The sequence below is a fragment of the Mixophyes fleayi genome, chromosome 1 (genome assembly GCF_038048845.1).
Source record: "Mixophyes fleayi isolate aMixFle1 chromosome 1, aMixFle1.hap1, whole genome shotgun sequence".
NCBI lineage: Eukaryota > Metazoa > Chordata > Amphibia > Anura > Limnodynastidae > Mixophyes > Mixophyes fleayi.
Genome location: NC_134402.1, coordinates 189,903,584 through 190,191,941, shown reverse-complemented (window position 1 = coordinate 190,191,941; position 288,358 = coordinate 189,903,584). Strand labels below are relative to the sequence as shown.

At 38.6% G+C, this 288,358-nt stretch overlaps 4 protein-coding genes across 4 annotated transcripts; all 4 read left to right on the top strand.

Annotated features, from left to right (window-relative positions):
* The first annotated feature begins 75,931 nt into the window (after window positions 1-75,931).
* Window positions 75,932-100,049, top strand: LOC142142294 (uncharacterized). The gene is made up of 9 exons (XM_075200368.1): window positions 75,932-76,196; window positions 83,962-84,531; window positions 90,115-90,503; window positions 90,621-90,761; window positions 92,729-92,828; window positions 94,993-95,298; window positions 97,187-97,300; window positions 99,702-99,895; window positions 100,020-100,049. The coding sequence occupies exons 1-9, from the start codon at window positions 76,121-76,123 to the stop codon at window positions 100,047-100,049; spliced, it is 1,920 nt and encodes a 639-aa protein (XP_075056469.1). The 5' UTR covers window positions 75,932-76,120.
* A 9,171-nt stretch (window positions 100,050-109,220) lies between these two features.
* Window positions 109,221-168,558, top strand: LOC142142140 (uncharacterized). Its single transcript, XM_075200352.1, has 27 exons — window positions 109,221-109,664; window positions 113,365-113,478; window positions 125,847-125,960; window positions 147,595-147,687; window positions 147,924-148,016; window positions 150,544-150,612; window positions 150,824-150,916; window positions 153,424-153,516; window positions 154,713-154,805; window positions 156,983-157,075; window positions 157,967-158,059; window positions 158,642-158,710; window positions 158,946-159,038; window positions 160,544-160,636; window positions 160,872-160,940; window positions 161,723-161,815; window positions 162,018-162,095; window positions 164,082-164,221; window positions 164,339-164,406; window positions 164,969-165,141; window positions 165,261-165,287; window positions 165,398-165,552; window positions 165,755-165,822; window positions 166,034-166,203; window positions 168,014-168,049; window positions 168,258-168,397; window positions 168,502-168,558. The coding sequence occupies exons 1-27, from the start codon at window positions 109,265-109,267 to the stop codon at window positions 168,556-168,558; spliced, it is 2,877 nt and encodes a 958-aa protein (XP_075056453.1). The 5' UTR covers window positions 109,221-109,264.
* Window positions 168,559-168,676: 118 nt separating this feature from the next.
* On the top strand, window positions 168,677-170,391 carry LOC142141981 (mucin-16-like). Its single transcript, XM_075200340.1, has 5 exons — window positions 168,677-168,745; window positions 169,387-169,556; window positions 169,811-169,846; window positions 170,056-170,195; window positions 170,377-170,391. The coding sequence occupies exons 1-5, from the start codon at window positions 168,690-168,692 to the stop codon at window positions 170,389-170,391; spliced, it is 417 nt and encodes a 138-aa protein (XP_075056441.1). The 5' UTR covers window positions 168,677-168,689.
* A 90-nt stretch (window positions 170,392-170,481) lies between these two features.
* On the top strand, window positions 170,482-203,143 carry LOC142146903 (mucin-16-like). Its single transcript, XM_075204678.1, has 39 exons — window positions 170,482-170,544; window positions 171,187-171,356; window positions 171,611-171,646; window positions 171,856-171,995; window positions 172,279-172,346; window positions 172,975-173,144; window positions 173,398-173,433; window positions 173,646-173,785; window positions 174,067-174,134; window positions 174,776-174,945; window positions 175,200-175,235; window positions 175,448-175,587; window positions 175,869-175,936; window positions 176,578-176,747; window positions 177,001-177,036; window positions 180,856-180,995; window positions 181,277-181,344; window positions 181,805-181,974; window positions 182,246-182,281; window positions 182,491-182,630; window positions 182,911-182,978; window positions 185,027-185,196; window positions 185,468-185,503; window positions 185,713-185,852; window positions 186,112-186,179; window positions 186,543-186,709; window positions 187,785-187,802; window positions 187,911-188,074; window positions 190,453-190,520; window positions 190,772-190,941; window positions 191,465-191,503; window positions 193,186-193,340; window positions 194,847-194,917; window positions 195,321-195,493; window positions 196,552-196,739; window positions 197,199-197,266; window positions 198,547-198,695; window positions 200,346-200,443; window positions 201,713-203,143. The coding sequence occupies exons 1-39, from the start codon at window positions 170,489-170,491 to the stop codon at window positions 201,809-201,811; spliced, it is 4,167 nt and encodes a 1,388-aa protein (XP_075060779.1). The 5' UTR covers window positions 170,482-170,488; the 3' UTR covers window positions 201,812-203,143.
* The last annotated feature ends 85,215 nt before the right edge of the window (window positions 203,144-288,358 follow it).

Below are 288,358 nucleotides of genomic sequence, written 5' to 3'. Positions count from 1 at the left end.
TAGTAAAACTGCTGTCCAATGAACAAGTCAAAAGGGTCCACCATTAAAACTGCTTATTTATACATAATGCAATATAATCATGCATAATTAACAAGGTAATTTATACTGTGAATTCTAGCGTTTACAGAAATAACATATATGTGTACTGTATTGAACCATTTGGTGCACATCTCGACCATAATAGAGGGAATATATAAAATGGTTTTTTTTGTGTGGAAGCTTAAAACTTATTTTTCACTTTATTAATTTATTTTTTTATTATTTTTTTTGACATAGTGAGTGTTCACAAGCAATACCATGACTGCAGTGTCTATGACATCTCAGCCTATATCAGGGCATGTTAATGCATGCTCTACCACTAAGGGGACTGCAGCAGAGGTGACCTTGGCCTTACTAGAACAAGATTATCTCTGTCAAAGAGGAAACACTGGTACTCACCTCCCTGATGTTTCCTGCTGCCTATGGGGTGACACAAGGGTGCTGGGGATATGCACTCTTTATGACATTGCTTTCCTCATTTGTGTTAATTGCATTTAGAGTTTAATTGATAGAACGTGCAGATGATGGCTAGTTCTTCATAACATTTTCTGATTTCTTAATGTGACATTCATTTTAATTAACTCTACATGAGTCATGATGCTAGAGCTTACCAAATTGAAATAATTTAATTTAACAAAGTTTAATCTTTAGGAGTTCATTTACATACTAATTAAAAACAAACTTGTTTCTTAACCTGCAAAAATGCAATGTGTTTTAGTGTTAATAAACAAATTTACCATAACAATGAAAAGTCCCTATCATTTAACATTTATTTGGGGAATTTTTAAAACTGGGGAGATGTAAGGCTTAAGTGGACAAGGAAAGGGTATGAGGTGTCAGGGTAAAGTGTTCTAGGACAGGATCCTGAAGCAAAGGTAAGAGGTCAGGGATCAGAGAGAGAGTATCAGAAGACAGGGGAGAGAGGGGTGGGTGTCGGGGGACAGAAGTTCAAGGGAGGGGTTATCAGGGGATAGAGTGCCAGGGAAAAGAGGAGAGGGGCTATACACACATTTCAATGACACAATGCAATGTGACTTCAGTGCCGCAGGAGAGTTTCTGAGCACACTTTTATCTAAATCAGGGGTGTCCAACCTTTTAGCTTCCCTGGGCCACATTGGGAGACGACGAGTTGGTTTGGGCCGCACATAAGATACATTAACAATAACGATAGCTGATCATCCAAAAAAAACATAGAAAACATAGTTATCATATATATATATGAGAAAAAAAGTGAGATATATATATATATATATATATATATATATATATATATATCACTTTTTTTTTTTCAAATCCCCTATACTTACCTTTCAATCGCCCTGTTCAAAAAATCCTCTCTAGTTATTATACTATAATCACTTTTTGTATTGTTTCGATGCAATATCAATAAAGTGCATTTAAGCCAGGCATTGTATATCAGGGTGCCCTGACCAGGCCTGCGGTACCTGACATATACACCACTGTGACCCCAAATTGTCACCTGTTTTGATAATTACACCACTATGTTAGTTAAGGGATAACAACTTATAAGGGGCCAAAGAGAATAATATATAATGCCCCATTAGTAATACAAGTAGAAGTATGTAGCAGGGAGATAAGGTCCATGATGCTCCAGGACCAGGTGACTTTTATTCACTTGTCAGCGTCCCTTGAAATAATAAAAAAAATCCCCCTTAACTTACCTTTTAATCGGCTTGTTCTCCTGTCCTCTTCTCTTCTTTTCTCCAATTCTGTGCTGCTGATTGTTCTTCTCGCGCGGGTGTCTCCTCTGTGCTGCGCTCCGCAATGGATGTTGGGCGTGATGACATCACGCCCGACATTCACTGCGAGCACCGCAAGGAGGGGGAGACAAGGGAGGGAGCCGGAGTACCAGCTGACGTGACCGCGTAACCGTAAGGTAAGTTGTTTTTTTTCAGGATTTTTTTTTCATTAACAGCGCTGCCCCCTTGCCACAACCAAAACTCCTTCTGGGCCACAATTAGAGGCATGCTGGACAACCCTGATCTAAATCATGATGTGGGCTGCTTTGAGGGCCTAAGAACCATTGCACAGGAGAGAGGAGAAAGAGCACTCAGTAGCACTAACTTTGTTAGTCTACAAATGCCAGCATTCATCTGTTGCAAATTTAATTGCCTATCTCTTCTATACCATGACAAATTAAGGTTGTTCTGAGGTTACATTACTGTAACAGTGCTGGATTCTTTTTGAGTGTATCTATTAATTGGAGGAAATTAGCTGTACACAAGTGATCATATTGTTTTGTTAATAGATACCCAAGTGCTTTATTTTCTGAAATAGCCATTTGAATTTGAAATTATACTCAAGGCACTGTTACATCTCTTCAGGGGATGTTGAGGGCTGGTGTCACTGTCTTTTTTGGTTTATTTTGAAATTGGCTTGTTGTCCATAGCCTCTGTTCTTTTTCCATAAAACAGGCAGGGATGTGTGTTGGTTCATAATTGCAAAGAGCATGTCAATGGCATAACATAACAATTTGTGTTCTCTGGGGTCAGTCTTGATTTCAGTGATGGTTAGGGAAAAAAATAGGGGTGAGGGGTGATATTTTTGATTTGTTGGGGCACATCCGTTAGCTTTGTGGGATTAGAGTAAAGTGCATCAACACCTCTGGGAAAGAAGCAAAAGAAGCCTATGATAGTCCGAGTGTGCTGCATAACCAGCAAGAGGAAGTGGTCAAAGGATTTTTCTACTTTGAAGACCATCACTAGAGCACAGTCTGCTGATTTATTGGAAACATAGATTACCTCTATGGTTTTTCTGGAATAATCCGCCACTTTGTGTTCTGGGATCTGGATGAATCAAAGTGGTTATTATAGAGGCTAACCTGCTTGCTAATATTTTGGCAAACAGTTTAAACCCTCATTCAGCAAAGAGATTGATCTATAGCTGGAACACAAGTTGGGCTCTTTCCTTTCTTTAGCAAACACCACAATATCCACTCTGGTGCTGGCCCTGTTGAACTTCTTGTCTTGGAGGATTGAATTAGATCAAGCAGGAGAGTCTTTAGCGCTGGTGTGAATTTCTTCAAATAGAAGGCCATGACTAATCATAGCCTGGGGCAGCTGAGTTTCTAAGGGTTTTAATGGTTTGTGTTAGTTTCTAAGCCAAGTTGTTGGCATTGTGCACGGCTCAATTTTTATGTAGGTTAAGCATGGGAGGCGGCTCAGTGTAATTTTGATATTGGTGTGTTCGAGGGAAGGTCACCAGATTGCAGGTTGTAGACTTCAGAGTTAAAATTGCTGAAAAGTCCTCCAGTTTTCTGGGGGCCATAGACGAGGTTATTCAATGGTCCATTATGGAGAAGGCTTGGAAGGCTTATATTTAAGCCTCTGGTCTAGGATGGAGACAGCCGTGTTCATTCTTTTGTAATACCTCTGTTGAAGCCACTGTAGCATGCAGGCCACTTTCTTTGAAATGATGTGATTTAACTGAGCCTTCTGTGATATTAAGCTGTCAACAGAGCTGGTAAGGATTCTAGTTCAGCAATTGGGTTTTTAGGGTCTTTTTCTCATTAGAGGTCATACTTATAAGAATGTTTTTTCGACAGTTGCTTTATGTTCTTCCCAATTCATAAGACATCAGGGCATGAATTCTGTTCTCTAAATTCTATGATCGCATTAGTGATTTGGTTTCTATTTTCTTATTTTGTATAGGAGGCTGTCTTGGAATTGCCAGCAGTAATGAGCAGGGCTAGTCATCTGGAGATCAACATCCAGGGAATGGGAGATGTGTCTGCTGAGTGAAGGTCTTGGGTTGGGGCGTGATCTACAAATATTATGTCTATGTGATAATAAACATGGTGGAGGGCTGAATAGTATGTGTAAGCTTTTGCTGATAAGAACAGGACCCATCATGTGTCATACAAATTATGTAATTTTACAATAGCAGCAGGCTTATGTGATACCCAGAGGGTCTTTGCGTCGGAAGAGTAGTTGGGTAATCTATCTTGATTCATGTCAAGCACCATGTTGAAGTTGCCTCCTATTATAATATGGCCCTTTGAAACAATGTGACAATTTTAAAAAACAATTAATTAGAGATGGCATTGATATTTGGTGAATTGTCCCAGTCAGAATTACATATGTACATATCTGCCACTGTGATGGGCAATGTGTTATGCAGACAGATGGCAGTGTCCTTATTTTTTCAATCGAAAAATTGCATAGTAAAAGTGGGTGTAAGTCCTGTTAGATAACCTGAGATGGGAGTGTGCAAAGTGTGTTCCCTGAAGTAACAGGAAATAATTTAAAGGCTATTGGGAGCTTCTGTGGGTCCATTGACATGAGTGTACTTTAAGCTCCATAGTAAAATGCTAGATAAATTGGTTATTAGATAGGTCTTGATTCCTAAGATGGAATGAGTAAAGTCTTGTCTCTGTGACAAGCTAGATACCACATCTCTTGTGCCAATAGATTATTTGAGGGAAGAGGCTGACAGCCAATCACGGTATGGGGAGTAAAAATAAGTCAGGAGTGGGAGTTGCCTGGGTGGTTTAAAATGTTAATTAACTAGCAAACAATGCACCGGACCCAGGAGCGGGCCTAGCAACCAGAGAGCCCAGATGGACACCAAGGGTGTACCCGTCCAACAAGCCTGACACCTGGGAAATGGCAGTGGCAATACACAAATAATATAATTCGAGTGAGAAAATAAGGTTTGCGTACAGACACATAAACAATGATAAGTACAGGTAGACTCCAGTCACCCTTTTCTGACAACGGTCATTTTATGCCGCTTTGACTAATAATAGGAATGCCATTGCCATGAAAGGAAGGTGGCAGCGTCTTGGTGTGCAGAATATCTGCCTTATATTTCAATATTTAGAATACACACACTGAAACTCCAGAACAGGGGACACAGAGAATAAGTAAACAATGTAGTTAACAGGGGGAAACAAAGTGGGGGAGGCCTGCTATAGATAGGTCAGCTAGAGACAGCAGAGCAGCTAGTTTTGTCTACATGAAAAACACAACTGGGAGGATCAAGTGGACTTCCCAGATCCCACCTGCAACTAGGAGGTTAGAGAGAAACTGGAGTTTTCTGGAAGCGGGATGAGGGAATGTCCATCAACTTTAAACATCAGAGCTTACATTACAAAATGTAAATTTGTAGAAATAAGAGATTTTAATCCTGTAGTTGAGGTGGTTGCAGATATGTCATCTTAGCAACTGTAAGATAAAAGGGAGTTGAAACACAAAGCAAAGAAAAACATTGAAACTATTTAAGTCTTTGCAGACCCCCAGCTTGCTTCAGAAAAGGCCCTTCCACCCTCAGCGCTCATGACTCAGTGAGGTCTATCAATGGAGGTTTCCAGCCAGAGGAATTCTTAAGTTGCAATGTTGTAGGAGAGGCCAGGGAAAACCCAATGCTCCTTAGCATTTCAATTTCTTCTTCATGTGTTTTGATTATGTAGATTACACATTCATTGACCATGGTAGTGCCAGGTAGGACACCGTCAGTAATATTAATGCCCAGGAATAAACCAACTTTTGAAGTAATGTCTGATGTTATTAATTAATTGTTAATGTTATTAATAGTAGAGCACAGTAATTTTCTATAATTTACAGTTAAGCTAGCTGTAGTTATGTTTAATTAAGAAAGTAAGCTCTCACGAGCAGATCTCATGTCTCATGTATGTCTACTGTCTGTCTTCCTCCTATGTCCTGTTATGTGTATTGCTACATTCTTCGGGAGTCCTCACAGCTTTACTAACACTCATCTGTGCTACTTATGCACAATACCTCATATATATGTGATTTATTTACTGTATTAATTTTGTACGATTGTCTGGCGCTAAAGAATCTGTGGGGCCTTATAACTAACTACGTAATAATAATTATGTTTCAGCCATTAATAGTGAATCTCTATTAGCTAGTGAAAATGGACATTTATGGCCAGAGGAACACTCTTGGATATAGGCATATGATGTCTATGCTCTGATTCTATTTTCTCACTGCTCTTTGGAAATTCACTCAGCCAGCAACCCTTTTATCTTGCAAAAATTCAAATTGCTCACAGTTTACCTTGCCTTTCATTATGGAGTTTATTTAGCACCTCTTCCTCACAGCACTGGGTTCATGAGTTTGGTTCCCAACCATGGCATTATCTGTGTGGAGTTTGTATGTTCTCCCTGTGTTTGTGTGGAATTCCTCCGGGTGCTCCTGTTTCCTCCCACACTCCAAAAAGCATACTAGTAGGTTAATTGGCTGCTATTAAATTTACCTTAGTGTTTCTCATTCTTTGTGTGTGTGTATGTGTATGTTAGGGAATTTAGACTGTGAGTCAGGGACTGATGTGAGGGAGATCTCTGTACAGCGCTGCGGAATGAGTGGCACTATATAAATAGCTGCTGCTGATGATGATGATGATGACCTGACTGCTTGATTTCACTGTTACTGATTTCACATCCGCTCAGTTGGTCAACTACTGTTGTTTTTAATGTTGGCCTAATGTTAGCCTAAGGACTGTAGCATGTGGTAATCGCCAAGTGAAAACTATGCCTTTGGTAAGCCACCACAAGCCTCTCTTATCAATTGTAGGCTCTACATCTCCCATAGGTATTACATCATTCATACAACATAATATACATGCAAACAGACTTAGTAAAGTAAACATATCAATTGTTTAGTATACGTAAATCTTTACAAAAGAACATAGGCTATGGAAGTGTGAGAGGAATGTTGTAGGAATCATCTGAGCTTGAATGTCTGCTTCCTAGCCAGTAGACTATTGGAATAGGTGTCATGGTTTACCTATCCATGTACTCTTCTTGTCTCTCCATTCTGTGACTGTGTTCTCCACACTAACAAGTCCAGCTGTAAGGAATTCCAACGTCTGTTAGTACACTGAAGGTTGCTGGAACATTTTGTGGCCTGTCTCTGTGTCTAGCTCTGCTTTGTATCCTTGAATCTGAACTTGATGCATTGTTGTCACAGTTTCAGTCCATGTGTTAGCCTGTGGCCTTCTGCCTTCCTTCTTTATTTTAGTCTGTTCTAGTTTTGTTAATACATTCCATTGTTTCTCTGTCACCTTCGGTTTTCTGGACCATAGCTCTGATAATTGTCATGCTATTCTAAGTCCAGGGTCCATCCATGTACTTGAGGGCAGTCCTGAGGGTAAAGGTGCTGCTAAAAGCAAAAAAGCATGCAAAGACCAGAAACTAGTAGTGGTCTGGGCAACAAGTCATTACCTATCCTTGTGTTATTCCTGCCTAATCTTATCTGATATCTTTTGTATATGTGTGTTGTTTATGTTTAAATTTAATGTCTTTTATTAACCCTTCCCTGACATACAAATCTTCTTGGTTTTGACCCTTAGCTATATAAATGCTCACTCCTGAGCCTGGCCTAGCTCACTATTCTCTGGTTTCTGGTTTGGTCACTATAACAATATTATTATGTCCAAATGTCATAAGCACTTGTTCTCTGTATAATTTCCCAACCTACCTATCCTATCCATTCATCATCATCACCATCACCAACGTAACGACAGACAATCATTGTACATATATGACATACAGTATATGAATACAATAAACATAATAGAAGATGCAGGAATACAATTAAGCATCATAACAGAAAAATGAATAGTCATGAGTTAATAATTACGTTAGCATGGATAGACGTACAAATTCCATGCCTGTCAGTAAACAAAGAGCAAAAAACTCAGCATAAGTCATGACATCAGAGACATACGTGGTAGAAGAACATGAGTCATAGGTTAGAGAGTCCCCTGCCCGTGAAAGCAGTCGGTCCATGGATTCCTTTCACTCAGATACTGACGTGTGATCTACTGATCATTATAGCTCTGCATCACATCTGCTACTGTACTTATTCTTTATTTATTTATTGGCATTAATTTGATTTTATGCAATATCTTTATGCTATATGTACCTTCCTACCAGTGACTCCTGAAGTAGGATATGATTTATGTATAACAAACAAGTTCTATAATACCAGCGTTTACCTAAAGTCTCAAAATTACAATATAAAAACAAACTGTAGCTCTGTCTAATCCAAGGTAACCAGTTTATATTTGATACAAAGTAACATATATAGATGCAGAAATATTCTCTGCCTTCTGCAGCCAATTAATGGACAAAAGTAAAGTCATATAAAAGCATTTATGGGTGCTGCATAAAGCAACGTTACAAATAAAAAATGGGAAAGTGAAGATAAAAATGGCATGAAACAGTTGAGTTACTTCTATTAGTCTTTTAGAATGAAGATTGTTTTAGACACCATGACATCTAGAACAGAGGAAGGCAACCAGTTGTGAAACTACAAATCAAGGATGCCATCTTCATTTCTGCAAATCCTCACAATCACTAATGTCCAATTGCTGAATACCAAGTGAAACAGTATTTATAATTTTTAACTGATAACTATTTATTTACAGAAATTGTCTCTTAACTTCACATAAAGAAAAGTAACTCTGTATCACTCTTTGGTATAACCTCAAATATCTATAACATGGGTCACCTTTGTTTTTCTGCTCAGTCACAGGTAACTAATCTGATTGCTTAGTAATTTATATTTATATTTCTATATTGGTAACAGGGAATTAATGACATTAAATAATATCCATATTGGTATTTGCGGCTTATGCAGTTTAAAAGACATGAACATACTGGACCTGATTCTTGTCCAGACACAATTTACACCTAAGTTGTGCTTTTCTAAAAAAAACATGTGTAGTTCAGCCGTATTCAAATTCAAGCGTATCTATAGATATGTTTCAGTTTAAATCTGGGTATAACTATGCTCTGCCTAAACAGTGATTGCTTTATGTAGACACATACAATAGACTGCATTATATGCACATGTGTATGTACAATAAAAGGTCACATAAGAACGCTTAAAACTTTTATGTGATCATAAAATAAAACAACAACCCACTTATGTAAATATTTTCCCCACTTTTTTTTTTTAATATACTCTGTTTACATTATTTACATAAATAAAGATGCTTTCAATATGTACTGTACATACATTGTGTTTTTATAGTATATCTTAGTTACATACTGTGATAACTAGTGGCAATCATATGTGTACTTTTTAATTCAAAGACTATGCTGTGTCAGTCACTATTAGTCTGCATTTACTCCTGCCCTGTAGTGGGTGCAAAAGATTCAGGTAAAAACAAGTATACTTACAAAAAACAGTACTTGAATTGGCCGCATCTGCATTGGAACACCTTGGGCGACATAAGCCTGTCCCTTTCCTCACCCATTCCCCCTCTAAAGTAGCAAGGAGTCGTAAATGTAGTTTGCGTTCAGACACTAATTACATTGCATTGATTGGTGTAATGTTTATGGGCACATGCAGAGCTGTTTCACGCAAAAGGACACCAGAACATCAAGCCCATTGCTCTTTTGTGTGGTTTTAGTTATAAGTATTGTAAGTGAGTTATAAACTATACTGTTCGTAAAGTTTATCATCAAGAGCCCATTTTTTTGTTTTTTGTTTTTTAAATCATTTTTACTTTATTGAAGACTATGTAAAACAGCACAGGTTTACATTTCATTGTTACTAAAGTGTTCAGTTGTCAATAAAATACAAATGTTTGTCTCAGGAAAAATGGATCAAAAGACCTCAAGCTGAATGTTTCTAACAAGCTCAATGATCAACAATAAAACAGAATGAAGTGAAGTACATTTGTCTCTTTACTTTTATAACATATCTGTGGTTCAGATCAATGTGTAAGTGATCAAGTCCATATTGCATAAGTGTTGGAGGAATGTTTGGAGAATGCCCTCAGTTCCAGAAGTATTTAATCCTAGTAGTGATATACTGTACTGTAATTGATAGGTCTTGGAGGCATAAAGGAGTTTTGGACCAGTGTGGCAAAAGCAATTCTAGACCTGTTTTTATCGGAAGGGAGAGAGGGTATCTATGAAATATTTCCACATATCCATTTCCATTTTTGTAGCGATAACTCCAATTAATTCCTGCAAAAAGTGTTAAAAGTTTTTCTTGAAATAATGAAAAAGGTGACATGAATTGAATAGTTTTCCTGTGGGTTCTTTTGTGACTTTATATTCCACATATGTATTGGACGTATCCTACAGTGTATTGTCTATTAGAGTAGAGTGGACCGAGACCCGTATTCATCAACGGATGTATATTTACATCTGCTCCTTGTTGAATACGGGTGTGTATGCCCAAAAAAACACCCAATTCTTTTGTTTTGCTTTTCTTGATTAATCAGGGCCATAATGTAATGTTCAAATTGATATATACTTTAATAGTAGAAACAGATGTACATTAAATATTTATAAAAAGGCTGATATAAACAGTACGTTACACCTTCTTGGCCTTAGGAACAATCAGTGTCTAAATACAGGAGGGTGGGTAACTGAAGAAAACCCTCATACAAACCAGAAATACCAGATGCAGCCTGAGTAACAATAGGGTGCCAAACTACAGCCAAATATATAGCTTATTCATCTGAGTGAATGTAAGGAGCGTGGATAGAGTTTGTAAATGGAAAGGATTACAAAGAAGTGCTCATTAAACTAATCTCCATACATTTATTCCATCAGTAATTATAGTGATCATTGTTTTTATTTAATGTTAACAGTAGAAAAATGTGGTAGATTGAGACATAACTAGTGGCCTGCTGCACATGAAAATCTGTCACCCTAGGCCAGGGTTTCCCAAACCCAGTCCTCAGGGCTCCCCAACAGTGCAGGTTTTCTGGATCACATGTGACATAATTAGGACCACCTGTGGATCTGTTACAATGTGTCTGTCAGTAATGAATACACCTGTGCTCCAGCAAGGAGATATGGAAAACCTGCACTGTTGGGGAGCCCTGAGGACTGGGTTTGGGAAACCCTGCCCTAGGCTATTGACTGTGTAGCCTTACCATAAATTTCAGTCAGTCTGTGTATCAACTTTTAAACAGATCGCATTCAATCAATGAGTATTGACTAGGGCTATCCATAGTCCTGGTTTTGCATGAGAGTCAGGGTTTTGCTATTAAAAATTTAAAACAACGAAGGCTCATTATATTAGAATTCATCATAGTATTTTTCTAAATTAACATCATTTGATAGATTAGGACTCTGTAACTGTTTAACTGCAAGAGAGCTAATCAAATAGTTGGTCACCTAGGTATCCCAGTATTCTGTTTCAAAATTATAAAGCCCTAATGTTATACCAAATAATATGTGTATTAAATTATTTATTCCTAGAAAATTGTTTGGAAAGCTTTCCATTTTTCTTTGTAGAATATTTCAATCAAACTCCACTACCACAATGATAAAGATATTTTTGGAGAAGTGAGGTATTTCATGTTATAACATACTATGGCACACTTCTTCTCCTTCTTTTTTGACCAGATAACATACAGATTTATGATTCCCATTAAATCAAATGTTGACCAGGAGAATTGGATGTGAAAGGTGCATATACACATGCCCTTGATATGTTACTTAATGTATGGTAGTCCCTAAATTGTTCATTTTCTTTGTCAAAGTAGTCCTAAAACTTACAACTTGTCAGGCGCCGTCCCCGCTGATCCCCTGTCAGTCAGGGACGGACACCTTCCTTCTTCCGGCCGCAGCGCTTTGTTGCTAGGCAACAGTAGCGCTGCGGCTTCCGATTGAGAGGTCTGTCGGGTGCATGCGCCCTGCCTCGTCCCATTGCCTAGCAACGGGACGCTACTTTTCCCACGGGATCCCCCGCCTCTGGCTCCTCCAATCATCAGTGAACCTGCCCTATTTAAACCTGGCTCTGGCACCATTAGGGTGCCAGAGTAACAGGTTCTTACCTAGTGTCCTGGTTCTCCTGCTTCCTTGCTCCCTATTGTGCTTCCATTATTCTGCTCTCCGTTGTGACCCGGCTTGGCGACCATCCTTATCTGTGTGACCCATATTGTACTGCGACCTCGGCTTGTTGACTACCCTCTCGGATTCTCCCTGGTACCGTATATTCCTGATTGGCTCGACCCGGACCGTCTGACCCTTCTACACTACACCGGCAACTGGCTAGTAGGACCGCGACCTGCGTACCCTGTTCAGCAAAGTCCAAACCTCCTTGCGGGGGTCCCTGGCGAAGACCAGGGGTATGTTAGACTCCGCACCTGCTAGTTCAGTAGCGCTAATTCCGGTTAGTGTTCAGTTACGTTATACTCCTCAGAAGGCCTGCGGCCTGACACAGCTAAAACCTATTCACATAGCCAATAAAAGGTATCACTTTATTTCCATTTTTCCCTACTGATTGTATCTGTGTATTTACAAACCCTAGTGCCTGGTCAGTGTTGTAGCTAAAGGCTCTTGAACCATGGTGCAAAAATTAAGACAGTATCCCAGAAATCGGGAAGTATGATCTCCACCTATGTACTACATAGATCTGAATAGTTGTGGGATTGCTGTGCAATGATTTTATAGCATAACAATCCCAATTTAGAAAACTTCTAACTGCTAAACAGGTCATATTGATGCTTCTGAGATCATAAAAAGAGGGAAATAAACATGCAGCATATTGGTGTTACAGTTTAGCCCCCAGAGATCTTGGACCCCAATGTGGTTGATAACCCCTAATGTTATGCCACTGAATTTTCTTTACAGCAAAACTTATTGTTATGTTGGAATGGACTATTTTTATTTTGTGTTCATAAAGTGATACATTAAATTATATTTAAAGAATATAAAATTGTATTCTTTAATTTGGGCTGCATTTTCTTTATTAAAATATTATTACATAAGTGGAAGAGTACCCAATTAAGCCAAAATTAAATCAGTCATCTAACGCTCTAAAGAGTGGGTTTCAATATTTAATATTTTGCATAGATTATGTAAAAAAAAAGATTTAATGTATTAACAACACATACTAACCTAGATAACAATTATGTAAATTTAGCTATGATCATTTCCTATTATTTAATATAACATTATGAGTTTGCACAGTAATAATTCTTTCAAAGATCATTACTTCCCTGAAATAAAGAAAGACACATTTTCAGCAGAGGAATGCATGAGAATTAAGGTAGGTAGAAATCGGTGGATCCACCCAAATATCTCAAAGGTTTGTTTAGATGAACAGGTGTGTAAGACAGAGGATATGACATGAGTTGTACGCAGCTAAAACGTCCTATGATTTAATAAAACTGAAACAGAAAACTGGCACACCCGTGTGACCTGACATTTATTCAGTTAATTAATGCAACCACACACTTCCTGTTGACTGACAGATGAGGTAAAATGACTAAAAGTTACTATCCCTACCCTCACTCTGTTAATGAAGGTGTATGCTTTTGGATTCTAGTAAAATACAATTTCATAGTTACAGATTTCAGACAAAACCAAAGTTTTCTTCAGAAACATGGGCAAATGAGAATCATACCATAGGCCATTGTACAAGATAGTTTATAGAGTATTTTTTATATTTAGTTTTTATTACTTTTGCATTTAAATTGGTTTAAATACACATATTTAAACTATACAATATATGTTATATAGCAGGAGAGACTATCAATTTAGTGATCTTGGCATTTTAAGAACCTTTGAATGTCTGTACAAGAATCTACAGACAGACAGGGAACTCTGCTTAGGGCACATGTGTATGCTACAAAGAACCACATCTATCTGATGATTGCATATCCACCTGTCTGTATTGCCATCTATGGAATAAACTGCATTTTGGTTCAACAATCTGCCTAGGTGATTTCAAAGAACCAACTAGGACATGCGGTCCTCACAATATTCCATATATTATATTAAAGCAAAGTGAACCTATAACTGTCAAATACTTGATAGCTTATTTTTACACTGAAATTTAAAGTTGATATTTGTGTGCTACATGAAAAAACAGTCAGTATTTAACTTATGTGCAAAACAGAATACTAATTTGCACTCCTTGCATTGTAACATGGTTTTATCCAGGAGACTGAAATAAGAAGTTTCTTAAGTTAAGATCCTTAATGAATCAGGTCCTTAGTTATCATTTATTTAGTATATTCTACAAAATTACAGCTAGAATCTGATTGGTTGCAATAGGCAATGTCTCTACTGTTTCAAACCTGCAGCTTATTAAATATACCCCTTTGAGTGCATGATAAATAAATGAATAAAAGGATGTTTAGTGTGCAGTCTTGATGGGCTGTCTATCATTTATAAGGAATTGCAAATCTTTTGCTAATTTTCATAGCCTTGTATATAGCCTTGTGTGTATAATGCAGTTAAAATATCAAAGCCAGGGTTGGTGCAAGGTTCCGCCCCTCCTCCACCCCTAATTTCCACTTCCCAACCCTTACACACTTGACATTTGTAAAATAAAAATAGTAACTCTTATCTCCTTTTATCTGGGTGGTAAGGCTGCAGTCCAGATGCACTGATGTCCAGATGTACCAAAGTCTGACGCGTAATGCTGTCCAGGAGCAAACGTTTGATTTCTAGAGGAGGATCTCCAAATGTTACATTTCAGAACAAAGCAAAAAAAAAAATCACTCACTTGTTACATACTGACATGTCCCCTGCTGACCACCAGCTTTTCTCAGACATACCTCTTGCACACCAGCTATTGTTACTAGAGATGAGCGCACTCGGATTTCTGAAATCCGAGCCCACCCGAACGTTGCCGATCCGAGTCGGATCCGAGACAGATCCGGGTATTGGCGCCAAAATCAAATGTGAAACCGAGGCTCTGACTCATAATCCCGTTGTCGGATCTCGCGATACTCGGATCCTATAAATTCCCCGCTAGTCGCCGCCATCTTCACTCGGGCATTGATCAGGGTAGAGGGAGGGTGTGTTAGGTTAGGTGGTCCTCTGTCCTGGTAGATCTCGTGCTGTTCAGTTCAGTGCTGTGCAGTTCTGTGCTGTGCTGTGCTGTGCTCAGTCCAGTGGTGCTGTGTCCTGTGCTCTGTCCTTCTGAGTTCAGTGGTGCTGCTGGGTCCTGTGCTGTGTCCTGTTCAGTCCAGTGGTGCTGTGTCCTGTGCTCTGTCCTTCTGAGTTCAGTGGTGCTGCTGGGTCCTGTGCTGTGTCCTGTTCAGTGACAGTCCAGTGGTGCTGTGTCCTGTGCTCTGTGCTTCTAAGGGCATAGTTATTTCCCCATTATTCCCAAGTGTTTTAAAAAATAAAAAAAGTTATTAAAAAAAATACAAAAAAATAATAAAAAAAAATATTAATTAATTACAACTAAATTTGCAAAACCAATCCTGCAGTATAAGACCATTGGTACTGCAATATTACCAAGTTCACACATTCAGCTGTAAAAGTCCAGTGGTGCTGTGTGCTGTGCTCTGTCAATTTTGAGTTCAGTGGTGCTGCTGGGTCCTGAGCTGTGTCCTGTTCAGTCCAGTGGTCCAGTGGTCCTGTGTCCTGTGCTCTGTGCTTCTAAGAGCATAGTTATTTCCCCATTATTCCCAAGTGTTTAAAAAAATACAAAAAAGTTATTAAAAAAAATACAAAAAACTAATTAAATTTTTTTTTAATTACAACAAAATTTGCACAACCAATCCTGCAGTATAAGCCCATTGGTACTGCAATATTACCAAGTTCACACATTCAGCAGTAAAAGTCCAGTGGTACTGCAATATTACAAAGTTCACACATTCTGCAGTATCAGTCCAGTGGTGCTGTGTCCTGTGCTCTGTCCTGCTGAGTTCAGTGGTGCAGCTGGGTCCTGTGCTGTGTCCTGTTCAGTCCAGTGGTGCTGTGTCCTGTGCTCTGTGCTTCTAAGGGCATAGTTATTTCCCCATTATTCCCAAGTTTTGAAAAAAAAAAAAAAGTTATAAAAAAAAAAAAAGTAATTATAACCAAATTTGCAAAACCAATCCAGCAGTATAAGTCCATTGGTACTGCAATATTACCAAGTTCACACATTCTGCAGTATCTTGTGCTACATATAATGGAGACCAAAAATTTGGAGGACAAAGTAGGGAAAGATCAAGACCCACTTCCTCCTAATGCTGAAGCTGCTGCCACTAGTCATGACATAGACAATGAAATGCCATCAACGTCGTCTGGCAAGCCCGATGCCCAATCTTCTAGTACAGGGCATGTAAAATCCAAAAAGCCCAAGTTCTCAAAAAATAACAAAAAGAGAAACTTAAAATCAGCTGAGGAGAAACGAAAAGTTGGCAAGTGGCAAGGAACGGCTTAGGCCCTGGCCCGTGTTCATGACTAGTGGTCCAGCTTCACCCAAGGATCTAAGCCCTCCTCCTCCCCCCCCCCCTACAAAAAAATTAAGAGAGTTATGCTGTCAGCAACTACAACAAAACAGCAAAGAACTCTGCCTTCTAAACAGATGACATCACAAATCCCCAAGGCGAGTCCAAGGGTGTTGTTGGTTGTGAACCCTGACCTTCCCATCACTGTACGGGAAGAGGTGACTCCATCCAGCATTTGCAGCACGCCCTCTGCATATGCTGGAAGGATCACCCACAGTCCAGTTACAGATTTGGCTAATGAAGGTGTGAATGTTGTACACCGGGAGGAGGATATTGATGTAGCTGGCGCTGAGGAGGATGTTAATGATTATGATGCAGACAGATACCAAATTGCCTTTCTCAATTTCTATTTATATTCTAGATTATATAACGGCTGAATAGTTTTCTGTTTTACTCCTAGTGGAGAGGGGATCTGATGCAGACAGATACCAAACTGCCTTTGTCCATTTCTTTGTATATTTGAATTTCTAGTTCTACAGTCTATGCAGGCTGCTTTATTTATATTCAACTACAAGTGTAGAGCGGGGGGGGGGGGGGGGGGCATAGATAGCCACCAAAGTAACGTGGTCCATTTAATTACACTTTCTAGCTCCACAGTCTGTGCAGCCTGCTTTTTTTTTATCTTCAAAGTATTTATATTTACAAACCTTGCAATCTAAATTAACTAGAGGTAGTGATATGGTAGAACTCCAAAAGGCAGTTTGGAAGCCCCTGTACAAACTGGCTCTATTTTTTAACTGCGTTGTCCCCCCTCCAGTGTGTACTCGGAAAGAGTTTTTAGTGCAGCTGGGAACCTGGTCAGTGAGTGGCGAAGGAGGTTGCTTCCTCACAACGTTGAAAAGATAATGTTTATAAAAATGAATAATTAATTCCTCAATGAAGTACAGCACTGCCCTCCAGACAGTACAGAGGGACCTGTGGTTGTGGAGTCCAGCGGGGACGAAATGATAATGTATGAGGAGGAGGAAGTACACACTGTAGGGGGAGAGGAATCAGAGGTTGAGGATGAGGACGACATCTTTCCTCAGTAGAGCCTGTTTAGTTTGTACAGGGAGAGATGAATTGTTTTATTGGTGTGGGGGCCCAAACAAACCAATCATTTCAGCCCAAGTTGTTTGGTAGGCCCTGTCGCTGAAATGATTGGTTTGTTAAAGTGTGCATGTCCTATTTCAACAACATAAGGGTGGGTGGGAGGGCCCAAGGACAATTCCATCTTGGAACTTTTTTTTTGCATAATATGACCAATCAACAGTCATTTGCCATGTTCAAAAAGTAAAACCAAATTTAAACAAATTCAGGAAATTAAACCAAAAGTAAAATGCCCTGTCATAATTTAAAACAAGAGGGATTGACGTGCTCTAGAGCTACTGTATTGTTGTTTATATTTTATAAACACTACACTTGAAAGCTTGAGTCTTTCAATGAAAAAGTAACTCTCCATTGCACGAATATTTGCAACAGGGACAATTTTAGGGTTAAGAAAGTCAACTAATAACACTTCGACGCTGTCTGTCTTTATAAACACTACACTTGGAAGTTGGAGGAGGTATTGTGGCCCCAAATTTACTACCGGGGCCACTCCACTGTGCAGTCCATATTTAGGTGTATCAGATATTAAACAACGGTGACAGTTGATGCCCAATTTTTAAATTATATTGTTGGCGCTGTAAAAAATTGTGTTCCGGGCACACCACACTACGCAGTCCATACCATTTTTTGGTGGAATTCTGACCCGTGGAGAGTTTTTTAATTATATTGTGGCCTCGGTACCAAATTGTGTAACGGGGCCACCACACTACGCAGTCAAGATAGATAGATGCGTATCATAGATAAAGTACATTCAGTGTTGTGGGGCAAATTGAAAAATATTCAAAATGCACTGACATTATCAAAAACAAGAGGTTTTCACACGCTGAAACTCCAACATGTATATGATGGAGAGGATGGAGGAGCAGCCGTATGTGCAGTGTAATGCAGACCTGTTGAAGGTTTTTTATATATTTTATTGTGGTGCCCAGTGGCCAGTCCTCTACGCAGTACAGATACTATTTTTGGGTTAATGCAGACCTGTTGAAGGTTTTCTATATATTATATTGTGGTGGCCAGTCCTCTACGCAGTCTAGATACTATTTTTGGGTGTAATGCAGACCTGTTGAAGGTTTTCTCTATATTATATTGTGGTGCCCAGTGCCCACTACTCTACGCAGTCCAGATACTATTTTTGGGTGTAATGCAGACCTGTTGAAGGTTTTCTATATATTATATTGTGGTGGCCAGTGGCAAGTCCTCTACGCAGTACAGATACTATTTTTGGGTGTAATGCAGACCTGTTGAAGGTTTTCTCTATATTATATTGTGGTGGCCAGTGGCCAGTCCTCTACGCAGTCCAGATACTATTTTTGGGTGTAATTCTGACCTGTTGAAGGTTTTCTCTATATTATATTGTGGTGGCCAGTGGCCAGTCCTCTACGCAGTACAGATACTATTTTTGGGTGTAATGCAGACCTGTTGAAGGTTTTCTATATATTATATTGTGGTGGCCAGTGGCCAGTCCTCTACGCAGTCCAGATAGTATTTTTGGGTGTAATGCAGACCAGTTAATGGGTTTTTAATTATATTGTGGGGAACACTCCTCTACGCAGTCCAGAAAGATACCTCGTTGCAACGTTTTGTACTAAAAAAAATAAAATATTGTGAGGTGTTAGGTGTTCAGAATAGCCTTTTAATTAGTGGAAATGATTGTTATTGAATGTTATTGAGGTTAATAATAGCGTAGGAGTGAAAATAAGCCCAAAAACTTGATTTTTACACTTTTTAGTTTTTTTTTCAAAAAAAATCAGAATCCAAAACCTTAAATCCGAACCAAAACCTTTCGGCAGGTGTTTTGCGACACAAATCCGAACCCAAAACATCGCGAAAATCCGGATCCAAAACACAAAACACGAGACCTCAAAAGTCGCCGGTGCACATCCCTAATTGTTACACATGCCACTAGTACCCTTCAACTTTTGTTACACATAGCACCTCCATTCCACCAGCTTTTCTCACATGCTCCCCTAATGACTAGCTTTTCTTTCATGTGCACCCCTGCCTGTCTTTGGCACCCTAGCCAGCTTTTTTCACACGTCCCAATTCCCACCAGATTTTGTCGCACATGCCCCAATCCCCACCAGCTTTTCTCTCAAATGCCCTCTGCCTACCAGCTTTTCTTAAACATGACCCCCCTGCCAAACAGCTTTTAACTTACATACCCTCTTGCTCACAAAATTTTACTAAATAAACAGCGTACTGCTGTATGTATGTCATTTAGATTACCTTTGTTTATGTGTTAATGTATTCTGCAGATAAAAAAATAATGATATGAGTAGATATCAACAGAGAGCTATAAAATATGCAAATACTAATAAAATAAATGGTTGCTCAAACCTGAAGTTTCTTTAAATTAAAAGTATGTAACTCGTGGAGATTTTTTCACCTCTCCCCTCCCAGATTTTCTCTGACCCCTCCCCCCATTTTCTGTAGCCCTCTTTTATCCCATTTTCTGTAGCATCCTCTGACCCCATTTTCTCCAGCCTCCTTCTCCATTTTCTCCAGCCACATTTGTCTGCATTTTCTCCAGCCTCCTCTCCCCTTTTTCTCTAGCCACCTCTCTCCACGTTTTTTGTAGCCCCCTCACCCTCCCATTTTCTCCTGCCCCCTCTCTCCATGTTTTCTGTAGCCCCCTATCCCCCCATTTTCTCCAGCCCCTCTATCCACATTTTCTGTAGATCCCTCTCTCCCCCATTTTCTCCAGCCCCCTTTCCATGTTTTCTGTAGCCCCCTCTCCTCCAATTTTTTCCAGCCCACACGTCCTTCGTTTTCTGTATTAATATAATTGCCTTACCTTTTCTTTGTTTCTCTTCTTGTCCGCATCTCCCCGGTTTGCTTCTTCTTTGCTTCCTGGACCCTCTGTGCTTCTCTACACTGGATGCCAGGAGCCAGGAACTGGAGGGATACGGAGAGCCGGTGCTGCCTTGTGCTGCCTTTATTTAACCGATGGACAGCAGCATAGGGAAATAAAGGGTGATAGCACAACCCACACTGCCCTGGCCACCTAACTAACATTGTCTCATTCAGAGACATTGTTAGTGTGGGTACCCAGTCACAATGCTTCCCTTCCAGAGCCTGGCGCCCTAGGCAGCTAACTAATGGTGGCACTGGCAACTGACCAACTGACCTAAAACATGAGTTTGAACCCTTAATTCCACAGGAGGCTCATTAATAAAATAAGGATTAAATTTGCAGTAGAAATGACAATGGTTCAAGACAGTGTTTCCCAAACCCAGTCCTCAGGTACCCCTAATTGTGCAGGTTTTACAGGTCACAAGTGAAATAATTAGTACCATCTGTGGATCTTTCAAAATGTGTCAGTAATGAATACACCTGTGCTCCAGCAAAGAGATATAGAAAGCAAGCACTGTTAGAGGTACTTGGGGACTGGGATTGGGAAACACTGTTTTAGGAAGCTAGATTTAGGACCTCATTTAGAGTCGGATGTAATGTGCGTCTAAGACGTGGAGGAGTGGGAGTGTGCCGCAGCTTGGTAGGGTATAACCCCAGTTGCATCCCACTCATAAAATACCCTACCGAGCTGCGAGCAGTTCCTGCAGCTAGCTAACTACTTGCGCAACATAATTCATGCCGCACAGTTTTAGCCGTGTGTTGCGTCTGCGCCTTACTGTGTCTAGGATTTACTTACGGGATCACACCTTCACAATTCCGCGTTACGCCCTTTCTCTCGTAGTAAGCCGAAAGCTGTTGCAAGTGTTAATTGCGTCCAAGATGCAGACGGATATGGTGCTTGCTGCACATGCATGATAGTGTTTTTTTGGTCAATGCGCCTAAAAATTACTTTGCGTCCGATTCTAATTGAGGCCCTCAATGAGCAGTAACTTTGACCCTTGGTAGCTATTGATTGTTCACAACGTTACCCCATTGTACACAGAATGATTATATGAAGGGTTAAAAAAGATCAAAATTTATTTTCAGACTGGCTGCAACTTCTGGGAGATTTATGTACTATGCATATACATGTGAAAGAGCACAAAAGGACATGTGCTTGCCCTGTTGCCTCAAAAAAGACTTCCTAGTTGTGTGTTGCCTCAGGCATGCCTAGTACATGCTATATTCACTAACTCTTTTATATATGGCCAATTTCACATTTCTAAGCATGAATAGCACAGTCATTTATGCTTTGTCCACCTTACCTTAACTGTTTGTGTTCCATGCTTTGCGATCTGCATCCTCAATACTAAAGAAATTGATATGAAGAAAGCCACAAGCACAAGCCTCGCCTCTTGTACATGTTATCTCGTCCCTACAGCCACCAATGTTGAGATTCAAAGCTTCAATTTTTAATGAGTATGGATTATTGTGTCAGTCAATAGCTGCGTAATGGTGGAACCAGAAAGCATGGCCAATATAGATCTACTTCCAATCGGCGCCTCCTTTGTGTGACTGATTTGAACAAACAAATGTGATCCTCTGCACTCACCTTTGACAATGTATTAGATAGAGATGCTCACTGACCCCCATGTTTTGGTTTTGTATCTTGATTAGCTTCGGGTTTTGGTTTTGCCAAATCCGCCCTTGCGTGTTTTGGTTTTGGTTTTGTTTAGCTATTTTTTACTAAATTTAATTTTTGGGGGGAAAATTACATAATTTTGTTATTATTTTGTACCTATATTATTATTATTAACCTCACTAACACTAATTTCCAGTGATTTACGTTAAATTTTAGGAGAGGTAGCATATACAAATGATCAAGCCAAGCAGTTCATCCACAAGGAGTGCCACTTTTGTGGCTGAAGTGCAAGTCCAACATGGCCCTCCCTAAACAAGCTAATAATGGGCTTGTTAGAGTCATGGCAGAAATACACATCAGTGTCAGGAAAGATTAAGGGTGCAAGATGGAATTGTCCTTGGGGCATCCCACCCACCCATATGTTGGATCTTGCAAAGGACATGCACACTTTAACAAACCAAGCACTTCAGCGACAAGGGCTGACACTTTTGTGGCTGAAGTGCTTGGTTTGCTTGTGCCACCACTAAATCAGCTATCAATGCCCTAAAGGCACGTTAGACCAACGGTGCTGTAGTTGTGCACCACTTTTGGACTCCAAATTACTTGGTTTTGCTTGCTCACGAGTGACCTTACAAGAAGAAGCCTCAGTAGCATTTTTATATCTCACACTCATAGAGAAAGGCGAAAGCCTCATTCTTTCTTTGCCACTGCGTATTTAGAATGGCATGTTGGGATTTTTTTTTTTATCGGCAGTTAACTTTTCGTGGATTACAGCTCTTTTTCTCTTCAAAGGTGTTTTTTGTTTGATTTTTTCCCTGACTTAAAAAAACTGTGCTTTACCAGATGACGTACAGGGCTTGCTGCTCCCGCTCATCTGTCTACTGCTGTGAATCCATTTTAATAACACCCTACACTTTGTAGTGCAAATTCAGAAAAAACTAGGGATGTGCACCGGCGACTTTTGAGGTCTCGTGTTTTGTGTTTTGGATCCGGATTTTCTCGATGTTTTGGGTTCGGATTGGTTTCGCAAAACACCTGCCGAAAGGTTTTGGTTCGGATTTAAGGTTTTGGATTCGGATTTTTTTTGAAAAAAGCATAAAAAGTTAAAAAATCAATTTTTTGGGCTTATTTTCACTCCTACGCTATTATTGACCTCAATAACATTCAATAACAAGCATTTCCACTAATTTACCGTGTATTCTGAACACCTCAAAATATAGTTCTTAGTCCAAAACGTTGCAACGAGCTATCTTTCTGGACTGCGTAGTGGAGTGGTCCCCACAATATAATAAGAAAACCATCAACTGGTCTTAATCGCACCAAAACATGTACCTGGACTGCGTAGAGGAGTGGGTCACCACGATATAAATTAAAAACCCTGAACTTGTATGATTCGCACCAATAATGTACCTGGACTGCGTAGAGGAGTGGGTCACCACAATATAAATTAAAAACCCTGAACTTGTATGATTCGCACCAATAATGTACCTGGACTGCGTAGAGGAGTGGGTCACCACAATATAAATTAAAAAAACCCTGAACTTGTATGATTTGCACCAATAATGTACCTGGACTGCGTAGAGGAGTGGGTCACCACAATATATATAATAAGAAAACCATCAACTGGTATGAATCTCACCGAATAATGTACCTGGACTGCGTAGAGGAGTGGGTCACCACAATATTATTAAAAAACCCTACACAGGTCTGAATTCCACCCAAAAAGTTTATGGACTGCGTAGTGTAGTGTTCCCCACAATATTATTTAAAATTTTTGCAGCAACAGTCAACGTTGTTTAATATCTGATACACCTCTATCTGGACTGCATAGTGGAGTGGCCCTGGTACCCAATTTGGTACCGGGGCCACAATACCTCCTCCAAACATGGTACAGACCATTCGTCATTGAGATCCCATCAAGTATGTTAAAGACAGACAGGGTCGAAGTGTTATTGGTTGACTTTGTAAACCAAAAAACTGTCCCTGTTGCACATAGTCGTGCAATGAAGACTGACTTTTTTATTTAAAGGCACCATCTTTCAAGTGTAGTGTTTGTAAGTCATATTATACTTTTGGTAAAATTGGTTTATTTTGTTTATCTTTATGGTAACTACTAATAGAATTAAAGTATTAAATAGAAGCGGCAGTTCCTCTTTATGGGAATTAGTAATAGAATTAAAGTATTAAATAGAATTAAAGTATTAAATAGAGTGGTATAGAGTGGTAGTGTGGTATAGAGTGGTCCCCACAATATAATAATAAAACCCTCAACTGGTCTGAATTCCACCAAACAAGTATCTGGACTGCGTAGTGGGGTGGCCCCGGTACCCAATTTGATACCGGGGCCACAATAAAATAAATACACCCTCAACTGGTCTGAATTCCACCAAACAAGTATCTGGACTGCATAGAGGACTGGCCACTGGCCACCACAATATAATATATAGAAAACCTTCAACAGGTCAGAATTACACCCAAAAATAGTATCTGGACTGCGTAGAGGACTGGCCACTGGCCACCACAATATAATATATAGAAAACCTTCAACAGGTCAGAATTACACCCAAAAATAGTATCTGGACTGCGTAGAGTAGTGGGCACTGGGCACCACAATAAAAAATATATAGAAAACCTTCAACAGGTCTGAATTAAACCCAAAAATAGTATCTGGACTGCATAGAGGATTGGCCACTGGCCACCACAATATAATATATAGAAAACCTTCAACAGGTCAGAATTACACCCAAAAATAGTATCTGGACTGCGTAGAGTAGTGGGCACTGGGCACCACAATAAAAAATATATAGAAAACCTTCAACAGGTCAGAATTACACCCAAAAATAGTATCTGGACTGCATAGAGTAGTGGGCACTGGGCACCACAATAAAAAATATATAGAAAACCTTCAACAGGTCTGAGTTAAACCCAAAAATAGTATCTGGACTGCATAGAGTAGTGGGCACTGGGCACCACAATAAAAAATATATAGAAAACCTTCAACAGGTCTGAGTTAAACCCAAAAATAGTATCTGGACTGCATAGAGGACTGGCCACTGGCCACCACAATATAATATATAGAAAACCTTCAACAGGTCAGAATTACACCCAAAAATAGTATCTGGACTGCGTAGAGTAGTGGGCACTGGGCACCACAATAAAATATATAAAAAAACCTTCAACAGGTCTGCATTACACTGCACATACGACTGCTCCTCCATCCTCTCCATCATATACATGTTGGAGTTTCAGCGTGTGAAAACCTCTTGTTTTTGATAATGTCAGTGCATTTTGAATATTTTTCAATTTGCCCCACACCACTGAATGTACTTTATCTATGATACGCATCTATCTATCTTGACTGCGTAGTGTGGTAGCCCCGGTACACAATTTGGTACCGAGGCCACAATATAATTAAAAAACCCTCCACGGGTCAGAATTCCACCAAAAAAGGGTATGGACTGCGTAGTGTGGTGTGCCCGGAACACAATTTTTTACAGCGCCAACAATATAATTAAAAAATTGGGCATCAACTGTCACCGTTGTTTAATATCTGATACACCTAAATATGGACTGCACAGTGGAGTGGCCCCGGTAGTAAATTTGGTGCCGGGGCCACAATACCTCCTCCAACTTCCAAGTGTAGTGTTTATAAAGACAGACAGCGTTGAAGTGTTATTAGTTGACTTTCTTAACCCTAAAATTGTCCCTGTTGCAAATATTCGTGTAATGGACAGTTACTTTTTCATTGAAAGACTCAAGCTTTCAAGTGTAGTGTTTATAAAATATAAACAACAATACAGTAGTTTTAGAGCACGTCAATACCTCTTGTTTTAAATTATGACAGGGCATTTTACTTTTGGTTTAATTTCTTGAATTTGTTTAAATTTGGTTTTACTTTTTGAACATGGCAAACGACTGTTGATTGGTCATATAATGCAAAAAAAAAAGTTCCAAGATGGAATTGTCCTTGGGCCCTCACACCCACCCTTATGTTGTTGAAATAGGACATGCACACTTTAACAAACCAATCATTTCAGCGACAGGGCCTACCAAACAACTTTGGCTGAAATGATTGGTTTGTTTGGGCCCCCACACCAAAAAAGCTATTCATCTCTCCCTGTACAGACTAAACAGGCTCTACTGAGGCAAGATGTCGTCCTCATCCTCAACCTCTGATTCCTCACCCCCTACAGTGTGTACTTCCTTCTCATCACACATTATCAATTCGTCCCCGCTGGACTCCACAACCACAGGTCCCTCTGTACTATCTGGAGGGCAGTGCTGTACTTCATTGAGGAATTGATTATTCATTTTTATAAACATCATTTTTTCAACGTTATGAGGAAGCAACCTCCTTCGCCGCTCACTGACCAGGTTCCCTGCTGCACTAAAAACTCTTTCCGAGTACACACTGGAGGGGGGACAACTCAGGTAAAATAGAGCCAGTTTGTACAGGGGCTTCCAAACTGCCTTTTTTTCCTGCCAGTAACAATATGGACTGTCTGACATGTCTACTTGGATGGTGTCAGCAAAGTAATCATCCACAATTTTTTCTATTGTGACAGCATCCAATGCAGCGAGAGTAGACATGTCTGCAATGGTTGGCAGGTCCTTCAGTCCGAACCAGATGTTATCAGCATCCCCGCCAGCGCCTCTTTTGGGAAAACTGAGCTTTTTCATCGCAGCCATAGATGTTGAAGAAAATGAGGGTGGAGCTGTTGGCATGTCACGGTCCTCTTCAGAGGACAATCTCCTGACCAGCAGGTCTTTGCACCCCTGTAGACTTGTGTCCGCCGGAAACAGAGACACAACATACGCTTTAAACCGAGGATCGAGCACGGTGGCCAGAATGTATTCCTCTGACTTTAAAAGAGTGACCACCCTCTGATCCTGGCAAAGAGTACAAAGGGCTACATCCACAAGAGCTACATGCTTGGTGTAATCGCAATGGCTTACCAGCTCCTCCCTCACTTTCTCCAGCTGCTTCTGCAACAGCCTGATCAGGGGAATGACCTGACTCAAGCTGGCAGTGTCTGAACTGACTTCTCGTGTGGCAAGTTCAAATGGCTGCAGAACCTTGCACAACACGGAAATCAGTCTCCACTGCGCTTGACTGAGGCGCATCCCCACTCCTTTGCCTATGTCGTAGGTGGCTGTGTAGGCCTGAATGGCCTTTTGCTGCTCCTCCATCCTCTGCAGCATATAGAGGGTGGAGTTCCAGCGCGTCACAACCTCTTGTTTGAGGTGATGGCAGGGCAGGTTCATGCTTTTTTGATGTGCCTCTAGTCTGCGGTAGGCACTGGCTGAATGCCGAAAGTTTCCAGCAATTTTGCGCGCCACCGCAAGCATATCCTGCACACCCCTATCACTCTTGAGGTAATGCTGCACCACCAAATTAATGGTGCGGGCAAAACATGGGACGTGCTGGAAATTGCCCATATTTAATGCCCGCACAATGTTACTGACATTGTCTGACACCACAAATCCCCATGAGAGTCTAAGTGGGGTAAGCCACTGGGAGATAATTTCCCTCAGTTTCTCTAATATGTTGTCAGCGTTGTGCCTCTTATTAAAGCCTGTAATACCCAATGTTGCCTGCCTTTGCACGAGCAGCAGGATTTGTGATAATTTCTCTTTAGAAGGCAGAGTTGTTTGCTGTTTTGTTGCTGACAGCATAACTCTCTTCAATTTTTTGTAGGAGGGGGGGGAGGAGGAGGGATAAGATCCGTGGGTGAAGCTGAACCACTAGTCATGAACACGGGCCAGGGCCTAAGCCGTTCCTTGCCACTCCGTGTCGTAAATGGCATATTGGCAACTTTACGTTTCTCCTCAGATGATTTTAAGTTTCTCTTTTTGCTACTTTTTCTTAACTTGGGCTTTTTGGATTTTATATGCCCGGTACTACGAGATTGGGCATCGGGCTTGGAAGACGACGTTGATGGCATTTCATCGTCTATGTCATGACTAGTGGCAGCAGCTGCAGCATTAGGAGGAAGTGGGTCTTGATCTTTCCCTACTTTATCCTCCAAATTTTTGGTCACAATTATATGTAGCACAAGATACTGCAGAATGTGTGAACTTGGTAATATTGCCGTACCAATGGACTTACACTGCTGGATTGGTTTTGCAAATTTGGTTATAATTACTTTTTTTAAAAAAAAATTTATTTTAATATTTTTTATAACTTTTTTTTTTATTTTTTAAAAACTTGGGAATAATGGGGAAATAACTATGCCCTTAGAAGCACAGAGCACAGGACACAGCACCACTGGACTTAACAGGACACAGCACAGGACCCAGCAGCACTACGGAACTCAGCAGGACAGAGCACAGGACACAGCACCACTGGACTGATACTGCAGAATGTGTGAACTTTGTAATATTGCAGTACCACTTGACTTTTACTGCTGAATGTGTGAACTTGGTAATATTGCAGTACCAATGGGCTTATACTGCAGGATTGGTTGTGCAAATTTTGTGGTAATTAAAAAAAAATTAAATTAGTTTTTGGTATTTTTTTAAATAACTTTTTTTTATTTTTTTAAACACAGGGGAATATTGGGGAAATAACTATGCCCTTAGAAGCACAGAGCACAGGACACAGCACCACTGGACTGAACAGGACACAGCACAGGACCCAGCAGCACCACTGATCTCAGAAGGACAGAGCACAGGACACAGCACCACTGGACTGAGCACAGCACAGCACAGCACAGCACAGCACTGAACTGAACAGCACGAGATATAGCAGGACAGAGGACCACCTAACACACCCTCCCTCTACCCTGATCAATGCCCGAGTGAAGATGGCGGCGACTAGCGGGGAATTTATAGGATCTGAGTATCGCGAGATCCGACAACGGGATTATGAGTCAGAGCCTCAGTTTCAGATTTGAATTTGGCGCCAATACCCGGATCTGTCTCGGATCCGACTCGGATCGGCAACGTTCGGGTGGGCTCGGATTTCATAAATCCGAGTGCGCTTATCTCTAGAAAAAACAGGGCAATGACTGGTATATTAGGATTTCAGCACTCAGAAACTCCGTTTTTTTATAGAAGTGTGTATATCAGACCCTACACGTTGTAGTGCAAATTCAGAAAAATACAGTGCAATGACTGCTATATTAGGATTACCACCCTCCTATTTCTATTCTATCACTTTCCCTGCTCTTTACTGTTACCTAACCCTTCTCTGTCCCTCTCTCAAATGGTGCTAGATCGCCATGGAGGCGGGTATTTATTGATTCCAAAACTTGCGAGATTCGACGACGTCACAATGAAGTTTTGCCTTGTTTTGGAATCTGAATAGTCGCGAGTGTACCGAGCCGACTCGGCTTGATACTCGGAACCTCAATGTTCGGGTGGGTTCGGTATTATGGAAACCGAGCCCGCCCATCTCTAGTATTGGACAACATTGGGACATTTTTTATGCTATATAGCTACTCTAAATGCATCCTGGGGTCTATGCATTAATAATATGCGGTACCAGCAAATATGCATCTCTGCAAATCGCAGTGATGAATATTTTTGCATTTATGTACTGCTGAAATTCATCATGCCGCGACTACTTTGGGCAAAATGACCCCCGTGGTGCGATTAGTATTTCCGGCTTACCAGGATCTCAGCGCTGCCAGTGAAAGGAGGCACTTCCACTGTAACAGATTCTACGAAGTCAGAGATGCTTCAGCAGAATCCCATAGGAAAAGATAAGGTAACGCCATCCTGAGATGGCGCTACCTGTCTGCGCAATGCAAAGCTTTTCAAAGCTTCATGCATTGCATAAAATCGCAGTCCCCACATTAATATATGGGGACTGCGATGCTGCATTTTATTTGCCTAATCGTAGGAAATATATGCCATATCTCCTCCAATATGCATTTAATGCATAGCAGCCATACTTAGAAAATGCGGAGGGAGCTGTTTCCGCATCTTTTAAGTGCCAAATTAGCTTGATGCATAGACCGCCCTGTATTATAAACAATATATTGCAATAAATGTGGCTTGTTCCTACACTCTGCTAAACATGAACTCAATCAGAATCTCTACACTTCTATTGCTATGTTTTTTAAAATATATGTGGGAACTGGAATAATTTGTTTTGGAAAACCCCAATATTAATTTCTGTGTGTAATACCAAGTGTATATTACACTGCAGCACTTAACAATCAAGGCAGAGTTAATAGACTTTGTATGGTGTGCATGACAGACTGGGTATATCCTGTGTGGTGTTTGTACAGAGTGGGTATTTTTTAACATTTTCAGATTTCGTAGCATTAAATGTTGCCCTCCAGTATACAAGAAGAAGTTGGACATCAGTGCTTTAGGGATAGCTTCAACCAAATGGAAATCATTTTAAATAAAGTTATGAGTGGAGTTTGATGAGTTAAAAGACAAAAAAATATTTTTACTTATTTTCTATGCACCTTGTCCCATGCTGCACTCCTCTCACCTCTTCCCCCTCAGCCTGTTTCAAACCAATACCTGTTCTGCTTGTTTCAAACAGGCTGAGCAGGAGAAGGAGAAGATGAATGTGGCTTGGCAGTATAAATCCATTAGTGGGTCTGGGTAAATAACCTTTTATTTTATATATATATATATATATATATATATATATATATATATATATATATATATATATATTATTCCAATGTATATGTCACCATACCATGTATATATCATATACAAAAATATGCCATTAGTTTCATGTATTAGAATCAGGGCTATTATTACCCAAACTACCAGTTAGGCCCACACTTGCCTGTGACATCACTGATCAGAAGAAACCACATATATGTTTTTATGCTACTTTTATTTTATATTTGCTTTATTTATATAACTACTCGGTCATTACTAGCCACCTATATTTCCCATTGATGTTAGCATCACAATGTATAGGACAACATCATCTCTAAACACAGACTTGATGGGGATTCTTTCCCAGTAGCTAGTTACATATATAACTCCACTTCTTTGCTGACATTATGTACAAATTGTGCTAAGCAGGGTCAATGCATTCAGATGCTACTACTGCTATTCTGTACATTCATTCATTGCACCACTCAGACTGAATAGCTAGTACCTTCTCTGCATGATTCAGAAAGATGCTGCATTCACCGCTGCTTACCTAACTAAATAAACCTGAGAGGTGTGAACTTTATGAGGAAACAGAAACCATTCATAGGAGCTGTTTAGCATGTTTGAGTTAGGATTTACTGCCATTCTGTGATAGACATGCTTAGGCTTTTGTATCACTGTGTGATATATTTGCTCAGTTACCATAACTGCCAAGACAGAAAAGGTCTGTATTTTATTTAAAGGGGTGGTATGGAGTTGGCACAACACAGTTAACTCTCTCACCCACTAGTTGGTTTAAATGCTGTATGCCAAAAGAGATTTACAGTTTACAAAAATTGAAATGAAACACATGTGCTGCATTAACCTGAATGAGAGTAAGTTCAGGTTACCATGTTTAAACAACATCAGAAGAAACAGAGAATGTAAAGTTTGTAGTACACACCACTTTTACTATTATTGTGTGTGATTTTATAAATGTTAGTTAAAATAATTAGCATTTATTGAAATAATGCCCCATTAAGTTTTAAGTGTGAAAATCCTGTTAAGACACTAGTATTCTGGAAGAAAAAAGTAAATTGAGGCTATAGTAGATGGCTCAGATCAATGATTAAGTTTCCTATCAGTAATTGCCACAGGCGCCAGTTGTGGACCAACTTTGCTGCTAGAATTTTGCACTAACTCATCAAGGGCATGCAATCTATTGTAGTTCATCAGGGAAGAATAGATTTAGCTGTTGAATGTCTACAGATTGCAGAGTCCATTCTTGCATCACTAGCAAGCACATGACAAGGGCAAAGGTAGTGGTATAAAAGTAATGCAGATATATGGTGCTGGCAAGCAGCATGTCATAGCTCTGGTTTATTGAAAGCACTAAGGTGGTCAATTAGCAAGCAGAGCTAGTAAAAGAGATTCAGATTAGCACAAAAAGAATGCATGCGGTACTAGGACATATGTTCAATAGTAAAGCACTATTGAACATGCTAGTGCTATATAAGGAAATGTTAATAAATGGTGCCGAAACATTTTTTTAGGAACTTAGCAACAAACTGGGCTTTTATAGAGAGCCAGGTGAAGTCACAGATATGTGTCTGAACACACGCTCCCACATCACAAGGTGTGCCTAGGCATGCATGTGCACAGGTGCCAGCTGAAAGGACAATAATGATGTGTAAGGTGCCAGGACCAGAGAGAAACAACCTGTAACGCTGACTCAATAATAACACTCAAACAGCTACTGGATTAGGTGAATTGATTTATCTGAGAGGGAAAAAACCTTAGAATTAATACCTTAGATGTGATAGAGCCAATGTCTGTGAGTTGGGGTCTTGGGCAGTGTTCCCTCTAAGCTGAGCAATCTGGAAATGATAGAGTTAAACCTGTATCTTACTAGGAAACATCCAGCAGATTGTGAATGCAAACCTTTGGGTGGAGCCCTCATTAGAGTGACTTTTTAACTCTTTCCTTTCCAGATTGCTCAGCTTAGAGGGAACACTGGTCTTGGGTCTGCAATCATTTGATAAATACTTTACAGCCTACCTAATTCAGCTTGCCAAAACTAGCTTATAGCACAAACTAAACTCAACTTCCTTATCAGCTCCACTAATGTCATACAAGATGTCAAAGATTAAGCTATTGAATTATAATAAACCCTACACATGTATTAACATTGGAATTTAAAAAGGATCTTGACATACTGTAGATGCCAGTCAATGCCACAAGCCGCATCCATTATCCTGCCAGACATAAACGCTCATATTACAATTTTTCATTAAGAATGGATGCAAGTTTTGAAAAAAACATGAGCCTAAATGATACTACAACGTCTGCTGGAATTTCATAGTCACATCAAATGAAAAGCTCTAAGGAAAGCAGTAAAAACCAGGAGACTGCAAATGTTTTATACACCACTGGATCCCACATGACCAAAAACAATGTAGAGATGACTAGCATTTAACAACAGACTCTGCAAGTTAATTGGCTACATCTTCTCCACCCTAGGTTCCTATAGAATAAATTTCAAGCCCCTCATTTACTATGTCAAGTTAGTAGAGTATTGAAATACTAACTTTAAAGGCAACATCAACAAAATAATCCCATCAAGCAGTTGGTTCTAAAAGCAGACATGCCAAGAAATAAAGAAGAAACAATAACACAGGAAGTCACCACATTTCCAGCAGTAAAAACCATACTACCAGAGAACAGAGTATATTTAATGGCCATTCCAATCCAAGAGATCACCAGTTCTTCACTTGAAGCTACTAAAGAGTCTCTCCACTCTTTGTCGCTTGTCCCTATTATGTCTTATGCTGAATTGTTTTTGTATGCCATGCGATTTGTTCTGTTAATTGTATTCATACACTTATTATTCTGCTTATTCTGCTTATCTGTACCCATTGTAATGTTTAGTGTTGTCATGTATGTATTATCTATATGTAAGAGAGAACTGGCCATCTGGTACTTCTGAGAAATGGACACAGGGCCGGCGCTGCCTCGCTCTCACCTGGTCCTGCTGTCACTGATTGACTTTATTTTTCAGATTCATCGCTGTCGGCACTAGGAATATGACATTAAAATGTTCCATACTGGGAACTTGTTTGCTTTCTCTAATTAACATGTTGAAAATTCAGAAAGATTTATTTATTTCTATTATTCATTCTATCCTCTTGCAACCACTCTATGGGGCAAATTTACTATGGAATGATTTTGTGTGTGGTTTTAAAAACTCCACCAAACACAATCTATTTTCAGCTCCAAATCACATGATTTATTAACCAGCAGTTTGGTGGCAGAAAATACTGATTTGTGGAGGTTTTGAAAGACCAGTACTGTATGCGATTTACCCCAAACCACCAGAGTTCAGGCCCAAGCATGCCTTTTAACTGTACGGTTTTCTATTTGCTTTCCAAACACATTATCTTTGATAGGGCTGTGAGTAGACAAGTGCCAGGAGAGCAGAAAATAGTCGTGGTGGTTTGCAGTATATGAGGTATTTCATTTCTGAGAGTAGTCCTGTCATTTTGTTTTTTTTGCTACTTGTTATTGTGTTATTATCAATGTTTGCTGGTTTTTATATTTGAGTCCTGTCAGTGTTATTTGTGTGTGAGTTGAGTGTGAATGTTAGGCTAGTAAGTTTTGTGCTATTTGTTTTTATTTTTTGGTGGGAGGTTATGGAAAGAGGAAGGAGACATGGTGCTGTTAGTGATAGTGTGGAGGAGGAAGCTAGGGATGTAAGACAAGAAGTGGCAAAGGAGGTGTACGAGTTTAGAGAGAAGGCAGAGCCAGGTACGGTATTAGGTTTTTATCATGAGGAGAATTGTGTTCTGATAAATCATATTGTATGCTGCTATGAGCAAATATTAGACAGTCAGGCAGAATAGACACCTATTAGTCGGAAACGCCAGTTGTGGGATGGCGTTTCTGAGACTGTGAATACAGATGGGCCATTACAGCATACTGTGGCCCACTGTAAAAACAGATACTCTGACATAAATAAGTATCTGAAAGGAATTATTTCACAGCAAAGAAGTGTTGCTTCAGCCACAAGAGATGGCCCTCCCCTGGTACTTGATCACTCTTCTCATGAGGAGGAGCTGAGAAGCTGACTGCCAATAGAGCTCATTGAGGTGATAAATTTGCAGACAGTAACAGGCCCCCAGCACTATATCATGCTGGTGACCATAGTTATTATTTTTAAACATAAATATATTTACTGTAAATGCGTACTTAATGTATTCAAATTAATACAAACATGCTGACAAAAGTATAGGAATATGAAATTTGTTTGACATTGATAAATATCTTCATAAACAATAGTGTGTGTCTCATGGTTCCTCATGTAGAGAATCCCCGCCAAGTCAAACGGTGCCACCAACAGATGAGGAGGGAGCTGGTGAGCTCATCTGTCCAAAAAAAACAACAACAGGTGACCAAAAAATGATTTTACACATATGTTTCTATTTATAGGACCAACTTGGCAACATAATGCCAGTGTCATGATTTGGTCAGGGGGAGAGGACACAATAATAACCCTCAAATTTGTTGTTATGGAATCAGCATAACATGCTGCACATGATAAAAGGGAGACAACTGAGGAGGCTTAGGAAGAAGCCACTCCTACCCCAACAACAGACGCAGTGGTCCAAATAACCAATGCTCTGACTGATCTCAGCTGCTCCAACAAGATTTTATGGAAGCTTAATACAGGTTGATGGGGCAAGTTTGAAAAATTTGAAACGTGGCTTACGTTATTTAAGCTAACAAACCAATGCACAATCCAGTAATATAGTGAATACACTAAAGAGAATGGACCGCAATGTTGTGGCAATGACTGGAGCTTTAAATGTCCTAACAGGTGCAAATCGAGAAATCAATGGCAACTGGGTTGGAGCAGTCTTAAATTTGCATGAATTCTTGTTACAAATTTCTGCCACCTTTATATCTACAGATAGTTGTGGTGGAAACAATATTCGTGTCACATGCTACTCTTCCTTGGAGTGTACGCACCAGTGGTGGCATAAGGGAAGTAGAAAGCGTGGAGCTCAATTACCCCTAAACTCATATAGTGTTTATGTGTGGCTAGAGCAAGTTGATGGACATTATAAAAATAAAGAGATAGATAGATAGATAGATAGACAGATGGATAGGGCTGCCAAGAGGAATTCAGTGCCCCGGTACAACAAATTCATGGGGCCTCCCTTATAGTTGAGAATGTAAAAAAAATTTGCGCCACCGCCCGTGGGTACGTTCATACAATTGGGGATGTGGCTATGCATCATTGGGCGGGGCTACCAGGTGAGAAGTGCTAGGCCATCATCCTACAGAAAAAAACCTGCATTGTTGTGTACACCATTGAAAAGTCACCAACAATTGGGATTAGCCCACTAGAATCACAACATTTCACAGTCTCCTGCTCTCTCCTACCTGTTCTTGTCACTTTCACCACCTGTGGCTGCAGGTTTCTTAAGTTGCGGCTTGTATGGATCCTGGAATATTGGGGGCCCTATTTGGAAAAAAAAATGGGTACATTTAGAAAATTACAGTCAATTTTTTTTTCTAACTACCCTGCTCCCCCCACCAATGAAGGGACGGATCCCACTCAAAGCCCCCCCCAAAAAAAATTAAGTTTAAAAACCATATGTGGGTACATATGTGTGGGTGGGTACATATGTGTGTATATATACACTTTATGGACAAAAGTATTTGACCACACCTGTTACTTATTGAATTGAGGTGTTTCAAACAGACCCGTTACCAGAGGTGTTTTAAATCAAGCACCTAGCCATGCAGTCTCCATTTGCAAACATTTCTGATATAAAATGGGTCGTTCTGAAGAGCTCAATGACTTCAAGTGTGGTACTGTGATAGAATCCCCACTTTACAATAAAACGGTTTGTGAAATTTCATCCCTGCTGGATATTCCACGGTCAACTATAAGTGATATTATAAGAAAGAGGAAACGTTTAGGAAATACAGCAACTCAGCCACGAAGCAGAAGACCACATAAAATCACAGAGTGGGGTCAATGGTGCGCATAATTCGCCAATGCTCTGCTGATTGCATAGATGAAGAATTCCAAACTTTCCGTAGCATTAATGTAAGCACAAAAATTGTGTGGAGTAAGCTTAATGGAATGGGTTTCTATGGCCGAGCAGCTGCATGCAAGCCTCACATCACCAAGACGTCGGATGGAGCGGTGTAAAGCACACCTACACTGGACTGTGAAGCAGTGGAAACATGTTCTGTGGAGTGACGAATCACACTTCTCTGGCAGTCAAATTGGCGAATCTGGGTTTGGCGGATGCCGGGAGAATGTTACATTATGCCAACTGTGAGGTTTGGTGGAGGAAGATTAATGGTATGGGGCTGTTTTTCAGGGTTTCGGGTCGGCCTCTTATCTCCAGTGAATCTAAATGCTTCAGCATACCAAGTCATTTTGGGCAATGCTATGCTTCCAACTTTGTGGCAACAGTTTGGGGAAAGCCCTTTATTCCAACATGACTGTGCCCCAGTGCACAAAGCAAGGACTACAAAGACAGTGTTTGATGAGTTCGGTATGGAAGAACTTTACTGACCCACACAGAGCCCTGACCTCAACCCCATCGAACACCTTAGGGATGAACTGGAGTGGAGATTGCGAGCCAGGCCTTCTCGTCCACCGTCAATGCCTAATCTCAGAAATGCTTTACAGAATGAATGGGCACACATTCCCAAAGAAACACTCCAACATCATGTGGAAAGCCTTCCAAGAAGAGTGGAAGCTGTTATCATTGCAAAAGTGGGACCTACTCCATATTAAAGTATAGGTATTGGAATACCTTGTCACTACAATCCCTGTTGGTGTAATGGTCAAGCGTCCAAATACTTTTGTCCATATAGTATATGTATATATAATTATATATATATAAATATATATATATATATATATATATATATATATATATATATTATTTTATGTTACATTACATTAATTAGCAGAAGGGGACAGGTTAACATGTTCCCCAAAGAGGCTAATGTCACTCATGGTTATCAGATCCCGGCCAGAAGCATGACACTTTGCTGGACTTTCTTTGCTAGCTGTCAGCCATTTTATGCCAGTAGTGCAGGTCGGCCCCAGAACCATACTCCCTAGAAAATACTACATACCAAAACACAGGGGTGGACCAAACTGTTAAGGGAGTTATTGTGACTTTGATGATTGTACAGCCCCCATGGGCTTATACTCCTGTCCAGCTACACTGACCAGAGCCACTCTCCACACAGTGGTCACTGCTACCTTGAGAGTTGGAGGGAGGGCCCCTCTGAGAAGCAAGCACGCATTTCATGCAGGAGAGTTGTTTAAAGCCTGCCCTGCCGAAAGCACACCATTGTGAGTACTAAGAGGGGCACAAAAGACATCATTGCTCCACCAACAGTTGTTCTTGTTCTTGACAGTTTGGACTAAGGATTACGGCTCCTGTTGGACTGGTCAGTGGAATGTGCACACTACTGAACTTTGGAAGCCTCTGTGGACACTATCTCTTTGTGGGTCTGACAAAAGCAAGGTGTCATTGGATTGGTAGAGGAGCAGAAGGATGTGGCTCAGCAGCCAGGATAACGTCATCTCTGGGTGGTATCTATAGCTCCTTATGGGCAGGATTGTATGTTTTGCAGTGACCCACTGGTATTTATTCATGTAAATTGCTATAATTGCTGCATACTGTATGTTTAAAATAAAGAGTTTCTTCTTTAACCACTAATTGCCTACATGATTTAGTACCAACTAGGAGGTACTGGGGAACCAGGCTGAAGCAAAACGCAAAAGAGCACACTATTACCCCCAGTATCTTCCCAATGGGACTGATTCATTAAGGCACGTAAATGCCAATCTGTACTGTATTTTGTGTAATGCCGCTCTGCACATGCCCAGAAATAAACCATACGCCAGAAAAACGCATACTACAGCCTACGATTTCATTGGCAGAATGGGGGGGAAGACTGGTTGGATGCACATAGTCATTGTACAATAAGGGCTTGACAAGTTCAAGTGCACGTATTAAAGGTACCTGTTTTTCTGTTCCATGTCATTGCACTAGCTAGAGGTCTGGTATAGGTGCCAAGGGATAGTGATGACAGTCACGTATGCGAGCTAGAAATGTTTACAATAAAGAACAATTGTAAAAATGCATTTTCTGTACAGCAGACACGCATAACATACTAAAAAATTATTTTATGTGGGGGGGGAGGGGGTATGAAAAAAAACAACGTTTTTAAAAAAATGTTTTGTCATTGCTGACTATACTATTAACTGACGACATTAACTGATTTTATTTCTCTTCTGTGCATTCTTTGGGACTTTATATTCCACATAAGTATTTGACGTATACTGCAGTCTGTTAGAGCAGAGCTCACTTAGACCTGTATTCATCAACATACAGTATGTATCTTGGCACTGTTATGCCTGATTTAAGTGCATTTCTAAAAAAATGCACTATACGTTAGTTTTGTGTGCCTTAATGAATCAGGCCCAATATGTTCTTACTAAATGTTGTTTTTCTCTCTCTCTCTTTTAAAAAAAAGAATTGAACAGCACTTACATTTATGAGTATTGCTGACTTCTTTGTTCTCTCACTTGCCTCCCCCTGTGTATTATCCACATCACCTGATGGTAAGTACTATGCTCCCCACATGAAATTATATGTATCTCCTCTCATAAATTCTTTATTTTTGCTCCCATAATAAAACAAATAAGATTACCCTCTTAAAATAATGTTAACAGATTATTTCTCTCTAAAACGAATGTTAAAGTATTTTTAACAAGATATTCCTGGGTGCTGCGGACCTGCTGCGGAATTTGAGAACTTGCGAGTTCTCATGAACGGAAAATACCATACTAAAAACAGAAAAAACAGCGTTGGAAAAGTGACACTATTATCTCTAAATAATGAGTTTGTGGAATTAAAAAGAAATAACCACCTTTATTACATGTAATACCAACTACATACAATGAAGTACACAAATATTGAAAAAAATATAAAATAGCTAAAAATAAATAATAGAAATAGAAATACAATATAACAAATGTAAATTGTAGAAAACAATACCTAATATATGCGCATATATTGAGAAGATAATATAAGTTCTGACCAGTGCACTAATCAGTTTGTGGTCAGAATATCCACTTTATCCAGACTGCATATATATCAATAAGACTGTTAATCACTAAAATATAGTGTTGTTGGGGTCTCCTCCTTAATAGGACACAGTTATTTTGTGACAGATAAACTGAAATGCGCATCTTTATAATTATTATCTCCTCTGTTTCTTATTAGCATCCTGATTAATATACTCTGTACTTAGGGCGGCATATAGGAAATGCTAATTCCAGTAAAAACAGGTCAAGATCAGGATATCGGGTATCACCAGAAGACCACATTTTTATCCTCCTATCAATATAGGAATACATAAGGCCAGTCTGTCAGGTTAAGTGAATCATCACTTAGTATATATAAAGATGCAGTATAGCTACCATATTGGCGATTCTCCAGAACACGCTTAGGGGTCTATTTATGACCCTTTGTTTTTTTCTGTAGAAACTTTTCAATCCTCATCGCATAGATGCGGATTGAAAAGTTTCTCATATGTATTAAAAATCAACACAGGAACAGCCGTTCCGAAAAACGGCTGCTTCTGTGAAGTCTTACACTTACCTAACACTGGATTCTTCTCTTTTCCTCCCTCTGCGGTGCCGATCGTCCCTCTTTCAATCCCTGTGCGCATGCGCCAACCAGTAAACTCGGGCATGCGCACAGAGATCCGTGTCTGCAGGAACCTGAAGCATGTGATGGAGGGATCATGTGATCCCTCCACACATGCGCTGTGCAGCTCTGCTCGTCAGAGCAGAGCTGTTTTCAGTGTAATGTTTCACTTATGTTAATGTACGCCAGCTTCAGATGGCGTACATTAACAATTAAAAAAAGAGAAATACTTCACCTGCCAGTCTTTAATACATAGCGTTACTGAGCACTCCCCATACATTGTTATGGGGAGTGCTCAGAAAAACGCTAATGGGTGCAAAGCAGCAGATATCTCCGATGTCTGCTGCTATGCTAGATTAATACATAAGGATTTTAATGGTAAAGCCCCGAAAACGTTGTTTTCGGGGCTTTACAAGGGGGAAAAACTTTAATAAATAGACCCCTGAGTGTCTATATCTCCGCTTTTATTTCTGACAGCAGGCTTGTATCTGTGTGCTCTGTTCACGTGATCCGAAGTTTGATTACTATAGGATGTTCTTACAAAAGAAATCTCTCTGTTGCCTGCAAGATTTTTCTGAAAAGAGGAGCAATGTTGACAATAAAGTGTCTATGGGGCTCGTATTTTCTAATAGTCAACTATATTCCTTCTAACGCGTCTCATTACGTACTTGCGATTTCTTAAGAGGACTCATCCAAACATCTAGTCACTGGTTGCCATTAAACATCTATTTAAAGGTCTTGCTATGCAGTCAATTAATTATTACCTGATCAGATTGACACAGATGGCTCAATAATTGGAAAATACCAGTATTATTAGAAATTTTAAAAAACTATTCCAAGGACTCATGCAATTAAATAAAAGGTTGAATATATATATATATATATATATATATATATATATATATATAAAAGTAAATGAGAGGAGGCGCACAATAGTGTAGTATAGCAAGTCAATGGAGCCAGGTGAACCAAACCAGAAAAGGAACTAAACCACCAGAAATGAGTGAGAGCTTCCCACCAAGTGGGTATCACCAATATCTAAGATGGATAAATAAAACTCATAGGCTAGAGAGTCACACACGGCCAAATGGCATTCAGAAGGTAGAAAAACAGGTCACACCAATATAGATGTACTCGTACCAGAAGCCAATAGTTTAATGGCTTAACTGCAGGATGTCACGTAGGCTGTGAGGATGTATTCAATCTTCAGCCACCCTTGGCTATCCCATAGGTTACCTCAATATAGAAGTACACAGATGTAGTATCCAAAAAATTCAAGTTTATTAAAAACAGTAGTAACTTACACATCCAGAAGCAGATGACAAGCCTATCTGATCAAAGATGGTAGTAGTAGCAGTAACTCAACGCGTTTCGTCTGTACAACAGACTTCATCAGGAGCAAACACAGATATATATATATATATAGGAAAAAGAGGCACCTAATAATGTAGTATCTAACGGGAAGTGATCCCAATAACCCATGGGTGCAATATATACGTGTACCAGATGCAGAAAGTAGTGAAGCTCCTCCATCACATTATGTTGGACGTGTCAATTTTCACATCTCATCTCAACCATATGTAGACATAGAAGCGGTAGGAAAAAACAAAAAATAGTGTAATATAATTAAAACACCAGTGATTCTATGAAAAACCACTGTGTATCAGCGTACCAGAGAGTAATAATGAAACAGCTTATCTGCAGCAAATTCTTTGCAAACTCAACACTTGTTGATCCAGGTATCTCCAGCGCGCATTTGGGAACAAAGGAAAAAAGGGAACAATCCCATATACTATATAGGTTCTTGTCAAGGCAAAAGTGTTTACATCTAGTTCACTCAATCAACATATATAGGGGGAAAAAAAGGGCTCATATGGTGTAGTATTTTATAAAACATATTCCATTTATTAACAAAACAATAAAATGCACACTCTATTTTAGAGCTAAGTCACCAGAAACTTAGAATAACTTAAGATTCATAATAAATACAATAAGTAACATAAAAATTCATCCATGTATATACAAATATCAAATATGTACAAGAAATGGTATAATACAAGCAAACCCACAATAGAAACCATAAAAAGCACAACGTATATATTAAAAAAAAAATATTGAAAGAGGAATTATTAAGACCTGATTATAAACGAGGATAAGACCCACTGATAATACCTTACATATTAACATCTTGTCACATCTTACCCCATGGTTTAAAAATAACACAAGGTGCTTCTTACAATATAGAATCATAAAATGTATTTTAGAGGGAATCAATATAAGAACCTGAACAATAAAAGCATAAAGAGGCCATCTGATAAAATAATCTAAATTTTGAATTGTTTTTATTCACTTCCTGTTTTGCAAAAAATCACAGTTTTTCCATATTTTGGGGAGAGTGTAACTCAGTGTACAGGCGTCTTAAGAATAGGGGTAAATGTATCAAGCTGCAAGTTTCCGGCGGGATTGAAAAGTGGATATGTTGCCTATAACAACCAATCAGATTCTAGCTTTCATTTTGTAGAACCCACCGGAAACTCACAGCTTGATACATTTACCCCCAGGGGTTTGTTTTATTAGAAAGCTATTGTGACAGTGGAGTGCCTTGGGGTGACATTTTTGAAAAATGTTTAGATTATTTTTAGTCATCTGCAAATAATCTAATAAAGTACATACATAGATACCAGCACTGACGGATTTAGATGATGTCACGGAGTTTGGAGTAGACTTTGAAGTCCCGCTCTGGATAGACTTACCCCCAGAGTGGTGCAGAGTCTAATGGTAGAGAGGTATTCACCTTTGAATATGGACTTAGCTGCTCTCTAGCCATAGGTCATGGTCCTCTAAGGGGGTTTAGAGCAGGGTGAGATGGAACCATGGAGTGGAGCAGGACTGCTGGATGATAAATGCAGAGGTTCAGGTGAATGGCAGGGAACCTAAGCACTGAGATCCCTGGAAAGTGAATAGTTGGGAACAGGACCGATGATGAGGCATGAGGTTCTTGCAATAATACCAAAGGTCTTGACTGTGGAACATGTAACACAGGATACCAACTGTGAAGTGGTGAACTGCAGAGAACTGACGCACTGAGGGCTTGCGAATAGCTTGAGAACAGGACCGATGATGAAGCACGAGGTTCTTGCAATAATACCACAGGTCTTGATCATGGAACAGGTAACTCAGGATACCGATGTGCAGATGGGAGCCAGAAAGAACAGCGTCCTAACAGGTAAGGAGACCTAAAGATCTGGCACCTTAGTAGAGAAGGTGCTTTAAATAGACAGAGCTGACAGACAAGAGAATGCAGGAAGTTTTGAAAAGACCAGGTGTGCGAATGGTCAGTTCAGACCAGCAAGTGAATGCAGGGAGTGAGAACCAAGGGAAACAGGTAAGATTAGTGACCAGAATGAAAGATAACTGGTGCAATGTACGACAGTACCCCTCCTTTTTAATGGTGGACACCGGACTCCTAAGGCCTAGATATGTTCAGAAGCATCCACCCAGGACCGTTCCTCAGGTCTATATCCTTTCCAATCCACTAAATAGTTGGTCTTGCCTCGAAAGGTTTTGGAATCCAGGATCTGGGAAATCTCGAACAGCTGAACAGCCGGATGAGGAGACGTATTCTTAACAGAAGAAAACTGGTTAATAATTAGAGGCTTGAGGAAAGAAACATGAAAGGAATTTGAGATGCGAAGTGAGCTAGGAAGCTTGAGTTTGACGGATACTGGGTTGATGACCCGAAAAATTCTTAAGGCTCCAATGATTCGGGAGCAAACTTCATGGAAGGGACTCATAGCCACATGTCCAACCTTGAGAGGAGGAACAGCCTGACGTCTCCTATCGGCAAACCGTTAAAAGCGGGAAGAAGTATTCTTGAGACACTTAATCGTCTGGTTCCAAATAGCAAGGAAATCGCAATGGAGGTCATTAGCAGCAGGAACCTGGGTAGGAGGTAGGGATGAGATCTTGGGAAGATTAGGATGAAGGCCATAAACAATTATTATTAAATTAACACTAAGAGCAATGATTTTCCTGTACATCTGTGTATTTTTGAAGTGTAATGATGTAGTAGGAATCTATCTATCTATATCTATATATATATATATATATATATATATATATATATATATATATATATATGTCTTTCTGTCTACTATTAAAATTTAATTTTTTCTGTCCAATCTATGTGTATTGACTTCTCTTAACATTATTGCTGAGTAGAAATCCATCTTTGTTTTTTTAGTCGGACCACCTTTTCATCATCATCCACATTTATTTATATAGCGCCATCAAATTCCGTAGCGCTTTACAATTGGGAACAAACATTAATAAGACAATACTGGGTAATACATACAGACAGAGAGGTAAGAGAACCCTGCTCGAAAGCTTACAATCTATAGGACAATGGGAGTTAGAAACACAAGGGCATGTGCTACATCATATTGCACAATGGACCAGCCAGACTGCAAAGGTAAAAGTACTGAGTGGGCTGTGTGTGTTGCAATGTTGGTCAGAAGGTTGTTGTCTTGCGTTAGCAGTGTAGAGGATGGCAATAGGGTAATCTAGGGAAATTAAGATGATGGTTGAGGAATATCATAACCTTGTCTGAAGAGGTGGGTTTTTTTAGTGAACGCTTGAAGGTTTGAATTTGGAACTTTACTCTATTTTTACCAAGTTTTTCTCTAAGCAAATTTAAGAATTTCTAATTAGTTATTTTCAGTGAGTAACTTTTCGGTATTTTCGTTTCTGACAGTTGTAGTCGTACTGTCCAGCACTCTCACCATCATCTCCATCTCTCTAGGACTCATTGGCTTGGCTCTTTTAATGTCCTCCAATTGCATCCCTTCTTCTCCATCTCCATCCTTTCCATTTCTCCGTCACTTCTGTCACCTGAGTCTTTCACCTGTTTATCTGCCATTTTCACATGTATCGCTGGCGATAAACTGGCTCCTCCATAATTTATAGATGAAGATTTGTGCATTCTCAGTTGGTATGGATAATCACAGCAGCTATAGTTGCAGTATTGAGTGTTGTGGGTGAAAGCTCATTCATGTATAATAACCTTGTGTTTGCAGGTGTGTCGGGAGAATCTTTGGCCTGAACGTTCTGTAGCTCACGAAAGGATACAACAAATTGTTTATTTGATTTCATTGCTCTTATAGCAAGGTACGTAATTTATAGCGTGAGGCTTTCTGTAGGTTTTGTTTTGGGGTGTGTATGTAAATAGTGCAAACCATGTGTTTTTTTAGGAACACATTCAATATGGCATCTGACAAAAGTGTAGAGCTCATGAAGGACTTCAATGAGGCCTACAGATCCCATCCCTGTGGAAATCAAAATCCAAAGATTACTCAAGCAGGCAGAAGAGGAGCTTGGCTTTGGATGACATGATAAAAGTGTGCCTTCCCCATTATCTTGGAGCAACTGTAGTGTGGGTTAAGGGGAAGATGCAGAACCTGAAGACTGTATTCAAAACAGAAATTAATAATATTGAGGCCTCCAAAAAAATTCAGGGACAGGGGCTGATGATGGTTATGTGCCCAAGTTGTAGTATTTTGATCTCCTGCATTTTATATGTGGTGATAAAATAGCAAAAAAATCTACTTGCAACATGGAGATGGGAGGCCACATATCAGTTTAGTGCATACGGAGTCACAATCTTTTGAAACAAGTTATGACAGACAAAAATAGTTATGCAAAAATCGTTTAAAACATGTATAGTATGTACGCATGAATAGCCTCACTGATTGGAACTTTAGTTGCTGGTACAATCGTTGTAGATAACACATTGCTCGGAAATTTTTGTCCTGTGTACCTACCCTTAGAACACGTGTAAGTTAATGTATGTTTAACAAAATAATACTGTCTAAGGTAGGATAAGGCAGCTGCACATATGGCTTAATTCAATTATGTAATCTGCATTTTGTTTTATATGAGAAAATTTTGTCATTGAGATATATATGCAAACATTCTCTGATTGTACAATTAGTCTCCCACTTCCCCAGACATTCTTTATTTGATTTGATTAATTTTGGAGACAGAGAACGAAATTGTATGTTGATCGGTCTAATAACCAGGAGGGGACAAGATTATATCCAGGCTGAGGTTACAATTAAAATAAGTAATCATCATGTATATTGATAATAAATATTTATTTCTTAGTAGTAAGACTTAAGCTTCCTGGTCACTTTCTGTTCTGGAAAGATGTAGGGCCTGAGTCATTCGGGCAAGTAAGGCAAAAAAAAAGGAGTAGATGTTCTCTGGGACAAACCATGTTACAATGCAAGGGGTGCAAATTAGTTTATTATTTTGCACATAAGTTAAATACTGGTTGCTTTTTCATGTATCACACAAATATTTGATAGCTTTATTTTTACACGTAAATGTAAACTTGATCTAAGACATGTCCTACCCAAACTATAAATCTGTCACCTCATTTTAAGTGTACCTCCCCCTCCGATGCAACATGGTTTTGCCCAGATGCAAAGTTACTCCTTTTTTGTGCTTTGCTCTCCTTAATGACTCAGGCCCGTAGTCTTAAAGAAACATTACCTTAAATTACTACTTGACTGTGATATATATAAATATGGGATAGTACTAGCACCAATAATTATTATGATACAGACATTTTCAAAACTGCATACATATATTATTTATTATTACACTATAAAGCTATTAAATGTTTTCAGAGTTCCTCAACCACATGCATTTTGTTTATCTTTACAAGGTAATTGTAAAATATACTTATGCTGCACAGGTTAATTTATTATGTGGTTAGAGTCCTTTAAATTATTTCATTAGCGGCATTGATGTTATCACTTATAATTTGTCTTTATCAGCAAAAAAAATAATGCATATCTATATACATTATATACATTATAATGGTGGGTTTAACTATAACAAGCAAATATATGTGTATTTTGTAAAAAAAACAAACTGATTTTGGACAGTAACTAAAGAGCATGTATCTCAGTGAAGACTGTATATTATTTAATGTGGTCAAATACTGTAGTAGCTTAATAATGCAGTTCACACGCCTTATTTTGCACTGATTCTTACTATTGATTAAACAAAAACCTATCCTATGTGGCCAATGAACTGTAAGATATCATAAATATTGAATAGCATGGATTTGAGTAAGTTGGGTAGCCAGCGGAGGGCTGGCAAATTTTAGCCCGGGGTGCAAGACTCGACTGAGCAACCTATTAGGTGCATTTCAGAGGAAAGAAATGCTGGTGGCCCAGTGACTCAGCCCAAGGTTTTACACTATGGTACCGGCCCAGCCTGCCCCTTTGGCTAGCACAGACTTAATAGGGGGTTGTCACATCACACATATAAGCATAATATACAAGCTAAATCTTTTCTTTCTATATGTTTGTTATTCACCTGGGAGATCTATGGCCATGCAAGTATATGAGGACAAGGTCATAATACTGGGAGGTGTCTTATTACATATAATTACACATTCTCTGCTAAAAGATTGAATATCATTAATAAGATAATTGTCAGGCCGTTAGCCTTTAGAGGATAATAATAGCAGGACACTAACCGGTTTTAGCGCTACTAAACTAATAGGTGCAGAGTCTAACGTACCCTTGGTATTCGCCAGGGACCCTCGCAAGGAGGTTTGGACTTCGCTGCACAGGGTACGCAGGTCGCGGTCCTATTAGCCAGTTGCCGGTGTAGTGTCGAAGGGTCAGACGGTCCGGGTCGAGCCAATCAGGAACAACAGTACCAGGGAAAATCCGAGAGAGTAGTCGCCAAGCCGAGGTCACGGTACCAACGGGTCACACAAAAGAGGGAGTAGTCGCCAAGCCGGGTCACAACAATATAGCAGGAACGCTGGGTGCACAATCAGGAGCAGGAGAACCAGGAACACTAGGGTTGAACCTGTTACTCTGCCACCCTAATGGCGCCAGAGCCAGGTTTAAATAGGAAAGACTAAAGGAATGATTGGGTGATACAGGAGGCGGGGATCCCGCGGGACAGGTAGCGTCCCATTGCATAGCAATGGGACGGGGCAGTGCGCATGCGCCCGACAAGCCTCTGAAGCAGAATCCGCAGCGCGTCTGTTGCCTAGCAACAGAGCGCTTGCGGCCGGAAGGAAGGAGGGCGTCTGTTCCCCGGCTGAAGGAGGATCAGCGGGGACCTGCGACTGACAGTACCCCTCCTCTTCCTCTCCCTCGAAGAAGAGTCAGTCCTCTCCAGGAATTTGGCAAGGAGACGAGGAGCATGAAGATCGGCCTCCGGGATCCAGGATCTCTCCTCAGGGCCATAGCCCTTCCAATGCACAAGATATTGGGGATTAGCTCGGACAAAACGAATCTTCAGAATTCTTTCTACCTCGAATTCGTCCCCCAGGGAGGTCTTGATGGGTGGAGGAGAGACAGGTTCTTTGAAGAATTCATTGAGGACTAGAGGTTTCAGCAGGGAGATGTGGAAGGTGTTATGGATTCTGAGGGAAAGAGGTAATGAGAGCTTATAAGAAACAGGGTTGATGACTTGAGATATAACAAAAGGACCGATAAACCGGGGAGCCAATTTCATCGATGGAACTCGGAGCCGGAGGTTGCGAGTTGACAGCCATGCACGATCTCCCACTCTCAATACCGGAAGATTCTTTCGACGGCAGTCAGCAGCAATCTTATGTTGTTGCGCTGAAGTAGAAAGTGTCGCCTTGGCTTTGGTCCAGATTTGTGACAAATCGTGAATGAGGGAGTCAGCTGCAGGCACAGGAGATGCTGGAGCTTCGGATAAGAAAGGAGGAGTAGGATGTCTGCCATAGACCATGAAGAAAGGAGAATATCCAGAAGAAGATCGTAGATGATCTCCTGAGGATACCCGTGGAGACAGAAGATATTCTTTAAAAACAGATTTGCGAGCTCAGAAGCTAAAGAAAGGCCTTTACATGGGATAAAGTGGGACATCTTGGAGAAGCGGTCTACCACGATCCAGATGGTATTATAATCGTGACTCAGAGGAAGGTCGGTGATGAAATCCATCAAAATACTGATCCACGGGGAGTCAGGAATGGGAAGTGAAAGTAGAAGACCAGAAGGACTTTGCCTAGGCGTCTTGTGACGTGCACATATACAGCATGCTGACACAAACTTGCGAACATCAGAACCTAGGGAAGGCCACCAATAATATCTGGAAAGGAATTCCTTAGTCCTCTTGTAACTGGCATGACCTGCAAATTTAGATTTGTGTGCCCAACGCAAGAGTTTGGTCCGAAGATGCGGTTCTACAAAGGAACGTCCAGGAGGAGGAGATGGAGGAGGAGTTGGTAATTGCCACCACTTGAATGGGGTTAAGGATGGTCTTGTTATCCTCCGAGACCAAGGAGTCTGTATTATCGAATGATCTGGAAAGGGCATCAGCTTTACAATTCATAGAACCAGGACGAAAGGTCAGAATGATCTGAAATCGGGAAAAAAAAAGAGACCAGCGAGCCTGTCGGGGGTTGAGGCACTGAGCCTCCTGGAGGTAAGTAAGATTCTTGTGATCAGTCATTACAGTCACAGGATGTAATGCCCCTTCGAGAAGGTAACGCCATTCTTCCAGCTATTTTAATAGCTAAAAGCTCCTTGTCTCCGATCCCATAATTTAATTTGGAGCTGGATTTTTTTTTAGAAAGGAATCCGCACGTCTCCAAAGAACCGGATGAAGATCTTTGGGACAAGACAGCCCCAATACCTACTGAAGAAGCGTCCACCTCGAGCAGGAAAGGTCTCCCTTGGTCTGGTTGTTTAAGGATGGGAGCCGCAATGAATGCTTCTTTAAGAGTTTTGGAGGCTGTTATCGCTTCAGCAGGACATGATCTGCAGCAGACCCCCTTGCGGGTCAAGGCCATAATAGGAATATCGTCCAAGTAGACAATCACGGATTGGTAGAGAAGATCCCTGAAGATCTTGTTGACAAAATCTTGAAAAACTGCTGGAGCAGTACAGAGCCCGAAGGGCATCACTAGGTACTCGTAATGCCCGTCGCGGGTGTTAAATGCAGTTTTCCATTCATCGCCCTTTCGAATGCGTATCAGATTATAAGCTCCTCTACGATCCAATTTAGAGAAAATCTTAGCACCCTGGATGCGGTCGAAAAGTCCTGTAATCAAAGGAAGAGGATAACGGTTTTTGATGGTGATTGCATTCAGGCGACGGTAGTCTATACAGGGTCTTAAGGAGCCATCTTTCTTTTTAACAAAAAAGAATCCAGCCCCTGCGGGGGAGGAAGACTTCCTGATGAATCCTCGCTGAAGATTGTCAAAGACATACTGGGACATTGCTTGGGTTTCAGGTAGAGAGAGCGGGTAGACCCTACCCTTAGGGATGGCTTTCCCAGGTAAAAGTTCGATGGGACAATCCTACGTACGATGTGGAGGAAGACTCTCAGCGGCAGATTTGCAGAAAACATCCAGGATTTCTAAGTACGGTTCTGGGAGTTTGCTTTGAGAGGCAATAGAAAGACAAGGCAAGTGGTTAGGTGGGTGGATTTTAGAGAGACACTTGTTGAAACAAGAAGGACCCCAGGAGGATACTTGGGCATGAAGCCAGTCAAACTGTGGAGAATGCGTTCTGAGCCAGGGTAAACCCAGAATGATGGAGTTAACGGATTGTGGAATGACCAGGAACTCGATCCACTCGTGGTGAAGAACCCCTACCTGCAACCCAACTGGACACGTGATACAGGTGATGGAGCCGTTGCTAACGCGGTAACCATTAACTGCGGTGAGGACCAAAGGCTGCGGAAATAGGTGAGAGGGTATCTGAAGCTTTGACACCAGAGTGGTGGAGATGAAGTTCCCTGCGGATCCAGAATCCACGAAGGCGGAACATTCCAGAGAAGTGTCCATATACTTGAGGGTGACTGGCATCAAAAAGTTGGTATCCTTAGGGAGTATGGAGACTGAATCCTAGGACACCCTCCCCTTTATTGCCTAGGAGGGGGCGTTTCCCGGCCTCTTAGGACAAGTTGAGAGTAAGTGACCGGACTCCCCGCAGTACAAGCAAAGGTGGTTCCTAATCCGATGCTCCCTCTCATCCCGGGACAGACGAGAATGCCCAATCTGCATAGGCTCTTCTACCGGAGGAGCCGGAGACTGTAAGCGAGGAGCCAAGTGAAGAGAGTGTCGGTATTGATTTTTCTCCAAAGAGCGTTCCTGGTGACGGATGTCCACCTTGATGCTTAGTGATACCAGCTCATCAAGTTTGGTTGGAGGATCCCGGGAGGTGAGAGCCTCTTTAATGGGATCTGACAAGCCTTGCCAATAGGTAGCCGTCAGGGCCTCATCATTCCACCCAAATTCAGAGGCGAAAGTACGAAATTGTACTGCGTACTGACCAGCCGAAAGGGATCCTTGACGGAGGGCAAGAAGACTGAAGACGGCAAAAGACACACGACCGGGCTCATCGAACACTTTTCCGGAAATTTTCAATGAATACAGCAGAGTTAGAAAGGGATACATCAGTACGTTCCCACAGCGGGAAGGCCCAGGCCAGGGCTTGTCCGGTAAGAAGAGAAATAATGTAGGCTACCTTGGCCCTCTCAGAAGCGAAGTTCTCCGGTGCAAGTTCGAATTGGATGGACCATTGAATGAGGAATCCTCGACATCCCTTGGGGTTACCGTCATATTTTTCAGGAGTGGGAATCCGTAGAGTCCTGGAAGTAGCAACACCCACGCTAGGAGGAGTAGAAGTAGCCGGAGACGCCGCCTGGGGAACGGTCATGTTGGGCCTGATATACATTGGGCCTGGTGCTGAGTTAGAAGCTAAGCAAAAAAAGGAGCAAATTTGCACCTTGGCAAAAACCATGTTGCACTACAGGGAGGCACATTTAAAATGTGTGGACATATTTCTAGTTCTAAATATGAAATAGCTAAACTTTCTCAGCACTTCACTTATAAACACAGCCTAATAGTTTCAAAAATAAACATACACCAGTTTACCAATATACATAAATACAAAATATGAAACCCCTTTAAGCGTAAATGATAATTCCTAAAAAGGGAATACTTATATTTAGGCATGATGATTTTTCTTAGGTGTCTGACACTGGGGGGCAATTGATGTCAGACACCTAAGAAATATTTATAATTCTAACATATATATAGATCAATTCTAAATTTCAGTGTACAAATAAAGCTTCCCATTAATTGTATGCTATATGCAAAAGCAGCCAGCATTATCCCTGCATGCAAAATAATAAATTCATTAATTTGCAACCCTTGCATTGCAGCATGGTTTGTCCAACTTTACTCCTGCTTTTTGCTTTGCTCCTAACTCAGCATCAGGCCCACTGTTTGATCTGGGATCTCAAGAAGTGAAGCAATTGTGCCTCACTAACAGTATTACTCACACTATATTTACGTTTGTTACCATTAGAGATGGGTGGGCTCGGTTCCCCGAGAACCGAACCCACCCGAACGTCGCCTATCCGGTACTCTCCCGCCCATTCGGAATCGAAATCAAGGCAAAACGTCATTGTGACGTATTCGTATTTCAGAGCTCGGTTCTCGCGAGATTTGAAAAAGCATAAATACCCGCCTACACAGCAATCCATCGCCATTTAACAGAGGGAGAGAGCAGGGTTAGGTCACAGGTTGTATTAGAGCAGGGACAGAGCAATAATTGTACACCTTATTCTTTGTATTATTATTTCAATTCTAATCTATTCAATTGTATTAATATTACCAATTATATTAGCAATTGTTAGAGCAGTTAGAGAGGAGGATAGAGGAGGCTTTTTTTCAATATTTTGCACTACAAGTGCTTTGGGGTGTCCCATATTCCCCAGTGTGAAACAATATATTTTCTGGCTGTCAAAAGTGATATTTATCAGCAGTATCTATACAATATTTTGCACTACAAGTGCTTTGGGGTGTCCCATATTCCCCAGTGTGAAACAATAATTTTTCTGGCTGTCAAAAGTCATACTTATCAGCAGTATCTATACAATATTTTGCACTACAAGTGCTTTGGGGTGTCCCATATTTCCCAGTGTGAAACACTAATTTTTCTGGCTGTCAAAAGTGATATTTATCAGCAGTATGTATACATTTTTTTGCACTACAAGTGCTTTGGGGTGTCCCATATTCCCCAGTGTGAAACAATAATTTTTCTGGCTGTCAATAGTGATATTTATCAGCAGTATGTATACAATTTTTTGCACTACAAGTGCTTTGGGGTGTCCCATATTCCCCAGTGTGAAACAATAATTTTTCTGGCTGTCAAAAGTCATACTTATCAGCAGTATCTATACAATTTTTTGCACTACAAGTGCTTTCGGGTGTCCCATATTTCCCAGTGTGAAACACTAATTTTTCTGGCTGTCAAAAGTGATATTTATCAGCAGTATGTATACAATTTTTTGCACTACAAGTGCTTTGGGGTGTCCCATATTCCCCAGTGTGAAACAATAATTTTTCTGGCTGTCAAAAGTGATATTTATCAGCAGTATGTATACAATTTTTTGCACTACAAGTGCTTTGGGGTGTCCCATATTCCCCAGTGTGAAACAATAATTTTTCTGGCTGTCAAAAGTGATATTTATCAGCAGTATCTATACAATATTTTGCACTACAAGTGCTTTGGGGTGTCCCATATTCCCCAGTGTGAAACACTAATTTTTCTGGCTGTCAAAAGTCATATTTATCAGCAGTATGTATACAATTTTTTGCACTACAAGTGCTTTGGGGTGTCCCATATTCCCCAGTGTGAAACACTAATTTTTCTGGCTGTCAAAAGTGACATTTATCAGCAGTATCTATACAAGTTTTTGCACTACAAGTGCTTTGGGCTCATTAAAATGGATTCAAAGCAGTCCACATATGAGCAGAATCAGCAAGCAGGTGCTGGCACCAGTCCTGATGGTAGTGTTCCCAGTAGGTCATCTGGTAAAGCCTATGTAAAAGTACATAGTCTTTTGAAATCAGGGAAAAAAACACACACCAAATTTTTTTTTACCGTGTTGAAGTGAAAAAGAAGTGTAACTGAGGAAAAGTTAACTGCCGCTAATAAAAAAATTGCCAACATGCCATTCTACACACGCAGTGAATGATGCCTTTGCCTTTCTCTATTAGTGGCAGATCAAAAAATGTTACTGAGCCTTCTTCTTGTACGGTCACTCGTGACCAAGCAAGACCAAGTAATTTGGACTCTAAAAGTGGTGCACAACTACTGTTATGAGTCAAAGCCGACCTGCAAGAAAACAGTTAGAGGATAATGTATGCTCTGAATCAGAAATGACACCAATCCCTGTGGAGAGTCCATCCACCAGCGGTATGTCTAATCGTGAGCATTCTGTTTGTGTACCCATAAAAGAGGGCCCTTTCAGCAGTTCTACTGATGTGTGCCTGAACAGCCCGAGTGTAGCCGGTGATACACAAATTGAGGATGCCACTTTGGAATTAGAAGTGGATGAGGGGGAGATTTGTGTAGGCGACAAGGGCGCTAATGAGGATGTTGATTAGGATGAGGTTATTTGTGTAAGTCCTGCACCAGTGGCAGCAGTTTTGGCACGTGACAAGAAAAAGGTCATTGTCATGCCTGGGCATAAAACAAAAAAATCCACTTATGTGTGGAATTATTTCTACCCAAATCCAGACAACACTTGTATAGCCATTTGTAGTGTATGTCAAGCCACAGTCAGTCGAGGGAGGGACCTTAACCATCTTGGAACCTCGTCTATGTTATGTCATTTGACGAGAGTTCATGGCAAAGTGTTGGGAAAAGATGAAAGTTCTTCCAAAAAAATTACAAGCACTCCATCATCAGCTAGGACCCTTCGGTCACCTACATCCCGACGGCTACAAAATACACCCACCACACCATCCTCATCAATATCCTCAGTAGCGCTCGGAGTAAGCCCAGCATCCCACTTAGTAAGGCTGGATGACTCCTGCACTATAATTGATTCCTCTGAAGAAAGCGTTAGTACCACTGCTGCTGCTGTTGCTGCTGCTGGGGGTGAATCTTGGAAAGCCAAGAAAAAGAGCAGTCCTACATTTCAACAATTAACTGTGAAACAATCATTTGCTAGGGGAAGCAAATATGACAGCAGTCACCCAGTTGCCAAGCGAATCACAGATGCCATGGCTACCATGTTAGTGTTAGATCTGTGTCCAATATCCACAATAAACGCAGCTGGTTTTTCACAGTTAATTGAGGTTTTGTGTCCGCGTTACAGAATACCATCGCGACACCATTTTTCCTGCAAAGCTATTCCACAACTATACCAAAAAGTGTGTACAAATGTAGAGATTGCACTGAAAAATGCCATTCTGCCTACTGTCCACTTACCACAGATATGTGGACAAGTGGAAGTGGGCAAACCAAAGACTCTATGTGACAGCCCACTGGGTTGGTCATTCGCCTTCACCAGCAGGAACAGCAGCAGCATGTACACCACTACATAACATTTGTCACAGGCAGGCCACTCTTTGTATCACCGGCTTCACTAACAGGCATACAGCTGACAATTTGTTACGAAAACTAAGAGATGTGATTGATACATGGCTTATACCACTTGGACTCTCCCCAGGATATGTAATTTCTGATAACGCCAACAATATAGTGCGAGCATTACAGCTGGGTGAATTCCTTCACATTCCCTGTTTTGCTCCCACCATCAACTTAGTGGTGCAGAGCTTCCTAAGAAATAACCATGAGGTGCAGGAGATGCTTTCTTTGGCCTGTAAAATTTCAGGCCATTTCAGGCATTCTGTCACAGTATGTAGGAGTTTGCAGCAGCTCCAAGAACAGTTTAACTTGCCCTGCCCCAACTTAAGCAAGAGGTGGTAACTAGGTGGAATTCCACCCTGTACATGCTTCAGAGGATGGAGGAACAGCGCAAAGCCATCCAAGCATATTGCACAAGCCATGACATTGGGAAAGGAGGGGGGATGTATTTCACTCTTGCACAGTGGGGAATCCCTTCAGTGCTGTGCAAGGTGCTGAAACCATTTGAAGTTGTGACGTGTGAAGTGAGTGCAGACTCTGCTAGCTTGAGCCAAGTCATTCCTTAAATTAGACTATTGAAAAAGCAGCTTGAGAAACTGAAGGAGGAGACGAAAGCAAGCAATTCCGCAAAGTATGTTGTCCTTGTAGATCAAGTACTTAATTCGCTTCACAATGATCCTCAAGTTATTAAAATCTTGAACTCGGATCACTATGTTTTGGCCATTGTGCTTGATCCAAGGTTTAAGACCTACATTGAGTCTTTGCTTCAAAATGAGCGAGATGTCAACATGTGCAAGGAGCTATTGCTCAGCAAGTTGTCCGCTGAACTGGGCCTTGGCTTGACGACGTGTCCTCCTTCAGTTTCTCAAGCAGCTGCTGCTCGTAAAAAATTTAATTTCCCAAAAAGAAGCAGGGAAGACGCAGGGGGCAGACCATGTACAAACTTGCTTTGCAATACCTAAGCTGCCCACCCTCCAGTGTGTACTCTGACCGATTTTTCAGCACAGTCGGGAACCTAGTCAGTAATCGCCGTAGAAGGTTACTTCCCAAAAATGTGTGGAAAATGATGTTTATAAAAATTAACTACATCTTCCACGAGGAAGGCCTTCACCATCAAAGACATGCAAGCACTGACTGTTCTCTAATGGCGGATTCAAGCGGCGATGAATTGATAATCTGTGATGATGACATACACACTGATGAGGGTGAGAATGAAGCTGAAGATGATGACGATAACATGTTTTTAAAACTTTCTATTTAAGTGTAGGGTGCAATCTACCCCCAAATAGGAAAGGGACTTGGGGCATTTCTATATCACGTACCGTCTTGAAAGGCTGCTGTTCTCAATAAGGATAGGGTGTCATACACAGACTGACCCCAAACTGCCTTTGTCCATTTCAATTAATATTGTACAGTCTATAACGGCAGAATTTTTTGTATTTTCTACAAGTGGAGGGGGGCCTATAGAGACAGAAACCAAACTGCCTTTGTCCATTTCATTGGATATTTAACTATAAGTGTAGGGTGTAATATACACCCAAAGACGATGGCTGCATTGCCAATATGCATAGATGGAGAGGAAGACAATCTGGTTTGTGTGTAGAATTAATGACGGCCTACCAGGAATTAAACTGTTTTTTTCATAATTATATAGCTTTACAATTACATTACTTATCCAAGAAACAGGTGGAGCACTAAATTCGGTTATTTTATGCCCAAAATCATTGATTTTTAAACAAAATTGCAAAACAAAACCAACCAAAACCAAAACCAAAACACGCAAGGGCGGTTTGGCAAAACCAAAACACGACGGTAATCCAGATCCAAAACCAAAACCAAAACACGGGGGTCAATGAGCATCTCTAGTTACCATATAGTATTTTAGAGGTACGAGGTTCATAGTTCTATATAGATGTTAGAGTGAAAGGATGGTTCTGTTCTGCAAGTTGACTTAGTGATTGATAAAAATGCAGTTTACTCTGCTTGGCCAATAGAATCAATATTTCAAGTTTGACGGGACTGATAAAGGAAACTGATATTGTTTGAAGTATCCTACTACTATTAGGTAATTATTTTTTATAATCTATTTATAAATGGAATATCTGTAATATGTACTTGCATGGGGGTTCTTAGTAATATGAAAGAACAGTATTTAGTATTTGATTCACCTGATTCCACTTTAAAACCATATGTATTTCATACATGTAATGACAAAAAAAGATATTTGTATATTGTAAAATAATATAATAATAGTAAACCTCTTCATTAAGGGATAAATGACCTTCAGTTATTGATCACTAGCACTTGTTGCCATAGCGCTTCTTTAAAAGAAAATAGCCTATCACAATATAAAGGATGATGCCAGGTAGTTATTACTGAGTATTATTTAATAAAAAGTAAAAATAAGAAAGTTAGCTAGCATTTATCAATGTTTTTGCATTGTACTTATATTTTGATGAAACCGATAAATTGCCATACATCCTTAATCATACTTGCCAAATCATACTTGCCTTAATCATACTTGCCAACTCTCCCGCATTATGCGAGAGTCTCACGGACTCCCGGGAGAGTGTGGCAATCTCCCGCATCTGCCCACTTCCTAGTAAAGTGGGCAGAATTAGGAAAACGCCGCGATTCAATGGGAATCGCGGCATTTGGCCCCGCCCTCTGCTGTAAAATGCAGCGTTTGCGTCAATACATCACGGGGTGGGTCCAAAATGAAAGAGATTTTGGAGCCCCGCCCCCCCCCCCCCCCATCACGCCCACCTGCCCCGGCAGACTCCCAGAAGCCAACTTTCAAAAGTTGGTAAGTATGTCCTTAATCGAATGGTTCTCTGACCATTCCTGCTTTTACTAATTAGACCCATAATTGAGCAGGGAAGCTGTTAGAAAAAAAGAGTATGTGCACTTCAGAAGTTCCTAACCGCAAACCACATTCACATACGCGTACTGGGCCTGATTAATCAAGACATGTATAAAGAGCACAACCTACATTTGTTTTAAAACGCATGGAATTCGGTCATACGCACACCCGAATTCGACACAGGACACTGCAGGATACATCAATACCTATGTGGAATATAAATTCTTAAAAGATCGCACAGAATTTTTTTTTAATTAATGTCACCTGTTAACAATATAGTCATTAATGACAATACATCAAAAATGGAAAAAAAAAGTTTTGTTTTTTTTACATGTTTTTTACCATTAAATACATTTATTAGGATGTTAATAATGTTTGCCGTACATAAAATACATTTTTACAGTTGCTACTGATTGTATACACCTCTTGTAGCATGCATACACAGCCGTCATCATTAGCTAGCAGCACTTAGACTAGCCCTGTAGCTGGAGCAGGAGGTACGGAAGAAAACAAGTAGTTGAGAGATGCCCAGAGCTTGAATCAGACTCTGCTGCGTGTGTCCGAGTTTGTCACTCCCTTACTGTACATTAACTACGACCAAAAGCCCTTTCCCTGCTTTTTTCCCCCCCTGAAATCATAGGCTGTAGTAAGTGTCCTTTGCATTCAAAGATTAATTGAACACGGCTGTGTTCTGTGGCGTTTGGTCCAGTTCTGGGCACGCGCAGAGTGATTTTGCAGATGATACGGGCAAAATCGCCATTTATGTCCCTTTCTGAATCAAGCCCAAGATCTGTAACATTGTATTCATTTGCATTACATGCACATTTATTCATTGATCTGTATCTGTGTTAAAAATATGAATAACCACAAACCACATTTAATAATAATTTGTAACATTATATTCACCTGTGGATACGCAAACAAACCATTCACTCATTGATTTGTATATGTTTTGTAAATATGGATAACCACAAACCCCAATCACATAAAATCTGGAACATTGTATTCATCTGCATTATGTATTTAAACCATTCATTGATCTGCATATGTGTTCAAATTTTAATAACCACAAACCACATTTGCATAAAATTTGTAACATTGTATTCATCTGCATTATTTATACAAACTGTTCATTCACTGATTTGTGTTTCACATATGAATAACCACAAACCGCAATCAATAATGGTCTGTATTCATCTGTATAAGGTATACAAACTGTTCATTTATTTACCTGTATACTAGCTGAAGTACCCAGCATTTCCTGGGTTTAAATCTTCAAGTTAATAACTTATCAATGAGTTGCCCAGCGTACACCAACGGGAGGTCCGACCAGGACCCCAAACACTCCATTAGGCATCCCAAACCAATTGTAATTCCTCTGTAAACTTTTCATCCAAATCCATCCAGTGGAAGGGCCAGAACAGGCTCCCCGGGTCAAAGTTCTGCCCAGCGTACACCAACGGGAGGTCTGAACGGGACCTCACATCCCTAGTATGTCTTCTGGGATCCAATGCTACCATTCCGTGAAGTTTTTGTCCAAATCCATCCAGTGGAAGGCTCTGTGTCAAAAATATTGCCAACATACAGAAACAGGAGGTCCGAATGGGACCCTAACCCCCCTAAAATCTGGCCCGGAGCCAAATGGACAACCTCAAGTTGGTTTCATCAAATCGGTGCTGGGGCGTCCGAATGCATAACTGGACAGACATACAAACAGATCAATGATTTTTATATATAAGATATATATAAGCTATATGGACAAAAGTATTTGGTCACCCCTGTTAATTATTTAATTGAGGTGTTTCAATCAGACCCGTTGTCAGTAGAGATGCTCAGGCTCGGTTCCTTGGAAACCAAACACACCCAAACTTAGGGGATCCGAGTACCGAGCCGAGTCGGCTCAGTACTTTCCCGCTTATTCGGAATCGAAAACAAGGCAAAACATCATTGTGACGTCGTCGGATCTCGGGAGTTTTGGAATCTATTAATACCGCCCTCCACGGCGTTCTAGCGCCATTTGAGAGAGGGACACAGAAGGGGTAGCATAGAGTGTAGAGCAGTTGGGCAGGCAAATAGATAGAATTTCTTGTTATTGAGGTTAATTATAATGTAGGATCAAAAAAAGAGCAAAATTATGTGATTTTAGTATATTTTAGCAATTTTTCTAAAAAAAATACAAAACCAAAACCAAAACACATAAGGGTGGTTTTGCCAAAACCAAAACCAAAACACGAAGCTAATCCAGATCCAAAACCAAAACCAAAACCACTTCACGGTGGTCAGTGAGCATCTCTAGTTGCCAGAGCTGTATAAAATCAAGCACCAAGCCATGCAGTCTCCATTTGCAAAATTTGTGATACAAAATGGGTAATTCTGAAGAGCTTAGTGACTTTAAGCGTGGTACTGTGTTAGGATGCCACCTTTGCAATAAAGCGGAAGTTCTTGTAAAATCACAGTGTGGGGGGAAAGAAGGCCCAGAACAGGCTCTCCGGGTCAAAGTTCTGGCCAGCGGATACCAATGGGCGGTCTGACTGGGACCTCAACCCCCTAGTATGTATTCTGGGTTCCAATGTTACCAGTCTGTGAAGCTTCTGTCCAAATATATCCAGTGGGAAACTCTGAACACGCTCCCTCAGTCAAAGTTCTGCCCAGCGTACACCAATGGGAGGTCCGAACCGGGACACTGACCCTTCTAAAACCTGGCTAAGATCCAACTGGACCTCCTCGCATTGGTTTCATCCCAATCGGGGCAGGGGTGTCCGAATGCATAACTGAACAGACAAACAAATCAAATCCATCTAGTGGAAGGCCCAAAACATGTTCCCCGGGTCAAAGGTCTGGCCAATGTACACCAACGGGAGGTCCAACTGGGACCCTAACCCCTTAAAACCTGGCCAGGATCCAACTGGACCACCTCGTGTTGGTTTTATCCCACTCTTTGCAGCAGTGTCGAAGATATTAGCCTACAGCCAAACAAACTTCTTTTATCTATATAGAAGATGTGTTCCAAATATGGCTAACCAAAAATCCACAATCACATAAGTAACATTGTATTCATCTGCATTACCTATACATACCGTTCATTCACTGATCTGTAAATATGTTCCAAATATGAATAAATACAAACCACATTCAATAATAATTTGTAACATTGTTTTCATCTGCATTATGTATGCCTTAAAACTATTTATACTGTAAACTTGCACGTAAAAACCGTTAATACGGTAGTTTACTCGCTGAATTTCATCTCGCAGCGAGTAATTACTGTATAAACGGTAATAGTTTTAACGCGCTCGTTCCGGCGGCGCCGGAGGAACAATTGAATACCCCCTAAAAAGTTCATTCGTTGATCTGTATATGTGTTCCAAATATAGATAACCACAAACTAAAATCAATTACAAGCTGTAATACAGTATTAGAAGGTAGTAAATTATACAGACAGTTCAGTTATTGGTGATTTGGATACCAAGTATAGTATTCTGTAAAATGTAAAACTAGAAATAAGTCAGATCACTACTTAATTCACAAGAGTCACATGTTCTTTATTCACTTGGTGCATGAGGAATGGGAGTAAACAGTCAATTATGTTATTTCCCTTCAACCAGGATTAACTCCGACCTGTGCAGGATTTTAATGACTCCCGCAAGCAGATAACTACAGCAAACTATTTAAATCACATAGCAGAGAGCTGGCAGAGGGATGGAAAGGGAGTATGTGAGAATCTACTAAATTTGTGTCATCAGTATTTGTTAATTAACCTAATATAAGAGACCAGCTAAAAAGTGGACACCATCAAAGAATTTATTAATCAAAGTTCTAGCTAGCACTTTCATGAAGAGACACATAGAATAAACTGAACAGCGGTAATGTCAGTCAATAGTAGAATCTGCTATGTACATATGTATTCTTATCAAGCTGTGGGTTTGAAAAAGTGGAGATGTTGCCTATAGAAAGTAATCAGATTCTAGTGGTCATTTTGTAGAATGTACTAAATAAATGATAATTATAATCTGATTGGTTGCTATAGTGTGTGTGTGCTATGTTAATATAGTGTGTGTGGGAGCAGTATTTTAATATAGCGTGTTTGTGTATGGCAGCAGTATTTTAATATGTCGTCTGTGTGACCGCAGTATTTTAAAATAGCGTCTGTGTGACCGCAGTATTTTAAAATAGCATGTGTGTGTGTGGCCGCAGTATTTTAATATGGCGTGTGTGGCTGCAGTATGTTAATATGGCGTGTGTGGGTGGACGCAGTATAATAATAATAGCGTGTGAGGGTGGCAGCAGTATTTTAATATGGCGTGTGTGGGTGGACGTAGTATTTTAACATGGCGTGTGTCTGGACACAGTATTTTAATATGGTGCGTGTGTGGATGCAGTATTTTAATATGGCATGTGATGGTGGCCACAGTATTTTAATATGGCGTGTGTGTGTGTGGGTGAATGCAGTATTTTAATATGACGTGTGTGGACGCAGTATTTTAAAATGGCGTGTGTGGGTGGAAGCAGTATTTTAATATGGCGTGTGTGGGTGGAAGCAGTATTTTAATATGGCGTGTGTGGGTGGAAGCAGTATTTTAATATGGCGTGTGTGGGTGGAAGCAGTATTTTAATATGGCGTGTGTGGGTGGAAGCAGTATTTTAATATGGCGTGTGTGGGTGGGAGCAGTATGTTAATATGGCGTGTGTGTGTGGGCGCAGTATGTTAATATGGCATGTGTGTGTGTGGGCACAGTATGTTAATATAGCGTGTGTGTGGGAGCAGTATGTTAATATAGCGTGTATGGGAGCAATATGTTAATATAGTGTGTGTGGGCACTGTATGTTAATATATTGTGTGTGTGTTGGAGCAGTATGTTAATATAGTGTGTGTGTGTGTGTGTGTGGGCGCATTAAGCTAATATAGTGTGTGTGTGTGTGTGTGTGTGTGTGTGTCTGTGCGCAATATGTTAGTATAATATGTGAGGGAAGGGAGGATCTTAATATAGTGTAGGATGTAGGCTATTTAATGATGGAGTGTAGGTGGGGGCTAATTATTTAAGGTGACGTGACGGAACCTTTAATTTAATGCTGGGGGGGTTTGGGGCTATTTTTTGAACATGGGGCTGATTTTGGGGAGGATGGCTATTTATTAAATGTGAATATGAATTATTTAATGCCGGGGATGATTGTGGAAAATGGTTATATTTATTAAACGTAAATGCTTTTTAATTTATTGCTGGGACTGTTTGGAGGGAGGGAAATAGGTTTTTATTAAATGGGAATACTGTTAATTTAATGGGGGCTGGTTGGACGGAAATAGGTCTACTTATGAAATGTGAATATTATTATTGTTGGGAATGGAGGGGGGCCTAATTATAAAACGTGAGTGTTATTGATTTAACTCCGGGCCGGTTGGATTTTTCCAAATCTCATGTACTCATTTTTTTTCAAAATAGGGCATCTAACATTCCAGGATCAAGACAAGCAGGAACTGAGCTAAAGAAACCAGATGCCACAAGTGGTGAAAGTAACAAGACAGGTAGGAGAGGGCAGGACAGTCTGCCAACTATCCTGAACATGGTGGGGCAGTCCTCAATTTGGGTGACTGTCTCGTTTAGTCAGGATTTGGTCCGACTGCAAAGACAGTTGGGAGATATGTCAACATACTGCTTGTGAAGACAGAGCTGTGTGCATCTAACAGTAGCGCACACAGTATTGCCTGTGTATTTGTCTAAAATGTTAACCATGTTACATAGTAGGGGCCCTGCTGTCTTAAATACCCTTGATCCCCCAAACCTTAATCCAGCTCTGGTTAAGTGGAGGGAGCTGATAGCTTCTCCAGGTCCTTGGGTAGGACACAGCCTGCAGAGGAAGCCGAGGAGCTCTAAGTAACACAAAATTTGGTTATCTCATGAGACAAAGAGCTTCCCTGCTTACTCTACAGGAAGTTCCCACCCTGATGGATGTTAGCAACACCAGAAGCATAGATAAGTACAGTAGGCTGGGGGTGTCATAATGTGGCTGGGAGGGCGTGATAAATGTAATTTTTTATTACAATATATGTACATACATGCCAACTCTCCCGGGAGACTCCCGAATTCCTGGTAGGTCTCCCGGAATCCCGGGAGAGTTGGCAATTCTCCTGCATCTGCCGGCATGGAGGGGTGTATGGGCAGAAGGGGGCGGCCCGTCGCGATTCTCCTCATTTTGGCTCCGCCCCTAGAGATGTAATGCCTGCTTTGGGTCTTTTTACCACTGTAAAAAGACCCCAAACAGGCATACATCACTGGGGAGTGGGGCCAAAATGATGCGAATCGTGAAGCCCCGCTCCCTTCCGCCCTCCCTTCACACCCCTCTTCAGTGATCTACCGGAGGGAGCCCGTCAAAAGTAGGTAAGTATGTATATGTATCAATGCCCCATGTTGACTACACCTCCAGCACAATTTGGTCACGCCCTTTTTGACTATGCTGTTACTGGTATACTGGGAAAAAAACAGACCATGTACTGAGAAATGTCCATAGGAAGTAAACAGTCTAAACAAACACTTTCAGCACAGAACAGCAGCTGTTTTGCTTGTCTGGGCATACTCTAAAACCTGAAGGTTGAAAGAAAAACTGTAACTACACTAAACAATCCTCCTCAGTAAAAGCACGGGGTGTATTTATTGTGTATACAGTACTCATAAGGTCACAGCAATATTTGTGACATGAACAATACAATGACGTATTTCACAGCCAATCCTTTTTATTTTGCTATCACTGTTGGAAAAAACAAGTTTACTCACTATTGATTAATAAGATGTCCATCCTCTGCATTCTTGATTTATTACACAGCAGAATGTCTTTGATCTCTATTTTGGAATACACCTTATAGCCATTATATATAGCCATGTTCAGCTTCTTATATAGTTCTAATATCCAGCTCACATATATGCCTAATATCCAACTTATTATGAATCCTCAAACATGCATCTAATTATAAAGACCTATGCACACACCATAATATAGTCCAATGCAGAGAACATTTTATAGCCCCATACATAGCAGCTCCAAATGTCCAGTAGATAAAAAACATTCACAAACACACATGCAGATACATAACTGTACTAACATTTACTCAGTAACAGAAACACACTTAAACATTTTATATACTATTAATTGATATTCTACGCTGAATTTTCTGCTACTGCCGAGTTCACTGGCATCACACAATGTAAAAATGTCATGTAGAAAGGTTGCACAGTAGCTCTCTATCAATGATGTTGTGGGTTGACATAACGGCATGAGAATAAGTGCAAGATGCACAGTGCCTACAGCTAGGAGGATGACACTTTTGTCTTGGTGGGCTTAGAGTTGCTCATCAGGCTTCAGGCAATCACTAAGCCTTCTGGCTGACAATATTGTACTCTTTGTGCCCACCTGTGCCCCTCACAAATTGACTGGCATCCCTAAATTTTACCCTAAAGGCAGCACGGTGGCTTAGTGATTAGCACTTCTGTCTCACAGCACTTGGGTCATGAGTTTGATTCCTGACCATGGCCTTATCTGTGTGGAGTTTGTGTGTTCTTCCTGGGTTTGCTGGGGTTGTCCCCCACACTCCAAAAACAAGCTAGTAGGTTAATTGGCGGCTATTAAATTTACCTTAGTCTCTCTAAGTCTGTGTGTATGTTAGAGAATTTAGACTGTAAACTTCAATGGGACAGGGACTGATGTGAGTGAGTTCGCTGTACAGTGCTGCGGAATTAGTGGCACTATATAAATAGCTGATTTTGATGATCTCATGGTGGCCACCATGGTCTACCAGTGTCTAAACCACAGTGGCGTAAGTCCCTCCAGTAGGTTGACTCAATATAAAACTATACTTTGATTGTGGACAAACTTCCATATATAGCTTCACCACATATTATACCACATTATAATCAATAATATGTGGCAGAAAACCAAAACACAGTAACTCCATCAAACAGCTTACAGGCAGGACAGAGTTGTGGTTATGATCATTGTTAGATAGCAGTTATATATTGTATGGACAGAGCTGTAGCAATTATGGCAAGACCAAAATGTGTGCCCATACAATAAAAGGCTTACGACTGATATCTTGACCTCCTTTACCTTCTTACTCTTATTTAACTACAACCTTAAATAACAACACAAGACCTGAGTGCGGAAAATTTAAATGATTTATTTAAATATGGTGGTGGAGAATAGAGCAGTCAGTCCAACGTCTGCCAGGCAAAACCCAACTGTCCCAGCATTAACCATTGGGAGCTCATCAACTGGGGGACAACCAATCAAATCCCTGGGTTGAAGTGGGGGATCACTCTCTGGGCACACATATCTGTCTTAGCGGGACACCCTGTCCCGGTTTTACAGAACCCGCCCATTCTCTATGCTAGACGGAAAGCAACCCTGGGCAACCCACAGGGGCAGTACCTGTACCGAGACTATAGCCAATTCACTCGAAGAGAGGCCCATCATGCCCAAGACCGTAAATGTGCGCCCAAACCACTGGCCGTCGACTGTACTGCGTTTTCCGACCACTCTCCATCCTGGCTCATGGCACAGCCATGTCAGCTGACAATAACTGAGCCCCATCGTGATTAGCATCCATTTGTTCCCTCATGCTACGAAGAACCAACAACCAGAACTGCAGAGACTGATTAACTCTCCGCCCATCCCACTTATAGCCTCTGTCTCCCCCACTCCTATGACAGCAGGTGGCCATACTCCCATAGTTAACTACAAAACTCCAGAGAATAATTCAGTTAAAGATCCCTCCAAAGCTTTTAAATTGCCTTCTCGGTCTTATTCCAGCCCTCAGTTCTTATTTCCAGGTGTTAATAAAAAAAAAATCTCTCTTTGTTTTTTTTAAACTACAATTTTTATTTTCCCTTTTTAGCAGAAGAACAGTTGTGGGACACAGAAAGCAAGATATTTGAATACAGTAAACATAGTGGCATTATGCAGCAACAAAAAAACACATCAATAGTCCTTGCTTCTCCCCTGTAATATAATGACAGCCATGAATAGTTGACCGAACAATTGGCACAAACTGTTTTGTGGATTAAACCTAAGACATGTAAGCACAAAATATATATTTATTAATCCGATGCAGATTCCTCGCCTCCCTCTACTCTGCAGTCCCCTCTTTCTCACTCCCTCCACTTTCTCACTCTCCCCCACTCCTCTGTCTCATTCCTCTCCCCTCCACTTTCTCATTCCACTCCCCTTTACTTCCTCACTCACATTCCTCTTTCATTCTCAACACCCCATCCTGCTCTTTCACTCTCAGCTGTGCATTATTATGATACCAGCATATTGCCTCTATTCACAGTTGGCCTCAACGTCACAGTGCCTAGGGCCATGGCCCCAGTTGCCCTTCCCCCCTGCCCTCCTATGTTCCGGCGCATGAGCATTGGGACTGTCAGGTGTCGTCCCGCTATCCTTCCGGGACGGCCGCCTGTTCCCTGCCCAGCGCGTCTGGTTGCTTAGCAACCAGACGCATCACTTCCGGCTTCCGGCCTTAGCAAGACAGCATGCCCCGTTGCTAGGCAACGGGACGCAATGAGCGGATCTCCCCGGCGCCAGGTATGACAGCGCTGCCCTCCTACCAGTGCCAGAGTATCAGGTCTTCCTGCCTCCAGCGTTTGTGTGTACCAGTTGCTATATTTTTTTCTGACTATCCTTGTGCTGCCTGTGACCTTTTGACCCGGACCGTTTGACCACCTCTATTTGGATTCTGCCTTTGTACTACCCGAAAGTTACCGACCCGGCTTGCCTCACCATTCTTCTGGATATCCCTTTGTACCTCTGCTACCAGAACGTTACCGACCCGGCCTGTCTGACACCTCCTTGTATCTCGCTGTTGACTCTTGGAAGGACCGCGACCTGCGTGTCCCTGCAGGGGAGTCCATACTTCCTTGCGGGGGTTCCTGGTGAATACCAGGGGCACGTTAGATTCCGCACCTTCCTCTGAGTTGCGCCAACAATAGCAGGTATGCTATATAATTGTGACAGGGACAAAGGGCTTGAAGTAGCTTTTAAGGGGGTAACTTAAGGCATTTGAAATATTGATGATTCAAAATAAAAAAATTTGAGGATAAAACAGTAAATTGTAAGGTAATTAATTGATACTTCTATTACAGCAGCTTCTAGCACTTCTATTAGCTGCTTATACAGTATGTACATTATTATTTGAACAACAGGTGGCACTGTAGGCTTAAGCATAGCACTATTTTTTTTAACAATACAATACACGGTATATTTTTCAAAGTAATCACTTTTTGATTTTATATTGCCCCGATTTTCATTGTAATTTATTTTTTACTGTATTCTATGTGATTGCCTTAATTTTTATGCCGTTTGGAAAGATCTTTTCTATTATTCAACATACACAGTATAGCTTATGACAATATGACATACTTTTATTTGTAAGCAAATGTGCATCAGGTCCTAGAGGATGTATTTAACTGCAGTCTTACTAATATGAATTGATAATGTTAATTCATGACATTGTGATTTTCTATATAACCCATAAAACAAAAAAAAAATATTTACAGCTAATGGACCAAAAAATAGAAACCACGTGCAGCCAGTTGAGTCTACTACTGTTTGGAATTGTAGAGCATTAGGACATTGGCATGCTTGAAAACACCCGGAGCTGCTGCAAGATAGGTTGACAATGATCATGCAGTATCATTTACAAGAGATTAGGTTTACATCAACTCATTGCATGAATCACTAAGATCGCCTGCATTTCAAATGCACCTCCTAACTAGAGAGAGGGTCGAGATACACTACTCCTTTGTATGGATCAGTAGACACATGGGGCTTCTAAGGGAGGGGATTACACCAATTATCCCACATTGCATCCCGGCTCCACCAATGCTTTCTTTTCTGCAATAATTGATTTCCAGAAAGAGGTTAGAGTAAAAAGTGTCCTATGCTCCTTTCAGCAATCACTGTAGTGCAGTGGCTCACTGCATGAAAGGAATAGGAGCATGAGAGGGAAAGGAAATATTTCTCATCTGACTATACTACTCTTACCGTGTCACTATTCATACTTACTACGGTTGTAGCCAAAAGTATAAGATCTGCGTCAGGTGGCAAAAGGGGGTGAATCCTAGCACTTTACACATACCAATAATGACTGATGTCCTCTCCACCAATGGACTAACACCAGCAGTCATAGGTAGAACCTGTAGAACTCATCTTTAAAATCAAATCTAACATTGTCCACAACGCTTTCCCACAACATGACACAATTATTATTAATGCTAATATAGCTAGTCTGTTACATGTTTCCCTTTCTTTTATTCTATTCTGAACCCAACATTTAGGTTGATTCATATATTTTTATGTTTTATTCAACCACTGACAAATTTACTGCTTTATTTCCACAATGATCCAGCTAAATGAATAGCTTCCCTTGGCTCACATTCCATATTCAAACTTTTCATTCCCATGCCGACTGTGCAATTAGCCATTCAATTTAAGTGTCTCCTATGCTCTGGTTAATCTGCCTTCATTGGAGCAAAACAGCTCTACTATGCAGTTATCATTAACATTTCTGTTCAAAAATGTAATCCTGCAAGACCTGTCTGCCGCTTTCAATACTCATATTCTTTATTCTCTGGAGTTTCACAATAAGGCTGGTGCATGGTTCTCAGATCAGATCACTCTTTCAGTTTCAGTGACTAATATCTATACTTTATCTACATCTCTTTCTGCACAAAATTGTTGTCCCTATAATACACTTTGGGCCTGATACTGAATTAATCAAATTTCAGTTTGTGTAGCATAATTTATGGATACTGAATTAATCAAATTTCAGTTTGTGTAGCATAATTTATGCAAATTTGCACTGCGCATGCCCACAAGTAGAACGCATGCATATGCTCAAATGCAGTATTGCGTGCACCTGGCACATGCACCTCCATGCGCAAAGGAAGGGTTGTGTAAACATTACCTGAGTACATTAAGGCCGTGTTTATGCAAATGCTGTCCTATGCAGACCTGTAGGTACACACAGATACGCCTGTCTATAGGCGTACTTGTTGCAGGTTCCTGAGGGCTGTGATCATCAGCACAGGCCTTTTTGTCTGTATATAAAAAAAAAAGGAAATTATTTTTTTAAACAAAGAATCTACTGCCAGCACTAAGTTATGCTACGTCCAGATCGTGACGTGGCCTTGCCCTCACCGCTGCCGGTGTGCATAGTCAAGTGTATCTGCAAATCTGCAAAGCTAGGCACATATTGATTTTCTGGGGGGCTGTTCCAAGAGCCTTGATGTGGGCATGCTCTGTGAAAAGTGTTAGGTGGATATCTAACTGCACATATAAAGAACCACCCACAGTATGTCTGATCTTTTTGTGGTTCTTAAAAGGATCTTCAATGTCCAATTGTTAAAAGTTATTGAGTACCTCCTCGCTTCTATGGCTGAAAGCACAATACTGACGCCCCCCCCCCCCCCCCTTCCTCCCTCACACCCCCCTCTCTGGCATTCTTGGTCACCAGCTGGATCCACACAGTCTCCTCTTACAATCTAGCCCCTAATGCTTGGCACATGACCCCTCTATGGCACAATCTCTCATTTACCCCCTGGACTTAACTCAGCCCATGACTTAGATTCTCTTCAATTCTTCCCCTCTTTTGCTAATATACAAAAACGCTTTTGCATCCCATCAACTTTTAATTTGAAACATAATTGCCCCCCTAATGTTCCCCACAAACTCAAATGGGAGGAGGACATGGGGGAGACGCTTACCCCGGAGGAGTGGGACAGGATTCGCCTGAAGATTTTCTGTCGCTGGTACTTGTCCCACACCACTTCCACATGATATATCCAGGTGCATCTCAGGTGTGCTGGTGCCTGTGTGGACACGAGGGTACCCTTGTCCCACATCTGGTGACACTCCCCGAAACTACTTCCTTTCTGGGAATCCATCCACCTTTTAATTTTCAATATCACTCAGATTTCTCTCCCGCCATCTCTCTCCTATTCACTTCTTCCTCGCTCAATTTCTAAGATATAGTAACACATCCAGAAACTCATTACACATATTCTCAGTGTTGTTAGATGCCAAATCGCCCTATGTTGGAAAAATCCAGACCTGCCTCCCCTTCCATCCATCATTAACCTCATATGGCAAGTCTATCACATGGAATATATTACTGGCATTCTTTGCCATACTCCCACCCAATTTAATAATGTCTGGAGTCCTTGGACTGAATGTCACGGAGCCTCTTCCCCTCTAGTTTTTTAAGGCCTTTGATCCCTCACTATCTCTCTTTGTCATGTTCTGGATCTTCATTTCCTCTTTTCTTTTCTTCTCACTTCTCTGGCTAGTGCCCCCCACCCCTCCTACTCCCTCTCTCTTTACTCTTTCCATTCCTTCCTTTCTTCATTCACTTCCCCTTGACATTGTATGATGTTAGGAATATGCTGTTTATGTTCCTTGGAAACTAAACACTGTTTTACTTCATATGTTGTGTCAGTTTCCCTCTCTTTGTTATCTATTTGAAAAAACTAATAAAATGTCTAGATGAGTAAAGCAGTATCTGCATAAATTGTGGGCAGCGATATTGTCCTATGTTGGTGAATATTGTGACATTATATCAGTTTTTATTAATTTTGCTTGAGTATTATAAGGAAAATTTTGATCATGTAAAAAAATGGAAAACAAGTTGTAAACATATTTTTATTAATGATTATAGTATTATGAATTGGGGATTTTTTTTATACGTATTTTTTTGCATGTATTCTGATGGGACTTTATATTATACATATGTATGTGCGTATCCTGCACTCTGTTCTGTCTGTTAACATACGACTAATACTGTTTTGGCAGTTGTTATGTTCGAAGATGAATCAGGTCCTATATCTTCACCCAGAATTATAAATATGCTGTTCTAATTATCCTAGATTATTAAGAGAGATCATAAATGCCCCTCACTGTGGAGGTTGTTTACAAAGTGCACACCTTGGTTCCTGTATTTGCTGTATCGACTGGGCTAATTAACATGATTGGGACCCCTAAAGTGACAACTTTGCCACCGAAAGGTCCCCCGCAAAATGGACAGATGCCTGACTATTGCACCAAAATAATAAAAAAACAGAAACAATCATTTAAAATAAATTAAAATTTGAAAAAAACCCAATAGATCTTCATTTTATAATATATAGAAATGTCTTTGTTTCTTCTTCCTTGAACTGTTACACTCCAAAACATCAGGGTAGACAAAAATAATCATAATAATCCAATAATCTCAATCCAGAAAAGGAAATTTTGTTTTTATACTGCTCCGCAAAATTAGGCGTACTAGTGCGCCTTCACTCCACACAAGTCCTTCCTTCTGCCTGTGCTAAATTCAGTGCCTTCTTGTACCTTATAGCCTTGTGCCCTTATTAGGAAAAAAAATAGAAGCACAAAGCAGCTACAATACGGTACTACAGAACTACTATTTTGCCCCTCATAAATGACCTTCTGTATTTCTTTATGTTTTATTATTATTATTATTATTATTATTAATATTTATTTATAGGGCGCCACTAGGTATCCGTAGCGCCGTACAGGGACAGACAGAAACGGTACAGGGTGAGACAGCACGGAACAGTTAACAAAAAGCACAGTAACTCAAAGCTCAAAGTACAGCTAGATGAAAGGTGAGAGCCCCCGGGGGTAGAGAGAGGGGTAGAAGGGCCTCTCGGAAGGGACAAGAAGCTGGAGAGCAGAGTTAAGGTGGTGGAGAACAGGAGGAGAGGAGGCCCTGCTTGAAGGAGCGTACAATCTAAGGGGAGGGTAGGACGGACAGAGACGCAAGGGTAGGAGGAGGAAAGGGGGAGAGCGGAGGCATAGACGGATTGGGGGGGAGATTTGTACAAATATATTTGCCAGTTGTTATTACAAAAATGCAATACAAACTTATAAAGTACAATATAGCTTCATATGGTTACCTTGTTCTTATTCATTGTAATGTAATCCTATCATTGTATAGGTGCTTTTTATAGCTCTCTGACAATGGACTGCAAAGAACTATAGCTTTAAGGTCAAACTGGTTGCTAACAACAAAAATAACATTCTTCAAAATTATCATGAACAAATAAAAAAAAATATTTCAGATTAAAGACCAATTTAGCACTTATTTTGGGCATTATTCTGTAAAATATGTGGAAACATGTTTTTAATATCTATAAAAACTATAACATATTTTTAAAGAAATTAAGCAATAGTTAAAAATATTATATGAGTGAGCAAAAGAAACAACAGCAAAAAATAAAAGTAAAAAATCCCTGAAATATACTGTATGGCAAAATGTCCTAAACAATAGTAATATAATCCACATTCTATAATGCAGGAAGCAGCACTAGTCTATTCTAGCACATTGCACATTACTGGCTTGCAGGTGTTGTTCTCAGCCCACTATCAACTCTGTCCCCCAGTAAGCAGTGTAGGTATTCCTATGGAAGATACACAGGTTCGATGTGATTAATTAATCATTGCTTCCCTACTACTACCACCTCTACCCAAGACAACTGTGAACGTTAATCTAGATATTCATTATAAAAAGTCTAATACAAGACACATTCACACAATATTTTTATTAGAAATTGGTGTTATTTTAACAGCAACTTAATTTGAACAATATTTAAGACCACTTTTACCTGTCTCCACATTTATAATATATTCCCTTCTATTTTCACAGTTCATTTGTTAGTTTAGTTATGCTTCTCAGAGCATGTTGTTATTCTTATTAAGTTTATTATTATAGCTGGTCTAATACACAACGACAATGTATACACTAACCAACTTCACTGACTGATGCATTAGACCATTCCTAAACTATATGTTTGTGTTTATGTGTACATATATACACTCAGCGGCCACATTATACGGTACACCTTTCTACTATTGGGTAGTACCCCCATTTTCCCGAAGAACAGACTGAAATCTTCTTGGCATAGATTCATCAAGGTGCTGGAAAAATTTGTATGGGATTCTGGTCCATGTTGACTTGATAGATTGTGCAGTTGCTGCAGAATTTTTTTCGGCTACAAATTTCCCATTCTATCACATCTCAAATGTGCTCTATTGGATTGAGATCTGGTGACTGTAGAGACCATTGGCAATAACCATAAGTAACCATTTGAAGATGTGTAGGCATGCATATAGTAGTAACAATACTCAGGTAGGCCGTGGCATATAAGCAATACTCAGCTGGTATTAGGGGGCCTAATGGGTTCCAAGAAAACACCACCAGCCTGTACTATTGATACAAGGCAGAATGGATCAAATGATTCATATTGTTTACTTCAAATACTGACCCTAACATCTGCATGTAACAGCAGAAATTGAGATTCGTCAGACCAAATTTTTCCAACCTTGAACTATATTGGTGAGCCTGTGCCCACTGTAGCCTCAGTGTCCTGTTATTAGCTGAGAGTAGTGGAGCCTGCTGTAATCTTCTGTTGATGTATCCCATCCACTTCAAGGTTCAACATCCTGTGCATTCAGTGATGCTCTTCTACATATTATTTAAAATGTAAGTTCTCTAATGAGCAAGGTCCTTCATACCCATTGTTTTCATGTCTGCTTTTATTTTGTCTACCTTGTATGTCCCTGTTTTATGTATGTACTGTTTTCCTTACTGTACGCCGCTGCGGAGCACTGTGGCGCATTACAAATCTACGATTATAATAACAATAATAATACTATTATTGTAACACATGGTTTTGAATACATGGATTTAAGTTACTCTTTTCTTGAAACCAGTCTGGCCCTTCTCTTCTGACCTCTCTCATTAACAAAGCATTTTTGCCCTCAGAACCGCTGCCCAATCAATAGTTTTTGGGTCTTTTTGCGCACCATTCAATGTAAACTCTAGAAACTGTTGTCATGAAAATCCCAAGAGATAAGCAGTTTCTGAGATACTCAAACCACCCTGTCTGGCACCAACGGTTCCACGGTCAAAGTCACTTAGATCACATTTCATCTGGTGTTTAGTCTGAATAACAACTGAACACCTTGAAAATGTCTGCTGCCACATAATTGGCTGATTAGATATTTGCATTAACAGGTGTACCTAATAAAGTAGCCACTGAGTGTACATATTATGAAAGAAAATATGGTTTTAATTTGAATTATGTACAGAATTGTTATGTTGTGATGCTGCTCTTCAGTATATTGAGTAGTATACATATCTTTCTTTATACAATTGGGAGTTCTATGTTTGAATTATCCTGCACCATATATATTTGTACAGTTGCCCTTAAGAGTGAAAATCAAGATATTATTATCACAGTATATTTATATTTGAAAATACATTTCAAGAAAAACTAGGGGGGAATGATTGTGCTTGTCTTTTGGCAGAAGGATCACAGGTGGCAAAGTGCAGTGATTCAGATAAACGTAAATCCAATGTTACATTCCTGGGTTCAAAGTCATCAAACATTTTTTTCAACTGGGCAACAACTACTGGTTTGGGTAGGGTTGGAATTAGTCAGTCAGTAACCTTTTCACGGACCTCTCAATACAATATGTCAAATTACATACAGAACTTGCTTAAGGCAAAGGAGTGTCATACACCTCACTCTAAAAAAGTAACACAGGTGGTTTAGCAACGACAACTTTTATTATTTAGTCTTTGAGACAGCAAGGGGACCACAGTCACAAACAAGTGTTATTCTATATTGGGACTGACAACCAAGCATTTGGAATGGACTGGAAGTTTCACACGCGTCCGCCTGGACTAAGGGATGTATTTGTGATCATTTTTTTCAGCATACAAATAGGTATGGATACATATTTCTTTATTATTTACACAATTTTTTTTATAAGATTAAAAAATACAATGATTTCACCGGTGGTTTGTGAACTATATGTTAAGTGTTTGTACAGTATATATTATCTTTAGTTTGCAAAGTGATATATCGCTCTATCTATCTATCTATCTATCTATCTATCTATCTATCTATCTGTAAAAATCATTGAGTGAATAGCCTTTATGTGCAGTAAGAATTAGCTACAAAAGAATTGTCAAAAATATGCAATATGCCACAGGTAATAAAATGCAACCCAAATACTAAGATTTAATCAGCCTGGGTTGTATAGTATAGTACATTGTGTTCAGATATAATTTTCACCCTAAAAATTGTATATTTTTATAACTTTACATTTTAAATTTATTAATGGTTTAACAGTCAAATATTTATTATAAGATCATTAAAAAAATTTTTATTTTATGGCATATTAGATTATAAGTAGTTCTCCTGTGATTAGTATTGTGTTATTTGCGAGAATTATCACTTTTACAATTATTGTGTTTGATGGAGAATGATGAAAAAAATACTAGTGGAAAAGGAAAAAGTGGCTTAAAATGTTATATAGAGCAGTTATTAGCTTTTCACGTGCTATCTGACAATCTTCTGCATAAAGTTTCTAAAATAGTCCCAATACCAATATAATACCAAATACCAATGATAATATCTAAATAAACGAAATAGTATCTTTGATATGCAGAACTGCATCACAAATAAATATGTGTAAAACTATATGTTATAACTTTCTGGCATTTTTGTAAACTGTCGCAAATTGTTAACCCTCTATGTGCCCCTTTAAATCATCCCTGTTTGCCAGTAAAAGTCCCTTCACTCTTATGCATGGTTCAGTACAGTGACTACTGCTGAACAGGGCAGGTGGGATTAAATATGAATTAGAGTATTGTTACATATGTTGATAGAAGATTTTTATAAAAAAAATCAGTTTCATATTTTGCAGTCATCCCTGTTAATACATTATAAATAATAAATGTTTACTCAAGTGGGGATACATTGGGAATATCTGGTTTTAACAAAATTCCAGGTTACTTCAGGTTATGCTTGAGCTTTTAAAGAGCAGCTGCAAAATAATCTTGTTTTTATTTTTCCACTAGTACTTATTAGGCTGTGCGAGTCATTTCATTTGCTGATAGTATTATTAATTTAGGCTTATACTATGGAATTGTTTGGTTAGACTAATGTTAGTTGTGTGGTTAAGGCTATGGTTAAGGTATGGGATATGTTCACATTGCTAACTAAGGCTTTGACTACTGTTATTACTAGGATTATTACTAATGGTTAGGATAAGGACAAGCAATAATGTGGTGCCTGTTGTATTCCTATATCACCATGGTTCTGAGAGACAGGGTCATTTCAATTCTTTGCCTATATAGGTACCATTACTAGTAAAACTGAAGTTAGAAAAACATACAGAACAGATTTCCCTGTGAAAAAATGTAGGATTTTCTAAAACAACGACTATTAAAATAAAAAAATAAACCATAAGTAACTATAGCATTAAGTTTAGAATGGTAGTCTGTGACCAAGCAACTTTAGTTTATACTATTCCAAAAATGAGCAATAGAAATGAATATATAATTGCATCTTCATACACTCTTCTGTTGATAGAAATACATTTGGTTGGATGCAAATTTATAATCTGTTCATATCTGTATTGGTCAGACTGATTGTGAGACAGATACAAAAGTGTATAATTGGTGGTGGCAGCTATTCATGTACTGTATGTGGTTTATATGCTTATGTATGCATATTGTAACTGAACTAGTGAATTTCTGTGGTTGGAGTCAGAAGAAGTCCCCCTCTTGGAGACAAGCATGCTGCCATGAAGTAACAGGTGCTACATATGAATGAGCTCTCTAAGAATCAGTAATGCTAAATAATATGTGAGCAATTCCACAAAAAGACGGTTTCAGTTGTTTCAAATTGTGACCTGGTTAATGCTGATTCCCCTGCTCTGCCCTTAGCATACACCAGTTTTTATCTTTAACTAAAACATTCCTAAAAATGGTGGTTGTCACTAAGGCTCTTATATTGTTGATGGCGCTAACAAGAAAGTCATTACAATTTAGACAGTTTGTAATGTAATTTGCGACCACAGCATTTGTGACAGAGGCAGAACTGCCACAGAGGAAAGAGGGGCTGGGAAAGCCGATACACCCTCCCAAAGTCCCCACTCTGCTTACATTGGGGTTCACTGTGCATGTGGCGGCCGTAGTCAGAATGTCCCTGGGAGGGTGGACGAGCATCGCTGGGCCCTACCCCAAATTTTGTTATAAGACACAGTGATGTCTTATTCTACCTCTGATTAGTTAATTACTGTTATAACCTCTACAGTATCTCATTCCACAAACGACATGGGTGAAGTGCACAGATGTATTTGAAAATATCATTGAATACTGCCAAATATTTTCAAGGATTTGCCACAATATTGCTTGAAATGTAGGAAATTTAGTGTTGTCATTGCAATGAAAAAATAAAGCATTCAAGCAGGGGCTTGGGGTGTGAATATTTAATTTACAGGAGAGGCAGTTCTCCAGGTTACTTGTTTTCCATGTTTTCATACACTCGTACTTGAGATCCATTTTAGAGGGCTCATTCATATGTAGCACCTGTTACTTCATGGCAGCATGCTTGTCTCCAAGAGGGGGACTTCTTCTGACCAGAGAAATTCACTAGTTCAATTACAATATGCATACATAAGCATAGAAACCACATACTGTACATGAACAGTTGCCACCACCAATTACACATCTTTGTATCAGTCTCACAATGGTGAAAGATGTTATTAACCACTGTGAGACACTTCACTTAAACTGAAGTTCAGTGGTATAATCATGAAATATTGACGCAAATAAGGAATGACAGACACTGTGGTATAACAATTAAAGAGTTAGATAATTTACTTGTAGGTTTCTCAACTAGATACAAGAGTCACAAACTAGGGCAGGAATTCCCAGGCAAAACACTTTGGTCTTTAGCGGAAGATGACCAGGGCACTTATTTAAGTTCACAGGAGAGATTTCAAATAACTGTCACTGAGACTAGCTTTTATATTGATAATCAGACCTCATAAGATGTGATAATTACATACAACAGTAGATGGCAGCAGCACTAAACAGGTTATTTGGTTATTCTACTGTTTGCTTCATTTAAGGGCATAGGCTATCTGAAAAAATATTTTGCTACAATCACATGCTAGACATAATTGTAATTGTGCCTTCCAAAACCGACAACATTAAATGATAAAAAGAAAAGAATATTTAATACGGACAGAATAATATGTATATACATTATAGGCCTGATTCATTAAGGAAAGTTAAGCAAAAAATTGAGTAATTTTTTTCAAGTTTTCTGGACAAAACCATGTTGCAATGTAAGGGGTGCAGATTAGTTTATTATTTTCCACATAAGGAAAATACTGTCTGTTTTTTCATGTAGCACACAAATACTTGATAGCTTATTTGTACAGTAAATTGCTAAAACTTAAAGTTGATCTAGGACATGTCCTACCCCAAATATAAATCTGCCATCACATTTTAAATTTACCTCCCCTTCAATCAACATGGTTTTGCCTTACTCACTTACTTTTGCTTAACTTTCCTTAATGAATTAGGCCCTATATTTTGTGATACAAAATGGGTCGTTCTGAAGAGCTCAGTGACTTCAAGCGTGGTACTGTGATAGGATGCCACCTTTGCAATAAGAGGGTTTGTGAAATTTCATCCCTGCTGGATATTCCATGGTCAACTGTAAGTGATATTATTAGAAATTGGAGACGTTTAGGAACAACAGCAACTCAGCCACGAAGCGGAAGACCATGTAAATTCACAGAGTGGGGTCAAAGTTTGGTAAGGCGCATGGTGCGTAAAAGTCGCCAACGCTCTGCTAGCTGAAGAGATCCAAACTTTCACTGGCATTAATGTAAGCACAAAAACTGTGCGGGGAGAGGTTAATGGAATGAGTTTCATGGCCGAGCAGCTGCATGCAAGCCTCACATCACCAAGATCAATGTCAAGCGTCGGATGGAGTGGTGTAAAGCACACCGCCACTGGACTGTGGAGCAGTGGAAACATGTTCTGTGGATTGACAAATCACACTTCTCTGTTTGGCAGTCAGGTGGGCGAGTGCCAGGAGAACATTACCTGTCTGACTGCATTATGCTGATTGTGAAGTTTGGTGGAGGAGGGATAATGGTATGGAGCTGTTTTTCAGGGTTTGGAATAGGCCCCTTATCTCCAGTGAAGGGCAATCTTAATGCTTCAGCATACAAAGTCATTTTGGACAATGCTATGCTTCCAACTTTGTGGCAACAGTTTCGGGAAGGCCCTTTTCTATTCCAACATGACTGTGCCCCAGTGCACAAAGCAGGGACTACAAAGACATGGCTTGATTATTTCAGTTTGGAAGAACTTGACTTGCACACACAGTGCCCTGACCTCAACCCTATCGAACACATTTGGGATGAACTGGAATGAAGATTGCGAGCTAGGTCTTCTCGTCCAACATCAGTGCTTGACCTCATAAATGCTCTACAGAATGAATGGGCACAAATTCCCACAGAAACACTCCAACATCTTGTGGAAAGCCTTCCTAGAAGAGTGGAAGCTGATATTGCTGCAAAAAGGGGACCAACTCCATTTTAAAGTATATCTGTTTCAATACAATGTCATTACAGTTCATGTTGGTGTAATGGTCAAGCGTCTGAATACTGTTGTCCATATAGTGTATTTCGAGAGGTGATAACAGTCAGCTCTGGCAGTGGTATTCTGAATTGAGATGTTTCTGCAGTTTTGACCACTTAGTCGGGGCACTTCCCTTACTTAATTTCCGCTGCTACAGCATAACTGGATGTTACTGCTAGTCCCCAGGTACAGATGTCATTACAGCAGTCGCTACAGACACTTTGGGGCTCATACTGAGTTAGGCATACCCCCATTTGCTGGCATAAAATATGCAAACTTTCGCATGACCCCCCAAAAAAGTGTACGCCTATGTCACTCAATAGATACCTGGCACTTGTGCCTCCTTACACATGGTGAAGTGCAACAGAGGAAGGGAAAGAGCTTGCAAATGCAGACCGAGTACAGGAAGGGCATGTTGTGATTGCGAACTGAGACAGACCCGCATAGAGACGGGTCTGTCAGTGTATGCCTGTCAGTAGCCGTATCACTCCTTGGTGCATGAAGGCTGGTGCAAATACACGCTGATCATGATGACGATGATGAAAGTCGCCGCTTATAATTGTGGATTCACCTCTGAAGCTGATAGGTGTTTTCTTCATTGATCGCTAGAGATTTTTTAAATTGAAATCAAAACCTAATAGCAATTGCTTTTTTTGTTATCAAAAACAAATATTAAAAAAACTTTTCTTTTACTTATGACCTGGCTGGGTGTTAGTGTATTTGGATGTAAGAACATCTAATGTAAACCTGGCACATATGATACTGGTACGGAGCTGGATGTATCTTTAGATACCTCATACTCAGCATATTGGTGTAAATACGATGTGATAAGGTGTAGCTTTTAAGAGCTTATTTTTGATGCATAAGTATAAAACTCATCCCCTTTGCCTCCTTCCCAGGATTCTTCCAGTACTAGAATGTCTCAGGCAAGCAGAGATGTTTAGGCTCCAATGCCTTTGGCATCTAATACAGAAGTGGGTAGCCATCAAACACACCCACAATTGTCTCTGATGTGGCAATATTTTACAATGCCAAGATACAGTTCTGTAAAGGACTCACCAACAATTAGTTGCAATCTATGCAGTGCAGTAGTGCATAGGGCCTGGTGAGCACCTGAAATAACCAAGAACATAAATATAGATTAAAACATATCATGTTCTTCATTAACAATGTGCAATAGCTCAAAATTGATTTCCTAAAATGTTAACATAGGAAGCCATATGAAAAGGTCATTGTGAAGTAATATATGGGCTTTGCTGAAAAACTTAACAAGAAACATACATTTTAAAGTATTGCTTAGTTTAATACTATTTCCACATTTCCTTTTTTAGCCTATATATATAGTTGTAAGCAAAAGTTTGGGTATCCATGGTTAAATCTCTTCTCTTGCCTTAACCTGTGTGTCCATTTGCCTCTTAGCCTTCTCCTTCTGGATTACCCAACTCTCCAGTCCATCAAGAATGTTGCACCAGACTAAACTTTCTTTTCCTGCAACTCCTCATTTGCTATATCCCTTAGCAACTTCCTTCACTGGCTTGTCCAAAATCCAATTCAAGCCTTACATTGCTAAACTTATCACAAGATAATACTGCTACTTGACCACTATGCTCTGACTTTGAACTTCCTCTCATTCCCAGCTCAAGGACTTCTCCCAGGTTTGACCTCTAGAACTCCTTACCTTGCCCTACCAGTCTATCCCCTAATATAAATCTCTATATATAAATATCTCAAAAATTGGCTTGTATGGGATAAGGATGTCTGTAATATACAGTTAAGCACATGTGCAACACAGGGAATGTGTTTGTAATTGCAATGTTTGGGGCAACACATAAACAACTTCCTGTAGGCTCAGAAAAATAAAAAACTGTTTCAAATTGCAGTCAATCAGTTTCTGTTCAGCACCCAGTAGTGTGTTTAAAATTGTGAGCTCAACTCGGATATTAATTTAGTCCAATTAAATATGCAGAGACAGTTTATGCATCTCTAGTACCCACGGCTTATAATAGCAGTATAACAGGTTAATAAGAATAGTACTGCTACATTTCTTCACCAATCAGCAATTTCATCAGAGGAATATAACACTGAGTGTCACCTCCAACAGTAGAAAACTATTTTTCTGTTGTAACTGACACTCTGTGAGTGTATGCTGGCCACTGAACATCCCAGGATTGAGAAGTGACCATTGCTGCTGGAAAACTCACACTGGTAGCTGTTATCCACTTGAAAGGCACCCTCAAACAGATTTGACCCTCAGTCCAGGATTTGCGCTTGCCACCAAATAGGCTGGCTATTGAACATTCTAGGATTGAGATGTGACCACCACTGCTGGAGAATTCACACTAATAACTATCTATCTGGAAGGGTAAGCAGTTGGCTCTCGCTGTTTAAACTCTTTGAGAACGGATGCAAACCGTCCCTACCATTTTATGTGAGACAGTTTTATTGGTCAGCTCTGTGGTTGCTTTTCTGAAACTGTGATTAACATTCTACTTAAAAAACGTCTTGCTGGAATTTATGTGGAATTTATTATGAGATTCTAATTACAGGACTGGAAAAGAACAAACAGTTTCTACATATTTAATTGGACTGAATTAATATCCGAGTAGAGACCAGACTATTAAACACACTACTGGGTGGTGAACAAACTCATTGACTGCGATTTGATACAGTTTTTCATTTTTCTGACCCCACAGGAAGTTGTTTATATGTTGCCCCAACCAATGGTAGAGTTTATGATATCGAGTTAACATTACCCAGGATATTGTATATAATTTTATAGATGCTCAAGGTCCATTCATAAATTTATTCATTTTATTGAATTTATCTGCATTGGTGTTTATTTTATTTGTAGACTACTGTTAGCGCTCACATTTTTTCTTTGATTGCTTCACAGTCACTAAACTGACAGCAAAAATAACACCATACTGCATCTCTTAAATCACAAGAGCATTTCTTTAATAATAAGAAGAACGATAATAATAATATTTGTATGTTGTAAAGAACAACTGTATTAATATATTTTATAACCTTTGTTACAGCAGTAAGTGAAGGACAATCAGCTACATCAGACACAACTACATCTCTAACAACAAGCCCACTAACAGCAACTGCCTCTGAATCTACAACAACAGAGGTGACAACTTTAACAACAACTCCAGTAGCAACAGATACAACAACTACACCTGTAACTACATCAATTTTACCAACAACATCATCAACTATTGCTACAACAGAAACAACTACATCTCAAACAACAAGCCCACTAACAACGAGTGTATCTGAATCTACAACAGAAGTGATAACTCTAACAACAACTTCAGTAACAACAGATACAACAACTACACCTGTAACAACTGTAACTACAACAGTTTTACCAACAACATCTTCAACTATTGCAACAACAACAGAAACAACTACATCTCTAACAACAAACCCAGTAACAACAACTGCCTCTGAATCTACAACAGAAGTGACAACTCTAACAACAACTCCAATAACAACAGATACATCAACAACTACACCAATTACAACTGTAACTACAACAGTTTTACCGACAACAACAGAAACTGTTCCAACAACAACAGAAACAACTACATCTCTAACAACAAGCCCATTAACAACAACTGATTTTGAATCTACAACAACAGAAGTGACAACTCTAACAACAACTCCAATAACAACAGATACATCAACAACTACACCAATAACAACTGTAACTACAACAGTTTTACCGACAACAACAGAAACTATTCCAACAACAACAGAAACAACTACATCTCTAACAACAATCCCATTAACATCAACTGTTTCTGAATCTACAACAACAGAGGTGACAACTCTATCAACAACTTCAGTAACAACAGATACAACAACTACACCTGTAACAACTGTAACAACAACAGAAACAACTACATCTCTAACAACAAACCCAGTAACAACAACTGCCTCTGAATCTACAACAACAGAAGTGACAACTCTAACAACAACTCCAATAACAACAGATACATCAACAACTACACCAATTACATCTGTAACTACAACAGTTTTACCGACAACAACAGAAACTATTCCAACAACAACAGAAACAACTACATCTCTAACAACAAGCCCATTAACAACAACTGCTTCTGAATCTACAACAACAGAAGTGACAACTCTAACAACAACTCCAGTAACAACAGATACATCAACAACTACACCAATAACAACTGTAACTACAACAGTTTTACCGACAACAACAGAAACTATTCCAACAACAACAGAAACAACTACATCTCTAACAACAAGCCCATTAACAACAACTGCTTCTGAATCTACAACAACAGAAGTGACAACTCTAACAACAACTCCAATAACAACAGATACATCAACAACTACACCAATTACAACTGTAACTACAACAGTTTTACCGACAACAACAGAAACTATTCCAACAACAACAGAAACAACTACATCTCTAACAACAAGCCCATTAACAACAACTGTTTCTGAATCTACAACAACAGAGGTGACAACTCTATCAACAACTTCAGTAACAACAGATACAACAACTACACCTGTAACAACTGTAACCACAACAGTTTTACCGACAACAACAGAAACTATTCCAACAACAGAAACAACTACATCTCTAACAACAAACCCAGTAACAACAACTGCCTCTGAATCTACAACAACAGAAGTGACAACTCTAACAACAACTCCAATAACAACAGATACATCAACAACTACACCAATTACAACTGTAACTACAACAGTTTTACCGACAACAACAGAAACTATTCCAACAACAACAGAAACAACTACATCTCTAACAACAAACCCAGTAACAACAACTGCCTCTGAATCTACAACAACAGAAGTGACAACTCTAACAACAACTCCAATAACAACAGATACATCAACAACTACACCAATTACAACTGTAACTACAACAGTTTTACCGACAACAACAGAAACTATTCCAACAACAACAGAAACAACTACATCTCTAACAACAAGCCCATTAACAACAACTGTTTCTGAATCTACAACAACAGAAGTGACAACTCTAACAACAACTCCAATAACAACAGATACATCAACAACTACACCAATTACAACTGTAACTACAACAGTTTTACCGACAACAACAGAAACTATTCCAACAACAACAGAAACAACTACATCTCTAACAACAAGCCCATTAACAACAACTGTTTCTGAATCTACAACAACAGAGGTGACAACTCAATCAACAACTTCAGTAACAACAGATACAACAACTACACCTGTAACAACTGTAACCACAACAGTTTTACCGACAACAACAGAAACTATTCCAACAACAACAGAAACAACTACATCTCTAACAACAAACCCAGTAACAACAACTGCCTCTGAATCTACAACAACAGAAGTGACAACTCTAACAACAACTCCAATAACAACAGATACATCAACAACTACACCAATTACAACTGTAACTACAACAGTTTTACCGACAACAACAGAAACTATTCCAACAACAACAGAAACAACTACATCTCTAACAACAAGCCCATTAACAACAACTGTTTCTGAATCTACAACAACAGAGGTGACAACTCTTTCAACAACTTCAGTAACAACAGATACAACAACTACACCTGTAACAACTGTAACTACAACAGTTTTACCAACAACATCTTCAACTATTGTAACAACAACAGAAACAACTACATCTCTAACAACAAACCCAGTAACAACAACTGCCTCTGAATCTACAACAACAGAAGTGACAACTCTAACAACAACTAAAATAACAACAGATACATCAACAACTACACCAATTACAACTGTAACCACAACAGTTTTACCGACAACAACAGAAACTATTCCAACAACAGAAACAACTACATCTCTAACAACAAGCCCATTAACAACAACTGCTTCTGAATCTACAACAACAGAAGTGACAACACTAACAACAACTCCAATAACAACAGATACATCAACAACTACACCAATTACAACTGTAACTACAACAGTTTTACCGACAACAGAAACTATTCCAACAACAACAGAAACAACTACATCTCTAACAACAAGCCCATTAACAACAACTGCTTTTGAATCTACAACAACAGAAGTGACAACTCTAACAACAATTCCAATAACAACAGATACATCAACAACTACACCAATTACAACTGTAACTACAACAGTTTTACCGACAACAACAGAAACTATTCCAACAACAACAGAAACAACTACATCTCTAACAACAAGCCCATTAACAACAACTGTTTCTGAATCTACAACAACAGAGGTGACAACTCTATCAACAACTTCAGTAACAACAGATACAACAACTACACCTGTAACAACTGTAACCACAACAGTTTTACCGACAACAACAGAAACTATTCCAACAACAACAGAAACAACTACATCTCTAACAACAAACCCAGTAACAACAACTGCCTCTGAATCTACAACAACAGAAGTGACAACTCTAACAACAACTCCAATAACAACAGATACATCAACAACTACACCAATTACAACTGTAACTACAACAGTTTTACCGACAACAACAGAAACTATTCCAACAACAACAGAAACAGCTACATCTCTAACAACAAGCTCATTAACAACAACTGCTTTTGAATCTACAACAACAGAAGTGACAACTCTAACAACAACTCCAATAACAACAGATACATCAACAACTACACCAATTACAACTGTAACTACAACAGTTTTACCGACAACAGCAGAAACTATTCCAACAACAACAGAAACAACTACATCTCTAACAACAAACCCAGTAACAACAACTGCCTCTGAATCTACAACAACAGAAGTGACAACTCTAACAACAACTCCAATAACAACAGATACATCAACAACTACACCAATTACAACTGTAACTACAACAGTTTTACCGACAACAACAGAAACTAATCCAACAACAACAGAAACAACTACATCTCTAACAACAAGCCCATTAACAACAACTGTTTCTGAATCTACAACAACAGAAGTGACAACTCTAACAACAACTCCAATAACAACAGATACATCAACAACTACACCAATTACAACTGTAACTACAACAGTTTTACCGACAACAACAGAAACTATTCCAACAACAACAGAAACAACTACATCTCTAACAACAAGCCCATTAACAACAACTGTTTCTGAATCTACAACAACAGAGGTGACAACTCTATCAACAACTTCAGTAACAACAGATACAACAACTACACCTGTAACAACTGTAACCACAACAGTTTTACCGACAACAACAGAAACTATTCCAACAACAACAGAAACAACTACATCTCTAACAACAAACCCAGTAACAACAACTGCCTCTGAATCTACAACAACAGAAGTGACAACTCTAACAACAACTCCAATAACAACAGATACATCAACAACTACACCAATTACAACTGTAACTACAACAGTTTTACCGACAACAACAGAAACTATTCCAACAACAACAGAAACAACTACATCTCTAACAACAAGCTCATTAACAACAACTGCTTTTGAATCTACAACAACAGAAGTGACAACTCTAACAACAACTCCAATAACAACAGATACATCAACAACTACACCAATTACAACTGTAACTACAACAGTTTTACCGACAACAACAGAAACTATTCCAACAACAACAGAAACAACTACATCTCTAAGAACAAACCCAGTAACAACAACTGCCTCTGAATCTACAACAACAGAAGTGACAACTCTAACAACAACTCCAATAACAACAGATACATCAACAACTACACCAATTACAACTGTAACTACAACAGTTTTACCGACAACAACAGAAACTAATCCAACAACAACAGAAACAACTACATCTCTAACAACAAGCCCATTAACAACAACTGTTTCTGAATCTACAACAACAGAAGTGACAACTCTAACAACAACTCCAATAACAACAGATACATCAACAACTACACCAATTACAACTGTAACTACAACAGTTTTACCGACAACAACAGAAACTATTCCAACAACAACAGAAACAACTACATCTCTAACAACAAGCCCATTAACAACAACTGTTTCTGAATCTACAACAACAGAGGTGACAACTCTATCAACAACTTCAGTAACAACAGATACAACAACTACACCTGTAACAACTGTAACCACAACAGTTTTACCGACAACAACAGAAACTATTCCAACAACAACAGAAACAACTACATCTCTAACAACAAACCCAGTAACAACAACTGCCTCTGAATCTACAACAACAGAAGTGACAACTCTAACAACAACTCCAATAACAACAGATACATCAACAACTACACCAATTACAACTGTAACTACAACAGTTTTACCGACAACAACAGAAACTAATCCAACAACAACAGAAACAACTACATCTCTAACAACAAGCCCATTAACAACAACTGTTTCTGAATCTACAACAACAGAAGTGACAACTCTAACAACAATTCCAATAACAACAGATACATCAACAACTACACCAATTACAACTGTAACTACAACAGTTTTACCGACAACAACAGAAACTATTCCAACAACAACAGAAACAACTACATCTCTAACAACAAGCCCATTAACAACAACTGTTTCTGAATCTACAACAACAGAGGTGACAACTCTATCAACAACTTCAGTAACAACAGATACAACAACTACACCTGTAACAACTGTAACCACAACAGTTTTACCGACAACAACAGAAACTATTCCAACAACAACAGAAACAACTACATCTCTAACAACAAACCCAGTAACAACAACTGCCTCTGAATCTACAACAACAGAAGTGACAACTCTAACAACAACTCCAATAACAACAGATACATCAACAACTACACCAATTACAACTGTAACTACAACAGTTTTACCGACAACAACAGAAACTATTCCAACAACAACAGAAACAACTACATCTCTAACAACAAGCCCATTAACAACAACTGCTTTTGAATCTACAACAACAGAAGTGACAACTCTAACAACAACTCCAATAACAACAGATACATCAACAACTACACCAATTACAACTGTAACTACAACAGTTTTACCGACAACAACAGAAACTATTCCAACAACAACAGAAACAACTACATCTCTAACAACAAACCCAGTAACAACAACTGCCTCTGAATCTACAACAACAGAAGTGACAACTCTAACAACAACTCCAATAACAACAGATACATCAACAACTACACCAATTACAACTGTAACTACAACAGTTTTATCGACAACAACAGAAACTATTCCAACAACAACAGAAACAACTACATCTCTAACAACAAGCCCATTAACAACAACTGTTTCTGAATCTACAACAACAGAAGTGACAACTCTAACAACAACTCCAATAACAACAGATACATCAACAACTACACCAATTACAACTGTAACTACAACAGTTTTACCGACAACAACAGAAACTATTCCAACAACAACAGAAACAACTACATCTCTAACAACAAGCCCATTAACAACAACTGTTTCTGAATCTACAACAACAGAAGTGACAACTCTAACAACAACTCCAATAACAACAGATACATCAACAACTACACCAATTACAACTGTAACTACAACAGTTTTACCGACAACAACAGAAACTATTCCAACAACAACAGAAACAACTACATCTCTAACAACAAGCCCATTAACAACAACTGTTTCTGAATCTACAACAACAGAGGTGACAACTCTTTCAACAACTTCAGTAACAACAGATACAACAACTACACCTGTAACAACTGTAACTACAACAGTTTTACCAACAACATCTTCAACTATTGTAACAACAACAGAAACAACTACATCTCTAACAACAAACCCAGTAACAACAACTGCCTCTGAATCTACAACAACAGAAGTGACAACTCTAACAACAACTCCAATAACAACAGATACATCAACAACTACACTAATTACAACTGTAACTACAACAGTTTTACCGACAACAACAGAAACTATTCCAACAACAACAGAAACAACTACATCTCTAACAACAAGCCCATTAACAACAACTGCTTTTGAATCTACAACAACAGAAGTGACAACTCTAACAACAACTCCAATAACAACAGATACATCAACAACTACACCAATTACAACTGTAACTACAACAGTTTTACCGACAACAACAGAAACTATTCCAACTACAACAGAAACAACTACATCTCTAACAACAAGCCCATTAACAACAACTGTTTCTGACTCTACAACAACAGAGGTGACAACTCTATCAACAACTTCAGTAACAACAGATACAACAACTACACCTGTAACAACTGTAACTACAACAGTTTTACCAACAACATCTTCAACTATTGCAACAACAACAGAAACAACTACATCTCTAACAACAAACCCAGTAACAACAACTGCTTCTGAATCTACAACAACAGAAGTGACAACTCTAACAACAACTCCAATAACAACAGATACATCAACAACTACACCAATTACAACTGTAACTACAACAGTTTTACCGACAACAACAGAAACTATTCCAACAACAACAGAAACAACTACATCTCTAACAACAAGCCCATTAACAACAACTGCTTTTGAATCTACAACAACAGAAGTGACAACTCTAACAACAACTCCAATAACAACAGATACATCAACAACTACACCAATTACAACTGTAACTACAACAGTTTTACCGACAACAACAGAAACTATTCCAACAACAACAGAAACAACTACATCTCTAACAGCAAGCCCATTAACAACAACTGCTTCTGAATCTACAACAACAGAAGTGACAACTCTAACAACAACTCCAATAACAACAGATACATCAACAACTACATCTGTTACAACTGTAACTACAACAGTTTTACCAACAACAACAGAAACTATTCCAACAACAACAGAAACAACTACATCTCTAACAACAAGCCCATTAACAACAACTGCTTTTGAATCTACAACAACAGAAGTGACAACTCTAACAACAACTCCAATAACAACAGATACATCAACAACTACACCAATTACAACTGTAACTACAACAGTTTTACCGACAACAACAGGAACTATTCCAACAACAACAGAAACAACTACATCTCTAACAACAAGCCCATTAACAACAACTGTTTCTGAATCTACAACAACAGAGGTGACAACTCTATCAACAACTTCAGTAACAACAGATACAACAACTACACCTGTAACAACTGTAACTACAACAGTTTTTCCAACAACATCTTCAACTATTGCAACAACAACAGAAACAACTACATCTCTAACAACAAACCCAGTAACAACAATTGCCTCTGAATCTACAACAACAGAAGTGACAACTCTAACAACAACTCCAATAACAACAGATACATCAACAACTACACCAATTATAACTGTAACTACAACAATTTTACCGACAACAGCAGAAACTATTCCAACAACAACAGAAACAACTACATCTCTAACAACAAGTCCATTAACAACAACTGTTTCTGAATCTATAACAACAGAGCTGACAACTCTATTAACAACTTCAGTAACAACAGATACAACAACTACACCTGTAACAACTGTAACTACAACAGTTTTACCGACAACAACAGAAACTATTCCAACAACAACAGAAACAACTACATCTCTAACAACAAGCCCATTAACAGCAACTGCTTCTGAATCTACAACAACAGAAGTGACAACTCTAACAACAACTCCAATAACAACAGATACATCAACAACTACACCAATAACAACTGTAACTACAACAGTTTTACCAACAACAACAGAAACTATTGCAACAACAACAGAAACAACTACATCTCTAACAACAAGTCCATTAACAACAACTGTTTCAGAATCTACAACAACAGAGGTGACAACTCTATCAACAACTTCAGTAACAACAGATACAACAACTACACCTGTAACAACTGTAACTACAACAGTTTTACCGACAACAACAGAAACTATTCCATCAACAACAGAAACAACTACATCTCTAACAACAAGCCCATTAACAACAACTGCTTCTGAATCTACAACAACAGAAGTGACAACTCTAACAACAACTCCAATAACAACAGATACATCAACAACTACACCAATTACAACTGTAACTACAACAGTTTTACCGACAACAACAGAAACTATTCCAACAACAACAGAAACAACTACATCTCTAACAACAAGCCCATTAACATCAACTGTTTCTGAATCTACAACAACAGAGGTGACAACTCTATCAACAACATCAGTAACAACAGATACAACAACTACACCTGTAACAACTGTAACAACAACAGAAACAACTACATCTCTAACAACAAACCCAGTAACAACAACTGCCTCTGAATCTACAACAACAGAAGTGACAACTCTAACAACAACTCCAATAACAACAGATACATCAACAACTACACCAATTACAACTGTAACTACAACAATTTTACCGACAACAGCAGAAACTATTCCAACAACAACAGAAACAACTACATCTCTAACAACAAGCCCATTAACAACAACTGCTTCTGAATCTACAACAACAGAGCTGACAACTCTATCAACAACTTCAGTAACAACAGATACAACAACTACACCTGTAACAACTGTAACTACAACAGTTTTACCAACAACATCTTCAACTATTGCAACAACAGAAACAACTACATCTCTAACAACAAACCCAGTAACAACAAGTGCCTCTGAATCTACAACAACAGAAGTGACAACTCTAACAACAACTCCAAAAACAACAGATACATCGACAACTACTCAAATTACAACTGTAACTACAACAGTTTTACCGACAACAACAGAAAATATTCCAACAACAACAGAAACAACTACATCTCTAACAACAAACCCAGTAACAACAATTACCTCTGAACCTACAACAACAGAAGTGACAACTCTAACAACAACTCCAATAACAACAGATACATCAACAACTACACCAATTACAACTCTAACTACAACAGTTTTACCGACAACAACAGAAACTATTCCAACATCAACAGAAACAACTACATCTCTAACAACAAGCCCATTAACAACAACTGCTTCTGAATCTACAACTACAGAGGTGACAACTCTATCAACAACTTCAGTAACAACAGATACAACAACTACACCTGTAACAACTGTAACTACAACAGTTTTACCGACAACAACAGAAACTATTCCAACAACAACTACATCTCTAACAACAAGCCCATTAACAACAACTGCTTCTGAATCTACAACAACAGAAGTGACAACTCTAACAACAACTCCAATAACAACAGATACATCAACAACTACACCAATTACAACGGTAACTACAACAGTTTTACAGACAACAACAGAAACTATTCCAACAACAACAGAAACAACTACATCTCTAACAACAAGCCCATTAACAACAACTGCTTCTGAATCTACAACAACAAAAGTGACAACTCTAACAACAACTCCAATAACAACAGATACATCAACTACACCAATTACAACTGTAACTACAACAGTTTTACAGACAACAACAGAAACTATTCCAACAACAACAGAAACAACTACATCTCTAACAACAAACCCAGTAACAACAACTTCCTCTGAATCTACAACAACAGAAGTGACAACTCCAATAACAACAGATACATCAACAACTACACCATCAACAACTACACCAATTACAACTGTAACTACAACAGTTTTACCGACAACAACAGAAACTATTCCAACAACAACAGAAACAACTACATCTCTAACAAGTCCACTAACAACAACTGCTTCTGAATCTACAACAACAGAGGTGACAACTCTATCAACAACTTCAGTAACACCAGATACAACAACTACACCTGTAACAACTGTAACTACAACAGTTTTACCGACAACAACAGAAACTTTTCCAACAACAACAGAAGCAACTACATCTCTAACAACAAAACCAGTAACAACAACTGCCTCTGAATCTACAACAACAGAAGTGACAACTCTAACAACAACTCCAATAACAACAGATACATCAACAACTACACCAATTACATCTCTAACTACAACAGTTTTACCGACAACAACAGAAACTATTCCAACAACAACAGAAACAACTACATCTCTAGCAACAAGCACATTAACAACAACTGCTTCTGAATCTACAACAACAGAGGTGACAACTCTATCAACAACTTCAGTAACAACAGATATTATAACTACACCTGTAACAACTGTAACTACAACAGTTTTACCAACAACATCTTCAGCTATTGCAACAACAACAGAAACAACTATAAATCTAACAACAAGCCCATTAACAACAACTTCTTCAGAACTTACAACAGCAGAAGTGACAACTCTACCCACAACTCCAGTAACAACAGATACACCAACAACATCAGCAACAACATTTACATCATTGTTTTCGACAGGTAAGCCCACATGCATACAACATATACTTTGGTTGTGGATACTTGGGCGCAAGTGCATCCTGGCACTTGTGGAGCCACATGTGTGCAGTATAAAGTTTCCCCCATCAAGTTTTGCCCCAACATAAATAATTATTGCCCCTTTTAGCAATCAAAAAGTATTTCTCTTTTAATATAGTTATGTATTAAAATTACTGCCATAATAAAATATTACAATAATATTATCTGCTTAATATAATGAAAAATAAAATTTGTCTCCATAAGTTAATAATAAATTAATTTTTCCCCCTTAATCAATAAATATTTCATAAAATAATAGTGCCTCCTTGTATGTTTTTAATCACAAGAGAGTTCACACTTCATGCTGTTTGTGTGATCTAGCAGAAACAGGTCTAGAAAGTACTGGCATTGTTTTCTTGGCAGTATTGACTAGGTGTTTTGAAACCGCCACACATTGGCGGTAGTTTAACATTCCAGCCTCAAAACACCCTATAGTAAATGCGGTGATTTGGAGTGCTAAACCATCTGAAATTTGCAGCAATGTGTAGTGGTATGAAAACTCAGCCAAACATGCATTTTTGCAAAAGTACTGTAGCCTTTGATATGAATAAGCTCATAGAAAGCTTGATATATGCACATAAGCCAAGTACTTTAAAGTCAATGACCTGATCATGGTCATAGAAAATAGTACCACAGCAAACAACCAAATTGTTTGAAATATTATGGTATACAATGGCAATCTTGTAGGGATTTTTTCTGTTACCATTACCATAGTAATTTCCACAAGGATGGTTAAGAAACTTACAGATGAAGAATTGTGCAGTATGAAATCACTTTTGATGTTTTTTTTTAATGAAGTTTAGTTTCACTGTACATGAATTAATGACTTTTTCACTTTGGATAACCCTCTTGTTAATCTAAATCCATGTCCCTCTTGTACAGAAAACTCGAGATCACCATGTTACCTAAGGTCAAGAGCCAGGTCACGTAGTAGTTCTCTGTCTTGTAGGAATAAAACCATGCATAGATTTTCAACAGAGATATATTGAAGCTGTGGATTAAAGAGCTGTGTAGGGTGTATAATGTGCACCTTTCCACTGCAACAGTTGCATCTTTAATTAAGGAAATTAAGGGGCGCCCCTATATTCTCTATATATCGCCGTTTACAGTCACGTAATTCATAATCTTATTCATATTCTGAAAAATATAAATTGTGAGAATTTAATGAGCTGGTTAATATAGGGTGATGTAAATTTAAGCTTGCAGATGTCATATATGCATCTATTCATTAGCAAATGCTATTCCGTGAGTAATCAACATGTCCACTATTTTTACTTGTTTGCTATTTCCTTGTATACGCAAAATACATCACTGTACCAGTTGTGATGGGTGCTGTTTTCACTACAGCCACTGAATAATATCACATTCAAAGTTTACTTTATTGCAAAAAACTCTTACGGTGAAAACGGGCAATAGCATTTTCCTAATAAATACGCCCTTATGACTGGGTGTTCTCGGGTTTTTAAGTGAAAGTACTTAATTTGAGACCTGTCTTCTGTTTAAAAAGCACCTGAAATAGATTAGAAATTGACAGGGAATAGTAGCATAATAGAATATACAATTTTTTCTGAAATAATTTTTAAAAAAATCACCAAATTGCATATAAATAAATGAAAACTACCAAATGAAAACAAATGTTCAGATACAGAAAAATAAAATTTGTGATCACATACGTAGTTGTAAAGCGTGAAGTCAGCAAGTAGAATAATTAGAAAAACAGTTTATATTGTTAAGGCTGAAATAGAAATGCTATTTAATTTCTTGTTATAGATAGATGAATTTTATTTGCAAACTAATTTGACTACTATTTTTACTGCTACTATATTATCAGCAAATACACCAGCATTGACAACCACTAAATTGATTCTGGATGCATCAACAACAAGCAAGATAACAGCTGCTTCACCCACTACCACTGGAACAACAGCATTGTTAACTACACAGGGTAAGATTGTGATGATTTGTTTCACTATAGACTAAAGTGAACATTGAATGTACATAGCTCGTTTTTATATCAGGAAATCCAGCGTAACAAAGTCTGGTCTACCTTCTGTAACTCTTCTGCCATACAGGTATATGTTATAGTCTTTATTCAGGTATCTTCAGGATTTATGACCAGGGGCTGGCTGACAGATTTTAGCCCAGTGGGCGACTCTCGGCTCAGCCGCCTATTAAGAACATTTCAAACGAAAAAGTGCAGGTTGACCAGTGACCAAGCCCAAGGTAGCCCATTATGGGACCAGCCCAGCCAGGCCATGATTTTGACATTGAGTTGGATGACGATACAGAAATATGTTTACTTGAATTATGTATCATTTTGTATGAAACAGAAATAAGAGGGGTCATTTCTAGTGCTAAAAACTGTGTTTGTGCTGCAGAAAAGCTGTTTTCTTCCTGGGTTCTGATATCAAGCTCCTATTTTTGATCTTTTTGTTTTTGGCGTAGGACAGGGATTGATACTGCAAGATGGCAATGATTGTAGTTATTTGCTCAAAATAAGAATTTGACATAGCCAGACAGAGCTGTTAAAGCCAGTTTTATATCACTGCATGGTAGTTCTTAGTAACGAGTCCTTACTGTTAATAGGATGTCTTTTGCACCGTCTATGTGCATTTCAGAGGGAAAGTGAAATAGTGCAATGTTCCTTATTGACATTAGTTATATAAAACAAAAATAGGATTAAATGAGCAATATACTGGAAGAAAATAAAGTTTTAATTAATTAAATAATGAGGTAGACCATATGTGATTTTAAGTATAACTTTCAGATGCTGCTTTTACATTTAATCACTGTGCATACTTCACTCACATTACAAATCCAGTAGGTTCAAAATCTAGAAATTGAAAGTTTATAATTGCTGTTGCTTGGGTATTTGTTCATAAACACAGACCAGGGATGTAACTAGAACTGTGGGAGCCCCTTTGCAAAAGTTTGAAGGGCCCTCAAGGTTTCTAGAACACCCTGCACTTCCCTCTCTCACCTTGCAATCCGTTCCACAACTCTGAACTTCACTTCCTGCTCAGAGAGGAAGGAGACACCAGATTTCCTGTCTCCTCTGGACTTAATTTATTTTAGGAGCCCCAGAGTGGCAGGTTACATGCACAGCATTCTTGGGCTTCAGCTGTCAGACAGCAGGGAGCTCATTAAGTTCCTTACTAGCTGTTGACATGGCAACAGAGAGCAGAGCCTGGAGTAGCAAGGATAGCAGCTACACAGGTGACCCTGATAGGCTGACTCAGCTGCTTGACCTTGAATCAGCAGCTCTACTAATACAATGGTAATTACATCCTCGATGCAGACATGATCATTCACCAATTGTTTCTTCCTACAGTCACTAAAAGTATATTGGCTAAACAATTTATTAAGGAAACATCTGGGGCAGTGTTGGGAAACACAATTGTCATTTTGAAATTAGTTTTGTTTGATTTTAGACACAGTGCTGTAAATCACAGGAAAATATCTTATCCAAAAAAAACCCAAATATATACACATATCATACTTGCTCACTCTCCAGGTAGGTCTCCTGGACTCCTGGGAGAGCATGTCAGAGGATTGGGCTGCTTAATGACACAATTCATGGCACATAGCGTCATTTTGGCCTTGCCCCCCTTGTCTTCACAGAATCGCATGGGGGGAGTTTAAAATAATCTGATTCAAAACAACCCACAGTCGCACTTCACCTGCCTTCAAAGGTCTCTCGTAGGTGTAACAGAAAAAGTCAGCAAGTATGATATACACCGAACAGCCAAAACAATAAAACCATTGACAAGTGAAGTGAATAACATTGATTATCTCCTTACAATGCCACCGGTCAAGGGTTAAAATATATTAGGCAGCAAATGAACAGTCAGTTTTTGAAGTTGATGTGGTGGAAGCATCTTTGACAATGGCCAAATTTGGATGGCTAGATGATTGAGTCAGAACATAACCAAAATGGCAGGTCTTTGAGGGGTGTTCCCAATACGAAATGGTTATACCTACCAAAAGTGGTCCTAGAAAGGATAGCCAGTGAACCGGCGATAGGGTCATGGGCACCCAAGGCACATTAACGTGTATGGGGAGGGGTAAAGGCTAGCCTGTCTGCCCCAATCCCACAAAAGACCTACTGTAGCATAAATTACTGAAAAGTTAATTCTGGCTAGGATAAAATAGTTACAGAACACACAATTCATCACAGCTTACTGTGCTAAAGGGTTGATTAGCAAAAGATCTGTCACATTGCCCATGCTCACCCCTGTTTGCCTTGGAAAGTGGATATAATTGGGCTTGTGAGCGCCAGATCTGAACCAAGGGGTCATGAAAGACGTTGGCCTGGTCTCATGAATCACATTTTTTTTTATATATAGATACATCAACAACTGCGCCAATAACAACTGTAATTAAAACAGTTTTACCAACAACGTTATCAACTATTGAGACAACAGAAATAACTACATCCAAAACAACAAGCCCACTAACAACTACGGTCTCTGAATCTACAACAACAGAGGTGACAACTCTAAGAACAACTCCAGTAACAACAGATACATCAACTACTCCTGTAACAACTCTAACTACAACAGTTTTACCAACAACATCTTCAACTATTGCAACAACAACAGAAACAACTACATCTCTAACAACAAACCCATTAACAACAACTGCTTCTGAAACTACAACCACAGAGGGCACAACTCTACCAACAACTCCAGTAGCAACAGATACAACAACTACACCTGTAACAACTGTAACTACAACAGTTTTACCAACAACATCTTCAACTATTGCAACAATAACAGAAACAACTACATCTCTAACAACAAACCCAGTAACAACAACAACTGCCTCTGAATCTACGACAACAGAAGTGACAACTCTATCAACAACGTTAGTAACAACAGATTCAACAACTACACCTGTTACAACTGTAACTACAACATTTTTACCAACAACATCTTCAACTATTGCAACAACAACAGAAACAACTACACCTCTAACAACAAACCCAGTAAAAACTGCCTCTGAATCTACAACAACAGAAGTGACAACTCTAACAACAAATCCAATAACAACAGATACATCAACAACTACACCAATTACAACTGTAACTACAACAGTTTTACCAACAACAACAGAAACTATTCCAACAACAACAGAAACAACTACATCTCTAACAACAAGCCCATTAACAATAACTGCTTCTGAATCTTCGACAACAGAAGTGACAACTCTATCAACAACGTCAGTAACAACAGATACAACAACTACACCTGTTAGAACTGTAACTACAACATTTTTACCAACAACATCTTTAACTATTGCAACAACAACAGAAACAACTACATCTCTAACAACAAGCCCATTAACAACAACTGCTTCTGAATCTACAACCACAGAGGGCACAACTCTAACAACAACTCCAGTAACAACAGATAAAACAACTACACCTGTAACAACTGTAACTACAACATTTTTACCAACAACATCTTCAACTATTGCAACAACAACAGAAACAACTACATCTCTAACAACAAACCCAGTAACAACAACTGCCTCTGAATCTACAACAACAGAAGAGACAACTCTAACAACAACTCCAATAACAACAGATGCATCAACAACTACACCAATAACAACTGTAACTACAACAGTTTTACCAACAACAACAGAAACTATTCCAACAACAACAGAAACAACTATATCTGCAACAACACGCCCATTAACAACAACTGCTTCTGAATCTACGACAACAGAAGTGACAACTCTATCAACAACGTCAGTAACAATAGATTCAACAACTACACCTGTTACAACTGTAACTACAACATTTTTACCAACAACATCTTCAACTATTGCAACAACAACAGAAACAACTACACCTCTAACAACAAACCCAGTAACAACTGCCTCTGAATCTACAACAACAGAAGTGACAACTCTAACAACAAATCCAATAACAACAGATACATCAACAACTACACCAATAACAACTGTAACTACAACAGTTTTACCAACAACAACAGAAACTATTCCAACAACAACAGAAACAACTACATCTCTAACAACAAGCCGATTAACAACAACTGCTTCTGAATCTACAACCACAGAGGGCACAACTCTAACAACAACTCATGTAACAACAGATACAACAACTACACCTGTAACAACTGTAACTACAAAATTTTTACCAACAACATCTTCAACTATTGCAACAACAACAGAAACAACTACATCTCTAACAACAAACCCAGTAACAACAACTGCCTCTGAATCTACAACAACAGAAGAGACAACTCTAACAACAACTCCAATAACAACAGATGCATCAACAACTACACCAATAACAACTGTAACTACAACAGTTTTACCGACAACAACAGAAACTATTCCAACAACAACAGAAACAACTATATCTCCAACAACAAGCCCATTAACAACAACTGCTTCTGAATCTACGACAACAGAAGTAACAACTCTATCAACAACGTCAGTAACAACAGATTCAACAACTTCACCTGTTACAACTGTAACTACAATATTTTTACCAACAACATCTTCAACTATTGAAACAACAACAGAAACAACTACATCTCTAACAACAAACCCAATAACAACAACTGCCTCTGAATCTACAACAACAGAAGTGACAACTCTAACAACAACTCCAATAACAACAGATACATTAACAACTACACCAATAACAACTGTAATTACAACAGTTTTACCATCAACAACAGAAACTATTCCAACAACAACAGAAACAACTACATCTCTAACAACAAACCCATTAACAACAACTGTTTCTGAATCTACGACAACAGAAGTAACAACTCTATCAACAACGTCAGTAACAACAGATTCAACCACTACACCTGTTACAACTGTAACTACAACATTTTTACCAACAACATCTTCAACTATTGCAACAACAACAGAAACAACTACACCTCTAACAACAAACCCAGTAATAACTGCCTCTGAATCTACAACAACAGAAGTGACAACTCTAACAACAAATCCAATAACAACAGACACAATAATTACACCTGTAACAACTGTAACTACAACAGTTTTACCAACAACAACATCATCAACTCTTGCAACAACAATACAGGCAGCTACATCTCAAACAACAAGTCCACTAACAACGACTGCCTCTGAATCAACAACAACAGAGGTGACAACTCTAACAACAACTCCAATAACAACAGATACATCAACAACTACACCAATAACAACTGTAACTACAACAGTTTTACCAACAACAACAGAAACTATTCCAACAACAACAGAAACAACTACATCTCTAACAACAAGCCCATTAACAACAACTGTTTCTGAATCTACGACAACAGAAGTGACAACTCTATCAACAACGTCAGTAACAACAGATACAACAACTACACCTGTTACAACTGTAACTACAACATTTTTACCAACAACATCTTCAACTATTGCAACAACAACAGAAACAACTACATCTCTAACAACAAGCTCATTAACAACAACTGCTTCTGAATCTACAACCACAGAGGGCACAACTCTAACAACAACTCCAGTAACAACAGATACAACAACTACACCTGTAACAACTGTAACTACAACATTTTTACCAACAACATCTTCAACTATTGCAACAACAACAGAAACAACTACATCTCTAACAACAAACCCAGTAACAACAACTGCCTCTGAATCTACAACAACAGAAGAGACAACTCTAACAACAACTCCAATAACAACAGATGCATCAACAACTACACCAATAACAACTGTAACTACAACAGTTTTACCAACAACAACAGAAACTATTCCAACAACAATAGAAACAACTATATCTCCAACAACAAGCCCATTAACAACAACTGCTTCTGAATCTACGACAACAGAAGTAACAACTCTATCAACAACGTCAGTAACAACAGATTCAACAACTTCACCTGTTACAACTGTAACTACAACATTTTTGCCAACAACATCTTCAACTATTGCAACAACAACAGAAACAACTACATCTCTAACAACAAACCCAATAACAACAACTGCCTCTGAATCTACAACAACAGAAGTGACAACTCTAACAACAACTCGAATACCAACAGATACATCAACAACTACACCAATAACAACTGTAATTACAACAGTTTTACCATCAACAACAGAAACTATTCCAACAACAACAGAAACAACTAAATCTCTAACAACAAGCCCAATACCAACAACTTTTTCTGAATCTACGACAACAGAAGTGACAACTCTATCAACAACGTCAGTAACAACAGATTCAACAACTACACCTGTTACAACTGTAACTACAACATTTTTACCAACAAAATCTTCAACTATTGCAACAACAACAGAAACAACTACATCTCTAACAACAAACCCAATAACAACAACTGCCTCTGAATCTACAACAACAGAAGTGACAACTCTAACAACAACTCCAATAACAACAGATACATCAACAACTACACCAATAACAACTGTAACTACAACAGTTTTACCAACAACAACAGATACTATTCCAACAACAACAGAAACAACTACATCTCTAGCAACAAGCTCATTAACAACAACTGCTTCTGAATCTACAACCACAGAGGGCACAACTCTAACAACAACTCCAGTAACAACAGATACAACAACTACACCTGTAACAACTGTAACTACAACATTTTTACCAACAACATCTTCAACTATTGCAACAACAACAGAAACAACTACATCTCTAACAACAAACCCAGTAACAACAACTGCCTCTGAATCTACAACAACAGAAGAGACAACTCTAACAACAACTCCAATAACAACAGATGCATCAACAACTACACCAATAACAACTGTAACTACAACAGTTTTACCAACAACAACAGAAACTATTTCAACAACAACAGAAACAACTATATCTCCAACAACAAGCCCATTAACAACAACTGCTTCTGAATCCAAGACAACAGAAGTAACAACTCTATCAACAACGTCAGTAACAACAGATTTAACAACTTCACCTGTTACAACTGTAACTACAACATTTTTACCAACAACATCTTCAACTATTGCAACAACAACAGAAACAACTACATCTCTAACAACAAACCCAATACCAACAACTTTTTCTGAATCTACGACAACAGAAGTGACAACTCTATCAACAACGTCAGTAACAACAGATTCAACAACTACACCTGTTACAACTGTAACTACAACATTTTTACCAACAAAATCTTCAACTATTGCAACAACAACAGAAACAACTACATCTCTAACAACAAACCCAATAACAACAACTGCCTCTGAATCTACAACAACAGAAGTGACAACTCTAACAACAACTCCAATAACAACAGATACATCAACAACTACACCAATAACAACTGTAACTACAACAGTTTTACCAACAACAACAGATACTATTCCAACAACAACAGAAACAACTATATCTCCAACAACAAGCCCATTAACAACAACTGCTTCTGAATCTACGACAACAGAAGTGACAACTCTATCAACAACGTCAGTAACAACAGATTCAACAACTACACCTGTTACAACTGTAACTACAACATTTTTACCAACAACATCTTCAACTATTACAACAACAACAGAATCAACTACACCTCTAACAACAAACCCAGTAACAACTGCCTCTGAATCTACAACAACAGAAGTGACAACTCTAACAACAAATCCAATAACAACAGATACATCAACAACTACACCAATAACAACTGTAACTACAACAGTTTTACCAACAACAACAGATACTATTCCAACAACAACAGAAACAACTACATCTCTAACAACAAGCTCATTAACAACAACTGCTTCTGAATCTACAACCACAGAGGGCACAACTCTAACAACAACTCCAGTAACAACAGATACAACAACTACACCTGTAACAACTGTAACTACAACATTTTTACCAACAACATCTTCAACTATTGCAACAACAACAGAAACAACTACATCTCTAACAACAAACCCAATAACAACAACTGCCTCTGAATCTACAACAACAGAAGTGACAACTCTAACAACAACTCCAATAACAACAGATACATCAACAACTACACCAATAACAACTGTAACTACAACAGTTTTACCAACAACAACAGATACTATTCCAACAACAACAGAAACAACTATATCTCCAACAACAAGCCCATTAACAACAACTGCTTCTGAATCTACGACAACAGAAGTGACAACTCTATCAACAACGTCAGTAACAACAGATTCAACAACTACACCTGTTACAACTGTAACTACAACATTTTTACCAACAACATCTTCAACTATTGCAACAACAACAGAAACAACTACGCCTCTAACAACAAACCCAGTAACAACTGCCTCTGAATCTACAACAACAGAAGTGACAACTCTAACAACAAATCCAATAACAACAGATACATCAACAACTACACCAATAACAACTGTAAATACAACAGTTTTACCAACAACAACAGAAACTATTCCAACAACAACAGAAACAACTACATCTCTAACAACAAGCCCATTAACAACAACTGCTTCTGAATCTACGACAACAGAAGTGACAACTCTATCAACAACGTCAGTAACAACAGATACAACAACTACACCTGTTACAACTGTAACTACAACATTTTTACCAACAACATCTTCAACTATTGCAACAACAACAGAAACAACTACATCTCTAGCAACAAGCTCATTAACAACAACTGCTTCTGAATCTACAACCACAGAGGGCACAACTCTAACAACAACTCCAGTAACAACAGATACAACAACTACACCTGTAACAACTGTAACTACAACATTTTTACCAACAACATCTTCAACTATTGCAACAACAACAGAAACAACTACATCTCTAACAACAAACCCAGTAACAACAACTGCCTCTGAATCTACAACAACAGAAGAGACAACTCTAACAACAACTCCAATAACAACAGATGCATCAACAACTACACCAATAACAACTGTAACTACAACAGTTTTACCAACAACAACAGAAACTATTCCAACAACAACAGAAACAACTATATCTCCAACAACAAGCCCATTAACAACAACTGCTTCTGAATCCAAGACAACAGAAGTAACAACTCTATCAACAACGTCAGTAACAACAGATTCAACAACTTCACCTGTTACAACTGTAACTACAACATTTTTACCAACAACATCTTCAACTATTGCAACAACAACAGAAACAACTACATCTCTAACAACAAACCCAATAACAACAACTGCCTCTGAATCTACAACAACAGAAGTGACAACTCTAACAACAACTCCAATAACAACAGATACATCAACAACTACACCAATAACAACTGTAATTACAACAGTTTTACCATCAACAACAGAAACTATTCCAACAACAACAGAAACAACTAAATCTCTAACAACAAGCCCAATACCAACAACTTTTTCTGAATCTACGACAACAGAAGTGACAACTCTATCAACAACGTCAGTAACAACAGATTCAACAACTACACCTGTTACAACTGTAACTACAACATTTTTACCAACAAAATCTTCAACTATTGCAACAACAACAGAAACAACTACATCTCTAACAACAAACCCAATAACAACAACTGCCTCTGAATCTACAACAACAGAAGTGACAACTCTAACAACAACTCCAATAACAACAGATACATCAACAACTACACCAATAACAACTGTAACTACAACAGTTTTACCAACAACAACAGATACTATTCCAACAACAACAGAAACAACTATATCTCCAACAACAAGCCCATTAACAACAACTGCTTCTGAATCTACGACAACAGAAGTGACAACTCTATCAACAACGTCAGTAACAACAGATTCAACAACTACACCTGTTACAACTGTAACTACAACATTTTTACCAACAACATCTTCAACTATTACAACAACAACAGAAACAACTACACCTCTAACAACAAACCCAGTAACAACTGCCTCTGAATCTACAACAACAGAAGTGACAACTCTAACAACAAATCCAATAACAACAGATACATCAACAACTACACCAATAACAACTGTAACTACAACAGTTTTACCAACAACAACAGATACTATTCCAACAACAACAGAAACAACTACATCTCTAACAACAAGCTCATTAACAACAACTGCTTCTGAATCTACAACCACAGAGGGCACAACTCTAACAACAACTCCAGTAACAACAGATACAACAACTACACCTGTAACAACTGTAACTACAACATTTTTACCAACAACATCTTCAACTATTGCAACAACAACAGAAACAACTACATCTCTAACAACAAACCCAATAACAACAACTGCCTCTGAATCTACAACAACAGAAGTGACAACTCTAACAACAACTCCAATAACAACAGATACATCAACAACTACACCAATAACAACTGTAATTACAACAGTTTTACCATCAACAACAGAAACTATTCCAACAACAACAGAAACAACTAAATCTCTAACAACAAGCCCAATACCAACAACTGCTTCTGAATCTACGACAACAGAAGTGACAACTCTATCAACAACATCAGTAACAACAGATTCAACAACTACACCTGTTACAACTGTAACTACAACATTTTTACCAACAACATCTTCAACTATTGCAACAACAACAGAAACAACTACACCTCTAACAACAAACCCAGTAACAACTGCCTCTGAATCTACAACAACAGAAGTGACAACTCTAACAACAAATCCAATAACAACAGATACATCAACAACTACACCAATAACAACTGTAACTACAACAGTTTTACCAACAACAACAGAAACTATTCCAACAACAACAGAAACAACTACATCTCTAACAACAAGCCTATTAACAACAACTGCTTCTGAATCTACGACAACAGAAGTGACAACTCTATCAACAACGTCAGTAACAACAGATACAACAACTACACCTGTTACAACTGTAACTACAACATTTTTACCAACAACATCTTCAACTATTGCAACAACAACAGAAACAACTACATCTCTAACAACAAGCCCATTAACAACAACTGCTTCTGAATCTACAACCACAGAGGGCACAACTCTAACAACAACTCCAGTAACAACAGATACAACAACTACACCTGTAACAACTGTAACTACAACATTTTTACCAACAACATCTTCAACTATTGCAACAACAACAGAAACAACTACATCTCTAACAAAAAACCCAGTAACAACAACTGCCTCTGAATCTACAACAACAGAAGAGACAACTCTAACAACAACTCCAATAACAACAGATGCATCAACAACTACACCAATAACAACTGTAACTACAACAGTTTTACCGACAACAACAGAAACTATTTCAACAACAACAGAAACAACTATATCTCCAACAACAAGCCCATTAACAACAACTGCTTCTGAATCTACGACAACAGAAGTAACAACTCTATCAACAACGTCAGTAACAACAGATTCAACAACTACACCTGTTACAACTGTAACTACAACATTTTTACCAACAACATCTTCAACTATTGCAACAACAACAGAAACAACTACATCTCTAACAAGAAACCCAGTAACAACAACTGCCTCTGAATCAACAACAACAGAAGTGACAACTCTAACAACAAATCCAATAACAACAGATACATCAACAACTACACCAATAACAACTGTAACTACAACAGTTTTACCAACAACAGCAGAAACTATTCCAACAACAACAGAAACAACTACATCTCTAACAACAAGCCCATTAACAACAACTGCTTCTGAATCTACAACCACAGAGGGCACAACTCTCACAACAACTCCAGTAACAACAGATTCAACAACTACACCTGTAACACCTGTAACTACAACAGTTTTACCAACAACATCTTCAACTATTGCAACAACAACAGAAACAACTACATCCCTAACAACAAACCTATTAACAACAACTTCCTCTGAATCTATGACAACAGAAGTGACAACTCTAACAACAACTCCAATAACAACAGATACATCAACAACTACACCAATAACAATTGTAACTACAACAGTTTTACCAACAACAACCAAAACTATTGCAACAGCAACAACAGAAACAACTACATCTTTAACAACAAGCCCATTAGCAACAACTGCTTCTGAATCTACAACAACAGAAGTGACAACTCTATCAACAACTCCAGCAATTACAGAAACAAAAACTACAGCTGTAACAACTCTAACTACAACAGTTTCATCAACAACATCTTCAACAACTTCTTCAGAACTTACAGCAGCAGAAGTCACAATTCGACCCACAACTCCAGTAACAACAGATACACCAACAACATCAGCAACAACATTTACATCATTGTTGTCAACAGGTAAGCACACATGCATACAACATATACTTTGGATGCGGATACATGAGCGTAAGTGCATCCTGGCACTTGTGGAGTAACATGTGTGCAGTATAAAGTTTCCCCCATCAAGTGTTGCCCTAACATAAATAATTATTGCCCCTATAAGCAATCAAAAAGTATTTCTCTCAATATAGTTATGTATTAATATTACTGCCATAATAAAATATTACAATAATTTTACCTGCTTAATGTAATGAAAAATAACATTTGTCCCCATAAGTTAATAATAAATTATTTTTTCCCCCTTGATCAATAAATAATTCATAAAATAATATTGTCTCCTTTTATATTTTTAATCTCAAGATAGTTCACAGTTCATGCTGTTTGTGTGATCTAGCAGAAACAGGTCTAAATGTACTGGCATTTTTTTCTTGGTAATATTGACTAGTTGTTTTGAAACGGCCACACATCGCCAGTAGTTTAACATTCCAGCCTCAAAAAACAGCCTATAGTCAGTGTCGGCCTGGGACTTGAAGGGCCCACCGGGGGACTGCAACACCAGGGACCCACCAGAGGGTGTGTGGCCAGCTATCATAGTGGCGTGACCAGACACTAGATGGGGAGTGGTCAGCTCACAAAGGACAGCTAGCACCATAAGTATATAAAGTATGTAGTGTAGTATATAAAGTATGTAGTGTGTATATAAATATTACATGGTGCTGACCTGTGACTTAGATTTTGCAGAACAGTCACCAAAAATCGGGATTGTCCCACTAGACCAGATTTGACTAACCTGTGGCACTCCAGGTGTTGTGAAAGTACAAGCCCCAGCATGATTTGCCAATATATAGAAGCTTATTGCTGGATGGGTATGCTGGGACTTGTAGTTTCACAGCACCTGCAGTGCCACAGGTTAGCCAAACCTGCACTAGACTCAGAAAATTTGACAGACTGTCCTACCTGTTCTTGTCACTTTACCACCTGTGGCTGCTGGTTTCTTTAGTTGCGACTTGTCTGGATCCTGGAATGTTGAGGGCCCTATTTGGAAAAAATAATGGGTACATTTAGAAAATTCCAACCAGCCCCGGCATTAAATAATTAGGGCCCACAATTAATACTTAGGCCTTCCTCCAGCCCCAACATTAAATTCATAGTATGCCCATTTAATAAATAAACCTGATACCCTCCTTCCAAACAGCCCCAGCAATAAATTAATAGCATTTACATTTAATACATCCATTTCCCACAACCATTCCCAGCATTAAATAATATTCACATTTAATAGATGGTCCTACTCCCCACACTTTGCCCCACATTCAATTATAGACCCAAAACACCTCAGGATTAAATTAAAACTCCCATCACCCCCTCCCTATAGTGTTCTCTGTGCAGCCCCCCACCCTATAGTTTAGTATAGAACGGTAGCCCACCTATAGTTTAGTATAGTTAGCCCCCCTCTGCCGCACAGTAGTGCCCCCAAACAATATTATGTCACAGAGGAGTGCCCCCAATGTTATCCCACACAGTAGTACCAAAAATTCACAAATGCCACGCTATAGTGTCCTCTAACTCATATTTTACCTGCAATAGTGCCGCCCAATTCATATATATATATGATGTGACACATTTATATATATATACATATGGCGACTGCAGACACCAGAGACCCATATCTACTGGCTCGTTGGAAATCCTGAAGGATATATGATCAGCTACATCCAGGATGTTCCCCTCATTTGATGAGCTTTAAAGATCATTTATCTGGTACGCACATTCACTACACGAGTGGTTGGTGTTTATGTACTATATATCACATTAAGACCAAAGATCTATTCTATTGGTAGTAGGGGATTATTTCAGACCAATCTGGTCTAAAAGTTACTTGTATTGTAACAATATTACACTATTGTGCGCCTCCTCTTTACATTTTGTTTCTATATATATACATATATATATGACATATATATATATATATATATATATATATATATATATGCCGTGATAGCACAAAAAATGTAAACAAGTGGCTGAAAGCTACTTACCCATATGTTGATTGTAGAAGCCTCTCTGCTCCTTGATGCTCCCACTGCATCAGGCAATCAGTTGACAGGAGGAGGGGGCGGGTCACATGATCGCAGCTGGGATCACATTTGAAGCAGCGCGGGACGCCGGGGAGGACAGCGGGCTTCCTAGTGCGGACAACGGGTCCCCAGGGGCAGCTATGCCCACTTTTAAATGGGTGTGTGGCCGTAAGGCAGCGGGGCCTACCGGTGATTTTTCCCGTATCCTGGTGGGCCAGTCAGACGCTGCCTATAGTAAATGCGGTGGTTTGGAGTGCTAAACCATCTGAAATTTGCAGCAATGTGCAGTGGTATTGAAACTCAGCCAAACATGCATTTTTGTGAAAGTACTGTAGCCTTTAATATGAATAAGCTCATAGAAAGCTTTATATGTGCACATAAGCAAAGTACTTTAAAGTCAATGACATGATCATGCGCATAGAAAATAGTACCACAGCAAACAACCAAATTGTTTGGCAATATTATGGTATACAATGGTAATCTTGTGGGGATTTTTTCTGTTACCATTACCATAGTAATTTCCACAAGGATGGGTAAGAAAGTTATCTATGAAGAATTGTGCAGTATGAAATCACTTTTGATGTTTTTTTACTGAAGTTTAGTTTCACTGTACATGAATTAATGACTTTTTCACTTTGGATAACCCTCTTGTTAATCTAAATCCATGTCCCTCTTGTACAGCAAACTGGAGATCACCATGTTACCCAAAGTCAAGAGCCAGGTCACGTAGTAGTTCTCTGTCTTGTAGGAATAAAACCATGCATAGATTTTCAACAGAGATGTATTGAAGCTGTGGATTAAAGAGCTGTGTAGGGTGTATAATGTGCACCTTTCCACTGCAACAGTTGCATCTTTAATTAAGGAAATTAAGGGGCGCCCCTATATTCTCTTTATATTGCCGTTTACATTCACGGAATTCATAATCTTATTCAAGTTCTGAAAAATTTAAATTGCGAGAATTTAATAAGCTGGTTAATATACGGTGATGTAAATTTAAGCTTGCAGATGTCATATATGCATCTATTCATTAGCAAATGCTATTCCGTGAGTAATCAACATGTCCACTATTTTTACATGTATTGACTTGTTTGCTATTTCCTTGTACACGCAAAATACATCACTGTACCAGTTATGATGGGTGCTGTTTTTACTATAGATACTGTTTAAAATCACATTCAAAGCTTACTTTATAGCAACAATCTCTTACGGCGAAAACGGGCAATAGCATTTTCCTAATAAATATGCCCTTATAACTGGGTGCTCTCGGGTTTTTAAGTAAAAGTACCTAATTTGAGACCTGTCTTCTGTTTAAAAAGCACCTGAAACAGATTAGAAATTGACAGGGAATAGTACCATAACATAATATACAATTTTTTATAAAATAATTTTTAAAAAAATCACCAAATTACAGATAAGTTAGTGAAAACGACCAAATGAAAACAGATGTTTAGATAGAGATAAATAAAATTTGTGATCACATACGTAGTTGTAAAGCGTGAAGTCAGCAAGTAGAATAATTAGAAAAACAGTTTATATTGTTAAGGCTGAAATAGAAATGCTATTCAATTTCTTGTTATAGATAGATGAATTTTATTTGCAAACTAATTTGACTACTATTTTTTCTGCTACTAAATGATCAGCAAATACACCAGCTTTGACAACCACTAAATTGATTCTGGATGCATCAACAACAAGCAAGATAACAGCTGCTTCACCCACTACCACTGGAACAACAGCATTGTTAACTACACAGGGTAAGATTGTGATGATTTGTTTTACTATAGACTAAAGTGAACACTAAATATACATAGTTTGTTTTTATATAAAGAAATCCAGCTTAACGAAGTCTGGTCTACCTTCTGTAACTCTTCTGCCATATAGGTATATGTTATAGTCTTCATTAAAGTATCTTCAGGATTTATGACCAGGGGCTGGCTGACAGATTTTTGAAAAGTGGGCGACTCTCGGCTCAGCCGCCTAATAAGAACATTTCAAAGGAAAAAATGCAGGTTGACCAGTGACCCAGCCCAAGGTAGCCCATTATGGGACCAGCCCAGCCAGGCCATGATTTTGATATTGAGTTTGATGATCATACAGAAATATGTTTATTTGAATTATGTATCATTTCGTATGAAACAGAAATAAGAGGGGTAATTTCTAGTGCTAAAAACTGTGTTTGTGCTGCAGAAAAGCTGTTTTCTTCCTGGGTTCTGATATCAAGCTCCTATTTTTGTTCTTTTTGTTTTTGGCGTAGGACAGGGATTGATACTGCAAGATGGCAATGATTGCAGTTATTTGCTCAAAATAAGAAGTTGACATAGCCAGACAGAGCTGTTAAAGCCAGTTTTATATCACTGCATGGTAGTTCTTAGTAACGAGTTCTTACTGTTAATAGGATGTCTTTTGCACCGTTTATGTGCATTTCAGAGGGAAAGTGAAATAGTGCAATGTTCCTTATTGACATTAGTTATATAAAACAAAAATAGGATTAAATGAGCAATATACTGGAAGAAAATAAAGTTTTAATTAATTAAATAATGAGGTAGACCATATGTGATTTTAAGTATAACTTTCAGATGCTGCTTTTACATTTGATCACTGTGCAGACTTCACTCACATTACAAATCCAGAAGGTTCAAAATCTAGAAATTGAAAGTTTATAATTGCTGTTGCTTAGGTATTTGTTCATAAACACAGACCAGGGATGTAACTAGAACTGTGGGAGCCCCTTTGCAAAAGTTTGAAGGGGCCCTCAAGGTTTCTAGAACACCCTGCACTTCCCTCTCTCACCTTGCAATCCGTTCCACAACTCTGAACTTCACTTCCTGCTCAGAGAGGAAGGAGACACCAGATTTTCTGTCTCCTCTGGACTTATTATATTTTAGGAGCCCCAGAGTGCCAGGTTACATGCACAGCATTATTGGGCTTCAGCTCATACTTGCCAACTCTCCCGGAATATCCGGGAGACTCCCGAAATCTGGGTCAGTCTCCGGGGGCTCCAGGGAGAGAGGACAATTCTCCCGATTCCCGGGTGGCTGTGGAAAGTAAATAGTTTTTCATCCAATAAAACTAGGAGGCGAGGCCTCAATGACGTGACCATGACACCAATAAGCCCCGCCTCCTAGTTTTATTGGATGAAAAGCCTGGTGACAGTTTTGGGGGTGGGGCTAACGGCACAATTCTTCAAGCCCCGCCCCCACACACCCACCTGACCCCCGGACCTCCCTGGACTTAACCTGCCAATGTTGGCAACTATGCTTCAGCTGTCACACAGCAGGGAGCTCATTAAGTTCCTTACTAGCTGTTGACATAGCAACAGGGAGCAGAGCCTGGAATAGCAAGGATAGCAGCTACACAGGTGACCCTGATAGGCTGACTCAGCTGTTTGTCCTTGGTTGAGCAGCTATACAATACAAGTTAACCCGTGCATGATACTCATGCATTCTAGTCAAATCAAGCTACTTAAGGTGTTAAAAAGGTTCTTGTCATGCATTTGGGCCTAGCCCAGGCCTCCTCAGGGAAAGAGCGTTACTTCCCAATGCAAGCGCCCTTTTTTAACGTGGTTTTGTCCACATGCCACCACCTCATCATTTTTCTCCATCACCTCATCCTTCATCTTCATCGCCACATCCTTCATCAAGCTACTTAAGGTGTTAAAAACTCCCCACTGTCACCCCCGGCAACCACCAACCACTCCCAACTGTCACTTCTCCTTCAAGAAATATACAGGTCAGTGTATAACTCTGCCCAGCAGGTGGCGCTGCAGATTTTTTTTTTTTTTCACACACGCCACTAGGCATTTATTCGTTTTGTTTGATTTTAGACACAGTGCTGTAAATCACAGAAAAATATCTTATCCAAAAAAAACCAAATATATACACATATCATACTTGCTCACCCTCCAGGTAGGTCTCCTGGACTCCTGGGAGAGCATGTTAGAATAGTGGGCTGCTTAATGACACAATTCACGGCAAATAGCATCATTTTGGCTCCCATGTCTTCACAGAATCGCATGGGGGGAGTTTAAATAATCTGATTCATAACAACCCACAGTCGCACTTCACCTGCCTTCAAAGATCTGTCGAAGGTGTAACAAAAAAGTCAGCAAAAATGATATACACCGATTAGCCACAACATTAAAACCATTTACAAGTGAAGTGAATAACATTAATTATCTCCTTACAATGCCACCAGTCGAGGGTTGGAATATATTAGGCAGCAAGTGAACAGTCAGTTTTTGAAGTTGATGTGGTGGAAGCATCTTTGATAACAGCCAAAATGGCAGGTCTTTGTGGGGTGTTCCCAATATGCAATGGTTAGTACCTACCAAAAGTAGTCCTAGAAAGGATAACCAGTGAACCGGCGATAGGGTCATGGGCTCCCAAGGCACATTAACGTGTATGGTGAGTGGTAAAGGCTAGCCTGTCTGCCCCAATCCCACAAAAGACCTACTGTAACATAAATTACTGAAAAGTTAATTCTAGCTAGGATAAAAAAAAGTTACAAAACACAATTCATCACAGCTTACTGTGCTAAAGGGTTGAGTAGCAAAAGATCTGTCACATTGCCCATGCTCACCCCTATCTGTCTTGGAAAGTGGATATAATTGGGCTTGTGAGCGCCAGATCTGAACCATGGGGTCAATAAAGACGGTGGTCTGGTCTGATGAATCACTTTTTTTTTATATATAGATACATCAACAACTGCGCCAATAACAACTGTAATTACAGCAGTTTTACCAACAACATCTTCAACTATTGCAACAACAGCAGAAACAACTACATCTCTAACAGCAAACCCAGTAACAACAACTGCTTCTGAATCAACAACAACAGAGGTCACAACTCTAACAACAACTCCAGTAACAACAGATACATCAACAACTACACCAATAACAACTGTAACTACAACAGTTTTACCAACAACAACAGAAACTATTCCAACAACAACAGAAACTATTCCAACAACAACAGAAACAACTACATCTCTAACAACAAGCCCATTAATAACAACTGCTTCTGAATCTACAACCACAGAGGTGACAACTCAATCAACAAGTCCAGTAACAACAGATACAACAACTATACTTGTAACAAGTTTAACTACAACAGTTTTACCAACAACATCATCAACTCTTCCATCAACAACACAGACAGCTACATCTCAAACAACAAGCCCATTAATAACAACTGCTTCTGAATCTACAACCACAGAGGTGACAACTCTAACAACAACTCCAATAACAACAGATACAACAACTAAACCTGTAACAACTGTAACTTCAACAGTTTTACCAATAACATCTTCAACTATTGCAACAACAACAGAAACAACTACATCTCTAACAACAAACCCAGTAACAACAACTGCTTCTGAATCTACGACAACAGAAGTGACAACTATAACAACAATTCCAATAACAACACATACATCAAATACTACACCAATAACAACTGTAACTACAACAGTTTTACCAACAACAACAACAGAAACTATTCCAACAGCAACAGAAACAACTACATCTCTAACAACAAGCCCATTAATAACAACTGCTTCTGAATCTACAACCACAGAGGTGACAACTCAATCAACAACTCCAATAACAACAGATACAACAACTGCACCTGTAACAACTTTAACTACAACAGTTTTACCAACAACATCTTCAACTATTGCAACAACAACAACAGAAACAACTACATCTCTAACAACAAGCCCATTAACAACAACTGCTTCTGAATCTACAACCACAGAGGGCACAACTCTAACAACAACTCCAGTAACAACAGATACAACAACTACACCTGTTTTAACTGTAACTACAACAGTTTTACCAACAACATCTTCAACTATTGCAACAACCACAGAAACAACTACATCTCTAACAACAAACCCATTAACAACAACTGCTTCTGAATTAACAACAACAGAGGTCACAGCTATAACAACAACTCCAGTAACAACAGATACAACAACTATACTTGTAACAAGTGTAACTACAACAGTTTTACCAACAACATCATCAACTCTTCCATCAACAACACAAACAGCTACATCTCAAACAACAAGCCCACTAACAACGACTGCTTCTGAATCAACAACAGCAGAGGTCACAACTCTGACAACAACTCCAGTAAGAACAGATACAACAACTAGACCTGTACCAACTGTAACTACAACAGTTTTACCAACAACATTTTCAACAACAACAGAAACAACTACATCTCTAACAACAAACCCAGTAACAACAACTCCCTCTGAATCTACGACAACAGAAGTGACAACTCTAACAACAACTCCAATAACAACAGATACATCAACAACTACACCAATAACAACTGTAACTACAACAGTTTTACCAACAACAACAGAAACTATTCCAACAACAGAAACAACTACATCTCTATCAACAAGCCCATTAACAACAACTGCTTCTGAATCTACAACCACAGAGGGCACAACTCTAGCAACAACTCCAAAAACAACAACTTTACCTGTAACAACTGTAACCACAACAGTTTTACCAAGAACATCTTCAACTACTGCAACAACAACAGAAACAACTACATCTCTAACATCAAACCCAGTAAAAACAACTGCTTCTGAATCTACAACCACAGAGGTGACAACTCTATCAACAAGTCCAGTAACAACAGATACAACAACTACACCTGTAACAACTGTAACTTCAACAGTTTTACCAACAACATCTTCAACTATTGCAACAACAACAGAAACAACTACATCTCTAACAACAAACCCAGTTACAACAACTGCCTCTGAATCTACGACAACAGAAGTGACAACTCTAACACCAACTCCAATAACAACAGATACATCAAATACTACACCAATAAAAACTGTAACTACAACAGTTTTACCAACAACAACAGAAACTATTCCAACAGCAACAGAAACAACTACATCTCTAACAACAAGCCCATTAATAACAACTGCTTCTGAATCTACAACCACAGAGGTGACAACTCAATCAACAAGTCCAGTAACAACAGATACAACAACTATACTTTTAACAAGTTTAACTACAACAGTTTTACCAACAACATCATCAACTCTTCCATCAACAACACAGACAGCTACATCTCAAACAACAAGCCCATTAATAACAACTGCTTCTGAATCTACAACCACAGAGGTGACAACTCTAACAACAACTCCAATAACAACAGATACAACAACTAAACCTGTAACAACTGTAACTACAACAGTTTTTTCAATAACATCTTCAACTATTGCAACAACAACAGAAACAACTACATCTCTAACAACAAACCCAGTAACAACAACTGCTTCTGAATCTACGACAACAGAAGTGACAACTCTAACAACAATTCCAATAACAACACATACATCAAATACTACACCAATAACAACTGTAACTACAACAGTTTTACCAACAACAACAGAAACTATTCCAACAGCAACAGAAACAACTACATCTCTAACAACAAGCCCATTAATAACAACTGCTTCTGAATCTACAACCACAGAGGTGACAACTCAATCAACAACTCCAGTAACAACAGATACAACAACTGCACCTGTAACAACTTTAACTACAACAGTTTTACCAACAACATCTTCAACTATTGCAACAACAACAACAGAAACAACTACATCTCTAACAACAAGCCCATTAACAACAACTGCTTCTGAATCTACAACCACAGAGGGCACAACTCTAACAACAACTCCAGTAACAACAGATACAATAACTACACCTGTTTTAACTGTAACTACAACAGTTTTACCAACAACATCTTCAACTATTGCAACAACCACAGAAACAACTACATCTCTAACAACAAACCCAATAACAACAACTGCTTCTGAATTAACAACAACAGAGGTCACAGCTCTAACAACAACTCCAATAACAACAGATACAACAACTATACTTGTAACAAGTGTAACTACAACAGTTTTACCAACAACATCATCAACTCTTCCATCAACAACACAAACAGCTACATCTCAAACAACAAGCCCACTAACAACGACTGCTTCTGAATCAACAACAGCAGAGGTCACAACTCTGACAACAACTCCAGTAAGAACAGATACAACAACTAGACCTGTAACAACTGTAACTACAACAGTTTTACCAACAACATTTTCAACAACAACAGAAACAACTACATCTCTAACAACAAACCCAGTAACAACAACTCCCTCTGAATCTACGACAACAGAAGTGACAACTCTAACAACAACTCCAATAACAACATATACATCAACAACTACACCAATAACAACTGTAACTACAACAGTTTTACCAACAACAACAGAAACTATTCCAACAACAGAAACAACTACATCTCTATCAACAAGCCCATTAACAACAACTGCTTCTGAATCTACAACCACAGAGGGCACAACTCTAGCAACAACTCCAAAAACAACAGATACAACAACTTTACCTGTAACAACTGTAACCACAACAGTTTTACCAAGAACATCTTCAACTACTGCAACAACAACAGAAACAACTACATCTCTAACATCAAACCCAGTAAAAACAACTGCTTCTGAATCTACAACCACAGAGGTGACAACTCTATCAACAAGTCCAGTAACAACAGATACAACAACTACACCTGTAACAACTGTAACTTCAACAGTTTTACCAACAACATCTTCAACTATTGCAACAACAACAGAAACAACTACATTTCTAACAACAAACCCAGTTACAACAACTGCCTCTGAATCTACGACAACAGAAGTGACAACTCTAACACCAACTCCAATAACAACAGATACATCAAATACTACACCAATAACAACTGTAACTACAACAGTTTTACCAACAACAACAGAAACTATTCCAACAGCAACAGAAACAACTACATCTCTAACAACAAGCCCATTAATAACAACTGCTTCTGAATCTACAACCACAGAGGTGACAACTCAATCAACAAGTCCAGTAACAACAGATACAACAACTATACTTTTAACAAGTTTAACTACAACAGTTTTACCAACAACATCATCAACTCTTCCATCAACAACACAGACAGCTACATCTCAAACAACAAGCCCATTAATAACAACTGCTTCTGAATCTACAACCACAGAGGTGACAACTCTAACAACAACTCCAATAACAACAGATACAGCAACTAAACCTGTAACAACTGTAACTACAACAGTTTTACCAATAACATCTTCAACTATTGCAACAACAACAGAAACAACTACATCTCTAACAACAAACCCAGTAACAACAACTGCTTCTGAATCTACGACAACAGAAGTGACAACTCTAACAACAATTCCAATAACAACACATACATCAAATACTACACCAATAACAACTGTAACTACAACAGTTTTACCAACAGCAACAGAAACTATTCCAACAGCAACAGAAACAACTACATCTCTAACAACAAGCCCATTAATAACAACTGCTTCTGAATCTACAACCACAGAGGTGACAACTCAATCAACAAGTCCAGTAGCAACAGATAGAACAACTATACTTGTAACAAGTGTAACTACAACAGTTTTACCCACAACATCATCAACTCTTCCATCAACAACACAGACAGCTACATCTCAAACAACAAGCCCACTAACAACGACTGCTTCTGAATCAATAACAACACAGGTCACAACTCTAACAACAACTCCAGTAACAACAGATACAACAACTGCACCTGTAACAACTTTAACTACAACAGTTTTACCAACAACATCTTCAACTATTGCAACAACAACAACAGAAACAACTACATCTCTAACAACAAGCCTATTAACAACAACTGCTTCTGAATCTACAACCACAGAGGGCACAACTCTAACAACAACTCCAGTAACAACAGATACAACAAATACACCTGTAACAACTGTAACTACAACAACTTTACCAACAACACCTTCAACTATTGCAACAATAACAGAAGCAACTACATCTCTAACAACAAACCCAGTAACGACAACTGCCTCTGAATCTACAACAACAGAAGTGACAATTCTAACAACTCCAACAACTACACCTGTAACTACAACAGTTTTACCAACAACATCTTCAACTATTGCAACAACAACAACAGAGACAACTACATCTCTAACAACAAACCCAGTAACAACAACTGCCTCTGAATCTACGACAACAGAACTGACAACTCTAACAACAACTGCAATAACAACAGATGCATTAACAACTACACCAATAACAACTGTAACTACAACAGTTTTACTGACAACAACAGAAACTATTCCAACAACAACAGATACAACTACATCTCAAACAACAAGCCCACTAACAATGACTGGCTCTGAAACAACAACAACAGAGTTGACAACTCTTACAACTTCAGTAACAACAGATACAACAACTTCACCTGTAACAACTGTAACTACAACAGTTTTACCAACAACATCTTCAACTATTGCAACAACAATAAAAACAACTACATCTTTACCAACAAGCCCATTAGAAACAACTGCTTCTGAATCTACAACAACAGAAATGACAACTCTAACAACAATTCCAGTAACATCAGATACATCAACAACTACGCCGAAAACAGCTGTAACTACAACAGTTTTACCAATCACAACTGAAAGTATTGCAACAACACCACAAACAACTACATCGCTAACAACAAGCCCACTAACAACAACTGCCTCTGAATCTACAACAACAGAGGTGACAACTCTATCAACAAATCCAGCTACAACAGAAACAACAACTACAGCTGTAACAACTGTAACTACAACATTTTTACCAACAACATCTTCAACAACTTCTTCAGAACTTACAGCAGCAGAAGTGACAATTCGACCCACAACTCCAGTTACAGATACACCAACAACATCAGGAACAACATTTACATCATTGTTTTCGACAGGTAAGCCCATATGCATACAACATATATTTTGGATGTGGATACTTGGGCGCAAGTGCATCCTGGCACTAGTGGAGCCACATGTGTGCAGAATAAAGTTTCCCCCATCAAGTGTTGCCAAAACATAAATAATTATTGCCCCTATTAGCAATTATTAGCAATTAAAATGTATTCCTCACTTAATATAGTTATGTATTAATATTACTGCCATAATAAAATATTACAATAATATTACCTGCTTAATATAATGAAAAATAAAATTTTCCCCATGAGTTAATAATAAACAATTTTTTCACCCTTGATCAATAAATAATTCATAAAATAATAGTGCCTCCTTTTATGTTTTCACTCACAAGATAGTTCACACTTCATGCTGTTTGTGTGATCTAGCAGAAACGGGTCTAAATGTACTGGCATTTTTTTCTCTGCAATATTGACTAGGGGTTTTGAAACCACCACACATCAACGGTAGTTTAAGATTTCAGCCTCAAAACAGCCTATAGTCAGTGTTGGACTGGGGCATGAAGGGCCCACTGGGGGACTGCAACACTAGGGGCCCACCAGAGGAGGTGTGGCCAGCCATCATAGAGGCATGACCAGACACTAGAGGGGGAGTGGTCAGCTCACAAAGGACAGCTAGCACCATAGTATAGTATATAAAGAATGTAGTGTGTATATAAAGAGTACACAGTGTTGACCTGCGCCTTAGATTTTGCAGAACAGTTACAACCTGTGGCTGCTGGTTTCTTTAGTTGCGACTTGTCTGTATCCTGGAATGTTGAGGGCCCTATTTGGAAAAAATAATGGGTATATTTAGAAAATTCCAACCAGCCCCGGCATTAAATAAATTGGACCCACAATTAATACTTAGGCCTTGCTCCAGCCCCAACATTAAATTAATAGGATGCCCATTTAATAAATAAACCAGATACCCTCCCTCCAAACAGCCCCAGCAATAAATGAATAGCATTTACATTTAATAAATCCATTTCCCACAACCATTCCCAGCATTAAATAATATTCACATCTAATAGATAGCCCTGCTCCCCACAATCAGCCCCACATTCAATTATAGACCCAAAACACCTCAGCATTAAATTAAAGCTCCCATCATCCCCTCCCTATAGTGTTCTCTGTGCAGCCCCCCACCCTATAGTTTAGTATAGAGCGGCAGCCCACCTATAGTTTAGTATAGTCAGCCCCCCTATGCCACACAGTAGTGCCCCCAAACAATATTATGTCACACAGGAGTGCCCCCAATGTTATCCCACACAGTAGTGCCATGTTATGCCACACCATAGTACAAAAAATTCACAAATGCCACGCTACAGTGTCCCCTAACTCATATTTTACCTGCAATAGTGCTGCCCAATTCATATATATATGTGACACATTTATATATATATATATATATATATATATATACATATATATATATGACACATATATATATATATATATATATATATATATCTATATATATATATATATATATATCTATATATATATATATATGCCGTGATAGCACAAAAAATTTAAACAAGTGGCTGAAAGCTACTTACCCATATGTTGATTGTAGAAGCCTCTCTGCTCCTTGATGCTCCCACTGCATCAGGCAATCAGTTGACAGAAAGAGGGGGCGGGTCACATGATCGCAGCTGGGATCACATTTGAAGCAGCGCAGGACGCCGGGGAGGACAGCGGGCTCCCTAGTGCGGACAACGGGTCCCCAGGGGCAGCTATGCCCACTTTTAAATGGGTGTGTGGCCGTAAGGCAGCAGGGCCCAGCGGTGACTTTTCCGGTATCCTGGTGGGCCAGTCAGACGCTGCCTATAGTAAATGCGGTGGTTTGGAGTGCTAAACCATCTGAAATTTGCAGCAATGTGCAGTGGTATTGAAACTCAGCCAAACATGCATTTTTGTGAAAGTACTGTAGCCTTTAATATGAATAAACTCATAGAAAGCTTTATATGTGCACATAAGCAAAGTACTTTAAAGTCAATGACATGATCATGCGCATAGAAAATAGTACCACAGCAAACAACCAAATTGTTTGGCAATATTATGGTATACAATGGTAATCTTGTGGGGATTTTTTCTGTTACCATTACCATAGTAATTTCCACAAGGATGGGTAAGAAAGTTATTGATGAAGAATTGTGCAGTATGAAATCACTTTTGATGTTTTTTTACTGAAGTTTAGTTTCACTGTACATGAATTAATGACTTTTTCACTTTGGATAACCCTCTTGTTAATCTAAATCCATGTCCCTCTTGTACAGCAAACTGGAGATCACCATGTTACCTAAGGTCAAGAGCCAGGTCACGTAGTAGTTCTCTGTCTTGTAGGAATAAAACTATGCATAGATTTTCAACAGAGATGTATTGAAGCTGTGGATTTAAGAGCTGTGTAGGGTGTATAATGTGCACCTTTCCACTGCAACAGTTGCATCTTTAATTAAGGAAATTAAGGGGCGCCCCTATATTCTCTATATATCGCCGTTTACAGTCACGGAATTCATAATCTTATTCAAATTCTAAAAAAATTTAAATTGCGAGAATTTAATTAGCTGGTTAATATACGGTGATGTAAATTTAAGCTTGCAGATGTCATATATGCATCTATTCATTAGCAAATGCTATTCCGTGAGTAATCAACATGTCCACTATTTTTACATTTATTAACTGTTTTGATATTTCCTTGTATACGCAAAATACATCACTGTACCAGTTATGATGGGTGCTGTTTTTACTACAGATACTGTTTAAAATCACATTCAAAGCTTACTTTATAGCAACAATCTCTTACGGTGAATCGGGCAATAGCATTTTCCTAATAAATATGCCCTTATAACTGGGTGCTCTCGGGTTTTTAAGTGAAAGTACTTAATTTGAGACCTGTCTACTGTTTAAAAAGCACCTGAAACAGATTAGAATTTGACAGGGAATAGTAGCATAACATAATATACAATTTTTTATAAAATTATTTTTAAAAAGATCACCAAATTACAGATAAATAAGTGAAAACGACCAAATGAAAACAGATGTTTAGATACAGATAAATAAAATTTGTGATCACATACGTAGTTTTTAAAGGGTGAAGTCAGCAAGTAGAATAATTAGAAAAACAGTTTATATTGTTAAGGCTGAAATAGAAATGCTATTCAATTTCTTGTTATAGATAGATGAATTTTATTTGCAAACTAATCTGACTACTATTTTTTCTGCTACTATATGATCAGCAAATACACCAGCATTGACAACCACTAAATTGATTCTGGATGCATCAACAACAAGCAAGATAACAGCTGCTTCACCCACTACCACTGGAACAACAGCATTGTTAACTACACAGGGTAAGATTGTGATGATTTGTTTTACTATAGACTAAAGTGAACATTAAATGTACATAGCTTGTTTTTATATAAAGAAATCCAGCGTAACGAAGTCTGGTCTACCTTCTGTAACTCTTCTGCTATACAGGTATATGTTATATTCCACATTAAAGTATCTTCAGGATTTATGACCAGGGGCTGGCTGACAGATTTTAGCCCAGTGGGCGAGTCTCGGCTCAGCCACCTATTAAGAACATTTCAAAGGAAAAAATGCAGTTTGACCAGTGACCCAGCCCCATTATGGGACCAGCCCGGCCAGGCCATGATTTTTACATTGAGTTGGATGACGATACAGAAATATGTTTATTTGAATTATGTATCATTTCGTATGAAACAGAAATAGGAGGGGTCATTTCTAGTGATAAAAACTGTGTTTGTGCTGCAGAAAAGCTGTTTTCTTCCTGGCTTCTGATATCAAGCTCCTATTTTTGTTCTTTTTGTTTTTGGCATAGGACAGGGACTGAAACTGCAAGATGGCAATGATTGTAGTTATTTGCTCAAAATAAGAAGTTGACATAGCCAGACAGAGCTGTTAAAGCCAGTTTTACATCACTGCATGGTAGTTCTTAGTAACGAGTCCTTACTGTTAATAGGATGTTTTTTGCACCGTCTATGTGCATTTCAGAGGGAAAGTGAAATAGTGCAATGTTCCTTATTGACATTAGTTATATAAAACAAAAATAGGATTAAATGAGCAATATACTGGAAGAAAATAAAGTTTTAATTAATTAAATAATGAGGTAGACCATATGTGATTTTAAGTATAACTTTCAGATGCTGCTTTTACATTTAATCACTGTGCATACTTCACTCACATTACAAATCCAGTAGGTTCAAAATCTAGAAATTGAAAGTTTATAATTGCTGTTGCTTGGGTATTTGTTCATAAACACAGACCAGGGATGTAACTAGAACTGTGGGAGCCCCTTTGCAAAAGTTTGAAGGGGCCCTCAAGGTTTCTAGAACACCCTGCATTTCCCTCTCTCACCTTGCAATCCGTTCCACAACTCTGAACTTCACTTCCTGCTCAGAGGGGAAGGAGACACCAGATTTCCTGTCTCCTCTGGATTACTATATTTTAGGAGCCCCAGAGTGGCACGTTACATGCACAGCATTATTGGGCTTCAGCTCATACTTGCCAACTCTCCCGGAATATCCGGGAGACTCCCGAAATCTGGGTCAGTCTCCTGGGGCTCCCGGGAGAGAGGGCAATTCTCCCGATTCCCGGGCGGCTGTGGAAAGTAAATAGAGGAGGCGGGGCTTATTGGTGTCACGGACGCATCATTGTGTCCCCGACCCCTTGTTTTATTGGATAAAAAAGATGATGACAGTTTTGGGGGCGGGTCTAACTGCGCAATTCTTCAAGCCTCGACCCACACACCCACCTGACCCCCGGACCTCCCTGGACTTAACCTACCAATGTTGGAAACTATGCTTCAGCTGTCACACAGCAGGGAGCTCATTAAGTTCCTTACTAGCTGTTGACATAGCAACAGGGAGCAAAGCCTGGAGTAGCAAGGATAGCAGCTACACAGGTGACCCTGATAGGCTGACTCAGCTGTTTGACCTTGGATGAGCAGCTATACCTAATACAATGGTAGTAACATCCTCGATGCAGACATGATCATTCACCAATTGTTTCTTCCTACAGTCACTATAAGTAACTTGGTTAAACAATTTATTAAAGAAACATCTGGGGGTAGTGTTGGGAAACACAATTGTCATTTTGAAATTCGTTTTGTTTGATTTTAGACACAGTGCTGTAAATCACAGGAAAAACATCTTATCCATAAAAAAAACAAATGTATACACATATCATACTTGCTGACTCTCCAGGTAGGTCTCCTGGACTCCTGGGAGAGCATGTCAGAGGAGTGGGCTGCTTAATGACACAATTCACGGCAAATAGCGTAATTTTGCCCCGCTCCCATGTCTTCACAGAATCGCATGGGTGGAGTTTAAAATAATCTGATTCATAACAAACCACAGTCGCACTTCACCTGCCTTCAAACATCTCTCGAAGGTGTAACAGAAAAAGTCAGCAAGTATGATATACACCGATCAGCCACAACATTAAAACCATTGACAAGTGAAGTGAATAACATTAATTTTTTCCTTACAATGCCACCAGTCGAGGGTTGGAATATATTAGGCAGCAAGTGAACAGTCAGTTTTTGAAATTGATGTGGTGGAAGCATCTTTGACAAGGGCCAAATTTTGATGGCTAGATGACTGAGTCAGAACATATCCAAAATGGTAGGTCTTTGTGGGGTGTTCCCAATATGCAATGGTTAGTAACTATCAAAAGTGTTCCTAGAAAGGATAACCAGTGAACGGCGATAGGGTCATAGGCTCCCAAGGCTCATTAACGTGTATGGGGAGGGGTAAAGGCTAGCCTGTCTGCCCCAATCTCACAAAAGACCTACTGTAACATAAATTACTGAAAAGTTAATTCTGGCTAGGATAAAAAAAGGTACAGAACACACAATTCATCACAGTTTACTGTGCTAAAGGGTTGAGTAGCAAAAGATCTGTCACATTGCCCATGCTCACCCCTGTCTGCCTTGGAAAGTGGATATAATTGGGCTTGTGAGCGCCAGATCTGAACCATGGGGTCATAAAAGACGGTGGTCTGGTCTGATGAATCACATTTTTTTTATATATAGATACATCAACAACTGCACCAATAACAACTGTAATTACAACAGTTTTACCAACAACATTATCAACTATTGCGACAACAGAAATGACAACTTCACAAACAACAAGCCCACTAACATCGACTGCCTTTGAATCTTCAACAACAGAGGTGACAACTCTAACAACAACTCCAGTAACAACAGATACAACAACTACACATGTAGCAACTGTAACTACAACAGTTTTACCAACAACATCATCAACTTTTGCAACAACAACACAGGCAGCTACATCTCAAACAACAAGCCCACTAAAAATGACTGCCTCTGAATCAACAACAACAGAGGTGACAAATCTATCAATAACTTCAATAACAACAGATACAACAACTACACCTGTAACAACTATAACAGTTTTACCAACAACAACAGAAACAACTACATCTCTAACAACAAGCCCATTAACAACACTTGCTTCTGAATCTACAACCACAGAAGGCACATCTCTAACAACAACTACAGTAACATTAGATACAACAACTACACCTGTAACAACTGTAACTACAACAGTTTTACCAACAACATCTTCAACTATTGCAGGAACAACAGAAACAACTACATCTCTAACAACAAACCCAGTAACAACAACTGCCTCTGAATCTACGACAGTAGAAGTGACAACTCTAACAACAACTCCAATAACAACAGATACATTAACAACTACACCAATAACAACTGTAACTACAACAGTTTTACCGACAACAACAGAAACTATTCCAACAACAACAGAAACAACTACATCTCTAACATCAAGCCCATTAACAACAACTGCTTCTGAATCTACAACCACAGAGGTGACAACTCAATCAACAAGTCCAGTAACAACAGATACAATAACTGCACTTGTAACAAGTGTAACTACAACAGTTTTACCAACAACATCATCAACTCTTGCAACAACAACAGAAACAACTACATCTCTAACAACAAACCCAGTAACAACAACTGCCTCTGAATCTAAGACAACAGAAGTGACAACTCCAACAACAACAACTCCAATAACAACAGATACATCAACAACAACACCAATAACAACTGTAACTACAACAGTTGTACCAACGACATCATCATCTATTGCAACAAAAGCAGAAATAACTGCATCTCAAACAACAAGCCCACTAACAACGAGTATCTCTGTATCTACAACAGAAGTGATAACTCAAACAACAACTCCAATAACAACAGATACAACAACTACACCTGTAACAACTATAACGACAACAGTTTTACCAACATCAGAATCTATTGCAACAACAACAGAAACAACTATATCTCTAACAACGAGCCCATTAACAATAACTGCTCCTGAATCTACAACCACAGAGGTGACAACTGTACCAACAAGTCCAGTAACAACAGAAACAACAACACCTACACCTGTAACAACTGTAACTACAACAGTTTTACCAACAACATCTTCAACTATTGCAACAACAACAGAAACAACTACATCTCTAACAACAAACCCAATAACAACAACTGCCTCTGAATCTACAACAACAGAAGTGACAACTCTAACAACAACTCCAATAACAACATATACATCAACAACTACACCAATAACAATTGTAAATACAACAGTATTACCGACAACAACAGAAACTATTCCAACAACAACAGAAACAACTACATCTCTAACAACAAGCCCATTAACAACTGCTTCGGAATCTACAACCACAGAGGTGACAACTCTATCAGCGAGTCCAGTAACAACAGATACAACATTTACACCTGCAACAAGTGTAACTACAACAGTTTTACCAACTACATCATTAACTCTTGCAACAACAACACAGGCAGCTGCATCTCAAACAACAAACACACTAACAACGACTGCCTCTGAATCAACAACAACAGAGGTGACAACTCTAACAACAACTTCAGTAACAACAGATACAACAACAACTACACCTCTAACAACTGTAACTACAACAGTTTTACCAACAACATCTTCAACTATTGCAACAACAACAGAAACAACTACATCTCTAACAACAAACCCAGTACCAACAACTGCCTCTGAATCTACGACAAAAGAAGTGACAACTCTAACAACAACTCCAATAACAACAGATACATTAACAACTAAACCAATGACAACTGTTACTACATCAGTTTTACCGACAACAACAGAATCTTTTCCAACAACAACAGAAACAACTACATCTCTAACAATAAGCCCACTAACAACAACTGCTTCTGAATCTACAACAACAGAGGTGACAACTCTAACAACAACTCCAGTAACAACATATACAACAACTACACCTGTAACAACTGTAACTACAACAGTTTTACCAACAACATCTTCAACTATTGCAACAACAACAGAAACAACTACATCTCTAACAACAAACCCAGTAACAACAACTGCCTCTGAATCTTTGACAACAGAAGTGACAACTCTATCAACAAATCCAGTAACAACAACTGCCTCTGAATCTACAACAAAAGAAGTGACAACTCTAACAACAACTCCAATAACAACAGATACATTAACAACTAAACCATTAACAACTGTAACTACATCAGTTTTACCGACAACAACAGAATCTTTTCCAACAACAACAGAAACAACTACATCTCTAACAACAAGCCCATTAACAACAACTGCTTCTGAATCTACAACAACAGAGGTGACAACTCTATCAACAAGTCCAGTAACAACAGACACAATAACTACACCTGTAACAACTGTAACTACAACAGTTTTACCAACAACAACATCATCAACTCTTGCAACAACAATACAGGCAGCTACATCTCAAACAACAAGTCCACTAACAACGACTGCCTCTGAATCAACAACAACAGAGGTGACAACTCTAACAACAACTCCAATAACAACAGATACATCAACAACTACACCAATAACAACTGTAACTACAACAGTTTTACCGACAACAACAGAAACTATTCCAACAACAACAGAAACAACTAGATCTCTAACAACAAGCCCATTAACAACTGCTTCTGAATTTACAACAACAGAAGTGACAACTCTATCAACAAGTCCAGTAACAACAACGGCCTCTGAATCTACAACAGAAGTGACAACTCTAACAACAACTCTAATAACAACAGATACATTAACAACTAAACCAATAACAACTGTAACTACATCAGTTTTACCAACAACAACAGAATCTTTTCCAACAACAACAGAAACAACTACATCTCTAACAAAAAGCCCATTAACAACAACTGCTTCTGAATCTACAACAGAGGTGACAACTCTATCAACAAGTCCAGTAACAACAGACACAATAACTACACCTGTAACAAGTGTAACTACAACAGTTTTACCAACAACATCTTCAACTATTGCAACAACAATAGAAACAACTACATCTCTAACAACAAACCCAGTAACAACAACTGCCTCTGAATCTTTGACAACAGAAGTGACAACTCTATCTACAAATCCAGTAACAACAACTGCCTCTGAATCTACAACAACAGAAGGGACAACTCTAACAACAACTCCAATAACAACAGATACATTAACAACTAAACCATTAACAACTGTAGCTACATCAGTTTTACCAACAACAACAGAATCTTTTCCAACAACAACAGAAACAACTACATCTCTAACAACAAGTCCATTAACAACAACTGCTTCTGAATCTACAACAACAGAGGTGACAACTCTATCAACAAGTCCAGTAACAACAGACACAATAACTACACCTGTAACAAGTGTAACTACAACAGTTTTACCAACAACATCTTCAACTATTGCAACAACAATAGAAACAACTACATCTCTAACAAGAAACCCAGTAACAACAACTGCCTCTGAATCTTTGACAACAGAAGTGACAACTCTATCAACAAATCCAGTAACAACAACTGCCTCTGAATCTACAACAACAGAAGGGACAACTCTAACAACAACTCCAATAACAACAGATACATTAACAACTAAACCATTAACAACTGTAACTACATCAGTTTTACCAACAACAACAGAATCTTTTCAAACAACAACAGAAACAACTACATCTCTAACAACAAGCCCATTAACAACAACTGCTTCTGAATCTACAACAACAGAGGTGACAACTCTATCAACAAGTCCAGTAACAACAGACACAATAACTACACCTGTAACAAGTGTAACTACAACAGTTTTACCAACAACATTATCAACTCTTGCAACAACAACACAGGCAGCTACATCTCAAACAACAAGCCCACTAACAACGACTGCCTCTGATTCAACAACAACAGAGGTGAAAACTCTAACAACAACTCCAATAACAACAGATACATCAACAACTACACCAATAACAACTGTAACTACAACAGTTTTACCGACAACAAAAGAAATTATTCCAACAACAACAGAAACAACTAGATCTCTAACAACAAGCCCATTAACAACAACTGCTTCTGAATCTACAACAACAGAAGTGACAACTCTATTAACAAGTCCAGTAACAACAACTGCCTCTGAATCTACAACAACAGAAGTGACAACTCTAACAACAACTCCAGTAACAACAAATACAACAACTACACCTGTAGCAACTGTAACTACAACAGTTTTACCAACAACATCATCAACTCTTGCAACAACAATACAGGCAGCTACATCTCTAACAAGAAACCCAGTAACAACAACTGCCTCTGAATCTTTGACAACAGAAGTGACAACTCTATCAACAAATCCAGTAACAACAACTGCCTCTGAATCTACAACAACAGAAGGGACAACTCTAACAACAACTCCAATAACAACAGATACATTAACAACTAAACCATTAACAACTGTAACTACATCAGTTTTACCGACAACAAAAGAAATTATTCCAACAACAACAGAAACAACTAGATCTCTAACAACAAGCCCATTAACAACAACTGCTTCTGAATCTACAACAACAGAAGTGACAACTCTATTAACAAGTCCAGTAACAACAACTGCCTCTGAATCTACAACAACAGAAGTGACAACTCTAACAACAACTCCAGTAACAACAAATACAACAACTACACCTGTAGCAACTGTAACTACAACAGTTTTACCAACAACATCATCAACTCTTGCAACAACAATAGAAACAACTACATCTCTAACAAGAAACCCAGTAACAACAACTGCCTCTGAATCTTTGACAACAGAAGTGACAACTCTATCAACAAATCCAGTAACAACAACTGCCTCTGAATCTACAACAACAGAAGGGACAACTCTAACAACAACTCCAATAACAACAGATACATTAACAACTAAACCATTAACAACTGTAACTACATCAGTTTTACCAACAACAACAGAATCTTTTCAAACAACAACAGAAACAACTACATCTCTAACAACAAGCCCATTAACAACAACTGCTTCTGAATCTACAACAACAGAGGTGACAACTCTATCAACAAGTCCAGTAACAACAGACACAATAACTACACCTGTAACAAGTGTAACTACAACAGTTTTACCAACAACATTATCAACTCTTGCAACAACAACACAGGCAGCTACATCTCAAACAACAAGCCCACTAACAACGACTGCCTCTGAATCAACAACAACAGAGGTGACAACTTTAACAACAACTCCAATAACAACAGATACATCAACAACTACACCAATAACAACTGTAACTACAACAGTTTTACCGACAACAACAGAAACTATTCCAACAACAACAGAAACAACTAGATCTCTAACAACAAGCCCATTAACAACTGCTTCTGAATTTACAACAACAGAAGTGACAACTCTATCAACAAGTTCAGTAACAACAACTGCCTCTGAATCTACAACAGAAGTGACAACTCTAACAACAACTCTAATAACAACAGATACATTAACAACTAAACCAATAACAACTGTAACTACACTAGTTTTACCAACAACAACAGAATCTTTTCCAACAACAACAGAAACAACTACATCTCTAACAACAAGCCCATTAACAACAACTGCTTCTGAATCTACAACAACAGAGGTGACAACTCTATCAACAAGTCCAGTAACAACAGACACAATAACTACACCTGTAACAAGTGTAACTACAACAGTTTTACCAACAACATCTTCAACTATTGCAACAACAATAGAAACAACTACATCTCTAACAAGAAACCCAGTAACAACAACTGCCTCTGAATCTTTGACAACAGAAGCGACAACTCTATCAACAAATCCAGTAACAACAACTGCCTCTGAATCTACAACAACAGAAGGGACAACTCTAACAACAACTCCAATAACAACAGATACATTAACAACTAAACCATTAACAACTGTAACTACATCAGTTTTACCAACAACAACAGAATCTTTTCAAACAACAACAGAAACAACTACATCTCTAACAACAAGCCCATTAACAACAACTGCTTCTGAATCTACAACAACAGAGGTGACAACTCTATCAACAAGTCCAGTAACAACAGACACAATAACTACACCTGTAACAAGTGTAACTACAACAGTTTTACCAACAACATTATCAACTCTTGCAACAACAACACAGGCAGCTACATCTCAAACAACAAGCCCACTAACAACGACTGCCTCTGAATCAACAACAACAGAGGTGACAACTCTAACAACAACTCCAATAACAACAGATACATCAACAACTACACCAATAACAACTGTAACTACAACAGTTTTACCGACAACAACAGAAACTATTCCAACAACAACAGAAACAACTAGATCTCTAACAACAAGCCTATTAACAACTGCTTCTGAATTTACAACAACAGAAGTGACAACTCTATCAACAAGTCCAGTAACAACAACGGCCTCTGAATCTACAACAGAAGTGACAACTCTAACAACAACTCTAATAACAACAGATACATTAACAACTAAACCAATAACAACTGTAACTACATCAGTTTTACCAACAACAACAGAATCTTTTCCAACAACAACAGAAACAACTACATCTCTAACAAAAAGCCCATTAACAACAACTGCTTCTGAATCTACAACAGAGGTGACAACTCTATCAACAAGTCCAGTAACAACAGACACAATAACTACACCTGTAACAAGTGTAACTACAACAGTTTTACCAACAACATCTTCAACTATTGCAACAACAATAGAAACAACTACATCTCTAACAACAAACCCAGTAACAACAACTGCCTCTGAATCTTTGACAACAGAAGTGACAACTCTATCTACAAATCCAGTAACAACAACTGCCTCTGAATCTACAACAACAGAAGGGACAACTCTAACAACAACTCCAATAACAACAGATACATTAACAACTAAACCATTAACAACTGTAGCTACATCAGTTTTACCAACAACAACAGAATCTTTTCCAACAACAACAGAAACAACTACATCTCTAACAACAAGTCCATTAACAACAACTGCTTCTGAATCTACAACAACAGAGGTGACAACTCTATCAACAAGTCCAGTAACAACAGACACAATAACTACACCTGTAACAAGTGTAACTACAACAGTTTTACCAACAACATCTTCAACTATTGCAACAACAATAGAAACAACTACATCTCTAACAAGAAACCCAGTAACAACAACTGCCTCTGAATCTTTGACAACAGAAGTGACAACTCTATCAACAAATCCAGTAACAACAACTGCCTCTGAATCTACAACAACAGAAGGGACAACTCTAACAACAACTCCAATAACAACAGATACATTAACAACTAAACCATTAACAACTGTAACTACATCAGTTTTACCAACAACAACAGAATCTTTTCAAACAACAACAGAAACAACTACATCTCTAACAACAAGCCCATTAACAACAACTGCTTCTGAATCTACAACAACAGAGGTGACAACTCTATCAACAAGTCCAGTAACAACAGACACAATAACTACACCTGTAACAAGTGTAACTACAACAGTTTTACCAACAACATTATCAACTCTTGCAACAACAACACAGGCAGCTACATCTCAAACAACAAGCCCACTAACAACGACTGCCTCTGATTCAACAACAACAGAGGTGAAAACTCTAACAACAACTCCAATAACAACAGATACATCAACAACTACACCAATAACAACTGTAACTACAACAGTTTTACCGACAACAAAAGAAATTATTCCAACAACAACAGAAACAACTAGATCTCTAACAACAAGCCCATTAACAACAACTGCTTCTGAATCTACAACAACAGAAGTGACAACTCTATTAACAAGTCCAGTAACAACAACTGCCTCTGAATCTACAACAACAGAAGTGACAACTCTAACAACAACTCCAGTAACAACAAATACAACAACTACACCTGTAGCAACTGTAACTACAACAGTTTTACCAACAACATCATCAACTCTTGCAACAACAATACAGGCAGCTACATCTCAAACAACAAGTCCACTAACAACGACTGCCTCTGAATCAACAACAACAGAGGTGACAACTTTAACAACAACTCCAATAACAACAGATACATCAACAACTACACCAATAACAACTGTAACTACAACAGTTTTACCGACAACAACAGAAACTATTCCAACAACAACAGAAACAACTAGATCTCTAACAACAAGCCCATTAACAACTGCTTCTGAATTTACAACAACAGAAGTGACAACTCTATCAACAAGTTCAGTAACAACAACTGCCTCTGAATCTACAACAGAAGTGACAACTCTAACAACAACTCTAATAACAACAGATACATTAACAACTAAACCAATAACAACTGTAACTACACTAGTTTTACCAACAACAACAGAATCTTTTCCAACAACAACAGAAACAACTACATCTCTAACAACAAGCCCATTAACAACAACTGCTTCTGAATCTACAACAACAGAGGTGACAACTCTATCAACAAGTCCAGTAACAACAGACACAATAACTACACCTGTAACAAGTGTAACTACAACAGTTTTACCAACAACATCTTCAACTATTGCAACAACAATAGAAACAACTACATCTCTAACAAGAAACCCAGTAACAACAACTGCCTCTGAATCTTTGACAACAGAAGCGACAACTCTATCAACAAATCCAGTAACAACAACTGCCTCTGAATCTACAACAACAGAAGGGACAACTCTAACAACAACTCCAATAACAACAGATACATTAACAACTAAACCATTAACAACTGTAACTACATCAGTTTTACCAACAACAACAGAATCTTTTCAAACAACAACAGAAACAACTACATCTCTAACAACAAGCCCATTAACAACAACTGCTTCTGAATCTACAACAACAGAGGTGACAACTCTATCAACAAGTCCAGTAACAACAGACACAATAACTACACCTGTAACAAGTGTAACTACAACAGTTTTACCAACAACATTATCAACTCTTGCAACAACAACACAGGCAGCTACATCTCAAACAACAAGCCCACTAACAACGACTGCCTCTGATTCAACAACAACAGAGGTGAAAACTCTAACAACAACTCCAATAACAACAGATACATCAACAACTACACCAATAACAACTGTAACTACAACAGTTTTACCGACAACAAAAGAAATTATTCCAACAACAACAGAAACAACTAGATCTCTAACAACAAGCCCATTAACAACAACTGCTTCTGAAGCAACAACAACAGAAGTGACAACTCTATCAACAAGTCCAGTAACAACAGATACATTAACAACTAAACCAATAACAACTGTAACTACATCAGTTTTACCGACAACAACAGAATCTTTTCCAACAACAACAGAAACAACTACATCTCTAACAATAAGCCCATTAACAACAACTGCTTCTAAATCTACAACAACAGAGGTGGCAACTCTATCAACAAGTCCAGTAACAACAGATACAATAACTACACCTGTAACAAGTGTAACTACAACAGTTTTACCAACAACATTATCAACTCTTGCAACAACAACACAGGCAGCTACATCTCAAACAACAATCCCACTAACAACGACTGCCTCTGAATCAACAACAACAGAGGTGACAACTCTAACAACAACTCCAATAACAACAGATACATCAACAAATACACCAATAACAACTGTAACTACAACAGTTTTACCAACAACAACAGAAACTATTCCTTCAACAACAGAAACAACTATATCTCCAACAACAAGCCCATTAACAACAACTGCTTCTGAATCTACGACAACAGAGGTGACAACTCTATCAACAAGTCCAGTAACAACAGATACAATAACTACACCTGCAACAAGTGTAACTACAACAGTTTTACCAACAACATCATCAACTCTTGCAACAACAATACAGGCAGCTGCATCTCAAACAACAAGCCCACTAACAACGACTGCCTCTGAATCAACAACAACAGAGGTGACAACTCTAACAACAACTCCAATAACAGCAGATACATCAACAACTACACCAATAACAACTGTAACTACAACAGTTTTACCGACAACAACACAAACTATTCCAACAACAACAGAAACAACTAGATCTCTAACAACAAGCCCATTAACAACTGCTTCTGAATTTACAACAACAGAAGTGACAACTCTAACAACAACTCTAATAACAACAGATACATTAACAACTAAACCAATAACAACTGTAACTACATCAGTTTTACCAACAACAACAGAATCTTTTCAAACAACAACAGAAACAACTACATCTCTAACAACAAGCCCATTAACAACAACTGCTTCTGAATCTACAACAACAGAGGTGACAACTCTATCAACAAGTCCAGTAACAACAGACACAATAACTACACCTGTAACAAGTGTAACTACAACAGTTTTACCAACAACATCTTCAACTATTGCAACAACAATAGAAACAACTACATCTCTAACAACAAACCCAGTAACAACAACTGCTTCTGAATCTCCAACAACAGAAGTGACAACTCTATCAACAAGTCCAGTAACAACAACTGCCTCTGAATCTACGACAACAGAAGGGACAACTCTAACAACAACTCCAATAACAACAGATACATTAACAACTAAACCAATAACTACTGTAACTACATTCGTTTTACAGACAACAACAGAATCTTTTCCAACAACAACAGAAACAACTACATCTCTAACAACAAGCCCATTAACAACAACTGCCTATGAATCTACAACAACAACAAAAGTGACAACTCTATCAACAAGTCCAGTAACAACAGATACAATAACTACACCTGTAACAAGTGTAACTACAACAGTTTTACCAACAACATCATCAGCTCTTGCAACAACAACACAGACAGCTACATCTCAAACAACAAGCCCACTAACAACAACTGCCTCTGATTCAACAACAACAGAGGTGACAACTTTAACAACAAGTCCAGTAACAACAGATACAACAACTACACCTGTAACAACTGTAACTACAACAGTTTTACCAACAACATCTTTAACTATTGCAACAACAACAGAAACAACTACATCTCTAACAACAAGACCATTAACAACATCTGCCTATGAATCTACAACAACAGAAGTGACAACTCTAACAACAACTCCAATAACAACAGATACATCAACAACTATGCCAATAACAACTGTAACTACAACAGTTTTACCAACAACACCCAAAACTATTGCAACAGCAACAACAGAAACAACTACATCTTTAACAACAAGTCCTTTAGCAACAACTGCTTCTGAATCTACAACAACAGAAATGGCAACTCTAACAACAATTCCAGTAACATCAGATACATCAACAACTACACCGAAAACAACTGTAACTACAACAGTTTTACCAATAACAACTGAAAGTATTGCAACAACACCACAAACAACTACATCGCTAACAACAATCCCACTAACAACAACTGCCTCTGAATCTACAACAACAGAGGTAACAACTCTATCAACAACTCCAGCTACAACAGAAACAATAACTACAGCTGTAACAACTGTAACTACAACCGTTTTACCAACAACATCTTTAACAACTTCTTCAGAACTTACAGCAGCAGAAGTCACAATTCGATCCACAACTCCAGTAACAACAGACACACCAACAACATCAGGAACAACATTTACATCAATGTTTTCGACAGGTAAGCCCATATGCATACAACATATACTTTGGATGTGGATACTTGGGCGCAAGTGCATGCGGGCACTTGTGGTGCCACATGTGTGCAGTATAAAGTTTTCCCCATCAATAGTTGCCCCAGCATAAATAATTATTGCTCCTATTAGCAATCAAATAGTATTTTTCTCTTAGTATAGTTATGTACTCATATTTCTGCCATATTAAACTATTACAACAATTTTACCTGCTTAATATAATAAAAAAAAAAATTTGTCCCCGTAAATGAATAATAAATTAATTTCCCCCACTTAATTATATATATATATATATATATATATATATATATATATAGTGGTGCTGGATACATTTCATTATTTTCATATATAACTTTTATTAATTGTTATTAAAGTGATGTTGATAACAGCAGCAAAATATATAAAAAAATAAATATATGTGCGGGTATATATATACAGTCAGGTCCATAAATATTAGGACATCGACACAATTTTCATATTTTGGGCTCTATACACCACCACAATGGATTTGAAATGAAACTAACAAGATGTGCTTTAACTGCAGACTTTCAACGGCTTCTATATGTGCCTCCCACTTTTTAAGGGACCATAAGTAATGGGACAATTTAAACAATCCTACATCAAACTATCACTTTTTAATACTTTGTTGCAAATCCTTTGCAGTCAATTACAGCCTGAAGTCTGGAACGCATAGACATCACCAGACGCTGGGTTTCATCTCTGGTGATGCTCTGCCAGGACTCTACTGCAAATGTCTTCAGTTCCTGCTTGTTCTTGGGGCATTTTCCCTTCAGTTTTGTCTTCATCAAGTGAAATGCATGCTCAATCGGATTTAGGTCAGGTGATTGACTTGGCCATTGCATAACATTCCACTTGTTAGCCTCAAAAAACGCTTCGGGTCATTGTCCATCTGCACTGTGAAGCGCCGTCCAATGAGTTCTGAAGCATTTGACTGAATATGAGCAGATAATATTGCCCGAAACACTTCGGAATTCATCCTGCTGCTTTTGTCAGCAGTCACATGAACAATAAATACAAGGGAACCAGTTCCATTGGCAGCCATACATGCCCACGCCATGACACTACCACCACCATGCTTCACTGATGAGGTGGTATGTTTTGGATCATGAGCAGTTCCTTTCCTTCTCCATACTCTTCTCTTCCCATCACTCTGATACAAGTTGATCTTTGTCTCATCTGTCCATAGGATGTTGTTCCGGAACTGTAATGGATTTTTAGATGTTGTTTGCCAAACTCTAATCTGATCTTCCTGTTTTTGTGGCTCACAAATGGTTTACATCTTGTGGTGAACCCTCTATATTCACTCTTGTTAAGTCTTCTCTTGATTGTTGACTTTGACACATATACACCTTCCTCCTGGAGAGTGTTCTTGATTTGGCCAACAGTTGTGAAGGGGTTTTTCTTCACCAGGGAAAAAATTCTTCTGTCATCCACCACAGTTGTTTTCCGGGTCTTCCGGGTCTTTTGGTGTTGCTGAGCTCTCCGGTGCATTCTTTCTTTTTAAGAATGTTCCAATCAGTTGATTTGGCCACACATAATGTTTTTGCTATCTCTCTGATGGGTTTGTTTTGATTTTTCAGCCTAATGATGGCTTGCTTCACTGATAATGACAGCTCTTTGGATCTCATATTGAGAGTCGACAGCAACAGATTCCAAATGCAAATGTCACAGCTATAATCAACTTCAGACCTTTTACCTGCCTAATTGATAATGAAATAATGAGGGAATAGCCCACACATGTCCATGAAATAGCTTTGGAGTCGATTGTCCCATTACTTTTGGTCCTTTAAAAAGTGGGAGGCACATATAGAAACCGCTGTAATCCCTACACCTTTCACCTAATTTGGATGTAAATACCTTCAAATTAAAGCTGAAAGTCTGCCGTTAAAGCGTGTCTTGTTAGTTTAATTTCAAATCCATTGTGGTGGTGTATAGAGACCAAAATATGAGAATTGTGTCGATGTCCCAATATTTATGGACCTGACTGTAAATATATTGCTGGATACACTTCAGCTGTCTCATAATTCATGCAGGATTTTATACGCTAGTTGATATATCAGTATGTTTAAATTCATAGAAACACACTATCTTTTTAGGGATATACCTCCCTTCTATAGAAAGATGGTGATTGTATAAAAGGGAGGTATCTCCCTAAAGAGATAGTGTGTTCTATGGATTGCCTTGAAATCCATTTTAAATTTGCCCTGCAAAGTCACCGAATAACAGCGATTTTCAAAAACCGCTGGTTGATACAAGTATCCCCTGGAATCAGTGACATCATTTGGAATCTTCAGAATTGTACAATCAGGTACATCTACAGAAATCACAACAATAGCATCGCTCAGCTATCCTAATAAATAAAACTAGTACATGCCTATTATTCACAGAATCATCAAGAACAGTTTCACTAGACACCACTGCCAATCCGTGTACAACTGCATTACTCACAACTGCTAACTTCAAAACAACATCATCAACTAGTACAGATTAATCTTTAAGTACAAGTGTACAAATTGATCAGTAATAGGTTATTCAACACATATACTGGCATCGGTATCAACAAACACTCCATTTACACAGCAATAACCTCAACAAGCACAACAACACCATATGTCCCAGTCATGTCTGTTATACCAAGTACTAGTGTTAAAGTTACAACATCTACACCAACTGCAACTTTATCACCTATAACAATACAATTGAGTACATTGGGGGTATTCGATTTCCCAAACATCACAAGGCTGACAACGTATAATATATCCATTATACAAGCGGCTAGTCGTGGCATTGCCACCTTAAAACCGGCTATCTGACTGTGACCAGTGGAAATGAGGAGCTAGAGTCCTGCCCTTTTATCCAGTCGCAATTTATACCTCTCAGCTATAACAAGTGTAGGGCATACCGGGCATATAAATTATGGTATGTCTCTATTTCAACTATTTCATATTTATAGAAATATCCTTTTTGATGTCGTTGTCATCGTTGTCATGTTCGGGAACACGTACCCCACCCCTGTATTGAACACATCTACAAGTAAACATATTATCTTTGATTTCTCACTTACTGTTCTCTATAAGTTGGAATTTATATTTTACCAAAGCTTTGGATTGCAAGGAAAATAGAACAATGCAAAATAATTAGTACAGTTCAACACCATTTTTATTTAAAATGAACGACAGGATTTTCAAGGAGTGTAATAAGGGTAGTATTTTTTTATCTGAAATAGCAGAAACAGCAGTCCAACCTACAAACCCATTAGGATACCTGCAATAACTGGAGTTCATAATGGCTTGTGAATGATGCTACAAATGTAGTAATATAGAGCAAAACAGCATTTTCGGTGACCTTTTTTGCATATTTGTAAATAAGTCTAAATATGAGTTGACATGAACTAAATTACAAATGTAAAAAAGATATTTAGGGGAAGCCTAATCCATTGTAATACTGGGAATCCAAAGAGATTAGTAAATTATCTCAAAGATGTGTCATCACGGCCATAATAACAGCACCATGTACACAAGCACTTTAAAAAGTATAAAAGTGAAAATAAAAGGAAACAAATATATTTATAACAGGTAGTTTTGTTTTTATTTCATGCAACCCCATTTTATGCTAAGTAATCATCTGCTAAAATCTCAGTGGTTTTCAGGTGCCCTTTGTTCCAGAACAAATACATTTATACTCATCAAAACCATCACAGAATATGATACTTCCACTAGAAATTATTATGATTTATAGCACTTATGATATTTAAAAACTTCATACAGAACAAAAGAACAGTAAAACTGTCTGCCTGGAGTTAACGGTCTTGCTTTATTGACAATTGGAGACAACTTTACAACAGTGCATACAACCTTGATATACAATGGACAGTTTGAGATGTTTAAGTAGCTTGGTTTTTACAGCAACGCAAAACTATAAAACCATAATGGCGAATGTGCACAGTGAAAAGGGAAATTCCTTCCTTTGTAAGGGGTCACAGACTGCTTGTCAGATACTCAGGAGACATGCTTTGTTTTATTATTTTTGTACAGCTGTATCTAAGCATAAGACAGATAAACAGAAAAGACAGACAGTAAAATAAAAAGAGTGCCAACAGCAGGTGGCGTAGTGGTTAGTTCTTCTGCCTTACAGCACTGGGGTCATGAGTTCAATTCCCGACAATGGCCTTATCTGTGAGGAGTTTGTATGTTCTCCCCGTGTTTGCGTGGGTTTCCTCTGGGTGCTCCGGTTTCCTCCCACACTCCAAAAAAAACATACTGGTAGGTTAATTGGCTGCTATAAAATTGACCTTAGTCTGTCTGTCTGTGTGTGTGTGTGTGTGTGTGTGTGTTAGGGAATGTAGACTGTAAGCCCCAATGGGGCAGGGACTGATGTGAGTGAGTTCTCTGTACAGCGCTGCGGAATTAGTAGCGCTTTATAAATAAATGTTGATGATGATGATAATGATGATGATAAAGGCATGTCAAGCAAAAAAAAAAAAAGATACATATGGAATAGATGAGTTGCTAAATGAGAGAGACAGGCTACGCCTTCTTGAGTTTCAGGATATCTTAACTTCACTAAATATAATATCTACTCTGATGGTGCAGTTGTGTGAGTTTTGTTACCAAACCTATTAGAACTGCAAAGCAGTAGAGCCTAAGACAATCTTCTCTGATTTTGAGCTGCTGGTGGTCCATGCTTTAAATAAACTAATATCATAATAAAAGATTTTTCATCTCCATATATGTGATTCTCTCGCATGCATAATAGTGGCTGTCTCAAGCAACTTTAATTTTGGCACAATGTCAAGAGGTTGCCATGTATCTTTTGCAAAGATGGCACAGACTTACAATGGGGAATTACCATATGCGCATGTCGTTTCATGGTAATATGGTGGCTTACAATGGATAATTTTTTCCACATAACATTAATTCTGTTTATTGACAAGTGATATGTTATTTTTTTATTAATTTGAATAAGTATATGGTGATTATCAAATGATTTTGTTGCTGTTCATATATAAATTATGTGTAAGTTATTTATTACTTCATTTATAGCCACCTTAAGGAAATGGTATTTGTGAGCATCCCCTCTATCAAGCCAGGTAGCAGGCAATTTTGAGCTATTAGAATGTGTTGAAATTGTGATTATTTCAAAGGGTCATACAGGTCTTTATTACAATCCTATGGGAAGTCATATCTATGTATGTAGTGTAAATGCATATGCTTTATATTTTTCTGTATTAGGTATGTAGATTTAAGGATCCAGATTATTGTTACTCTATTTTAACTAATTTTAACATTAATATTACCAAAACGCTTACGGCAGCTCGCAGTAAATGTGAAGGTACAGTCAGATACAAAAATGCAGAAGACTATATAGACAAGGCTAACTATTGGTGGATGCCTTGGGTAATTAAACATTAATCTGCAGTTGAATTTTTTGAGCTTTTGTAACTCTTTCATTGAATTATACAAACTGTTGGCTAAATGGCAGGATCGTTTTCAGGTTCTACATATTAAATAAGAAGTACACTAAGATTATACATGAGATGTAGCAAAATGACAATATTAAAATATATTACTGCTGCAACTTACTAATCATCCTTTCACTGTTATAGTTACGGAGCCGCTTATTCAGCCAGTTACAGCAAACCCTGCAAACCAGTCTCCAATAAACACAACTACATTATACACTCAGAGCTCCAAAGGTAAGTCACAGTTGCACAGCAGTTATTACAACTAACTGAAGAACACAAGCTGGGATTCTTTAATATAAAAGGAATCCATGCAGCAGGAGTCATATTAATGTAGTTGAAGCAGTTGGTCTAAGAATCAGTGCATAATAAATAAGAACTAAACTAACATTGTAACTGATATGTTGCAAAATTACAATATTAAAAAAAAAATTCTTCTGCTTACTAATCATCTTTTCACTGTTACAGCGACGGCACCACTTAGCCAACCAGTTACTTCAAGTCCTGCAAACCAGTCTCCTATAAGCACAACCACATTAACCACAACACAGATCTCCACAGGTAAGTCATAGTTACAGAGCAGTTATTTCAACTAACTCAAGTACACAAGCTGGGTTTCCTTCAAGTAAAAGGAAGCACAGCAGCAGGAGTCTTTTTATTCAATTAATGCAGTTGATCTAAGAATTAGTGCATAATAAATACGAACTCAACTAAGATTGTAGCTGACATATAGCAAAATTACAATATTAATTATTTTTTTTAATACTGCTTACTAATCCTCTTTTCACTGTTACAGCAACGGCACCACTTAGCCAACCAGTTACTTCAACGCCCGCAAACCAGTCTCCTATAAGCACAACCACATTAACCACAACACAGATCTCCACAGGTAAGTCATGGTTGCATAACAGTAATTTCAACTAACTGAAGTATACAAGCTGGAATTCCCTACAGTAAAAGGAAGCAAAGCAGCAGGAGTCCTTTTAATCAATTGAAGCAGTTGGTCTAAGAATCAGTGCATAATAAATATGAACTAAACTAAAATTGTAGTTGAGATATAGCAAGATTACAATATTTAAAAATATGTTTTTTTCTGCTTAGTAATCATATTTTCACTGTTACAGCAACTCCACCACTTAGCCAACCACTTTCTACAATCCAGTTTCCAATAAACACAACTCAGAGCTCCTTAGGTAAGCTACATTTACATAACAGTTATTTCAACTAGCTGAAATAAAAGGATGCACAGTAGCAGGACTCGTTTTAATTAATTGAAGCAGCTGGTCTAACAATCATTGCATTATAAATAAGAACTAAACTACGATTGTATTAGACAAATTACAAAATTGCAAGATTAAAAAATACTTTTTCTACTGCTTACTAATCATTTTCTCACTGATACAGTAACGGAACCGCCTATCCAACCTATTACTGCAAACCCTGCAAACCAGTCTCCAATAAACACAACCACATTATACACAACTCAGAGCTCCACAGGTAAGTCACAGTCACATACCCATTATTACAACTAACTGAAGCATACAAGTTGGATTTCTTTAAAATGAAAGGAAGCTCTGCAGCAGGAGTCATTTTAATTTAGTTGAAGCAGTTGGTCTAAGAATCAGTGCATAATAAATAAGAAGTCAAATAAGATTGTAGCTGAGATATTGTAAAATTACAAATTTTGAAAAAAAAAATTCTTCTGCTTACTAATCATTTTTTCACTGTTTCAGCGACGGCACCACTTAGCCAACCAGTTACTTCAACTACAGCAATCCAGTCTCCAATAAGCACAACCACATTAACCACAACACTGATCTCCACAGGTAAGTCATGGTTACATAGCAGTTATTTCAACTATCTGATGTACATAAGCTGGGTTTCCTTAAAGTAAAAGAAAGCACAGAAGCAGGAGTCTTTTTAATCAATTGAAGCAGTTGGTCTAAGAATCAGTACATAATAAATAAAAACTAAACTAAGATTGTAGCTGAGATATAGCAAAATTACAATATTGAAAATATTTTTTCTTCTGCTTACTAATCATCTTTTCAAAATTACAGCGACAGCACCACTTAGCCAACCAGTTACTTCAACTCCCGCAAACCAGTCTCCAACAAACACAGACACATTGACCACAACACTGATCTCCACACGTAAGTCATGGTTACATAGCAGTTTTTTTAACTAACTGAAGTACACAAGCTGATTTTCTTTATAGTAAAAGGAATCACAGCAGCAGGAGTAATTTTAATGAATTGAACCAGTTGGTCTTAAAAATAGTGCAAAATAAATCAAATCTAAACTAAGATTGTAGCTGAGATATAGCAAAATTACAATATTAATTTTTATTTTAATACTGCTTACTAATCATCATTTCACTGTTGCAGCGACGGCACCACTTAGCCAACCAGTTACTTCAACGCCCGCAAACCAGTCTCCTATAAGTACAACCACATTAACCACAACACAGATCTCCACAGGTAAGTCATGGTTGCATAACAGTAATTTCAAATAACTCAAGTACACAAGCTGGATGTTCTTAAAGTACAAAGAAGCACAGCAGCAGGAATCTTTTTAATCAATTAATGCAGTTGGTCTAAGAATCAGTGCATAATAAATACAAACTCAACTAAGATTATAGCTGAGATTTAGTGAAATTACAATATAATTTTTTTTTTTTAATACTGCTTACTAATCATCTTTTCACTGTTGCAGCGACGGCACCACTTAGCCAACCAGTTACTTCAACGACCGCAAACCAGTCTCCTATAAGCACAACCACATTAACCACAACACAGAACTCCACAGGTAAGTCATAGTTACAGAGCAGTTATTTCAACTAACTCAAGTACACAAGCTGGGTTTCCTTCAAGTAAAAGGAAGCACAGCAGCAGGAGTCTTTTTATTCAATTAATGCAGTTGATCTAAGAATTAGTGCATAATAAATACGAACTCAACTAAGATTGTAGCTGACATATAGCAAAATTACAATATTAATTATTTTTTTTAATACTGCTTACTAATCCTCTTTTCACTGTTACAGCAACGGCACCACTTAGCCAACCAGTTACTTCAACGCCCGCAAACCAGTCTCCTATAAGCACAACCACATTAACCACAACACAGATCTCCACAGGTAAGTCATGGTTGCATCACAGTAATTTCAACTAACTGATGTACACAAGCTGGGTTTCCTTAAAGTAAAAGGAAGCACAGCAGCAGGAGTCTTTTTAATCAATTAATGCAGTTGGTCTAAGAATCAGTGCATAATAAATAAAAACTAAACTAAGATAGTAGCTGAGATATAGCAAAATTACAATATTGAAAATATTTTTTCTTCTGCTCACTAATCATCTATTCAAAATTACAGCGACGGCACCACTTAGCCAACCAGTTACTTCAACTCCCGCAAACCAGTCTCCAACAAACACAGACACATTGACCACAACACTGATCTCCACACGTAAGTCATGGTTACGTAGCAGTTTTTTCAACTAACTGAAGTTCACAAGCTAATTTTCTTTAAAGTAAAAGGAATCACAGCAGCAGGAGTAATTTTAATGAATTGAAGCAGTTGGTCTTAAAAATAGTGCAAAATAAATCAAATCTAAACTAAGATTGTAGCTGAGATATAGAAAAATTACGATATTAATTTTTTTTTTAATACTGCTTACTAATCATCTTTTCACTGTTGCAGCGACGGCACCACTTAGCCAACCAGTTACTTCAACGCCCGCAAACCAGTCTCCTATAAGCACAACCACATTAACCACAACACAGATCTCCACAGGTAAGTCATGGTTGCATAACATTAATTTCAACTAACTGAAGTACACAAGCTGGGATTCCCTACAGTAAAAGGAAGCAAAGCAGCAGGAGTCTTTTTATTCAATTAATGCAGTTGATCTAAGAATTAGTGCATAATAAATACGAACTCAACTAAGATTGTAGCTGACATATAGCAAAATTACAATATTAATTATTTTTTTTAATACTGCTTACTAATCCTCTTTTCACTGTTACAGCAACGGTACCACTTAGCCAACCAGTTACTTCAATGCCCGCAAACCAGTCTCCTATAAGCACAACCACATTAACCACAACACAGATCTCCACAGGTAAGTCATGGTTGCATAACAGTAATTTCAACTAACTGAAGTACACAAGCTGGAATTCCCTACAGTAAAAGGAAGCAAAGCAGCAGGAGTCCTTTTAATCAATTGAAGCAGTTGGTCTAAGAATCAGTGCATAATAAATATGAACTAAACTAAAATTGTAGTTGAGATATAGCAAGATTACAATATTTAAAAATATGTTTTTTTCTGCTTAGTAATCATATTTTCACTGTTACAGCAACTCCACCACTTAGCCAACCACTTTCTACAATCCAGTTTCCAATAAACACAACTCAGAGCTCCTTAGGTAAGCTACATTTTCATAACAGTTATTTCAACTAGCTGAAATAAAAGGATGCACAGTAGCAGGACTCGTTTTAATTAATTGAAGCAGCTGGTCTAACAATCATTGCATTATAAATAAGAACTAAACTACGATTGTATTAGACAAATTACAAAATTGCAAGATTAAAAAATACTTTTTCTACTGCTTACTAATCATTTTCTCACTGATACAGTAACGGAACCGCCCATCCAACCTATTACTGCAAACCCTGCAAACCAGTCTCCAATAAACACAACCACATTATACACAACTCAGAGCTCCACAGGTAAGTCACAGTCACATACCCATTATTACAACTAACTGAAGCATACAAGTTGGATTTCTTTAAAATGAAAGGAAGCTCTGCAGCAGGAGTCATTTTAATTTAGTTGAAGCAGTTGGTCTAAGAATCAGTGCATAATAAATAAGAAGTCAAATAAGATTGTAGCTGAGATATTGTAAAATTACAAATTTTGAAAAAAAATATTCTTCTGCTTACTAATCATTTTTTCACTGTTTCAGCGACGGCACCACTTAGCCAACCAGTTACTTCAACTACAGCAAACCAGTCTCCAATAAGCACAACCACATTAACCACAACACTGATCTCCACAGGTAAGTCATGGTTACATAGCAGTTATTTCAACTATCTGATGTACATAAGCTGGGTTTCCTTAAAGTAAAAGAAAGCACAGAAGCAGGAGTCTTTTTAATCAATTGAAGCAGTTGGTCTAAGAATCAGTACATAATAAATAAAAACTAAACTAAGATTGTAGCTGAGATATAGCAAAATTACAATATTGAAAATATTTTTTCTTCTGCTTACTAATCATCTTTTCAAAATTACAGCGACAGCACCACTTAGCCAACCAGTTACTTCAACTCCCGCAAACCAGTCTCCAACAAACACAGACACATTGACCACAACACTGATCTCCACACGTAAGTCATGGTTACATAGCAGTTTTTTTTAACTAACTGAAGTACACAAGCTAATTTTCTTTATAGTAAAAGGAATCACAGCAGCAGGAGTAATTTTAATGAATTGAACCAGTTAGTCTTAAAAATAGTGCAAAATAAATCAAATCTAAACTAAGATTGTAGCTGAGATATAGCAAAATTACAATATTAATTTTTATTTTAATACTGCTTACTAATCATCGTTTCACTGTTGCAGCGACGGCACCACTTAGCCAACCAGTTACTTCAACGCCCGCAAACCACTCTCCTATAAGTACAACCACATTAACCACAACACAGATCTCCACAGGTAAGTCATGGTTGCATAACAGTAATTTCAAATAACTCAAGTACACAAGCTGGATGTTCTTAAAGTACAAAGAAGCACAGCAGCAGGAATCTTTTTAATCAATTAATGCAGTTGGTCTAAGAATCAGTGCATAATAAATACAAACTCAACTAAGATTATAGCTGAGATTTAGTGAAATTGCAATATAATTTTTTTTTTTTAATACTGCTTACTAATCATCTTTTCACTGTTGCAGCGACGGCACCACTTAGCCAACCAGTTACTTCAACGACCGCAAACCAGTCTCCTATAAGCACAACCACATTAACCACAACACAGATCTCCACAGGTAAGTCATAGTTACAGAGCAGTTATTTCAACTAACTCAAGTACACAAGCTGGGGTTCCTTCAAGTAAAAGGAAGCACAGCAACAGGAGTCTTTTTATTCAATTAATGCAGTTGATCTAAGAATTAGTGCATAATAAATACGAACTCAACTAAGATTGTAGCTGACATATAGCAAAATTACAATATTAATTATTTTTTTTAATACTGCTTACTAATCCTCTTTTCACTGTTACAGCAACGGCACCACTTAGCCAACCAGTTACTTCAACGACCGCAAACCAGTCTCCTATAAGCACAACCACATTAACCACAACACAGATCTCCACAGGTAAGTCATAGTTACAGAGCAGTTATTTCAACTAACTCAAGTACACAAGCTGGGTTTCCTTCAAGTAAAAGGAAGCACAGCAGCAGGAGTCTTTTTATTCAATTAATGCAGTTGATCTAAGAATTAGTGCATAATAAATACGAACTCAACTAAGATTGTAGCTGACATATAGCAAAATTACAATATTAATTATTTTTTTTAATACTGCTTACTAATCCTCTTTTCACTGTTACAGCAACGGCACCACTTAGCCAACCAGTTACTTCAACGCCCGCAAACCAGTCTCCTATAAGCACAACCACATTAACCACAACACAGATCTCCACAGGTAAGTCATGGTTGCATAACATTAATTTCAACTAACTGAAGTACACAAGCTGGGATTCCCTACAGTAAAAGGAAGCAAAGCAGCAGGAGTCTTTTTATTCAATTGAAGCAGTTGGTCTAAGAATCAGTGCATAATAAATACGAACTAAACTAAAATTGTAGTTGAGATATAGCAAGATTACAATATTAAAAAATATGTTTTTTTCTGCTTAGTAATCATTTTTTCACTGTTACAGCAACTCCACCACTTAGCCAACCACTTTCTACAATCCAGTTTCCAATAAACACAACTCAGGGCTCCTTAGGTAAGCTACATTTACATAACAGTTATTTCAACTAGCTGAAGCATACATGCTTGTTTTCTTTGCAATAAAAGGATGCACAGTAGCAGGACTCGTTTTAATTAATTGAAGCAGCTGGTCTAACAATCATTGCATTATAAATAAGAAGTAAAATACGATTGTATTTGACAAATTACAAAATTGCAAGATTAAAAAATACTTTTTGTACTGCTTACTAATCTTTTTCTCACTGATACAGTAACAGAACCGCCTATCCAACCTATTACTGCAAACCCCGCAAACCAGTCTCCAATAAACACAACCACATTATACACAACTCAGAGCTCCACAGGTAAGTCACAGTCACATACCTGTTATTACAACTAACTGAAGCATACAAGTTGGATTTCTTTAAAATAAAAGGAAGCTCTGCAGCAGGAGTCATTTTAATTTAGTTGAAGCAGTTGGGATAAGAATCAGTGCATAATAAATAAGAAGTCAAATAAGTTTGTAGCTGAGATATTGTAAAAATTACAAAATTTTTTTAAAAAAAATCTTCTGCTTACTAATCATTTTTTCACTGTTTCAGCGACAGCACCACTTAGCCAACCAGTTACTTCAACTCCCGCAAACCAGTCTCCAACAAACACAGACACATTGACCACAACACTGATCTCCACACGTAAGTCATGGTTACATAGCAGTTTTTTCAACTAACTGAAGTACACAAGCTGATTTTCTTTAAAGTAAAAGGAATCACAGCAGCAGGAGTAATTTTAATGAATTGAAGCAGTTGGTCTTAAAAATAGTGCAAAATAAATCAAATCTAAACTAAGATTGTAGCTGAGATATAGCAAAATTACGATATTAACATTTTTTTTAATACTGCTTACTAATCATCGTTTCACTGTTGCAGCGACGGCACCACTTAGCCAACCAGTAACTTCAACTCCCGCAAACCAGTCTCCTATAAGCACAACCACATTAACCACAACACAGATCTCCACAGGTAAGTCATGGTTGCATAACATTAATTTCAACTAACTGAAGTACACAAGCTGGGATTCCCTACAGTAAAAGGAAGCAAAGCAGCAGGAGTCTTTTTATTCAATTGAAGCAGTTGGTCTAAGAATCAGTGCATAATAAATACGAACTAAACTAAAATTGTAGTTGAGATATAGCAAGATTACAATATTAAAAAATATGTTTTTTTCTGCTTAGTAATCATTTTTTCACTGTTACAGCAACTCCACCACTTAGCCAACCACTTTCTACAATCCAGTTTCCAATAAACACAACTCAGGGCTCCTTAGGTAAGCTACATTTACATAACAGTTATTTCAACTAGCTGAAGCATACATGCTTGTTTTCTTTGCAATAAAAGGATGCACAGTAGCAGGACTCGTTTTAATTAATTGAAGCAGCTGGTCTAACAATCATTGCATTATAAATAAGAAGTAAAATACGATTGTATTTGACAAATTACAAAATTGCAAGATTAAAAAATACTTTTTGTACTGCTTACTAATCTTTTTCTCACTGATACAGTAACAGAACCGCCTATCCAACCTATTACTGCAAACCCCGCAAACCAGTCTCCAATAAACACAACCACATTATACACAACTCAGAGCTCCACAGGTAAGTCACAGTCACATACCTGTTATTACAACTAACTGAAGCATACAAGTTGGATTTCTTTAAAATAAAAGGAAGCTCTGCAGCAGGAGTCATTTTAATTTAGTTGAAGCAGTTGGGATAAGAATCAGTGCATAATAAATAAGAAGTCAAATAAGTTTGTAGCTGAGATATTGTAAAAATTACAAAATTTTTTTAAAAAAAATCTTCTGCTTACTAATCATTTTTTCACTGTTTCAGCGACAGCACCACTTAGCCAACCAGTTACTTCAACTCCCGCAAACCAGTCTCCAACAAACACAGACACATTGACCACAACACTGATCTCCACACGTAAGTCATGGTTACATAGCAGTTTTTTCAACTAACTGAAGTACACAAGCTGATTTTCTTTAAAGTAAAAGGAATCACAGCAGCAGGAGTAATTTTAATGAATTGAAGCAGTTGGTCTTAAAAATAGTGCAAAATAAATCAAATCTAAACTAAGATTGTAGCTGAGATATAGCAAAATTACGATATTAACATTTTTTTTAATACTGCTTACTAATCATCGTTTCACTGTTGCAGCGACGGCACCACTTAGCCAACCAGTAACTTCAACTCCCGCAAACCAGTCTCCTATAAGCACAACCACATTAACCACAACACAGATCTCCACAGGTAAGTCATAGTAACATAACAGTTTTTTCAACTAACTGATACACATAATCTGGGTTTTCTTAAAGTAAAAGGAAGCACCGCAGCAGAAGCTTTTTTAATCAATTGAAGCAGTTGGTCTAAAAAGCAGTGCATAATAAATAAGAAGTAAACTAAGATTCTAGCTGAGATTTGTCAAAATTGATATATTACAAAATATTTTTTATATTGCTTACTAATCATTTTTTCACTGTTACAGCGACAGCACCACTTAGCCAACCAGTTACTTCAACTATAGCAATCCAGTCTCCAATAAGCACAACCACATTAACCACAACACAGATCTCCACAGGTAAGTCATGGTTGCATAACATTTATTTCAACTAACTGATGTACATAAGCTGGGATTCCTTAAAGTAAAAGGAAGCACAGAAGCAGGAGTCATTTTACTCAATTAATGCAGTTGGTCTAAGAATCAGTACATAATAAATAAAAACTAAACTAAGATTGTAACTGAGATATAGCAAAATTACAATAATAAAAATATTTTTTCATCAGCTTACTAACCATCTTTTCAATATTACAGCGACGACACCACTTAGCCAACCCGTTACTTCAACTCCCGCAAACCAGTCTCCAACAAACACAGACACATTGACCACAACACTGATCTCCACACGTAAGTCATGGTTACATAGCAGTTTTTTCAACTAACTGAAGTACACAAGCTGATTTTCTTTAAAGTAAAAGGAATCACAGCAGCAGGAGTATTTTTAATGAATTGAAGCAGTTGGTCTTAAAAATAGTGCAAAATAAATCAAATCTAAACTAAGATTGTAGTTGAGATATAGCAAAATTACAATATTAATTTTTATTTTAATACTGCTTACTAATCATCTTTTCACTGTTGCAGCGACGGCACCACTTAGCCAACCAGTTACTTCAACGCCCGCAAACCAGTCTCCTATAAGCACAACCACATTAACCACAACACAGATCTCCACAGGTAAGTCATGGTTGCATCACAGTAATTTCAACTAACTGAAGTACACAAGCTGGCTTTCCTTAAAGTAAAAGGAAGCACAGCAGCAGGAGTCTTTTTAATCAATTAATGCAGTTGGTCTAAGAATCAGTGCATAATAAATGTGAACTAAATTAAAACTGTAGCTGAGATATAGCAAGATTACAATATTAAAAAATATGTTTTTTTTGCTTAGTAATCATTTTTTCACTGTTACATCAACTCCAACACTTAGCCAACCAGTTTCTACAATCCAGTTTCCAATAAAAAAAACTCAGGGCTCTTTAGGTAAGCTACATTTACATAACAGTTATTTCAACTAGCTGAAGCATACATGCTTGTTTTCTTTGAAATAAAAGGATGTACAGTAGCAGGACTCATTTTAATTAATTAAAGCAGTTGGTCTAAGAACCATTGCATTATAAATAAGAACTAAACTACGATTGTATTAGACAAATTACAAAATTGCAAGATTAAAAAATACTTTTTGTACTGCTTACTAATCATTTTCTCACTGATACAGTAACGGAACCGCCTATCCAACCTATTACTGCAAACCCTGCAAACCAGTCTCCAATAAACACAACCACATTATACACAACTCAGAGCTCCACAGGTAAGTCACAGTCACATACCTGTTATTACAACTAACTGAAGCATACAAGTTGGATTTCTTTAAAATAAAAGGAAGCGCTGCAGCAGGAGTCATTTTAATTTAGTTGAAGCAGTTGGGATAAGAATCAGTGCATAATAAATAAGATGTCAAATAAGATTGTAGCTGAGATATTGTAAAATTACAAAATTTAAAAAAAAAATATTCTTCTGCTTACTAATCATTTTTTCACTGTTTCAGCGACAGCACCACTTAGCCAACCAGTTACTTCAACTACAGCAATCCAGTCTCCAATAAGCACAACCACATTAACCACAACACTGATCTCCACAGGTAAGTCATGGTTACATAACAGTTATTTCAACTAACTGATGTACATAAGCTGGGATTCCTTAAAGTAAAAGGAAGCACAGCAGCAGGAGTCTTATTAATTAATTAATGTAGTTGGTCTAAGAATCAGTACATAATAAATACGAACTCAACTAAGATTGTAGCTGAGAAATAGCAAAATTACAATATTGAAAATATTTTTTCTTCTGCTCACTAATCATCTTTTCAATATTACAGCGACAGCACCACTTAGCCAACCAGTTACTACAACTCCTGCAAACCAGTCTCCAACAAACACAGACACATTGACCACAACACTGATCTCCACACGTAAGTCATGGTTACATAGCAGTTTTTTCAACTAACTGAACTACACAAGCTGATTTTCTTTATAGTAAAAGGAATCACAGCAGCAGGAGTATTTTTAATGAATTGAACCAGTTGGTCTTAAAAATAGTGCAAAATAAATCAAATCTAAACTAAGATTGTAGCTGAGAAATAGCAAAATTACAATATTATTTTTTTTTTTAATACTGCTTACTAATCATCGTTTCACTGTTGCAGCGACGGCACCACTTAGCCAACCAGTTACTTTAACGCCCGCAAACCAGTCTCCAATAAGCACAACCACATTAACCACAACACTGATCTCCACAGGTAAGTCATGGTTGCATAACAGTAATTTCAACTAACTGAACTACACAAGCTGGGATTCCTTAAAGTAAAAGGAAGCACAGCAGCTGAAGTCTTTTTAATCAATTAAGGCAGTTGGTCTAAGAATCAGTACATAATAAATGCAAACTCAACTAAGATTATAGCTGAGATATAGTAAATTTACAATATTGAAAATATTTCTTCTTCTGCTTACCAATCATATTTTCAAAATTACAGCGACGGCACCACTTAGCCAACCAGTTACTTCAACGCCCGCAAACCAGTCTCCTATAAGCACAACCACATTAACCACAACACTGATCTCCACAGGTAAGTCATGGTTGCATAACAGTAATTTCAACTAACTGAAGTACACAAGCTGGGATTCCCTACAGTAAAAGGAAGCAAAGCAGAAGGTGTCCTTTTAATCAATTGAAGCAGTTGGTTTAAGAATCAGTGCATAATAAATACAAACTAAACTAAAATTGTAGCTGAGATATAGCAAGATTACAATATTTTCTCACTGATACAGTAACGGGAAAGATGTTTTTTTTCTGTTTACTAATCATCTTTTCACTGTTACAGCAACTCCACCACTTAGCCAACCACTTTCTACAATCCAGTTTCCAATAAACACAACTCAGAGCTCCTTAGGTAAGTTACATTTACATAACAGTTATTTCAACTAGCTGAAGCGTACATGCTTGTTTTCTTTGAAATAAAAGGATGCACAGTAGCAGGACTCGTTTTAATTATTTGAAGCAGCTGGTCTAACAATCATTGCATTATAAATAAGAACTAAACTACGATTGTATTTGACAAATTACAAAATTGCAATGTTAAAAAATACTTTTTGTACTGCTTACTAATCATTTTCTCACTGATACAGTAACGGAACCGCCTATCCAACCTATTACTGCAAACCCCGCAAACCAGTCTCCAATAAACACAACCACATTATACACAACTCAGAGCTCCACAGGTAAGTCACAGTCACATACCTGTTATTACAACTAACTGAAGCATACAAGTTGGATTTCTTTAAAATAAAAGGAAGCGCTGCAGCAGGAGTCATTTTAATTTAGTTGAAGCAGTTGGTCTAAGAATCAGTGCATAATAAATAAGAAGTCAACTAAGATTGTAGCTGAGATATTGTAAAATTACAATTTTTTTAAAAAAAAATTCTTCTGCTTACTAATCATTTTTTCACTGTTTCAGCAACTGCACCACTTAGCCAACCAGTTACTTCAACTACAGGAAACCAGTCTCCAATAAGCACAACTACATTAACCACAACACAGATATCCACAGGTAAGTCATGGTTACATAGCAGTTATTTCAACTAACCAAAGTACTCAAGCTGGGTTTTCTTAAAGTAAAAGGAAGCACAGAAGCAGGAGTCTTTTTAATCAATTGAAGCAGTTGGTCTAAAAATCAGTGCATAATAAATAAGAAGTAAACTAAGATTGTAGCTGAGATTTTGAAAAATTACAATATTACAAAATATTTTTTCTTCTGCTTACTAATCATCTTTTCAATGTTACAGCGACGGCACCACTTAGCCAACCAGTTACTTCAACTCCTGCAAACCAGTCTCCAATAAGCACAACCACATTAACCACAACACAGATTTCCACAGGTAAGTCATGGTTACATAACAGTAATTTCAAATAACTGATGTACGTAAGCTGGAATTCCTTAATGTAAAAGGAAGCAAAGCTGCAGGATTCTTTTGAAGCAATTGGTTGAAGAATCAGTGCAAATTAAATGTGAATTAAACTAAAATTGTAGCTGGGATACATCAAAATTACAATATTAAAAATATTTTTGCTTCTGCTTACTAATCTTCTTTTCACTGTTACAGCGACGGCACCACTTAGCCAACCACTTACTTCAACACCCGCAAACCAGTCTCCAATAATCATAACCACATTAAACACAACACAGATCTCCACAGGTGAGTCATGGTTATATAATGCTTATTTCAACTAACTAAAGGACACAAGCTGATTTTCTGTAAAGTAAAAGGAAGCACAGCAGCAGGCGTATTTTAATGAATTGAAGCAGTTGGTTTAAAAATCAGTGCATAATAAGTAAGAAGTAAACTAAGATTGTAGCTGAGATGTTGCAAAATTACAATATTAAAAAATATTTTTTATAATGCTTACTAATTATCTATTCACTGTTACAGCAACTCCACCACTTAGCCAACCAGTTTCTACAAACCAGTTTCCAATAAACACAACACAGAGCTCCTTAGGTAAGCCACAGTTACATAACCATTATTTCAACTAGCTGAATTATACAAGCTAGTTTTCTTTAAAATAATAGGATGCACAGTAGGAGGAGTTGTTTTAATTAATTGAAGTAGTTATTCTAAGAATCATTGCATAATAAATAAGAACTAAACTACGATTGTAGTTAACATGTTACAAAATTAAAAAAATGTATTTCTACTGCTTACTAATCATTTTCTCACTGATACAGTAACGGAACCGCCTATCCAACCTGTTACTGCCAACCCTGCAAACCAGTCTCCAATAAATGCAACCACATTATACACAACTCAGAGCTCCACAGGTAAGTCACAGTTGCATAGCAGTTATTACAACTAACTGAAGAACACAAGCTTGGTTTCTTTAAATAAAAGGAAGCCCTGCAGCTTGAGTCATTTTAATTTAGTTTAAGCAGTTGGTCTAAGAATCAGTGCATAATAAATACGAACTAATCTAAGATTGTAGCCGAGATATTGTAAATTATTTATATAAAAAAATATTTTTTCTTCTGCTTACTAATCATCTGTTTACTGTTACAGTAACAGCACCATTTAGCCTACCAGTTTCTTCAAACCAGTCTCCAATAAACACAACACAGAGCTCCTTAGGTAAGCCCTGGTTACCTAACGGTTATTTCCGGTGTTAGTCAGTTTCATGGTACTGACTACCTCGACAGAGAGGACGACGACATGAGGAGTCCGACGGAATAGTGCACCGACCTGCAAAAAAAACTACTTACCGGAATGCAGATTACTTCAGATCACGACTCGCTGTATGTTGCCGGCTGGACAATATTACGTCATCAGCAATGAGACTTGGCTTAAAGCGGCCTTGGACCGATCGGCCTGTCATTTATATCATGTACAAGTACAATTTTAGGGGTTAGGGGTGTTAGGGATATTAGCGTTTTTAGTTAGGGTTAACCCTAATCCTAACCCTAACCTAAACCTCTAAAATAGTACTTACATGATATAAATGACAGGCGGGTCCGTCCATCGCCGCTTTAAGCCAAGTCGCGGTTGCTGATGACGTAATTTTTTCTAGCCTGCAACACAGCAAGTCATGATCTGAAGTTCCGGTAAGTAGGTTTTTTTGCAGGTCGGTGTACTATTCATTCGGACTCCTCATGTCATTGTCTTCTGTGTTGGAGTAGTCAGTATCGTTAATAGGTATTACACCCGTTATTTCATCCAGCTGAAGCATACAAGCTAGATTTCTTAAAAGTAAAAGGAAGCACAGCAGCAAGAGTCATTTTAATTGACACAGTTTCATTAAGAATCAGTGCACAATAAATAAGAACTAATCTACGATTGTAGCTGACATGCTGAAAAATTCCAACATTAAAAAATACTTTTCCTTCTGCTTACTAATCATCTTCTTATTGATACAGTAACAGAACCGCCGATCCAAGCTGCTACTGCAAACAACGCAAACCAGTCTCCAATCAACACAACTACATTATACACAACACAGAGCTCCATAGGTTAGTCACATAACAGCTGGGTTTCTTTAAAGTAAAATGAAGCACAACAGCAAAAGCCATTTTTATTGATTTAAGCAGTTGGTCTAAGAATCAGTGCATAATAAATAAAAACTAAACTAAGATTGTTGCTGACATGTTGCAAAATTACAATATAAAAAAATATTTTTTCTTCTGCTCACTAATCATCTTTTCAATGTTACAGTAACGGAACCGCCTATCCAACCAGTTACTGTAAACCCTGCAAATCAGTCTCCAATAAACACAACACAGAGCTCCATAGGTAAGTCACGGTTACATAGCATTTATTTCAACTAGCTAAAGCGTACAAGCTAGATTAGTTTTAAGTAAAAGGAAGCTGTCGGTCTAAGAATCAGTGGCTAGTTTAGAAAAATAAGCCTGTGTTTCTACAAACAACACGCAATTTTGATTAGAACATTCCACAAAGACATGATTCACTTCATAGGAATGTTCAAAAGAAGTGCTGCACCTTGACAAAACCATTTTGCACTGGACAAATTTAGATTTGAGATGGGGGCATATTGTGGTTTAACTGTAAATTGCAATGTTAAAATAAAATAAAAAAACATGTGCTACATGCAAAGGCAGGTGGTATTTCAGCATGCAATATAAAAACTGCATTTTCACCCCTTGCATCACAACATGATTTATCCAGGACAAACTGTGATTGCACTGAGTGGAATTTGAGATACAAGTAGTTTGTGCACATGTAAAATCCATATTATGTGCCATAAACACAATTTGCATTCAACTTATCATGAGCCCCTTTATAATGTATAACCAATTCAAGTGCTGTAAATACAAAGGTGAAAGGTTATTACTCACACAATTTTCTTCCACATTAAGAGCCAGGTGGATGATATTTAATTATTTCATGTAACTAGTGTATACTTGTTTTGTAAACTAGGACAGGTGTCAAATGCACAACAGCATTTCTGAAATTACATGTCAACAATTGGCAAACCCTTCCTTGCAGTAACTGAACAAGTTGTCAAACCAGTCCCAACTAAGCACAAACACATTTCTGGCAACTCTATGCTCTGCAAGTAATAAAACATTTTAAAACTTTAGATAATATACAAAAATTAAACTTTATCAAGGTTGACATTGGTAATAAAAAAGCTCTATAAACAAAAATATGTTTTCAAAGACAGACTGGTCATTGAATTAACCAGGTTATTTACTGTTGGACCTAATGCCAAAGAAGACCTTTGGAATGCCTACAGGTTTTCTTCTCACCTTTGTGATCAGAATGCAGTAGAGTTGAAACATGGCAGGGGTGACAGCTCAGAAGGGACACATTCTAGAAAAATATGGAATGTATGTGAAAGTTGCCATAAGACATGTAACACCACCCTTGCTTTAAGCGTGTTAGTGCTTTGTGTCATTAAAAGTCAGGAATGTAAAATGTGCAGTGTTACAAAATAATACCTTGGCCAATAACTTGGCAGTTTTGAGATATACCTTGTGGCTGGCATTTTAGCATTGTATTTATTTTATAGATATAGCTTTGTTGGTGCATATATTTGCCCATTTTCTATGGAGCTGGTAGACTTGCTTAATTAGATAATTTATAACCAGCTCTAATGAGCTTATGTGGAAACCATAATGGTACTTTATATTACCTAGATTACTTTGCTGAATTCATATTCTTTTCTTCAGTTGAAGATCTTATTGTTCCTGTAAGCAATGTCCATGAGCAGCAACCCAATGATGTTAACACAACAGCAGTACAAACTACATCTATTAGATGTTCAGCTGAGCTCAACAGCTCAGTAAGATACTCATTCATGTTTTCTTAGGTTACAAAAGAGATTTTAAGTTGTACACATGACATTTATATGGTGACGACAGTGGGGGTCAATTAGAGTTGGACGTATTTTCACACAGAACATACGTAGGAAAAGACACATGCAAAAAAAGCATATTTATATGCATATTTTGAAATGCCCAGTGCAAAAACAATAGTGCATGCACTGGACATACATCAGGCTTACAAGTGTGTATACTTACTTCCCTTGGTAGTGTAGAGATGAGGCTTAACAGTAGTAAATACTAAATCTGTGTTACCATATTTGTACACAATAAAATGATGTAATGAAGTGGTATATGCATAATAAAGAATATTGTTTATTTATAAATGCGAAAGTCATATTTTCCATATAAAATGTAATTAATTAAATGTTGGATATAGTGTATATTTATGATATCTTGGTTTTAATAAACCCCTTATGAATTGTTCCTTTAGCTACTATGCCGTCAACAGTGTCTCCAGCACTGGTGGATTTCACTTTAAACCTGACTTTCTTGAATATCACTTATAACTCCCAATTTCAAGATCAATCCACAGAAGTCTACCGCATTATGTCAGCTATCTTACTATCCAAGGTAAGATATGCCTGAGAGTAAATGAATCCAGTGTGGTTCATATGTTAAATTTGCTTTTGTGTCAGGCACTAGTATTACATTTATGTTCATGACATGTATTTTCTATTGCGTTAACAGATTAGCCTAGTATTCCAAAACACCAGCATAGGTGCTGCATATACAGGATGCAGAGATGTCACATTCAGGTACTGCCTTTTATTTCATTTTGAAACAGAGAAAATGTTTCTAGTCTTCTGCCAATTGTCACTAAGAATCAAAGAGTGTTTGTGGACAATAATTACCTTTATAACAGGCTAAGATAAATTTACCATATAGGTATAAACTATTCTACACAGAAAACCATTTATATTTTGAATTTGCATCTATCCCATCATCTGCTACATTATTTACTATGATGGGTAAAATTAAATATCTTTAAAATCACACAATAAAACATCAATAATATGATATAAAACTGTTTGCATGGTATTATAAATGAAGCATCACTCAAACAATGGGTTTTCTCAAGCACTATAATTTCAACTATAATGAATAAGCTTAGAGGAAGAAATTTTCAAGTATGTATGAATTGTTTAAAAACTGCAAAAAAAAATGTTTTCCACTATTGTTTATTCTATCATAATATTCAATTGGAGACCACAGGAAATGTAATATTCTATAACTCTGTGACTTTGCGTATTACCTTGCGTATTACCTTGCGTGTTAGAGCAAGTCATGATTTTATCTGTTTCATATATGTGTTTTCAGGCTTGGAAACATGCCCAACTCTTTAAACATCAACACAGTATGCTCATACATAAACAACACGGTAGGGCAGATGTTTGACAGACAAGTTGTTTATAAGGAATTCAGCAAGATCACAAATGGCATCAACAATGTGGATGGTTACCAGTTGGATAACTACAGTCTTTATATTGATGGTAATATAATTATCAACAGCTGCAAAGGCTGTAAAAAAAATATAATTAGCACAATTATGTGAAAGTCGGTTATTCCACCATGTGGTGGCCAAAGCCAATAATATTGTGGTTTCTTTCAGGTTATAATGAGCCACCGCTATCAACAAGTAAGTAAACTTAAGAGTATTTTCTAGTCATAGATGACACTCAGAAACAATTAAATGGGAAGCAGATGCTTACAATGATGTTTATATGCATTATTCTTGATCATTTGTAGCCTCCATGACCTCAACATTGTCACCTACAACAGTGTATCTGCCAATCTCCATTATTACTGTGAACTTCACTTTGACCAACCTGACATACAGTGAGGACTTTTTGAACCCAAACTCAACCCTTTCCATTAGCACAAAGCTTATTATGGCTAGTCTGGTAAGTAATCAGGTTGCATGAGTCAATATTAAAGTTTATTCCTATTTAGATTTCTTTATTATGTCTACTTTTCAAATATCTGGGGCTGTATTATAAAATCCCTGATTACTATGATCAGTACGGTTGTAGTCTCAGTAGCTTTGACCAAGAGTTGACATCACAATCACCTATAGTAAAACCTATACATTCTCTTCTTTTCCAGCTGGACACTGTGTTAAATAAAACAAGCCTGCAGGACACTTCATATCAGTGCAAAGTTGTGGGATTCATGTAAGACATTTTCACTATGATAGTGTGCAATTTCACTTTTTTATTATTTATTGTAGTCACTACTAATAAAATAAATACAATTAAAAGTCACTTATCATATTTGTATGTCAATGTGATTCCTTTAGAATTTAGATTGATGACGTTAACTGTGTTCTAAACATTACAACTTCAATATTGAGTTTCTTATGGTACTGTTGGCATTGTGTTCCAGGTTGGCAAATTCCAGAGACACTAAAGTTGATGCCATCTGCACGTACACCAACCAGTCGCTGTCTCTCCCATTTGATACAGTGACTGTCTACCAAGAGCTGAAAACCCAGACAAGCAACTTTACCAACCTGGGGACCTATACCCTGGATCCAAATAGTGTTTATGTCAATGGTAATGTCAAATGTTGCACCATCCATTGTTTTTTATTGTACACATCGTACATTTTACTTACTGTAGAAGTTAAAGTTATCTTAAAAAAATAGTGATAATGACAATCATTTTTGGGTAGGAAAAAGAGATTTCAGTAAACATAATATTAAACTATGGCTAAGTCAACAATTGGTTATCATTAGGCTTCATTTTTGAATTTTCTTCTTTTTATCAAGGATACAATGAAAAGCTGCCAATTACACCAACCACAAGTAAGTTCACATCAATTAAATTCATTTGTAGTTTGTTGGTCTGTGGTATAAGAAGACTGACACACTCCGACATTAAAGAAATGTCCATTGTTACAATTGACATCAAATAGAAATTAAAAAAACATACTCAAGCTTTAAATAATTCATATAGATGGTTTTAATTGTAGGATCATATTGTTCTTTGCATTTCAGGTACAGTCCCGACCACACCTATAACAGCAGTAAACACCTTGACCGTGAATTTCACAGTAACTAATCTCCCATACACTGCAGACATGGGGACAGACAATACCTCAACCTTCAACAGTACTCAACACATTATGTCTATTTTGGTAAGATGTATCCTAAATTATTTTAGAAGTAAAATCTGCATGACTAAACAAAAAAAATGAAAATGTGTTTTTCTCTGGTAATAAGGTAAAAAGAGATCCCATCATTTTATAGTATATGTTGGGAACAATACATCTCGCTCTACTTTCATTTGACCACATTGAGATCTGATATTTTCTTTCCTTTAAAAGATCCATTTAACGTAAATATTTAAAGCAGATGTCGCAGGAAAACACTATCTACATGTCAGATCTAGTGGATTTTTATAAATATATTTTTTCCTTTTCCAGTTGAATTCTGTGATGAACAATACGACGCTGAAGTTTTCCTCCCCAACATGTCAAATTATCACCTTTTCGTAAGAGATACTTTACTTTTATACATCTACCATATACAAAACATATAAACAAACTCTACTGTCATATACATGCTAACAAGAAAGCAAATTATTCACCTTATCGCATTTAATACACCACAGGGACTTTCAGTATTTAATTGGCAATGCCAGTAAAAGTATAAAATTTCTATATAATCCATATCTCCCAATAAGTAGTAAATCATTACACAGCGTGCTCAATCAGTAGTGTCTCAAAAGACATTGTCGTGTATGAGGGATTTTATAGAAGTTATCTTTTCACTAGAAGATACGTAATAGAGTAAAATGTAAATATGTTTATTTATTTATTTTGGTTGCAAAAAATTAATAGTGAAAGTAGCACGCTGGTTGATGCCCTCTGAATCCCAATAATCTCTGTCATTTCAATTGCAGCATTATATTTAGTTTTATTTTTGCATTATTTTAAAGGTTGGCAAATTCCAAAGACACTAAAGTTGATGCCATCTGCACATACACCAACCAGTCGCAGTCTCTCCCATTTGATACAGTGGCTTTCTACCAAGAGCTGAAAAACCAGACAAGCAACTCCACCAAACTAGGGATCTATACCCTGGATCCAAATAGTGTTTATGTCAATGGTAATGTCAAATGTTACACCTCCAACTGTGTCTTACTGTATACATCTACATGTTTCTTTACATTTCAATTTTGGATTAAATAAAAAGCAATTTTTCTTAGTGTGTAAAATAGAAATGTCTCAATTAATAGTAATACTGACAATCACTTTGGGATAGAAAAATGAGATATTTATAAACACTATATTAAACACTGGATAGGTCAACAATTGCTTATCTTTTGGGTTTAATTTTGCATTTTCTTTCTTTGTCTCAAGGATACAATGAAATGCTGCCAACTACACCAACCACAAGTAAGTTCATATCAATGAAATTGATTTGTAGTCTATTGGTTTATGGAGCAAGACGACTGACACAATACTAATTGAAATAACTTTCCTTTATTACAAGTGACATCAAATAGAAAAGAAAATACATATTCAAGTTATAATTAATTCATATATATGGGTTTTTTGTAGCACTGTATTGTAATTTGCTTTTTTTTATTATTTTTAATTTCAGGTGCATTCCCAACCACTCCTATAGCAGCATTCAACATCTTGACCGTGAATTTCACAGTAACTAATCTCCCATACACTGCAGACATGGGGACAGATAATACCTCATCCTTCAACAGTACTCAACATATTATGTCTATTTTGGTAAGTCTAAATTATTCTAGTAGTATATTCTGCATGATAAATAAAAGCAATAAATATGGGATTTTTCTGGTAATGAGATTAAATCAGATTCAATGATTTTACAGTATATGTTGGGAACAACACCATTCGCTCTAATTTCTTTTGGCCACATTGATATCTGATATTTTCTTTCCTTAAAAGATCCATTTCATGAAAATATTTTAAGTAGATGTCTTAGGAAACAATTATGTACATGTCAGACCTAGTGGAGTTTTATAAATATATTTTCTCCTTTTTTCAGTTGAATTCTGTTATGAACAAAACAACGCTGAATTCTTCCTCCCCAAAATGTCAAATTATGAGATTTACGTAAGTGATACGTTACTTTTAGAAATTTAGGCCCTGATTTAGAATCGGAAGCAAGTCCAACTAATCAGCGCAAATAGCACTTTTAGCCAAGGATCCGTCTCAGTTTGCATTCTGACTGAGACGGATCTTCCCCTTGCAGCTCTCTGCGCTTAGAGAGGTGGAATGGGGAAGTTAGTGGGCGAGCGTAGTAATGTAAGGGCACGTTCATGGACTTTACATGCTATGGTGAGTTAAAGACAACTGCAAATCGGTCTTTAAGAGAGGGATCATTTGCGAATGCTTTATGCTGGTGCAACAAACCTTGCAGTTTTTAAAAAAGATTTTAAAATAATTAAAATTGTTAAAAAAAAATTTACACCCCTTCCCTAACAGCTTCACCAGCCCTAGTGCTCTTTGGGAGGGGGAGCATAATTTTAATTTTTTTACAATATTTTTTTATTCATTAATATGCTATACAGGGCCGCTGTGACTGATACACTTAAGTAATAGAGTAAAATATGAATATTTTATTTATTTTTGTTTGAAAAACAATTTATAGTGAAAGTTGCACGATAGTTGATGCCCTCTGAACCTCAATAATCTCTGTATATATATTTCATTTGCAGCATTATATTTAGATATATTTTTGCATTATTTTAAAGGTTGGCAAATTCCAAAGACACTAAAGTTGATGCCATCTGCACATACACCAACCAGTCGCAGTCTCTCCCATTTGATACAGTGGCTTTCTACCAAGAGCTGAAAAACCAGACAAGCAACTCCACCAAACTAGGGATCTATACCCTGGATCCAAATAGTGTTTATGTCAATGGTAATGTCAAATGTTACACCTCCAACTGTGTCTTACTGTATACATCTGTATGTTTCCTTACATTTCAATTTTGGATTAAATAAAAAGCAATTTTTCTTAGTGTGTAAAATAGAAATGTCTCAATTAATAGTAATACTGACAATCACTTTGGGATAGAAAAATGAGATATTTATAAACACTATATTAAACACTGGATAGGTCAACAATTGCTTATCTTTTGGGTTTAATTTTGCATTTTCTTTCTTTGTCTCAAGGATACAATGAAATGCTGCCAACTACACCAACCACAAGTAAGTTCATATCAATGAAATTGATTTGTAGTCTATTGGTTTATGGAGCAAGACGACTGACACAATACTAATTGAAATAACTTTACTTTATTACAAGTGACATCAAATAGAAAAGAAAATACATATTCAAGTTATAATTAATTCATATATATGGGTTTTTTGTAGCACTGTATTGTAATTTGCTTTTTTTTAATTATTTTTAATTTCAGGTGCATTCCCAACCACTCCTATAGCAGCATTCAACATCTTGACCGTGAATTTCACAGTAACTAATCTCCCATACACTGCAGACATGGGGACAGATAATACCTCATCCTTCAACAGTACTCAACATATTATGTCTATTTTGGTAAGTCTAAATTATTCTAGTAGTATATTCTGCATGATAAATAAAAGCAATAAATATGGGATTTTTCTGGTAATGAGATTAAATCAGATTCAATGATTTTACAGTATATGTTGGGAACAACACAACTGGCTCTAATTTCTTTTGGCCACTTTGTTATCTGATATTCTCTTCTCTTTAAAAGATCCATTTAACGTAAATATTTTAAGCAGATGTCTTAGGAAACAATAATATACATGTCAGATCCAGTGGAGTTTTATGAATATATTTTCTCCTTTTTTCAGTTGAATTCTGTTATGAACAAAACAACGCTGAATTCTTCCTCCCCAAAATGTCAAATTATGAGATTTACGTAAGTGATATGTTACTTTTAGAAATTTAGGCCCTGATTTAGAACCGGAAGCAAGTCCAACTAATCAGTGCAAATAGCACTTTTAGCCAAGGATCTGTCTCAGTTTGCATTCTGACTGAGACGGACCAACCCCTTGCAGCTCTCTGCGCTTAGAGAGGTGGAACGGGGAAGTTAGTGGGCGAGCCTAGTAATGTAAGGGCACGTTCATGGACTATAAATGCTTTGGTGTGTTGAAGGCAGCTTCAAATTGATCTTTAAGAGAGGGATCATTTGCGAATGCTTTATGCTGGTGCAACAAACCTTGCAGTTTTAAAAAAAGATTTTAAAATGATTAAATTTGTTAAAATAAAAATTACACCCCTTCCCTAACAGACAGCTTAACCAACCCTAGTGCTTTTTGGGGGGATCATAATTTTGATTTTTTTACAATATTTTTATATTCATTAATATGCTATACAGGGCCACTGTGCCTGATACACTTAAGTAATAGAGTAAAATATGAATATTTTATTTATTTTTGTTTGCAGAACAATTAATAGTGAAAGTAGCTTGATAGTTGATGCCCTCTGAACCCCAATAATCTCTGTATATATATTTCATTTGCAGCGTTATATTTAGATTTATTTTTGCATTATTTTAAAGGTTGGCAAATTCCAAAGACACTAAAGTTGATGCCATCTGCACATACACCAACCAGTCGCAGTCTCTTCCATTTGATACAGTGGCTTTCTACCAAGAGCTGAAAAACCAGACAAGCAACTCCACCAAACTGGGGATCTATACCCTGGATCCAAATAGTGTTTATGTCAACGGTAATGTCTAATGTTACACCTCCAACTGTGTCTTACTGTATACATCTGTATGTTTCTTTACATTTCAATTTTTGATTAAATAAAAATTATTTTTTCTTAGTGTGTAAAATAGAAATGTCTCAATTAATAGTAATACTGACAATCACTTTGGGAAAGAAAAATGAGATATTTATAAACACTATATTAAACACTGGATAGGTCAATAATTGCTTATAGTTTGGGTTTAATTTTGCATTTTCTTTCTTTTTATCAAGGATACAATGAAATGCTGCCAACTACACCAACCACAAGTAAGTTCATATCAATGAAATTGATTTCTAGTTTATTGGTTTATGGAGCAAAAAGGCTGACACAATACTAATTGAAATAAATTTCCTTTATTACAAGTGACATCAAATAAAAAACAAAATACATATTCAAGTTATAATTAATTCATATATATAGGATTTTCGTAGCAGTGTATTTTAATTTGCTTTTTTTTTATCATTTTTAATTTCAGGTGCAGTCCCAACCACTCCTATAGCAGCATTCAACATCTTGACCGTGAATTTCACAGTAACTAATCTCCCATACACTGCAGACATGGGGACAGATAATACCTCAACCTTCAACAGTACTCAACATATTATGTCTATTTTGGTAAGCCTAAATTATTCTAGTAGTATATTCTGCATGACTAAATAAAAGCAATAGATATGTGATTTTTCTGGTAATGAGATTAATTCAGATTCAATCATTTTCCAGTATATGTTTGGGAACAACACAACTGGCTCTAATTTCTTTTTGCCACATTGATATCTGATATTTTCTTTTCTTTAAAAGATCCATTTAACGTAAATATTTTAAGCAGATGTCTTAGGAAACATTAATGTACATGTCAGATCCAGTGGAGTTTTATGAATATATTTTCTCCTTTTTTCAGTTGAATTCTGTGATGAACAAAACAACGCTGAATTCTTCCTCCCCAAAATGTCAAATTATGAGATTTACGTAAGTGATACTTTACTTTTAGAAATTTAGGCCCTGATTTAGAACCGGAAGCAAGTCCAACTAATCAGTGCAAATAGCACTTTTAGCCAAGGATCCGTCTCAGTTTGCATTATGACTGAGACGGATCTCCCCCTTGCAGCTCTCTGCGCTTAGAGAGGTGGAACGGGGAAGTTAGTGGGCGAGCCTAGCAATGTAAGGGCACGTTCATGGACTTTACATGCTATGGTAAGTTGAAGGCAGCTGCAAATCGGTCTTTAAGAGAGGGATCATTTTCGAATGCTTTATGCTGGTGCAACAAACCATCCAGTTTTAAAATGATTACATTTGTTAAAAAAAAAAAATACACCCCTTCCCTAACAGCTTTACCAACCCTAGTGCTGTTTGGGGGTGGAGCATAATTTTTCTTTTTTTGCAATATTTTTTTATTCATTAATATGCTATACAGGGCCGCTGTGACTGATACACTTAAGTAATAGAGTAAAATATGAATATTTTATTTATTTTTGTTTGCAAAACAATTGATAGTGAAAGTAGCACAATAGTTGATGCCCTTTGAACCCCAATAATCTCTGTATATATATTTCATTTGCAGCATTATATTTAGATTTATTGTTGCATTATTTTAAAGGTTGGCAAATTCCAAAGACACTAAAGTTGATGCCATCTGCACATACACCAACCAGTCGCAGTCTCTCCCATTTGATACAGTGGCTTTCTACCAAGAGCTGAAAAACCAAACAAGCAACTCCACCAAACTGGGGATGTATACCCTGGATCCAAATAGTGTTTATGTCAATGGTAATGTCTAATGTTACACCTCCAATGTGTCTTACTGTATACATCTGTATGTTTCCTTACATTTCAATTTTGGATTAAATGAAAATTATTTTTTCTTAGTGTGTAAAATAGAAATATCTCAAATAATAGTGATCCTGACAGTCACTTTGGGATAGAAAAATAAAATATCTGTAAACATTATATTAAACACCGGATAGGTCAACAATTGCTTATCTTTTGGCTTTAATTTTGCATTTTCTTTCTTTGTCTCAAGGATACAATGAAATGCTGCCAACTACACCAACCACAAGTAAGTTCATATCAATGAAATTGATTTGTAGTTTATTGGTTTATGGAGCAAGACAACTGACACTATACTAATTGAAATAAATTTCCTTTATTACAAGTGACATCATATAGAAAAGAAAGTACATATTCAAGTTATAATTAATTCATATTTATGTTTTTTTTTGTAGCAGTGTATTTTATTTTGCTTTTTGTTTTTATTATTTTTAATTTCAGGTGCAGCCCCAACCACTCCTATAGCAGCATTCAACATCTTGACCGTGAATTTCACAGTAACTAATCTTCCATACACTGCAGACATGGGGACAGATAATACCTCAACCTTCAACAGTACTCAACATATTATGTCTATTTTGGTAAGCCTAAATTATTCTAGTAGTATATTCTGCATGACTAAATAAAAGCAATAAATATGTGATTTTTCTGGTAATAAGATTAAATCAGATTCAATGATTTTACAGTATATGTTGGGAACAACACCATTCGCTCTAATTTCTTTTGGCCACATTGATATCTGATATTTTCTTTCCTTAAAAGATCCATTTCATGAAAATATTTTAAGTAGATGTCTTAGGAAACAATTATGTACATGTCAGACCTAGTGGAGTTTTATAAATATATTTTCTCCTTTTTTCAGTTGAATTCTGTTATGAACAAAACAACGCTGAATTCTTCCTCCCCAAAATGTCAAATTATGAGATTTACGTAAGTGATACGTTACTTTTAGAAATTTAGGCCCTGATTTAGAATCGGAAGCAAGTCCAACTAATCAGTGCAAATAGCCCTTTTAGCCAAGGATCCGTCTCAGTTTGCATTCTGACTGAGACGGATCTCCCCCTTGCAGCTCTCTGCGCTTAGAGAGGTAGAATAAGAAAGTTAGTGGGCGAGCCTAGCAATGTAAGGGCACGTTCATGGACTTTACATGCTATGGTGAGTTGAAGACAATTGCAAATCGGTCTTTAAGAGAGGGATCATTTGCGAATGCTTTATGCTGGTGCAACAAACCTTGCAGTTTTTAAAAAAGATTTTAAAATGATTAATTTTGTTAAAAAAAAATGTACACCCCTTCCCTAACAGCTTCACCAGCCCTAGTGCTCTTTAAGAGGTGGAGCATAATTTTAATTTTTTTACGATATTTTTTTATTCATTTATATGCTATACAGGGCCACTGTGACTGATACACTTAAGTAATAGAGTAAAATATGAATATTTTATTTATTTTTGTTTGAAAAACAATTAATAGTGAAAGTTGCACGATAGTTGATGCCCTCTGAACCCCAATAATCTCTGTATATATATTTCATTTGCAGCATTATATTTAGATTTATTGTTGCATTATTTTAAAGGTTGGCAAATTCCAAAGACACTAAAGTTGATGCCATCTGCACATACACCAACCAGTCGCAGTCTCTCCCATTTGATACAGTGGCTTTCTACCAAGAGCTGAAAAACCAAACAAGCAACTCCACCAAACTGGGGATCTATACCCTGGATCCAAATAGTGTTTATGTCAACGGTAATGTCTAATGTTACACCTCCAACTGTGTCTTACTGTATACATCTGTATGTTTCCTTACATTTCAATTTTGGATTAAATGAAAATTATTTTTTCTTAGTGTGTAAAATAGAAATATCTCAAATAATAGTGATCCTGACAGTCACTTTGGGATAGAAAAATAAAATATCTGTAAACATTATATTAAACACCGGATAGGTCAACAATTGCTTATCTTTTGGCTTTAATTTTGCATTTTCTTTCTTTGTCTCAAGGATACAATGAAATGCTGCCAACTACACCAACCACAAGTAAGTTCATATCAATGAAATTGATTTGTAGTTTATTGGTTTATGGAGCAAGACAACTGACACTATACTAATTGAAATAAATTTCCTTTATTACAAGTGACATCATATAGAAAAGAAAGTACATATTCAAGTTATAATTAATTCATATTTATGTTTTTTTTTGTAGCAGTGTATTTTATTTTGCTTTTTGTTTTTATTATTTTTAATTTCAGGTGCAGCCCCAACCACTCCTATAGCAGCATTCAACATCTTGACCGTGAATTTCACAGTAACTAATCTCCCATACACTGCAGACATGGGGACAGATAATACCTCAACCTTCAACAGTACTCAACATATTATGTCTATTTTGGTAAGCCTAAATTATTCTAGTAGTATATTCTGCATGACTAAATAAAAGCAATAAATATGTGATTTTTCTGGTAATGAGATTAAATCAGATTCAATGATTTTACAGTATATGTTGGGAACAACACAATTCGCTCTAATTTCTTTTGGCCACATTGATATCTGATATTTTCTTTCCTTAAAAGATCCATTTCATGAAAATATTTTAAGTAGATGTCTTTGGAAACAATTATGTACATGTCAGACCTAGTGGAGTTTTATAAATATATTTTCTCCTTTTTTCAGTTGAATTCTGTTATGAACAAAACAACGCTGAATTCTTCCTCCCCAAAATGTCAAATTATGAGATTTACGTAAGTGATACGTTACTTTTAGAAATTTAGGCCCTGATTTAGAATCGGAAGCAAGTCCAACTAATCAGCGCAAATAGCCCTTTTAGCCAAGGATCCGTCTCAGTTTGCATTCTGACTGAGACGGATCTCCCCCTTGCAGCTCTCTGCGCTTAGAGAGGTAGAATAAGAAAGTTAGTGGGCGAGCCTAGCAATGTAAGGGCACGTTCATGGACTTTACATGCTATGGTGAGTTGAAGACAATTGCAAATCGGTCTTTAAGAGAGGGATCATTTGCGAATGCTTTATGCTGGTGCAACAAACCTTGCAGTTTTTAAAAAAGATTTTAAAATGATTAATTTTGTTAAAAAAAAATGTACACCCCTTCCCTAACAGCTTCACCAGCCCTAGTGCTCTTTAAGAGGTGGAGCATAATTTTAATTTTTTTACGATATTGTTTTATTCTTTTATATGCTATACAGGGCCACTGTGACTGATACACTTAAGTAATAGAGTAAAATATGAATATTTTATTTATTTTTGTTTGAAAAACAATTAATAGTGAAAGTTGCACGATAGTTGATGCCCTCTGAACCCCAATAATCTCTGTATATATATTTCATTTGCAGCATTATATTTAGATTTATTGTTGCATTATTTTAAAGGTTGGCAAATTCCAAAGACACTAAAGTTGATGCCATCTGCACATACACCAACCAGTCGCAGTCTCTCCCATTTGATACAGTGGCTTTCTACCAAGAGCTGAAAAACCAAACAAGCAACTCCACCAAACTGGGGATCTATACCCTGGATCCAAATAGTGTTTATGTCAACGGTAATGTCTAATGTTACACCTCCAACTGTGTCTTACTGTATACATCTGTATGTTTCCTTACATTTCAATTTTGGATTAAATGAAAATATTTTTTCTTAGTGTGTAAAATAGGAATATCTCAAATAATAGTGATCCTGACAGTCACTTTGGGACAGAAAAATAAAATATCTGTAAACATTATATTAAACACCGGATAGGTCAACATTTGCTTATCTTTTGGCTTTAATTTTGCATTTTCTTTCTTTTTATCAAGGATACAATGAAATGCTGCCAACTACACCAACCACAAGTAAGTTCATATCAATGAAATTGATTTGTAGTTTATTGGTTTATGGAGCAAGACAACTGACACTATACTAATTGAAATAAATTTCCTTTATTACAAGTGACATAATATAGAAAAGAAAGTACATATTCAAGTTATAATTAATTCATATTTAGGGTTTTTTTGTAGCAGTGTATTTTATTTTGCTTTTGTTTTATTATTTTTAATTTCAGGTGCAGCCCCAACCACTCCTATAGCAGCATTCAACATCTTGACCGTGAATTTCACAGTAACTAATCTCCCATACACTGCAGACATGGGGACAGATAATACCTCAACCTTCAACAGTACTCAACATATTATGTCTATTTTGGTAAGCATAAATTATTCTAGTAGTATATTCTGCATGACTAAATAAAAGCAATAAATATGTGATTTTTCTGGTAATGAGATTAAATCAGATTCAATGATTTTACAGTATATGTTGGGAACAACACCATTCGCTCTAATTTCTTTTGGCCACATTGATATCTAATATTTTCTTTCCTTAAAAGATCCATTTCATGAAAATATTTTAAGTAGATGTCTTAGGAAACAATTATGTACATGTCAGACCTAGTGGAGTTTTATAAATATATTTTCTCCTTTTTTCAGTTGAATTCTGTTATGAACAAAACAACGCTGAATTCTTCCTCTCCAAAATGTCAAATTAGGAGATTTACGTAAGTGATACGTTACTTTTAGAAATTTAGGCCCTGATTTAGAATCGGAAGCAAGTCCAACTAATCAGCGCAAATAGCCCTTTTAGCCAAGGATCCGTCTCAGTTTGCATTCTGACTGAGACGGATCTCCCCCTTGCAGCTCTCTGCGCTTAGAGAGGTAGAATAAGAAAGTTAGTGGGCGAGCCTAGCAATGTAAGGGCACGTTCATGGACTTTACATGCTATGGTGAGTTGAAGACAATTGCAAATCGGTCTTTAAGAGAGGGATCATTTGCGAATGCTTTATGCTGGTGCAACAAACCTTGCAGTTTTTAAAAAAGATTTTAAAATGATTAATTTTGTTAAAAAAAAATGTACACCCCTTCCCTAACAGCTTCACCAGCCCTAGTGCTCTTTAAGAGGTGGAGCATAATTTTAATTTTTTTTACGATATTTTTTTATTCATTTATATGCTATACAGGGCCACTGTGACTGATACACTTAAGTAATAGAGTAAAATATGAATATTTTATTTATTTTTGTTTGAAAAACAATTAATAGTTAAAGTTGCACGATAGTTGATGCCCTCTGAACCCCAATAATCTCTGTATATATATTTCATTTGCAGCATTATATTTAGATTTATTGTTGCATTATTTTAAAGGTTGGCAAATTCCAAAGACACTAAAGTTGATGCCATCTGCACATACACCAACCAGTCGCAGTCTCTCCCATTTGATACAGTGGCTTTCTACCAAGAGCTGAAAAACCAAACAAGCAACTCCACCAAACTGGGGATCTATACCCTGGATCCAAATAGTGTTTATGTCAACGGTAATGTCTAATGTTACACCTCCAACTGTGTCTTACTGTATACATCTGTATGTTTCCTTACATTTCAATTTTGGATTAAATGAAAATATTTTTTCTTAGTGTGTAAAATAGGAATATCTCAAATAATAGTGATCCTGACAGTCACTTTGGGATAGAAAAATAAAATATCTGTAAACATTATATTAAACACCGGATAGGTCAACATTTGCTTATCTTTTGGCTTTAATTTTGCATTTTCTTTCTTTTTATCAAGGATACAATGAAATGCTGCCAACTACACTAACCACAAGTAAGTTCATATCAATGAAATTGATTTGTAGTTTATTGGTTTATGGAGCAAGACAACTGACACTATACTAATTGAAATAAATTTCCTTTATTACAAGTGACATAATATAGAAAAGAAAGTACATATTCAAGTTATAATTAATTCATATTTAGGTTTTTTTTGTAGCAGTGTATTTTATTTTGCTTTTGTTTTATTATTTTTAATTTCAGGTGCAGCCCCAACCACTCCTATAGCAGCATTCAACATCTTGACCGTGAATTTCACAGTAACTAATCTCCCATACACTGCAGACATGGGGACAGATAATACCTCAACCTTCAACAGTACTCAACATATTATGTCTATTTTGGTAAGCATAAATTATTCTAGTAGTATATTCTGCATGACTAAATAAAAGCAATAAATATGTGATTTTTCTGGTAATGAGATTAAATCAGATTCAATGATTTTACAGTATATGTTGGGAACAACACCATTCGCTCTAATTTCTTTTGGCCACATTGATATCTAATATTTTCTTTCCTTAAAAGATCCATTTCATGAAAATATTTTAAGTAGATGTCTTAGGAAACAATTATGTACATGTCAGACCTAGTGGAGTTTTATAAATATATTTTCTCCTTTTTTCAGTTGAATTCTGTTATGAACAAAACAACGCTGAATTCTTCCTCTCCAAAATGTCAAATTAGGAGATTTACGTAAGTGATACGTTACTTTTAGAAATTTAGGCCCTGATTTAGAATCGGAAGCAAGTCCAACTAATCAGCGCAAATAGCCCTTTTAGCCAAGGATCCGTCTCAGTTTGCATTCTGACTGAGACGGATCTCCCCCTTACAGTTCTCTGCGCTTAGAGAGGTGGAATTGGGAAGTTAGTGGGCGAGCCTAGCAATGTAAGGGCACGTTCATGGACTTTACATGCTATGGTGAGTTGAAGACAACTGCAAATCGGTCTTTAAGAGAGGGATCATTTGCAAATGCTTTATGCTGGTGCAACAAACCTTGCAGTTTTTTTAAAAAAAATTAAAATGATTATATTTGTTAAAAAAAAATGTACACCCCTTCCGTAACAGCTTCACCAACCCTAGTGCTCTTTGGGAGGGGGAGCATAATTCAAATTTTTTTACAATATTTTTTTATTCATTAATATGCTATACAGGGCCGCTGTGACTGATACACTTAAGTAATAGAGTAAAATATGAATATTTTATTTATTTTTGTTTACAAAACAATTAATAGTGAAAATTCGCTTAATAGTTGATGCTCTCTGAACCCCAATAATCTCTGTATATATATTTCATTTGCAGCATTATATTTAGATTTTTTTTTGCATTATTTTAAAGGTTGGCAAATTCCAAAGACACTAAAGTTGATGCCATCTGCACATACACCAACCAGTCGCAGTCTCTCCCATTTGATACAGTGGCTTTCTACCAAGAGCTGAAAAACCAGACAAGCAACTCCACCAAACTGGGGATGTATACCCTGGATCCAAATAGTGTTTATGTCAATGGTAATGTCTAATGTTACACCTCCAACTGTGTCTTACTGTATACATCTACATGTTTCTTTACATTTCAATTTTGGATTAAATAAAAAGTATTTTTTCTTAGTATGTAAAACAGAGTTATCTGAAATAACAGTGATAAAGACAATCATTTAGTGGTAGAAAAAAGCAGACATCAATAAATATTATACTAAACTTTGGACAGATTAATAATTGATTATCATTAGGCTTACAATTTTTTTTTTAAATTTTGCATTTTCTTTCTTTTTATCAAGGATACAATGAAAAGCTGCCAACTACACCAACCACAAGTAAGTTCACAATCAGTAAAATGAATTTTTACTTTATTGGTCTTTGGTATAAGAAGGCTGACACAATCCTACTTTAAAGAAATGCCCATTTTAAAAATTGATATCAAATAGGATAGAAAACACATACTTGTTATTAATTCATATAGATGTTGTTATTGTAGCATTATATTTTTCTTTGTTTGATATTTACTTGTTTGAATTTCAGGTACAGCCCCAACCACACCTATAGCAGCAGTCAAAATGTTGACTGTGAATTTCACAGTAACTAATCTCCCATACACTACAGACATGGGGACAGACAATACCTCAACATTCAACAGTACTCAACACATTATGTCTGTTTTGGTAAGATGTGTCCTAAATAATTATTGTAGTATTATCTGCATGACTAAAAAAACAATGAAAATGTGATTTTTCTGGTAATGAGATGAAAACATTCAATCATTTTACAGTATATGAGAGAGCAACACAACTCGCTCTACTTTCATTTGGTCACATCCATAACTGATATTTTCTTTGCTTTAAATGTTGCCTTAGCCTAAATATTTTAAGCAGATCTTCAGGCAACCATTATCTACATTCCTCTGCCAGTGGATTTTTAATGAATATATTTTCTCCCTTTTCAGTTGAATTCTGTGATGAACAAAACAACACTGAAGTCTTCCTCCCCAACATGTCAAATTATCAGATTTACGTAAGATATGAATATTGTACTTCGATTACTTTTATATATTTACTGTATGTACAACATATAAACAGATTCTACTCTCATATACATGCTAAAAAGAAAACTAATTATTCACTTTATGGCATTTATTACATCACAGGGACTTTCAGTATTTAATGGGTAATATCAGTGAAAGAAAAACAAATCTATATAAGCCATATATCCCAATAAGTAGAAAATCATTTCATAGGTTGCTCAATCAGTAATGTTTCCAAAGCCATTGTCATGTCCGGAGTAACAGATTTTATAGAAAAGTCTTTTGACTACAAGATGAGTAATAGAGTAATGTATGAATATATATATATATATATATTAGCACTTTGATCAATGACCTCTGAATCCCAACCTACAGCGCATATTCTGCGATGCTGTCGCTGTATAAATAAATGATGATGCTAATTATATCTCTTTTTTCACTATTTTAAAGGTTGGCAAATTCCAAAGACACTAAAGTTGATGCCATCTGCACATACACCAACCAGTCGCAGTCTCTCCCATTTAATACAGTGGCTTTCTACCAAGAGCTGAAAAACCAGACAAGCAACTCCACCAAACTGGGGATGTATACCCTGGATCCCAATAGTGTTTACGTTAATGGTAATGTCAAAAAGTTAGAGGTCCCACTATGTCTTATTAGACATTGTGCATTTTACTTTACATTCTGATTTTACTACATTTTGATTTTAAATGAATAAAAGTTGATTTTATTACTGTAGAAAACAAAGTTTGCTTGAATAACAATGATAAAGACAATCATTTTGGAATAGAAGAAAGGATTTTTCAGTAAATATATTATTAAACTATGGATAGGTCAACCATTGGATATCTTTAGGCTTAAGTTTTTCCTTTTCTTATTTTTTTTATTAAGGTTACAATGAAAAACTGTCAACTACACCAACCACAAGTAAGTTCATATCAGTTAAATGAATTTGTAGTTTATTGGTTTGTGGTAAAGGAAGTCTGATACAATACTTTTTTATTTACATGTCCATTATTACAACTGACATCCAATGGGAAAGACAGCATATACTCATATTATTAATAATTTAATTCAATGTTTTTTATTGTAACAATTATTGTGCTTTAATTTATTTTTAATTGTTTGCATTTCAGGTACAATACCAACCACACCAATAGCAGCAGTCAAAATCTTGACCGTGAATTTCACAGTAACTAATCTCCCATACACTGCAGACATGGGGACAGATAATACCTCAACCTTCAACAGTACTCAGCGCATAATGTCTGTTTTGGTAAGATGTGTCCTAAATAATTATTGTAGTATAATCTGCATGACTAAAAAAACAATGAAAATGTGATTTTTCTGGTAATGAGATGAAAACATTCAATTATTTTACAGTATATGAGGGAGCAACACAACTCGCTCTACTTTCTTTTGGTCACATCCATAACTGATATTTTCTTTGCTTTAAATGTTGCCTTAGCTTAAATATTTTAAGCAGATCTTCAGGCAACCATTATCTACATTCCTCTGCCAGTGGATTTTTATGAATATATTTTCTCCCTTTTCAGTTGAATTCTGTGATGAACAAAACAACACTGAAGTCTTCCTCCCCAACATGTCAAATTATCAGATTTACGTAAGATATAAATATTGTACTACGATTACTTTTATATATTTACTGTATGTACAACATATAAACAGATTCTACTCTCATATACATGCTAAAAAGAAAACTATTTATTCACTTTATGGCATTTATTACTAAGGATGAGCGGGTTCGGATTCCGCTAATCCGAGCCCACCCGAACAGTGCGGATCCGACGGGATCCGAGCACTGTTCGGGTACTTCCGCCCGTGAAAAAAATCCGAAACGAGGCTGTGACATCCAAGTCTCGCGTCGGATCTCGTGAGACTCGGATGTCATAAATTCGGCTCTTGCGGCCGCTATCTTCATTTGGGCTGTGATCAGGGAAGAGGGAGGTTGTAGGGTAGTGGTGCTCCTGCTCCTGTGTGATCAGTCCAGTGGTGCTTTATTCTTTTGTCCTGTGCTCTGTCCTTCTGAGTCCAGTGTTGCTTTGGCCAGTGCTCTGTCTTGCTGAGTCCAGTGGTGCTTTTGTCCTGTGCTCTGTCCTGCTGAGTCCAGTGGTGCTTTTGTCCTGTGCTCTGTCCTGCTGAGTCCAGTGGTGCTTTGGCCACTGTCTGTCCTGCTGAGTCCAGTGGTGCTTTTGTCCTGTGCTTTGTTCTGATAAGTCCATAGTAATTTTATAATTATTAACAAATCATAAAAAATAAAATTATACAAATTTTTTTTCAAAAAAATAATTATTTTTTTTTTAAAAAGTATAAAAAAAATTCTAGAGCAATATATTCTTGCAGTCCAGAAATATTAGTACTGCAACATTTACCTACATTCACTGTTCTTGCAGTCCAGAAATATTAGTACTGCAACATTTACCTACGTTCACTGTTCTTGCAGTCCAGAAATATTAGTACTGCTATATTTACCTTCGTTCACTGTTCTTGCAGTCCAGAAATATTAGTACTGCTATATTTACCTACGTTCACTGTTCTTGCAGTCCAGAAATATTAGTACTGCTATATTTACCTACGTTCACTGTTCTTGCAGTCCAGAAATATTAGTACTGATATATTTACCTTCGTTCACTGTTCTTGCAGTCCAGAAATATTAGTACTGCTATATTTACCTACGTTCACTGTTCTTGCAGTCCAGAAATATTAGTACTGATATATTTACCTACGTTCACTGTTCTTGCAGTGCAGAAATATTAGTATCAGATATTAAACTACGTTCACTGTTCCTGCTACATCAAAAAAGCCTGAACCTGCCCTGCCATCAACTAAAACAAGAGGTAGTGACGCGCTAGAACTCCACCCTCTATATGCTGCATAGGATGGAGGCGCAGCAAAAGGCCATTCAAGCCTACACAGCCACCTACGATGGGCCACGTGTTTGTGCCGCCCACTTGTGTCGCTTAGCTTAGACATCCAGCTACCTCGGTGCAACCTTTTGGCCTAAAAACAATATTGTGAGGTGTGAGGTGTTCAGAATAGACTGGAAATGAGTGGAAATGAATGTTATTGAGGTTAATAATAGTGTAGGAGTGAAAAAAAAATAAATATGGATTTTAGCACTTTTTATGCTTTTTTTAAAAAAAAAATCAGAACCCAAAACCCAAAATCAGAACCAAAACCTTTCATGGGGTGTTTTGGCAAAACAAATCAGAACCCAAAACCTCAAGCTAATCAGAACCCAAAACCCAAAACACCAAAAGTGGCCGGTGCACACCCTTATTTATTACATCACAGGGACTTTCAGCATTTAATGGGTAATATCAGTAAAAGAAAAACAAATCTTTATAAACCATTTATCCCAATAAGTAGAAAATCATTTCATAGGTTACTCAATCAGTAATATCTCCAAAGTCATTGTCATGTCCGGAGTAACAGATTTTATAGAAAAGTCTTTTGACTACAAGATAAGTAATAGAGTAATGTATGAATATATATATACATATATATATATATATATATATATATATATATATATATTAGCTCTTTGATCAATGACCTCTGAATCCCAACCTACAGCGCATATTCTGCGATGCTGTTGCTGTGTAAATAAATGATGATGCTTATTATATCTCTTTTTTCACTATTTTAAAGGTTGGCAAATTCCAAAGACACTAAAGTTGATGCCATCTGCACATACACCAACCAGTCGCTGTCTCTCCCATTTAATACAGTGGCTTTCTACCAAGAGCTGAAAAACCAGACAAGCAACTCCACCAAACTGGGGATGTATACCCTGGATCCCAATAGTGTTTACGTTAATGGTAATGTCAAAAAGTTAGAGGTCCCACTATGTCTTATTAGACATTGTACATTTTACTTTACATTCTGATTTTACTACATTTTTATTTTAAATGAATAAAAGTTGATTTTATTACTGTAGAAAACAAAGTTTGCTTGAATAACAATGATAAAGACAATCATTTTGGAATAGAAGAAAGGATTTTTCAGTAAATATATTATTAAACTATGGATAGGTCAACCATTGGATATCTTTAGGCTTAAGTTTTTCATTTTCTTATTTTTTTTATTAAGGTTACAATGAAAAACTGTCAACTACACCAACCACAAGTAAGTTCATATCAGTTAAATGAATTTGTAGTTTATTGGTTTGTGGTAAAGGAAGTCTGATACAATACTTTTTTATTTACATGTCCATTATTACAACTGACATCCAATGGGAAAGACAGCATATACTCATATTATTAATAATTTAATTCAATGTTTTTTATTGTAACAATTATTGTGCTTTAATTTATTTTTACTTGTTTGCATTTCAGGTACAATACCAACCACACCAATAGCAGCAGTCAAAATCTTGACCGTGAATTTCACACTAACTAATCTCCCATACACTACAGACATGGGGACAAACAATACCTCAACCTTCAACAGTACTCAGCGCATAATTACTATTTTGGTAAGATGTGTCCTAAATAATACCTAGAACTATAATGTGCGCAACTAAATAGAAACACTGAAAATATGATTTCTCTGGCAAAAAAAGAAAAGAAATCCCAAAGTTTTACAGAATATTTTGAGAATAACACAACTCGTTGTTTATGCCACTTTTAGAACTTATGTTTACTTTGCTTTAACTTTTGATCAGATGTTTCGGGAATCCATAATAAACATGTCATTACTTGTGAATTTGTATAAATATATATTTTCTCCTTCAGTTGAATTCTGTGATGAACAAAACCACACTGAAGTCTTCCTCCCCAACATGTCAAGTTATCAGATTTACGTAAGAGATAAATATTGTGCTACAATTTTTATAATACATCTGCTGTAAATATATACAGACATTGCTGTCGTATACATGCTATCAATAAAATGAATTATTCACCTTATGACATTTAATATTTCACAAGGACTTACGTATTTAATGCATGTAATACCAGTGAAAATGTAAGATCTCTATAAAAAACATATCTTCCAATCGCATAGGGATTTCATGCTCTGGGTTTGAAATTGTAAGCTTCAAGTAGGATTTTATTTAAGTGCTATATGCTTGTAAATTTTAGTCCCCAGATCCATGATATACTTTACATATTAGTTGTTTTGCTTGTGGCAGATTGAAACTGTAATATTTCATTTTCATATACAGGTCATCAAACAGTAATACTAAAGTTGACGCCATCTGCAACTATGTCAGTAATTCCAGTTCTTCAACAATTGACAAAGTGGTTTTGTACCAGGAGATAAGCAATTTGACAAACAGCATTACCAAACTTGGATTATATAATATGGATCCCAACAGTCTATATGTTAATGGTAAGAGGACACTGAACTAAGTTATTTAAGTTTAGTTAATTAGGGGAACATATTACAAAACATCAGCCTGTTTTATTGTATTGTTTTACATTAAATTAAAGACTAATAACTTTTTATAAAATTATCTCTAAAAAAAAGCATTTAGCCACTCCCTTACCTGAATGGTTAGGGTCCCTCCCTAGAACACATTTAACCCCCTGATAAATCACCCCTTATGAAAATGCACCAGAAAGGAGGACCTGACTTGCAGATGAGTCCTTCATTCCAAAACTTCAGCGACCAACAATAACTATTGGCATGTCCCAATGCAAATAGTTGCTGTGCTGATATTATGGAATATAATCATATCAGATAACAGAAGCAGTTCTAGGTGGGTCTATCATTAGGCTCCACTGCGGACAGCTGTGTAAGTTAGGTACCCCATTGTCAAAGCCCAACTACATCAGAGGTCCTCACTGGCAGACAGGAAGAACTTCACCGTTAATGAAAGTAGGTAGGGAGTGGCAAAATCATTTTTAAAATCACGTTATTAAGAGTGCTATTAGCTTGAAATAACAAGTTATATTATTTTTCCTTTTAATTGATTTGTTTATGTTAGTTGATATTTTTTACTGTTCTTGCCTGATTTGCTGTCAAAGTCCATTGCTTAAAAAAAACTTAATCTATGATTGGATCTATTGTTATACAAAACGTTCCATAAACTACAAAGAAACCAAAACATAAATAATCACTTCTGCTCATACACTGACATGATCACAAAGTGCCTCTCACTGTTGAGGTGAATACCAGGGGTAGTGCGGGGAAAGGCAGAAGTCATTTATAATGTGCTATGAATAGGAATAGTGCTTCACGCTACAAAAAAAACTTCTTATCTAGAAAACTCGTCATCCAAAGAGTTCTGGAAATTAGATCCCATACCTATGGTTGTTTATGGAATATTAATTTATAATACAATTGCTGCCTGTAGAATTTATTAGATAGGGTTCTTCGTGAACCTTCAAAAATACTGTTAAGGATTTATAGCTTTCTTCACACAGAACTGAAATGTTTTTCTTTCTTTCCTTCTTTTCCCCAGAATATAATAAACCAGCAAGTAAGTAGCAGCTATATTTTGGTTTTCTTGGTTCTGCTGTTCACAAACAATAGAAATGCCTAAATAGATTTTATTGTTACATAAATTGTTATTTCATTTTATCTGTAGTCGTGGAGCCCACCATTCAGGTGGCTACCATCGCTCCAGTACAAACAACCAATTATGATGTCATCACCCTTAACTTCACAATCACTAATCTGATTTACACCTCTGACCTTGGGATAAAAAACTCTGCGAAATACAACACGACAACGGCAAATGTCCTTTTCTTGGTAAGTACCCACAGAGAATTGAAGTCATTTATGTATTTTTTAAAAAAACTTGGTGACAAGAATTTTGGAAAACTTTATAGAAATAGATATTTTTGGAAGACACTTTAGGCTAGTTTGGCTATAAATCGTGTTAGGTGGTGGTTTTAACCGCCACACAATGCCGGCAGTTGATTTTAATATAGGGCAGTGATGTGTTGCAGTTTCAAAGCACCTAACCCGTCATGATATTTGAGCTATCTTGTCATTCAGAACATTAGAGGATTCACCATGAAGGCAGTCATTATTTTTTAAGGGGGCAAAATTAATTTCTAATTGACTTATGGGGCAAATTTATTGTTTATTAATATTAATCTATAATCTTACACATATTATTGCATCATTATGTTATGGGGGACTTGTAATGGTGCACCAAAGCAGTTTATAGTGTTGCAACATCACAATTAATTAATGCCTATATATATATATATATATATATATATATATATATAATAACATATACCCCGAAAACGTAATTAATAATTCATTATAAATTAATTTTGTTGTCTTAATCACTAAATTAGGATTGCCTCCCTAATTCATCTCAATGGTGCATCCTCTTCTAAATGGCATGCTGTTTGAAGAATCTCACATCAACACCTTTTTCTGTCTGTTTGGTGTTTTTCCATCGGTTTGTCAAACATCAGCTTATTAAATCTGACGGTTATTACGGATGGTGATTTGGAATGTAGGCAGTTTTCTAGCAGTTTGGTCTTTAGTAATAGCCAACTTCTCTGCAAAATCCACCTAAAACAGAAGGTTTTCAACAGAGATGTTCAGGCTCGGTTCCCCGAGAACCGAACACACCCGAATTTAGCAGATCCGAGTACCGAGCCAAGCCGGCTCTGTACTTTCGCTTGCCCTCGGAATTGAAAATGAGGCAAAACGTCATTGTTACATTGTCAGATCTCGGATCTCGCGGTTTTTGGATTCTATAAGTACCGCCCTCAACAGCAATCCAGCGCCATTTCACAGAGGGACACAGAAGGAGTAGCACACTTCTTGGTAGTGTGTAGAGCAGTTGGGCTGCATCATAGGTAGAATAGAAAGAGGAGGGGGTAGCAGTGTTCTTCAAAGTCTACAGGGACATTCAGGAGAGCTCCATTGCTCCATTGCTAATTGTCATTGCTGAAATACAAATACCAGGGCTGGCAGGCTTGGTGTAAATCTGCAGTAAAATTGTACTATGTTATATACGTTACACACAAAGAGGAGAGCTCCATTGCTCCATTGCTAATTGTCATTGCTGAAATACAAATAATAGGGCTGGCAGGCTTGGTATAAATCCGCAGTCAATATTTTGACATCTGGTCTTGTCTACTGTAAAAGAATTGACCAGAATTAGTGACACCTCTGCTGTAACTCCACCTGATCCTGCTATTAACTATCAACATTCAAAGAATGGTGGAGGATTATTTTTAATATTTTTGAACGGTATAAAGACAACAGTTTTATTAACAAAGAACAATGTTGCTTGCAGAAGTAATGTAAGCAAGGATGTCTAAATAGACGTGTATATGTATTACCTTCCACTTTGCTGCTATTTCGTTATGTGTTTGTAATTTGCACTTTACATCAAAAGTACCTAACTATATTATAATTTTGTGGGAATTTTGGGCTGATTCGAAGCTCAGTGATGAACTTGCCTTTTGCTGGGAATTAGTGTAATGTCTGGCACCCTGGATTGGTGTGGGTCTGATAAAAGCACGCATTCCGGGGGGTCAGTACTCGTTGCCAAGTATTAGCTGTAGAATTACCTCAGTTATCCAAGAAATGGGTGGAGCGATCAAATGAACCATAACTGGTTTCATCATCCAAGGACAATCTTGCACCACTTTTCTATTCTGCCACTGCTGTGTGCCAACGTTTTCTAGATGTGCTAGGAACTGCTGTGTTTTTGAGTCATTGCTCTGTCGCTTAGCATCCAGCCAGGTCGCTGCAGTATTTGTCCGAAAGTGTATGAAAATAATATTGTGACCTGTTAGGTGGTCAAAATTGACTGCAAATGATTTGAAATTAGTGTTATCGAGGTTAATAATAATGTAGGAACAAAAAAAGAGCAAAATTATGTGATTTTAGCACATTTTAGCAATTTTTCTAAAAAATCCAGATCCAAAACCAAAACCAAAACACACAAGGGCGGTTTTGCCAAAACCGAAACCCAAACACGAAGTTAATCCAGATCCAAAACCAAAATCAGAACACAGGGGTCAGTGAACATCTCTAGTTTTTAACAAACCATCCTTTAGTAAATCTAGTCCTTGATCGCCGGAGTCTGGAGTAAAACAACCAAGTTACATGTATTGAGCTATTTAGCAGCTTTCTCTCTCCTTTTTTGTTAGGTGAACAATTTAATGAAGAACAGCTCAGTCAGCAGCAAGTTGAGCAGCTGTAATGTTGACAGTTTTGTGTGAGTATCAAACATTAATAGTTGCAAATAGTTAAACATATGTAGAAGGATTGACCTTTAAAAAGTAGGTATTAAATTACAACAAACTATTTTAAATTTGCAGCATTTGTGGATATGTGTCAAAGTGCTGTGGACAGTAATATTGCTCTTTATTTATCATTTACTTTCGTACTTTAGGTTCAAGATGACTGCTCTAGAAATGTTACAGCATTTCTGCTAATGTTAAAAGAATTTGCCAAATTTTATTTCAGCAAATCTACTGGTACCGGCACCAAAGTAAACTCCATCTGCATAATCAAGAAAGATGTAACTGGACGTCAGATTGATACGGTGTCCCTTTACAATGAGCTTTCTACAATGACTTCAAACATTACTAAGCTGGGAATTTATGACCTGGACAAAAACAGTCTTTATGTTAATGGTAAGGCCATGGGCATTTGCAAAATTAAATACTTTGAAATATTATAGATTGGTCAAACTCAAGAAGCTCATTTGCACACTATAAACATAGTGGGACACATTTACAAAGTGAAAAACGACCAAGGCCCAATGCAAAATCCACTTTGGTTGTGCCATGTTGGATCTGCTCTGTTGTGTATAGATTTTCTCTAAAGCGCAGGTTAGCGGAGGAAAATGGTAGCATTTGTGGAGGAGTAAGAGTTTGTTCCAGCCATTCTGAGAAGTTGGGAAGAATGAAAGGGTTTCATACAAAGTACAGATTAGGTGCACCAATGTGCATATTTTTCTGGAGAAACGCAAAAATCTGATTTCATTTGGCAAGCCATTTTGGCGCACAGGTGCAAAACCAAAGTGTTTGTGCTCCACATCCAGCGCACTTTGTAAATGAGATTCAGTGTTTTGTCTATGTGAAAATGGATGTACAGAAGAAATACCAATTTGAAGTTGTAACAGAAAAGCACATTGTTTTATCTTTGTTTCTTTAGGTTACAATACTGTCAACACTACACCACTTACTACAACAAGTAAGTTATTGCATTAACATGGTACCTTGATTATTGTAGATAGCTGAAGATGAAACATAAATAATGCATGAAAAATCTACCATTACTATATAATTCTGTCTCATTCTGTTTGTCTTGTCTTGTCTTTAAATAATATCCTCATTTCCAAATGTTATTCCTGAACTTTCCCTGTACTTACAGTATAACTACATTGAAGATCAAGTCAACCTATTCACTAATATTCATTTACTGTATCCCCTTGACAGATGAGATAGACAATATACTAAAAACACTTATTTAAAACTGTCCAAAACTGATTCATTAGTTAAAGTTAACATGGTCTGATCTGTAGGGTCTACAGTATAATACAGCAAAATTGCATTTCCATGGAACATAAAAAAATAATTAATGCGTCTTGCTCAAAAGATTACTTTTTAACGAGATATAAAGTAGCAAATTACAAGTTGTGTCACAGTTCTGCTGTGTTAATCGGGGGAGGACAGTGCATCACTGTTTTGTAGGATTCTGCTGTGGAAAGAGATCACAGCCACTGAACCTGGGTCATTATAAACTGAGGGCATAATGCTGAGTTAAGTGTACAGTTAAAAAAAGGAGTTTGCTCCTGGACAAACCATGTTACAATGCAAGAGTTGCAATTTGTTATTTTTTTTTGCATGCAAGAAAATACTGGCTGTTTTTTCATGTGACACACAAAAATTTAATAACTTTATTTTTACACTAAAATGTAAAGTTGATCTAGGACATGTCCTACCCCAACTATAAATATGTCCCCACATTTTAAATTTACCTCCCCATCCAATGCAATATGGTTTTGCCAAGGTGCAAATTTGTTGCTTTTTTTTCTTTGCTACTAACTCAACGTCAAGCCCTGAGTGATCAGCCATCAGAAATTGAAATAATCTATACTGAATAGTGGACTCAAATACAGGGACATAGCCAAGCAGGGAAATAGATACTATTTTTGCCTCTTACTTCTCCCTTCTGCAAAGACCCCAGCTAATATAGAATACATTGATTCCTATAAGAACAATTACACCTATCACAGACATATAAAATCATGAAACAGCATTGCATGGGATGCCCAGTTTCCTCATAACTATTTATAACAGATATTAGCAATAGTCTTTCCACTGGTTACATGTGTATTGATTATTGAAATAATTAAAAATAATGTAAAAAAAACTGACTGGCTCTGTCCGGTGATGAGTGTTTATGTTCCTGGTCATAAAGATTTGTATTTAGTTTAGTTGTCGTTGTTATATGTTTTTTTTTTTAATATAATGATGCATGGATTACAGTACATGGATACATCCGCCAGTGTATTATATAACAATTCAGGGCAGAACTCTATTGTAAGAGGTTTAGCAGGTCTGGGCATTTCCTGTGGGTATGAGGTGTTCTTGCAAAGAAAGCAGCTCTCCTCAGGGTTTACTAAATATATGAGAGTATAAAACAAAACATTAACTATGTGTGCTTAAGAGGTTTGCTGTAATTTGTACATTTGTGTTACATTATGTGGGATATATACTTTGAAATTACCCTTTGTTTGCATTTAGCAACACATTCTTATGTCTCAAATAGTATTTTAGATTATATTTGCTAATACAAATTCTATCCATCAATTTAAGCTGGTTTCCTAACTTGGTAGAAATTACTTGAATGCTTTTTGTTTCTTTCCTTAGCTACTAAGTCACCTGCAAACCTGATCACACTCTCAACTTTTGGGCCAAAGAGTTTCCTCATTAATTTCACCATAACCAACCTTCCATACAACAGTAACCTAGCAAACAAGAGCTCTAATCAGTACAAAAATGTCAAAGGTCTTCTTGACCAACTGGTAAGTGGAGGCTTTGCTGAGCAATACATTAAGAATATGATTATTATTATGATTTACCTCAAAAGCAACGATACAAAATGATCAGTCACATTTTTAAGCCTAGATATAATTAAATTGTTTCAATCATTGACATAAACAGTAGTACTTGATGGGACAAATGTGGTGATTGCGCCATCCACAACTTGGTAACGTAAGAGTGATAATAGATGTTGTGTGCAATTAATGTATCTTTTAGTATATTATACTGAAATGTTATTCAAAAATTAAGGAACTAAAAACGTATATTCTCCTTCGCTGCAATAGAATTAAGGGTTTGTGCTCATAAATAAATGATTTACGTATACTGAATCTATTTGATCTATTGAAGGTGTTTAATAGCTATCAAAATACACACTAGAAATTGGGTTCCCAAGGGGGCAGGGTGTCAGCGAGTGATGAGTACCTGTGGGAGAGTACTTTTGATCTATGTTAAGTGGACAGACACAATGAGAGGCAATGATGGTAAACAAATGGTGTTAATGTTCAGAACAGGATACAGTCACCTAATCAAACCAGAGCAAAAAACAGCAAAATAGAGTAAATATATATGCTGGTGGAGAGGTATTGTAGTACACGTGTGTGGAGGTATTACCAAGGTATAGAGACATTGTTCAGCATAAAGTCTTAATAGTGTTGAAGTGGTGCATAAAGGAGTCATTGAGAGGCAATAATGGTAAAAAAAATGGTGTTGATATTCAAAGCAGGGTGCAGGCACCTAGTCAATCCAGAGGAAGAACATAACAATATAGAGTAAACATATATGTTGGTAGAAAGGTATCTGGTACAATGGAGGTACTATCAAGGTGTAGAGACCCAGATATTGTTCAGCATAAAGTCTTAATAGAGTTGGAGTGGTGAATAGCACAGTCCTTGAGATATAGTTCTGTAAAGTTCCTTAGTGTAGGCTCTCCCCTACTAGTGAGAAAGTTACAGGCGCAGAATGTCTAACATGCTCATGTATTATTCCAATAACTGGTTGATTGGTATGCAGTAATAGTTCTGTTAGAAATAATATACTAATGAATAAACTCACTGTTATGCAGTCTATTAAGACTTGCTGAACAATATCTGGGTCTCTACACTTTGATAGTACCTACATACACTTGTACTACAATACCTTTTAAGCTGTATATATTACTAGCAGGAGCACAAATTAGTTACTCAACCAGATATAGTGTAACAAAAAAATCCAGCATATTTATACATGACCCATACTGTGCTCAATAAATACATGAGCAATACAGGTGAAAGCTCTTGCTTTCACTACACTTGATGCCCATCATTTACTGCACTTTTTATCCACTACCTGTACCAAGACCATTGTTAATCCAGTCAGTCTTCCCTGCCAAAACAGAATAATGTCTCCAAGAACCATGATACACCTTGTAGCAGATCAGCTGCCAAAACTTTATTTTCTGCTTTAATTAAAATAATGCATTTTCTTTTGTTTTATTTATTGTTACTCAGATGAATAATGGTTTCAAGAACATCTCAATAATAAAGGACAAGTTTATCAACTGTACAGTTACTGGATTTAGGTACGTATTCTTTAGTTACACATCTGGGGATTAAGTAACAGGCACATAACTTTCTAATAAGCCTATTAAAGCTTAATCAGATGAAGACATCAGCAATCTGCAGATCTAAAAATAGAAAACAACATAAGTACATTTAATCATGCTTATGTGAACACACCCATTGACGTTATTACCTTTGAAAAGCAATGAATTTTTTTGTGTGCTAAAAGAAATCATGAAAGTGTAGTGCTGTTAACAAGACCTTAGTGTCGCCACCAGCCACCATTTAAGAAAATATTGTTAAACAGTATATATTATTTGTCATATAATGAATGTTACATTATCACAAAAACATAAACACATGCAACACTTTTAGGAGGTTACATAGGCAATTGTTAATTTTTGTCTATTTCTTTTCTCATAGAAAAACTCCCTACAGTGTTGACACCACTGCAGAATCTGTCTGCATTTTTAATGTAGACCTTCTGGCCAGGGTATTTGGAGAAGATGATGTCAAACAATTGTTCCTTAACATAAGTAAAGATGGTACCAGTCTGGGCAACTTTACCTTGTTAAACTCAAGCATCCATGTTGACAGTAAGTGTTTTTTTAACCCAATAATATTATAACAGTATGACATTTACAGTGAAGTAAAGGTGGAAGATTTTTTTTCTTCTGTTTGTTTATAGTTCCACAAGTTATCAAATCTCTGATTAAGGCTGGGTACATGCTACAGGGTTTTCAGCAGATTATGAGGCCAATCAGCCAATAAGTGACTGTTTGGTCCGATATTGCATTAGTGTGTACGCTGCAATGATGAGCAATTATCATTCCAAAGCGCATCATATTGTTTCATTTGATTTTTAAACCAAATTAAAAATCTCATTCAACGATGGAACAATATTGTTCCAATCCTGTAGTGTGTATGCAGTAACGATCAGGATCTCCATAGAGTGTACAGAGTCATGATCTTTTCAACTGATTGTTAAGATGAAGAGTACAGATCTGAAGGTATATCTTGTAAAACGTGTATAGTGTGTAAACATATATCGGCGTGCTGATCGGGTCTTTTTATTTATCAGTCGTTGGTAAAATCGTTATAGATAACATATCGGGAAAAAATTTCTGTAGTGTTCACCCAGCCTAATGCTAATAATGGGGACAATAGTAGAGAAGATTTCAGTGATAACAGTAAAAAAGTTCAAAAAGGTGCAAATCACAATTTTTGGCCATCGCCACCTCTCTATGGAGCTCAACGGGGATATTTATTGGGGGGAAATTGATTGCCCAGGTTTGCAGTGAACAATAAAGTCTTATTGCAGCTCTTTCAACTAGAATTCCATTTCTAGAAGAATTACTTGTGTATTCTTGCTCATCCCTTCTATAGAACAGGGTGACACAAGTGTGCTTGGCTATAGATGCAATGAGTTCTCAGAAATTAGTAATAACCATGATGAAGCAAGGTAACAATCAGTTGAGGGTTTGCTGATTTGTTAGTGATGTACATTACTTTATCTAACAGATTTTTTGTCTCATGACTAGGAATATAAATGTTGTTAAATCACTTATTATGAGGACACATATAGTTTCCTTTGGACCCAGCATTTACATATTTTCAGGTGCTCAGCAACTGCTAAGAGTTTCTTATGTTATAGTTTACAGATCAGATGAGACGACAACTGTTAGTAACGTCATTAGCACAACAGTCAGTGTCATCACAGTAGCCATCCCTGCTGCCTCTTCTGCTGACCTTGGCTTTGCCGTCAATTTCACCATCACTAACAATTCCGTGCCTGCTGATCCAGAGAAGAGGCGACTACTGGAGGAAGACATAGTGCAAAAGGTAACAGGACTCTGCAGTAATTCTTTTTCTTCTTTTTTTAATTCCAAGGGTAAATGCTACCTCATGAAGAATCCATGCAAACTGTTGAATATTCAATTTTATTATATGCTAGCATAGAAATTCCATATGCATCATTGTTTAATATACAACTCAATATATAGCTTTGATCTGTCGGATAATTAAAAGAATGCAACTGTATTAAAATTGCTCTGTGCTGCTCCTTTATAAACTCATATAGACCCATGAATCTCCACCATGTGAAATATATCTCCATCTTCCATAGCAAAACCTCTGATTGCGCCACAAAATCTCTCATGAGAATGTTGACAACTGTCATATATTATTTTTGCCTTTTCCATATTTATGTAAAAAATAAATGTAACCTCTGTAAGGACACATGTAGAAGAGTGGTCATATCTATAGTCATTATAACTTGTGTATATTTTCTATTATTTATAGATGAATGCCTTATATCAGAACAGCACACTTGGCAAAAAATTTAAATTTTGCAAGCTTGCAGCAATGAGGTATGTAATAAAGCACGGTTAAGAGAGTGGGGGGATAAGTGAAAGGAGCATTCCCCTTAATTGAGTCTGTTTACAGTTTACAATATCAGAAAGAAAATAGAATATTTAAAAGAAAAAGTTATTTTTACTTCGTAGGCTTTAAGATATTACTTGCTGTGCTGAGATAAAGCTGAATGACATACATGGGCAACAATAAAACAATACCATAAGGGGAGAAAAATTAGCCATAAATAAAAGAAAGCTGTTAAAACACAAGATGGAAGTACCTTTGTTTTTTTAGAAATAAGTGTTATCAGGGTACTAAGAGTAAGGGGGCTACACTGTGGGCCATAGCGATGACATATTTTATATTCCTGCCTAGTGAAGTAGCTCCTACTTCTCTTTGCATTAATGTATAATTTGTGAACTAAATAATTGTAAGCGCTAACTAACAACACCCAAATGAAGTGATGAATGTTGACACAATATTATCAAAAGGGGCTATGATTTATGTATGTCTTACATAGACATTAGCACATTTTGACAATATTCTTTTGTTCATTGTTTTGTAAAGCACCTCCTAGGACACTTAGTCATCACTCACAAGGGACTAATTGAGCATGAATGTATATCTGTTTGCATAAATGTATAATCTGCCACTGCTGCAGGCCTCCAAGGCAGGAGGCAGATTTCATACGCAGTATGCACAGAGCAGGATTTAGAAATGGGGCAGGGTAGTGCATGGACCTATAATAGAGCTTGCAGCTTCTTATTGGTACATGTGGTCACACCCCCCAGTCTGTACGCACATACTCCATGGCCAGGTAAGGGGAACCTAAGGATCCACAACACCGAGCACCCTCTAGGATATCTTGAGTCCAATGAGAAATATATACAATTAATTAACACAATGCAGCACTGCATATTTAGTTGTGTGGCTATATATGGTTACTTCTGTATTTCTTACTATACTGTGCATCAGTACACATGATAAATGGTGCCAACCTAATATACTACAGTGTTGGTCTCTTTTTATGGCAGATATATGTATTCATGAGTTGAATGACATGTGTGGTACTAGTTATACATTGAAAGTAGCTGGTCACTCAGCCTTATCACTTAATAGTAATGTTCGATTGGTCAAAACAGCACTACAGCTACAAAGCATACTTAGATTTCTTTGACAAGTTCTTGATTATAGTTTGTAACAGCAAAAAAAACATTGAAAAATTATGAATTGTTAGTATTGTTAGTGTATTAGGAACCCCCACTCACAATCCTTTTATGTTTTCAACTTTCAGGAATGGATCTATTATAGCGGCATGTAACTGCTACTTTGAAGATGACCCCATTGTAAATAAGCAGAGTGTAGGGAATGAATTTTTCTTTGGGACAACCACAGGAAAACTACTGGGTTCAACATATACTTTAAAGGACTTTACGGTCACAGGTAAAGACCATTTTATATCTAAGGGTTTATTAGGATGTTTACATCATTATAGTGGTTGGAAGATATCCATTCAATTAAAAATATAATTATAACCCTCAATTGGTGATAAGATGATTTTGCAGATCATTTTTATTTTAGTTTTTCTGCTGCCTCTGAGTTGAAAGTCAACATTTGAATTGAGAAGTTTCTCTACACTGCTGAGGGTTATATTTTATTGAGAGTTGCAACTTTATTGCAACAAAGTCAAAATAAAACAAATACAGTAGTGATTGCCTGCCAAGTACAGTTGTAGTAAATAGGGAATAAGTAAGAGTTGTTTAAATAATCTGGGAAATTATGGTTTGTCAGTAAACAAGGGGTGTATGCATCGGAGACCCGTTTTTTGTCACTTAGTTTGTATTGATGATGTAGATTAGTCAACTATGACTTATTGCACAATCCCACAATTGGTAAAAGGTTGGGATTTCCTTTGTGGTCCCCCCAATGGCAGACATATACTTTAAAGGGAAAATACATAAAAATAATACTTTTTATAATCCATGTTTGGGTAGATCTTTGTACAAATTTGTAACCAGTGGAGCTTACCATAAAAATGTATGGTAAGTACAATGTTTCTACCATCCCCAGAAGGAAAATATAGAGATAAGATATTGTCCCAAAGTATCCATGTAACATATTCATGTTTCCTATACATATGTGTGGATAAATCTTTCATGGTTTAATGAACTTATCCTATGTCTGCTATGATTTAGAATAGAGTTAAATATGTATAGAATGTATTGCTAAGAGTACAACAGTCAAAAACAGATTATCATACCAGCACAACTCCTGCCCAGGAAAAGGAAAGGGGGCTGCTATTTGGAAGGAAAATGTTTAAAAAGTGCTAAAATTCTGTTACAAAATTGTCAGTTCTTGGGGCTCAGTCTTCTGCTCAGTCTTTCGCTGATGAAATTGTCTAGACAGGTGGCAGAATTACAAAGAGAGTATGTGAATGTGACCATTTCTGTTTATATTCCTGTTTTAAGAAGCTGTTTTGCATTTGTATATTTTGAATGTACAGTTGTTGTCATCATTTACATTCAATAAGCATTGTGACTTTACGTCATATTAAACTCAATTTGATAATATACTGTCCCAGATAGACTTTTTTTAATGCTTCATTTAATGCATGGAATTGTTTGGTTTACAATAACTGTAAGTAAATGTGTTTGTGATTCCTGCTTGTGATGAGCTAGGAAGTAACTGAAGACTTCCTAAGAGTCTCAGCTCTTGAACTAAACCATAGTTTTGACAAAAATTTTGGTTTAATAGGGAGTGTGGAATATAATTTTGGGGGGATTTTTTAGACAGACCAGGTGGTTATGTTATGATTACTGTTCTTACACCCACATGTGATGCATGCCCAAGTGGGTCAAGATGTGACAATCTTTTTATGAACTGGGGAACTTGAAAAAAAAAACACATATAGTTTCTTTTTAAGGTTGCGCATAATTTTGGAGCTCTCCATCTGCATATTAGTTGGAAAAAACATAAACATGTTAATATCCAATGCTAATGTACTTTGTTCATATTTAATATTTTAATTTGTTTGTCTATTTATATTGTGAGTGATGTGAAACATTTTGAATTGTTATTCCATCTCTATTACAGAATTACCCAGAAATAAAGACCTACCATTTTGGGCCATAATTCTGATTTGTCTGGCTGCTCTCCTTGCCCTTGTATTACTCTTCCTGGTAATCTTTTTGGTAAGTGAAAATGTGATTTTTTTTTTTTGATAATTAAAATGAAACAAATGAATCAAAAAAGTGTGATCTTGATTTTGTTCTAGCTAGTGTGACATTATATAGACTATTCCAGAAACTATGCATTTTATTATGTTTTATTAAGTCTCTGACTATTTGTAGATTATTTTAACTTAGTTTACAATAGTGTAATTAATAATTTAATCATTTATTTGGAAATACATTAGTTGTTTTTACAGCAACTGCTGTTCCTGATAACTACACATGACAGTTAAAGATTTAATCATGGGATGTTACATATTTTAGATATATGTCTTAGTAATTCTGAAAAAATGTGGATGAGGGTTAAACTCTATCTTTATACTCCTGTATCAACATCTATCCCAATATAACTCCAAATAAAAGTTGTAATCACACCTCATAAAACTGTAGCACTGCTGTATTCTCTGCCTATTACTGTGTCATTTTAAACAATGTCCAATATGTAACACATTGCACTTGTGAACTCATAATTCAAAATTCTTAACTTTTGCTATGCTTGTTACAGATCTCCCATGATTTACTTAGATTGTAACTATTTTGTGGCAGATCTCTTAACCCTAATATTTTTTGCATTATTGCATTTGTTACTCTTATTATGTATTGTTTGTTTCTTGTATATTTGTAAGGTGCTAAGTACACTGTGCTACATAAGTAAGTGTATTCAGGCATACATAAAAGTGTTAAAATATTTAAAAGAAACTTGAAACCCAGGAAAACATTAACATTTGTAAGAAAAAGTTCCCATTCAATTACAATATATATAACATGAGAGTGGAATTCAGCATATACCTTTACTATTTTTTTATTTTTTTTTAAAGTTTTTTCAATTATGTATTTGCACTCCACCTTAGAAATGATTGAAAGGTTGTCAAGTTCTTACACTACATGAACCTTTGATTTCTAGTATTGTTACATTCCACTGTCTTGTTGTTTACTACTCCACCCAAACAACAATTTTAGGACTAGACCAACCACCAATACAAATCATTATAAAGTTATGCAAGCACAGCAAAGGTAACAGCAAAACTTATAAATGTGAAAGTTACATTTACATGAAATAAATGGTTCTGGGCTATATAGTCCGACATTGTAAGGTAATCTCACACCCAACATTAGTTGTCTTCAGATCACTGACAATGTTAAAGTTTATGTCTAAATTCTTGTGAATATTTTCATACGTCCAATTCAATTATAAATTGTTCACTGAATGAATTTTCATTTCTTCCACAGCTTTTATTTTGCTTAAGAAGAAGAAAAGGGTCATATGACGTTCAACAGAGCATCTATGGAACCTATTTCCCACATATGGACATGAGAAAGTTATACTGAGACTCACACATACTTAGATACCACTTACTGAAAGATACTTCCAAAATTGGCTAATGACATTATATACATTAGTCTCAACAAAGCTATTATTTTACTTCTAATATGCAAAGATACTTTAGGCAGATAGTAAGAGATTATGTGGTCAGATGAAGATAATACCAGGATGATTTTGCTACATTATACTCAGGACCTCAGAAATGCTACTGTCACAACCACCAAACAGGTCGGCTGGCCGGCCTGACTTAGAAACATAGTCAATGGTTTCTAGAAATAATTGCACTAATTAATTTCCCCACAATATATTCTTAAATATGTTATGTATGTTATTAGCCAATAAGGGTAAATATAAAGTGGGCTAAATACCTCATATATTGATACATAATGTTTAAAATATGAATAAGGAATGAGTGGCGTACTATATTAGCAGACATAGTTTTCTACAAGCTAAATTTTACCTAATGCTTTATTGAAACACTGATCATTACATTTACTAATAAGTTGAGAGATATTTATATATACTCATTTTATGTTGGTATCTACCACTTTAGTGAATATTACATCCCATTATCCTTCTAGTTATAACTGACTTTTAATATAATTTATATTTTATTCATCTCAATTCCTATACAGATTCAGTGTTATAGTATATTAAGTTGAAACACTGAGGAAACATTTTTAATTGTTAGAAAATACAAATTACAGTCAAACCCTGATTTTACATATTCTGTGATTGTACTCATTTTATCACAGTTCCTCTTCCGCAATGCATCTTATTTGTCCATTTCCCATTTTCCATTTCCATTTTTCCTAGTTCATTGAAAAAAATGTAAATTGGGGTTTGACTGTTTATCATACATGTATTTTTTGTGTATCAAGTTATATGTTTACATGTATATTATTTAAGCTGTAATCCATCCTTCGTGGAATGAAGAAATGAATGTGCCAATGTACAAAATAAAAATTGTAGTAACTGAATTAAATTATTCCTTAAAATAATATTTATGTCGTTTAATACTTTCAGACTTTTAAATCTTATGGTAAAAATCATATACTACATTAGATTTCATACATGTGTTAAGCAGTGTTGATTATTTAACATAATACAATTTAACAACATTAAGGGTAAACATATCACAAAATATCACAATATTCTATATTCTTAATCTACTCATATTCAATGTCCTTTTCTTTTATTTTTCTAATGAATCCTGATGTGGTGACATCTGAATTCCCTACACCAGAACTCGCTGTGTATATGTTGATATTGTTTACAGCAGTTTATACATATATTATTATTTATTATTATTATTACTAAAAAATTATGAATAAAAGAATTGCAAACAATTACAATGTTGTGATTTAATAACTATAATTAAACAATACTGTTTACATTACAATATAATATAGTTAGTAATGTGTGCTGATAAAATGGGTTGGAGAAGATGACAAATTCAATCAATCTGTACTGTGATTTTACTGCAGAAACCTTTACAGTTTATTTACATATCACAGGTTGCTGAAATTGTGGTAAGATGGGTGTGAGAGAATGAAGAGAAGACAATCAGTAATACTAATATATAATTATATTAGCAAATTAGTTTGAGTGGATCAAAAAAAGATAAAAAATGTCTTGCATTTAGGTGTTTGCATGTGAAGGCTACTGTATGAGGGGCAGTATCATATCTGTACTAGCAAGCAGGCAAAAAGCAGGGTGTTGTGTGCACAACCCCCAAAAAAACAATTTTTTTTTAACAAACCAATTGAATTAATTTGAATGATAATGTGGAGCAGTGTCTGAATTGCAAGTAACAAGGTGTAGTGGCTTTGTGTGGTTCACTTTGTGTGGTGGTCGTTACATGTAGTTCCAACTTCAAGTATTTTTACTCTTGTTGTCAGTCGTGGATCAGTCTATAGATCAGGAGTATCCAAGTACTAGAACTGGGAATAGTAGTACTTTTTGAACTTCTAATAGTAAAAAGGTCATGTGGGAAGAAAGTGGAAACCTTAGTAATGTATGTGATTCGTCTTAAAATAGGAAAATAGCTAACATTCCTTACACCACCCGCAGTGGCAAGGAAAGGCACAGACCCTGGTCACTTCTTGCTAGAAGTGATCCTGCTTCTTCTGTTACACGTACTAGAATGCCCATTGCAAAAGCGTGTGACCAACACGGTAATGCATCTTCTGTAACTTTCCATGCATCACTTGAGTATGGGTCTGTCATCTTGAAAACAGTCACATCAGTGAATGAAATGAACACTGAGACTGAAGGACAAATTGGACTTTCACAGCATCCTGAGAAGAATCTGAGAAGAATCTAAATGTGTCCATGAGTGCTACGTGTTAGTCGGACATTCCACAATATGACACTGTAATTTTAGAGCAGCCTACTCCAAAATTTCTCAACCATTTGGAAATGTGAGACTGAGTAGTAATGATTATAATTTAGAAATTTTGGAAGTTACTAATGTGCAACAGGATGAGAGATTAATTGTGGATCTGACAATGATGAATGTGTTGAACAAGAAAATGACGATGTTGTTGATTGTGTACAAGTAGGGCAGCCACCAGTGGTACCTCCTCATGCTCATGATAAGTACATTGTCATGTCTGCGAAAAGACAAAAAAAATTACAGCTGTTGTGTGTGTATTTTTATCCCAATCCAGACAACATTTTTTAAGGTATTTGTAGCTTTTGTGACCCACAACAACTAAAGGTAGGGTCGCTGACCATCTCAGCACCTCCTACCTGTTACATCATTTGCAACAAGTTCATTGAAGCAGTTTATCAAAAGCAGGATAATCATGTAAAAAGCAGTCTAGCATCAGCTACCAGCAGAATGGATAGATACATATATAGGTCATGCAATCTTCACTGTCAAGACCTTAATCATCAACCTCCTCATTATTAGTAAGTAGTCCAGGAATCAATGCATACTGACTCACCTCATGCAATCCATCATTAGCAAGAGGAATCCCCCTCCTGGGGGGAGAGGGGGACTTCTATACAAAAAGGGACCAATACGACTAAGCAAAGCTTTAGACAACAATTGTCTATGAAATTAGTATTATTATTATTATCGTAGAGTTGTAAGGCGCCACAGTGCTCTGCTGCACCGTACAGTAGGGAATAGGAAGACATAAAACCAGGACATACATAAAACAAGGACATACGAGGCAGACAAAATAAAGGCAAACATGAAAAGGGAATGGAAGACCCTACTCGTTAGAGAGCTTACATTCTAAGTGGAAGATAACATAGCTAAAAAACAAGAGGAGTAAGTGTGACTTAGAGTGGAGATTGGGTCAGCTGTGAGGGTATATTTGTATGAATAGTATCATCAGGGATAAGGTAAGCTTTAAAAAAGAGATGGGTTTTGACCTCGCCATTTCAAATGATCGCTTTTCACGATGATGTTCTATTAACATTCTCTAATCCCTTAAAAAAAGTGCCAGTGCATTAAATAGAAAGTTGTTATCTGCCTTAATAAAAATATAAAATCTCAGGATACTGGTGTTTTATCATTTACCCAAGATCCACAAGGATATTTGGAACCCACCAGGATGTTTAATTGTCTCAGGGATAAATTCACTTACGTTTAATCTGTTGGAATATATTGATATTTTCCTACAGGGATTGGTATGCAAGCATAAACGTCATCTAAAGTATACTAAAGCCATTTTACAAATTTTAGAGGATCCAGAATGGAAAGATACATACATCCTTGGTACATGCAATATAAAATCATTGTACACCTGTACCCACCATGCAGATGGCTGTGCACACTCTTATCTTTACTTGTGTACAGATACAAACTTGCAAAATGAACAAGTGGATTTCATTCTCCAGCACAACTATTTTTGGTATGGAGAAACTTTCTATAACCAAATCACAGGAAATATGATTGGGACTTGTTTCGCCATGAGTTATGCAAATCTGTGTGGCAAAATGGAAAGATGGCAACATATGGACCAACCCAACCAGCCCCTTTAAGCACAATTTAAGATGCTGGAGATGCTATATAGATAATATTTTCTTCATCTAGGATGGAGATAGGGAAGAACTCCAGCAATTTCTAGTACACATCAATAAAATCAATAAGAATGCACTCAACATTGAAATCACGGCTGAAACTTGCTGATTCAAGTTAACTTCCTGGATCTTACAATATATATTGAAGATGTTGTAATTAAAACAAGAAATTATACCAAGGAATTAGATAGCAATAACTTTGTATTGGCAACGAGCATTCATCATCAAAGATAGATAAGTGATATCCCAACAGGACAGTTTAAGAGACTGAAAAGAAATTGTACTAACTCTGACACCTTTGAGACTCAGGGTAATGAACTCAAATTAAAATTTCTAGAGAGGAATTATGACGAAAAGAATGGTCAATTCAGCTTTTGCGAATGTGAAACAAATAGACAGGCAGCAACTTTTTATTTTTAATTTAAATAAAATTTATTGAACTTTTACTGAAATGAAGGGTGTGAGGGAGGGGTACAAGATAGAAAAGAGGGGGAGGGGATTGAGATTGGAATATTTACATATGCATATCAGAACAAGTGCAAATCCACAATACAATTTTTTATCAAAAGAATGAAAGTATGAGAGTATCTCAGTTTGAGATTACAGATATATGAATCAAAATAGTACAGACAGATGTATAGATTATAAGAGAGAAAGGGAACAAGGGGAGGAAAGAGGGGGTGGAGAGAAAGTAGGGTGAAAAAGATGTAGGGAAAGGCAGAGGGGCGAGGTGAGAAGGGGATATATGAAAAAATGTGTAAAGAACTCTGATCTCCTTTGTGATAAAAAACAAAGGTTCGGAGAGGACCTTAGTCATCAAAGTACTCCGTCCAAGTATGCCATATTGATTGTCATGAAGTAAGCTAGTGATGTTTCCATTAGATATATTTGCCAGATATTGGCAATTAGGGCAGGAACTGTGTGAGGTTCATGGTTTTTCCAGTTTTTGTCAATTAAACATCTGGCTGCAGTTAGAATGTGGCCAGGAAGTTTCCATACCAGTCTGTGGACTGCTCGTTGTAGACGAGGCAGAAGGAGAGATGAAAAGGAACTGACAAGTGTGTGATTTTATTAATAAGTTCTAATATTTCTCATGAAAAGGGTTACATTTTAGGGCAACTCCACAAAACGAGACAGGGTACCCCGTTGACCACAGTTCCGCCAGCAACAATCTGACGAATTGGGAAACATTGCATTTAATCTGGAAGGGACCAGGTACCAGCGAAAGAGAAGTTTATATTCTCCTTGATACGAGTGCATATAGAGGATTTGGCAAAAGCTTCACGGATGGAAGCCCACTCTTCCAGTTCAAGAGATTCTCCCATGTCCTCTTTCCAACGGAATTCATGAAGTTCCTTAGAGTGGAGATTGTAAAAGTTGGAAATAACTCCTTTAGAGAAGGACCTGTTAAGACAGAAAGTTTAAAAAATGCTACATAACCTCTCTCCTATGCTATTAGATCTATTTAACACAATGCTTCAAGGTGGGAAATTTAATGGATCACCACCAGAGCAAATATAGTGGTCATTCCCAAAGAAAGTAAAGACACTGGCCTTTGCACAAGCTATAGACCCATCTCCCTCTTAAATGTAGAACTAAAATTATTTGCTAAAATACCTGTGTGACAGGATGGACCACCTATGCCACCATGTCTGTTGTTGCTGGGAACGGAACCAGCTGGGCTTACTTTGCCACCCTTCCCTTTCAGTATCCTAAATTCGCCCTCTAAACACAGTAGGAGGGGCTTACAAATGCTGCCACCACTGGACTCCTTACTGGCATCCAGAACTGGGTTTCTTATGGGTAAGAGAGACGTGGTACCGGAAAGCTGGGTCCAAATATCAGAACAGCCGGGAATGGTTTAGAGCTGGGTCTAATCTGTAGGTCACAGGAATCAACATAGAGAAGTTTCCAAGTAGGTCTTTGAAGCAAGTGAAGAACAACTTTTAATACAAAACAGTGCTGTTTTTATACACTTCTGGAGACTAGTCTAAGATGGAGGTAATCAGTCCTCCTGACCCTTTTACCAACCTGATTTGATTCAAGCAGCCTGCACGTGAATCAACCCAGAGAGGTTTAACACCTTTATCATTGCTGCTAATGGCAGGGGGGAGTGTACTTCCCCCCTGTCCACGAGCTGCCAGGGAGAGGGGGGCTCAGTCCACTCTCCTCCCCCTAGTGCCTCTCTGTCTGGGATGGGAGATTTATCCTTTAAATCCAAACTGGCTCCCCTGCCCTATCGCTAGTTGAAGCTCTTTCTGAGTTCACTGAATTCCGGATTGTCTGCACCTTCCCACCACTTCCTCTATCAATATCTCCAAATCCGTCACTTCTTTAATATGTAGATTGACCCCCGAATCCCCAGTTGCCCCTCCCCTCTGGAAACTTTCTGTCGTAACAGGCAACAACTTTTAAAGTACAGAAAAAAGGACCAATAATTAACACCGGAGATATCTTTCATAACACAATTCAACAGAATACCAAATCTTTGGAAGGTGTTATTACAAGACATTGGCATGTTCTAGGGTTGGATGAGGAAGTGAACAAATATCTCCCAATAAAAACCCAAGATAATATGTTAAAAAAGCCAACAATTTTCGGAATATTTTGACCAAAAGCTATATACCACTCTGTAAAGAAAAGATGAATACCAAAAAGACACTAGGATTTCATTTCTGTGTGAACTGCAAGGCATGTAGGAACAACGGCCTAGCCACAACAGGATCTGTCACTAAGTTTAAATCCAATTACAATGGAAGAGAGTTTAATATAAAACAGGCAGTCAACTGCAACACTGAAGGTGTGGTACACATGCTGGAATGTGCCCGTGGATTACAATATATAGGCAGAACCAAACCCATTGTGCAACTTTATCCACCTCAGCACACCGCATCCCTGCACATGCATAACTGATTCACCAAATCTGCTTTCCATCACCAACGTTGTCCAACATAAAATATGTCATGAGATATGTATAAAATTGTGATACACTGGCATGTCATGAGATATGTATATATTGTAATATACTGTCAGCTGAAGCTGTATCCCACAAGTAGCACTGTGAAAAATTGAATGTGAAAAATATGGTGTATCAAGCTGCGATACACCATATCTATTTCAGCTATATAGCATGGCCATAGCAGACCTTCCTTTTTTACCACAGCACCCCAATATGGATGTCAAGTACTGCTAACAGACAACAGTACTCTTTATTGGTGACGAGTGTTTTCACATCCCTATCCGTATTATGTATACACTTTCCTGCCTATTTGTTCCCATTTTGCCATGCTCGAAAAGGGCTGTTATATCACCACACTCTGTGTCTGGGATTTGCTACTTCCCACAGCGATTATCCATATATAACGAACATCCGCAACATCCTCTCATATCCCTGATGTAGGCCGCCTAGTGCGGGGGATACGCGTTGGATACTCTATTTCATTTGCCATTTGCATTGCTCGCCTTCTTCAATACTTTTACTTCCATCCACTGGATCTACTCATCATCATCATCATCATCATCCTCATTTATTTATATAGCGCCACTGATTCTGCAGCACTGTAGAGAGAACTCATTCACATCAGTCCCTGCCCCATTGGAGCTTACAATACAGAGAGAGAGACTAGGGTCAATTTTGATATCAGCCAATTAACCTACTAGTATGTTTTGGAGTGTGGGAGGAAACTGGAGCACTCAGAGGAAACCTACACAAACACGGGGAGAACATACAAACTCCACACAGATAAGGCCATGGCCAGGAATTTAACTCATGACCCCAGTGTTGTGAGGCAGAAGTGCTAACCACTTAGCCAATGTGCTACCCTACAGAATATCCACAGATAGGTGAACACCACAACTCATTCATATCTCCCGCTGCCAGCACGCAGGCCTGCCACGTCAGCACGGGGGATACAGAGTGAGGAGAGACAACAACAGCTGGGACATCGGCACGAGCACGCGCATGCGCGTATGTTTAGAGAAGCCGCATCTGTCAAGCTCCGAGGTTCACATCACGCCCGCCCCCCTCTGCACACAGGGGAGATAAGGAAAACCAGTATACAGCTGCCAGCTGAAACGTACGTCTCCCTTCATTTCATTAGAACTCTGGAAGCACCTGCACATTACTTTGGACTTCACAGACTGTCCGTTGCTTGTTGCTTCATAGAACATATTACAGCTATCTGCAATCCTAACGGTCGGACCACCATCTAGGTTTCATTTGACTGTGCACACTTATATTGTTGCCTGCTGGATCCCGAATTGGACTTGAGACATTGCTCCACACTCATTGTTTTCTTGGATTCTTGCCGTCCAATACCACAGTTCTAGAAGTGTGTGTTTATTTCACACACCTATATCTGTATTTGTTTTGATTGTTTTTATGCACTTTGTTCTGGCCAGAACTTATATATCCTGTCTACTAATAAATACCCCACAACTTATTCATTCATTTAGAGTCAAGGATTTTCCTTTACCATTCATTTCTATAGGGGCAGGGGTTCCCCCCTTTTTTTTCCTTTTGGCAGCTTCATGCACATTGAGGGAGCACTGCACCTCATTCTACATTTGCTAGAACCAAACCTACTTTAAAAATTAGGATTACTGAGCACATTAATAATAACAAGAAGGGTCTAAAAACACACTGGGCTAGATTTACTAAGCGGCGGGTTTGAAAAAATGGAGATGTTGCCTATGGCAACCAATCAGATTCTAGCTTTCATTTATATAGTGCATTCTACAAAATGACAGCTGGAATCTGATTGGTTGCCATAGGCAACATCTCCACTTTTTCAAACCCGCAGTTTAGTAAATATACCCCACAGCGTCTCGAAAAACTTCCTGAACATACACAATTGTGACCTGAACAGATTGAAATTTATGGGCATCCAAAAGGTTGGAGAGGTGGTAATTATCTGGAAGATATTTCACAGACAGAAGCAAAATGGATATATATAATGAAAACTTTGATGCCGCATGTTTTTAATATTGATTCTGAGCTTGGCTTATATTTGATATTGTAAATATGAATTGGGATTCAGAATAACCATTACCTATGTGGAAAATTGCTGCAAGTTCACTGATACCTGGCACCTTTTTTTATTTTCATACATAAAGGATCAGTCTTTACATATTTGTATACATACTTTGGGCCTTAGTCATTAAGGATCGTATCTCTGTTTTGTGTGTGTATCATACGCAATTCTATTCTTCACATGCCCAGAACGAGGACACTCGGCCATAAACGAAAGCAAGTCCACTGCGTATGCCAACTTAAATGACAGTTACGACAGTCTACGATATTGGGGAGTGAATGGGGCGGGGAAGGGATGTGTGCCCGTACTCGATGCACAATGTGGGCATGCCAAACTCAAGTGAATGCAGCCACGTCGGAATGAAGCTCTGCGTCTGTGAAAGTTTCTTGTTTTTATGCCGTATCTCTTGCTCCAGCTAAGGGGGTAGTCTAAGTCCTGAGTCAGTATCGTATGCATCTATAACATGTGTCTGCAATCAGGAGCAACTGTAAAAATGTATTTTATGTACAGGTGACATTAAGGACAGCCTAACCCTAATGTTTATCAAATGAAAAAAAAAATTATATTTTGAGATTTCATGTTGCACATACGTATTCTGCAGTGTCTGGTCTAGTACAGCAGAGTGAACCTACACCCATAGTCAATACCACTCGTATCTTGAGATCCGTTCCTTGCTGACTACGGAAGTATGCAGAGTCAATTTACGTGCCATCGAGAACAACTACATGATGCACTCAGTATGTGTGCTTTAATGACTCAGGCCCTTTGGGTCTATTTTGACCTTTTTATATATATTTTTTAGATTTTTTTTATAAATTATGTGTATCATTGTTTAAAAATTTCTTTATAAATTTTTTGACTGGTTCACATGATCTGTTTTTACAATTATATCTATTTTTATTAAGGCAGAAAACAGAATAGCTTTCTATTTAATGCACTGACTTTTTCATTTGAATTGGGCATTTACATAGTGACAGCACCTTTATAAAACATTCATTTTTCTTATACTCGTTTTTAAATTTGTTAAGTATATGATATGATTGATTTGCAGATTCTCTCAGTGTTTAATTTTATTATGAGCAAAGTTTATTCTGTCAAATCAGAGGTAGAGGACATGTATTTGCAGCCGCACTTGAACACAGAGACCTATCATTGAAAATGTCCGTTATATGTATGAAATGCGCTGGAGCTTTTTTCCACTCAACAGCCACCGTAATCTACGTTACACTTTTCACTTCCGCGCTCTAAACGCTAGACTAGGGACTAGGGAATTCTATTTTTTTTATCCTTTCTGCCTTTGTTTATTTTTTATGCCAGTCATTGTGATTATTTCATAACAAGATATACAATATGTTTGCACAAATAAGTTTCAGAAAATAAAATAGGAAATAAAATCAGAGTCACTACTTACTAGTTAAGACCTGAGGGTAAATGTATCAAGCTGAGAGTTTTCCAGCGGATTTGAAAAACCAATCAGATTCTAGCTATCATTTATTTAGTACATTTTACAAAATGATTCTTAGAATCTGATTGGTTGCTATAGACAACATCTCCACATTTCAAACCCACCGGAAAACTCTCAGCTTCATACATTTACTACCTGGTGTGTGAGAGAACACAATTGAGAAATATGGAACATTTCAATCTTGATAGACCGCCTCATGAAAATGCACACGCTATTGTCTAAGTCAAAAGATTTTAAACCTTTCTTCACATAGCTCTCAACCCTACCTTTGGAGTTTAGCTGTTAATAAGGACAGATTGATCTCCCAAATGTCACAGGCCTTTTGACATGAGCTAGGGATGTCCTGAGATTGGGAATGTTCACAGGACCTGAGTTCTCACCTCTGCTCATTCTGCTTGGCTAGATGGTTTACAACTTTGGGGCTTCAAACTCTTCAGATGCCTATCTCTTCCTGGTCTAGTTAGTTTTTTCAAAAGACTTGCATAGGTTCAAACTCATGTCATTTAGCAAAGCACACATTGAGATTACATTACAAGGTTACATACAATATACATTGTCATACATGAATTCAGCAGAAAATAACAAACAGTCATTAGATATACTACATAATTGTCACACTCCCAAATAGCAAACCCTCATATGTACTTGGAGGTTAAACACAAAGTCATTCAATCTTTAGAAACTGCCACTGTACCGAATATCCACTTAAATATGGATATCTGGACCATCAGTACTGGTCAAATAAAAAAAAATACATGACTTGGGCAGCCCACTGGGTTAGTGTAATTTCTTCAGCAGCAGCAACACCTTTAGCATCCTCCTCCTCCTCATCTTGTCAGCATAGCACACAATGCCAGGTCACTTACAGGCAAGGCACTTTCTGTATCACTGACTTCACTAAGAAACATACCAATGTAAATCTGTTGGGAAAACTCTCGAATGTCATAGAAAAATGGCTCATTCCACTAAGACTTTCCTAAGTATTCCCCATTGCAGATAACCGAGCGAACATTATATGAGCATTATGACTGGGTGAATTTCAACACATACCATGCTTTGCACACACAACAAACTTGGAGATTAAGAATTTCATAGAAAATGAGAGGTCAGTGCAGGAGATGCTATCTGTGGTCCATAATATTTCTGAGCATTTTCGGAATTTAACGACTGCATGGAGAACCTGCAGAAAATATGCTTTGCAATGCTACCAACTGAAGAAAGATGTAGGAACAGCAACATGCCATCAAGGCATAAGAGAGGGAAAGGCATGACATGTACATTACTCCAGCACACTGGAGAATCCTTTCGGTTTTATGCAAGCTACTCAAACCTTTTGAAACAAATGAAGTGAGTTCAGACACTGCCAGCCTGACCAAAGTCCTACCACTAATCAAGCTAGTGGAAAAGCAGCTGGAGGAACTAAAGTAGGCAAGTAAGCAATTCTTCTAAGTATGTTGGGCTTGTAGATCAAGGTTTTTATTTGCTTCATCAAGACCCAAGGGTTTGCAGCATCTTGAAATGGGATCACTATATTTTGACAACTATGCTTACTCCTAGGTTTTAGTTACATGTAATCTCTTTCTTTCCAACTAACACAAATTTTCACTGGTGCAAACAGCTCCTTCTGAGCATGCTGTCGGCTCAAGTCGAACATAACATGTCTCCTGCTTCATTTTCTCATAAAAATTCTACATCCAGCAAAAACATACCTTTTCTAAGAGTCACACTGATGATAAGTTAAAACAGCACACCAATGTGAAATGTTATTATGACATATGGTCAGACTTAAAAGTAATATCTAAATATATTGACACCTCCACCACATGTCAATCTGATAGTCCTTGTATTAGTAGAATGGTGGGGGCTACTTTAATGATAATGTATAAATTAGCATCACAGACAGTCCCTTTGAATTCTGAGAGGAAAAAAGTCAATTTGGAGCCCCTTGTACAAACTAGCTATTGTGTACTTACGCTGCCCACACTACAGTGTGTACTTGTGTTCATCAAAATGAACTACAAATTGTATGAGCATTGCTGTTGTTACTTTCAATTACAAACAGAATATCTAATGCTGGATTCATTGAGGTAGATGACCACTGTTAACCTAAAGTCCATTAGTAAATTGCTAGAATCCCTATCTATTCTACAGTTCAACAAGCAACAGCCAAAACGTTTTCTTTTGTGGGGCCCAAAGAATCATGCACTTCAGCCACAAAAGTGGCATTCCCTGTCAATGAAGTGCATGGTTTGTTAAACTATGCATTTCCATTTTAATATACAATATAAGAGTGGGTGGGAGTGCTCGGGAGGGTCCAAGGGCAATTCCATCTTGCACTACAATGAATTACACATGTTGTTTAACGTTGAGAATGAAAAACAACCATTTTCTTTCCCACACCATTTCACTTTTGTCATTGAGGAAGATTACCAGGTAAATAAATCCCCTTGTCCAGAAAGTTTCATTTCTGAATATTACAAAACTCTGCAACAAAAAATAATACTTACACTTACAAACTCTACCAAAAAAATTAATAGAGAGAGAGACCATTACTCCCAAGATATAATGAGAGATACACTACTCTTATATTTAAAAAAAAAAGATTGTGAGAAACAGGCGCAAATTTTTTTTAATAAATAAATATAATGATATAACGTGGTATAATAAAATAAAAAGGGCACCAGGGGCTGGAGGGCTGGGGGGCATCTGCCCCTGGGCTGGTCCCATAGTGAGCTATCTTGGGTTAGGTCAATGGGCCACCTGCATTTTTTGTCCTTTAAAATGTTCCTAATAGGCTGCCAAGTCGAGTCTCACCCCTAGCTAAAATTTGCCAGCTCTCCCCAATTAGCCACCAATGGTTAGGTCCAGCTGTTGTCCTACAGAGGTGCACCACTCACCTCTACATTTACACACATATATATATATATATAAAAATATATTTTGACAGAGTCACTGGAAGGAGGCTAAATGACAGAGGTATGTGTCCCAGGCTTCCAGCATTGTGTACGTTAAACCACCAGGAAGAATGTATAGATGTGTGGGTAAAGCTTCCCACAGGGTATTGCCCTGTGCTAGTAAAATATGGTAAGGGTCCTTGGTGTTATGTATGGAGAAAGAGAAGGGTGGGCTCCATACATAAGGCCCAGTCCGGGTCTTCTGGCCTGCCAGTCTCTAAACAGAATGATCAAGAGATGCACCTGTAAGGTGCCTGTGAAAAGGCAGCTAGAGTATGCAATCATTGTCTCAGACCTGGGGAGGAGGTGAGTTGCCTCCTGAGACACTCCCGTTGTGGTGAGCAATGATATGTTGAGTGTGTGATTGGACACAAGGTCCAACACCAACACCTGAGAGAGGGTGTCGCTAAAATGTATTAGCTAGTAGTCAGACGGCTAGTATTTTGTTTATGTTTTGTTTTGTTTGCAAGCTGGTGAATAAACTAGCTGAGGTTTTTAACCCTCTGGACTTGTGTGGCTTACTGCAGCTGTTCGTTGCCATCTTCCCCAGGAGATGATACCTATTCCCCTGATGGTGTCACTACATATATATATATATATATATATATATATATATATATATATGTATGTATGTGTATATAAATATATATATCTATATATATGTATATGTATATCTATATATATATATATATATATATATATATGTATGTGTATATAAATATATATCTATATATATGTATATCTATATCTATATATATATCTATATATATATCTATATATATATATGTATATATATATATATATATATATATATATATATATGTATATATATATATATATATATATATATATATGCATATATATATATATATATATATATATATATGTATGCATATATATATATATATATATATATATATATATATATATATATATGTGTATGTATATATATATATGTATTTATATATATATATATATTGTAACAAAGGGAGGCATTTATCTGACAAGATGCAGAGAAAGCATACAAGCAGAATAAAACATTGGCGCAGTTATGCACCTAGATTGAGATTAAACCAGGTAAAAACTTATGTGTAGTTTAAAGTTTGGTTAACTTACATGGTTTGAAAAGCTCCTTCCTCTCAGCAAACAGACAGGGTGTGTCTGTTAGTGCAAACAGAGCCAGTGATGGGAGTGTCCTTTTAAAGAGAAAGTAAGTGGGTGTGTCACCTGCCCATCAAGCTAGGGTTGTGGGAGGAGTCTCATGCATAAAAGCTTGTTTGTGTCATTTGTGCACGGAGACCAATGCTGGGGAAGCTGGCTGGTCTTGAGAGAGAATGTCTATGTCTAGATAGCGTTTAGGGTCTCCATATCTGCTGTGAAATTCATATGGTGTCAAATACATTTTAAACCATCCTGACAATAAAGCTGCATAAAAAGAAGAAGTTGTTCGCATGTGCTTCAGCAGTAGCGGGCTCATGCCACAATATATATATATATATATATATATATATATATATATATATATATATTAAGTTTTTAATATTTTCCACAATGCTTATTCCCACATCATCAAAATGCATGTATTTTTTAAAAAAATACTGTTTATTGGTAACAGCGCATTGAAAGTCCAGAAATGATTATACACAGTCGAACAGAGGGCAAGTAATTTTGTGTGAATCTGCATACAGAGTCCTCAATGAACGTGCCATAGGATTGTTCATACATAAAATGATAGCAGTATTCCGGATACAACCAGTAGCAATGCATTTTGTAGAACTTATCAGGTTGATAAAAGGGGAGGAGGAAAGAGAGAGAGAGAGAGAGAGGAGAATAGTTGAGGGGGGTGTATAGGGGAGGATGGAAAGGACAGTGAGAAGGTTGATAGGAAAGGATTGAAAGGGTGAGTTCACCCAAGGGATGATGTGCCAGGAGATAGGAGAATGTCAAAAGGTTGTGTTAATATTAAAAGCGCCACTAGTAGCTAGGCAATGGTTGATTATGATAAGAGGCCCAGAGGGTCCAAACTTTGTGAAATGAGGAGGAGGAACCCCTTAGAATGCTGGTGATATGCTCCATCTGGTAAATGTGAAGTAAATGAAGAAGAGGACAGCTCTCCAGAATGGACGTAGCTTGGGACAGCTCCACCATAAATGCATAAAAGTGCCAGTGTGATCGCAGTTCCTTTAGCAGGCAGCACTTACTTGTGGATAGATGCTATGTAGCCTAGAGGGGATATAGTACCACCTGTAGAGCAGCTTACATGCATTTTCTTTGATGCATGCATTGATAGAACCACATCATCGATATATTTAATTGGACTAGTTGATGTTGACCAGTGCCCAAAATATAAACATGAGGATCTTACTCAATGCCTATGAGACTGTCCGCCATTCAAACGCACATTTGAAGATTTGCAAATGACCATCTGGTTAATTATCTACCTCTGAGTCTGGAATTTAAAATATCTTTAAAATGGATTGGTGAGAAGCATCATTGGAAAAAGGAGAAACAAACAAAAAAACATTTTGAAACTCGGGGAAGCTTTATAAATACTTTTTCTCTCTCCATGAAGGAACATTGTTGGAAGTGCTTTTATCACACTGTGTGGTATGAAATTTTCTTATGTGTACGCGACACACTGATATCTTTATGACCATTGTGAAACACAAAATTCCAGAAGCGGGAGTGGTCTCTGCATGTCATAAATCGTATCATTTTCACTGTTAAGTTTAAATATATCCTATGTCTGTCGAGGAACAAGAAAATCTTGTTAAGGTCTTCAACATTGCAGGTTGTTAGGCAAGTATACGGTATACAGTATATACACTATGGAATGTAAAAAAAATGCCTGTATCAAATATTGTATACTTCAATAAAGTAAAAATGATTTAAAAGAAAACCAACATAAGGGGGGACGCAATAACAACCTCTTGCATTGAACTAACCAAGGCTAGCCATTCACTTTGACCTAGGGCCAGAGAAAATTGATATAATGTGGCTCTCTGAATTAGCTCACTCTAAAATAATTATATTGTAGTTCTAAAAATGGCGTTTGAAAGTGTAGGCAAAGCCTTGTACATTGTCCTCATTTTAACTTGGAGTGTTGGAGTGTTCCAAGCATGTTCTTAATTCCTCCCTGCAGTGTACTAAGTAGTGAATGTTGATACTGGTGAATGCAGTAGGCAACGTTGTAACTGATATATAGTAAAGCAAAGTGAAGTGAACGCTTCTCAGAAAATTTGTGTGTGGGTTCATTCTGTTTTATTATATAGTTTACTACATTATTTTTAGCATTTAGTAGGCTTTATGAACAAGCTTAAAATGCCTGATTTCAATGCCTATGTATATGTACCCTAAATGTGTAGTCTTTTGACTTGCATTGTATAACAAGTAGTGTACCTACAGTACAAGCAGTAACAGCTGCTTATCTGTTTCTCTAGGCAAGAATTAGAGGAATTAATGCAAAAAAATAACATAATATTTCTGTATCACTTTAAGATGGAGATATGGATGGTTTAGCACTTGCAAATTTCATCTCAAATAAGAAAAATAAATATTAATGACTACAACCATTATCATTGATCATTTACCAAATATAATTAGTGATAATAACAATATTAAACATATTGTAACTATAAAACATATACACTACGGGCCTGATTCACTAAGGAAAGTAAGACAAAAAAAGGAGTAAGTTTTCTTCTGGACAAACCATGGTACAAAAATGCAAGGGGTGCAAATTAGTTTATTATTTTGCACAGAAGTTAAATACTGGCTGTTTTTTCCTGCAGCACACAAATGCTTGATAGCTTTATGTTTAAACTGAAATTTAAAGTTGATCTAGTACATGCCCTATCCCAACTATAAATCTTCTGTAACATTTAGAATTTACATCCCCCTCCAATGCAACATGATTTTGACAAGGTGCAAAGTTACTCCTTTTTTTTGTTTTCCTTTCCTTCATGAATCAGGCCCTGCATGTACTTGCATTATCCAAATAAATAAATAAATATTGCATAGTACCTACAGTCTAATCAAGGTTTGAACCCTCAGTCATCCACATTAATGAAGCAGACCGAAAACATTGCATTCCACTGCAGACACAGCTGCATACATTGTCTATCCGCTTAATATCCCATTAACGAAGACTGCAAGACTATGGGGTATATTTACTAATCTGCGGGTTTGAAAAAGTGGAGATGAGGCCTATACCAACCAATCAGATTCTAGTTATCATTTATTTAGTACAATCTACAAAATGCCAGCTAAATTCTGATTGGTTGCTATAGGCAGCATCTCCACTTTTTCAAACCCGCAGTTTAGTAAATCTAGCCCTAAGAGTAACATAGGCTTTTTAAAGGTATAATTTAATAACTTTTGCATGGGATTTACTAACACTGACTTGGCCTTTTTCATATACTTCTTTGGTTTATTTGGTGTGCAAAGACTGCTATTTGACTGTATCAATTACTGTCAGGAAAGATGTATGTGCTCTAATTATTGTTTCTACTCAACAAACTGGTCTTTACATTTTTTAAGCAGGAACGCCTATGCATCTCATTCACCAATGATTTGGACTGCTATATGCTTTTAGTTAATTTTGCACATTTTTGAATTTAACTATTTATATATTTGCCATATATTTTGTTGGCTCATGCTTATCTTTTTACCTTTCCTACCATTAAAAAAATATAATTTAAATCTTAATAAGGAGATCACTGAATTACTAATCTAATAATTCAACCATGTGCACCAAAGTGTTACTTCTGCTCTGCAAAAGTTATGACAATACTGTTGGTACAGTATTATACATAACCTGACTATGTTTCTGACATGAAATTGGTAGATCGCGAAAGATTTAGAGTAGATCACGAGTCCAAAAGTATGGCCACCCCTGCTTTAAACCAAACACATTTTACGGTTTGGATATGAAATGTGGAAAATTCAGAATGTCGACAGTCATAATGTCGATACTGTTATAATGTTGACAATCTACATGCCTGATTCTTTAAGGAGAGTAAAGCAAAACAATGAGTATTTTTGAACCTTAGCAAAACCATGTTGCAATACAAGGGGTGGAAATGAGTTTATTATTTTGCACATAAGGAAAATACTGGCTGCTTTTTCATGTGTCACAAATTAATTAATAGCTTTATTTTTACACTGAAATGTAAAGTTGATCTAAGACTCTACCACAAATATAAATCTGTCCCCACATTTTAAATTTACCTCCTCCTCCAATGCAACATGGTTTTGCCAAGGAAAAACGTTACTCTTTTTTTTGCTTTCCTTTCCTTAATGAATCGGCACCTCATGTTCATAATGTCGAAATAGTATACTGTCAACATCGATGTAAACAAATAAAAATTGCAATACATGTACACAAAAAACCCCTGTCAATACATTTTAAATAAGCCGTGCCAAAATCTATCAAAATCAGGGGGGACAAAAAGTTTTGGGTCCCCACTATTTTACTATTGTCAGCATTAGGTTTTGCCAGCCTGGGTTGGTGGCACTATAGCAGGAAACCCGCAGCTTGGGTCTCCCTGCCATAATTCTAAACGAGCCCCAGGTTCAGGGGCAGGCTGGGTTCAGTGGCAGGGGAGCATTTGCCCCCTAGGCCTGTCCCATAGTGGGCTACCTTGGGTTGGGTCACTGGGCCACCTGCAATTTTTTCCTTTAAAATGTTCCTAATAGGCTGTCAAGTCAAGTCTTGCCCCCCTGGCTAAAATTTGCCAGTCCTTCCCTGCCCAGGCTGGAGGGGTTCTCAGAGAGAAGGTATCATAATACAGGAATGAAGAAGAAGAAAAAAAAAAAGAAAAAGAAAAAAAATCTCTTATAACGGGTGCAATCTAAGGTTCAGAATTAAGTACTAAAATATTTCAATACTTTATTAAATTCATTAAAAATCATGTACATAGTAATAAGTCTTTAGAGCAAAATATTAAAATATAAAGAAGATCTAGTGAAGAAAAATAATGAAATTACTGATTTAAAATGTATATATTTGGCACACCAACACAAAAATGCTGTCATTATTATTTAACACGTAGATAGTGATTTTTTTATATATCCTTTGCCAGGAGCTTTTTTTAATACTGTGTTACTATTAGTCTTACGTTGGATACTATTTTCAGGTCTTGCATAAATCAACTTTGTCTACATTTTCATATTGTCTATATATTATTGATTTCCCCAAAGTTTATATTTGCTATGAATACTAATTGTTCATTGATTACAAGCTCTAAAATTGGCATTCTACAGCATTATTGTTTATTAATTAATTGAGTATCTTGCTCCTGTGAGATTCAACCTCTCACATTCTGACAGACACGTCTACAAATTTACTGTATCATAATTAGAGATGGTCACTGACCCCCGTGTTTTTGTTTTGGATTCGGTTTTGGATCTGGATTACCGTTGTGTTTTGGTTTTGGTTTTGTTTGGTTTTGTTTTGCTATTTTGTTGGAAAATCAATGTTTTTGGGCCTAAAATAACCAAATTTAGTGCTCCAACTGTTTCATAGATAAGTAATCTAATTGTAGAGGTAATAAATCATCCAAAAAACAGTTTAATTCCTGGTAAGTAGGCCTTCATTTATTCTACACACAAAACAGATTGTCTTCCTCTCCATTAATGCATATTGGCAATGCAGCCATCGTCTTTGGATGTATATTACACCCTACACTTATAGTTAAATATGTAAAGAAATGGAAAAAGGCAGTTTGCTTTCTGTCTCTATAGGCCCCTCTCCACTTGTTTAAAAAACCCAAAAATTCAGCCGTTATAGACTGTACAATATTAATTGAAATGGACAAAGCCAGTTTGGTTTCTGGCTCTCTAGGCCCCCCTCGACTTGTCGAAAATACAAAATAATTCAGCCGTTATAGACTGTACAATATTAAGAGAAATGGACAAAGCCAGTTTGGGGTCACTCTGTCTATGACATCCTACCCTTAAGGAGAAATTGCCCAAACAGCAGCCTTTCAAGATGGTACGTGATATGGAAATGCCACAAGTCCCTTTCCTCTTTGGGGGTAGATTGCACCCTACACTTACATAGAAAGTTTTAAAAATATGTTATCGTCATCATCTTCAGCTTCATCCTCATCCTCATCAGTGTGTACGTCATCATCACAGACTATCAATTCATCGCCGCTTGAATCCACCATTAGAGAACAGTCAGTGCTTGGATGTCTTGGATGGTGAAGGCCTTCCTCGTGGAAGATGAGGTTCATTTTTATAAACATCATTTTCTCCACATTTTTGGGAAGTAACCTTCTACGGCGATCACTGATTAAGTTCCCTGCTGTGCTGAACACTCGTTCAGAGTACACACTGGAGGGTGGGCAGCTTAAGTATTGCAAAGCAAGTTGGTACATGGGTTTCCAAATGGCCTGCTATTCTTCCCAGTAAAGAAAGGGACTGTCTGACATTTCCATATCAACTACCTCTTGAAAGTAATCCTCCACCATCCTTTGCATGTTTATACTCATATTGGATGGAGTTATGGGCAAAGTGACACATTTTTTTGAAAAATCCTTCAAACCAGCCCAGATGTTAAATTGTTCTGGTCTGCCCCCTGCGTCTTCCCTGCTTCTTTTTGGGAAATTAAATTTTTTACAAGCATCAGCAGCTTGAGAAAGTGAAGGAGGACACGTCGTCAAGCCGAGGCCGAGTTCAGCGGCCAACTTGCTGAGCAATAGCTCCTTGCAAAAGTTCACATCTTGCTCATTTACAAGTACTCAATGTAGGTCTTAAACCTTGGATCAAGCACAGTTGCCAAAAATTTACTGATCCGAGTTCAAGATCTTAATAACTCGAGGATCATTGTGAAGCGAATGAAGTACTTGATCGACAAGGCCAACATACTTTGCTGAATTGCTTGCTTTCAGCTCCTCCTTCATTTTCTCAAGCTGCTTTTCCAATAGTCTAATTAAAGGAATGACTTGGCTCAAACTAGCAGAGTCTGCACTCACCTTGTTGGGGTTCTTTACCTATTTCTTTACCTATGTTAACAGAATAACAACCTGTAATTGAATAAGTCAGTCAGCAGTATATCAAATATCTATAGTAACGATCGATCGGAGCACAGGATAAGAGACCACATAAGTGTCTGGTTTCCAAACTGAAACTGCTTTACTCCAGAAATAAATCATATAATTATACATAACAGTTTTTAGGGGTATAGTAATGTGACAACCAATTAGAAGTTTTAGAGGTATAACAGCGCAACAAACAATTAGAAAACAGTAAATTATGAATACAATAAGCTAATGATACATTATGCGTATTCTGCAATTTGTATCGTTTTAAACAAATCTTTCTTATGTTTTTATCTTCTCAAGCATTTTCCCACCAGTCTTAATGTTACTTTTCATAAAACATTCAGCTGTGCGTCCTTGGCTTGTCCATATTCTCTGAGAACATCTTTAGCAACATTTTTCAAAACTTTAATCTTTGTCTTTTCTCATTCTGAGTAAAATATCTGCTAATTTCCTTTAAAGCTATAACATAATTATTACTTATATGGATATATCATTTTTATTTTGCAAACCCTCACAACCTCACATGTCACAACTTCAATTGGTTTCAGCACCATGCACAGCACTGAAAGGATTCCCCACTGTGCAAGAGTGAAATACATCCCACCTCCTTTCCCAATGTCATGGCTTGTGCAATATGCTTGGATGGCTTTGCGCTGTTCCTCCATCCTCTGAAGCATGTACAGGGTGGAATTCCACCTAGTTACCACCTCTTGCTTAAGTTGGTGGCAGGGCAAGTTAAACTGCTCTTGGAGCTGCTGCATTCTCCTACATACTGTGGCAGAATGCCTGAAATGGCCTGAAATTTTACGGGCCACCGAAAGCATCTCCTGCACCTCACGGTTATTTCGTAGGAAGCTCTGCACCACCAAGTTGATGGTGTAAGCAAAACAGGGAATGTGTTGGATGCTCCCAGCTGTAATGCTCACACTATATTGGTGGCTTTATCAGAAATGACATACCCTGGGGAGAGTCCAAGTGGTATAAGCCATGTATCAATCACATCTCTCAGTTTGCGTAACAAATTGTCAGCTGTATGCCTGTTAGTGAAGCCGGTGATACAAAGAGTGGCCTGCCTGTGACAAATGTTACGTAGTGGTGTATATGCTGCTGCTGTTCCTGCTGGTGAAGGTGAATGACCAACCCAGTGGGCTGTCACAGTCATATAGTCTTTGGTTTGGCCACTTCCACTTGTCCACATATCTGTGGTTAAGTGGACAGGGGGCAGAATGGCATTTTTCAGCGCAATTTCTACATTTTTACACACTTTTTGGTATAGTTGTGGAATTGCTTTACGGGAGAAATGGTGTCGCAATGGAATTCTGTAACCCGGACACAAAACCTCAATTAACTGTGAAAAACCAGCTGCGTTTATTGTGGAGATTGGATGCAGATCTAACACTAACATTGCGGCCATGGCGTCTGTGATTCGCTTGGCGACTGGGTGACTGCTGTCATATTTGCTTCCCCTAGCAAATGATTGTTTCACAGTTAATTGCTGAAATGAAGGACTGCTCATTTTCTTGACCTGCCTCTGGGATGACGATTCACCCCCAGCAGCAGCAACAGCAGCAGCAGTGGGACTAACGCTTTCTTCAGAGGAATCAATAATAGTGCAGGAGTCATCCAGCCTTAAGTGGGATGCCGGGCTAACTCCGAGCGCTACTGAGGATATTGATGAGGATGGTGTGGTGGGTGTATTTTGTAGCCGTCGGGATGTCGGTGAGCGGAGGGTCTTAGTTGATGATGGAGTACTTGTAATTTTTTGGGAAGAACTTTCAGCTTTTCCCAACACTTTGCCATGAACTCTCGTTAAATGGCGTAACATAGACGAGGTTCCAAGATGGTTAAGGCCCCTCCCTCGACTGACTGTGGCTTGACATACACTACAAATGGCTATACAATTGTTGTCTGGATTTGGGTAGAATAATTCCACACAAAAGAAGTGGATTTTTTTGTTTTATGCCCAGGCATGACAATGGCCTTTTTCTTGTCATGTGCCAGAACTGCTGCCACTGGTGCAGGACTTACACAAACAACCTCATCCTCATCAACATCCTCATTAGCACCCTCGTCGCCTACACAAATCTCCCCCTCATCCTCTTCTAATTCCAAAGTGGCATCCTCAATTTGTGTATCACCGGCTACACTCGGGCTATTAAGGCACACATCAGATGAATGCTCACGATTAGACATCCCACTGTTGGATGGACTCTCCACAGGGATTGGTGTCATTTGTGAATCACAGCAAACATTATCCTCTAATGCCTTACTGTTATCTTGCAGCTCGGCTTTGACGTGTAACAGTAGTTGTGCACCAATTGTAGGCTCGGTAACTTTTTGGGATCTGCCAAAGGTGAAGGCCTCATTCTCTCTTTGCCACTGCGTGTGTAGAATGGCATGTTGGCACTTTTTTTTTTTATCGGCACTTAACTTTTGCTCAGTAACACTTCTTTCTCGCTTCAACACAGTACAATTTTTTTTTGTTCTTGTTTTTTGGACTGATTTCGAAACACTCTCTAGTTTGACATCGCCTTGCCCAGATGAGGTACTGAGAACACTAACATCAGGACTGGTGACAGAACCTGGATGCGCATTCTGCTCATATGTGGACTGCTTTGAATCCATTCTCAGCCCAAAGCACTTGTAGTGCTAAAAATTATTTGGTAAGATACTGCTGACAGATAGTAATTTTGACAGCCACAAATATTTATGCACAATTATGGGGGACACCCCAAAAGCACTGGGGAGTGCTAAAAATTAGTTGGTAGATACTGCTGACAGATAGTAATTTTGACAGCCAGAAATATTTATGCACAATTAGGGGGGACACTCCAAAAGCACTGGGGAGTGCCAAATATTGAAAAGAAAAAAAACCTCTATCCTCCTCTCTTCTCTAGCGATTTTTGTTACAACAATTGGAATAAGAATATTGGATTCTCTGTCCCTGCTCTAATCAGCCTGTGACTACACCCTGCTCTCTCCCTCTGTCAAATGGCGATGGATTGCTGTGGAGGCGTGTATTTATAATCTTGAAGTAATGCGAGAACCGAGCCCCGAGATCCGACGACGTCACAATGACGTCGATTTGGATTCGGAGCGGGCGGGAGAGTACCGAGCTCCTCAGCTCTGTACTCGGATACCCAAAGTTCGGGTGGGTTCGGTTCTCGGGGAACCGGACCCGCCCATCTCTAATCATAATGTACTGCTGCAGGGATTCATTGTTCAGCATTAATATCATGTTGTTAATGCTACTGACAATCTCGATCTATTTTGGGGTTAAGATATATTACAAAGTACTAATTGTCCTTTTATTATCACAATAGATGTTCATTCATATTTATGCAGGAAAAGTCTGCATTCTGTAACTTAATTGAATTCATGCGGTCCAGGGCCATTAATATTTCAAAAACCTACAGCGAATTGGTTGTCACATCAGATTTTAGATTAGTATCAGACTTAATCTAATATACAGTGTATGGATATAACTAGGGCCGGATTAACCATAGGGCTAACTGGGCTACAGCCCAGGGGCCTATGGCATCCAGGGGGCCCTTGAAAGTGCTCAGCAGCAGTATTGATAGGTCGGTGGAGGGGGCGCCCCCGGCGCGATCAGTGCTGCTGAGCACTTTCACTGCAGACCTTCTCCGGAGCGCTGTAGTCTCCTTACTGAGGAGATCTCGTGAGCGCGCAGGAGAAGAAGGTAAGTGCTGGGGGGGGGGGCGCAAGCAGCTCTGGTCACTAGTAGTTTACAACAATTGACTGTTATACAATCCTTTGCTAGAGGAAGAAAGTAAGAAAGTTGTCACCCAGTCGTAAAGCGGATCACAGATGTCATGAGGACAGTGTTCCCTCTAAGCTCGCACGGCAGCGCAGCTGACCAAACACTGCCACACACTGGCCGCCTGGCTTCACGCAGCCATTTGCCTCACTTGTGATGGCAATGACGCACGTTACTGTTACACGCCTGGAGACTTCGCAAGCTGTTGATGTGCACATTCTATGATGCATGCTCGTGTATAACTGAGCAACAACACTGCAACTGCTGATGCTGGCAGATCTAAGTTGAATGTTGAATAGTAGACCATCCAGAATCCCCGCTAATGTCTTAGATGTCTTAGATGCTGCATGGCTAGCCAGCCTCGGGATGTGTCCCCACCACCCGCACATATCTAAGTGATGAAATATCATCACTGCTGCTGAATAAATCACATCTTTGCACTTGCAGACTCCAAGTATAAACTGCAAGTTGCAAAGATGTGATTTATTCAGCAGCAGAAAACAAGAAAACTTGTTCAAGATCCAAAGAAGAGTGGCTTTCAGAACTGGTGGAAACGGAAATACCATCATCGACGAACAAGCAAAAAATTAAACTTGGAGATATTTTTACTTGCAATGATGCTGGTGCTGTTGTCTGCACTGTTTGCTTGAGGGCAAATGCCGCAGGAGAGTTCAGCACGGGGAAAAAGTGGGACGAATGGAAACTGGATTACCTAAAGCGACATCTCAATCAAAAAGTGCATATTGATTCAGTAATTAAGTTATGTAATCAGAAGAGCGGTGGAATTTTGCGGATGCTTACTGAAACTTTCGAAGATCGTAATGTGAGATTAGACTTGGAAGAGCGAAAGAAGTCAACATCAGATATGGTGAAAGTGCTGATTGATAACGTCATTCTTGCTATTAAAAAGAACGCGTCCATGCTGTGTGTACAAGATATCCATGACCATATTGCAAATATGTTCCGATTCCAGAGAGTTGGCGTAGCAAGAACTATGCTTTTGAATTTGTCGAGTGCATCAACTTCGTCGTACAAAATCAGCTTACGAATGAATTGCGACAATCGGCTTTCCACACATTGATTATAGATGAAAGTACAGATATTTCAGTTAACAAAATGCTGATTGTGTATTTTAAGTATCGGCCGGAAACTGAAATTGTTTATAAAACGACTTTTGCCGGTATTGTAAAGTTGACCTCATGCGACAGCGTCTCTATTGTGGCAGCGATTAAACAATTCTACTTGGATAATTGCCTTGATCTACAGAAGATGGGGATGTTTACATCAGACAGTGCATCTGTTATGCTAGGGAAAAATAAAGGAGTGGCTGCATTACTGAGACGTGACATAAACCATTTGTGTGAACAGCATTGTGTCGCCCACCGAGAAGACTTAGGCATTGATGATGCTTGGAAGCAAGTTTCATTAATGCAAGATATTGAAACTTTACTTAGAACAGTGTATTCATTGTTCAACAGGTCGTCGGTTGAGAAAGACAAGTTCGATGAATTGGTCAATGTTGCAGAGTGCGATGCTGTGGCATTTCGGTATTTGCATGAGGTGAGGTGGCTGTCTAGACGTTTTGCAGTCAGTGCGTTTGTGCGAAACTACAACGTTTTGATCGACTACTGCACTGAACAAGAGAAAGTGAGCAACGGTCCAATCAACAAGTACTGTTTGAAGAGCCTTCAAAATCCAGTTTTGTGTAGCTTTGACAGTGCTGAATGATGTTTTGGGTGAACTGTCATCAATGTGCAAATACTTTCAGAGAAATATTTTGACTACCATTAAGGCATTTCATTTTGCAAAGGCCAAGATTAGTAAACTAAGGTCGCAGTATCTTGGCGAAACAGTTTATTGGAGTGATGCAGTGAAGGATGTTCTCAATTCAGTTGACAGTGAAATCAATACTGCTGCAATCCTTAGATTTATCCAACTACTATTTTACCACCTAGACAGAAGATTTCCGGATGATGAACTAATGGAATGGTAAACTTTTGACCATGATGCCATTGCAAAGGCCACAAATTTTGAATTTGGCAAAGACAGTGTGAAGCATCTGATAAGAAAGTTTTCAACTGTTATACCAGATTGCCAAGAGAGTGTCATCTCAAAGATCTGTGAACAACATGATGACTTCAAATTTTTGATTGCGGAGAAAGTGAAGACTGGTTCTATTCAGACTTTCACTGACGTTGCGAGCTATGCCATGAAAGAGGCAGATATGAAAGAACTGTCGATTCTTCTGGACATTTCTGGGACAATTCAACTATCAAGTGCAGACTGCGAACGTGGTTTTAGCTTAATGAACTCAATTAAAACTAAATTTAGAAACAGACTACAAGTAGAACATTTGGATAATCTGATGCACATCAAGTTCTACACTTCCTCTGGAAATAACATTGATCTAAATGCAGTTTACAAGCATTGGACTGCACACAAGGATAGATGTGAAAAACCACCAAAAAAATAGTAAAATAATATTGACTGTCGACTGACGAGGTATAGAATCAGCTTGATATAAACTCTTTATTGATTTATGTTAAGCAAAAGTATATTTTAATATACTGTAATGACATAATTGACATTTATGATTGTGTTGTTTAATACAGTTATTTCACACAACAAATACATATTTTATCAAATACAATAAGTCTGCTACATGCCTAACTAATTAACAAAATTTATTGTGGTTTCCTCAAGTTCCGCTCAGTCAATTTTTGCTTTATCTTTTTCCGCACACCTTATGTTTTTTTCCGCCTAACTTCCCAAAAAATTAGAGGGAACATTGATTGCATGGGGACTATGCTAGTATTAGATCTGCGTCCAATATCCAATATTAATGCAGCTGGTGTTAAACAATTACTTGAGGTCTTGTGTCCCCGTTATCAAATTCCATCACGACACCATTTTACTAGAAAAGCTATTCCTCACCTCTACCAGAAAGTTCTTAAAAATGTAATTATTGGGCTACAAAATGCCATTCTACCCACTGTACACTTAACAACAGATATGGGGACAAGCGGAATTGGGCAAACTAAAGATTATATGACTGTGACAGCCCACTGGGTCGGTGATTCACCTTCACCAGCAGGAACAGCAGCAGCATGTACCCAAGTACGTCACATTTTTCTGAGGCAGGCTACACTGTGTATCATCTGCTTCACTAAGAGGCATATTATTATTATTATTATTATTATTATAGTAGATTTGTAAGGCACCACAGTGCTCCAACACGCCGTACAGTAGGGAAGACAAGGACATACATAAAACAAGAAATACGTAAAAAAAGAACAGACAAGGCAGACAAAATGAATGGAGACATGAAAACAAAGGGTATAGAGAACCCTGTTCATTACAGAGCTTGCATTCTAAGTTGAAGATGGCACTGTTGAAAAAAGAGGAGCGAGATTGGCTCAGAGTGGAGATTGGGACAGTTGTGAGGGTGCATTAGTGTGAATAGTGTTATCGAGCATAAGGTCACCTCTAAAAAAATGGGTTTTCAAAGAGCATCTAAAGATTTGAAGGCTGTGGGAAAGTATGATTGAGCGTGGTAGGGAATTCCATAATTGGGGAGCAGCACGGGAGAAGTCTTGAAGGCAGGAGTGAGAGGTGGTTATCAGACGCGAGACAAGGCGCAGGTCAGAGGTAATACCACTGACAACCTGTTTGAAAAACTAAGGGATGTCATTGCAACATGGCTTATCCAGCTTGGAGTCTCCTGAGGATATGTGATTTCTGATAACGCCACCAATATTGTTAGAGCATTACAGCAGAGGGGGAATTCCATCAGATTTCCTGTTTTGCTCACACAATCAACTTGGTGGTACAGAACTTTTTAAAAATTACAATGACATGCAGGAGATACTGTCTGTGTCCAGAAAAATTTATGGTTATTTTCGGGATTGTGAAACACCATGTAGGAGAATGCAGCAGCTGCAAGAAGATTAGAAATAGTCACCTGTGAAGAGAGTACAGACACGGTTAGCTTGAGTCAAATGATTGCCTTAATTATACTTTTTGAGAAGCAGCTGGAGAAATTGAAGGAGGAAATTAAACTAAGCAAACCCACTAACTATATTGTAATTGTAGAATGAGTACTTAATTCACTTCACCAGGATCCAAGAGGTATCAACATCTTCTAATGGGATCACTACATTTTGCCAACTGTGCTTGATCCTATATTTAAGAGCTATGCCTTTATTTCCCACTGTCCCAGATCACTAGAGATGCAATGGGCTCCTGGTCAGCAAGATGACAGCTCAAGTGGTACATGACACAACAACGTCTCCTCCTTCAGTTTCCCTGGCAACTGCTGTTAGGAAAAAACTAAGCATTCCCAAGACACCCAGTGGTGATGCAGATGAATCAGCACAACATTTTGACATTTGGGCTGGACTAAAAGAATTGCCCCAAAATTGTGACAGCTCTGCCATAAAATGAACTACAAATTCCATGAGAAAGGCCATTATCTGCAATTACATCAAAGTACACAGACTTCTGTGATGGTGGAATTAGTATTGTTTGAGGAAGATGTACACAATGTTGAAGGTGAATATGATGACAGTGTAGATTGCAGGTGCTGAAATTTAGCTAAGAGAAGGGAGCGACCTGATGCTGGTATGCTTGGTATTATAGAAGGATTAGTATCATCATGACTGAGACTGGAGAGTGACAACAACAATGTCCCCCCTCCTGTTTCTGTATGAGCCATGGCACAGTAGAATGTCACCGGAGAGTTTTAAGAACACTGACAAGCCTATTGTTACAATTTCTGTTTCAGCACTGAACCCTGCCCCTTCTCCTGGTTCTGAGTGAGCTATGGTACAGTAAAATGTAACTGCAGATTTAGACAAAGTCAGCCAGCCCTATAATTTCTATTTCAGCTATAACAATTAGCAATGGAGCACTCCTCTTTGTGTGTAACCTATATAACACCATACAATTTGACTGCAAATTCAGAAGACAAACCTGCTAGCCCTCGTATTTGTATTTCAGCAATGACTCTTAGCAATGGAGCACTCCTCTTTGTGTGTTACCTATATAACACAGTAGAATTTGACTGCAGAATTACACCAACCCTGACAGCACTAGTATTTGTATTTTTCTGCAATGAGAATTAGCAATGGAGCTCTCCTTTTTGTGTGTTACCTATATAACACAGTAGAATTAGACTGCAGAATTACACCTGACAGCACTAGTATTTGTATTTTTCTGTAATAAGAATTTGTCATAGTGCATTCTCCTGAATGTCACTGTAGACACTGTGAACACTGCTACCCCCTCCTTTTTCAATTCTATCTATTAGGCTGACCAACTGCTCTACACAGTGTGCTACCCCTTCTGCGTCTCTCTTTCAAATGGCGCTAGATCGCCATGGAAGGCAGTATTTATAGATTTCAAAACTCACAAGATCCGAGATCCGACGATTTAACAATGAAGTTTTGCCTCGTTTTCAATTCCTAAAAAAGCGCAAAAAGTACCGAGCCGAGCTGTCTCGGTACTCGGATCCCCTAAGTTCAGGTGTGTTCAATTAAACAGAAATATCCCTGGGAACCATAAGTGCTGAGTACGAAGTAAACAAAGTGTAAAACACACTCAATGTTTACTTACCGTACGGATTTGTGTAGTTAGCAGTTACGGTCCGTTCCAGAGGGTCTTATTTTTCTGGCAATCGATGTGCACTCCCGGGTTTGGGCACCAAGAAATGTTGGGGTTATTTACCTATGTTAACAGAATAACCACCTGTAATTGAATAAGTCAGTCAGCAGTATATCAAATATCTATAGTAACGATCGATCGGAGCACAGGATCAGAGACCACACTAGTGTCTGGTTTCCAAACTGAAACTGCTTTACTCCAGAAATAAATCATATAATTATACATAACAGTTTTTAGGGGTATAGTAATGTGACAACCAATTAGAAGTTTTAGAGGTATAACAGTGCAACAACCAATTAGAAAACAGTAAATTATGAATACAATAAGTTAATGATACATTATGCGTATTCTGCAATTTGTATCGTTTTAAACAAATCTTTCTTATGTTTTTATCTCTCAAGCATTTTCCCACCAGTCTTAATGTTACTTTTCATAAAACATTCAGCTGTGCGTCCTTGGCTTGTCCATATTCTCTGAGAACGTCTTTTGCAAGATTTTTCAAAACTTCAATCTTTGTCTTTTCTCATTCTGAGTAAAATATCTGCTAATTTCCTTTAAAGCTATAACATAATGATTACTTATATGGATATATCATTTTTATTTTGCAAACCCTCACAACCTCACATGTCACAACTTCAAATGGTTTCAGCACCATGCACAGCACTGAAAGGATTCCCCACTGTGCAAGAGTGAAATACACCCCCCCATCTTTCCCAATGTCATGGCTTGTGCAATATGCTTGGATGGCTTTGCGCTGTTCCTCCATCCTCTGAAGCATGTACAGGGTGGAATTCCACCTAGTTACCACCTCTTGCTTAAGTTGGTGGCAGGGCAAGTTAAACTGCTCTTGGAGCTACTGTAATTTCCTACATGCTGTGGCTGAATGCCTGAAATGGCCTCAATTTGTGTATCACCGGCTACACTTGGGCTATTAAGGCACACATCAGCAGAATGCTCACGATTAGACATCCCACTGTTGGATGGACTCTCCACAGGGATTGGTGTCATTTGTGAATCAGAGCAAACATTATCCTCTAATGGTCAATACCCCGGCGCGGGGAGGGAAAGGGAAACGGAGGAAAAATCGAAGTGACAGAAACAAAACAAAAACAAAAACAGAAAAAACAAAAACACAAAACAAAAATATATTTAGACAAGTAGGCCAATCTGCGTACTTGTATTTAATGCTGATAAAATAGTGGAGTACACTCACTTCATCATATAAAGGCAGTGCAGGTGTAAATAAACAAAGTAGTTGTAAAAAAAGGTACAGTCTAATAGCCAAACCGTATTATGTTGGCAGTGGATAACTCCTAGTGTTCAAGCCAGCCGGCTGAATATCTGAATGACGAAATGTCTTGGTTGGAGCAAGATGTTCAGTATGGGAATTCTGATAAGAACGGTAATGTAGAAATTGTGAAAAATTCCCAAAGAGAATAGATAGGTCTAGGTGACAAATAGTCACGTAGATCCAAAGCTGAAATCAGAAAGTCTTGTTTTTGTTTTGTTTCTGTCCCTTCGATTTTTCCTCCGTTTCCCTTTCCCTCCCCGTGCCGGGGTATTGACCTTTACAAACTATTATAGGGTTTGGGACCATACCCTTACCATTTATCCCCTTGGCTGCATCCCCCTACATTAGGGAAGCGCAGAATATCCACATCTATTTCTATATTATCCTCTAATGCCTTACTGTTATCTTGCAGCTCGGCTTTGACGTGTAACAGTAGTTGTGCACCAATTGTAGGCTCGGTAACTTTTTGGGATCTGCCACTAATAGCCAAAGGTGAAGGCCTCATTCTCTCTTTGCCACTGCGTGTGTAGAATGGCATGTTGGCACTTTTATTTTTATCGGCACTTAACTTTTGCTCAGTAACACTTCTTTTTCGCTTCAACACAGTACATTTTTTTTGGTTTTTGTTTTTTGGACTGATTTCGAAACACTCTCTAGTTTGACATCGCCTTGCCCAGATAACGTACTGGGAACACTAACATCAGGACTGGTGACAGAACCTAGTTGCTCATTCTGCTCATATGTGGACTGCTTTGAATCCATTCTCAGCCCAAAGCACTTGTAGTGCTAAAAATTATTTGTTAAGATACTGCTGACAGATAGTAATTTTGACAGCCACAAATATTTATGCACAATTATGGGGGACACCCCAAAAGCACTGGGGAGTGCTAAAAATGAGTTGGTAGATACTGCTGACAGATAGTAATTTTGACAGCCAGAAATATTTATGCACAATTATGGGGGACACCCCAAAAGCACTGGGGAGTGCTAAAAATTATTTGGTAGATACTGCTGACAGATAGTAATTTTGACAGCCAGAAATATTTATTCACAATTAGGGGGGACACCCCAAAAGCACTGGGGAGTGCTAAAAATTAGTTGGTAGATACTGCTGACAGATAGTAATTTTGACAGCCAGAAATATTTATGCATAATTATGGGGGACACCTCAAAAGCACTGGGGAGTGCTAAAAATTAGTTGGTAGATACTGCTGACAGATAGTAATTTTGACAGCCAGAAATATTTATGCACAATTAGGGGGGACACCCCTAAAGCACTGGGGAGTGCCAAATATTGAAAAGAAAAAAAACCTCTATCCTCCTCTCTTCTCTTATTTTTGTTACAACAATTACAAGATCCGACGATGTCACAATGACGTTCGGCCTCGATTTGGATTCGGAGCTAGCGGGAGAGTACCGAGAGTACCGAGCTACTCAGCTCGGTACTCAGATACCCAAAGTTCGGGTGGGTTCGGTTCTCGGGGAACCGGACCCGCCCATCTCTAATCATAATGTACTGCTGCAGGGATTCATTGTTCAGCATTAATATCATGTTGTTAATGCTACTGACAATCTCGATCTATTTTGGGGTTAAGATATATTACAAAGTACTAATTGTCCTTTTATTATCACAATAGATGTTCATTCATATTTATGCAGAAAAAGTCTGCATTCTGTAACTTAATTGAATTCATGCGGTCCAGGGCCATTAATATGTCAAAAACCTAAAGCGAATTGGTTGTCGCATCAGATTTTAGATCAGTATCAGACTTAATCTAATATACAGTGTATGGATATAACCCACACTTTTTAAGAGTTTAGCATGTAGATATATTGCAGAGTACTGGGTATCATTTCATTTTAGAAACAAATGTTTATTTGTGTCGATGTAGATTCAAATTGACACTTCGACTTTGTCACTATGTGAGGATTGAATGAATGAATATCAATCTCACATTCATTCCTTAATTGTACTCCTACGGACAATTTACGACATTATAATGAGTGCCTACACCACAGTTATTTATTACATCTTATTCATTTAGAAAGTTACCAGACTCCAACTGCTATGCAGTCTGTAATTATAAGTCACGCGCTTTAAAAACTCAGCATGTTATATTCTATGTTATAGAAAATGATTGTCGGATTCTAAAATAATATTCAGACGGATTTAACTGCTATCATAAAGTTATTATTTTCTGTGAATACTGATTGTTCATTCATTATAAGCTCTAAAGTAGACATTCTACAGCAATATTAGTGTATATTAATTAAGTGAGTGTCTTGACCTGTGATATTCAGTGTCTCACATACTCTTTAATGCTATTAGTATGCTTGATCTATCTCATAATACAAAGTAATTTTACTTGCTCTCTAATCTTTCATAATAAGAGAAAGACATTTGTTGACATTAATCAAATAAAAAAATAGCGTCATCTGTGGCTCATCTAAAGAAGATCCAGTAATAATGCAGAGAAGATAGCAGCTGAAAATAATTTTGCCCTTTTGATTGTAAGGCTTAAGGAGGCTTAATAATATACTACTCTATTGAAGTGCAAAATATCTGATGATTATAATAAAGTGAAGTGATTATGACCTCATTACCTAAAATATACTATAACTAAGTGATAAAAACTAAACTTACTATTGTTTAACATAATCAATTTTATTTGTAGTGATTACCATTAAGCTGCAAATGGTCAATGACTATTAATTATGTCTATAATCATTGAGGAATAGTGAAAATTCTATGACTCAATCACCCTATCAGGTGAAATTTATCTGGCTTCTTCAATGGATCATATTGAATATTGATGCAGTATACCTTTATTATACACTATACATGACCAATATATTCTGCATATTTTAGTACACTGTTAATATAAAATATTACAGATGCTCACTGTCCCCCGTGAAGTGGTTTTAGTTTTGGTTTTGGATCTGGATTAGCTTGGTGATTTGGTTTTGGTTTTGGTAAATCCGCCCTCGTGTGTTTTGGTTTTGGATCTGTATTTTTTTTTTTAGAAAAATTACAAAAATATGCTAAAATCACATAATTTTGCTCTTTTTTGCTCCTACATTATTATTAACCTCAATAACACTAAATTCAAGTAATTTACAGTTAATTTTGACCATCTCACAGGTCACAATATTATTTTCATACACTTTCAAACAAAGATTGCAGCAGTTCTTGCCAGTGATAAGAAGAAGGCTATTGGCATGCCTGGGCTAAGACCAAAAATTCACCTCTTATGTGTGCAATTATGTTTACACAAATCCTGACAACAGCTGTCCAGCCATTTGTAGCATTGTAAAGCCACAGTCAGTAGAGGTAGGGACCTTAACCATCTAGGAACCTCATCCATGTTATGGCATTTGGGAAAATCAGAAACTTATGTTGAAAAAATAACAACAAGCAGTCCAGCATCAGCTACCTCCCTTCTCTCATCTAGATTCCAGCACCTGCAATCTACACCCCCAAAACCTTCATCATCAATATCCTCACAAGTGATGGAAGTTAGTCCTGCATCCAAATTGCTAAGGCTAGATGACTCCTCCACTAACCATGATTCCTCTGAAGAATTATTGAGCGTTAGTTCCCACTGCTGCTGCTGGGGTGGATTTTCAACCCAAAAGAAGAATACTAGTAGTTTACAACAATTGACTGTTACACAATCCTTTGCTAGAGGAAGAAAGTAAGAAAGTTGTCACCCTGTCGTAAAGCGGATCACAGATGTCATGCGGACAGTGTTTCCTCTAAGCTCGCACGGCAGTGCAGCTGACCAAACACTGCCACACACTGGCCGACTGGCTTCACGCAGCCATTTGCCTCACTTGTGATGGCAATGATGTTACTGTTACACGCCTGGAGACGTCGCAAGCTGTTGATGTGCACATTCTATGATGCATGCTCGTGTATAACTGAGCGACAACACTGCAACTGCTGATGCTGGCAGATCTAAGTTGAATGTTGAATAGTATACCATCCAGAATCCCCGCTGATGTCTTAGATGTCTTAGATGCTGCATGGCTAGCCAGCCTCGGGATGTGTCCCCACCACCCGCACATATCTAAGTGATGAAATATCATCACTGCTGCTGAATAAATCACATCTTTGCACTTGCAGACTCCAAGTATAAACTGCAAGTTGCAAAGATGTGATTTATTCAGCAGCAGAAAACAAGAAAACTTGTTCAAGATCCAAAGAAGAGTGGCTTTCAGAACTGGTGGAAACGGAAATACCATCATCGACGAACAAGCAAAAAATTAAATTATTTTTACTTGCAATGATGCTGGTGCTGTTGTCTGCACTGTTTGCTTGAGGGCAAATGCCGCAGGAGAGTGCAGCACGGGGAAAAAGTGGGACGAATGGAAACTGGATTACCTAAAGCAACATCTCAATCAAAAAGTGCATACTGATTCAGTAATTAAGTTACGTAATCAGAAGAGTGGTGGAATTTTGCGGATGCTTACTGAAACTTTCGAAGATCGTAATGTGAGATTAGAGTTGGAAGCGCGAAAGAAGTCAACATCAGATATGGTGAAAGTGCTGATTGATAATGTCATTCTTGCTATTAAAATGAACGCGTCCATGCTGTGTGTACAAGATATCCATGACCATATTGCAAATATGTTACAATTCCAGAGAGTTGGTGTAGCAAGAACTATGCTTTTGAATTTGTCGAGTGCATCAACTTCGTCGTACAAAATCAGCTTACGAATGAATTGCGACAATCGGCTTTCCACACATTGATTATAGATGAAAGTACAGATATTTCAGTTAACAAAATGCTGATTGTGTATTTTAAGTATCGGCCGAAAACTGAAATTGTTTATAAAACGACTTTTGCCGGTATTGTAAAGTTGACCTCATGCGACAGCGTCTCTATTGTGGCAGCGATTAAACAATTCTACTTGGATAATTGCCTTGATCTACAGAAGATGGTGATGTTTACATCAGACAGTGCATCTGTTATGCTAGGGAAAAATAATGGAGTAGCTGCATTACTGAGACGTGACATAAACCATTTGTGTGAACAGCATTGTGTCGCCCACCGAGAAGCAAGTTTCATTAATGCAATATATTGAAACTTTACTTAGAACAGTGTATTCATTGTTCAACAGGTCGTCGGTTAAGAAAGACAAGCTTGATGAATTGGTCAATGTTGCAGAGTGCGATGCTGTGGCATTTCGGTATTTGCATGAGGTGAGGTGGCTGTCTAGACGTTTTGCAGTCAGTGCGTTTGTGCGAAACTACAACATTTTGATCGACTACTGCACTGAACAAGAGAAAGTGAGCAACGGTCCAATCAACAAGTACTGTTTGAAGAGCCTTCAAAATCCACAGTTTCGTGTAGCTTTGACAGTGCTGAATGATGTTTTGGGTGAACTGTCATCAATGTGCAAATACTTTCAGAGAAATATTTTGACTACCATTAAGGCATTTCATTTTGCAAAGGCCAAGATTAGTAAACTAAGGTCGCAGTATCTTGGCGAAACAGTTTATTGGAGTGATGCAGTGAAGGATGTTCTCAATTCAGTTGACAGTGACGTCAATACTGCTGCAATCCTTAGATTTATCCAACTACTATTTTACCACCTAGACAGAAGATTTCCGGATGATGAACTAATGGAATGGTAAACTTTTGACCATGATGCCATTGCAAAGGCCACAAATTTTGAATTTGGCAAAGACAGTGTGAAGCATCTGATAAGAAAGTTTTCAACTGTTATACCAGATTGCCAAGAGAGTGTCATCTCAAAGATCTGTGAACAACATGATGACTTCAAATTTTTGATTGCGGAGAAAGTGAAGACTGGTTCTATTCAGACTTTCACTGACGTTGCGAGCTATGCCATGAAAGAGGCAGATATGAAAGAACTGTCGATTCTTCTGGACATTTCTGGGACAATTCAACTATCAAGTGCAGACTGCGAACGTGGTTTTAGCTTAATGAACTCAATTAAAACTAAATTTAGAAACAGACTACAAGTAGAACATTTGGATAATCTGATGCACATCAAGTTCTACACTTCCTCTGGAAATAACATTGATCTAAATGCAGCTTACAAGCATTGGACTGCACACAAGGATAGATGTGAAAAACCACCAAAAAAATAGTAAAATAATATTGACTGTCGACTGACGAGGTATAGAATCAGCTTGATATAAACTCTTTATTGATTTATGTTAAGCAAAAGTATATTTTAATAGACTGTAATGACATAATTGACATTTATGATTGTGTTGTTTAATACAGTTATTTCACACAACAAATACATATTTTATCAAATACAATAAGTCTACTACATGCCTAACTAATTAACAAAATTTATTGTGGCTTCTGCAAGTTCCGCTCAGTCAATTTTTGCTTTATTTTTTTCCGCACACCTTATGCTTTTTTCCGCCCAGCTTACAAAAAACTAGAGGGAACATTAATTGCATGGGGACTATGCTAGTATTAGATCTGCGTCCAATATCCAATATTAATGCAGTTGGTGTTAAACAATTACTTGAGGTCTTGTGTCCCCATTACCAAATTCCATCACGACACCATTTTACTAGAAAAGCTATTCCTCACCTCTACCAGAAAGTTCTTAAAAATGTAATTATTGGGCTACAAAATGCCATTCTACCCACTGTACACTTAACCACAGATATGGGGACAAGCGGAACTGGGCAAACTAAAGATTATATGACAGTGACAGCCCACTGGGTCGGTGATTCACCTTCACCAGCAGGAACAGCAGCAGCATGTACCCAAGTACGTCACATTTTTCTGAGGCAGGCTACACTGTGTATCATCTGCTTCACTAAGAGGCATATTATTATTATTATTATTATTATAGTAGATTTGTAAGGCACCACAGTGCTCCAACACGCCGTACAGTAGGGAAGACAAGGACATACATAAAACAAGAAATACGTAAAAAAAGAACAGACAAGGCAGACAAAATGAATGGAGACATGAAAACAAAGGGTATAGAGAACCCTGTTCATTACAGAGCTTGCATTCTAAGTTGAAGATGGCACTGTTGAAACAAGAGGAGCGAGATTGGCTCAGAGTGGAGATTGGGACAGTTGTGAGGGTGCATTATTGTGAATAGTGTTATCGAGCATAAGGTCACCTCTAAAAAAATGGGTTTTCAAAGAGCATCTAAAGATTTGAAGGCTGTGGGAAAGTATGATTGAGCGTGGTAGGGAATTCCATCAGTGGGGAGCAGCACGGGAGAAGTCTTGAAGGCAAGAGTGAGAGGTAGTTATCAGACGCGAGACAAGGCGCAGGTCAGAGGTAATACCACTGACAACCTGTTTGAAAAACTAAGGGATGTCATTGCAACATGGCTTATCCTGCTTGGAGTCTCCTGAGGATATGTGATTTCTGATAACGCCACCAATATTGTTAGAGCATTACAGCAGGGGGGGAATTCCATCAGATTTCCTGTTTTGCTCACACAATCAACTTGGTGGTGCAGAACTTTTTAAAAATTACAATGAGATGCAGGAGATACTGTCTGTGTCCAGAAAAATTTATGGGGTCATTTTCGGGATTGTGCAACACCATGTAGGAGAATGCAGCAGCTGCAAGAAGATTAGAAATAGTCACCTGTGAAGAGAGTACAGACACGGTTAGCTTGAGTCAAATGATTGCCTTAATTATACTTTTTTAAAAGCAGCTGGAGAAATTGAAGGAGGAAATTAAACTAAGCAAATCCACTAACTATATTGTAATTGTAGAATGAGTACTTAATTCGCTTCACCAGGATCCAAGAGGTATCAACATCTTCTAATGGGATCACTACATTTTGCCAACTGTGCTTGATCCTATATTTAAGAGCTATGCCTTTATTTCCCACTGTCCCAGATCACAAGAGATGCAATGTGCTCCTGGTCAGCAAGATGACAGCTCAAGTGGTACATGACACAACAACGTCTCCTCCTTCAATTTCCCTGGCAACTGCTGCTAGGAAAAAACTAAGCATTCCCAAGACACCCAGTGGTGATGCAGATGAATCAGCACAACATTTTGACATTTGGGCTGGACTAAAAGAATTGCCCCAAAATTGTGACAGCTCTGCCATAAAATGAACTACAAATTCCATGAGAAAGGCCATTATCGGCAATTACATCAAAGTACACAGACTTCTGTGATGGTGGAATTAGTATTGTTTGAGGAAGATGTACACAATGTTGAAGGTGAATATGATGACAGTGTAGATTGCAGGTGCTGAAATTTAGCTAAGAGAAGGGAGCGACCTGATGCTGGTATGCTTGGTATTATAGAAGGATTAGTATCATCATGACTGAGACTGGAGAGTGACAACAACAATGTCCCCCCTCCTGTTTCTGTATGAGCCATGGCACAGTAGAATGTCACCGGAGAGTTTTAAGAACACTGACAAGCCTATTGTTACAATTTCTGTTTCAGCACTGAACCCTGCCCCCTCTCCTGGTTCTGAGTGAGCTATGGTACAGTAAAATGTAACTGCAGATTTAGACAAAGTCAGCCAGCCCTATAATTTCTATTTCAGCTATAACAATTAGCAATGGAGCACTCCTCTTTGTGTGTAACCTATATAACACCATACAATTTGACTGCAAATTCAGAAGACAAACCTGCTAGCCCTCGTATTTGTATTTCAGCAATGACTCTCAGCAATGGAGCACTCCTCTTTGTGTGTTACCTATATAACACAGTAGAATTTGACTGCAGAATTACACCAACCCTGACAGCACTAGTATTTGTATTTTTCTGCAATGAGAATTAGAATGGAGCTCTCCTTTTTGTGTGTTACCTATATAACACAGTAGAATTAGACTGCAGAATTACACCTACCCTGACAGCACTAGTATTTGTATTTTTCTGTAATAAGAATTTGCAATAGTGCATTCTCCTGAATGTCACTGTAGACACTGTGAACACTGCTACCCCCTCCTTTTTCAATTCTATCTATTAGGCTGACCAACTGCTCTACACAGTGTGCTACCCCTTCTGCGTCTCTCTTTCAAATGGCGCTAGATCGCTGTGGAAGGCAGTATTTATAGATTTCAAAACTCACAAGATCCGAGATCCGACAATGTAACAATGACGTTTTGCCTCGTTTTCGATTCCTAAAAAAGCGCAAAAGTACCGAGCCGAGCTGTCTCGGTACTCAGATCCCCTAAGTTCAGGTGTTTTCGGTTCTCAAGAAACCGAGCTTGAGCATCTCTATGAATTATACAGTAAACAATACTGTTAATAATAAACTAGTCAGCATAGGTGGTGGTTTCTAGAACTTTATTTACAATAACTAATAAAGGATTAAACAACGAAAGACAATGATAATAATATATATATAACATTATATTACATAGTGAGATTTGGTGTTGTAGTCAAAATTTTAAACATGATTTTTCTTTCTATTGCCCTTTTCAGTTTCAATGTTTTTAATATTTTATTACTAGCTATTATTCTGTATTAGGAGGTAATTTATTTTAATGTAGTATAATAAAGTATTGATTTTTAATGGAAACATTAGCCAGTAATTCACAGAGTGTCCCATAATGAACATATTATTTTTCTCTTTTGGTTCTCATTCAAACATTCCTACAATGTCACCAAGACTCTACCATCTTGCTTGTAAAGTATTGTAGCACATATTTTTAACAATAGAGGAGCTGTGCATAATTGTCGAGTTGTGAGCTTTTCCATGAAACTCTACATACACATCTGTGCAAAGCATTTTATGTTGCTGCAAAGCTCCTTTTCTATATTTTACACTGTGCCTATTCATATGCCCACTTTTGTAATACAATGGCATTTTACAGCATTTGCCATAAGCAACTGCATTTTCTCTACAGAAACTGTATTCTACATGATTTTGTTTTGGTCTCCAAGCTGTGTCTTAAATCATCCATAAACATGTGACACATGTCTGGTGTCGTTCTGAAGCTTGCAAACTATTCAGAATCATTATAGAAATGATATATAACATTGTGCCACCAGTGGTTCCTTTTCATTATTTGCCAAAGTCAATCTTCTGAGGTGTCATTTTCTGGACAGCCACAAATGTACCAGGCCTTACAGCAATGATAGTTTTGTGTAATCATGGTCATAGTATTGTCCACCATGTTTTGGCTACTTTGAAGATACTCATGTTCAACGTTGAAAGTCTCTTAGAAGAAAATACTTTGACCTTAGAAAAACAACATATAAATGTAACAGTGTTCAAGGGACACCTAACGGGTAACAATTTTAACCGATTGCACCATTTATGAATTAGGATTTTGGCTTGTGTTATACAAGATTTCTTTTTGTAGACCAAGATCATTGAAAACAAATAAAGGATTGAAAAGGGCACATTTAAAGTGGAGTTGCTTGTTGTATAGAAAGGTGCACTCCACAGAAGAACTTGAATTTTGAACCTGAGGTGGTTGTCTTTGAGTCTTGTCCTATACTTTTATTGGGACCAATTTTCTACCTGCATACAGCTCTTTGGAGGAGATGCACATTTACATACTCTGAGGAATAAGATGAAAAGCTTCTCATACACAGAATTGACACATGTAATAAAGACAGCCTTGATGTCCCCTAACATGCTGAACAATTTAAATCAGAAATCAGGCTAAACTGAACAGTTTCTATAACACACTGTCTGTAAGAAAAATGTAATCACACTAAAAAGGTTGAACCTTTGACCTGGAGACAGTTTTTAGGTGATCATAAATACCAATCCACGATACAGATGGAGTTTGCAGACTTCCACAGAAATTGAAATTTGCTCCAAAGCACTTCCTCTATTGCACTCCTCTGTGAAGATCGCTAGTGCTGTTTTTTTTAAAATCCGAAGAGATTTAATCAGCCCCTTGTACTGGAAAAGTAATAATCCTGATGCATTTCTCTGTCCCAGTGTCAGTTTTATCAGATCATGAAACTGGCACTGGGCCAGAGAAATGCATCACAATCTATTGGGACTTGACCACTTAACACTTAAAAATACCTTGATGCAGAACAAGCTCTTTTTCTAACTCTGCCTGATACAGCTTATGATTTATTTTTAAGTCCCTTATTCAGACTGCTGTTGTGGACAAGTTAAGTACTAATATGTAATATGAGTCAGTCTCATATTTCAGTCATTGTGACAGACAGTACTCTTTATATAAAGTGTATCAGTGATATTATCCCATAGATTGTAAGCTTGCGAGCAGGGCCCTCTTACCTATTTGTCTGTATTACCAGGTATTGTTTATTACTGTGTTTGTTCCAAGTTGTAATGAGCTATGCCATTTTCTGGCACTATATAAATAAATGTTGATGATGATGATATTGTACTGTGGACATGTTTCTATAAAATATTCGCTGTTAATATTCTGATATTATTCAGTTATAAGCACCTTGAAAACAGCCCATTCTGGAAATGAAATGTTTTATTATGGTTTTCTATGTTTTAATAAATTAGAGTATAAATCAGCCTTGGATATATATTTAGGTTTTTTTATAATTACCTTTTTTTTTATGTGCAGTCACGCAAGTTAAATTAAATTAATATATTGTTTTCTAAATATTAGATATACACACTGCGCTTCCCTTTTTCTGGATTTAATAGTTTTAAACTGAACAGTATTTAAGAGAAAAATGGAAAAGTTAGATTTAATGAAGGTGAATGGTTTCAAAGCCATAGGAAGTTGGACTTTTGCACAGTTCACCTCTAGATATTTTTTCTCCTCTCAGCACACCAATACGCACTTTGTGAAGGTGTCTCAAGAGTGGAGAGTCGATGTGCACCTTGATATTCGCTAGATGAACCGTCCAGATACAGGAGGATTCAAAATCAAGGTGTTTGCTAGTGTGCATTGACTATGCGTCGTAAATGAGGCCCAAATAGTTCAGTAAGCTGCACTGCTTATTTTCTTTTATGCATTTTTACAAATGTTAATGCATTATCTGTGTAGTTGTATTAATTACTGTAGTTGATTTTTCACAGCAACTTTATTTAATGGATTTTTGAAAGAAAATATTTTATTGCATATAAATGACAAACAGCTGTGCTCTTTCTTTACCATTTTGGTTTTTAAAAATGTAGTTCCTTATTCAAGTCTTGGTTTCTTTTTCTAAAAAAAGAACTCTTTACAAACAGGAACAAAGCTAAGAGTTTCTCTTCCAAACCGATGTCGTGTTTTACTTTACAAAATAAATGTAATAGAATTGTCTCTGGCTTTAAAGTCAAAAGACAAAATGTACACAATAGTAGTCCTAATAATTGATGTCATGCAAAGAATTTACAATATAAAGACAAAGCTTGTAAGGAAATGTCCTCTGTTTGAATATATGTTTTCCCATGAGACCAGTTTACCTATTCACATTTACATATATGCACCTGGTCCGTCATCAAAATAGATTAGCTGACGAAAATAACTATTCAATTTTTATCCCAATCAGCTGGAAGTAGGTGGATGATAGATCATAGATATTTTCAAATTTATCTGCAGCAAAATATCAAACTGCTCAGAGCTCAATAAATTAAATGAAATCAAATTCTTAATGCCCCAAGGTGCTAAATGCCACAGGAAGACCTGGCTGCCTGTGAGACATTTAATCATGTATTATTAGCATGAGGTGTGACCCTACTTGCATGTTTTGGCATCTCAGTGTGTTCCCCTTGAAGTGCATTCTTGAAATAACGTTTCAAGCCGTCTTCTCCAAACAGTTTTTATTTATAATAGGATATACTTCATACATGAATGATTGGACACATCTTACTTTTTTTCATTTCTTTGCAATTCTGGCTGACACTTCATTTGTATGTAAATGTATTTTATATTTATTGTTATAGTATTTTATTTTGAAAACAATTTTAACTCCTTAGTTTATACTTGCGTCCACACTGTATTTTGATAAATATTTTATTGCTTTAACTATAATTCCTGAAACCTGGCCAACTGTAGTCCTTATGGGGTATGGTTGGAGAGAGAATGTGTTAAATTACTTATCAAGAAAAAGGTCATCAGGGCAGCTGGATGATGTGCAGCTGGCTAGCGACACTAGCCTGGCAAGAAGTCACACCAGGCCAGTGAAGGTCCTTCTTTGCACGAGTGAGCCAGCATGTGGGATCGCACATGGACACTGGAACTGGAAGCTCGCACTTGGACTTCCAGTTCCAGATTCATAAAAGATAAGAAAATGCTTTATTTAAAAATAAAGGGTCTCGTGAAAATGTCCACCCACACACACTTAGGGCCTGAGTCATTAAGAAAAGTAAGGCAAAAAATTGAGTAAATGTTCTCTGGGACAAACCATGTTTGCAAGGGGTGCAAATTAGTTTATTATTTTGATTAAATACTGGCTGTTTTTTTCATCTATTACACAAATACTTGATAACTTTTTTTACACTGAAAATTAAAGGTGATCTAGGTCATGCCCTACCCCCACTACAAATCTGTCCCCACATTTTAAATTTACCTCCCCCTCTAATGCAACATGGTTTTGCCCAGGTGCAAAGTTACTCCTTTTTTATGCTTTGCTCTCATTAATGACTCAGGCCCTTCATGTATACTCCCAATCACTGTACAAATTCAGGCAAATGTCTCTTTTCCAGTGAATCTTGCCTAACACAGGCACACATACAGTATGAGCATACATGCCAACTCTCTCGGAATGTCCGGGAGACTCCCGAATTCCGGGTAGGTCTACCAGAATCCCGGGAGAGCTGGTATTTCTCCTACATCAGACCCGGCACGGATGAGTGTATCGGAGGAAGGGGCGGGGCTTAGCAAATCACAGCATTTTGCCCCCCTCCCCCCAGTGCCGTAATGCCTGCTTTGGGTCTTTTTACCAATGTAAAAAGACCCAAAAGAGAAATTACATCACTGGGGGCGGGGTCAATATGGCACGATTTGCAAAGGCCCTCCCCCTTCCGCCCTCCCTCTACACCCCTCTTCAGTGATCTCCCGGAGGGAGCACGCCAAAAGTAGGCAAATATGAGTATGAGTCTATTCAGAAGCCAATGAAAATACCAAAAAGTCCATGTACCCGGTGCTGCAAATAACAAGGCTAACCATTGTGCCACCATACCTGTCACCAGAGCCAGATTTAGATCTCATGGGGCTCTTGGCAAGGTATTGGTTTGGGGGCCTCCTCCCTAAAACACTATATTTTTTTAGCATAGCATATACTTTTATAGCCGAGTAGCAGGGTAAGCTATGTTCCGCTACATAGCTGCGGCGCCATCAAAGGGGGTGTAGCTTGCACCATTGGGGGTATGCCTAGCAGGTGAAAAGAGCCAGGTCACCATCCTACATTAAAAACCCTGCATTGCTGTGTACACCATTGGCAGAAACGTGCAGAGCCCGCTCACCGGAACATGACATATGTCACAGCACTCCTGACTTTCAGGACAGAGGGAGAGTGACCTAAAAGCAGCTTTTTTAGTGGATGATATGTAATATCAATTATTTTATGTTTTTGCAAATATCTATTTTGTGCTGTAATGGATTCTTGTAGAACAGCCAGCTGGTTTATTACTATTATCTGTATTTGTAAGTAAATCATATTGCCAAGTGAAATTACAATACTACTGTCTGAACTGCCAGAACATATGTTTCAAATAACATGTACATCACGCTTCTCCCCCTTAATCACTGCGGCCCCTGCATCGCACTGTGGCCCCTGCATCGTACTGCGGCCCCTGCTTTGCACTGCAGCCCCTGCATCACTTTGTGGTCCTCATTACTGTCCTTCTAATCATACTGTGCCCTCCTTCATCATTACACTGTGCCCCTTCATAATCACACTGTGTCCTCCATAATACTTTTACTCCCCTTCTTTTACTTTCCCTCACACTGTGTGCCATTGTGCCTCTATTACTTTAACTACCTTTCTATTGCTTTCTTCTCTTCATTCTTCTGTTTTTCTCCTCTTTTGTTCTATCTTCTGCTCTTCTCCGACGCGCACGGCTCCTCTCTGATCCTCAGTGAGTCCACTCTGAATATGTCGTACGGCGTGATGATGTCACGTTCAACATACAGTGGAACAGAGCAGAGAGGAGTTGAAGAGGCTGCCGAGAGCTGTCGCAGTCAGGTGATTTCATTTATTTTGGCTTCATTTTTTTCCCGTGCAGGCGGACAAGCATCAGCAGGGGATGGTAGGCAGATGGGAGCCCCCCCACCCTGCCTACATTGCTCACCGTGGGGGGGGGGGGCTGGGGGCCGATGCCTAGTGGTAAATCCAGCCCTGCCTGTCACCCTCAAATCAAGACCAGAAAAGTTACATCATCATCATCATCACCATTTATTTATATAGCGCCACTGATTCTGCAGCGCTGTACAGAGAACCCATTCACATCAGTCCCTGCCCGATTGGAGCTTACAGTCTAAATTCCCTAACATACACACACACACACAGACAGAGAGAGAGAGAGCTACATGTATTAAAGCCCACATTGCATGTTTCTCTCGCACATTAGAGCAGATAGGACTAAGCCACATATGCCACATTAGCCTTGCCCCCCTTGTTTCGAAAGATATGGCTTAGCCCCATCAGAGACAACTCAGGGATTATGGCCCATAATGCCACAGCTGGGGCTAAGTTTAAAAGTAGGGAGTCACAAAACCAAAGGTAAGCTGGTGCTCACAATATTCAGCCTCATTAATAAATATTTTTATTTCATTGATTTATATAAGAGAAAATCAATTTATTAAATACAATATGGAACATGTATTATAAAATTGTCATATGCTGAGGTTTGGACCAGAAACTAGTGGCCCAAAGTAAATGCCATTTTGCATTGTTTTAAATCTCTCCCTTTTCAGCATGTATTTTTCCTTCTTTGAGTTTGGTTTGCTGTGTGGTACTTATGTTAGGTGTAGCAGAATAAGAGACACAATATAACTATTGTTTTGTGAGACTATTGAGGCTTGCTTTATGCTGTTTAAATGACAGTCTCATAAAAAAAGTTGTCTCTGAAGGTCCAGGTCATACAGAAAACTATTAAACAATTCAAAGCAGTTGAGATTTACTTCTGGTGCAGCAGATTGTACAAAGGATTCTTGGTGACAGTATGTGCCTGTAGGTAGTGTCTGACCTATTGCAAAAAATATTACACAATTGACTTTGGGGAAAAATGTTTTTCATAGAAAAACCTTTGTACAGTCCAAAAACAGGAAAAACTTGTTTGGGCTTCAGTTTTAACATTTAATTGGCAGACACATTCATTTGTATACAACATAGCATGATTACATCTCATGGGAAAATTTTTAAATTCTGTGTGCTTACTGTATTTCTATTCTTATAGAACCAATAGAAATGTTAGTGGGAAATAAAGAAATATACTGGATGGCTACTTTATCAGGAACATATTTCCATTAAAAAGATGTTCATGCATTTGCTCTCAGAACAACCTGTATTCATTGGTAAATGGACTCAACAATTTGTTAAACATTCTTCTCATGGATTTTAGTCCATGCTATCCCTGATGGGTCTTAAGGTATAGGTTTGATTAATCTCATGCCATTGAGATCTGGTAATTGGGAAGATCACTGATCAAAGCTATATCCACTACTCTGTTCTTAGAGCTCATTGGCAAATGGGAACACTGCTGAATACCTATGATAGACAATTATAGACTCATTGTACTATTGAAATGTTATTCTACTTGTATCAAAGGACTTAATGTGTGCTACGAAAATGCACCACACATCTTTACACAGGTAATGCCAGTTTGTATTCTTGTACTTGGCAGGATAGACCCACACACATTCAAGTTTTATTCTCCTTGGTCCTTCCATAATAAAGCAGAACTCTGGGTTCGTCTGAACAGGCATTTTCTACATGGATTCCATCTCTAGCGAATGATATATGCTAATATAAATCAAGCCTCTTTTTAATACGTTCCAGTCAGGAGAAGACTGGAAAAGGTTCTATTACTATGCCAGGATAGCCTTCATTCTTGTTTTTTATACTCTTACAATATGTAATGGATAGTACTCCACAGGCATGTAGTTAGATAGTGATATTACTAGCATCAGCTAGCCACTTGCTATTCTGCCATCATCACATTATTTTTTTTTTTATATACAGCCCAAAAAGGATTTTCAGGCCGTGCTTTCACTCAGCCTCATTGATGTTATTTGAGACATGAGTAGTGTACAATATATCCCTATAGCTCATTTCAACTGTAGATACATACATGCAACATATACATAGGAACAGCATTTACACAGACTAATGTTGCTTGCAGCAACATTCATTCCTAAGTACATAAAGATTAAAATAAACATTTTTCGTGCCTGTAGAGCGCTACAGACAAATGGTGTATATAAGATCATTTCAGCTAATAGCAGCACATTCCAATCCTAAGGACATTCTTTTCTCATTGACAGGACTTACCACTGTGTCAATGCCTGCAGCACAATTCAGTACTAAATATATTCAAAATTATATATTTTTCGATCTGCTGGGATCTTCGAAGACAGGATACAGCTATACAGACTTAATATTTCACTACCAAGGCTAACAGCTAATTTCAGAAAAATATATACAGAGTAAAAAAACAAAATTCTCAACTGCAAAGCATTACACACAAGGGATATAGCTATAGGCCCATCAGAATGAAAAGGGGGGAGCAGGTGGGGCATGTATCAAGGTATGTTTTCAGAATAAAATATAATTTCCAAGTGCAAAAAGAGATAATATACAATCGTTATTCTTCACTTATTATTTGCATCTGTCTAAACAGGGTAGATGCTGTGTAGAGAATAAAAAAAAAATAGTATACAAAAGACTGTGCTGGTAAAAATGTTAAGAAAGATAAATATCCCTTTATAATAGAAGTTAATTGAACACCATACAATAAACAAATAATATTAGCAAAATTTCTGCTCCAAAAAGTGATAATGAGACTAGATTAATATAAAAATACTGTATTTTAGTACTTATAGTACAAACATGCAGATAAAATATCAATATATAAAACACTGTTTGAAACAACAATTGTGGTATTAAGAGCTCAGTTAGAGGATGATACTATTATATTTCTCATTTATATAAATTATATTCAAAAACCAGTAAAACTTTACATATTGCATTGAACCTCTACAATCCCAATTCAACAGAAGGATTTGCACATACAAGTCTCACTAGAACAGAGCCTTTCGAAACCAATTGTGCAATATATGTTAATTAGTTTTGCTGTAAGCAGCAGGGCATTTAGTAGAGAGGCTGGTCCCTGGGGAGTAAACCAACCACCAGGAAGGACCCAAATTCCAGGGCCACAGAATTTATAACTGAACACTGCCAGGTGCAACCTCCCTATTCCTTTCTCTCATTACAATTATCTCACTCTACAAGTACGGATGCTGGTGCCCCTACTTCATACTTCTTTAGTAACAGCTTCACGCCATATAACTCCTCCCCTCTGCTTTTGCAAACTCCAGCTCCTTCATAAATGCAGCCATCTTCAAAGTGTGCAGGGGTCCACAAATGTATGTATATACAGTGCGGGACAGGCATTTTGCACTTCATATACTACCTTCTATGAATTTTGGAAGGTAAAAGGTTAATCAGATCAGAGAAGCATTGACGCTTAGAGACTGGGAAAGTGCTAATAATGTTTACACCGCATTTCCGTTTAGCTTTGCTTTAGTATTATAAAGAATTTTCAGACTTTTTGGTAAAGATGTTCAGTCATTACATTAATGTAATGTATTTAAAACCGCAATGTTTGAGTTCCTGTATATATAATTTCTCTGAAGAAGACACAGTAAATAAGTGGGGAAACGCATCAGGATTTATAGGTATATTTGGCACAGATAAGAATTTTTAATTTATTACATATTTTTTATTTTAAACTTTGCTGATTGATTTGAGGAGACCATTACAAAGCTCACGCTATGAGACATGCAGCACAGCAATACCATGTATTTCAGTTGTAACGAAATTAAACATTGGGTAAAATAGGGTTTTAAATAACTCACCTCAATGCAAGTGCTTATTCATTTTTTTTTAAATAGGTTTCAATAGGTATCAATACACCTGCTTTTCCATTCTACTGCCTCCATAACCTCCCCTTCCCTATATTTTTGCATTCTTATATATTCATTATGTATAAGGTGTGTTTCCCGCACTAGGGTTATGTCAGCTTTACATTTTTAAAGATGACATAACACTTTTGTTTTCTTGTTAAAACCCCTAGTCAATGTGCCTCCAGTGGTAGCCATATGTATTTCCACATCCTCTGGAATTGAAATTGTAGAAATAGTATAATTTGGATGAAAACATTTGAAGCATAGCAAGATATCTAAGCGAGAATTGAACTTGTCTTTGGAATAAAGATTTGAAAATTTTGCTGAATTCCATTCTTCTCTTGGTGATCTCAACTGAAAAACCTCCAAATACAATTATTGTTGTAAAGGATCTGAGGATGTTGGACTTGACTGTAAAGTCCATAAATTTTACTATGGCTGGGGTTTTTTCTAGCCCCCTGTCTGTGAGTTCTTACCAAAAAACAGTCTGGCCCCAGAGCCAGCAATATGTCATGGTAACATGTCTCTTAGAGCATCTTGTTTCGTTAATATAGGAAGACCACTGATCCAGAGATTGCTCCTTCTATAGCATTTTCAATTCCCTCTAAAATATTCTTATTTTCTCTATCTCAGTTTGGTCCCATTGCAATTTATCTTCACATATTCCTATCCTCTCCTTACCTGGCAAGCTGTTATGCTATGCCCCTGCGTATTGTATTGTAGGGTCTTAGTAATGGATGTATTAATAGACTCCAAAATACATTACTCTGGCTATTTCCAGAACCAGTTTGTACAGTTTTTGTGTAAACCAGAAGACTTCTGTATCATCTACTTTAGATTTTGAATTTTTACCTTTGAGGCTACTGACGTCATTTTGAGAAACTTCATGCGTGTTTCACTTTGTGGACGCAATCTCAATTGACTCAGTCTTGGTGAGATATTGCTCCATTTAACCCATTATTGTTTGGGGGATTATTTTCTCTATGATCTATTTTCAGTGGTTAGAGGGTTCTGGATAATTTAGTTAGAGGCCAAGCCTCTAGAGGTCTCTACCATCCAGCTCCAGAAGAATTATTATCTTGTTAATAAATATTTATATACCATTATATTTTTCAATGATGCTTGTGGTGCAGTTTGTTACTTTGAAAGTCACTGTCTGTCCTATTCCAAATATGTTACCTTTGACACTGAATGTCAAGGGTGAATGCTAAAGTCTAACAGATTTAAAAAAAACAACAAAGCAGAATGATGTCAGTAAGGGACCTAAATAGAAAGTAAGATGGGTGATAACACTGGAGAATGTTATAAGATGAGATAAATCTCTTTGGGAGTGTCTGTTAGGAGTGTCACAAAGACACACTTGAAAGTCACTCTGACAACATATTGCTTACATCATACATTCTTATACAGTGGGAAAAAGGCAACTGCTGTTTAGTTTTCTTGTATAGTTAATATTACAGTTTATGTGTTTTCTTTGACGTTATGTGCGATGGAATGTTCAGACAAAAACGGTCATATTCTTGGTTTGCAAACGTAATAAAGAACATAGTTAGGTTTACAGATTTGACACTTGATAACAACCGCCTAGAGATCAAGAGGAAGTGATGGTATGGTGCAATTAACTATTTATGTGGAGACCTGTGCCATTTTGTAATAAACACCTTTATCACACAGTGAAAGCCCCCATGACCTCACTTTTATTGCACATATTCTTGGTTTAATTCAAAACATGTTTACATTGACTATAAATGTTCTATTACAATTGTATTGTTTTTGCTATTAAATAATGTGTAAATCATTTGTCAGTTTAAGCATAAAAACATCAATTTATTTTAAGGATAAAGGTCTATTAATTGCTTTCAAGGGTTAAACTTAGCTACATATAACTAGCTAAATGTAAACTAGAAATCTGAGTTTATAAGAATCTATGATGTACAAACGTCATTTACTTATGGTATAAGACTGCCACCTAGGAACAGCTAGAGAGTGGTGCAGCCTTCTGGTTAGTTAACTCTGGAAAAATACTTTAATTTAGGCCACAAAAGGGACTGGGGATTACTGCATCACCGAGTAGTGTGATTCATGTTGCAACCATAGCAATGTGCCCAATTATGTAATGTATACAAAGTTTTGCCTCTGCTATGAGTTTTACTTGACGTCTGATCAATTACATTATTAATTTACTGTATGCATCCCCTATGAAAAACATAGCCTTGTTTGATAGGCTGGAAGAGGAGTCATGAAGTCTAGTTAGGTGTAAATATATTTTTTATAGATTTGACACCAGAGTAGTCATGTCAACCGCTCCGCCCTCCCTGCTATATATTTTTTAGAGGATATGTACCAGAATAGTCAACAAACTGCTCCCCTATATTTTTTTATATATCTGGCGACCAAGTAGTCATGTCAAATCCATTTTTGACAGTATTCTGGGCACCAGAATACTTACATAAAACCCGCCTATAATATTTATAGATTAGTAGCCAGAATAGTTGTATTAACCACCCCCGCTATATTTTTAGGAGCCAAACTTGTCATATCAAACCCGAGCCCCACTGCCCTTATATTATGTATAGATTAGGAGCCTGAATAGTTATGTCAAATCCCCGTCCTATATTTTTTATCGATTGGGCACTAGCATAGTCATATCAACCCCCCCCCCAACTATATAATTTATAGACGAGGAACCAGAATAGCCATGTCAAACCCCCCCCCCCCCCCATTTATTTTATCGATTGGGTGCTAAAAGAGTCATATTCTATATGGATATTCATATGTAACCACTTATATTATTTATACATTAGGAGCCAGAATAGCCCTGTAAAACATCCCCCGTCCCTCTGTCCCTCCCTCCATGTACTTTACTTAGTCTCTCTCCTTCAGGGAGCTGGAGACAGGTGCCACGGTCCTGCACCAGACAGAGAAGGCCTGGGGAATGGTGTAAGCTGCAATGTGTGCCACCCCCCTTCTAGCTTTGCAGAGCCTCTGATGCTCATTGTTTGTTGAGTAATTCAAGTGGACCTGGCAGTTAGGACACGGCGGACCCACTTCAAGATGTGATCATTTATATTAGGGCAGCTTGTATTGCATGTAGTATCTAGTTTTAAAATGAATATTGAAGGTAAAGGCAAACATGTTTAGAGAAACACATAGTAGAATAATATCAGCAAGGTTGGTAAGGTGTAACAAAAAGGGGTAATCACAGTGGAGAATGTGATAAGATGAGAACAATCTCTGGGAGTGCCTGTTATGAGTGTCTCAGAGACATGCTTGAAAGTCACTCTGACAGAATGCTTACGTCATACAGTACACACCTTCTTATGTATTGTTTTCTTTTATAGTAAATATGACAGTGTTTACATTTTCTTTAGCATTATTTTTTACGGAATATTTAGAAAAAAGGTCATATCCTTCTTTTATTTGCATGGTAAACATTAATTACGCTTTTAATGGGAGGATTGTTCTATTACAATTTGCAATAGTATTGTTTTATTTTAATGCATTATTTTTGCTCCTTGATGATTTGTGAGCTCTCTGTTATTTGAAGCAGAAAAGAGCACTCTAATTTTTTTTTTAATAAAGTAACTTTTATGGAGGTATAAAATTCAACACAATGTAACAAAGATATTCAAAGTCATACTGAAATATGTTAAATAGAAAAAGTGGTTCAACATAACTAAACATCGAATAATGTAACAATCTAGTACAAACTGCTGGCATACCCAGATGGTACAAAGTAAAGAACAAATATCACAGACAAAGACATGTGAAGGACCAGATCTAAGTGTGAATTTGTCAGTGGGGTGGGGACAGTGCAATTGGGGGTTATCAGCACAAATCCTCAGCTCATACAATTTTGTGTTAAGGATGCTCATCCAGAGTTGTGTTTGAAGAGCCCAAAGGAGGAGATCAATCAGGCTTCCATGTCAAAAACACTGTTTCACTCTGGATTCCTTCTGTAAGGAGATTTCACAGTATATATGATGAAGTTGTGAGAACAGGAGGAGTGTTGTGCGCCCAGACCTGGAGTATGCTTTTCCTGGCAGCAGCCGAGATTGCAAGTAATAATTTTCTGCAGCCCTTACCAATCTTACAATCTGCAGGCAATATCCCGAAGATCGCCCATTCTGGGGATAAAGGAGCATAATTCACCAAGTGTGTGATAGAAAATCTCTAGATCTGGGTCCAGAAACATTTTACTGGGGAACAGGCCCAAAAACAATATGCCAAATCTGCATAGGAGGAGCTGCATCTGGACAAAGGTAGATCTAATATAGATCTTATGATAAACATTTAAGAACATCTCCGTGTAGGTCATAGCTGTCAGTGTTCTTGTTGAAGTAGTTAACGCCTTTAAAAGAACATCATGTGTTAGGTTGGGAAAGCGATTTGCCCACTGAGAGAGACCTGTCTTAGATGTATCATAATCAAATTGAAAACATAACAGATAATAATGTTTCCAGATGGCTTGATGTGTTGGGACAGGTTGTGACAGTATAGTGGGCTATCCCAATCGTTTGGGGATAGTTTACATATAACAGTGCTAATGTTGGCACCAGGGCCGGACTGGAACTAAAAATCAGCCCTGGCACTTAAAGCACACAGGCCCACCTCTGTTCCAGATAATATTAATAATAATTACTGTTACAACTCTGTCTGTCATTTGTACCTAGCAGCAGTACCTCATACCACCAGAGGTGCTGCTGTTCTGCTCCTGAACTCTGCAACATACCTGAAGGAGTTAATCTTCTTGCCTGAGGATTAATTAGAACTGCACCTGTCACACTGCTTTTAATACCTGCCTCAAGCTGTGCTCTGTGCAGTTCATCCCGTTTGTTCCTGGCTGCTACTCCTGCTCCTGTTCATTTGTTGTATACCTGCTGGACTGACCTTCTGTGTATGACCCCTGCCTGTTTCTTGGACCTTGCCTGAGACCCCGAATCATTTACCTGTACTTTGACCATGCTGTTTTGCCTGTTGCCCTGATCTTTTTGCCTGACTTCTGGACCTTGCTTATTTGCCTCATCTCAACCTGGCTATTAGTAAATACACTGGGATTCATAACAATTACAGTACATTCTGCAAAGCTCATTGTTATATGGTGTCCCGTGAGATATTAATGTATTACGTGCAACATAGGGCGCACCAGTATCAGATAATGGTATGCACAGGACTGGCAAGAGAAATTTGGGGCCGGTATAGGGTGAACTTTTGCCCTCTCCACCACCACGTGTGTGCAGGAAGAGAGATTTATACCAACGCGCAGAGGTGCAGGTTAAGGTGTGTGGCCGCATAATGTTGGGGACATGGTCAATATGGGGCATGGCATAACATATTGGGAAAGATATGCAATTGCTGGCGATATGATACATGGGTATCGCGCAGCGCACATTGCTGGCATTTACGGTAGAAATCTCTGCTTATTTTTCCTTGGGGGAAAAATGAACAGTGATTTCTGTCAAATTTCAGCCGCAAAGTGTCTCACGGATGTTCACTTTGCAGCTAATTAAATTCCCCCATTATGTATAAAATGGTGTCACTCTCACCTACCGGTTATTGCTGCTTTCACAACCTGGTACTGGATTCTTGCATAGATCCTGGAATGTTGGGACCTGTTGGAAAATGTATATATGGAAAACCGAGCAATAAGTAAACTTCGTACATGACACAGATCACACAGTATAAAATACATACATTATAATAAAATATTACATTTATCACCAGCTACATAACGCCACCCCTCAGACACATCATGCCACATCCTGCATCACACTACCCCCTGCCACATCACCCATCGCACCACAAAAACCCAGAGACAAATCACGCTACCCCCAGTCACATGATCATGCCACCCTCAAGGCACATTATCATGCCACATTTAAGGCATATTATAAACCCCCCAGACACATTATACCCCCCCAGACACATTATGACACCCCCCAGCCTGCTGTACTTACCTATGCAGCTGACATCAGAGTAAAAAGAACGCCTTGCAGAGTGAGCAGGTAAACTCTTAGGGCTAGATTTACTAAGCTGCAGGTTTGAAAAAGTGGGGATGTTGCCTATAGCAACCAATCAGATTCTAGCTGTCATTTTGTTGAAGGTTTTAAATAAATGAAAGCTAGAATCTGATTGGTTGCTATAGGCAACATCCCCACTTTTTCAAACCCGCAGCTTAGTAAATCTAGCCCTTAGTCTTGTGATATTTGGAGCTTCAGGCCTGCTCTGCAGGCTGCTTGACAGTATATGATGACACACACTGTCACCACACACTGTCCGTGGACAGCTCCCCCCAGAGTTGGATTAAGGCTTTGGGGGGCCTGGGGACCCCTATGGTCTAAAATTAAGAGCATAGTATCAAAATTTACAAAGGAGAGAGTTACTAACTAATCCATAATGTATAAAAAATGTACCATTCAGTCGCTTAGCAAAAATGATTAAAATCAGAATATTGAGGTTAACTGCAATCCTCAGGTTCAGTTAGGTGGCATCAATATTATTATTTTTATCGTAGATTTCTAAGGCACCACAATGCTCCACAGAGCCATACAGTGGGTAAAATAGTACATTCATAAAACAGGGACATACTAGGTAGACAAAATAAATGCAGACATGAAAACAAAGGATATGGTGGACTCTGCTCATTAGAGATCTTACATTGTAAGTGGAAGAGGGCACAGCTGAAATAAGAGGAGCGAGTGTGGCTCAGTGTGGAGATTGGCACAGTTGTGAGGGTGCATTAGTGTGAATAGTGTTATCGGGGATAAGGTCACCTCTAAAAAAAAGAGATGGGTTTTCAGAGAGTGTCTAAAGATTTGAAGGCTGTGGGAAAGCTGGATTGAGCGTAGTAGTGAATTCCATAAGAGGGGAGCAGCACAAGAGAAGCCTTGTAGGCGGGAGTGAGAGGTGGCATTGGACATGGTTGTGCAGGGGAAAAGTAGATGCTGGGGAAATAGTACAAGGTGAGGAGATACATGTGATAAAAGGGGCAAAGAGAGACAGACACACAAAGGGGGCAAAGGTAAGGACAGACACCCATAATGTGAAGACAAAGAGACACAAACACAAAGGGTGTAAAGTTGGGGTTAGAGGGTGCACAATGTATGTATAAAAAGAGGCGGTGCACTGTCTATTTATAGCATCGTGCAATCCTTTGGGCAGAGGAATGGAGGTGGTCCTGCTGGTGCCACCTATGCGGTCACCCTGACTGACAGTGCCTTCAGCATCTAGTGTGTTTTACAGAACTGGCAGAGCCCCAGAAACAAAAATATACATATAGCAGCCCTGGGAGGTAGTGCAGCTCTAAAACCAACATTGTAAGACTATCACTAACCCCAGCTTACATACAACTCTGACGGATTATACAGCTCATATACAGCTTTAAATACCAGAGACCAATAACTTCATAATAATCAATCTCAATAAAAAGTTTATTCTGACTTATAAAGTAAAGCAAAATAAATAGATATAACAGTATAGTTCAATATATCAATATATCAGTTAAGTTCATTGCTAAATAACCATCATAAAAATTAGCTAATTAGTTAATTCTATTCATTAAATAGTGTTTGCTCATACAGTATATAAAAAAAGAATGCCATTTCCCGATGGTTTGTGTTCAGAATATTATAGCCCTCTTTTATGACGTTACCTTGCCTGTTGTATCCTCCAGTCCTCCTCCTTCAGACACTGCAGGTCCTGAGCAGCATATTATTCCATCCTGCCATGTACTTGGCACTGGAACGCCGGCATATTCACTTTTTAAAATGGATGCCCATTTCCTGGACACTGTGGGCAGTGCCCCCTGTAACTAACTACCCACCCTGCCCCACCCCCCCCCCCCCCGCCGGTGCACACGCGATCGCGGGTGCTTGCGCCACCTGCTGAATGAAAAAAAAAAAAAAAAAAAAAATAAGAAAACCCTCTGCTTGCAGCGGCCCATTTAGCCATCGGCCCTTCTGGCATTTGCCAGAAGTGCCAGATGGCCAGTCCGGCCCTGGTTGGCACTGAAGGAATCCAAAATGGTAAGAGTGGAGGAATGGGTAAATAGCGGAAACTTGAGCATGGATCATGAGTTTACATGCAGCTCTATCGATAAGCAGTCTTATCTTAGTGAACCCTAGTTTTCCCAGTCTGGGATTGGAAGCCATGCAGTCCTGGAAATCAGGGATACAGAGAAGGGGAGGTTGGTGGAGGCATGGGGATTTAAGTGATACAATTGACAGATTTGTTGTCATAGATTACGGGCGGTTAATTGTAGTGGATTGTGCAGGATATGGTCAGGCAGCTTCTGATCATAGAGGTGAAGGAACACCGGTAGCCTGAGGTCAGGTAGGAAACTTTGATCAAGTGTGGTACAAGTTTAAGTGTTAATGTGACATAATTGGGCAGCTTAGTTATATTGATTATCGTTCGGCAGATTAAGGCCGCCCCTATCTCTAGGCTTCACCAGTCCAATTCTTATTGTTTAAAGTTCCAGATAAAGCTGTGGAAGGCTGCATCTATTCTAGCAGTGTCTGACCTTGTCAGTAGTAGGGGCACCACTTGAAGTGGGTGAAGGAGCTAAGGAAATATGATAATTTTTATTAAGTTAAATCGACCCCCGTAGGAGAGACATAGATGGCCCCACCCCCTCATCTCATGTTCGACTGTGTTCATTTCCCTAGAAATATTAATGCCATACAGTGAGTGGATATCCTTTGGAAGCTAAATGCCCAGATATTGTATAGTCGAAATTATAGGAACATCGCGCGTCCAAAATGGTCTTGTAATACCCTTGCACAGACAGTGTGACTTTGATTTATCAAAGTTAATTGTAAACCCCCAAAACAGAGCCAAACTTAACAATTCAGTCCATAAGGGGTTGGTGGGATATTTCTGAATTAGATATGTAAATCATAACATCGTCAGCAAAGGCCATCAGTTTGAGCTCTTTACTACCAAAACTAATCTACTCAAGGAGACTCCAGCTTGCAGAATCCTTAGCATTGGATCCACTATCAAATAAAAAAGTAGCAGAGAAAACGGGCATCCCTGAAGAGTGCCTCTAGACAACTCCAATAGTATCACAGGCTATTGATACCACTGACCAACACTGATGCAGTATAGAAGAAAGCACTCAAAGCCCTAATATCAGTGTACAAACGTCTATGCGAAAAGACTTTGTGAAGGAACAGCCAGGCAAAAGCTTTCTGAGCATCTAAGCTAAGAAGCATATTGGACGTGGACTTAGAGGTGGAGTCCACAACTGCAGTGATTGTTGACTTTATTCTCTTAACAGAATGTCAGCTATTATCTAATATAAAGTAGAAGAAAATTGTATTTTAGTAAAGAAACTCCTGGCGTTCATCATTTCAAAGCATCAACAAATATATTGTATTCAATGAATGAGTTTAGGACCAGAAAAAATATTTTTTTTCTTCTTTTACTTTATTACTGCTACTGGAGTGGACCCAGCAAAAAATGATTATAGGTAATCAAGAAATTATTGACACTGTTTATGGACTAATTGTGCTAGTGCTAAAAGTCCTTCTTATTAAACCAGCCATTATCTTAGCCAGCAGTTTTTATTCTAGGCTCAAAAAGTAGTCATCTGTAAGGAACCCTCCAATTGGGGGTCCTTGCCAGGTCTAGGGATAAGGACCATGTGAGCCATATATATATATATATATATATATATATATATATATATATATATATTGTAACAAAAGGAGGCATTTAGCTGGCAATATGCAGAGAAAGCAGGGAAGTAGAGTAAAACATTTGTGCAGTAATGCACCTAGATTGAATGTAAAGACCTATGCATGAAAAGCAATAGTTTAAGTTTGGTTTAACTTACATGACTTGAAATCCTACCTCTCAGCAAACAGACAGGGTGTGTCTGTTTGAATTACAGAGCCAGTGATGGGCGTTTCCTTTTAAAGAGAAGGTGGGTGTGTCATCTGTCCATCAAGCTAAGGCTGGGGGAGGAGTATCAGGTATAAAAGCTTGTTTATATCATTTGTGCAGGGAGATCAACGCTGGGGAAGCTGGCTGGTCTTGAGAGAGCTGAACTATGTCTAGCTAGCGTTTAGGGTCTCCAAGAAATGCTGTGAAATCTGTACGGTGTCAAAGCATTTACCATCCTGACAATAAAACTGCATAAAAAGGAAGAAGTTGTTCGCGTGTGCTTCTGCAGTAGCGGGCTTTTGCCACAAGTGGTGTCAGAGTGGGATGCTCCGGGAAGCAAGTTTCCGCTACCCAACCCGCGCAGACGTCAACATGGAGGAAGTACTGAGAACCCTCGTGAATGTGGCCGCTGCGCAGCAAGAGCAGCAAGCTCAGATACTAAGAGTCGCCGAGGCACAGGTGGAAAACACAAGGCTCTTAAGAGAAGAGCACCTTAACAGTATGTCGCAGTTTGATGCCTATCCGATGCCACGTGTGGATGAACTAGTGGAAAATCTTGCTGTAGCAATTATTTAACAACCCTTGATCTAACAAAGGGTTATTGGCAAGTTCCCCTGACTTTCACGGCCAAGCCAAAGACTGCGTTTTCCACCCCTGATGGTCTCTATCAATATAAAGTCTTACCCTTTGGATTGCATGGGGCACCTGCCACCTTCCAAAGGGACATGAATAAATTGCTACGACCTCACACAGCTTATGCAGCCACTTACCTGGACGATATAGTGATTTGTACCCCAGACTGGGGATCACATTTAGCCAAAGTTGAGGCGGTCTTAGCTTCATTAAGGTCAGCAGGGTTAACAGCTAACCCAGAGAAATGTGTCATAGCCATGAGAGAAGCCAAATATTTGGGGTACATTGTTGCCCAAGGTGAAGGTTCTTTGCGTACATGGCACGACAGAGGAATATGAAAGAACAATACTACCAGTCATACTCAAAGACAAAACTGTTATGGTGGTAGCTGCCATAGCACCTAAACTCCCATATCCACTCATTTTGGGTCGAGACTTCCCACTGTTTAATGATGTCCTCGGTGAGCGGATCCAGCCGGACATGCCGGCAATTGATGCAACGGTCGGAAGCCCGGTCTTAAAGGAACCGCCTAAGAATCCACAACATCTGGGCATCGATCTTTGGGAACCGCCAAACTGGAATGCCATCCTGGGAGTCACAGCAGGAGTTCCACAAAAGCATCCAACTGCGGGGAAACATGAACAGTCCAAACTAGCATTGGTCGGTGATGTCGCAGATGAGCCCACCCCGCCTGTCAGTGAGGATACGGACTGGTCCGCAATACCAATTTTGTTTCCTCTGCAGGACTTTGCTCGAGACCAACTTAATGATGCCACTTTGGAACATGCCTTCAAAAGTGTGACTGAGGTAAATGGGGTAGCAAAAGCCACCCAGCCTGCAGAAGGTATACCATATTTTATTGTTAAAAATAATTTCCTGTATAGAGTTGCTAATGTACAGGGGGAAAAAGTAGAACAATTAATGGTTCCTCAGGTCCATGTACCCCTAGTGTTAAAAGCAGCACACACACATGTCTGTGGGGGACACCTGGGGGAGGATAAAACACGAGAACGAGTTCTGCTTAGGTTTTACTGGCCCGGTGTACACATGGCAGTGAAAAAGTATTGCCGGTCCTGTCCCATTTGTCAGAGAACCTGTCCCAAACCCATGTACAGGGCACCTCTCATTCCAATACCAATGGTACAAGTTCCCTTTGAACGGATAGCTATGAACCTTGTGGGGCCACAGGAAAAATCCGCACGTGGGCACCAATATATACTAGTGGTGCTTGACTATGCAACCAGGTATCTAGAGGCAATTCCCCTACGAAACATAAAGTCCAGCACCATAGCTAAGGAACTTGTATTGATGTTTACATGCTTGGGAATACCCAAAGAAATTCTCATACATCAGGGTACTCCATTTATGTCTAACCTGATGAAGGACATGTGCCAGTTGCTAGGTGTTACGGCGCTTCACACCTCTGTATACCATCCACAAACAGATGGCTTGGTGGAACGCCTTAACCGCACATTAAAGCACATGCTCAGGAAAGCAGTGGCTCAAGAAAAAAAAGATTGGGACACTCTTATTCGCAATTTGATGTTTGCCAGCCGTGAAGTACCTCAAGCTTCAACAGGGTTTAGTCCTTTTGAGCTATTGTTTGGGAGACAGCCCAGAGGTATCTTGGATATGTTAAAAGAAGGGTGGGAGCAGCAAGGTCCCAGGGAGCCAAATCTGGTACAATTTGTGTCCCAAATGTATGAGAGGCTAGGAAAGATAGGGCCCATTGTGCAGCAACATGTAAAAGAGGCTCAGGAACGACAGAGGAAAAGTTATGATAAAAGTGCTGCTGTTCGATCTTTCAAGCCTGGGGACAAGGTCCTAGTCCTGGTTCCCACCCAGGAAAGCAAACTTTTCGCCCATTGGCAGGGTCCATATGAAATTCTAGAGGCTGTCGGTCCTGTCAATTACAGAGTCCGCCAGTTAGGTAGGAGAAGGGAGGAGCAAATATATCATGTTAACCTCCTTAAACCTTGGCATGATGGGGAAACCTCTCCTCAGGTAGTGAGTACTGCCATTGAAAAGTCTGAAGTGCCCATAGAGCCAGCTTTGTCCATTCAGCAGAGACAACAGACTGAAGAAATGATTCGCCGGAACAGGGATGTCTTCTCTTCCATTCCTGGGTGCACTACCTTAATCGAACACGACATTGTCACTGCGCCAGGAGTCATTGTAAAGCAGAAGCCGTATCGTATTCCAGAAGCCAGACGGGTGGACGTGAGAAAGGAGGTCGAGAAGATGCTCCAGTTAGATGTGATTGAAGAGTCCACTAGTGAGTGGAATAGTCCCATTGTGCTTCTCCCGAAACCCAATGGGACAATTAGGTTCTGCAATTACTTTAGGCGCCTAAACAGTATGTCGCAGTTTGATGCCTATCCGATGCCACGTGTGGATGAACTAGTGGAAAATCTTGCTGGTAGCAATTATTTAACAACCCTTGATCTAACAAAGGGTTATTGGCTAGTTCCCTTGACTTCCACGGCCAAGCCAAAGACTGCGTTTTCCACCCCTGATGGTCTCTATCAATATAAAGTCCTACCCTTTGGATAGCATGGGGCACCTGCCACCTTCCAAAGGGCCATGAATAAATTGCAACGACCTCACACAGCTTATGCAGCCGCTTACCTGGACGATATAGTAATTTATACCCCAGACTGGGGATCACATTTAGCCAAAGTTGAGGCGGTCTTAGCTTCATTAAGGTCAGCAGGGTTAACAGCTAACCCAGAGAAATGTGCCATAGCCATGAGAGAAGCCAAATATTTGGGGTACGTTGTTGGTCGAAGGCATGTCAAACCCCAACTAGACAAAATGGAGGCAGTCAAAAATTGGGTAAGACCAGAGAAAAAGTCACAGTTAAGAACCTTTTTAGGGTTAGTAGGTTACTACAGGCGGTTTGTAAGCCACTTCGCCACTAAAGCTGCTCCACTAACGGACATGTTAAAAAAAGTTGTCCAGATAGATTAACCTGGTCTGACTCTGCAGAAACCGCCTGGTCTGATCTTCGGTTAGCTCTTTGTTCCTCCCCAGTTCTACAAGCATCAGATTTTACCCGGAGGTTCTTCCTCCAAACTGATGCTTCTGGTGTTGGCTTAGGTGCAGTCTTGTCACAGGAGAAGAATGGAGTAGAAAACCCTGTCCTGTACCTAAGTCGGAAGTTGCTTCCAAGGGAACAAAAATATGCCACTGTGGAGAAAGAATGTCTGGCCATAAAATGGGCTACAGAAGCTCTGCGCTATTATCTCCTAGGCAGAGAGTTCACCTTAATAACGGACCATGCACCATTGAGATGGATGCAGAACAACCAGGAGGTAAATGCCAAGGTAACCAGCTGGTTCTTGGCACTGCAACCTTTCAAGTTCTCAGTAGAACATAGACCCGGGATTCTACACAAAAATGCAGATGCGTTGTCACGAAAATATGCGCTCCTCGCAAAGTCCGCGTCCCCCTACTTGGAGACGCTAGGGGGAGGGATATGTAACAAAAGGAGGCATTTAGCTGGCAATATGCAGAGAAAGCAGGGAAGTAGAGTAAAACATTTGTGCAGTAATGCACCTAGATTGAATGTAAAGACCTATGTATGAAAAGCAATAGTTTAAGTTTGGTTTAACATACATGACTTCAAATCCTTCCTCTCAGCAAACAGACAGGGTGTGTCTGTTTGAATTACAGAGCCAGTGATGGGCGTTTCCTTTTAAAGAGAAGGTGGGTGTGTCACCTGTCCATCAAGCTAAGGCTGGGGGAGGAGTATCAGGTATAAAAGCTTGTTGATATCATTTGTGCAGGGAGATCAACGCTTGGGAAGCTGGCTGGTCTTGAGAGAGCTGAACTATGTCTAGCTAGCGTTTAGGGTCTCCAAGAAATGCTGTGAAATCTGTACAGTGTCAAAACATACATTTACCATCCTGACAATAAAACTACATAAAAAGGAAGAAGTTGTTCGAGTGTGCTTCTGCAGTAGCGGGCTCCTGCCACAAGATATATATATATATATATATATTTATGTTGTGATAAAGTACTGCATTCACTGGCGCCTCACATAATAAACCATTTCACTGTTTATTAGTAGTTGTCAGGATGGCTAATCAGTTTCAGCGATGGTACAGCAGTCATATCCAGCAAAAGTATCACAAAACCTCCCACCACTACATCTGACTAACCAATAGTTCCCTGACTACTAGCCGGCTACTTACTGGCATCGGTGGTCCTGCCCACAAATACAAACAAAGACTTTATCCTCCACCTAAGCACTACAAACAAATCACAGCAAAACAAACCAATTACACCCATGTGGAACACCTGTGTGTGTTTGAACTGAAAGAGGATCCCAGGGAAAATGTAATCCTGTCTGCAGCCTGCTGCTACAGACTAGCTGTGTTTTTACTTGTTTTCTTATAGGGGAACAGTGACAAATATGCCTCTTTGCCACATATCCCTCCCCTTAGCATTGCCAACCTCAGTGACGCATCTCGGCAAGAAAAGGCATTTTTGTGCATACTCCCTGGCCTATGCTCCACTGTGAAGTGGTAGGGCTGCAGTGCTAGGAACCACCTAGTCACCTGGGCATTCTCCTCCTTGTTCCTGTGCATCCACTTCAGTGGTGCATGGCCAGGGACCAAGGTAAATTCTCTACCTAGGAGGTAGTACCTGAGAGCCTCGGTGGCCCATTTGAGGGCTAGGCACTCCTGTTCCACCGTGGAGTATTTCTTCTCCCTGGGCAGAAGTTTGCGGCTCAGATAGAGGATGGCTTTCACTGTCCAATCAAAGCTCTGCAAGAGCACGGCATCCAAACTTACTCTAGACGCATCCGATTGGAGATATAAACTCCTGCTGAAATCCAGTGCTTGGAGTTTTGGTGCCGAACACAGAGCCACTCGAAGATCCCGCCAGGCAGCCTCCGCTGCTTGTCCAGCCCAACTGGTCTGGACAAGTTTTTTTTTTAGGAGCTCGGTAAGAGGAGCAGCCCTAGTGGAAAAATTAGCCATAAACCAGCGATAGTACCCAACTAGACCCAGAAAGGTTCTCAGCTGGGTCTTCTGCACATGCTTGGGCCAATCTCTGACAGTCTTTACTTTGTCAACTTGGGTTTGACCTGACCTTGTCCCACAACATACCCCAAGTATTTGGCCTCACGCATGGCCAATACGCATTTCTCCGGATTGGCTGTTAGACCCACCTAACTGAGTGAGGCCAATACTGTCTCCACGTTGGGCAGATGTGTATCCCAGTCCTGGGAGTGGATGACTATACCATCTAAGTATGTAGCTGCATACTCCTGGTGTGGTTTTAAGAGACGATTCATGGCTCTTTGGAAGGTAGCGGGAGCCTCATGTAGCCTGAAAGGCAGAACTGTGTACTGGATTAAACCATCTGGGGTTGACAAGGCTGTCTTAGCCTTGGCAGATGGCATTAGGGGAATCTGCCAGTAGCCTTTGGTTAGATCGAACGTTGTGAGGTACCGAATATTGGCTAAGGTTTCCACTAATTTATCAATTCGGGGCATTGGATGTGTCAAAATGGGAGACTTTGTTTAATTTCCTAAAATCGTTGCAAAAACGAATACTCCCGTTTGACTTGGCCACTAATACAATACGGTTATTCTAGCTGCTATTGAATTCCTCAATGACATCAACGTCCAACATTTTTTTAATCTCCTGTTTCACAGCTACACGTCTAGCTTTATGAGTGCAGTGTAGTCTTACTCTCACCACCACCCCTGGAGGTGTAACTATGTCGTGTTCTATGAGCATGGTACGGCCAGGCACCTCAGAAAACACATCAAGATTCCTCTGAACTATTTCCTCAGTCTGTCGTCTCCGCCCTGGCAACAGATCGTCCCTTTGTTTTCCTGCACAACTGCGTTTAACAAACGCGGCTTGTTGCTCCTCCCTATCATGCCAAAGTTTAAGCAAGTTGACATGATATGTCTGAATAGGTTTTTTCCTGCCTTCCTGCCTGACTTTATAATTAACAAGCCCCACAGCCTCAATCACCTATTATGGTCCCTGCCAATGGGTAAAGAGCTTACTCTGAATTTTGTCACCTGGTTGGAAAGCCTAACTACAGCTGACTTAGCGTAGTTTATTATTTTTCTCTCCTGTGCCTCATGCATATGTTGTTTTACCAAAGGGGTGATATTCCCCAACCTGTCATACAACTGGGACACAAACTGGATCACATTGGGTTCTTTTGGACTCTGTTGCTCTCAGCCCTCTTTGAGAACATCCAAAATGCCCCTTGGCTGCCTGCCATATAACAATTCGAAGGGGCTGAACCCTGTAGATGCTTGAGGCACCTCCCTCAATGCGGATATTAAATAGGGTAATAACACATCCCAGACGCATTTTTCCTGCACCACTGCATTCCTCACCATATGTTTGAGTGTCCTATTAAAAACGTTCCACTAACCCGTCAGTCTGCGGGTGATATACTGATGTGTCTAACGTTTCTAGTTTTAACAACCAGCATAGCTCTTTCATTAGACGGAACATAAAGAGAGTACCTGATCAGTCAAGATTTCTTTGGGGATACCCAACCTGGTACAATACAGAAGGAGTTCTTTGGCTATTGTACTGGACTTTATATTGTGCAAAGGTATAGCCTCGGGATACCTGGTGGCATAGTCCATTATGACCAATACATACTGATGGCCGCGGACCGACTTCTCTAATGGGCCTACCAAATCCATACCAATACGTCCAAACAGGGTCTGCACCACAAGGATGGGAACTAGCGGGGCCCGATAGTCTGGCCTCGGACAGGTTCTCTGACATACTGGACACGTCTTTTTATTGCCTCATACATTCCTGGCCAATAGAACCTGAGCAATATCTACTCCCGTGTTTTATCTTCCCCCAAGTGCCCCCCTTCACAAATGTGTATGTGCAGCTTTGAGAACAAGTGATGTATGGATTTGCAGCACTAACAATTGCTCTGCAGTTCTACCCTGTACATTAGCAACTCTATACAAAAGATCATTCTTTACCATATAATAGGCAATACCTTCTGCAGGCTTGTTAGCCTTCTCTACCCCATTAATCTCAACCATATTCTTCTCATGTGGCCCCTGCCAATGGGTGAAGAGCTTACTCTCTTGTGCGGGTACCAGGACCAGAATTTTGTCACCTGGTTTGAAAGTCCTAATTACAGCTGACTTATCTTAGTTTCTTGTTTGTCTCTCCTGTGCCTCATGCATATGTTGTTGTACCAACGGGGTGATCTTCCCCAACCTGTTATACAACTAGGACACAAATTGGATCACACTGGGTTCTTTTGGGCTCTGTTGCTCCCAACCCTCTTTGAGAATATCCAAAATGCCCCTTGGCTGCCTGCCATACAACAATTCGAAGGGGCTGAACCCTGTAGATGCTTGAGGCACCTCCTTCACTGCGAACATGTCACTCACCGTACTGTGAGTGCTTCTTCCCGGACATTTAGGAACCGTGGCCGTCCTCCATCCTGATGGACTGCGCATGCGCAGCCCTTTCTAAACCTTCAGTGTATGTTCCTTTAACTTAATTGGCAGATCAGGCAACACTCCCTATATTAAGCACCTGTGGTCAACTCCACGTTGCCTGATCTTGGAGTCTCATTCCCCATGAGTCTCTGAAGGTGTTCCTGTGTTTCCTCGTTTATTCAGCCCTGCTGATTCCTGTGGTTTCCAAACCACTTCTACCTCTGTGGTTTCCAAACCACTTCTACTACTGTGGTTCCCATACCCCATCTACCCTTCTGTGTATCATCGTGACTGTGAGCTGATTCCTATCCGCTGCCTCCGTGCACTACAGTCTTCTAACCACTTCAACTCTACCATGTATTATTGGGACTGTTAGCTGATTCCTATCCGCTGCCTCCATGCACTACAGTCTTCCATCCACATCCTCTCACCTGTTCATCATCGTGACTGTTAGCTGATTCCTATCCGCTGCCTCCGTGCACTACAGTCTTCAACCTGCAACTCGTCTGTGTTTCATCATCGTGACTGTTAGCTGATTCCTATCCGCTGCCTCCGTGCACTACAGTCTTCAACCTGCAACTCGTCTGTGTTTCATCATCGTGACTGTTAGCTGATTCCTATCTGCTGCCTCCGTGCACTACAGCCTTCAACCTGCAACTCGTCTGTGTTTCATCATCGTGACTGTTTGGCTGATTCCTATCCGCTGCCTCTGTGCGCTTCAGTCTTCAGTTCATGTCAACTCTCCCGTGTTTCCTCGAGACTGCTGCCACTATTGCTATTCGCTACTCTTCGTGATCAACAGTTCCAGTTCAACTCTGCTCTCCCGTGTCCCATCGTTACTGCACCTGCTGGTTGCTATTGGCTACCTCCGTGTTTCCGCAGAGACCTGCTGCTGCTACTCCTCAGCGCTACTCATCCATCTACTGCTGATCCACTCTCCACGCTTTCCTGTGTTCCCGCTGGTCTCTACCCGCCTGTCAGCATTGGATTCGTGTCTCTCTACTTACCTCTCTGCTAGACCATCGCCATTCTCCAGGTTCCTCCAGGAGTCCAGTTCCACGCTCTACTGATTCCTGTATATTTGTTTCCCTGCTGGTCTACCTACCTGTGCGCTGCACCTACTAGACCACCGCTTCACCCATCCAGGGACTTTGCATCCTGCCGGCCTCCTGCCGTTCAGGTATCTCTGCACTCCTGTCTGACTGCCTGCTTCTGAACCACGGTATGCATACTTCTCATTGACTGTGCTGGTGTATTGCATATCTTGCTGGACTGTGTTGGTTCTCCTCTGGAGTTGGCTATCCGCTGAGTCTATTTCCATCATTGACTGTGTTATCTTGTGCCGGATTACTTCAAGAGACTTTCTATTATTGCAGTGCTGTTCAGTCATATATATATATATTGTGCATATTACTGTGGATCGAGTTTAAGGTGCCGTGTATATCTTGTGTTGCAGTTTCTCCCCGTGCACCCCCTCACATATATATTCAGTGGTACAACTTGCTAGAGGCAGACCAGTGATCCCTGTTCCAGTATCACCTGTTCCCGGATACCTCCACTTGGATTCCATTCCTTCACTCAGACAGCGGTACAGCTTGCTATTCGCAGACCGCTGACCCTCATCACCTCCTCGTTTCTGTTGGACATTCCTCCTCACTATAGCAGTGGTACAACTTGCTACCGCAGACCACTGACTACCTTCACGTGTCCTTTGTCCATACAGTTCCTCGTGTATTATTACCTCCATATTGCCAGTGCTGCTAGTCATAGACTTTCCTGAGCATCTCATCATCTGCTATTTCCTGTTCCGTGATCACCCTGCTACCAGAGTACCATATTACCACCTATACTGCTCTGGTAAGCCTATCACCTGGTGATCCCTGGGTAAAGACTCCTAGTGCCCGTGACAGTAAGATCAGGCCATGACAGACCCAGATACGGAACCTACCGCTAAAGAGATGCTGCAGCATCTGGTCAGCCGTGTGGAGCAACAGGATGCTCGCCAACAGCTGTTACTTCAATGTTACCAATCGTTAACCTCCCAAGGAACATCTGGACAGACTGTTACAGCTAATATTGAAGCTCCTGTGCGTTCCTCCGTTTCCCCAGTGCCATCCCAGGTGTCTACAGCTCCCACGCTTCACCTGCCTACTCCGTCAAAATATGACGGGGACCCCAAAACTTGTAGGGGTTTCCTTAACCAATGTTCAGTCCATTTTGAGCTCCAACCTCAAAATTTTTCTACCCATCGTTCCAGAGTGGCCTATCTTATCTCATTGTTTTCTGGACAAGCCCTGGCTTGGGCCTCCCCTCTGTGGGAAAGAAACGATCCAATTCTACAAGATAGTGCCAAATTCATTTCCACGTTCCGAAGTGTGTTCGATGAACCAGGTCGTGTGACCTCCGCTGCTTCCAGCATTCTTCGTTTGCGACAAGGCTCCCATACAGTAGGCCAGTATGTCATTCAATTTAGGATCTTAGCCTCTGAACTTCAGTGGAACACTGAAGCATTAGTTGCCGCCTTCTGGCAGGGGCTCTCCGATAAAATTAAAGATGCACTGACTACCCAAGAGCTTCCTTCGTCACTAGAAGATTTGATCTCTCTTTGCCATCGTGTAGATATGAGATTTCGTGAAAGAGAGTCTGAGAAAACAACGGCTGTTAAAGCACCTCTTCGTTCAACCCCTCAATTTCGTCCAGCTTCACCCTCTGTGATTCCCATGGAGATAGGACGTTCCAAATTATCTTCAGAGGAGAGGAAACGAAGAGTAAAGAATAGACTCTGTATCTATTGTGCTGATTCCACGCATATGCTCAGCTCTTGCCCTAAGAGATCGGGAAATGCCAGGCCCTAACTAGTTCTGGAGAGGTGAAGTTAGGGTCCCTGGAGTCCTCTCCATCGTCTATGAAATCTAAAGTCTGCGCTTTTGATGTTACGATTTCCTTTGCTACCAAATCCTTTGAGTCACAGGCATTGATTGATTCCGGAGCAGCAGGAAATTTCATTTCTAAATCACTAGTGAATCAATGGTCCCTACCAGTGATTACTTTAAAAACACCCATTACTGTGACGGCTATAGATGGATCACGTCTCATCAATGGTCTCATCACCCAGAGTACGTCTCCAGTAACTCTTCAGATTGGTGTACTACACCATGAAGAAATTTCGTTTTTAATTCTTCCAGTTACGACAAGTCCGATTGTCTTAGGCCTTCCATGGCTTCAGTGTCACTCTCCCCAGATTGACTGGCGCACCCCTCAAGTTACGTCTTGGGGGTCTGAATGTCACCATCGTTGCCTTTCCCAAGTTATTCCTCTTAAAGTACAGCAATCTTCCATCTCATCTTCCTCCCCGGGACTCCCTCCTCAGTATGCTTCATTTGCCGATGTGTTTGATAAAGCTCAGTCTGAACGTCTTCCTCCTCATCGTTCTTGGGATTGTCCGATCGACCTTCTACCTGGCAAGACTCCTCCCAGGGGTCGGGTCTATCCTCTCTCGTTACCTGAGACTCAAGCCACATCTGAGTACATACAGGAGAATCTCCAGCGTGGGTTTATTCGACCTTCCACCTCTCCCGCTGGAGCTGGGTTCTTCTTCGTCAAAAAGAAGGATGGATCATTACGCCCTTGCATAGATTTTCGTGGACTCAACGCCATTACTATCAAGAATCGGTATCCCATTCCGCTGATCACTGAGCTATTCGATCGCATCAAGGGAGCTCGGATATTTACTAAGTTGGATCTTCGTGGTGCCTACAATTTAATTAGAATCCGTTCCGGTGACGAATGGAAGACCGCGTTCAACACCAGAGATGGGCATTACGAATATTTAGTAATGCCCTTCGGGCTGTGTAATGCCCCCGCTGTTTTCCAAGGCTTCATCAATGAGATATTTCGGGACTTATTATATGTATGTGTCGTTGTCTACCTGGACGACATATTGATCTTTTCACAGGACCTGCCTTCTCATCATCAACATGTGGCAGAGGTCCTCTCCAGACTACGGAAAAATTCATTGTTCTGTAAATTGGAAAAATGTTCATTCGAGTTACCCCAGATTCCATTCTTGGGGTATATAGTTTCCGGAGTTGGCCTGAAGATGGATCCAGACAAAGTAAATGCTGTATTACATTGGCCCCAGCCAACTACTCTTCGTGCCATCCAGCGTTTTTTAGGTTTTGCCAATTACTATAGACGCTTCATTCAAGACTTTTCATCCATTGCATCTCCTATCGTGGCCCTGACTCGGAAAGGGGCTAATACTAAGCAATGGTCATCTGAGGCTCTCCAAGCCTTTCAAATTCTCAAAGAGTCCTTCTCTTCTGCTCCCATTCTTCGACAGCCTGATGTGACACTCCCCTTCTTCCTAGAAGTAGATGCCTCTAATGTGGGCTTAGGAGCCATTCTCTCCCAACGCTCGGAGCAACAAAAATTACATCCTTGTGCCTTCTACTCTCGGGGTCTTCTGCCCGCAGAGAAAAATTATACTATCGGGGACAAGGAGTTGCTGGCCATCAAAGCTGCATTAGAGGAATGGAGATACTTGTTGGAAGGAGCTCGCCATCTGGTGACGATCTTTACGGATCATAAGAACTTGTCATATTTGCAATCTGCCCAATGCTTGAACCCTCGTCAAGCAAGATGGTCTCTTTTCTTTTCCCGTTTTGAATTAATTATAACCTTCAAACCAGCCGCTAAGAACAAGAAAGCTGACGCTCTATCTCGAGCTTTTATGACGTCCTCTGATGTAGAAGAGGTTCCCAACCATGCTATTCTAGACCCCAAATGTATTTCTCTGGCTGCTTCATCCACCAAAGTGCTACCATTTGGGAAGACCCTCGTGCCTCCTACTCTGAGGAGGAAAATCCTTTCGTGGTTCCATGCCTCTCGTTTTTCTGGACACGCCGGTGAACACAAGACATTTGAGATTCTCTCTCGAAGTTACTGGTGGCCTTCAATGAGGAGAGACGTCAAAGAGTTTATTGCTTCCTGTGATTTATGTTCTCAGTTCAAATCCTCCCGCAGAACTCCAGCAGGGTTGCTGCGACCACTACCCATTCCGTCCAAGCCTTGGACCCATATTAGTATGGATTTCGTTACTGATTTGCCACCAAGTAAGAATCACAATACTATTTGGGTAGTGGTAGACAGATTTTCGAAGATGGCTCATTTCGTCCCTCTGTCCGGTTTACCTTCCTCGTCTATTCTGGCTGAACATTTCATTAAAGAAATCTTCCGCATCCATGGATGTCCGTCTGAGATTGTGTCAGATAGAGGAGTACAATTCGTTTCCAGATTCTGGCGGGCCCTTTGTAAAACCTTGAGCATACGATTAGCACTCTCATCTTCTTACCATCCGCAATCTAACGGACAAACGGAACGAGTCAATCAAGATCTTGAGACTTTTATAAGGATGTTCTCTTCAGCCAACCAAGACAACTGGGTAGAATTGCTTCCTTGGGCTGAATTCGCCCATAACAACATGTACCATGAGTCATCATCCAAAACTCCATTCTTTGTGGTCTACGGTCACCATCCGTCTTTTCCGGAATTTCCTGCCCTCCCGCCCACCCAAGTTCCTGCTGTGGAGACTGCTTGTCAGACCTTCAAAAATATCTGGTCTCAGGTCAAAACCTGTTTAAAGAAGACATCTAACAAATATAAGTCTTTCGCAGATAAGAAGAGGCGGGCTATTCCACCACAAAAAATTGGAGATCGTGTCTGGTTATCTACCAAAAATATTCGTTTGAAGGTTCCATCTATGAAATTCGCCCCTCGTTTTATTGGTCCATATAGGATCATTCAAGTTATCAATCCAGTATGTGTTAAACTTCTTCTTCCCAAGAATCTTCGGATTTCCAATGCCTTCCATGTGTCCTTGCTCAAACCTCTCATCATCAACCGTTTCTCGACTCCTTCCTCAGCACCGCAGCCAGTTCAAGTTCATCAGGAGGAGGATTTCGAGATTACTGAGGTATTGGATGCAAAAATTTTGCGAGGAGTTCTCCGTTTCCTCGTTCATTGGCAGGGTTTTGGTCCTGAAGAGCGCTCATGGATCAAAGCTGAAGATCTTAGTGCTCCTGCCCTTCTGAAGAAGTTTTATTCCAAAAATCCGGACAAGCCCGGTTCCAGGCGTTCTGTGCCCACCTTTAAAAGGGGGGGTACTGTCACTCACCGGACTGTGAGTGCTTCTTCCCGGACATTTAGGAACCGTGGCCGTCCTCCATCCTGAGGGACTGCGCATGCGCAGCCCTTTCTAAACCTTCAGTGTATGTTCCTTTAACTTAATTGGCAGATCAGGCAACACTCCCTATATTAAGCACCTGTGGTCAACTCCACGTTGCCTGATCTTGGAGTCTCATTCCCCATGAGTCTCTGAAGGTGTTCCTGTGTTTCCTCGTTTATTCAGCCCTGCTGATTCCTGTGGTTTCCAAACCACTTCTACCTCTGTGGTTTCCAAACCACTTCTACTACTGTGATTCCCATACCACATCTACCCTTCTGTGTATCATCGTGACTGTGAGCTGATTCCTATCCGCTGCCTCCGTGCACTACAGTCTTCTAACCACTTCAACTCTACCATGTATTATTGGGACTGTTAGCTGATTCCTATCCGCTGCCTCCGTGCACTACAGTCTTCCATCCACATCCACTCACCTGTTCATCATCGTGACTGTTAGCTGATTCCTATCCGCTGCCTCCGTGCACTACAGTCTTCAACCTGCAACTCGTCTGTGTTTCATCATCGTGACTGTTAGCTGATTCCTATCCGCTGCCTCCGTGCACTACAGTCTTCAACCTGCAACTCGTCTGTGTTTCATCATCGTGACTGTTAGCTGATTCCTATCCGCTGCCTCCGTGCACTACAGCCTTCAACCTGCAACTCGTCTGTGTTTCATCATCGTGACTGTTTGGCTGATTCCTATCCGCTGCCTCTGTGCGCTTCAGTCTTCAGTTCATGTCAACTCTCCCGTGTTTCCTCGAGACTGCTGCCACTATTGCTATTCGCTACTCTTCGTGATCAACAGTTCCAGTTCAACTCTGCTCTCCCGTGTCCCATCGTTACTGCACCTGCTGGTTGCTATTGGCTACCTCCGTGTTTCCGCAGAGACCTGCTGCTGCTACTCCTCAGCGCTACTCATCCATCTACTGCTGATCCGCTCTCCACGCTTTCCTGTGTTCCCGCTGGTCTCTACCCGCCTGTCAGCATTGGATTCGTGTCTCTCTACTTACCTCTCTGCTAGACCATCGCCATTCTCCAGGTTCCTCCAGGAGTCCAGTTCCACGCTCTACTGATTCCTGTATATTTGTTTCCCTGCTGGTCTACCTACCTGTGCGCTGCACCTACTAGACCACCGCTTCACCCATCCAGGGACTTTGCATCCTGCCGGCCTCCTGCCGTTCAGGTATCTCTGCACTCCTGTCTGACTGCCTGCTTCTGAACCACGGTATGCATACTTCTCATTGACTGTGCTGGTGTATTGCATATCTTGCTGGACTGTGTTGGTTCTCCTCTGGAGTTGGCTATCCGCTGAGTCTATTTCCATCATTGACTGTGTTATCTTGTGCCGGATTACTTCAAGAGACTTTCTATTATTGCAGTGCTGTTCAGTCATATATATATATATTGTGCATATTACTGTGGATCGAGTTTAAGGTGCCGTGTATATCTTGTGTTGCAGTCTCTCCCCGTGCACCCCCTCACATATATATTCAGTGGTACAACTTGCTAGAGGCAGACCACTGATCCCTGTTCCAGTATCACCTGTTCCCGGATACCTCCACTTGGATTCCATTCCTTCACTCAGACAGCGGTACAACTTGCTATTCGCAGACCGCTGACCCTCATCACCTCCTCGTTTCTGTTGGACATTCCTCCTCACTATAGCAGTGGTACAACTTGCTACCGCAGACCACTGACTACCTTCACGTGTCCTTTGTCCATACAGTTCCTCGTGTATTATTACCTCCATATTGCCAGTGCTGCTAGTCATAGACTTTCCTGAGCATCTCATCATCTGCTATTTCCTGTTCCGTGATCACCCTGCTACCAGAGTACCATATTACCACCTATACTGCTCTGGTAAGCCTATCACCTGGTGATCCCTGGGTAAAGACTCCTAGTGCCCGTGACAGAACATTACATAGGGTAATAACACATCCCATATATATATATATATATATAAAAATATCTATCTATATATATATATATATATTATAAGGGCACAGTCGTGCCCTTATATTGAGGTTACATGTAAAAAACGACATTTTCCCATTGGAAATCTGTGAGGGGGGACATGGTGTTTGAGGCTCTACATCTTAAAACGTATTAAAGCTATTAAACTGAAATCTGGCATGCGAATGAAGAACTGTCCACAGGTGCTGCATATGAAATTTCAGAAAAAAAAACACTTCCTGTTTTGCAAAAGTCGCCATATTTCTGGGTTTTTTGGGAGAGCATAACTCGGTGTACAGGGTGTTTAAAGACACGAAGTAAGTTTTGTTAGAAATCTATTAGGAATGAGGAGTGCCTTTGAGCTTTCACAAGTTTGAGAAAGTTACAGTTTTTTTACAATTTCGTAAAACATGCCCCATTTTAAAGATAGGGGATTTCAGAGAAGTTCATAACGTTGCGCATGTCAGATAGAGTCTTGTGTTGCATGTACAGAAAATGGCTTCACTTGAGAGCACAAACATGGCTGACTGACCACTCTCTAAGAAAAAAAATTCTGTGAGCAGGAGAAATTAGCAAAATTTGGTGGGTAGAGGGAGGATGGCTGGGGGGCACACTATACTGGCACCACTTTCATTTTACAGTTAAATAATCTCTCCGAGCGGTGCCAGAGCTGTGTTACAGAGCCCGTTTAAACTTCCCGCCCCCTCAGTGACTTTAGTTAATTTATTAATTGCACTGAGCGGGGGGGCGGAAAATTTAAAAGTGCTCAGGTTCCTTCGGTGATTTAAACATGGGATCCCCCCCTCTATTCACTTTTAACCCTAGTGCTGCCAGCCTCCTGCTGGTTCCATGAAAATCGGGGGGGAAATTTGCGTGTGGTCCCCCCGAATTTCACGGAACCAGCACTAGGCAAACCAGCCGGGGTTGGAGGCACTATAGCAGGGGGACACTGCTATAATGACTAACCAACCCCAGGCTGTTCAGCGCTGGGCTGGATTCCCTAGGGAGTGGGTTCTGCCGAAAAATTCGCCCCCCCCTAGGGACACCCATCCCAGTGCTGATAGCACTAGGGCTCTTCCTACACCCCCGGACGGTGGGTGTATGGTAATAACGCTGATATAAATGTAAAAAAAGCTAACTGACACCATTTTGTTTTGTGGAACTACAAGTCCCAGCCAGCCAGGTTGCCCTAAATAGTGTTGGCATGCTGCTACTTGTATAACTACAAGCACTAGCATACCCACAGCAGCCAGGGCATGTTGGCACTTGGAGAACCACAATTCCCAACATGCCCTGACACCCACGGCTGGCTGGGACCTGTAGTTCCACAAGATAAAATCCACATCCATTTAATAAAAATAATAAACCCACAATAAAGACAGTAAACACCCTCATTGATACCATATATTTTTATTAAAAATAATAAATACCCCAAAATACTCACCAATGAAGTTTTCATCTCTTGTCAGCAGCTTTCAATCCAAAAATGGCTGTACACAAAGTCCAAAATAAATTTGTATCCAAAGTCCATGCTTGCACCTGTCCCAAAGAAATTTATATTTCCAAAAGTCCATGCTTGAAAATGTCCAAAATAAATTTGTATTTCCAAAAGTCCATGTTTGAAATCTTTTCAGTTCTTCTGCCCAGGGGGGGGGCATTGTTGCTTGAAGTCTTCAGTTCTTCGGCCAGGGGGGCCCTATAATTGTAAGATCCACAAATCTTCTGACTTGATTGAAGAAAAATAAAAAAGGGAGGAGCCGCCGCAAACAGCTCCTACCTAGTAGGAGCTCCGATACGCAATGAGCTTAGCTCATTGCGCTAGATCTATTTACAGTATTAGGTGATTTAATACTATAAATAAACCTAATGCAATGAACTAAGTTCATTGCATATCGGAGCTTCTACATAGTAGAAGCTTTGATGCGCAATGAGATTAGCTCATTGCGGTTGTTCTATTTATAGTAGTAGGGGATTTTCCCACCAGCGTGGGAAAATCACCTAATACTGTAAATAGACCTAGGGTAATGAGCTAAGCTCATTGCATATCGGATGTCAGGCGCCGTTTCCGCAATGACACTTGGTGCAGAAGACGGATGCCTGCACCTTCTCAGCAACCACGTCCTGCTGCCTAGCAGCGGGACGCTATCTCTGCTCGCCTGTCTGCAGCCAGCATGTCTTACCGCCAAAATCTCCCTAACCCAATCAGGAGGCACCTTAGGGTATATAAAGCAGCCTCTGGCTAATGTCTAGTGCCAGAGTATTTGGTCTTCAGCCTTGCTCCAGCGTTTGTTCCTGTGCTGCTGTTATTTGGGTTCTGACCCCGGCTTGTTCCTGACTTCTCCTTTGGTTCCTGATTCTGGCTTAGAGTGATATTTGGTATTGACCCGGCTTCCTGACCATTCTCCTGCTTCTGATTTGGCTATATCCGTCCCTCTGGTTTTGACCCGGCTTGCCGACTACTCTTCCATCCTGCACCCTGGTGGGCTGTCACCGCTGCCTCAATTGTTACCTCGCCAGCTGACTGATACTGAGGGCCGAGACCTGCGCGTCCCTTGCAGCAAAGTCCATACCTCCTTGCGGGGGTTCCTGGTGAAAACTAGGGGCGTGTTAGACTCCGCGCCTCAGTACTCAGTAGCGCCAACTGCTGGCAGGTATCATCAAGTCCACCTAGTGATTCTGACATCGGAGCTCCTACTAGGATGTGAACAGATTTCAAGCATGGACATTTGGAAGTAGAAATTACTTTGGTACAATTACATCCATGGACTTTTGGAAGTACAGATTTCTTTGGGACAGGGGCAAGCCAGACTTTTGGAAGTACAAATTTATTTGGGACAGGGGCAAACCGGACTTTTGGAAGTACAAATTTATTTGGGACAGGGGCAAGCATGGACTTTGGATACAAATTTATTTTGGACATTAGTGACAGTCATTTTTGGATTGAAAGCTTCTGACAAGAGAAGAAAACTTCATTGGTGAGTATAGGGTATTTACTATTTTTAATAAAATTATGTGGTGTAAATGAGGGTGTTTACTGTATTTATTGTGGGTTTATTATTTTTAATAAATGTTAGTGGTTTTGACCAGGGTGTTGTGGATTTGTAAACATTTTGTTTTGTGGAACTACAGGTCCCAGCCAGCCGTGGGTGTCAGGGCATGTTGGCAATTGTGGTTCTCCAAGTGCCAACATGCCCTGGCTGCTGTGGGTATGCTGGTGCTTGTAGTTATACAAGTAGAAGCATGCCCACACTATTTAGGGCAGCCTGGCAAACAAAACAATATGGAATCTGTTTGTTTTATTATCAATTACATTGCCGTAATTACCCTACACCCACCGCCCCGGGGTGTAGGAAGAGCCCTAATGCTATCAGCACTGAGCTGGGTGTCCCTAGGGGGGGCACGCTCGTTTTATTAGGCGGACCATATTCCCTAGGCAATCCAGCCCAGCGCTGATCAGCCTGGGGTGGTTAGTCATTATGGCAGGGTGATCCCTGCTGCATGTCCCCCTGCTATAGTGCCTCCAACCACGGCTGGTTTGCCAAGTGCTGGTTCCGTGAAAATAGGGGGGACCCGACGCAAATTTTTTCCCCGTTTTTCACGGAACCAGCAGTAGTCTGGCAGCAATAGGGTTAAGACTAAATAGAGGGGGGACCCCAAGCCTTTTTTAAAAAACTTTTATCTATTTTTTACTGTTTTGTAAAAAAAGGAAAGGGACTAGTTTGGGACTAAAATCTGGGGTGTGAATGAAAAGTGGAGATGTTGCCTAGAGCAACCAATCAGATTCTAGCTATGATTTTGTAGAATATTCTACATGACAGCTAGAATCGGATAGGTTGCTATAGGCAACATCTCCACTTTTCAAACCTGCCAGAAACTCACTCGTAGCTTGATACATTTAAGCCCAGGAATGTTTTAGTGAAAATTATAGTATCAAAATACATCACTTTGTATTGTGCAGGGACCAGAGGATGGCTCCCTGTGTTGTGCAGGGATCAGAGGAAGGCTCTCTGTGCTGTGCAAGGGTTAGAAGAAGGCTTTAAGTATTGTGCAGGGGTCAGAGGATGGCTCTCTGTGTTGTGTAGGGGTCAGAGGAAGGCTTTATGTAATGTGGAGGGGTCAGAGGATGGCTCTATGTATTGTGGAGGGGTCAGAGGATGGCTCTATGTATTGTGCAGGGGTCAGAGGATGGCTCTATGTATTGTGCAGGGGTCAGAGGATGGCCTCTGTATTGTACAGAGGTCAGAAGAAGGCTTTCTGTGCTGTGCAGGGGTCAGAGGATGGCTCTATGTATTGTACAGGGGTCAGAGGATGGCTCTCTGTGTTGTGGAGGGGTCAGAGGAAGGCTTTATGCAATGTAGAGGAGTCAGAGATGGCTCTATGTATTGTGGAGGGGTCAGAGGATGTTTCTATGTATTGTGCAGGGGTCAGAGGATGGCCTCTCTATTGTACAGGGTCAGAGGATGGCTCTCTGTGCTGTGCAGGGGTCAGAGGATGACTCTCTGTGCTGTGCAGGGGTCAGAGGATGGCTTTAGGTATTGTGCAGGGGTCAGAGGATGGCTCTCTGTGTTGTGTAGGGTTCAGAGGAAAGCTTTATGTAATGTGTAGGGTTCAGAGGAAGGCTTTATGTAATGTGAAGGGGTCAGATGATGGCTCTATGTATTATGGAGGGGTCAGAGGAAGGCTCTATGTATTGTGCAGGGGTCAGAGGATGGCTCTATGTATTGTGCAGGGTCAGAGGATGGCTCTCTGTGTTTTGCAGGGTCAGAGGATGGCTCTCTGTGTTGTGCAGGGTCAAAGGATGGCTCTATGTATTGTGCAGGGGTCAGAGGATGGCCTCTGTATTGTACAGGGTCAGAGGATGGCTCTCTGTGCCGTGCAGGGGTCATAAGATGGCTCTCTGTGCTGTGCAGGGGTCAGAGGATGACTCTGTGTATTGTACAGGGGTCAGAGGATGACTCTCTGTGCTGTGCAGGGGTCAGAGGATGGCTTTAGGTATTGTGCAGGGGTCAGAGGATGGCTCTCTGTGTTGTGTAGGGTTCAGAGGAAAGCTTTATGTAATGTGTAGGGTTCAGAGGAAGGCTTTATGTAATGTGAAGGGGTCAGATGATGGCTCTATGTATTATGGAGGGGTCAGAGGAAGGCTCTATGTATTGTGCAGGGGTCAGAGGATGGCTCTATGTATTGTGCAGGGTCAGAGGATGGCTCTCTGTGTTTTGCAGGGTCAGAGGATGGCTCTCTGTGTTGTGCAGGGTCAAAGGATGGCTCTATGTATTGTGCAGGGGTCAGAGGATGGCCTCTGTATTGTACAGGGTCAGAGGATGGCTCTCTGTGCCGTGCAGGGGTCATAAGATGGCTCTCTGTGCTGTGCAGGGGTCAGAGGATGACTCTGTGTATTGTACAGGGGTCAGAGGATGACTCTCTGTGCTGTGCAGGGGTCAGAGGATGGCTTTAGGTATTGTGCAGGGGTCAGAGGATGGCTCTCTGTGTTGTGTAGGGTTCAGAGGAAAGCTTTATGTAATGTGTAGGGTTCAGAGGAAGGCTTTATGTAATGTGGAGTGGTCAGATGATGGCTCTATGTATTATGGAGGGGTCAGAGGATTGCTCTATGTATTGTACAACGGTCAGATAAAGATTCTCTTTATTATGGAATTCTCTATCATGTGTAGGGGTCACTAGAAGATTTTTTGTGTGGTGCAGGTTTCACTAAAAGGCTCTATTTTGTAGAGAGATCGGAGAAGGCTCTTTGAATTGTGAAGGGTCAGAAGAAGGCTTTATGTATTGTGCAGGGGTCAGAGGATGGCTCTCTGTGTTGTGTAGGGGTCAGAGGAAGGTTTTATGTAATGTTGAGGGTCAGAGGATGGCTGTATGTATTGTGGAGGGGTCAGAGGATGGCTCTATGTGATGTGCAGGGGTCAGAGGATGGCCTCTATTTTGTACAGGGCTCAGAGGATGGCTCTATGTATTGTGCAAGGGTCAGAGGATGGCTCTCTATGCCTCTCCACTTTTCAAACCTGCCAGAAACTCACTCGTAGCTTTATACATTTAAGCCCAGGAATGTTTTAGTGAAAATTATACTATCAAAATACATCACTCTGTATTTTGCAGGGACCAGAGGATGGCTCCCTGTGCTGTGCAAGGGTCAGAAGAAGGCTTTATGTATTGTGGAGGGGTCAGAGGATGGCCCTATGTATTGTGCAGGGGTCAGAGGATTGCTCTATGTATTGTGCAGGGGTCAGAGGATTGCTCTATGTATTGTGCAGGGGTCAGAGGATGGCCTCTGTATTGTACAGGGGTCAGAGGATGGCTCTCTGTGCTGTGCAGAGGTCAGAGGATGGCTCTATTTATTGTGCAGGGGTCAGAGGATGGCTCTCTGTGTTGTGTAGGGGTCAGAGGATGTCTCTATGTATTGTGCAGGGTCAGAGGATGGCTCTCTGTGCTGTGCAGGTGTCAGAGGATGGCTCTCTGTGCTGTGTAGGGGTCAGAGGATGACTGTGTATTGTACAGGGGTCAGAGGATGACTCTCTGTGCTGTGCAGGGGTCAGAGGATGACTCTCTGTGCTGTGCAGGGGTCAGAGGATGACTCTCTGTGCTGTGCTGTGCAGGGGTCAGAGGATGGCTCTATGTATTGTGCAGGGGTCAGAGGATGGCTCTCTGTGTTGTGTAGGGTTCAGAGGATGTCTCTCTGTGTTGTGTAGGGTTCAGATGAAGGCTTTATGTAATGTGTAGGGTTCAGAGGAAGGCTTTATGTAATGTGGAGGGGTCAGAGGATGGCTCTATGTATTGTGGAGGGGTCAGAGGATGGCTCTCTGTGTTGTGCAGGGTCAAAGGATGGCTCTATGTATTGTGCAGGGGTCAGAGGATGGCTCTATGTATTGTGCAGCGGTCAGATGAAGATTCTCTTTATTATGGAATTCTCTATCATGTGTAGGGGTCACTAGAAGATTTTTTGTGTGGTGCAGGTTTCACTAAAAGGCTCTATTTTGTACAGAGATCGGAGAAGGCTCTTTGAATTGTAAAGGGTCAGAAGAAGGCTTTATGTATTGTGCAGGGGTCAGAGGATGGCTCTCTGTGTTGTGTAGGGGTCAGAGGAAGGTTTTATGTATTGTGCAGGGGTCAGAGGATGGCCTCTGTATTGTGCAAGGGTCAGAGGATGGCCTCTGTATTGTACAAGGGTCAGAGGATGACTCTCTGTGCTGTGCAGGGGTCAGAGGATGGCTTTAGGTATTGTGCAGGGGTCAGAGGATGGCTCTCTGTGTTGTGTAGGGTTCAGAGGAAAGCTTTATGTAATGTGTAGGGTTCAGAGGAAGGCTTTATGTAATGTGAAGGGGTCAGATGATGGCTCTATGTATTATGGAGGGGTCAGAGGAAGGCTCTATGTATTGTGCAGGGGTCAGAGGATGGCTCTATGTATTGTGCAGGGTCAGAGGATGGCTCTCTGTGTTTTGCAGGGTCAGAGGATGGCTCTCTGTGTTGTGCAGGGTCAAATAATGGCTCTATGTATTGTGCAGGGGTCAGAGGATGGCCTCTGTATTGTACAGGGTCAGAGGATGGCTCTCTGTGCCGTGCAGGGGTCAGAAGATGGCTCTCTGTGCTGTGCAGGGGTCAGAGGATGGCCTCTGTATTGTACAAGGGTCAGAGGATGACTCTCTGTGCTGTGCAGGGGTCAGAGGATGGCTTTAGGTATTGTGCAGGGGTCAGAGGATGGCTCTCTGTGTTGTGTAGGGTTCAGAGGAAAGCTTTATGTAATGTGTAGGGTTCAGAGGAAGGCTTTATGTAATGTGAAGGGGTCAGATGATGGCTCTATGTATTATGGAGGGGTCAGAGGAAGGCTCTATGTATTGTGCAGGGGTCAGAGGATGGCTCTATGTATTGTGCAGGGTCAGAGGATGGCTCTCTGTGTTTTGCAGGGTCAGAGGATGGCTCTCTGTGTTGTGCAGGGTCAAAGGATGGCTCTATGTATTGTGCAGGGGTCAGAGGATGGCCTCTGTATTGTACAGGGTCAGAGGATGGCTCTCTGTGCCGTGCAGGGGTCAGAAGATGGCTCTCTGTGCTGTGCAGGGGTCAGAGGATGACTCTGTGTATTGTACAGGGGTCAGAGGATGACTCTCTGTGCTGTGCGGGGTCAGAGGATGGCTTTAGGTATTGTGCAGGGGTCAGAGGATGGCTCTCTGTGTTGTGTAGGGTTCAGGGGAAAGCTTTATGTAATGTGTAGGGTTCAGAGGAAGGCTTTATGTAATGTGGAGTGGTCAGATGATGGCTCTATGTATTATGGAGGGGTCAGAGGATTGCTCTATGTATTGTACAACGGTCAGATAAAGATTCTCTTTATTATGGAATTCTCTATCATGTGTAGGGGTCACTAGAAGATTTTTTGTGTGGTGCAGGTTTCACTAAAAGGCTCTATTTTGTAGAGAGATCGGAGAAGGCTCTTTGAATTGTGAAGGGTCAGAAGAAGGCTTTATGTATTGTGCAGGGGTCAGAGGATGGCTCTCTGTGTTGTGTAGGGGTCAGAGGAAGGTTTTATGTAATGTTGAGGGTCAGAGGATGGCTGTATGTATTGTGGAGGGGTCAGAGGATGGCTCTATGTGATGTGCAGGGGTCAGAGGATGGCCTCTATTTTGTACACGGCTCAGAGGATGGCTCTATGTATTGTGCAAGGGTCAGAGGATGGCTCTCTATGCCTCTCCACTTTTCAAACCTGCCAGAAACTCACTCGTAGCTTTATACATTTAAGCCCAGGAATGTTTTAGTGAAAATTTTACTATCAAAATACATCACTCTGTATTTTGCAGGGACCAGAGGATGGCTCCCTGTGCTGTGCAAGGGTCAGAAGAAGGCTTTATGTATTGTGCAGGGGTCAGATGATGGCTCTCTGTGTTGTGTAGGGGTCAGAGGAAGGTTTTATGTAATGTGGAAGCGTCAGAGGATGGCTCTATGTATTGTGGAGGGGTCAGAGGATGGCCCTATGTATTGTGCAGGGGTCAGAGGATGGCTCTATGTATTGTGCAGGGGTCAGAGGATGGCCTCTGTATTGTACAGGGGTCAGAGGATGGCTCTCTGTGCTGTGCAGAGGTCAGAGGATGGCTCTATTTATTGTGCAGCGGTCAGAGGATGGCTCTCTGTGTTGTGTA

Excerpts from the sequence above, each read along its gene's own strand:
- LOC142146903 (XM_075204678.1), top strand. The coding sequence starts at position 170,489 with ATGAACAAAACAACGCTGAATTCTTCCTCCCCAAAATGTCAAATTATG. Across the intron at positions 173,434-173,645 it reads GCCAACTACACCAACCACAA|GTGCAGCCCCAACCACTCCT; the intron begins GTAAGTTCATAT and ends TTTTAATTTCAG. Across the intron at positions 185,504-185,712 it reads GTCAACTACACCAACCACAA|GTACAATACCAACCACACCA; the intron begins GTAAGTTCATAT and ends TTTGCATTTCAG.
- LOC142142294 (XM_075200368.1), top strand. The coding sequence starts at position 76,121 with ATGGACTGGAAGTTTCACACGCGTCCGCCTGGACTAAGGGATGTATTT. Across the intron at positions 90,504-90,620 it reads CAACTACACCAATTACAACT|GTGACAACTCTTTCAACAAC; the intron begins GTAACTACAACA and ends ACAACAACAGAG. Across the intron at positions 97,301-99,701 it reads AGCATTGTTAACTACACAGG|ATACATCAACAACTGCGCCA; the intron begins GTAAGATTGTGA and ends TTTTATATATAG.
- LOC142141981 (XM_075200340.1), top strand. The coding sequence starts at position 168,690 with ATGAACAAAACAACGCTGAATTCTTCCTCCCCAAAATGTCAAATTATG. Across the intron at positions 168,746-169,386 it reads TGTCAAATTATGAGATTTAC|GTTGGCAAATTCCAAAGACA; the intron begins GTAAGTGATACG and ends ATTATTTTAAAG. Across the intron at positions 169,557-169,810 it reads AAATAGTGTTTATGTCAATG|GATACAATGAAATGCTGCCA; the intron begins GTAATGTCAAAT and ends CTTTGTCTCAAG.
- LOC142142140 (XM_075200352.1), top strand. The coding sequence starts at position 109,265 with ATGACAACAGAAGTGACAACTCTAACAACAACTCCAATAACAACAGAT. Across the intron at positions 162,096-164,081 it reads CACAACACAGAGCTCCATAG|CTACTATGCCGTCAACAGTG; the intron begins GTAAGTCACGGT and ends TTGTTCCTTTAG. Across the intron at positions 165,553-165,754 it reads AGCTTATTATGGCTAGTCTG|CTGGACACTGTGTTAAATAA; the intron begins GTAAGTAATCAG and ends CTTCTTTTCCAG.